Here is a 225,645-nt window from a genome sequence, read left to right as displayed (position 1 = left end):
ATGTCTTCAGAAAGCATGGGCAAAAAAAGTGCACAAAGCCAAAGTCTATCTGCTTTCTGTGTTTCTGTACACATCATGTCATCAAGAGGATTTGCAGGCTTCTTTCCAGAGAGAAGACAGTTGTTAGCAACATCAGCCTGTAACAAAAAACACTGGAAAATGGAAAAGGGAAAAAAAGAAAACTTTCTGCTCCTGTCTGATTTTCACGTCTTCACAAATCAGTCAAAAGACTTTCTCTTCCACCAAAAATCTGACTTCCACTTGTTTACGACAATTCATTCTCCTGTGCTATTTCATTTTCCTTGCAGATTGCCTCCAGGGTTCAGGATCTGCCTATTTTTTATATCCATCTCTCCAGGAGGCACCACAAGGTTTGAAGATTGGTTTTTTTAATCAACACAAAAGGGCTGTTTTATGTAAGAAGGGGCTGTGACTTGCAGGAAGACTTTGATGAGCCCAACAGACTTCCTTAGCAGTTGGCACCAGAGTACTAGGGAATTAGGAGCTATAGGACTGAAATGAAGTACTTAATTAGATGGCAGGGTGGGAAAGATGGGATGATAATTGATAAGGCTGAGAATATTGTGTATTTATTTGAAAGTGAGCCTGCTTCTTGCGAGACACAAAAAGGAGTTTCTTGGGAAGCTGTTTAATTGTGCACAGACAGAAATACAGAACATGGCCGTGATCAAGATGAACTTGAGGGGCAAGAGGGCTGGTCAGACAATGCACTCGATGCAGTGGGATGGAGGGGACACCTGGGTACAGCCCCACTAACCTGCTCAGTGAAACATCCCCTCACTGCGCATCAGAGCAAGGCAGTTAAAGCAAAGAGTTAAAGTTTGCTCACGCCTCCCAGCACATGCCTGCTCCCGCAATAGCTGTCTCTTTTTGGCCAGAGTTCTGTATTTTTCAACTGTTCTCAACTCTCTCTTACAGCAATTATTCCAAAGTGCAACTAAGGACATTTTCCCTTCTGCTCAGATGAAATTCACTTCTATTCAATTTAGCAGTGGCTCCTTGGACCACCTAAAAGCATCTCCTTTAGTTGCTCATCTGTACACACCCAGCCACAGGGAGAGCTGCTAAGACACTTGGAAAGTTGGTGGGAGTAGAGAGCAGAAGGGAAGAAAGAGGATCCCAGATGATGCTGCAGAGGCTGAGGAGTGAGACACTCACCTGGCTTACAGGAGACAGAAGTGGGCCAGCAAGGAAGGAGCTAAACATTCCCATTTGGGGATGTTTGCAGGATTATAGGCTGCCAAATACAGCTCCAGAGCATGTCAAGCTGCATCTTTACCAGCACTCCCCTTTCTGCATCCATCTTTTCAATCACAGATGCTTTCACAGTCATCCCTATTCTTCAAACGTGAAATCTGAAAAAAATGGTCAGCCCCAGACCCTTAATGTGAGTGTGTGTTTGGTCTGGTTCATTTCATCTCCACTTGCAAATATTCATGTCTTTCCAGCCAGCTCCTCTTATTTAGGACTAACAAGTAGAAATTTCACTTGAGCAGCTGTGGTTACACCCCATGAATGTTTAAACTGAGGATAATTTGTGTTTCTGCTCATATCGAAGTATCTGCTCTACAAAATGGCTTGAGTCAATTCTACATTTTTACTGTTTCTGAGCAGGAATACTTCTGGCTTATTGGTGCTGTGGACAGATTTATTCCTAGCTTTGTTTTCTTTAATAAGAATGTAACTTGAATAAGATTTAAATACTGAGACTTACAGCATACAGATTTCAGATAAATTTGTTCACTGGTCAAGGCACAGAAGAGTATACATTTCAATTAAATTGAATGTTAGCTTCTATCTACTATTCTACCAGCAATAATGAATCGCAATCTAAAATACAATTCAACTCTGACCATAAATATTCATAGCTAAAACTCCTTGTTTTCCCTTAAACTGTTCCACGCTACTAGAAAATCTAATGTTTCAAAAGTCAGATACCGAGACCTCATCATAACCAGATGTAGCCAGAAAAACTGTGATGCAGAAAAGTGGATTTCATCTCAAATAAATTATGAACTCTGGCAGAAGCAATGCTGTATACTGAGGGTTAATGCATTAAATTTGCATAGATACATGGAAAGAAAATCCAAGACAGGCAAAACTGGGCTTGCACAACCAGGATTAGGTGAAGATACTGAGATATGAGGCAGATTCTAGCCCCATTATGGGGGTCATGAGCAGTCACATATGGATCTCACTTTCGCAGCTCACCTGAAGAACAGTGCTCCTGTAAGCAGAGATCAGCTTCTTTTTGAGCATTATTTTGAAAGAGGAGCTCACTTTTCCCATGAAATTTTGCCTTCTCTAACATCTCCAACAGCCTCTAATCCTGGCTTTCCATCCAAGAGCTGACTCTGGCAGACCCCACCTTAGTTTCCGAAGTGTCACAACCTCCTCCTCAAAAGCAGCTGTAATAGAGAGTATAATGGCACAGAAAGCAGGGGAGGATGCATCAGGGACTTCTGATAAGCAAAAGAGAATCTGGAAGTTAATTGTCACACACCTGTATGTGGGCAGCCCAGATGTTCCAGCACTGTCAAACAAAAACATTACGTTGACCACCAGCTTCTTTGCAGAAAAGGGGACTGAGCTGCAAACAGCCAGCTTTTGGGCCAGCGCACCCAAGGCTGAACCAGACCCACGCCACTGGAAACCTGGAGCTGTTAATGCCCGTGCCAAGCGCCGCAGCCAAGGGCAGCATGAGCTCCCAACCTGCCTGCTGCCATCCGACGGTGCGGAGGTGTGGTACCAACCCTGTCCCTGTGGAGCCCGAGCAATGGAAAAAAAATTAGAAATGGCCAGGTCTAGCATTGTATCTCAGTCCTGTCAAACTTCAAGAGGTAAGCTAGGATCCTGGTGCATTAATTTTGTATTTTCTCCTTTTTGCTCCCATCCCCTTGGCGGGCAGGTCACCGTCCCTTTCAAACCACTCCACAAGTTTGCAGTTTGACACCCCCAGGAGGCAGGTAGCTGGGGACCGAGACATCCCGAACCAATGCTCCCATCCTTAGGTGCAGAGGCAGAGGCACAAATTAGGCTGTTTGCTAAGAGTATTTGTGCGTGCAACCACACATGGAGGGGGGGAAGGGAGAACGGGTGTCTTACAAACCCCATGACAAACAGGAAGACAAAGGTAATTCAATTACTCTGCACGATGATGTTACCCAAAAAGGATAAAGAACTTAAGTAGATAATTGTTTATCCTTTGTTTTCATTGCTGATTCAAAACTAATACAATTATTTGTGCAGGTGATGTTTCAGTTCTGATTCACATGGGGGAACAGTACTTCTTGTGCCTTAGGAACTGTTAATTCAACGTGACAGGTCTGACCTGAGAACACTAATAATGTTGTCATCTCAGTTGTCTGTTGGCACAAAGCTGGACCGATACATTCTGTCTCACCAGTGCGGGCAATTTTGTGAATGTTGTGGAAGCAGAGATCTCTCAGGTGACAACTGTGTACACGAGGAACTTCCTTCCTTTTTCCATTTTTGGTTGTTTTGGGTTTGGTTTTGTTTTGTTGGTTTTTGTTTGGTTTGTTGTTTTTTTTTTTCACAAAATCACTTTCCCCCTAACTTAAACTTGTGGTCTTTTGCTTTGGTTCCACCACCTGCCTTTCCTATATTATACCTCCACTAAGGGAAGACATATGAGCAGGGAAGTTGTCTGCAGGGTGGACTTTAGAGTACAGTTAGGCAACGTGGCTGTGCCTGGGCTGTTCACTCCTCTGCCTCTGTCCTCCAGTGCATCCATCTCCATTTCCATTTGTGCCTTCCCATGAAAAGAGCCAGGGCTTGTGCCAGGGATCCTCCTCTTCAAGCGGTCCCAGTTTAAGTTTCCACTTACTCCCGCACAGCCCCTTCCAGGTGATTCCCTTGTACATAAGCAGCAGTCTGACCACAGCCACCCATGCTCCATGCTTTTGTGCTCCAGAAAGTACAAGAACTTTGCAGGAGCCTGAGCAAGCCTCCAAGCTTGCACAACCTTGAAAATATGATCCCTCAGGGAGAGGGAGGCTCAGCTCTTCCTTTTCTGTGTCCTCCCGTGGTTAGACTTCATTTTACCCTGCCATGAAAAGTTTCCCACTTGCCTGCTGTACCCTTCCACCAGAGAGAGACCTGCAGTGAAAAGAGACAGTTGCTAACATAGCTGCTGCGGGATGCGCTGCTGGGCTCGCTGAGGTTCACGTGGTGGCATCTTCAACCTCCTCCAGAAATGCAGCGTGGCTGTAGGGGCATACATTCAAACACATGGAGCTGTCAAGATGGGCCTCAGAGAAGGCTGGAGGTAACAAATGCTGGGTGTTACCAGCTGCTGGGTGTCTTCAGAAGGCAACTCCTTTGCCTTATTCATCTCTGTGGATCCATCTCAGTATCGCCTTTTTCTTCTTGGCCTGAATAGCTCCATCTAGCACTAGAAGCCTTTATTTAAATGCATATTCCTTTAAATGAAGGAAAACAGACAAGAAAAAGAGAATCCTTTTCACTTTCAGACCTCTGTCTTGAAACCCTTGCTTGGTAATCCTACTCACCAGTAGAGACGAGCGTACACTTGCTTCTGGAGTACTGAGAGACAAAAGCTCCATCTGCTACAGCTGTTGCCTCCCGTTCTTTGCTGCTGGGAACAACCTCAGTTACTACAGCGCATTTCCCGTGTCCCCCTGTTGCCCCTAGCTGAAGTCACTATTGTGTCATTGGGTGGAATGGATAAAAAGTAAAAGATATGCATACATGCAGTGGGTATCCACTATCAGGGTAAGCACCTTGGCTGGTCCTCTTTTCGAGCTGATGACTGTCCCTCACAGACCAGTGTTGTGGTGCCTGTGGCTTTCTGAAAATGGACAGATCATCCCCATCAGCTCACCCTACCTGTGCAGACCTGCAAAGCTGTTGTTTAAGCACTAGCGCATCTCAGAAGCTGCTTTAGCCTAAAGGCTAGGGCATCGCAACAGATTCTCAACAGCATTCCCAAACAGATCAGACACAAAATATCCACTAGGAACCAGAGCCGTGGGATGCCTCTTCTCACAAACTCCTCCACTCCTGCTGACAGCGGATGCTGAAATAAACTTGCTCAGATGTCACACCAGTGCCTGGAGACAGGCCAGTGGGAAGGGAGGAGGTGTGGGGGTGGGTGAGGGGGAAGGATTTTTTTCCCTTTGCAAACATCCAGTTTCACCACTGACAAGTCTGACAGGTGGAAACCAATTAAAAAAAAAATAATCCTACTCACAGGTTCCCAGCTTCTTTGGAGAAGTTCCTCAGTTGTCCTCTCTGCTTTGTAGTAACTTGTGGGTGCTGACACAGGGCAAGTGAGCAGAAGCAGCCTTGCCTCTCTGGTGTCACAGCTCTCTCGCTTAAATAGGCATTGTGCTGAGGTCCTTGTCAGCTAATGGGATGATGTGGCCACAGTCCCTCTGTTTGCACACTTTGTGGGACCAGGCATCAACCACTCTACTGCCCACGCTGTTTGGAACAACGCTGCAGAACGGTTGATTGTAATCTTTTGCTCCCATTTTCCCATGAGATACTAATAAAGTGTCTGCTTAGCAAAGCAAGAACAAGCAAGAACAAGGACTAGCCTATTAAGATGGGTCATTTGGCTTCAAAATTTCATCTTCTATCACATATAAAAAGGATCTAAGTGAAAATATCTATGTCATAAAGGCAAGTCCTGCTGATTCATCATCAGACAGGCTTGACATAACAGCAGAAGATGGGTTCTTCCCTTCCTAGGGTCAAGTTTGAATTTAAACACATATATTCCTGGGAATCTGCGTCAAAGACCCTGAACAGCTCATAACAGAAAAAGCAAGGTGGGCAAACAGTGTTATTATTCAGCTACATTTACAAAATCCCTACGCAAAACAAATGTGCATTAAATTACTGCTGCAGCATCTATGAATCACAGACACCTTAATGTTTTAAATTCCCTGATGAGCTTTGCTCTGCAAGATACTAAACAAGTTCCCCCCTGTACCCTGAGGTCAGTAAGGGTGGAGAGCTGCCAACGCTTTGTAGGATAAAGCTTTTTCTGAGACAGGAAGGCTTTTCCAGAAAAGAAACTGGCTTTTTGTCATTTGTACTTTAAAAAACCCCATGAGATCTGCACACTGCAGACCCAGACAGAAGCAGCCTGGGTTTAATGTTCCACGTACAGATCAGACACCAAGATCATCAGCTCCTCTTCAGCTCTGCAGCTTTGGGAAGCACGTCACTACTGCCTGGCTGGTTCTGCTGCATTTCCAAGCTGCTCCCAAGACAGGCTGCACACTCAAATGTGACAACCGTTCACCCCATCCCCAGGCAGTCTTCTCACAAACAGCTTGGGAACGCCCAGCTGGGTACCACCAGCAAACATGGCCAACTGATCCCAGTGGTGCCAGAGGGTTTGGTTTCTCGGTACATAAAGTGATGGACTCAAATCCTTTGGTGTCAGCAGAAATCAAGTCACCATTTTGATTTCTCCTAACTTTAGGACACGAAGGACAATAGTACTTATGGGTGTGACAGCAACAACACTGTGAGCTGCTCCTCCTTAGGAAACCATCGATGCTACCTGTGGAGACCCTGCTAACAGCAACTGCAGAACAAAGCTTTCCGGGGCCCACAACAGACATGTCACATCAGCACAGCAGTATCAACCCAAGCAGTGGAGGCCTTTCTCTCCCTCCAATGGCCTTGTCTGCTCATTTTTTACTTAGCATTTGTTCAGGGGTGCTCACTGCTGAGGATGCTGCCCACTCATCCTTTTCATGTGTGGATCCGTAAGAGATCTTATGCTCTGAAGCCTTTCAAAAGGCTTCCCCCTTAATAAGAGCCACTTCTTCTTGGCAAGGAGCCACTGTGATCCGGTGATCAAAGTCAACATCTGACATCAGACAGAGCTGCACTGTTGTTAGAACCCAGCCTGCTGCAGTGCAAAGCTCATTAATACAACTTGCATTCATCGCTGGTCATTACATGCAGGGTTGATATTTTGAAATGCTTGGCAAATCACACAGCAAGGTCCCCTAACCCCAGCTTACTCATTCCTTCCCTAAAAAAAGGACCTGCGGAGTAATGACTGACATAAGGTCTTATTCACCAATGTCTTTTAGTCTGCAGTTATGAATTTTCATCTTGATGCCTTCCTCATAGGACTTTCAGAAAGCCAAATCGATTTTATTGAAGGTGACAGGACATAACAGTACCTTATGATAACTCTGCTCTTTTTGCCATCACGAAAACCATATAATGTAGCAACCTCGAGCTCGCTGGTGGGCAAAGGGATACCTTCCTAAGTCACAGGCTGTAACATAGCCAAGCTAGAGCTCTGCTTACCGTCATTACATCCCACGTAAAGAGGATGACCCAGGAGGTTAGCACTGACGTCCAAAACATTTTATGATTCAATTAGTCCCCAAACAAAACAAAGAAGAAATTAGGATAGGGACAGAAACATGCTAGAGTGTACCTCCCTTCTGAGGCACATCCTGCTAAGATGGGAATTAGCCAAACGGCTTGCTTTACCTTATTCTAATTTACTCCCGGAGACAGGCAGTTAACTACAGGATAATGCCAACAAGGGAATCTTCTCCCATGGCCAAGAAAAAGCCTGCCTTCATTTGCAAGGCTCGAAGGAATCCGTTGCTAAAAGTTATCCAAAGCCAAAGGGAATTATTCTAGCCAGATTCAGTTATTCTGCATCACCCTCTTTAAAGTCCTTTCCCCATTTAGCCCTGTCGCTAATTCTGTAGCTGGTTGGTTACTTAGGGCAGTGGAACTGAGGCAATTTGTACAGGGAAAAAAAAACATTCTGTGCTACAATATGCATTTTTAGTGGCAGTCACAGACTCTTTCTGCCTCCCCCTGTAGACCCCAAACAGTTAAAATTATACCTGACTGCACTGTGTGAAGCAGGGCTGCAGCATAGCTTAGATTTATGCAAATCCTACCTCATTGGCAGCATTTTAAAATCAGGATGAGCAAATGTCAATGGCCTTCTATCAAAGTGAAAGAGGTACATCAATCCACCTTTGGACAGAGAATATTTCTGATTAATTTTCAGCTAAACACCATAGACAGTGGAGCTGTGATAATGCGACTGTTTAGGCATTGTATCTTTGTTTGGATTAGCAGAAATTCCTATTCCTGTGCTGGAGTGATTACTATTCTCAATACTCATTTTTCAGCTGTAACACGGTGTCTTTCACCAAACAGAAAAACATCTTGGCACAAGCAGAAGCAGAAAGAGAAGAAGCAATAGCATTCATACAAATACACCACATCCACCAACTGATGCAGAAACTAGTGGCAGCAGAAGGACCAAGAGGAGGGATAATCCTCAGTGAACTGTCGAGGGGTTTGGATGAGCAAGCTCCAGGAAGGTGGCTGCGATGATGTGTGCTATGCAGTCTGGCACAATAATAATTAACTTCCACCATCATGGGCAAATACTGGTCAGCAAGCATATCCCAGTGTCTATTATTATATGCCTAGAAGCAGCCCAACCTCCAGCCACCACCACTGGATGACAGTGACATTGAAGATGACAGTAACATACTGTCAAACGAACTGATGGCAAGAAAACGGCTGCAGCTTTTTTTCGCACCCACAGTGAAACAGAGGTCTGCTCCCCTCCCAGGTCTCACTCTTCTAAAAATCACCTTTGATGGGACCTTGCCTATTTCTCCCTTCCCTCAGTTTTGCTAGAATTTCTTTCAGATGTAGATACTGCCGTAACAACCAGCTGAAGTGACCCTCACTGAGCTCACGTGTAAAGCCAGGCTTCCAAAGTTAGAATTTATGCAGAAGGGGAACAGGTATTTTGAGTTACTTTTGCCAGAATCTTCACGTTGATGTGCACAAATACACAAGTGCATTTGTTGGTGAAGAAGTGAGCCAACGTAGCAGGACGTGAAATTGCATTAATGCTCTCTTTTCTTTGCCAATAAGAATTAAAGCTCAGGACAAAGGTCTATTCTTCACCTGATCTTATTATGTGGCCTGGATTTAATTGTCAGCATCCTTTATCAGCCCTGTTCATTCTCTTCATCAGACTCCAGAGGCACATGTAAGAACCCACATTAGCCTTCCCCTGTTATTTCAGCTGCCTCTGAAATACCGAAGCACCAGTTTTCAGGGCAGCATCAGTGGCTCCTGGGATGCCAGAGGGCAGCTTAAATGAAGCTGAACAGAAACGTCTAGCCAGTTAAAAAACTGCCACGTTATAGCCACATTAAATAAAATTTGATGTGGCTGGAAGAAGAGCATGTCCTAACATCAGGATGTAATACAGTGAGGTTGTAGTACATGAGAAAAACACGGGGAAAGGATCTGTTACTGAAATGTCAGCCTGGGGAAAAAAGATCACCTATTTTGTTTACCTAGTTTCACCTACTGGTCTGCTTTTTCTTTGCTTTTTTTATCATTCAGCTCCATTGCATACTTCCTTAATCTTGCTGCCTATACACTATCCGATTGATTTGGGTTTTTCTCTCTCTGTGCCCATAACAGCGCACTCTCTGAAGTTCCCATCACAGGCTGGGACCAAATGATAGTGATAATGTGATTTTGTAACGCAGAATTTCATAATGAGCTCCTTTTCCTGCATCGTTCCAAGCATATTAATTCAGAAGTGGAAACCTCAAAATAGTACTACTGCCACGAGCTCGTACCAAAAACTGAGGCCAAATACACAAGGAGTCTTTATTTATGAGCTCCAGTAAGAGTCAGTAAGCACAGCCTAAACTTCAAATCCAGAGTGTAAGGAGAGCATTTGTAATAAATAAATATTCTTGGACAGTGACTGTGGTACGAATGTTACTGTAAGAGACCAGCTTGTAATTTTGGGTCGGAGCCAAATGAAGTCAAAGGATGATTTCCTATCATCTCTGAGAGGCTTTGGTATCGGGCCCAATTTGTTTTACATCAGGCATCTGGCGCTTTAAATAAACTAAAAGGTTTCTTAGTTTGTGGGTTTCCAGTCAGGCTATCAGCAATATGTTGTGCAAAGAGAAAGCTCTCATGTAATATTCCTTCCTGGCTATAGCTTTGTCCCAAGATGACAAATTGTTTCCAAATAGACTCACATGATATAATTCTGTTATAGATGTTCTGTGCATGTTTCGTGATGGGTCTTTCTACTTCTTTAAACTCCTTCAGGAAGCGTATTTTCTATTAAGTGTATTGATTTACATATATCAAAAGCTGTATGTTCAAAGGAAAAGGACAAAGTTCACTTTTGAAAAAAAAAAAAAGAAAAAAGCAGCAGGAAATAACAGAAAATGGTCTAAGTTGTAGTATGTTAGAGTAATTATTTGCTGAAGGAAAAGATAAAGCCTGTTCCAAAGCAAGCTCAGGTAGATGGAAAAAGATCACCCCAGTGTGAAATTAGCCCCGGTTTTATTTCCTGTCAGAAATTCATTTGTTCGGTTGAAATCTGGTTTCTGCTCAACCCTTGGAAAACTGACCAAGCATTTGCACGACCTGACGGGCACAGATGATGTGTTCATCTTGGCCGTGCAAGAGAAGGTTGTCAGCAGTGCTGCAATATATGTGGTCTTGGCTGACTCGATCATCAGGCACTCCTACATGTTGAGAAGATCTTGACAAGACTCTCCTGACGCTGCTCTTCCACCACTCTCTGCCAACTTCAGGGCTTGGATATTTCAGTTCTTCTACCCATTGGACGTTCAAAGAGTTCCTCGGCTGCTGTTGTTTTATTGGGAAGAAAATGGCACAGCTTTGGTATAGGAGGGATCAAGCCTTCTCGTGCCCAGAGGCTCTCATCTTGGTTTTTGTATCACTGATCTGCACTTACCCTTTTTCATGCTGGGATGATCATGCATAGAGATAAATGTGTGCACAAAACCCCTGGCACTCAATACTCAGAGGAGCTGGTTTTGGCCCAAAATATTGTGCAAGGAATTTCATGTGTTAAAGTCTCTGGCTCCTAATTAGAAAAGGCAGTCCCTAATATTTACTCCGTTTCACGTATATCTTTGCCTTTCACAGCCTCTTCATTCTCAATGACCCAAATAGCTTCTGTCACATCTTGTTGATAAAACCTCTCTTAGTGTTACAAAACTCTCATGCGGAACCATGTAAGAAGAGCCTCAGATTTACCAAAGCCTCTTTCAAGACCCTTTGAAAGCAGTTCTGCCATTGCACCTGTCCCATAGATCAGGCTTCAAATGTGAGAGCAAAATGTCAAGTTCATGTTCATACACACGGGGACTTACTGCAAATTACACACACTAATGTTAGGTATGTGATTAGCAGCTACTACTATATCAAAGGCGCCCCATAACTACCTCAGCTTTAATTATATTGATTAAACAACACAGGTGCAAAGCAAAAGGAGTTAATTGAGGACAGTGGAAAGCTTTTCCTTCTTCTCAGGAAAATCCCTGAAAAGAAGCAGGTTGGCCCATAGTGCTCAGATGGCGTTAGGGCAATGCTGCCCCTTGCAGCCTCTGTCACCTACCGGGCTTGTCTCCCTGTGTTCTTGCTGCTCCCAGATTTATAGTGACATCCACAGCAGGAGCTGCTGAACCCTTGAGCTTTCTGCCATTCACTTTCTGCTTCTGATGCGAATTGGACGCAGCGGGCAATCCTGGGGGAGGATGGAGGGCAGGGAAGCAATTAGCAATCGACCTGCTGCAAGGATGAAACCATTTAATCCCAAGCAGCTGTGTGGAGGCAGCTGGAAGGAAGGAGGGCTTTCCTGGGTGAGGATCCTTCTTACTGCTCCCTTTTGGAAGGAGGATTTTGGGGGTAAGGGTGAATTGGGGTATTTCTGGGGGGGGTGTCTGGTTGTCTTTTTGTCTCTTTAGCTTCTCTTTTTCAGCAATGACAGTATGTACGACAGCCACCAAGGGCAGAAATGTGTGATGTGATATAGTTGGGAAAAGAGCTCAAGCTGAGGTGTTCTTTGGAAGAAATGAAACCTCTCTGCATTGTTGTGTCTTTTCTCAGCATCTTTCTTTGCTTAAATTTTTTGGTTAAATGGCCAGGTCTCCCAGCACTTTCTCCTTCCTGACTCCTCAGTGGACGCTTTTTCTAGAACTGGGCTGTTTCCCAGGGCTTGTATTGGCTCTGTTTAGTGTCCAGCTGGTGTCTGCCTTGGAGGTGGGAGCACTCCTGGGGCCTTTCAAGAAACATGTGTGAGCCACGCATGTATGATGTCTCTACCTTGGCACACCCAGTTAATAGAAAAGCTGGAAATATGTTGATGCTGGCATCATAGATGTGGGCATCTACCTGCTGGTAGAAGCTATTCCTCACCAGTATTATTTAGCTTACTCCAGCACCTAGACATAACAGCAAAGCCAGAGCACCTCTGGGCTTGATGTTGCTCTAACTTGCACTGTCCCTTCCCTACACTTGGTTTTCATTGTCCTCAATATCTAAAGGTCCAGGAGCATCAGATCAGAGGTTTCCTTTTGGTCTCATCTCACAGATGGATGAGTTTTCTCCTTCCATGATTTGAGAAGTCGATTTTTTTTTTTCTCAAGTATCAGCATAACTTTTACTGAGTCTTCAAAATAAAGATTCTATTGTTTAGTCAGTGTTATTGTCTCTAGAAAAAGGAACGGTTGTCAGGGCTGATGTGGACTGGTATTTTCTCTGGATTTGAATTGAATGAAACAGCTAAATTAACAGTCTGCTATAAAAATGAAGAGATGGCAGCAGCTATCATAAATCTGTCTCTCTATGGAAAGAAAAAGTGAAGTTAGCTGCTGGTTTGCAGATGGCGGATCTGGGTCTCAGACCAGTACACAGCATGTTAAATGGATTTAGACTGAAGTTCAACCAATTAAACAGCTGTAACTGCATTGACAAGAGGATACAAATCCTCTATTACAATTGAAAAATAACCAGCCAAATTATTTCCACCTTGCTGTTTCTTCTGGCTCATTGTATGGCCTTATTCTTAGGAGAAATAACAGGATGAAAGATGACAATCTATATGACTCCAGGAGAATGCTTGGAACAATTTCCCAGACATAGTGCATCATTTTGCATTGGTTTCTCTCTCAGCAGATCCAAGGCAGATGGGGGCAATTCCCCTATGATAGAGGGATGTAATGGTGCCATAGCAGTAATGACTTGCAGGGACCTGCAAGACAGGGAGCAGAAAGTTGCCAAAACCTAGGGGTCTTCTACTGTGAGACCCTGGGGAGACGGGGCTAACACAGAGTCTGGCACAGAGATATGCTGCAGGGACTGAACGCTGATTAGCAATCCAGTTTCTGCAATTCTAAATTCAGTGGAGGATGTGGGGATGGAAGACAGAAGACAAAGACAGAGCACTCAGATTTCCAGAGTGTGTTGTCTCTCCACTTAAACTTTATAGAGAAAAATGGAATACAGGATTGAAAGAGTTACTGACAGAGCCTGGGATCCAGAAGAGCCATGTGATGTGTCAAGTGTTTTTTACCATGACTGCAACATTAAAAGTTCATCTTCTCCTTGCCTGCAACACCAGTTTGTAGTTTCCTCTCCTCTAGGAGAGAAAAAAAAAAAAAAAGAAAGACAGAAAGATAGAAATGCTGTTCTGCTGTTGTAGCCTGTCTGGTAAAACATCACATCTGATGTGATAGCTGGGAGTGAAAGTGGGTCACTCTGCTACAGCAAGTGCCTTTAATAAAACTTCTTGGCAGGATCTATGAAGGCACTGTGTTCACACCTCTATTTTAACCTTTTTTGGGTGGCTGCATACAGCCACAGGATCCCCCCTTCTCTCTATCCTCTGCAGGCATCCTCCATGCCTTCTAATCCCTTGAGCCAGCCAGCCCGTTCTCACGTAAAAGCTGTAAAGAATAAAGCTTATTGAGCTCTCTGGCCAGGGGCCGAGTTGGTGGCATTTTGAGGATTCCCCTTTGCCAGCCCTCCTTCCCTTGCTGCTCTTCTCACAGATGGATGAGAGAGGACAAGGGTGGCACAAGAAGCGAACAGACACCCACTTAATACCGGATTTGATTTTGGTGGAGAATGAGAGCTTTCAAGTGAGCTCTCTGCAAAATTTTGCAAGATAATGCATCCTGGTACAAAATACTGAGTTGTGTCACGGTGCCTCCTACATCACGTTGTATTAGATTAAACTCAGCAGCGGGACAGTGTATCACACAGCATCATGGTGTATTAACTTGAATTTGTACTCAGTGTATGTGCATCATATGATAATGGTTTGCTGTCAGCAAAGGTTGTTGGAAAAAGGAAGACTATTAATACAGACATAATGAAAACAGAGAGAGTGAGAATAATTACATTTCCTAGTTCTGGTTAGAGGTCTACTGGGGCTCAGGATGTAGCACGCACAGCCTGAACGTGGCAAGAAAGGAGCAATTAAGGGAATTCGGGGAGGGGGGTGGGGCAGGGGGAGTATTGCAAGTTGAAGCTTGGATGGACAATTTTTCTTCTTGTTAAATTAGGAAGGAGCCTACTTTTTCCTCAAACTATATGCCACCAAGAAAGTAACTATTCATGGAGATGCTCTTTGGAAATGGCCTCATTCAGAAGCTCTGTCCCTGATAACAGGCAAGTGTTTATTGGGTTTATAGGAAGAAAAAGGTGTTTCTTGGGAAAGACGTAAAGTTGCAGCCGCCTTATTTCTGCCTTCTCATCAAAGGAATAAAACTTGATTTAGCACTGGATTGCTGTTATGAGTCACTGTAATTTAGCCATCAGTGATTTCGAGAGATATCAAGCATAAATGTGCATGGAGTAAAAGCCAATGTACAACCGAATTTTTTCTGTCAGAGATTTCTAATACTGAAAACAGGACACTGCTGATTTTAAAGTGATCTCACTCTTGGAGAATCAGTGAAAAACTTGTTAAACTGTATCTTCTGCAGATACATTTTCAACATGTATATATTCAGAAGACCCTGGAGGAAGAGCTTAAATAGAACGGATTTTTAAGATGCCACTTGACAAGTTATGCAGTCAAGATATTAGACTGTGAGTTAGAAGAATAGGCTTTAATTCCTGGCTTTGCTGTGCTCCCTGTGACCTTTAACATCTCATTTATTCTCCTCCTGGCTCCAAAATAAATAAAATAAGAAAAATATTAATATTGTTGCCCAGCCTCCAAAGGGTACTACAGACATAAATGTATTCATGCCTCTAGGGCACCCAAGTAATGCCATGACTACAGCCTTATTAGAACCAAGACAGATGCTTCATGCTTTAGCCCATCACTCACCCATGGGTCACCAAGTCGATCCATACCCTATAAATGGAAGTGACAGCCACACAGCAAATTGCAGGGCTGTGGGAGAAATAGATCTGTCATGCGCCTCCGACTCTGCCACCTGCCCTCTGCCCACAAATGCATTTATTCCATCCTTCCCCATCTTTGCAAGCTCCAACCTGCCAGCATTTGACAGCTGAATCTCAGCCTTGATGAGCAATATTTAGGGAACTGCTTTGTGATAGCTGCAGGATGAGCACCATTCTAATTCAACAGCACTCAGATATCGGTGTGGCAGGGTGGGCAGCATCTCGCAACTTCTCTTTAACTCTATCTAAATTATTGTTTTGCGTTTAAAGAATATTCAGATGAAAACCCTGCAGTCACCAACAACCAATTTCGTTTCCAGTGTCATGGAATAAGTTATCATACGTTATCAATAAATAGAGAGAGAACGTGAATTCTAGACAGAAATGTTGTTCAAAAGGAACTCAAGTGGACTCAGTTGGAATAATACAGCACAAAAAGATCACTGCGTCTACCTTCCTCACCAGCTATTTGTAGCAAACACAGCATCAGCCATGTTACCCTAAGGCAGTCCTGTCAGGATCAATGACATCCTTAATTAATCCAGCCAAGACACAAACGAAGGAAAGAAATCGCTGCATTTGGTATTTTCTTTGCACTTTGTATATCCTACAAAAACGAGCTTTGGGGATGGCAGTGTAACAAGGTATTTTGGTACCCAGGCACCCATCAACACTCGCTGCTCTTCCCTTCCAACAGCAGCCCTTTTGCAGGTCCCAGACTGTTATATTCTAGTGTTTTTAAAAGCCTAATTAGTCACAAAGATTTCATCAGCCTTTTGGTAAGGCTGAACTCCATCACATTTGGGGTGTCATACCCTTCTTATGAGGATATTTGCTTATGTGCACTCAGTACCCGGTCTCTGCTTTGGTTTCTCTGAACCAATCTAATGAAATATATTAATCTCTCGGTCTCTAGTCCATAGGTATGTTTTTTTAATTATCTCCTTTGCTTTGCACGTGGAAAGCTTGAGAATCAAAGCCACGGGGGGCCAAAATTTAATTTGGTTAGATCACGCACCTAAGCAGGCCTGATAAGCCAGAGTATTGGCAACGCTACCAGCCTGCAGACAACGCTGCAGATGGCTGCGTGACCTCAGGTAGACCAGATTGTTATTAAACATGACCTCAGCGCGGCTAATGCTCTAGAAACTACAAGTTTATTAGTCTCTATATTGACATTCCAATCTCCAGCAGTTGACAGAACAAGCACAAATTCATCTTCTGGCTGACTGGACAACCCTCTGCTCCTCTCCTGTTGACAGATCTCAGCTGAAGCACATTTTCAGTTTTCTTGGCAGATAAGTCAAAGATTTTTGCCATCTGAGCTGTCTCAGGCCAAATTAATTCACTGCCACATACATGCATGCCCAGCTCAGGACACTGGGCACATTAGCTTGGTGCCAGGAAGCACATGCTAACTGACGGGTAAAAGAGGACATCTCAGACCCTGGGGGACCCTACTACACACCTCCAAAGTGCAAGCGTGGTCCCGGTCCTGTCCAATCATGGGCATTGAAAAATCAAAGAATTTTATTTGATTTTGTTTATGCACATACATACGTGCGTAAATTTGCACACGAAGGCACATGTGCGCACATGCAGGTGTTTGTTTGTGTGTGTGTTGGCGTGCATCCATCCAAAGAGCCTGAGCAGAAAACAGAGCACTACATTGAAGTCAATTGGATTATGGGGAAATACTGTACAGTACACATATTGGAAAGAAAAAAATGGAGTCATAGACAGCATTTTCCCAAATGATCCAACCTCCCCAAATGCCTTTCCCTTTACTCAAGGGAAGTTTTTATGCTATATTTGGAGTTGTTAATGATTTCTAATGATTTTCTGCCTGACCATGAAGGCTGTGGATGGATTCTGTACTCGTGTACCATGAGCCTTCATGAATGGTGCAATTAAGCCCTCTCAGACAGCTCACGGGGCTCCAGGTACCAAACCCATTACCTGGGGCCCATGGCAATTCAGAGAGTCTGGAGGCTTAAGAGATTTATCTGCTTTTAAACACGATAGTGTTTTGCCAGAAGCAGCACCCTCTGCTTATTACAAAGTGCAGTTTAACAAACTGTATCTCAAAAAAACTCTTGCTGCTGCTGCTTCATGCCTTGTTTTTCATATTGTACAGGGCTCTCTCAGGCTCCTCAGGTTTCTGTGATTTCTCAAGAGCAGGCAGAAAGGCAGATCTCGTCGAGAAAGCACACACAAAGATTTTCTCGTCAAGGGAACTATCTGTTGTGTTTCTGTGATGTTCACTGGAAATTTGTGTATATTCTTCATCAATTAATGTCTAAGAAGATGCAAGTCAGACACCAACCACTTCTCATCCTAAGGGAAAGAACTCCAAAAAGCTGTGAATAATGGTTAATCATAGACGTGAAAAGGGCAGCAATTCAATTAGCCAACCCATTAATTATCAACACAATATTTGTTCCTTTACTTTTCTGGGGCAACAGCAAAACACTAAGATAAACATCAAAATGCATGAGAAAGGCAACCCCTATGTGTGTGTTTAGTGACACTCACTTTTTAATTTGCATGGAGCTGCCACTTATAAGAAATGAAGTCCTTGCTTGAATCTTATGTCGAGAAACCCCAGGCAATGTGCAGAGGGATGCCCATCCTGCTGAAGGGGGGTGTCTGGCAGCCACTTATGCATTTCTAAAACACCTGTTGGTGGCTGCCACAGCTTCCTCGGCAGGATTCTTGGCTGGTTTTCATGACTTGTCATCCCTGTGAGATGAGGATGGTCCCATCCTGCCAACCCCATCTGTCTGAGACTCCAAGACTCAGCTGGCCATTCTTTTGCTTCTTACAGCACAAATCTGTGCAACTCATTCCGTTTGCACCGTTCCCGCCTTCCCCATATGAGTCCCACAGTAACAGTCACTGCACAAACCTGCCGAGAGGCAGGACCTGCTCAAAACGCATTGCAAGCTAAAGGCAGATGGTAGTTAGGAAGAGTCATTACCTTAATATTGTGAGGGTCTCCAAGCTCGCCCAGGTTTAAGGATTAAGCTGAAGGCTCACCCCTTCCCTGAGTGCCAGCCCAAGGTCTTACCCAAAACCCAATTTCTGAGCTGTGGTTGTGAAGGGCTAATTGCAAAACTACCCTTCTGTTAACGTCATCCTTTTGGATCCCGTTTGGTTACCTTACCCCAGACAGGACATTTCGCTCTGTGATTCATCTCACTTAAACCTGGGAACTCTACGGAAAGAGCAAGTCACTAATCAGCTTCAGAGCAGACAGAATCTGGCCTTTAGAAGGGGATGGAATGAAAATGGGAAGGCAGAGGATCTCTAGAGAGTTTAAAGTGTCTGTCAAACACACACCAAAGCTCCAGTTAAGTGGGCTGTGGAAAGTTTAATCGGATGGCATTATCCCAAACTGAATTCATTTGCTACTGTATAATGTTAATGAACCTCAGCCGCCCTTGCTGAAAATAGAGTATGAATGTGCGTTATTTTGAGTGCATGCATTAGCCACCGCTAGTTCCTTAATTAGTTTTTCAAAGACTGTGTCTGAATGGAAAGGTTATGGAACAACAAGAGATAATGGACTCGTATTTTATTTGGTGCTCTTTTCTAATTTATGGGACATTAAAAGAATGGTAAAGAGAAATAATTACTTCTCATCAGCCTCGTCCACGTTGTGGGCAAAATGAAGCATGTATGTTTTCCACACGCAATCTGAAACTCTCAGATCCAGACAAGCTCAGCTTTGATGGATCTCCCTTTTCAAGCGACAATTTGCCTGCCAAAAAGGAGTATATTTTTCATGAAGCCTTTGGAACCTGCCAGCTCTGCCCTAATCCACTTGACCGATGTTCCAGTTCTCTTTAAGGAGCAGATCTGCATCTAAACTGCTTCAGACGCGAGGACAAAGGAAACAGTGAAATTCCGATAACTGAAAGCCATCAAGGCACTGGCAAAGGCATTGACATCCATGAAAAGAAATGGATCTGGAGCTACAGGGCAGGCTTTCATGGAGAAGGAGAGGTGATTGATGGAAACAAAGACACAGCCAGGGTCTTAAACAAAGGCAATGTCAGATTTCCTGTAGAAAACGGAACAGTTCCTGAAAGAGGGTCTTTTACTAGCAAAGACCTTTGCATTTTTTTAAACGAGATTATGTAGCAGCGCTCACACAGGCAGAGGCAATGATCTCCCTGGAACAGGAGACCCAAACTCTCGTACTGACGTGCGGAATTAAACTCTATAACTCGAAAGTTATAAAGTAGGTATGTTTATTGCGCGCAGATGCACGGGGGATCGCTCCTCCACAAGCGTGCATGCCCGAAGTGACGAACCATCTCACATTTATACAATAGAACAAATGAATATTCAATTAACGCCTATACATATTCGTTACCTAAACCCGCTTACTCTCCCTTCGTATGTTAATTAGCTTATCAGTCCTGTGCCTGGAATGTGGTGGTCTTGCAGGTTTGTAGGTGATTCATGTTCTTGTGACCATCCGATCTTCTCCAGCAAGGAGACTTAGCACTCCCTCCCTCTAGATAGCATTGGAATATCTCTCATCCTTTTCTCATTCTTTTTTAAAATAGCCCCTTTGTTAGAGGAAGAAGGGCAGGCGTCTCCTCAAAACTGTAGGCGTCTCCTCAAGGCTGTGTGCCTATGTGACCAGACACCGCACCCATGACTAGTCACCATACCCACATTCCTTGAGCAGACATATACAATCACAATCGATGTCCATTGTCCCCATTTCACACTATTTCTCCATATCAGTACCACGGAGCAATCTCCTGACAGAGGGGCTGAGAGGTGCACCTCTTCTTTCCCATCTCCTACCAGGGAACCCCATCATGTCCTTTGCACCCACAGGCAAGGGAGAGGTCACCCTTCCCCTGGCATAAGTGAGCAGTGAATTCCCACCGCCATCTCTCTCTTGCCTCTTGCTCTGTGTTGCTTCAGGGTTTGCCAAGAAGGGAGCAAGGAGCACCAGGCAAGCGCTGCCTTCTCTGCCGAAGAGCCATCCATGCTCCGCAGCCAGGTTTGAGGGTGGAAGCCAAGAACATCTGACTGCAGGCTGTGGTGGTGGCCCAGAGCACAGGGACCATGCCTGCAGTGGGGCCCATCCATGCACAGAGGCAGAGCTAGACTGATCTCAGTTTCTTACCAAAATAGTTTCACTACAAGATGCTCCTATACTGTCTTCAATCTAGTTTGTAGTGGGTTTTGCTTTCCGCAGAAAATTAGACGTACGAACTACACCCACAGATGGGTTGTGTGGATGCCCCTGCCCTCCCCACTCGCCCCAAGCCGTGTCTGAGTCACAGGGTTAGTGGTGTAAACCCTTTGTGCAGCAGGCAGGCATCCCTCAGATCCCAGGCTCAGACCCCAGGCATTCCTCAGATCCCAGGCGCTCCTGAGATCCCAGGTGTTCCTCAGATCCCAGGCGTTCCTCAGATCCCAGGGCTCTGCGGAGACCTAGCAGGAGGGCTGTGCTTCAGCCTGTGCCTGTGGCATGGAAGGATGAAAACCCTGCCAAGAAATCATCCATTCCCTGGGCTCCCTCTCTCGAGGATCTCACGGAGGCAGGTTGTCTCCATTGGCTATGGACTGGCCTGATGGAAAAGTTCAGATTGAATTTTTTGAAAATATTTGTTGATATTTAAAAAAAACAAAACCAAACATTCCCAGGCTGTGTCTCAGACTCATGCAAAGTTGGATGGTACCTTATCAAATAATATGATTATCACCTTCCATTGACGTGGCTTATGGCTTGATATTAAATGACTTAATAAAACAGTAGTAGCCATTTCTGTTTGTATGAACCTCTCTTCTGCATGAGAGACCCTTGAGGACATTCTCACGCTAGAAATACATTACATTCGGGCCCATCCCTCTGGTGTGTTACAGCTGTTCTGTTGACATCCATTTCCTTCACCCTCATCCACAACCACCTTCACCTTCACTCCTTTCGCTATCACTTCCTCATTGTGAACTCTCGACGACGAACTCTGATCTGTGTTTTGAATGAACACATACCAAAAAATACAAAATTCTATGTTTATTCCACACAGTTGTGCCTCGAAATAATTGTGCAAGGGTTGACTTTGCTTGTAAGGGATCCATTTGCACACAAAGGCTCTCTATGCCTTAGCTATTTTCCTTTCCTTTATTGCTTAGAATAACATGTAAATACCACAGTCCCCATGTGGTTGCGCATTTATGTCATTTCCACACCCCGGTTTGCTAGCAAATTACACTCTGATTTATAGCAAAAGAAAAATATGCAACTAATCTGTCAGCCCTGCCTTTGAAAAACTGATACATTATAATGTCTAGAGAATTGCACCTAATCAAACAATTAGTTAAATTGCAGTGTATTTAACTATAGGTAAACTTACCAGATGCTGTAGCACAGAGCAGTCAAAACCCCTTCAGGAATCGTTTTTCTTTGGAAAGTTGTTTCCTTGTGTCAGGATAATATTGGCCATGTCCAAACTTCTCACCCTGGATTAGCAGAGTCTTTAATGCAGACAAAGATTACTGTACTATTTGCAAACGTACACACTGATATGGAGAAATAATGTGAAATGGGGATAATGGACATGGATTGTGATTGTATGTGTCTGCTTAAGGAATGTGGGTATGGTGACTAGTCATGGGTGCGGTGACAACCACAGTTTTGAGGAGACGCCTGCCCCTCTTCCTCTAACAAAGGGGAGACGGGGAGACGCCTGCCCCTCTTCCTCTAACAAAGGGGAGACGCCTGCCCTTCTTCCTCTAACAAAGGGGCTATTTAAAAGAGAATAAGAAAAGATGAGAGACATTCAAATGCTATCTAGAGGGAGGGAGTGCTAAGTCTCCTTGCTGGAGAAGATCGGGTGGTCACAAGGACATGAATCACCTGAAGAAGATCGGATGGTCACAAGAACATGAATCACCTACAAACCTGCAAGACCACCACATTCCAGGAAACGGACTGATAAGCTAATTAACATACGAAGCGGGGTTTAGGTAACAAATATGTATAGGCGTTAATTGAATATTCATTTGTTCATTGTATAAATGTGAGATGGTTCGTCACTTCGGGTATGCACGCTTGTGGAGGAGCGATCCCCCGTGCATCTGCGCGCAATAAACATACCTACTTTATAACTTTCGAGTTATAGAGTCTAATTCCGCACGTCACACACCAAATGCTGATGCCATGATGAATAGAAGCGGTATTTTCCTGGAAGTCTGGGATATAAATTAAACCCTGAGGGAGGCTAATGTCACCCCAGACTGTTCTGAAGATCATGACAGGACAGTGAGGCTTACTTAGATGCTCTTTCATTTCAAACAGAAGTTTAATTTTACAGAACACCAGAACCAATCTCTGACAAAAGCTTTATACAAACTGTTTTTTCCTGCTCCTGTGAAGGACTCCTTTCCAAAGAACCTGCTTTTTCCACCAAAAAATATTTCTGATGAGCTCCTGCTCACAATCATGACCCAAACACATTTAAAGAAGGGAGGGGATGCACAGCACTGGCCATGAGAAAAAAGCATCTGCAGCTGCATCCATCAGCCAGATGTGCCCTGAAATGCCCTGGCTATTTGAGAGGTTAAAGATGAATCATGGCCACATCACCTGGAATCGGCAAAGAGGGGGAGTGAAGCTACTGGATATAAGCACGAAGAGCCCTGCCGCAGGCTTACAGGCTCGCTCTCGTGGTTAGAACAGAAGCCTTTTTATCAGCTGACAGGAGGCAGCCTTATCACTCCAGACAGAAGCTGATGAGCCTTTCCCTCCTAATCCAGGACTTGAATAGAAGAGGGGGAAAGAAAGGCTGGAAATAGGAGATAAAATGAAAATCCCTTCTTGAATTCAGGTGATTCATGGATAACATTGTATTGAGCTTTTTCCTGCTTCCACTTGTCAAATAAAATGCCAGTGGGACGCATCAGATGCTTTTTCCCAGAGTGCAAGCACTGAAAACTGGGCGACACAGATTTAGTACTTGGTACTAGGGAATTACTGGCAGGGGAAGAGTAGAATTGCACAAACACCTCTTTGAGAGTGACCATGGTGGGCCATCTCTGCCACCTGATGCATACTTGGTTCTGGTTCCGCTGTCCCAGAGGCACAACAAGGCTTAGCACCTCAAAGTTGAAGCCAGACACTGCAGCAGAGTAAATAAGACCTTGTTACCTTCAGATCAATACTGGGCACCTTCCCTGCTGTGCATCAGTCAAACAAAAATAGGTCAAAAGCAAGGTAAATGTGTGACGTTTCATGTCTGTGATGTACCTGGAAGTAAAACTATAGGATCTGATGTCCCTTTTGGCTTTAAGCTCAAGAAGGTTGTACTGTAGTACTACGACTATAAAGTAGTCCTTGGTCAGAGCTTTTATCTTATTGCATGTAATGGAATGGTGGTGCCCAAAGGACAGGGGGAATTTGTCTTGACAGAGGACTTCGGTCCCTCAGGACCCTCCCTCTTAATCCCGTCAGCAATATTGCTCTTCTGGAAAACAAATTTCATGTTCTATAAACGAGCTGCTGAGACGGAAGGAAAGGTCTGGAAATTTCATTTAACAAACTTAAGAAGTAAGACTGTTTTTTGGGGCTGCGTGTTCTCTCTGGAACACCTCCAGCTCCTTACTCAAGTCTCTTTTTGTCTCCTCAAGGGAAACATTATAGCCGTACTGATGTCCTGATGGATTAGACAATTTCTTAATAATTAATGACCGTTTCCCTGTGCAGCTTGGTCAGCAACCCACTAAACAGCACAAAACAAATGAAGTAACAACAAAAGAGTTAACCAGTAGGTAACGCAGGGTGAGAGCTCCAAGTCATCTTAAATTTTGCCATGCACCTTCCAGTTCCTAGCGTGGGAAGCCTGTTTAGGGTTGCATGTTTTTTAAACAGTTCATTAAAGAAAATAACAGTTCATTAAGGAAAATAAGCTCAAAATGTTGTTCTCGCTAATACCCCCTGATGGGGCAGGGCTGACTGCCCGTGAGGGAAGCACCAAGCCTTTCCAGAAGACAAGTAACCTAAGTTACTCCATGGAAAACCCTCTCCATTTCTGTCCGCTGAGTATGTGGGGACTGAAGTTCAGCTTTCTAACCAAAGAGCTGTTCGCAGGTGCCTACAGTGAACGTATTCCCGCAGCCTGGAGGAGGCAAAGCGCAGCCATCCTGCCCATGGTGCTGTGCTCCAGCCACGTAGCCACAGCTTCTGGTCTCCTTCAGCAGCATCAGGGACTGACATGCAGATGAAGAGACATAATGTTGCATTAGAGAGGCACTGCCTTATTAAATTATTAATGTGCTGCTCTTTTCCCGAATGTCACTGAGAAATTATTATTTGAAGAAATAGAAAAGTATACTTCATACATACATATTTACACACACGTTGTACTTTATATCTATAAAAGGATGAAGTATTCAGAAAAATCTTCAGAAACATCATCATGTGTTGGTTCTCATGGACTCTGGTTATACATTTTTACTCTTGCATTTAATTATTTGAAAATATTATTCCATTCTTTGCCATGAAGAACACGAGCCATATGGGGTAACCAAGCACAGAGAAGTGTGGATCTGTTACTTACTGCAAAAGAAAAGCAAATGACAGATGAAATGGAAAAAGGTTGAAATATTTCATAGCTGCTTTGTTATACCTTCACCAAAAATAAACAAATGGAAGCCAGGTACATGATCTCCACTATTTTCACAGAGAGCAAGAAGTGCAGGCCACATACAGGGTAAATACTATGTGAGTAAAGTGGGTAATTGAGTTTGGCAGGACCTGCAGAAATCTCTCTTACAGTGTTTAAGGAAATGGCCAGATTTAAATATCTGACCATAGGTTATCTTACATTTTCCTATAATCTTTCCTGAGTATTTGCCAAATATTAGAAACAGAAGAAAATTAACAAGTATTGAAGTCATCACATCCATTTACCTACTGAGCCATGTAAGCACATTTAAAAAAAAGTAATAGTTGGATTTGGAAATATTATTATTCTGTTGGAGTTTACAGCCTCGTTCTCTACTTGTACATCAAGTCAGTACCAGGATCTCTTTCAGCAGAAATCAAAAGTCTTCTAAACCTGGGAACAAATTCTGTGCTAAGTGAAAATTTCTGTCACCCCAGAGAAGCATGTGGCTGGAAACCAGTGTGGATTTGAGGCAGAGCAGGGTGCATATAACTTCTTATGGTGTGAGCAAGTCCAGCCCCAGTTCAGGATTAAGGTTACAAAATGCTAGATTTAAGTAATCAGAAAAGACAGCCGTGGACAATTTGTTGAGTTGTTAGGGAAAGGAGGCTGTCCCAGCTAAATCAGATGTGCTTTTGGTTTAAATATTCTCCACAGAGAACTAAAGGATCTCTGAAGGGGAGAGATGAGCAGCAAACAAAAATTGAAGCTGCTAGTAAAAAATAATCGGCTGAATCCTCAAGTATGGCTCAACAAACTGCTGCTCTGCACGGAGTAAAACAGCAGCAAAGGTAACTCATCTTCTGTGCGCGAGAACATCCACCAGGAGCCAGGGCAGGCTCCGCGACACCCAGTGCCAGCACAGCTGTACGGGCACGGGCAACGCAACCTCTGGAAACAGAGTCCAGCAGCATTAAGGCTTCCTACCCTTCTCCATCCTGGATCCCATGCTGACAGTAGCTCAGCCAGACCAGCAGATCTCCCAACGAGTTTTTAGCATGTTTCACTGTCCATAAGGGTTGCAATTCTAGCTAGAAACTCTCTCACCTCACCACCTTTCTGTCCATCAGTAACCTACTAACGGGTCACACTGGGTGACACACAGTCCCAGGCTTGGGCTACGCCGTGGGGGCTGCCAGGCCACCCACGTCTGCAGGAGGGTCCCACCAGCAGCACAGCCACTTCCCCTAACAGCCAACCTCGTCACCTAAGGGAGCGGGGCCCTTCCGAGCTGCTGGCACCCCAGGACTGCAAGCCAGGACTGGTGCTCTCCATTCTCGGAGCCGTGCCATATCGGTCTCAAGGCTCTCAGCCCCTCGCACCTTTTGCTGTGTGACCACAGGAGCAGAAGGCTTGGTTGCCCTTTACTAGTATCTCCACAGGTGGGGGATTTCCAATGAAGAGAACTGCCTTTTGTGCCTCTAAAAAGATCACTCAAATTCTCTTGTGTCACAGGTGCCTGCATTGCCATCTCATGAACAAGTAAATATGATCCCTGATTAGACACTAATAAGAGCATCATGCTATTACTGTTCTGGCAAAAACTAGTGCCACCAGCTTTCTGAGAGTGTTGGGATGTTGTAAGTTTGGTAGGAGTTTGATTAAACTGTTAAGTGGAAGTGCTGAGCACCACCACCAAGAATCTCCCTGCAGCTGTAGTCCCAACTGGCACTCAGTCACTTGCAGGTATTCTAATTGATCAGAATTACAGATTTTCTCAATCAGAATCAAAATTCCTTGTTCCCCAGGCAATAAGCTGACTGGCAGTCTTCAAACACAGGAGACAGAGAAGAGGCAGATTGTTCTGTGGGTGGATGGATGGATGGTTAGATGGGTGGGTGAGTGGATGGGTGGAGCTGAGCAGTTGCACTTACCACTGAGGGTAGGTCCCATCTGTGGCTGTAAAGAGGTTTGAGCTGGCTTTAAACTACTCAAGTACCATGAGCACAGAACTCAATGGAGGCTGGGAAATCCCCTGTGGAAATTAAGTACACATTGCAGCTGTCAAGTAAATTATATATTGGGGCAATGCCTCCAATTACTCCTGATTTAACTAGTTAAAAATTAGTCTGTGTGACCTGACAATTTTCATAGTCTAAATATAATTAGGCATAATTAGGAAAAACTGCCAGCTGGTAGGTATGTTTTAAACACAGGTACCAGTTAATCCCACTCTGTGTAAGAAAAGGGCAGTTCATTTCAGTCGGTTCTTTAATCTCTCCTTCTCACTTGCTGTTTGCTCCCTGTTACAAATTCATCTCTCCAATGCACTGAAATTTCATACTCCAGTTCACGCAGCATTTACCTTTCAAGTCTTACCAGTTCTACTGTAGCTAACTAAATCCACGAGTTCTGGAGGCTGTGCTTAATATATTCCTGTTCTGGAGATGAACCCTGGCTGCTAGGCACTGTCTCAGGATAGGAAAGGAGATGAAGCACTGAAATAAATAGCATTGCCCCAACCTTTGCAACTTGTTGTAGCACTCCTGTAGTTGTCATGCATTGCCTTTGGGATTTGCCAGCACCACTTTCCGAGTGGCTTTGCCTTCATTGATGGTCCCTGTGCTCTGCTTCCTGGGGTAGGAGGTTCAGGGACATGTGCCCAGCACTAACCAAAGGAGCTAAAGCGGTTAATGTATATCATTTACCAGCCTTCCCCTTGGCTGACTTGGGAGTGATGCCACAGGTCTGTAACATGGCTTTGTTCAGCCATCCCAAGCCTGAAAGATGCCAGTTCTGGGAAAAGGCTGGAAACCAGGGCTGTGGATTACAACCCCGGGGGATGATCCCAGGGTACAGAGCCCTGTGGCAGGTCCTGGAGGAGCAGGGAGAAAAGGAGTTTCTTCTGCTGTTCATCAGGCAGAATAATCACAGCCAGAAAGATGCAGGTGACAAAGCTGTGCGGTGTTCCCATGTTCAGTAAAATACCTGCTTCATAAGTACAGATTTTCACAGCAAGCAATATTGCACGGTGGATTTTATAGCAGTCTATAAGGAAGCAGAAGGGCACTGTTTGCCTTCCAAGGTCAGCTGGGAAGCCTGTACTTAGAAAACTTGTGTAACTCTGCCTGCTTTCTGCTTCCACCATCTAACGTCTCTGCCCTGAGGAGCTCACCTGCAAAATCAAAGCACTTCCAGGACAAGGCACGGGTTAACAGCTGGGGAGAAGAGACCTGGATGCTCCCAGGATATTCACAAGCCTTGTCTGTGAGCAGTGAAGCCTGGTAGCCTACAAATTGGTGTTTCACGGCTGGATTCTCTAGTATTATTAAGGTGGGGTTTTTTTTGGTCTGAAGTCTTCTCCAAAGATTACAATATTCATAACGACTCCTTCTTGTGTGTCTTCCCTGATGTCTACTTAGGGCTGTGGTCATACTGCAGCCATTCCCCTGTAAGAACACCATCAAAGTCCATGCCCCTCGCCAGGCTACCTTCTGCTAAGAGGTCTGTCAGATGTTATTTTCTTCAGGAACAATTTCTATTCTATGAAATCAAATAAAACCAAAAACTGACCATTTGGGGGACAAACTCAGACCTTGCTTACAGAAAAGTCCCTAAAATGAGTTAGAAGCTGGAAGATGTGAAACATCTCTGATCCACTGATCCACTGAAAGTCAGCCTTTCTTTCTTTGGGATGCTTAAGGATTTCAAGTCTAATAGGGCAGCCGTGGCTTGCTATAATACCTGGCTTTATCTGCCCTTTTTCTTTCAGTAGTTATAGACCATAAGCACTTTTTTTTTTTTTTTAACAAAAACATAAGGATGTTTTTGTTAGGCCTATCTACAAATGCCTGATGCAAAGGGATTCTTACTAGATTTTCTGGCTAGTATCACAGCCATATGAAGAAGAAAAATACCTGGACCCCGAACAAAAATACATGTGTTTTCAGTCACAGGATAAGGCTAAAGATCATTTTAAGTGTAGCTGGGGCAAAACAGAATTAGTACTTTTGACATTTTCATTTTTCCAATTAATATACATTTTCTTTGCCACTTACCCTTCCCCCCCAAAAAAAAACCCCAAACCCCAAACAAACAAAAAAACCACAAACCCCCACCCCCCAAACAACAACAACAACAACAAAAAAACCCAAAAAACATAAACCAAAAAAAAACACTGAAAGATTTTGGAAAGTTTCTCTTTGGTTGTTTGAGAATTGTTTGGTATTGTCTCAGGTTAACAGTGATCAGAACAGAGCAACTTTCCCCAGGACACCTCTCAATCCACCCTTTGTGGACCAGTGCTTTCAGCTTCCCTCTCTGTGCCTCCAATCAACAAGATTTATGTGGCTTTTACTTGTCTTGGACAGGGGAACCTCCTTTGATCCTCCATCACTGCTTTTCACCAAGTAACATGAGCAGCAGCAGTGTTTATCATTTTGCTGTAAGAAATAATGCACTTTCTAGTCTTCCATGGTGTTAATTCACCAGCTAAACCCAAAGAATTCCCAGAGGGACTCAAGGGGACTCAATGGCGGCCTAGAGAAAGGGCTATGGTATGGAAAAGGACATTTCTTGTGTTGAATCCATGGCTGCGCTGTGTAGATAACATAAGTATCACTTATTTAGCTGTCAAGAGGAATGAAGATTTTCTTTTCTGCAGGCCAATACCAGTAAGTGTTAGCGCATCACTGCAGCAGCTCTAGTTTGGGGTTTTTTTTTTCTAGTTTGGGCTTTTTATTTCTGGTTTGGCTTTTTTTTTTTTTTTTTTTTTGAGGTTTGCTGTTTGCTTGGTTTGTTGGTTGGGTTTGAGGTTTTTTTCTTTCAGAAAAACCTAATGGGGTGGGCAGGTAGAATAAATACTGGCAAAAGCCAATACAGAATGGAGTTTAGGAGAAGCAAAGGGAAAGATAAAGGAAAATCCATCCTGAGGACACTCCTGCTATGGTTTTCATTGGTAACATAACAATTTTGGGCTCAAAAGCACATGAAATAGACTCACAAACTACCCGTGCTGGTATTCAGTTTGCAGAAATTGTATAGTACTATGAGTTAACCTGGCCCCAGAACAGGCAAGATAAACATATTCAAATTTATCTAAGAACTACCATGTAATGAGATCAGTGCATCACTAATGCAGGAAGAAACATAAGAACTGTTTTGATTTCAGAAGAGTTGCTCTTGACATACACCACTGAAAGCCAGGTGTGCTGTTAGAACAGCCGAAGATGTGTTTTTAAGGCTTCTGGAGGAATCCCTTGTGTTTTGTAACACAAAAATTACACCTTACGTGAACTCCAGAAGTCCCTGACAGAACCAAAAGACCTTCTTCTCCTTTCATTTTTACCAAATTCCTCCCAGTTTATACAGATAAAAGAGAGGAGAATAAACAAACGCAGGTTCTGCACTAACACTCTCCAAAGACTCATTAAGCTAATTGTTCACGGGGGCCTGATGCCAGTCTCACCTCCCTGCCTCTCCACCAGCACAGCCAGAGTCAGGAGAGTTTGCTCTATGTGCCCAGAGCCAGCATTAAGGTAAGCCCTAAGGAAAGCCCAGCATCACTGAAATGCAGCACAGCAGTAGTTTCGATACCACCACAGTTCAGGGTGTTGTCATGGATATGCAAGAATTGTAATGTATGCTAAGCACTCAGCGGGCCCATATTTCCTCTGAAAATGTTGCTCACAGGAAGGGAAATCACATTTCTCTGTTCAACCTGGACTAGTTAAACTTGCATTTGCAAAATGAGTACCAATTTCTTGGTGATTTTTTGCTCTTCAAAGCAAGATTTCTTATGGTATGTCACATCTCCATCACATGCACAAATTCCCCACCCAGAACTGTGACCATTTAGTTACCACAACCTTGCGCACACCAGCCAGATACTCACCTGGAGCAATAGCATATACATGATAAACATTAAACACGCAAGCCTGGCATACAAATATCAATGTTAGTCTGAAATTCAGAATCTGTGTACCAGTAATTCTAATATAAATGAACAAAGGCGACCTACTTTAGTGCATCAGCTCTTCCCTGATACAGATGGTCCTTCCAAGAGTTTCTTTTTGTTCTAGGTTAGAGTTTAATCTTCATTACACAGGTATGACTATGGATCTGCTTAAGCGACTTCAGCAGCTATCGCATTGATCCCAATAAGATTTGGACTGTACTGACTTGCCCAATGTGTCATAGTGGATTTGTGACAGAGATGAAAAGAAAATCCATGAGTCCTGATGCACTCCCTGCTGTTCTCCTCCTTACACAACACTTCGTTACATAAAACTTTCTGGAAAAAAGGGAAGGGGGGGAGAGATGGAAAAAAATAACATCTTTTTGGTTGTAAGCCAGTTTTCTGTATCAACATGGCAGTAGCGTGTGAAGTGAAGCAAGATTTCCTTATAGCACCATGTGACAAGGCTAATCAAAATAAACATCCAAAAAATAAAGAAATTAAGGATGAGGTAGCAGACTGTGGGGAGAGCAGATGGTTATTTAAAATAACAGCAAATTTTCCATGCTGACTGCAACTATAGTTCTTGTCACAAAACATAGTTGTTAATGGCAAAAGAGAAAGCAGAAACATCAGAGTATTTTGTGGGGTTAGTGAAAGCAGAAGGATGAAAAATATATGGGGAAGAGGGTATTTTCAGCTGTCTACAAAATCTGCCCCAAATATCAATGGCACTAGAGCAGAGGCAGGGGAAACAGAAATGCAGTAGGTGGAAAGAACATCGTATTGATCACCTTTGTCACACAATATAAAAGTCTCTCACAAGCCCAGGGATCAGACACTGAGCTAAATGAGGCTCTCTTGTCTTCCCAGGAAAAGAAATCTACAAAATCTGTAGTTTATAGTAGTCTGAAACACAGAGAAGAGGCTCCAGCCCCTGAGAAAGGAGCTGGGAAAGGACTGCACTGACAGCTCAGCTCACGCCACAATTCAGCTCCAGCCACTAGCACAGTCCCCAGCCCCACGCACAAATCCATGGCCCCAGTTGGAAGTCATGGCTTTAGCCATTGAGTTTGCTGATCCTGGCACTTTACAGGCTCTTGCTATGAGAAAGGTTTGTTGCCAGGGGTCACCCCCCATACAGGCTGTTCAGCCTCTACTGTATCACATAGAGGTGTGCCAGGTTATTGTCTCTCAACCTGAGCTCTCATTTTACCTTAACCTGAGCTCTCAAAGGATGGGCCAGCAACCACACTTACCCTCCCAAGCACCTCAGTCCCCTCTCATGACTGCCACTCCAGCTGGGCAAGCATCAGCCACACATCAACACACACAGCTCAGCACTGCTCTGAGTTCTGCTGCACGTGGACTGTCCCCTGCCAGGGCACATAGCGCCGTGCTAGGACACATAGCAAAGTGAGGGGCAGATCATTCCTAGGCTGCAAATTGCATTAAATAATAGTTTAAAAAAAAAAAAAAAGGCAAAGACGGGTCTTTTCACAGATGGATAGGAGCATGAATCAGTTTGCAAAAAACTTTGTAGCCCTCAAATTTGTACCCAATAGTCAGATGGCTTGTAGGCTCTGATTAGAAACAAAACCCTCAAAACAGCTCCCAGTCATCTGAACATCCTCCATTCATTGTGCAGATGCCATTGCCTGGGCTGTCTCCCTGAAAATTACACTTGAAATATGCCTGGTTTAAAAAAAAAAAAAAAAAGTGCAAACAATCTCTTCCTGACTTGATAAATCGAACTGCAGGAACAAAATCTTCTCTCTGTACAAACTAGCCGCTTGACAACTGTGTGGGAAGGTGGGTGGGAGCAGATGGGGAAGGTGGCTCAAAGCACCCAAAAGAATCCATCTTTCTGTACTCCAGCCTGCAGCAGCTGCTGCGGGAAGTGCTCTGGAATAGCAGCCTCCCTCTGCACACCCCAAACGATGCTACAGCACCAATCCAGCCACTCTTGGAGACCTGCTCTTCAAATGTTCTGCAGTCAATAAGAGTTCCAGGTCTGAATAACAAGGCAACAAAGAGTTTATCTACATGGTCGTCTCTGACCAGACCACGGCTCACCCCAGACTGGGCAGGACGAGACACTTCACTGAAGACCATACCCAGAGTACCCACCCTCCCTGGACCCATGCTCCCTGCGCTTAAGCCTTCCACACTCATCTCCAAACCTTTCCCAGTGAATTGTAAAATAATGCACCTTTGTGGTTCCCCAGGAGGGACTCTGGGAAGGAAGGGGGGCAGGTGTTTCAACCTGCATCACCACAGCAGAATGGGCAGGCACCCATCTGAAAAAAGCTCCTCTGATTTAAACTCATCCTTGTCTCACACTGACACTCCCCCATGCCGGCAGCACCGTGCATACCGGCCACTTTCTAGGGCACTATACCCACCAGCATGTTCTTCACAAATTCAAATGTAAATGTGTTGCTGGAATCTCAGGTAAAAGCAGGGAGATGCCGCTTCCGAGAAGGAGAGGATGCTGCCCACCAGCCACCAAGCAGCATCTTGGGTGTCTCAGATTCAACAGAGGGGACCTGGGAGCCTCTGCCTGCAATTTCTCTCTGCCCTGTCATGTGCTGTTTGCAATTTGCCCACTGTTACCTCCACCAACTGTGAATTCATTACTGACCCTCCGGCAAGGAGTGCCAGCAGATTGCCATCGTACTGCCACCCTGTCCCCTGGGACCAGCCATCGAAGTGGGGTCAGCTGAGCAAGGATAACAACCCAACAAAAGACAGAGATGCTTTTATAAGTTCACAGAAAATACCTGTTTCTTCCTGAGCTGCTAAATCTAAACCACTTGTTAATGTGAACCTCGCTTTAAGGCTGAATAATAAAAATAATAATCAGAAATTGCAGACAAATTGCTTCCTCTCTGCAGTTCAAACTTTCAGAAGTGAGCTGTCAGCACGTTGAAAGAATGGGAAGCAGCCGGCTCCGCTTTGTGCTATTAAGTGCTTTTAGCACGCCAGACGCTTTAGGATCTTGGCACAGTGAGCAATAAATGCAGAAGAAGCAGCTTTTCTGTCTCCTGCAGAGGAAGGGGAAGCAGAGGGACATAGTCTAAAGCCTCAAAAGCTGGAGATGACAGTGACACAGAGGATGCAGCTGTACGCTTTTTCCAAAGATGACGGGTTTCCATGGAGCTTACTCCACCCATCATCCACCGTTTTGTTGGTCATGTGTGGTACCCACCCCTGTCTGGCCTTCTGGATGCAGGAAACCCTGCCAAGTGTCCAGACATTTTAAAGACATAGATAGAGCAACACAACTGCTTTCCCTGACACTTGAGCACTGTAATTGCGTCTCTCAGAAAGGTGGAAATTGCCAGGTTGGATCACCCCCAAAGTCCATTTACTCCACTGGCCTTCTCCAACAGTGGCAGCGCTTGGATGCTTTGGAAGAAATTGGAAAAAGCCCTGAATACTGCAAGTAGGGCAATGCCTCGGGTCTGGGAGGCTTGAACCTCATCTGCCTTATTATCTGCATTTTCCTATCCTTCCAGCTGGGTTTCTGCCCTAATACAAATATTTGGTTTTACCATGGCTGTAAGACAGCTTTTCTAGGAGTTATTTCATTCCTTGGGCAAAAATATGGGGTTCCTGAGTTTTCTGTTGAATAGCAGCTTCAGTTCTGTGGCATGAGCTTCTCCTCACTCAGGTACATCTCAGTTCTGGTCTCACACAACTTCCTACTTACAAATACATTTAACAGCTATTTCAGCAGGACAAAAGACAAAGGCAAAGGCTTATTGCCTGCCGAGAAACACAGAATTTTTCATCTGTCTATCCTGATGAACTGCTGCAGCTGAACAGGAAACTAAAGCATTTTTCCAGTCCTCTTCCTCCTGGGTGATCATCCTTGCAAAAATTAACTGTGGATGCTCACAGTAGTAAAGATCATGATCTGCTCAAAGGTGTTTTCTGAAGAGAAAGGAAAGTTTTGCTGGGACTCTCAGTTCCTGGTGACTGGATTTTATACAAGATCCTTCTGCAGCATTATCTAGATAAACTGTGACTTGGTTTCCTCAGAAGTCATGCATCTTTGTACTGGCTTTGCACACCCTTTTTTTTAAACTCTCTGGTATTCTGCAACTGTTTTATATCACCCTATTTTATATTCACCATAGTATCCGAACACTTCCCACATAAAAACTGGGAGTGAATGTAAACTTCAGTTATTTCTTTGTATTTCTTGCACATTGGGGTAAAACCTCAGCTTTGATGGCTTTTAAAAAAAAAAAAATTCAGATGTTACTATTTCTTTTTCATGTACTATTTCTGGATTAAAAGGCATTTATTGAATAGACATGTGGTTTCCTAAAGATGATTGCATTTGCAGGGACTCAGGGCAAGATGAATCTCATCACTAGCAGAGGGTATTTCCAGGGTTGTGATACAGGGGTGGGAAAAAGCTGCTGGTAACCCAGAGCAGAACCCCAGTAGGACCCAGTAAGGTACTCGAGCACTGTTAGGACGAGGACAAACAGCAATAACTGACAGGCAGCATTAAACCCGCTCAGGCAGCCCTGTGTCCCGTGTGTGAGGCAGACGTGGTGAGTCACCACGCTGCTGGGGGGGAAGCAGAGCTATAGATACTATATGTGTAGCCTAACACCCAATTTTCTAGTTCCTGCCAGAGCATTTGACTAGAGCTCTTTGGTCTGTTTCATTCAGTTCAGCAAATAATCCTACCTGAGTGGTCTAATGGCACAACAGACGACAGCTTTCTCCGGAGCTGAAGGCCTTGAAATGCAGCATGGCAACTTCATCACAGAATCAATTTCTCAGATTACATTAGAGTCCTTCAGATTTCAAAAATGGACACCTGGTGAGCTTCTATATTACATTTCCAAAACTTCTTGCATGTAGCATTTTTCAGTAAGTTTCTTTGCAAATTAATTGGCAGTGTGATTAAATTCTTATTCAGGTACTCTATACAATGATTCAAGAGCCCATGTGAAGATGTAATGAAACATAAGATTAAACTCACTATAGAAACAGAACGGGGGCAGTGACTGGCAATTTTTGCCTGGATTTTTTCTTTTGAAATTAAAGTTCTTGCTGAGCTTTCATACCCCAAAAATTACACATCTATGCCTTTAATAACCTAATAAAGAGTTGCTGTGCAAAACTTCCCAACCTGAAGGATAAAAGACATAATGGAGGCTACTGCCATGTTTACAGACTTTGATTTTCTTTTGAAAAACAGAAAGTCTTCCCAACTATTATCTTCTGTCTCCAGGCACCTGGCCTGTTCAGTGAAGCACCAGCCAGGTAACTAACTCATAACCTTCAGTTTCTTTGCAAACCGTCTCGCCTCAAGGGAGCCGTGCATTTAAAATATCGACAAATCATGTCTGCAAAAGAAGGAAATGACCAAGAATTTAATTCCCCTGCCCACTGCCTAGCTTTGTTTGGGTTCCTCTTGCTCAGCGCCACATCTCCCACCCATCACAGGCACCATTAGGACCAGAACCAGCATGATTTTCTGAAGGGAAGCCCCCAAGTCATTCGGGGGACAGGAGAAGTCCATCCCTTTCGCTCAGGTGGGAGGCTCAAAGCTCAGATTCCCCCTCCCCCTTTGCTTTGCCACCTAACAAGCCATGTGTCTCTGGCTGATAGCTTAGCAGGGATGCTCCATGCCTGCTTACAGAAAGGTAGGCAAAAATAGCTCATGCCCTCTGGCTGGAAGGAATCACCTAATCTGCAGACACCTTCCTTGCAAACAGCCTGACCAACAGCCCACAAACGGTGATGGAAAGTCTTCACCAATTAATTTGTGAAAGACTGGGGGGTTCTCATCTGTGACGCCTTTGAAGCGCCTCTATTAGTCTGCTACTATGAATTTTTAATTATTACAAATGATTTTAAAATCCTGTAAGGAGGCTTTGCTCTCTACAGCTTGTTTGTAGTAAAAACTGGAGAAGGTGCTTCAGAACAGGCTTCTACCAGCAACAGTCCAGCAGGACCAGGGATACAATCCATCACCGTGGGATAATTTGTAATGACACAGAATCCAGACGCAGCTCTGCCCAGCAGACCTGCTCCTAAAAGAAGTCCTAAAACCAAGCAGGTTTGTCACCTCTGATGGCCGTTCACTTGGAAAACCCTTGCAGCTCTCAGAAAAACCTTTTCCAAGAGGCTCCGATGCCCCTTTTCATCAGGTATGGCATAGCAAGGGTGGGAACACAGCACCTCCTGTCAATCACACATCACGCAGGGCACCAGTCACCTCCAAATTCACAAGTGTCCCAGCTGTGTCCATCAGCCAGGGCAAGGTGTGAGGAGCAGGGAGCCCTAGGAATGGGACAGCCTGCTGCTACACAAGCCAAGGAACCTCTAAGGGCTGTTCCCAAATGATTGCCAATACAACAAAGGGGACTAAAAATAAGTGGTTTGCATGTAAAACAGCAATCACAGGCAGTTCCACTTAAATGCTGTGAAACCAAATGTTTTCTACTTACAATTACAGCCCATAACGGCATTTTCTAAAGGATCTTACTGTGCTGTTGACACAGACTAGAAGCTGAATAGGATAGTCCCAATGAAGCCTGATGTGCAATGGGTTGCTGGAAATTTTCTATGCTAAATGGTTCCCTGAACAGCCTGTTCTCCTGCAGAAACCAGGCAGGAGCCCACCTCCAGTGTGACTTGGCTACTGCTTTTCATCTTGCTGTGCCCTTCCACACTCAGCTCAGAGAAACATGAGTATTCAGACAAAAAGTTCTGAAAAACTTAGTCACAGCCTTAGATTTAAGGATGTGTGGGATTAATTACATTGGAAAAGTTACACATCAGGAGTTGGAGGCCTGGGGTATTATGGTGATATTTATTTATGGTGAGAAGAAAATCACAGAAAATCAGAAATCTTGTTTTCATGAGAGTGGGGAAGCGTAGCATGTAATCATAATTTTTACTGCACTTCACCAGCACCAGAAATGTTGACACTAGCACCTCTGCTGCAGCTTCTGCTCAAGATGTAACCCTGCACATATCACAGGGCTGATGGACAAGTTCACCCCTGTCACTTGAACTAACACAGCACCATTACTGCTGCTACTTCTAAACCTCCAACAAAATTGCTTCTTTTCTGCCAAAGGTGCTCTTTTGCTTTATGAGAAGTTTAAGAAAATCCTGTACAGAGAGTAATATCCCAGTCCAAGCTCCCTTTTGAAACTGTTTATTTCTATAGATCAGACATTTTAAACACATTGTTTGTTGCTTTAAACAGTTTTACTCCAAGCACTTCCCGCTATATAAGTGTTAACTCTCTGTCAGTATTTCTTCCAACAGGTAGATTTATGCATGAGGATTAGATGTTAGAGAAATTTGAGTCCAAACCCAGAATGCCTGACTAAAATCTATTCCAGCAGGAATACAACCCAGAGTACAATTCCAGATTATAAACCAGTAAACTAGGCATTTGGGTTTGTATCCCAGATTACCTACTGCATTTCAGTCTCATCCCTTAAAATCAGTGAACAATCCTGATTGCTGAATATAAGGTAGTCACGGTGGACAGAGACTGAAGATGTAACAGTGAATACTAAGAAAAATCTTCAGTCTGGATTAATTTAACAGTTCACGGTCCTTGGTGTGATGGAGTCGTAACCTGTGGAAAGGTTAGAGAACTAAAGCATTCAGGCTAGAAACCACCACTGCTCTGCTGTATTGTGCACAATAATATCACAGAAGGGACAAATACAAGTAAATTCAAAGATACCTAATTGGTCTTAGTAGCACGAAGTCCTCAACCACAAGATAAATGGTGTCGCGGGAGCAAAGGGAAGAAATGCTGTGAGAACTTTAACACGCACTGAATTTCAGGGGGTGTAATGCAGGTATCCACCCCCCCAGTATCATGAGCAGGGCTGCGCTTAACTGCTTGACCTTCTTAAAAGAAAACTGCTCTTGCAGTATGAACTCAGAGCTACATTTAAGTACTTGTAAAGCTACACTGAATTTTGAAAGGAAGAAACTGTCGGAGTGTACCAAGAAGACAAGTAATTAGGCTGCGTTAATCTTTGGTTGCCCCTGTTCCGTAGGATGACCTGAATTCACAAGTTATGTGATCTCTGAAGTCTACGTAACCACTGGGTCAAGCCACGAGGATTACACAGAGTTTCCATTCTGAGGCTGAATGCAAATGCACAAAAAACCTGATGATGGTTCTGATGAACATCCAGGTTTCCAGTTGTTGACACCAACAGAGCTTATAAAGCAGCAAAAAGACAGCTGCTTCCATCAAACATCATCAATTTGAGATCTGATGCTTGATCCCACTTATCTTAATTATAACCTTTCATTAACCATCTAAAGAGAAAAACAATTTTAATATAGTATCTCTTGGCAGAACACTCAATTGAACAGTAAATTGAGGGAAAAAAATCAGGTTCACAATGCAGTTAATGGTCATAATGAAAAGCTTTTTTCCTCAGCTGCCCTCTCATTATAATAGGTCAAAAAGTTTTAAAATTACATTATCTTCAATGATTGGCTATTTTTTTGCAATGTAAGTAGCAATTGTTGTTCCAAACTGGAAATTAAAACATAGGGTATGGTGACAGAAGAAATTTCTTATATTAGGACATATCACAGATATTCATATTAGCCCTTAACAGGGGTTTACAATTTTTTATTGTCTTGTCTTCTTAGATGTTTGAGAAATGCAGCACTTTAAACCTGCTGGGTGGCCCCTGCCCTTTGTGAATCCACTGAAATGAAACTGCTCCCAGTGCTGTTCACTCGGGAGGTTTCCATCTCACACACACACATAAGGATGTATTCCAGTCCTTTAGCTGGAGCTAGACTCAGACATGAAACTGCCCAAAAGAGCAAATATCTAAGTCTGAGGGTTTGAATTACATCTACGGGTTGTGAATAAATAGAGGATAAACCAAAAAAGCATTGTGTAAAACACATAGCTACATGGTAGGAATTGTGCTGCCACCCAGACACAGCATCTCCTGGCTGCACCACTGTCAGGCAGTAGTGCCAGCGACTGAACTGAGCAGGTTTAGTCCAGTGTCATAAAACAAGCAATCATCATCATCATCATGTTTAATTGCCTGTTGTTTAAAGTACTGCCTGTTCACTAGAGAGTAATGGCAGCAGCACACATTGTGTATTCACTGTCGAGTAAGTTTGTTATTTTCATTTTCTAGAAAAAAACCACTAGTCAACAAACTTCCTACTATGAACCTGAATATTACCTGTGTTAGAATCAGGAGCTTCAAACAGCCATTGTCAGAACTCATTTTAGAAATTGGTCTGGAAGACAAGCATAAAGACAGCTAATCAGCAATCCTATCTGATAAAACTGATTAGAAAAGCAAAGTTTTGCGTGAGCCCACCTTGATCATAGTGAGAGCAAATAGAAACTGCTCTGAATTTGAGCAAATTAGAAAAAAATCCCATCAGGGCACAGAGATAAGGTAATTACAGATATGAATTGCAGCAATAGAAGATGAAAGTGGAAAATGAGATGGGATTCTTTTTCTCCACAATTTGACTAAGCTGATTCAAGAAGAATAACTTAAAAAAATCAAAGTGGTGAATGCAGCTTATAATGTTCTTGGGTTCCTCTTCCAGAGCAGACTGTAGGCATAGAGGAAAATGTATCAGCTCTCCTGAACTTCCCCACCTGCACTGCAGATAAATTACACTTCTGCATGTGCGCACGTGAACAGCTACACACCTTATAGATGAAGCTATTTTCCAAGGGTGGAAAGATTCCTGTTTCATCCCACCACCGATCATCGAAAATATTCTGATGGAATCAATCAGACTCCCCTTCAATGGAGAGAAATTAAATGAATGTAGTAGCAAGACTCACTAAAACAGCTTTAGAAACTGCTATACACAACATGGGGAGAAACTGCCGCTTTCCTTGCTGTGCCTGTGCACAAAAGCCACCACAGATCATCACTCAGAAAGGCAATGGCTGATTAAATGTTGTCCTGTGCAAGACTAGAACTTCTGAAATGAGAATACCATCAAAATCGCCTCTGAGGATGGAAGTTTGGTGGCTGTATAAGGACAGCAGTCATGTTAGACCCAGGGCTAATTTTAAATCTGTGTTTCTATCACTTTCATTGATGAAAATCCTTCCCATTAAAAAAAAAAAAAGTAATTATGAGACTACTTTCAAAAGGATCATTTAACAAAGGCAGTGAATGACCCAGCATTTTAAATTTGCTGCAAACATTATTTTTTCCACCTCTCATTTTAGGTCTTTCTCCACTTGGGCTATTGAGCATTTGGTCTTCAGGCTAAGAAATAAAAGGGAGGGCAGTGGAACCAGATATAAGGGGGAAATGACAGCAGGAGAAAGGTCAGCATAAAAGGGAATTTCTGAGAAACTCAGCTGATAAGTAAATTTGGTAGAAGGTTCTTGCACTCAACAGAGCTGGATGATTTTGTCCTCTGACCAAGGTCAGGTGGTTCTTCTAAGGTCACACGACCCTTCCTTTAAAAGCATCAAACAAAACATTGGTAGATGCAAGTTCTTTTCTAAACTTACCACAATTGTAAATATTTTCTAGTGGAGACTTAGTCATTCAAATGAAAAACTGTGGTGATTACGTTTAACATCACCAAAAGTAGAGAGCACTTCAAGTAATAGCTTCCAGGGAGGGGAAATAAAACACTGGGAATAAAGCCATCCTCTAAATCTTGTAAATATTTATTATCATTGCATGAACAACTCAGAATTCTGGTCTGCATTGTTAATAGGACCCATTATAGTTCACCTGAGCCCCAAATTCCCTACTGTTAAGGCAAAACAGATTTTTTTCTTTAATTCTGATTATTTTCCTAAAGTACATTGTACTATATTGTATGGATGGATGTGTATGGATTCCAAATGAACTTTCATCCGCTCCTAACAGTCATTCAAAAAAGAAAAACTTTTGCAAGTCAGAAATATGTGACTGAACGATTATCTCAGGACTGCTTGTGAACATAGGGACTAAAAAATTAGTGTATCTGAAGTTGCTGCAAAAAGAATTTCCTAATTTTTTTAGGCTTTGATATCTCACAGCAGCAAAGAGAGCTGGGAGGAGAGCTGCGTTCTGAAGTACTTGGAGTTAGCTCTGAGGTATAGCCAGTGTGGCAAATGTAAATTACAGGCATCAAATTTTCCTTCACATATATACAGTCCCTAAAACTCAAAGTGCACAGATACCTGCTTTGAGGTCTGTGAGTTAACAAACCATCCCTTGGCCAGGATGACATTAGTCATTAACAAATGCACCAACACTGTGTGAACGGTCAGCTCTGCCTCTATCCCATCCAGCCAGACCGAGACATCTTGGCAGATCTGAAAACTAGTTAGTGAACAAGATTAGAAAAAAGGAGGAGGTTTATCCTCCCGAATTCTTTTGCCCATGCAGCAGATTCACAGATAGGTATGAAGTGGTTGGGGAACTACAGAGCTCTGACATTCCCTAGGATATTCTTCAATTACTTCTCCAACGCCAAAAGGACAATCTGTAGCCAGTGCTACTTCTCTACCCTCCTACTCTTAACAGCTTCCTAAGGGATGATCTAAAGTCTTCCAAAGCCAGGAGAAAGAGCTCCGCAGATATCGGTACATTCCATATCAGCATTTCCTTTGGACAGTGGAGGTTCTTTTCTAATGGGAATGTAAGAAAAATGTGAGTAATTCACATCAGCAGCAGAGATGGTTTTAAGAATGGGATAAGAGCAAGAGCTACTTGATTACTCTTACATGGACTGGAGGATGACTCAGTAACACCAGGATGTGTAGGTGGGATCCAAAGCCAGCCAAAGCATGATGTGCACCTGAGCATCAGTCTCATGCCTCACCTTCCTCTTTTAATCTATAAAGAAATAGTTAGCAAGCTTTTAAAAGTATGGCCCCAACACACATGATAAAATCAAACAGATATTTTCTTTAAAACTTTCTCACGTAGTTAAAAGTTGACGTTACCTATTATGAAGGAAATTGAGAGCTTCCTACCATTCAGAAAATTGCTTAAATTTGATACTTTACCTGTGATAATTGTCTCAAGGAGCATAAAACCAGCATGAATGGCTGAGGCAATTGAGAAATTCTGAATAGGAGGAGAAACTCTGACTCTTTCCAAAAAGCTTACAGTCACAGCTTGCTGGGAAAAGCTGTGAAATGTGCTGAGGGGCTTTGTCACTAACATGATTATGCAAAGCAGATGACAGTAATAGCGCTGCCCTGCCATCACTTACAATGGCATCTGCTCTCTTTCAATTTTATGTAATTTTCATTGAATTTAGGTCCTTCAGGTTGCCCTGCCATAGGATTCATGTGAAAATGAAATCCTTACTCTAAGCAACTGATGCAGTTGAAGAAATGGGAAGTGTTAAGGCTGCTATCCATTATGCAAAGGGCGGAAGATTAGTCCAAAAATGCAGAGAGAAAATCTATTTAAATGTGCAAGTTTTCAGTTACTTCCATTCCAGAAAAAATTGAGGTTATCCTAAAGAGAGGTCTGTATATCACAGCTGGCTTCAGAATACTCTAACATATGTGTTCAGATGGGAATTCTGATATATATGTAAAATTGCTTACAGACCCAACCCAGCAAAAAATGCATTCCGGTAGGAATCTGAGGTGGAGTTTGGAGTGAATGCTCACTTCTGCTAGCTTGAAATAGCAGTTTTGGGATAGAGGCTACTGAGTGACATCAATAAGGGATAAAGCGGGACCAGTAATTTAAAGGTTGACAGTGGTGTTAGCGAAGTAGTAGAGCACACTGGCCAAGTCAACCTGTAGCAATCCACTATAAATTCCCCCAATGACAGAGTTTAATTATGTGGTGCTCCTAGGAGGAAACAGGGCAGAAGGTGGTAATGAGAATTTTGGAGTGCAGTAGAGAACTGCTGATCCAGCAGGCAGGTTTATGCAATTAAGTCTTTCATAAGGTAACATAATTTGCCAAAGTCCTTAAGCAATAGCTCATTGACATCACTGATTTTTATATCATCCCTGTACGGTTTATAAAATCACTGGGTTATGGTATACAAGCAGCAATGCACTGAAATGAACTTCTGCCTACTGAATCAGAAAACAAAAAAGTGGCTAAGTGTATCAGCCCATAACAAAAAAATGGCAGGTATTAACTTGGTCATATTGTTAGTTGTATCTGTTCATTTTTTACAGGAATAGATTTTTTAAAAATATATATATGTATTTATATTTTTATATAGCTATGTCAGTCGTGACAGTGTTGTCTGCAGCCTTTCTTTAAACCTGTTTATTTATTGGAGGGGTTTCTTTCCCTCCCGAGACACCCTAGGCATGCACATGGTGAAAACTGACATATCGTTGGCTATGAAGACAGAAACACTTCCATGCTTCAGATCTAATCCAAATACTGTAAATTACTGATATAATTACTTCGGTATTTTTGTGCTGTTTTAGAAGGAATAAGTGGCTTTGAAATATGTGCTGTAAATTACAACAAAAAAAGTAAGAGTTGTGGGCCTGAAATAGAGTAACCAGCTGTCTCCTGTCTCCTCTTACAGGTGTCTCCTGAAGTGCCACATAAACAGAAATAAGAATACACCCTTGTAGTTTAACCCCAGCCAGCAATTAAGTACCATGTAGCTGCTCGCTAACTCCCCCTCCCCACAGAGGGATGGAGAGGAGGATTGGGAAAAAAAGGTAGAACTCATGTGCTGAGAGAAGAACAATTTGATAATGGAAATAAAATTATGACAATAATAATTGATTATGATGATAATGAAAAGGAGAGGGAAGAGGACAGGAATAAAATCCAAAGAGAAGGGAAAAAAAACCCAAGCGATGCACAGTATAACTGCTCACCATCCGCTGACTGATGCCCAGCCAGATCCTCCGCAGCGATCAGCCCGCCCCAGCCAACTCCCCCAGTTTATATACTGAGCATGACGTCCCATGGTATGGAATGTCCCTTTGGATAGTCCAAGTCAGCTGTTCTGGCTGTGCCCCCTCCCAATTTCTTGTGCCCTCCAGCTCTCTCGCTGGCAGGACCTGAAAAACTGAAAATTCCTTGACTTAGTACAAACATTACCCAGCAACAACTAAGAACATCCGTGTGTTATCGTTACTCTCACACCAAATACAAAGCACAGTGCTGTAGTAGCTACTGAAAAGAAAATTAACTCTATCCCAGTGAAACCAGGACAACACTATATGCAATTCCAACTTCACTAAAATAAATTGATTTATTCTCCTTTAATTAACAATTAAGCATGACTACTATTCTTTTTTTTTCAGTCAGTTTGTTTTAGGATTATTAAAGATAGTGGTATATTGATTGAAAATGGTGAAGGACAAGACTCAGAGACTTTAGGCAACACCGGACAAAGTCACTCCTGGTCCAGGACAGCAGCATCTGTCTGGCTGAAGGCAAACTCTGACCCATCTTAAGAGCACCTCCTACCAATAGAGCCACTGCAAATATATTGATGATTTCGAGAATCCAGTTTCTTCTCCATGTGGTGGACTTCACACCCAGTGAAGGTGTGTGAAGTGTGTGAAAGTGATTAATTCAGCTCAACAGATAAAGCTCCATCAATAATGTTGCTTTATCAAGCATTCCTTACTGCAAGTAATTATGTTCTTTGCACGTGAGGATAAACCCAGAATTATACGGCTCTGGTTTGGTTCCGTAAATCAAATGCAGGCTTGACATTTTAGAATCAAAACAGAAGTGTTTGTAAAACAAAACAGGAGACAGGACAGGCCTGTTTTCCATGACTAATGAGGAAAAAAGATATTGTTACTAGCACTCTATGGACTCTCTTGTTTCAGAAACATGGTGAATCTAGAGACATATTTCTATAAATCAGACAAGTTCAGATGTTCTTTGACAAGTTACTTGGCTTAGGCCTGGATGATGCTACTGACTTATCATCCCTGCAAGCCAAACTCCAAACTACCCTGATGTTTCCACAGCTTTCTGTAACACCAGCAGTGCCTGGCCGACTGCAGCTGCAATTTGTTCCCAACACCCCAGTGTCTGCCAGCGCAGAGGGTCTGCCCAAGGAAGCAACTTAAACATCACCCAGGTGCTGTAGCCTAAAGTATGATAATGCTGCTGAAGGGTACTTGTGAGTACCCTAACACACTCAAAGCTGAAATGCAAGAAAAGGGCCCTAACAGAACCTCCCAAACAAACAGTTCTGTCAAGGTTTGTATGTGCTTGAAGGAGCACACGTGCTTTATGAAAATCTGCTGCCACCCTCCGCCACAGCGCCAGGCTGAGCAGGGTTGTCATTTTAATGTCAGCTCATCAGGTTTAGTGTTTGTCTTGCTTTCCTTCTGAAGATCCTTTCTCTTTATGCTGGCTCTTAGAAGTAGTATTTTTGTTCTGAAAAATGCATTTTAAAAAATGCCCCAGAGAAGAAAATGAGGACCTGAACAATCCTGATCACAACACTGAAACTGTTGGGGAAAGGAATCCCTTCTAGATTTACGCCCACTAGCTGGGCTTGCGTGGCTTTAGTTTAGCAGGCACTTTAGGCACTATCAATAAAAATAACCTTCAGTAAAACATGGTATTGTCTTCCCATGTTGGTTTGGCATAGCCAGGGATTCATGAACTGGTTCTTGTGCTCACCTTGAACTGGTTCATTCTAAATCCACCTGTTCTTCTTTACACTCCTCTGTAAGCCTGGGATACGTTGGATTTATTTAACTGAAAAATCAGTAAGATGGCTTTTCCTTCTCCAGTCCCCGCACTGCACTGGGATATTCTAAAGCATAACAGCAGCAGTAATGAATACCTCTGTGCGTGCTTAGAGATGATTATTTGCACTGTTTTCAATCATTTTTCTAAGGCTTGCCATCTGATGCCCATCTAGTATGTAGCCTCTCTCTGCTGGGAGAATGAGCACAACCAATCACAAGGGAAAAGTTCAGTTCAAGAACATATGTCTCAGCAAACAGAATGTATCCTCTATCTGACAGCTGCTTCCCTCTTCCTTGTTGCTTCACTCCCCCCCTCTTATTTTGAATTACATTTCATATTTTTACCCCTGTAAGAAACCAAGCAGGCCTGAGAGTGAACTCCCCACTCAATGTCCTTGTTTAAAATAATCAAACACACCTTTTTGCTAAGAATTGAGGTAACTGGAACAAAGCCGGGACGTATCTCCTTGCCCACCATTGGAAGAGTCAATGATGCTCTAAAGGGCTGTGTGATAAGACTCCAACAAATAGGTTTATCTTTTTGATTCTTCCTTGTTGACAGGTTTAATGGGGAGCAAAGCACATCTATTTCAAATTATCTTCATTGGTGTATTAAAAGATATGCAAAATGATCAAGCTCCAACTTTTGGACAATTCCCCATGCAGCTCTTAAAACAAAATTTCCCGCAGATTACACACTGAAAAAAAACCCCAGATTTTGAAAGTACAGCTAAAGCTTACAAATCAGATCAGAACTCCTCTTTTCAGGAGATCTTCACCAGTCAGAAACGATACTATATTTGGAAATACTGAAATACGCCAAGGCACTGAGATTACTTATCTTGTCGGAGGATTTATGGACCTGAGAGTAATTTGGTGCAGGACTAGGCCCCAAAGGTACCGTACTCCTGCATGTAAAAACTATGTATGCCATGAAAATGGCATAATACTGTAGCTAATTACCCAGGTTGTCAAAAATTAAACCCAGCTATGGCTAGCAACACACATTCAGCATCAGGTAGCAGTGACTGCTGAGCCCACCCACCAGCTTTAGCAGGGATCTGGGTCTGTGGTCTCGAGCAAACGGCAGCACTTCTCTTTCTTAATTTCTGCAGAACAAAGCTGGTAATGCTCTCCAGGGATCTCAGGAGGTTTCATTCACCTATGTAAGAAAAATTCTGTTAGATTTTATATCAAAGATGTACTAAGCCCCACCACCACCACCACCTGCAAAGGTTAAGTGTCTGGTTTTAATGCAAAAGTATGCAGATGATATTCTTTTACAAACGTTCACATGGCGTACCAAAAATTATCCAGGATTCAGAATGAAGTTTCTGCTTTGTTATGGGCACTAAAACATGGTGTTCTAAAATAATGACAGAAATAACTGTAGCCATATTGCTTATCCCAGAAATCCACCACTTCTAGAGAGAATGCCAAATGCTAGGCATATTTCTCAGTTGTTGCAATCTCTTACAAAATATCAGATTGTCTCTCCAGGGGGACACGACCTGATCCAGCAAAGGGCTGGGCATCCTTACTTGATATAACAGGCAGCCAGGTTTCTAAGGCTGAAAGCAAGAAGAAAAAGAGAGGAATTAAATTGTGCATGTCTTACATGACTAGTATCTGCTTAAAACCAAAAGTAAGATTTAAACTTGAATGAGAGGAGGATATTTTTTTCAGACTCGGAAAAAGCTGTTCAGTGAGGGGAAAAAATAACCTCTAAAATGTAAAGAGAGAAAAACCTAACTCTGGTCTGAATCCAGGTAGAGGCTGCCTGCAGCATTATTACAGGCTCCTGGATGTTTCCTAGAGGCACTGAAAAAGACAAGGACATTTAGACATAGGGAAATGTAATTATTTGTGATTGAAACAAAGTAGCAGCCAGTTTATGCATATATTCTTCCTGTTGAATTAACATTATTCTACCAAATTAAATTATTTTCATAAGCTTTTGTACTTTCAGAGGTAGCCATATGTTTTTTCACATTCTGTTTCACGTGCTACTTTTTTTAGTCATCAGAACTTCACGACATAAAAATTGCTATCTGAGTTGACACGGTTATTCCCTCTTGATGATAGTCTTTAAGTAGAAGCATAATATGACAGATGAGAGTGCTGAAACTCAGTGTTACACACAGACTTAAAAATAATAATAAAAAAATTATTCCTGCAAAACTTTGAAAACTGTTCTACGGGGGAACAATTTTTATACTCTGTAATTTATTTGCTTTTCTTTCTTCCTTCATTTTTCTGTGCCTAGAAACATGTGTATGAAAACAGGAATTTAGCTGTTGAGGAACTGATCTACCCCCGCTGTGCAGTCATCACAGGAAACCATAACCCTCTCTTTGGGTAGCAGCTTAAGACTTGGGTAGCAGCATAGATCAAATAAATATTGGAAGATTAAACAGGTCTGTGATCCATATTGGATTTAGGGCTGGACTTAACTGGAAAAGCACGCAGATTTGCACCTGAGATCAGCAAAATCTTGTTGATAGATAATTTTGCCTCAAAATGAAGAAAATGGCATAAAGCCTGAGCTGTGTAAAGGCAGGTGCAGCACAACCGTGACAAAGGTACAGAGGTGACAGTAGCCAGAAGAAATATTCCTGGAGATTCCTGTAGTCTTGATGCAGAAAAGTCATTCCAGCACGACCTCTGTCACTGCAAGAAACAGTTATTGCTGGAAAAATTTCAACAGCCTCTAAACCAGACTGGAGCGAGAGACTCCTTCCCATTTTACAGAGGCTAGCCTGAACCCAGCTGGAAATGAGGATTTGTAGCCAGGATCCACACTACCAAACTTCCCAAGGCTTCACACGTGAGGTTTTGCCTTTAATTCCTCTCAGATGTTTACTTAATGCTACATTATTCTGTTTTGGGTGTAAGCATTACATCAGGCCTTAAAGAATGATACGGGTCAAGTTAATTCTTTGGACAACAAAGGTGCCAAAAGTTTACCATTTTTGAAAATTGCATCTTTCCCTTCCTGCTTTTTGTTATTTGGAGAATTTTCATTAAGGTAATCCCTCTTTGCTTGCAAGTGTTTGCTCCTACTGCATTATTATTCATCCAGAACAGTCATTCTTTGCATATGATTTTTATTTGCTATTGGAATAAGTTTAATGCTGCAGAAAGGATTAAAATTTCGAGTGAGGAGTGAGCAATAGGCAAACTTGATCACCTGAGCAACACAAGGCCCACTTCATGCCTGTGTATCTAATTATACCTCACAAGGTAAAAAAACCAAACCACCCTATCGATGAAGGGACAATACATTCTCTTCCTTGCCCAACAAAATGGGGGTTTTCACACCTGACATAATGGGGAAAGCCGGTGGGTCCCGCATCTCCCCAACACGCTGGGTGCCGTTATTGACAGGCATCGATGTCAGGGTGACAAACACGATGCCGTGGCCCCAGGGACAAGCGGTTCGGGGACCCTGCCGCGCTCGGGTCCCCCCCAGCGCCACGGGAGCTGCCCCAGCCAGGCCCGGCCCGGCCCGGCCCCGAGCCCCGGGGCGCCCCCCTGGCCCCCGCAGCCCCCAAACGCGGAGCCGCAGCCCCGCGGAAGCCGCTGGGGACCCCAGCCTGGCACCGTCCCCCAGCCGCCGGGCCCGCGCCCCGAGCGCGGCTCCGGAGGTAAATCCGCCCTGCCCCGGCCGCCCCGCCCCGGCCGCCCCGCCCCGGCCGCCCCGCCCCGGCCGCCCCGCCCCGGCCGCCCCTCCCGCCCCGGCCCGGCCCGGCCCGCGGCCCGCCACCCCCTCCTCCCCGCCGGCAGGAGCCGCTGCGGGCGGCGAGCGGGGCGGGGGGCGGCGGCGCGGCGATGGGCGAGGCGGAGGGCGGCTCGGCGGCCGCTGTGGAGAAGCCGCCGCTGCCCGCGGCCGGCCCGGGAGCCGCCGCGGCGGTAGCTGCGGCCGCCGCCGCCGTTGCAGCGGCGGCGGCGGCGGCGGCAGCGGCGCCGGATCCCGGCGTGCCGGCGGAGGAGGCGGTGGTGGTGTGGAGCCCGGAGGTGGAGGTGTGCCTCTTCCACGCCATGCTGGGCCACAAGCCCGTAGGTGAGAGCAGGCCGCGGCCTGGAGTAGCGGCGCTGGCCGGGAAGGAGAAGCGGGCGCCGGGCCGCCCTGGCAGGCTCCGGCCGGGGCCCCCTCGGCGTGGCTGGCGGCCCGGCCGCGCCGCCGTGCTCCCCCTAGAGGGCCCTGGGTTCCGCTCCCGCGGCGGCCGGCCGAGGGCCCCGGGCTCCTCCCGGCGCGGCGGGGCCTGCGGTGCAGCAGGCGCCGGGCCCTCCCGGCCCCCCAACCGCCCCTCCCGGGGCCCGGGGCCGGCCCTCCTCGGCCCCATCGCCAGCGCCTTTCCGGCCTTGCTGCTGCCTTACGCTTGGTTTCGGTGGTTCTTCAGGCAGAGCCCTAAACCCTCCGGCTGCGGCCGCATGTCGGCATTACCGGGCGCACCCTCAGCCCCTGCCCAGAGCAGCCCTGTAACGCAGGGTGCCACACCAGCCAGGCCGGGTTGCCCACGCTGCTCTCCACTTCTCATATAGCGCATGATTTCCTTGTAACCATGGGATTATTTATTTTTTTAATTGTGTGCTGTAAATAAAACATTTCAGAGTGTTTAATTGCATTGAATTCTTCCCCCAGGTGTGAACCGCCATTTCCACATGATTTGTATCCGAGATAAATTCAGCCAGAATATTGGACGGCAGATTTCATCCAAAGTGATTTGGGACCATCTGAGCACCATGTATGACATGCAGGCGCTTGTGAGTATAAAGGGTTGATGCAGCCACAAGTCTTATTTCTTACAGCTCAGGAGTTTTGATAGGCCAGACTCACTGGGCCTGTCATACCTTTCATGTTACTAAGAATGATGTGTCTTTCCAGGGAGTAGATGGGACTTTCCTGTATAAAAGTACAGTAGGTGGGAGACAACAAAACCCACAGAGGTTTATGTGTTGGGTTTTTTTTTTTCCATACTGTGTTCTGACTTTTTTTACTAACCTTGCCTAAATACTGACCTAGCAAACGTGTACATAGGTACTTAAGTGTCAGATAAGGAGGTTATAGTGTCTTTACATAAGAATTTGCCATGTTTGGGTTGCAAAAATGATCTGGAACGATCATGAGTCATGATCTGAATTATCTTGACCTTAGTAAACAGTTCGACATCGGAAGCCTCCTGATTCTCTAATGCCTGAAGTGTCTTGTTAAGAATGATTTAGCTACTAATTGCATGTAGAATAGAATTTGAGATAGCACTTCTAAATCCAAATTAAAGTTTCAACCAAAGTTATTCATAGATATGTTTCTTTTCTTTCTAAGCACGAATCTGAGATCCTTCCATTCCCTAACATAGAGAAGAATTTTGCTCTTCCTGACGAAATGATTCAAGAAGTGAGAGAAGGTGAGATGCAATAGCAGTCTCTTATTCTTGGTGGCTCTAATCTCATCTCAGAATGGATAGTTTAACAAAACTCCCCCCAAAAAAGAATATAACGTGTCAGTCCAAGGCTGTTAGTTCAGACTGGTGTGCTAAATGTATTGGGAAAAGGAAGTGTTAAACAGGTACAAGTTTATCTCATTAATTCTTAATCAGCTGACTGAGGGAAACTATCAGGGAAAGGATTATGCTGCTTGTGCTGTTCGTATTCTCATTATCAGCCTCTGTGATGGACCGCTGTAGGAGACAGGCCTAGCGGGGGAGTTAGACCTTTGGTCATATTCCACACAGTATTTCTCATATTCTTAAACGTAATGTAGATGGGATGCTAATATAGCACAATCAGGTTCTATTTATACCATTTAGATTCAGCTTCTCCTTCTGGGTGTATGCAAAAGATCCGTGTGTTTCACTGATGGTAGTTTGCAGAGTGAAATGCAAAATGTGATTCTTTGCAAGGTGATTAGTAGTTTATTGTGGGGGTTTTGGACTTTGTTGAGACAGCTGTAATATTACATCAGACCATAATTTTTGCTAAAGTGGATGATCTGTACACTTTAATACAGTTAATTTTATAGCAAGATCAGTTTTTTAATGAGTAGGAGCTATAAAGCTGAAAAAAAACATTTTCTGCTTTTAATTTGTATGTGATAATCTTTCTGTGATAAAATCTTCTGTACCAGTGATGACATAAGGCAGTTATATAGCAGTTCAGCTAACATTAAAAAATGTATACCAGGAATAAACTTAGTGAATAGCTGCAGTTTCAGTAGCTGGAGAAACTTGCTTTTTGACTATGGACTTGTACCTTATGCTAGTATAACAGTCTCATTTTTAGGCTATTACCATCTTTAATATGGTTCATATATCTTATTTTTAAAAGCATTACTGGTTTTTAATCTCTGGTGATAGATTTTGCATGAGGGTTTTTTTTTTCTGTAGTTGCATTAAAATTAATTGAAAAAAAAACCAATACAAAACATTTAGAGGCGTTTGTATAGATTCACAGTGTTTTCAGAGTACTGTGACATCACCTCTGTGTTTTTACCTTCTTGGGATTTAGCTACCTCTTTCTTCCAGATCTCTTTCACTCATGATAAACCTATCTGTATTGTCTAATCTAATAGAAATATGTGGCAGTTTGACAGCAATCTTAGGCTGTGCGGGGAAAGCTGGATTTTCAAAGTTTAGTTGGACGTGTGTTACTTGGTACTGTTACTCAAGGTAGGTGCTAGGAAGTTCAAGCATCTGCCGAAGGAGTTCTTGGCATATGTTAGACTACAGTGGAATGCTTCTCAGTTACTAGGTACACTAAACTTTACTAAAAATTCAGCATAAAATTATAATACAGCTAAGATGATGTGATATGTTTTTCCTATTTAGCATTGTGCTTTCTTTCTGTTAATAATTTCAGTGGAACTTCTTGACATGGGACATCTTCATGTTCAGTGTTTTACATTATGCTTGTAGTGTGCTTGGACTCGTAGTGGTTTCTCTATCACAGTGTTGAGGAACCTTTCTAATTTACTGCTGAATGCTGCACTGTTTGTTAATATTATGCACATATGATGAGGCTACTAATCCAGAAAAAATACGTACAGTTCTTTAAAACTATCTAACCATTGCTAACAATCCTTTCTGTAGGAAAAGTAATGATAGAAGAGGAAGTGAAAGAGGAAATAAAAGAAGAGATGGAAACACATGCAGGTCCAGAAGAAGGTAAATTTGTAACTCTCTACTGTGTAATACGAGATTGAAAAACAACTGTAACTCTGAGAAATTAATGTTAAAATGTAAATGCCAAATATGGTGTACTTCGTGATTTGTATTCAGACTTAGTATATGCTCATGCCAAGAACTAGAATAATTTAAGAATGCACAGAGTAAGCAGCTGCTGGTATCTTGATACTTGAAAAGTTTCTCCTTTGCTCCTATGTGCAGAGTTGTATAGTTTTGGAGTTTTTTGGTTTTAATATGTACTTGACAAAACCCTGGGAGCCTGAAGTAATCTAAGGATCTCTGAAAGAAAGTCAAGTCCGGTCTTGGTGAACCTAAATACTCTGTGTTAGGATATTTGTAGTCTTGGGGAAAAATAGGGCCTATAAATCAAAGAAGATTGTAAAATTGTATGCTTAAATGGGAAGGCGGGCAGAGTGGGTTTTTTATTTTATTTGCATTATCTTGCTTCTTTTAAATATAAGGCCTGTTTTCCTAACGCTGCTGAGAACAAAGTCAAATGTGAACATTAGAGATTCTGCTATTTACCTTAACAGACTAAGTCAACTGTTAATTATAGAATTTCATAATATTTATATCACAGAATAAGTGGTGTTTTAAGCTTGAGTGTAATAAAAGATCTAAACGTGTATTTTAAAAATATATTAAATTTCACATTTTGGGTGTTCAGTTTTAAAATCTCTCTATAATACCAAATGTAACGACTGTTGCTGATCCTAAGTTTCATAGATTGGTCCTATGTTCTGTAAGTGTTCCTATTAAGTATCTTAATTTTAAGTGCTGTTTAATTCCAATTAATGAGTTTAATTTTTAGCCTGTCAAAATACATGCCTGTCTTTAAAGCAAATAATAAAAGCAAGATGTGCCTTTCTTAGAGAAGATTTTTCCTTTGAAAGTGAAAGTTATACTTAAATGGTGGTTAACTATGCTGAGAATTGACTGGTTTGAGAAGTTTTATGTATTATAAAGAAATTTGATATCACTTTGCCTGTGTGTATGACTCTGATCTGGAATCATTACTTTGATCCTATTTCAGTTTTTGCACCCTCTGGAAGTTTAGGAAAAACAACTGAAAAGCCAAGCAGCAAAGAGAAAGAGAAAACTTCATCAGATTCTGGGTCCAAAGAAGGATCTGATAAGAGGAAGCGCAACAGAGTCACTGAAAAGGTCTTAAATGCAAACAGTAATCCTTCCAGTCCGAGTGCTGCAAAACGACGCAGAACATAAAGCGAGCTGGGAAAGAAGTAATAATATGGAACGTGAGGAGGGAGCAGTAAAAACAAGTAGCAGGATAGTTGCTACATAAACTTTTTGAGAAAGGAAAAGATATCTGAGCCGGGTATTTGAAAAATCTGCACATTGGCTTTATCCATGCAAGACTTTGTCTGTCTTTCCTGATGTGTTGTCTAGTCAGCACCGAGTAGCTGAGCGCTGGCTACCTTCTCAGGGCATTGGGGGAGAAAGCTGGCAGCGTTAAGAGTTCATGCCTGTGTAACAGTTCCGGTGGCTGCATTTCAAACAAGTAACACACTCTGTCTCAGCCTAGTTCAGTGAAACGTGGAGCCTCCATTCATGAAGAGCATAGTTTTTTTCTGTAAATGTTGGGTCGGTTTTTTGCCATCGTTGCTGTCTGTGAATGTTACAGACTCTCTGTGGGTAACATTGTTTGGCCATTTTACTTACCGCAAAGGTAGCATTTGTATCAGATGTCTGAATCTTGTTAGTTCAGTAAAACTAAAGTTCTTTTAAATACAGGTAACTACTGAGTTGAAGTATTCTTTTGCTCTGTTGGAGGAACCTTTACTTCTTTCACCCTCAGTGACATAACATTTTTCAGTCTTTAAAAGTTTATATACCATAAGTGAAGTGAAAATGATAATGCCCCTAGACAGAATAATTAATAAGTGTCCTAAATAAAATATCCAGTGATGTCACTGTAAGGTTTTGTAAGGGATCAGCTGAGCTGTGTGTGAACCTGGAGGTGTTGCTTCATCCATTTGTAATATAGTAATATATAACGGTGGGGTTTGTACTTCATTATTTATTTTTTTAAAGCAGTTTTCATAGATGTTAATGGAATTGCTATTCCAAAAATGTTAATTTTGTTCTACGACTTAAGAATCTTACTGACGTTGTAATGCTTATCTTTTATATGCTAGAATATTAAGATTTGATGAAGTTACTATTTTTGTGTTGTGAAGAGATGGACCGCAATCAACAAACACGTGTTAAATGGTGAAAAAAGTAGGCTGATATGTTACTGAGTTTGTTTGACCGTATAACTATCAGTTAATGAAAAGAAGAATTCCTTCTTAATCTGTCAGTTTTGCCTTCAAGGTGAGGAACTAGGATTCCACTAGTTTTTGCTTTTATTCTAGGTACGTAGCCAAGTTCTTGTCTGCCTTACGTGCTTCACTTGTTTTATACCAAGAATAAATTTGACTTGTTTTTATTTTACTAAGTGGTAATTGTTGTGTAACTGGATTAAAATTTGGCCCAGCTTATTTTGAAAGTTCTTTAGGTTCCTTGTGCGTTTAGTGAAATTGGTCAAAAGTGCCTACTGAGTTTTATCTTGGGGGGGGGGGGGGGTTGGGGTGTTTGTTGGGTTGGGTTTTTTTAAACTGACTTTTCCTGGATCTTATGAACTACTACCCTTTTATTTCTCTAAGACATTTGATAAGAAATCCTGGCCTTCTGAACTTGATAGACAGGTTGCTGTAAGCTTCTAAACTAGAGGCTTTTGTCTTTTCTAACTAGCATCGTGCAGATGTGAAGTACTGAGTTGAGAAGATGAAGTTTCTGTTCTAATTTCTTGGAAGCTCACCTCGTTACCCTCTGGTATGCACCGGTGAGCTCTAAAAGGGCAGAACTGCTGAGATGGCCACTGTAACCACTCTTGCAGCGTGGTGCTAGCTCACTGCTTTACAGTGTGAAATCGCATAAACAAATTCCACCCCGGAAGGTATGAAACGCCGTGAATGTAGTGCTGTGCTCCGATAAGCCTTGCAAAATATCTGGTGAGATACCTGCCAGCTGGAGAGCTCCGCGGAGCTCCGGCTTGTGGGAGAGGTGCTGCAGGTGTCTCGGAGGTTTTCTGGATGGGTAGAAATTGAACTTTTATAACCTTATGTGAGGAACCTCCTAGGTTTAATTTTGATGTTTAAGAAAAAAGCTCAGTTTACATGGTGGTATGATCAGGTTCCTAGGAGCTGTAATCCTGCATGACTTACAGATCTATTGTGGAAGTGAGTGCTGAAAGGTGAATTGCCTGTGTTAAGATTTGCTGTTTCCTTAAGAACTAAGGTGCTGGTTACTTCCTCATGATCTACATAGATCTTGGCCATAAAGTGCAGAGTTTGTAACTTTCAAGTCTCATGGCCTTGTAGGTAAATCCTTTTCATCTGGGCAATTCTGTTCAAAGTCTTTTTGCTATACTAATGAGATGGGGTTTAATAGCTTACAGTAGATGTGTCAACAGTGGTGTAATGAAATCGTTTTTAATAGCTTCAAGTAAAAATGTGTCAACTGTGGTGTAGCTTCCCAACACCATCCTTGAAGCAGGGGAAGTCCAACTTGGGATTTCACGGGCAATCCAGCAACACAGATTTATTTTTTTTTTTTGGAATTTGTTGGCTGTGAGGTTAGGTGCTTGGGAAGCGCGAGTGCTTTAGGCGACCCAAGCGCTGCAGCTCTCTTTTCCTCCCTTCCCTTTTACCAAATCCTGGCTTCTTGGGAAGATTGTTCTTTTATTCATCTTCCTGTAAGAGAAATATTACCTCATCCTATGGAAGGAGTATGTTTTTTGACATGTGGTGAAGTCATACGCAAATCTTGCTGAATTCTTCACCCTGAAGGACAGAGGAAGGCTCCCCTTACTCCGATATCTTGCTTCCAGCGGCAGTGGCTGTGTGTGGGCTGGGGGGTAGGCGCTCAGCGCTGCCCAGCGCCGCGGAGGCTGGCCCAGGGCAGGATGAGGCGCCCTTTCCCTTCGCCGCGGGGCAGGGTAGCTGCCGGGGCGGGCGGGCGCCGCGCGGCGCCGCAGGAAGGGGGCGGGGCGTGCCCGCGCTTCCTGCCCCGCCCCCTCGCCCCGCGCCCGGGCATTGTGCCGCGCGGGCGGCCCCGCCGCCCCCTGGCTGCCCGGCCCGCCGCGCTCCATGGCGGCCTGGGTCGGCCTCAGGGCGGAGGAGGAGGAGGAGGCGGAGGACGAGGCGTGCTTCTGGCGGTACGACTCCACCTGGGAGGAAGACGAGGACGAAGAGGAGGATGGCGGCGAGGGCGAGCCGGAGGGAGCGCAGGCAGCCGCCGGGGAGGAGCGGCCGGACGCGGGGCAGCGGCCGGTGCCGGGCTGGGCGCGGGGCTCCCGGCAGGCCCAGGTGGGTGCCGGCGGGGCGGGGCGGGGGGGCCGGCAGCCCGTTCACCCCAGGCCGCCCCGGGCCCAGCCGCCCTGGGTGCGCGGGGGTTCCCGTGCCCCTCGCGATTATCGCGGGCACTTCGGCGGGGGACGCTGCAGGCCGCCCCCGGGCGCGGTGGCGGTGCCCGTGCCCCCGCGCCAGGCTCCCGGTTCACCCCGGGGAGCGGGGGCAGCCTGAGGCGCTGAGGAGGGGTCGGGGGGCCTGCCCGGGCAGCGGCCGCTGGCGTGTGGGCCTGCCCTCCTCCATGGAGCAAATCCCTCGGGAGGGGAGGGGAGGCGGCTGAGGCTGCCGCAGGAGCCCCGGGTGGTCGGGGCAGGGCTCTGCTGGCACTGAACAGCCCCTGAGTTCCATTAGACTGCCGGGAGCTGGTGTATGAGATATAGATAGATACATATATTTCCTCCACCATTCCCTGTGGTCTGGGTACTTTATCCCATACACACCATGGCTGTTCTCTGTGCCACCTGCCAGTTCCCCGCGTTCCGATGGCCGCTGGGTTTGGCGTGAGGACACTGATGTTCTTCAGCAGCTCCTTGCTTTTAAGTTTTTTTCATGGTATCCTCATCTCTGTATGGTGGCCTTCCGTGTCTGCTCTTTCATCAGTAAAAAGTCACCACTTAACATCTGCTCGCTTTTAAAAATGAGCCGTAACTTTTTATTTCTTTCAGACGTGTTTTTTTTCCCTAGGGAGCATCTTTAGAGCTCCCTAGGAAATGTAGCATTATTTCAGAGCGACTCTGAAAACAAAAAAATACCCATTGGTATTTTAAAAGCTGCAGGTATGTGTGCAGTTGTAGGGAGTGAGGTGGCATTGCAAAATGCGAACACTTGTGTCTGGTACCTTCAAATAATGTTGATTTGAAAGAGAAGGAACTTTGTTAGTCTTATCTGAGGCTCCTGTCTTTAGCATCAGTGTTTTTGAGTTTGACACTGGGTGTCAGTAATTTCTTCTACAGCATTACTTGGGCAAAAGCGAAACTGTGTCTCTGGATTTCTCAGTATTTGCTGGCTTAGTGAAAATGCGTTACTGAGCTCCTCCCATTTCGGGGAAAGGGAAACTAACCCTTCGCTTGAGTTTCGTTTCAGCGACTCATCTGTATTCTTAGCTCTATGTAGGCAGATGAAGCTTTCCAATTAGTGCGCTTTTAAAGGAGTTTAATAATAAACTCCAATTTTTTATAAGCATTAAGATATTAAAACAGCCTCCCTCTTAAAAAAATTAATACATTCTGTGCAACATAGTAGTCCAAACGCTCATGACTTCCTACAAAAATACCCGCTCTGTACTTTGCAAACAAAATGGAAGTTGAAATACAGCAGAGGGACGCATCCATGTGCATCTCTGCATCTTCACGGAGTTAGACTGTATCTAGGCCTTGGCTGTGCACGTAGGTCTGTGAAAGGCCACAGGTATTCTAGGCAGAATAGCTGTAATACTTGAACGAGGGATTTCCTTGGAAGCATTTTGCTCTGTTTGAGAGCACGCTGTCAATTCTCTCTTGTACATGGCTGGAGTTCTGGTTATGTTCGCAAGTTTTAATGCCTCCAGAACATTCAGACTGTTCTTTTTGAATGTGTGTGTTCTTCAGGTATTTATTTTTTTTTTCTTAGAGGAACTTCTGGATTGTGACAACCCTCAAAACAAGGACCATTTTTTCACTCCAGTGAGTGGGCTTTTCAAACTTTGCCTTATAAAGGAGGATGTTGTCCCCGAGACTTACGGCCCCTGGAATATTGTTCTGCATCTTTAAAGAGAAGTTCTTCCTTCGGTGATGAGTGTGTAGTCACCTCTGTCTGACAGTGCCTGAAAATTTTTTAAGGGCAGTGAGAATGAATACAAAAAGAGACAGTAAAGCTTCTGTTGTCTGTTCATGCCTTTACAACCTGCCAAAGGCACGAATCAGCTTGCAAAACTGATTCCAGCTTCCACTTGTATTACACTAATTCTCATTCTTCTCCCCTCAGTCTAGATGGTATACTTTATATCTGAAGCTGCTAATGTGTTTATTCAATACTGAGGTTAGAATTTGTTTTATTATTTTCACTATGCACTTTCAAAATCAAATTAAAAATCTCCTTTTACCTTTGCATTTCACTTGTGTCTCTGCACGTAACTCCACATTCACGGTCTGAGGTTCCTGGGGTGTGTCTTTTCAGGTCTTTTGCATTTCGGCACTTTTAGCTTCTAAGAGCGAGCACTGAAAAACTTGGGGTTTGTGCCTATTTTAAAAAGGTTACCTCTTAGTCTGCTGTAATGCATGAGGGTTTGTGTTTGGCTGCTCAGAGCCGTATTTTAATAAACCCTGTAGTTCTGCCTTCTAACTCTCCATCAACAGAAGATTTTGATCACTGTTCTAGGATGCTGCTGTCTTTCTCATTCCTGTGTCGTGTTCACAGTCTACACGTTCTTTCATCCATTTCAGTTGCAGCTGGTTTCCAGTTTTTAGCCAAATATTGTGTTACCTTCTCCTGGCTTTGTTCCCTGCTTTCCTCACGCTCTGCACAGCGATGCACATTCTGACTGATGCGTTCCAGGTTTGGAGGGAGAAACCCACTTAAATTGCCTGTCAGTGCTGTGAGAAGTAAGGGGGCTCAATTGGCGTGGGCAAGTTTCAGTCTTGCAATTTAGTTTGTCTTTCTAAGCTGGAAAAAGGAAGGTTGTGTTTCTGTGTGGCTTACATGGAAGTTTACAGAGATCTAGGAACACCACCTTCTTGGAGGGAGGGCTGAGTTTTGCTCTCTTTGCTTCCCTATCTTGTTCTTTTTAATGCTGTGCTCTCAGATGCCTTTTGCCGGGATCTAGCGTCTTTCTGGACAAGCCTTACAGCATCTTGCACCATGGCATTGCACTCATCTCGGTATCTACATTTACTCTTCAGCAAACCAGTTCTTTTTCAAAATTGGAGCCAGTCTACTATTAGCCTATCCCGACTGTGTTAAAGGATGTTATTTTAGAAAGTTAAGTGTAAAGAATATCTGGAAATTTATTCTCCTGTAATAGGGAACAAGATTTTCATTAATTTGACATGTGTCAGAATTTCATGCTTGGAGTTGCAAAGTTATAGTCAAATGATGAATGTCATAGTGCTAAATCCCAGTCTCTGCTTACATCTCAGACAAAAGAATAATATTGATCTGTTCTTGCTGAACATATTTCTTGGCCTTGTGCTTGCAGCCTCTTACTTTTTTTTCTGTCGGCTGTGTAGCAAAGCTTTTTATAATTGTGTGCATTTCTGCAGTCTGGGTAGATTCTGGGGATGGACAGTATTGGATTTCTAATCCCATATGGGCCATGTGGCTGTAGGAAGTTCTGCCACCTATTTTGGTCTGTGTTTGGTCATCTATAAAATGGAAATGCGTTGTAACGTAGACGGGTATTATTTTAGGTCATCACAAGTTACTACTCATAAAAAACAACTTGAGCTTAATTTAATCCCTGTCACAGAAGTACGGGAGTGTCATAGTGTGTAAATGTATTTTTAAAATATAGTTTTAAAAATTCTGCATTGATGACCTCCTGCTGTGGGTAAAGATTTGATCTCCAAATGCTGTGGGTGCTTCGTAAATAAAAGTATTAACAGTCAACAGGGCAGCCGAATGGATGACTTCATTACAACAAGGTGTTAGAAAATCCAGTTCCTGTCTTAATAATTAAGGAACTGATGATCCGTGTTCAGTAGAAATTGGTGGGGTTTTATTTTTCTCTGTGCAAATGAGGTTAAGAAGTATGAAATGAAGTTGAAAGAAACACCTTGGGAGAGCATTTGTTGCTTCTTTCTTCTGAGTTTCTTGAAATACTTACTTTGCAAGAGCCTGCACATCTTACCTGTTTCACAAAGACCCTGCTCTTGCTGTGAGCTGGTGTTGAATGCTCTAATCGCAGTGTGCTTCGATTTGGGGGAGTCCTTTTATTCATGAGCAGTCTAGTTCATTTTGGTGGTTCTGCCTTGACAGAACACTTTTAAGCACTTTCATAGCTTGGGGCAAGATGGGTCAGCACTCAGCAAGATTAAACCTGTGTTGCTTGTGAAGTGTTACAAAATCTCTTAAGATTGAAGTAATCCACTGTAAAAAAAAAACCCACAAAAAACAAACCAAATTTATTATTCAGCTAAAATGCATTTTATATTAAGTCTTACTTGCAACTTCCATTTCTCTGAACTTCATGGAAATAAAGGTGTTCTTTGTGATCTCTGTGTAAATGTGACAGTTGGAATGAACCTAGCACATCTGTGTAGCGAGGAGAACCTGTTACTTAATTGTCAGGTGGACGTGGCACCACAGGTTTTTCTCTATAGCAATTTGAATTACGAATAAAATCAAATTTATTCAGCTGTAACTAGTTAAACCTGTTATTTGGCAACTAATAGGGGTCACGTGAGTCACTGCTGTGGGTATTTCATATATATTTCTTGTATTTTATTAGTGAAGTTTGGTTTCAAAACACTTCAACTAAATGCCTTTTATTTGTAGGACCAAAGATCAAATTCATCACCGCTGTCTTGGAGAGGTTTTCAGGTAGGCTTGACGTAAAGTTTGGTTAGTTGGAAGTATGAGCGATAATTGTGATGATGGTTGGAATGGAAGTCCAATAAAAGAAATATCTAACGTAACAGTATGGCTCTTATTATTGTCCACTGTCCAGATCAGCATAATACTACATCAGCAAGGCTGCTTTTGAGCGTAAAGCTAAGATTAAAAAAAACTTTATTTCAATAATGTTTAGAGGCAATGAGAATCTTGAATTTAAGGGATATTTCTGCATCTTAAATTCTACAGTTTTGAACTCTGATCTCTGTCTTGACTGTGGTATAGAGTGACTCAGAGAATGAGAGGTAGGGCTTGGTTTGTCCTGTTTTAAAACCTTTCAGTTGAGGAAGAAAATTACATTTTGCCATTTGGGATTTCCAGCTAGTTCTGACTATTTGTGTAGGAAAACTCAACAGGGATAAAAGATATGCATAAAACATAAAGAACTTGATTAACAAGACTAGAAAGAAAAAAAAATATTTTAGTTAAAGGACGTGGTGTGAACTTCTCTTAGTCCAAAGTTGTCTTCAGGAGTGCAGAGAAACAATGCTGTAGCAAACTGGCTGGGTTTGGAGGTGCTGGGAGCGCAGCATGAGGAGCATAGGAGAGTGATAGGCAGGGATACGTGTGAGAGATGCTGAATTCAGTCAGTGGATTATTTTTTATTTTTTTTTAGAAGACAACTTTAATCTGGATCTCTGATCTGTCTCTCTTCTCTAGTTCTCAAGCGGGCGCAACTGGAATGCAGCAAGAGACTTGCAGAGATACAGACATCATTACCCGGTATGGACTAAATAATGACGCGTATACTCTTGGGCTGTTCTTCATTGCATGCTAAGTTTAGGAACAGTTTCTAGATTTGAAGGCACCCTTTTGTCTTTACATTGACAAGCTCAGAACCTTTAAAGCATTCATTTGCGAGGGGGAAGGGATGATGTGCGTGTGGGTGCATCAGAAACAAGCTGTTAATTCCCAAAACTCATGTCAAGGAATTAGCTCGAAATATTTAGGAAATGTGAGGGAAAGCAAGGAGAAGTGTTGAAGTGAATGCTGCCTTTTTAAAGATCACTGCTTGTTGATTTCTTGTTCTCATCTCCAGGGTTTGGTAGAATCAGAAAATGAGGAGGAAGAAGACATGTGGAACTTAAGCTTTTATAAAAATGAGATTTGTTTTTTGCCCCGGGGTGAGTACCTTGTGCAGTGACTGATGCAGTCTGCTGCAGCTGGTTTAATTGGTGAAAGAGTAGCTTGATCCATGTGGGACAATTACTAAAAAAACCCACAGCCAAACAAAGCACACCACCAAAACCAAAACAAACAAAAAAGCCACCAAGAATTTCCATTTTAAAATGTCTTGTTCCTGCTGTATGTGCCTTACTTTTCTGTTTAATGATAGGAAACTAAGATTTTTTTCTTTGAGTTTACCAGGTTGGTTATCTAGTTAGATAAGCTAGTGCCTGTATGCGAACACCTGGCTCTGGATAGTAAGCTACCTTGGGTGGCTGGCTAACTTTAATATTCATTTGGTGTCATTTCTTCTTGCCTAACTTTTTCCTTTTCTTCTCAGGTTTGCATATTGAAAATCTGCTTGAATCTTGGTGGGACAACTATGAAGTTCTGGAAGAAAACCATTCTTACATACAGTGGTAAACTGTCTGCTTGAACATAGTGACTCTCTTCAGTTGTGCCTCTTCTAAGAGTCCGTTGTATCTGTGTTCCTGAATTCAGTTTCCCCAAAGGTTCAGAATTGCTCCTGAGCGAAACCCATGTCCACTTTATTTTTATTAAGTTATATCCTTTTGGAAACAATGCAGTGGAAATCTGGAAAACCAGACATGGGTTACCAGTGCAGCTGTGGCAATAGATCTCAGTCATGGTTGGTCTTACAGGGTATTGCAGATCAGAGTATTAGAGCAACAAAGAGAGATGCAGATAAGCAAAGTATATTGTTGTCATTGGTGTGGACAGTGCTTTTATGGGAGGGGTGTATTTGTCATATAGTAAACTACTTCTGTGTCCATAAAGATGTGAGGACTCCAAGAGATGCCTCTGATACCACAATTTTTGAAATCTTTTGTTTGTTTTTTTAAAAAAAGGGTACCCTGGGCTGGATGTCGTCTTTGCTTATCTGGTCTGAAAATTTCTTTCCCTTCAGGCTGTTCCCTTTACGTGAACCGGGGATGAACTGGCGTGCCAGACCACTCACATGTCAAGAAATTCAGGTATTTAAAGCTTTTTTCTTTTTTGAGATCTGAAGGATGTTAGGATTTCCCCTAAATGCCTTACATTTGAAGTCTAGGTTTTCTTACGTTGCTTCCTTGGGGCCCTAGTGTGAACAGAGCTCACTCAAGCACTGTTAAGAATTTGTCTGTCTTGTGTCTGCCAGTGGCTACACCAACAAATGAAATGCTCAGTGATAAAATCAAGCCTTGTTTGTCACTTAGGTGCCCCTTAAACGAACTGGTGCAGGTCATCAGGGGTTGCAGCTCGTACTCATTAGTCTGTCTTGTTTTCAGGCCTTTAAGAAGTCCAAGGAAGTTATGCAAAGGTTTATACGTGCTTATCAGCTCATGCTGAGATTTTATGGGATCATTTTGACCAATGAGGAAACTGGAGAACTTAAGAGAGCAGAGAATTGGGCTGAACGATTTCAAAACTTGAACCGGTGAGTCTGAGCCTGTGTTGATGCTGGTGGTCATTTACTACAGCCAGGTGCTTCTTTGAGAAGAAAAAAAAAAGTCAAAGTCAAGAAAATGCTCAGCCCTTGAGGAGCAGATGCTTTTTGTTGATAAAAATGTTAGCTAGCTGAAGTATATTTACCTTGGCTTAGCCTCTGACTGCAGGTCATCACACTCTGTGACTTTAGTAAATGACAGGCGTTATAAGTAAATGAGTTGAGATTGATTTTCTTTTGTATCCAGCACAGCTGTGAACAGTAGGCTTTGTTCAGGTTGCTCTCCTGAAGGATGAAATACAGACTTGGAGATGCTAATATTGGCTCTAGCAGAGCTTGTGTTTAAAACCATATTTTAAGCAGGAATCGCTGAAATGTTTTCACAGGTAGCCAAATTGCCTTTTAGTATTCTCGTAAACAAACTACAAAATAGGAGCATTTCCATATGCTTCCCTGATTGTTTATAAAACTGCCTTAATGTGTGTAAAATGCTTTAAATCCTTGGTTGAAAAGTGTTTTGCGAATTGATGGTTTTTCATACTACTTTTTATTTTTCTTACTTACACTTTTTATACCACTGCAGGTCATACCGTAGAGATAGTAGTGACCCTTCATATTCTGGTACCCCTAATGCTGTTAACAAGGGCTCTAAGAGGACTGGGCATACTCACACAAGAAAAAACCAACTTGAAGACTGTCAAGTATTTAAAAAAAAAAAAAAAAAAAAAGTGTTGTGTCTGGCTTAAGTCCCTGAGTCACGGATTTCTGGCAACATCCTTACCTGCCTGTATCCTTACAGTTTTTTTACGGGCTTACCCTGCAGGGTCACTGTTAGGGATAGGACACTGGGCTGCATGGACTTGTGTGTCTGTCAAGTGGTGGCTGGTATCTACTGGTGAGTGATGCAGAAAGCCAGAACCGTTCCAAGCAGTTGAGGTGATTAATCCTAGCAGCCCAAGGAGGACTAGGAAGGTGCTGCTGAAGGCAGACAGCAGCAGTCGGTGCTTGAAAAGTAAGCCCGCCTGTATTCCCATCTGCATTATCAAGTAGTCTTTAACAGACCGTGGCCAACAATGCACAAAAACATTTTGCAGATAGCCTGGAGGTTCGTAGTGACAGGTAAGACTTTCACTTAACTTTGCTTATCTGTTTTGTTCAGGTTCAGCCACAACAATTTGCGGATTACTCGCATCCTGAAGTGCCTGGGAGAGATGGGTTATGAACACTATCAAGTGCACTTGGTAAAGTTTTTCCTAACAGAAACTCTTGTTAAGGAGACGTTACCAAATGTCAAGAGAAGTGCCTTGGATTACTTCCTGTTCACCATCAGAAGCAAACAGAAGAGAAGAGAACTAGTCCACTATGCTTGGCAACACTTCAAACCTCGGGGCAGCTTTGTGTGGGGGCCACATGATAAACTCTTGAAGTACAGACCCCGCTCTGCTAGGTCACAGCTGCACCAAAAGGCTGAAGATAAAGAGGAAACACCTGGTAAAAAATGTGATGATTCTGTGGAAAAGGATCAGAACCTGTCCATAGAGGGAGAACAGAAAGCTGGAGATGCTGCAAACTTGCAGCCTAAAGTGAATGATGAAGATGTAAAAGATAAGTTAAGTGAATATGTTTCGAAGGGAGATGGTGAAGAGGAGGAAGAGACTTCACTTACCCAGCAGGAGAAGAAGGATTTAAGCAGTGAGGCTGAAGAAGTGCAGGGTACAGCAGAGAATGATTGCACAAAGGAGAGCAAGAAGAGAAAACTGGATGCAAATACGGCAGATGCTAAAAAGAGTGGACTGTTGAAAAGCCCTACTGATATTGAAAACATTTCCCGTAATCTGGGAGAATGTGCAATTGATGGAGAAATCCCTTGCTCAGTTCCGCTTTTACAAGCAAAGGAGAACCAGGAAATACTGAAAGAAGATGATGCAAGCACCAAAGACTCAGCAGTGCCTGAGACTGCTGATGCAGTTGTGAAACGGAGGAAAGTTGATAAAAGAACATTGAGAGCCAGGGCATGCAACTTGGCCATAAACCTGAACATGAACCCGAACGTTGGGCCCTCTGCCTCCAGTGCCAAGTTAAAGCCACCTGCTGCAAACACTGAGGCTGAAGAAGAAAATGTCAGTGGGGAAAGCACAACTGTGGAAGTGACAAGTGAGAAGCGTGGTGGTGATGCACATGGTGGGGATGTGAGACCCTCAGTTGGTTCCAGGCTCCCCAAGACTGGCAGGACTTCTTCAGTAAGTGATGGCTTGGAGTTGAGTGGGGATCAAGTCAGAGCAAGGAGTGATCAGAACCACTGCAGCAGCACATTCCTGGGAAGCAAAAATGGGGTAGATGGGGTAGAACAGCATAAAAAGGCAGAAAATGCAAATGAAAAAGGGCAGGCAGAAGTCACAGGCAACAAACAAGTTCCAGAGAGTATTGAGCAGAGCAGCGTGGCATCCACGTGTCCTGAAGAAGACAGTACTGAGGTTGCAACAGAAAAACGTGAAAGCTCTGAGCATGCAGCAGAACCTGATGAAGAGCAGGTAGCGGCAGAGTTGAGACCGGCATGACAAGCACTCAAGCAGAGATGACACTGCCCTAACTGCTGGGAGCCAGCTTTGGTGATTTGGATAGCAGAAGTACCTGGAAAAATAAACTTCCTTTGGGCTGGTCCAGGGTAGCTCCTGTCTGGCTTTCACCCTTCCACACTTTTTTAAAAATCATCTGTAGTAACTTCACTGAGATCCAGCCCTTGGTTTACCCTAAAGAGGAAAACTCCGGTCATCTTCATGGACAGGCTGTGTCCTGTTGCTGGTTTTTTTATCTGATGTTCAGGACTGTCTTGGAGCAACAGGCGTTTTTGCACTTTGCTTTGATTCTGGTATGTCCCTTCTTAAAGAGAAGAGGAAAACTGATCTGTTTCCTTGTTTGAACTGGTCAAGTGTTTATTAAATACATCATTTTTAATGTAAGACAGCATGACCTAATTGGCCAGGCCTTTCTATTACCATGTAACTTCTATTTATTATTGAAAGGCTGTACCTTTCGTGGAGATTTATTCCTGGCAAAGGTGCTGTTTACCTAAAAGAGATGAGTATATACATTTCACATCATTTAAGAGTATAGTTGCCTCTCCTCCTATAAAGAAAATTAGACTTCAGACTGGGATACAATGCATAGTCAAAATGTATCTGTGACCAGTAGTGACTTGTTTGTACAGACACTGTTCGCTAGGGTGCTAAGTACTGAGCATTTATTCCCTTTATTCCCCCCAGAAGTTGCTTTGTAGGGCTTGTTAGTGTTTTTAAGAATATGGATCATCTACTGATTTTGAAGAGGAAAAACCTTCAGACTTTGCATAAAGCTGCCTAGAGCTCTTCTTCCCCAGGCTTTTCCACCACTTGCAGACCCTTGATAGTCTTCCACAGGTATTTGTGTCCGCTACTGGTTCAAAGGTCTGCCTTCCTCAGTTGCCAAAACAGAACAAATAGTTGTCGTTGCATTTTTGGGGGCTCTGCTGTTAATTCGCAGTGGCCTGTGGGGGCTCTCTTTTCTGCAGGCCCATCGCATGAAGTTAGATGTGTCAGATTTAACCCACTTCCTAGTTAGAGCAGGATTGTTTTACCACTAACGATTAGCATGTCAGGCGGTGAGGGCATGTTAAAGTGCAGCATAGCTGGAAACCACTGGGCTTTGTGGGGCAGTTAATTGAAACTTTAATTGGAGGGGTATGCTTGTCTGGTTGATTTATTTACGGCCCTCAAGAATTTACTTTTAGACCTTGCCAGCTATTTGCCGGCCTCAGTGTTCCTGACCTCCCTGTTAGCTGCTCTGCCTGACTTACGCAGTATTCAACCAAGTCTGAAGGAGCGTTAAACAATTTAGCACTTCTGCTCCTAGAGATTTACAACAGAGGACCTGTTTCATGAAGCAGAGGAAACAGTTTCCACCAGCCAGAAGGTCTGGACTCGCTGTTTGCTCAGATTGTTTGGTTTAGATTTGGGGATTTTAGGTGCTGTTTGTGTAGGAGATGGTTAGAGGCTTACCAGCTTTGCCAGAGAGCAGATGCAGTAGCCTGTGCGATGTTCATGTTTTTCCTCTCTCTGCTACAACTCTGAAGATCTTTCAAGGAATTTGATCCGTGACTCGCCAGCCCAGACTGTAGGTCCTGATCCAGCATGCCACATACACGTGTGGGAATAAAAATCTGCAAGCTTAACACCTAATGGTCGTGGTCACACACGTGCTGGAAAAAGGCTTTAATGTTTTTAAAATAATTTTTTTCTTATGAACAAATGGAGTTAAATAGCCAATAAGAATACGCTTAACTACAGATATAAATACTTGAAGATGCTGAGTGAAAATTATTTCATAAAAGATTCATAAGAAATTGTTAATCATGGCTTTTGTACAGATTTATAGTAATTTTCTTATTTAATGAAATTTTCATTGTGAATATGTGCTCAGTTGGGGCATAGACCATGTATCTTGTTATGGTGATGTGTGGTTTGTTTTTGTGTTTAATGGGGTGTCCCTGTGAGCCCTAGTCTGGAGTGCTCAAACCAAACCATTCCCTATCATGATCCGGTTTAGAGTTCTGGCTGTAGGTGTACGCGTTGAGTTCACAGGATGTTTTCCAGTTCTCAGAGCTGTATCACAGAGTGTGTTACGTTGTCACCTATTAAAGCATGACTTTAATGCATACCAGTTTCCACTTATGTTTTTTTTCATCTTTGAGAGCAGGGCATGACCCATCGTGTATCTGTCACCCCCCCACACACACACCCCCCACACCCTGTAGCTGTTTGCTGGTGCTTGGGCACCTCCAGCGAGTGGGTGCGTGGGGCTGTCCGGCGTTCCCAAGCGGAGGACTGGTGGGCTCACCATGAGATAAACCTGCTGCTTGTTCCATGTGGAGATGATGCTCAGTCTTCCTCCAGCGCTGTAAAATGTGGCCAGTGAATGTTTGTGGGGAAAAAACACCCCCTCCCTTGCTTCTTGTTCAGTGATGTGCTTTGAAACGTTTCAGTATGCCCCGTCTTGGCTTTGTGCTGCCATTCTCTCAAGCATGTGTTGTGGTGCTCTGCAGAGCAAACAGGGACTTTCCTTTTGAGCAGCTTTTGGGGCTAGCAGGCAGGAGGGCAGCTGCCTGGCCTGCTTATAGGGCTTTATCTAGTGGGCCTTTTCCTTCAGGGCGTGAGCACCGGGGGTGTGGGGGTGTCTTTGTAGCAATGATTTCTGTAAGTCGCTGTGTTCCTTCAGCTGTGCTCCCTCTGCCTGGGGATGTGCAAGGAGAGGACAGCTGGTCCTCCTGTGCAGTGGGCTTGAAGGTGAATACTCCCAGGGCTCTTCCCTTGTGGGTCATGAGCTGGCTCTGCTTGCAGCAGCCCTGGAATCCCTGGCTTGTTAGAGCAGCGTGTGGCTGAGGAATTTGGCTCTGCTTGCAGGAGCCCTGGAATCCCTGGCTTGTTAGAGCAGCGTGTGGCTGAGGAATTTGGATCTGCTTTGCCTTCTCTGTTGCCATCGGCTGGCCTCGGTGTGAAGGAGGAGGTACAAGCTCTGTGCAAAGCAGTTCATGCGACTGCACTGCTCTCCCTCTGCGCGGTTTGTGGTGTCTAATAAAGCATTCCATTCAATGTGAGGCCATCTGAAGACACACACGCGCTCCCTTTCTGTCCCCAGCTGCCTGGTCCACCAAATCTTCTAGGAACTTAGTAAATCTTTGAGCTTTTCATCTTTCTGTCAAGGTTGGTGGAATATGGGCTGCTGGGGAGCTGGACAGGCACACAGTGTGTGCTCGTACAAACCTCCCAGCGTAAGGATGCCAAACTGAAACCCGGTATTTCATTTTTTAAGCTTTGCTTTTCCACATCTGCTCTCCTTACTAACCAAATGAGCTGTGTCATTTCAGTCCTGATGAATCTTGCCACTGTTTCTCTCCGCTTCCAAGTCCTGCTTTGGATGAAATTGTCTTTAATCGATAAAGGGAAGCATGAAGCTATTTGTAGGAGGTGCATCTTTGTAAATATATTGCCTTTTGGGATCACCATGCTGGGAACTGTCATTCTGTTCCTTCCAAATATTTCAAAGGCAATTCTTCCTTTTTTGGGAGGGCTCTGAGAGTGTTTCTTCTTTTTTCTTCCTCCTTGTGATCTGCCTGTGATCATCTGTTCTCTGGTCAGGGTTCATCACTTTCTCAAGAAATCAGTTGGAGCTCTTCAGATTTCCCTGGAAAAAAACAAGCCAACCAGATGTGATTATACCTCCAGAGCTCATAAACCATCTCACTAAGCAGTAAGTGCGTTTTTCTGGAGTGCATCTTGCAGTTCTTGCAGGTATGTTAACTTCTTTAGTGAAGTTAGGTAGCCTCAGGCACTGCGTAGCACGCTCGCTCGGTGGTGTTTTACCTGTCCAGCACTGAGGTGGTTGATGGGCTTTGAGGAATGGCCTGGGTGAGATCTAAGGAACATCTTTGTATCTCCAGCTGGAGCAGCCGAATTTTGCTTCTGTGGCATGTCTGCAAGTCTGGCCCTTCCGCAGGATCCCTGTTTGCTCGAGGCTGGGGCTGCCCAGCAAGGCATGAATGAGAGCTGCAATTCCTGACTGCTGCTCCCCCTCCTGCTCCCACCTCCCTCCCAAACCTCCTCTCTCCTGCAAGCTCGGCCCCTCTTGCTTGTTCCTGAGCTCTGCCCCTCCAGCTGGAGCCGCAGGTTTATCTGGAGGCGAGGAGTCTCTCCTTTGTAAGCTGAGACCCAGGGGGAGGAGGAGGGATCTGCTGGACCCTGGAGGAGAAGCCGTTTAGCTGCCCAGGGGGAACGGAGAGAGGCAGAGCCTGTGCGCCATGGCTGGGTTCTCCAGTCTGGGGCTTCTCTTCCTATGCCAGCTATTAGCCACATCGGCTCAGGTAAGAAGTCTCATTTATGTCTTATGCTTAAGAAAAAAGTCTGGAAGGGAAAAAGATGGTGACCTGTGTATGCTATACCCGCAGGATGAAATGTGGCAATAGGCAGGTTATTAGAGTCTAAAATTTATTACAAATGTGTGTGTTGCTTGTGCTGTTGTACAGGGAGTGCCTAGCAAGCACGTCTGGGTTTGTACCTGCATAGGTAACTATTTAAATCCTATCCTTACGTGTAGAAACTGCTGCCTTATACTTTCCACAAAAGTATTGCCTTCCCATTCAGGGCTGCAGTTATGAGAGAGAAAGCCTTGGGAAAGGGGAGACCGTTTGGTCTAAGAGAAACAGTTTTCTTCTACAATGAAGTAATAGGCTGCCAGTGAGACTGATCTCCTGATCTGACTCTTCATCTGAATCAGAGTTTCTTCCCTCAACGAATTTTCAAATGTTACACTTACTAAATAGCATATTTAAGCCTTGTTTGCTTCAGGTATGAAGTTATATTAAACTTCCCTGCGTGGTGTTAATGTTACTGCCTGGGGAAGTAACTCCTTGGTGAGGTTTTTCTATTGTGTTAGTGAGGAATTTTTGCAGCCTGGCTTGGGAATTCAAAGCTGCCCTCATCTGCTGCGAGCAGAGCTGCTCCTACAATGAAACCTTTGTTCACTGAAGCTACAGCAAGCTGCTCTCTGGAGCCCTCTCCATACAGAAGTCATTTATTGGACCTTTCTTTCCTTCCCCCCACCTCAGACCTCCTCCAAAACCCCAGATTTTCAAATGGCATCCTGCTCAAAGAGGAGACTTCCCCTTTCTCCTTCTGTCTTCACTGGTGTCTGCCTGGCTTTTCCGTCACCCCATCAGGCTGGGACTATAAATTAATTTTTAATGCCTAGCACTTGGCACCTATTTTCTGTGGGCTTTGCATTTCTTCCTCTGCCCAGAGTGAAACGTGCCTGTAGGCAGCGAGAACTGGTTCCTGTGCAGCAAACCCCGTTTGGTGCCCAGCCACCAGCTTTCCTTCCCAGTGTAAGCCACCAGCTAAATGAGCTGGGAGCCCTGAGGGTGTGCTCAGTCAAAAGGGTTTTCCAAAGAGCCTTGCACCAGTCCTGAGCTCCTCGGAGTCCACCCAGCTTGGCGGGAGGCCCTGGGGGATGGGGGGTTAGTGCAGCTTTAGGGGGTTGAGCTGTAGCACTTGGCCATTTGTGATTTAGCCTATGTGTTTCTTCGGATGCAAAGATGAACTCCTCTCTCTCTTTCCCCTGATCCTTTCAGAGAGTAGGACCACAAGGCCCTCCTGGACCACGAGGACCCCCTGGACCATCTGGCAAGGACGGCATAGATGTGAGTGATGTTTGGCAGAGGGCAGGCTCAGCCGAGGGAGGGCGAGGGGTGGAGCAGAGGCAGACCCAGCAGAGCAGGGAGGCTGCTCATTCCCCAGAGCCCCAGCCTTTGGGCCACCCTTCAGAGGTGGAAGGACATGGAGAACCAGTCTACTCACAAGAGACCTTGTTTTGCAAGAGTCAGAACAGCGAGTGGAGGTGCTGAGTGGCCTCAGGTTCTTTACAGGATCAATCCCCTGTTTTGAGAGAGTTCAGGACAAAGCTAGTGTATGCACAGGGACTCGTGACCCTCCTCGCAACGTAGAAAATTTCTCTTTTGGTGTCTAGGGAGGAAGGGGAACGTAATACATAAGGTCGAGTGCATGGGTACCATGTTTGCCAGAGTCATTGCATGTTCTGTAGTTCAGAGAGAGGTTTATGTGACACTTCAGGGCATCCACATTTCTAGAGAGGCTTCAAGAAACTCAAACATGCAGCGCTGGACACTGCTCTTATATTGGGTTTATTTTCACATTGTCAGTATGGCTATCCCTAACTTCCATTGGGATGTGAGAGGTCAGAAACTGGCTTGTGTGTTGCCAGACATGAGTTGCCTGTAGTGGCACAAAAGGCAAATGAAATGGGCAACCTTTATTTCAGCAGGCAGCTCCTTTTACGTACACCTCCTGCAGAGGCAGAAGGCTACGTACCACAGCACGTACTGGAGGAGAAAAACTTGTCCTGTTACTTTTAATTGAAGTTTCCATAGAAATGAAGAATTTTGCTTCTGTGCCTCTGTTGGATAAGGACTGAAGTTTGTCCAGTAGTTAGTTTATCCACTGATAAAAAGAGCATCAGATGGACCTTCAACAAGACCACATCAAATGCAAAAGGCTGGATCCCCACCTTGATGTTCAGTTTGAGTAGTGCTTGTCTTAGTCTCTAAGCTGCTTATGGAACAGGGCAGGGTTTTTTAAACCTCGTCTGAAGGAAGTTTATTGGTGTTGGGCCTTTAAGCAACCTTGAAAAAATCTATTCATTCCATGCAAGTCATTTTCTTTTGGATAAGAAGGTAAAAAAAGATATATGGGTTCCCTGGTGTATGGTGAACAAGGAGCTTTTTTGTCTGCAGTGGTGAGCTTTCATAGTGGCTCTGTGAGCAAGGCTGGTCTGAGGAGAGAACCGCCTTGATTTGCAGCTGGTCCCTCTAAAGTGTCCTTTCGACTAATGGAGACCATTTTACTGAAAAATCTCACTCTGAACTTTTCATGCTACGAAACCAGAGCTGGTACCTCAACAGTTTCTCTCTGCTATCTTTCATGATGTGGTAAAAGGTTTAAGGGGACACCCTGGAAGAGGACGAAGGACATGTGTTCCCGTTGGCAGCAGTGAGCTGTGGAGTCACTGCAGCAGGACGCGAGCGTGGCCAGCGGGTTTCAGGGACGGGTGGCTGTGTTTCTGTACAGAGCGAAAAAGAAGCGTTTGGGAGGCACGAAGCCCTTCAGGCTTCATGTTGTAACCAATTTCTGCGTGTAGGCAATCAGAAAGAAACAAATCCCTGTAATTGTGTTGTTCAGTTCCTGCTTTCTATGGGATATTTGACACCCTAATTCTGGAACGGCATCAGCATCACTTCTGATTGCTCTTGGAAACAGGAGCCCGGGGAGATGCTGGTCACGTGAACCTGCACCCCTTTATCCACTGCTTAAAGCTTTGGAAGGCTGCCTGCGGGACAGGACCAAACAACATCATCTAATTAATATGAAGAACTCAGTCCTGATAAACCAACCAGCTCAGTAAAGTATTTAAGGTGTTAAGTCTTACAGTCTCAGCTTGAGTCTGGAGTTTTGGCTACGCAGGAACAGGCTCTCATTTGAACAGACTTGATCTACATCCCTCCTATGGATATAGGTTGTCAGGTGCCTTGTTCATATGAGATGGTCCAGCTGTGCAGGGACAGGCTCCAGGATGGTTCCTGCTCTTCAACAGGATTGGGTCCTTCAAGGATGATGAAAAAGAAGATGATGAGAAAAGAAGAGATGCAGGGCTGGGGCTAGTGCTGGGCACAGTCATGCAGCCTCCCAGTTTCAGGGTTACGGTTCTTCTGGTAGTACCCTCTGAAAAACTATGGCACTGCTCTGCATTTTCATGGTACTGCATGGAGAGAAGTGGTGGTGTCAGATCTACCACTGTGAAGAATGAAACCATCTTTTCTTTAGTGGTGAGCCTTTTATTTTTTAAAGCACAATTAGAACTTTTGTGGACTATACCTATGCAAGTTTCCTGAAGTCTGTAAGCCACTCCAGCTGGGTCATCTTCGCAGACGGCTCTGGATGAACGCCATGTGGGAAGAGCTGCTGAACAGCCTTTTTGCTGGATGAGTGCTGCTGCGGTGTTCAGCAGTCCCTTACTGTCGGCCGTGAGCAGTGAGCAGCGCATAACATACATCTGAATTATTCAGGATATCTCTGAACAAACCTTGGATGAACCCCATAAGCACAATTTCTAGAAGCTCCTGCTTTCATTCCTACCTTCCAGTGGGAGCTGCAACATTAAGTCCCTCTGAAATATTTTATAGTTATAGCCTTCAACATGCTTCACATTTCATACTCGGTAACAAGCAAAATCTCTCCCTCCCGAGAATAGAAACGGCATGTTATGATCGAAAGAATTAGTGACAAGTTCCTGTGAATTATTTCTGGGGATGTAATTCCCCAAATTGCTAATAAGCAATTGTCACTTTTCAAAAATCAAGCTCCCCCACCACCACTTTCCGTCTCCTGGCTTGACATGCTAAGAAAGCATAAACTTCCTTCCCTCTCACATAGCACCAGGAGAGCATTTCCCTTTGCTGACAGCCTTTGCCTCTAATTCCCAGTGATTTGGCATTAGGGGTATAAACACTGATTAGGCTTTTGATTTAGCTGACTGCAGTTCTGGTGCCCCTGCAGGGTCCCGCAGGGGTCCACAATGGCAGGAGCAAGGTTTAAGATCGTCCCAAGCGGCCTTTGCCGATGCTGTGACCTTGCTGTATAGATTGCCATCGCACAGGCAAGAAAAAATGCAAGGGGCTGGCAACCTCAAGTGATGGAGGAAAGAGTAAACCACCTCTACTGCCATTTCTGTCCGCCTTTTCAAACCATTCATTGCAAAAGAACTGCTCCTTTCATTTCCTTGGCAGGGCTTTTCCCCACCTATGATAATGATAACTATTTATGGAAAACCTGTGAGCAAAGGACAGCAAAGGAGTTGCTTCAGCAAGGCAGAGCATAAAGATCCCTCTGTTCAGTGACCCTGTGGTCTGTGCATTGATCGGTCACCAGTGCAGCACGTAAATCCTCGCTGAAGTGAATTGAGGCAGCTGGTCTTGAGAGATTTGCCCACAGACTTCACAGCTGTCGACACAGTAAATAGAGAAACATGCTATAAATTCCACAACTTTGCTTACTGCCTTCCAACTCCTAATTATCAGGCCTACGATAGGGCTGGTGTTATTTCTAGCCTTGCTGTGTTAATAACCACCCCTTTTACATATAAATTTTCTTCTTACAGGGCATCAGCGTGCCCCTTCCCCTCTGCTTGCCCATGATAACTGAGCCTCTCCCAGTATTTAGTGTACTTACCCGAAAGCCGGGAGGGAAGGGTGCCATCCAGACATCTAGACCTGGGACACAAAGTGATTTTATGTGGGATGAGGTGGGAAACCAAGCTCCAGTCGAGCTCCTGCTATTCACAGATGGTTGCAGCTTTTGGGGCCTAACAATAAAACACAAATATCTTCTTGTCTGGGGTCCACACAAGCTCCTGAATGATGTTACAGCTGGTGAGCTAGAAGGGGTGATTCAAAGGCTGCTTAAATATTGTCTCCCAAACACCTTTAATGCTGTTCTTAAAAGTTGCTTTCCATTAGGCCAGGAAAAAATGAGCGCTTTTGGAATATTATATAAAATACGGGGTTAGTCCAGACTGTGGGGTTGGATTAGGTGGAAATCAGTTGGGGGCTTTGTTCATTTGCTTTTCCTGTCAAAGTTTAGTCATACATAGAAAATTACTGTAGACAGTTTGTTCATTCTTTACCTTCTGATAGTTCCCAACTCCTGGTAGTACCACAGTGTTATACTGGGTCCTGGATACCTGAATCTTATCCTCATATCCCTCTGTTTCATCAGGAAGTTGTTTGAACGCCGTGATAGCCCTCTAGCTTCCTCGCTGCCCAACTTGCAGACAAGCCCAAGTGCAAATAATTTTTAAGTATATCTGGGAAAAGGAGGTGCTGGGCACTGTTTGGAAGCACTGGTTTGCTGTGGGAGGCTGAGGATGTGGGGTTCACCACATCTGCTGTTGTGGGTATGGAAAAAGTTCATCCTGCTTTAGGGGATAGCAGGATCTAGAGCATCAGCTTCGTAAGACTGAGCGTGGTAAATCCTGGAGTGGGCATTAAGGGAATGAGCGCTGTGACGGGTGGGAACACCGTTGTTGCAAAACATCACCAGAAGGAGGTTCAGCGCTAACACCGATGTCGTTTCTCTTTATCAGGGAGAGCCAGGCCCTCCTGGTTTGCCAGGCCCACCGGTAAGTATGTTCTGGCTGACACTGACTTGCTCATCCTTTTGAGAGGGAGACAGTGCAAGAGCTAAGGCTTGCTGGCTCCCCTTCCTCCTGGTCTGCAGCAGAATTTCTGTAAGGGGTCCACAGTGGAGATCCTCAGCAGTGGTCCGGGGGACAAATGCATTTATTTTCCTGTTTCATTGCTAGCGGAAGTTATCCATGAGATGAAGCTCACCCATCCCCAGTATAACAAAACTGGTACCGAGCCACGTGTGTGGTTATTTTTGGCATTGGTCTGAGTCTGCTTCTGCTCCTCAGTCTGCCAAGGGGTGCTCAAAATTGTACCAGGTGGCACAGCTCCTTGCTCTGGGCTGCTTACCCCATCCTTTTCTACCCCTTTCTACCCCTCTATTAGGAACAGCTTACAAGTATGTGGAATTGAGCCAAAGCGCTGAAATGAATTTAGAATTCATGGCAAGTTTCATCTCTCTGTAGGAATTCTTCTACATTGCATGGTATAAGATCAACACGTCAACAAATTAACTTCCGTCTTGTAGCCCGTATCAACACATGCCACGTTTCTCTTGTTATTATGTTAAAAATAATTGCCTGATTATCTGATTTAGGGGCCAAAAGGTGCACCAGGGAAACCTGGAGCAGCTGGTGAAGCTGGATTGCCTGGCCTTCCTGGAGTGGATGTGAGTATTTTGTCATCTTAGATCTTTTAAATATTTCATGTAGACATGGGTGCTTCTCTGAAGTGTCTCATCGGCTTCCTCTGTGCCTACTGTAGAAGCAAAGTGCGTCCTAGATCTACCTGTGTCTTGCACATCAGGAGAAAGTTTGAGAGTTGCAAGTATCTCTTGATTGAATTAAGGAACTTGAGAACAGTTTTGAGACGCGTAACTGACAGGACGGTGCTCTTACAGTGAAGCATCGCAGTTCTTCAGAGGTGCAGCGGGCAAGTCTGCAGAAGTACAGGCGTCTTTGAAAGTTGACATTTCTGGAGCAAACCCATTGAGCTCAGTCTAGAGATCCCATCCCACTTGCGAGCCGAGGTGTGCTGCTCACTGCCCTGGGATTTGCCCTGCAGCTCCAGACAGGTGACTGCACACAGTCAAGCTTTCCCAGTTTTCCCATCTTTCCCAGCTTCCCAACGTGCTGCCATGGTAGCTGAGTCTGGGTAAGGTTTTAGCCAACACATTTTTTTCTGCATCAGGCAAGGAGCAGCGTTCAGTCAGCTTCCACAGCTAAGCTGCAACTCCAGAAACACCATTGATAAGACTACTTGGTGGTGTTCATCCACGCTCCCAATGCACAGGGAATGGTGCTGATCATTTGCTTCTGCTCTTTTCCTTTGTGATTAATTACAGAGAGAAATCAGATGGTTCGCCTCTCCTGAGAGCTTGGCATCCAGATGATTTGTGTTGGTGACAGGGACTTCTCATAGCTCTTTTTATTCTGTTTCTCTGTTTTCACGCTTGTTGGTTTGTTGGGATATTTTATTATTTAATTATTTATTTTTACAGGGTTTAACAGGAACTGATGGCCCACCTGGCCCAGATGGGCCTCCAGGAGACCGTGTGAGTACCCCGTTAGATCCTAGGTCCCTTTAAATGAACATTGTCACTGATCGTATTGATTTCTCATTCCTTTGCAAATTGGTGACGTTCAAGTGTTAATTATGGTAACTTATTTATCCATAAACCCTTGAAGAATACTTGGACCCTTGAAATGAAACTCCAGATGGCTTTTCATTAGGCAGGGCACAAGATCCATCTTTTCTTTCACATGGTTTTGAATGGCCTTGGATAGCCTCAGTGGTGGGACTACCGTGCAGAACAGCTCTGGTGATATTTCAAGTATCCAAAAAGTTCCTTGAAGCAGTTGATAGACCTAATTATGAAGTTTATCACAAATGAAGCTATTTTGGCCTTTATTTGCCACCTGAGTATGCATCTCTGTTATGTTTATAATTACTGCTACTGTGTATTAACCGTTTAAACTTTCGCCTTTTGTTAATTCTGGGGCTGTCCATATGGTTGACATTATTAGTTGCCTTGGCATAGACTTCCCCAGCCAGCATAGCAAGAAATGTGTTTTTCTTGCTTCCTGCATATTGTAGCTCTGCTAAAGGGCACCACAGGGATAGAGAAATGACTGCCAGAGATGTTATAGCTGTCCTTCAGATCATCTACAACGGGGCTGGAAAGGCACTTGGGTCTCCTTGGGACATTAAGAATTAAACTTTATTGAGCCATTCAGCACAGATTTTTATCCAGCTTGGCTGTTTTCCTGTCTCCCAGTGTGGGAGGATCAAGCTTGTATCTACAGCTGGTTTACTGGTCTCTTGAAGTCAGGGCTGCAGGGATGGGCTGAATATACGTTACAGAGTGCAAAGGTTAAAAAAGGTGGATTTTTCCAGTGTGTTCACTGTAGTTTAGTAATCCATTTGTTGCCCTGAGGAACTACCCAAAGCTCCAAACTGTGAGTTGTTTTCTCATTTAGTTAAAGGGATGAGTGATAGAGCCGTGTGTCTTTGATGCACTGCTCTTCCTTTCCCCGTGTGCAAGGCAAAGTTTGCTTGGCCACTGGGAAGGCTGAGTGGCAGGACCGAAGCATCCTGGTCACAGCTGCAAGCCTCCGTCCATCAGCACTGCGCGAAACACCATCTCCTTTGCTTTTCCTCATGCCCACCTTTCTCCCCAGAGATCCAGGGCTGCAAAATCCCAACTGCTCTGACAGTCTGTGGCAAGAGTCCAGCACCTTCTGGGAACTGACTCCTGATTTTTAAAAAAGTTCAGGACCACACGCAGAAGACACAGTTTCATGGCCCTGTTGCATGTTTGGTGGTGTTTGCCCGTGCCCACTTCAGCACACAAGCTCCTAGTTGGTGGGGTAATTGAGCAGGGAATATCTGGGCACAAGAACTTCCTCCTCAGCTATTCAGTATCACACAAACAGTAACTACACATTTTAATTTGACGTGCTTTCCCATGTCTCGTAACTCAGTTTGTCAGCATGGGGCAAACCTGGGGCCTGCTGTCATTTATGGGAGCTTTTCAAGGTCAGTGGTCCATCTGGAAAATTGTTTTAATTGGTTTCATAAAAGCCTGGAAAAAGGAAAAAAAGCTCTAAAAGCTTTAGCACTCTGAAAGGACAACATTGTTATCCCAACTTTCTTTCTTCTCCCCAACTTTTACAACATCGTTTGGTCTCCCAGGAATCCCTGAAATCAGCAGGTGTCTGCTTGCTGTTGTGGGACTGGAGTCATGCTTAGCGCTGTGACTTCTTCTAAATAAACGTATTTTTCTGAATTGGAGTGCCCGAGACTGAAGGTGGATAGCATATGGAAGTGGGCTCATGGAAGGCAGTTTTTAGTAATACCTTATTGCTAAACATTTCTTTTCCTCTATATGCCATGCTTCATCAGTCCAACTGTGATTCATGTGTGACCAGGGCCAGTGTACTGTGAAGTCAGCACACCAAAATGTTTTTTATCTTACATATCTCCTGTTGCTATCAGCATCCATTGGCTTTTCTCATGGTTCTCCTTGCAGACTGATTAGATCCAGCCTATTTGTTTTTCCAATTAAGAAAATCCTTTATTTTTAGCCAGGAATGCTGGGTTCTGACCTTAGTGCTAGATACTGGTGTCCTTCACTGGCAAGTTTTCAAAGATAATTTTTAAGTTTGGTGCTTTACACTATAAGCAATGAGAAGAATGTAATTAGTCATATTTATTTATGACTGTCATGTTAATCAAGTATTTCCTGTGCTCCACAGTTGTATATTCATAAAGTGTATTACTTTAAAGTGAAAAAATTATGGTGAGATTGTTTTCTAATCAAAAGAGAAAGAACATTGTTACCAGGAGAATGAGTTGAGTCAGACAATGTTATTAAAATCGAGGTGTAAATTAGAGCCTCTCCTTTGAACTTAATGGAGTCACATCAGCTTGCTCAGGGACTCGATGATCGTGTCCCAGGAATGTTCACGGCTGCACGCTGCTCCGTACACCCTCAAGGATACCAAAATCCAGGACAGGGAAGTGCCAACGCTTGGCATGTGTGGGCTCTGCCACTCTTTTGGCACCTTGGCTGAAGCAGAAAGGGGCTGCGCAGCTGGTTTCAGTGGGGGCAGGATTAGTGTGTCAGTCAGTAGGTGCCAGGAATTCCGTCTTTTCTTTGCAGGAAATGATCCCAGCTTGTCCCTTACAACCTTCAGCAGGTGTAAGGACTTCAGCCTAAAGATAAAAGTGACTGGAAAAGCAGAGTAACATGCAGCAAGAGAAATGGAGGAGCTGACACTTGCAGCAGAGTTGATTTTTATTGGATTACAGTCTGCTCCTCACAAGACTGCTCCTAATGAGGCTTTGGATCCTCTGTATCTTTTTCCTTAAGCTTAACAAGGGAAAATATTTCTAATCTCATTTGGTATGCAAAACAGTGGGAAAGGACTGGCCTCATCCTGGGGATCACACTAAGCAGCGTCGTGTTGGGGTGTTTTCCACATCTGCCTATCTCCTGGTCCTAGGGGTAGGCACCATTTCATTGCAGCTCAGGACATCGTTCACAAGGTGTTTCTGTGCAGCATTTTGGGAATGTTTGGGAAACAGGTTTGGGCAATCCGGCTGGCAAGAGGCTGAGCAAGCCTCGTGCTGTCATTGCTCTTTGTCCCCTGTGCAAGGGCGTGAGGATTTTGCTGGCACTAGTTTAATGGAAATAACAACACAGTTTGTTCTGTGTTTAAGTCTGTCAACTTTGCCCTCACGATGTGACATTCTGCCTTTAGCAGAGAGCAGCAGCGGCTGAGAACTGTGCAAGTGCGAGGGACGAGCTGCCTGCGTGGGGCTGGGAGCAGCGTGGCTCTTCTGCCGCTCCCGAGCATCAACACAGTGCAGAGAAACTCCCCGTGACAGCTGCAGCCGTGCTGTCGAGCACACTATTATTTTATTTATCATTAACCTCAAATTACACAGGCGTTTCTGCACCTCCACCATGTCTTTTTTTTTTCTTTCCTTTTTTTTTTCTTTTTAAAAGAAAGTGATAAAATTGGTCTGCTCCGATGAGCTACCTGCCTCTGCTTTTCCCTTTCCCGTCGCAGCAACAGCTGTTTTCTGAGGAGGCTCTGAGACCTGAGAGCATCAGCCAGCAATGCACGCCCAGTATCTTAGCTGTTGACCAAGGGCAACCCACCACACTGAGGGGTTTTGTTCATTTTTATATTTCCATTCACTTTCTGTTTCGGAATTACTACCTATAATTAAGTTTATAGTCTGTTGGCCAGTGTCAGTATCGTTGCAGTGCAACAAAGGGATTAAGACTTTCTGTTTTGCAATCTTTAGTTAAGCAGGAAAATAACAACTTCAAGAATGATTTAATTCTAGTCTAAGACATGAGATCACCAAGCTCTAGTCAAGCTTAAGAGTTAAGAATACAAATTGGGAAGAGGAGACTGGGGATTTGCCAAGGAAGCTAGTGAAGAGGCAGAAGCTGCCAAATCTTTGTCTTTGCTTGAAGGGAAAATTTATGAATTAATAAAATTCACCACAGTGAGTCCAAATCTTGTAAATAGTTTCAGATAATTTAGTCATTGGATCTACAATTTGAATGTTTTATGAATGAGACTATTTCAAATGGATGAGATTCAATTTATGGAACGTTTAGATGTTCGTGGAGTCTAATCAGGGGCCAACTGTGACTTGCAGAGGTGTCTATTTAGTCCTTCAGAAGCAACTCATGTTTTAGTCTTTCCTCTTTCTTGACCTGCAAATGGTGAAGGAAGTCGCTGGGCCCGATTCTGAACATCCATCCCTACTATCTTAAAATGTTCTATAATCAAGTCGTTAATCAGGAATGACAGAGTCATTACCGTAAGTTTCTGTCCTTACATTTGTGAACTCGGCTGAGCATTGCTGGGTGTGTGCTGCTTCTGTAAGACACTGCTGGACTTCTCAGGCAGGGACTGGTGTCAAGGAGGGCAGGCGTTGGTGTCTACCCGTACCCATATGGAGGTTTCTGGTTTATCCCTGCTAATTTGCACTGGTTTATTCCTGTAGGGTGCATTAGGACCTGCTGGGCCGCCTGGAACAGCTGTAAGTAACGTCTGGAATAGAGTGTGTAAGGATGGGGTGTAGTATTATGCCAAAACCATCACCAAGAGAGGCTGGGAAGCTCTGTATCCCAAACAAAGGGATCAAAGCCTCAGTGGGTGAAAATGTTGTTTGATGTGTTTAAATATGTATGTATGACCTGTTCTGTTAGTACAGGGTCTGGTTTTAGTCTCTGAGAATATAAAGCAAGCCAACTTGGGATAAAGACTAGCATATCAAATGCTATCAAAATTATTTGACATTAGATAACGTCTAATAAAAATGAAAATAAATAAAAAAGGAAATGCAGATAAACTAGAATGTTTACTTATAACTGTGTCCTCCCACTACCCTGTCACTGTATGTGGCTTTACTTGGAGGTGTCTCAGAGGTAACAGCGATGTAAAGGAAATACAGATTGTTAAAGGCAACAAAAGGATTCATCAAGACTCCAGCTCTGCTCTGATTGCAAATTACAATAATTGGGGACAGGGGAGTGCTAAGAAAACTTAAAAAGAAAAATTAAGCAGCATTTTCTGAGATTTGCTTTGCTTCCTGTATGTTCTGTTTCTAAATGATCTTTTGCTGTTTTAAACGTTCCCAGGGCAAAGGACTACCAGGACCTCCAGTAAGTAAAGAGGCTCTTTCAAAAAAGTTTTAAATTATATCCTAGCTTTATTGGATACTCTGAGCATTACACACACCCCCAGCCCCCGGCCTTGGGTCCCTCTCCTGTGCCAGGCAGAGGGATGTGGAGTCCTGTGGATCTGCAGCCTCGTAGGGTGTTTATGCTCACCCTGACCCCAGGGAGGCTGGCACTTCTGTGAATTCAAGGCACAGCAGCCTTCTAATCGGTGGAAGTGACCGGTTCTGGGGCACCTTTTGTTTGGTGGCTTCCTGGCGCACCTCCGAGCTGCCCTGTGTCAGAGGGGATGCAGATGTTGGCAATGTGGTGGAAAGAGTGTGCTGCATGGGGAGGTGGGGCAAAAAGACAGATGTGGTAACCTGATGGTCTGGGTGCAGGATTGAGCTCCTGGGGGGGATTAGACAAATAAGTACAGCCAGACTGTTTGCCCCTGGGCTTTGGCAGCTGTGTGAAGTCACCGTGGGTAAGCACTCTTCTCTCTGTTCAACAGGGGCCTCCAGGACCCAGTGGGCTCCCAGGTGGAAATGGATTTCGGGGTCCTCCTGTGAGTTTCTCTTACCATTTGATCCGCATTTACTGAACATGCCACAACCGCAGAAGAATGAATGAGGTTCATTTCTGGTCTCTCAACCCATTCTGGAACCATGATGCACAAGATGCTACAAGCCCTACTAATGCGCAGGCAATGCTGTTCCTTCCATCAGCTTATGTGGGGTCACCCCAGTCAACCAGTGCCATGCCAACGATGTGCTCCTGCTCGCAGCCATATCTTGCTTTAGCAACTATGAGTAAGGACAAAAGAGCAGCCAGTGTCACAAGAACATAGAGTAGTTACCAGCTGGCATGTACTTTCAGCATCCTCAAAAGAAGCGCTGCACAGAATGGGTCCGATCTGACGGAGCCCGTTCTGCAGAAGCATACCATCAGGTTTGGGTGCCCACAGCTCCACTGGAGAAGTACAGGGCCAGTGGAAACAGGGATGTGGGTGCAGGGATACGTTCTTCTATCCTACTCCCTACAGCATTTGCTGTTCTCTTTGCAGTCATAGAAGCCTCTGCAGAAAGAAAGGTGCGGTTTAGTCCCATTAGAGCTATCTTGCCCCACATTCACAAAAATGCAATGGTATTTGGTAGCCAGCCTTCCTCTCCCTTTGCATTTTTATTGAAATAGTTAAGAAGAGGGATTCTTACTAATTTTCACTCTGTTTAGGGACCTTTTGGTCTGCCAGGATTCCCAGGGCCTCCTGGACCACCTGGACCTCCGGTAAGTTGAGACTTGCAAATAAATGTTAGAAATTTCCCATGGGCAGTCCAGAATTTTCTTCTTGCTGCCGGAACGTGTACTTTTTTATTTGTTGTGGTTACCATGAGCATTCCCTTTCCGGGCTAAGTTTCAGCAGACCATAAACACCGTGCCCCAAGGAGGGCAGTGACTTCTCACTGCGGTGTGTTGTTTATCTGCTGTTTGTTATTTGTGCGCTGTGGGTGGAGGAACCCAGTGATGCCCAGGCTTTATGGCACAGACAGATCGTGGGGGGGGCTTTCTGTTCTCTCAGGTAAGGTTTATATGGTTGCTTTGACCATGATGTGTGGTTGTAGGGCCAGAAAGTGGGGCTTGAAACTGGTAGGGCTCTGTTTTGGGTTTGCTGCGGTCTCTCTGGAGGGGCTGAACAGTGGGATCGGGAGGTCTTTCCCAAGGAGCTTTCCCCAGACCAGGAGGAGACCAGGCACAGCTGCTCTTCTCAGATTGCTGCCTTTATTACCTAAGGCTCAAGGCTCTAGCTCAAGCTCAGTTGTACATCTCCAGAGGATGATTACACCCCTGGGTATGTCCGTTTTAAGCACTGGTGCAGCTTGGAACACTCCATTTTATGCTATGGGGCTGTGTATCTGCCTGGTGCTGATCCAGCTGAGCTTGCTCTTGGTAAAGTGCATTTCCTAGAAATTGTATTTCCTCCTGGTGTTTGTCTTGATGTATTTAAAAAAGACCACATTTCATGAATTGCAGGGTCTTCCAGGCATCCTTCCTGATGGTGGTGGGGACCTTCAGGTAGGTTTTCCTTTATGTAGCGTGAAAATATTTTTCAGTTTACCCTTTGATGTGACTTTTCATTGGCGTAGTTGGGTGACATTTAATGTGTGCCGTTCAGACCTGCAGACATGGGTCTAAACTGCTTTATTGCAGAATGCGTAAGTGGGGTGGGGGGTGTGTTTACAAGACTTAAATGTGCTTTCAAGGAGGTAGATATGCTAGTGATGATTTTTTTCTTGATCTTTGCTTTCCAGTTCGCTTTTCAAAATGCAGGTTTTGCATACATTCTTCATTTACAAAACAACTTAAGCATTTGGTAAATGACAACAGCTTTTCATGCATCTGTTTCCAATCCTGTTTTGCAAGATAAAAGATTGTGCGTGTTGTGCTGTTTATTTCCATGGATGGTGGCACCAGGTTCCTATGGGTATATGCTTTGTTTAGGCTGACTTCCTTATGAGAAAGTCTGGATTCCTTTCTTTGAGGAGAATGAAAGGAGTCTTAAGTCCATGAACGATGGAAGTGACATTTCCAGATTTCACAGCTGTTGTTGTGACAGCCTCTTTGGTTTTCTAATTGGCATGCCCCAAAAAAGCTCAGAGTTGGTTTAGACTGCCTTATGGCAAGTCACGTGGAAGTTAATGGAAAATGATACTATTTCTGCAAGCTTAATTTAAGTTACCCTGTGGAATATACTAGAAAATTAAGTTTCTGCTACAGAGGTGTTGCCTGAGGTTTTATTAAATAAAGAAAAAAACCCACAAATAAATGAAAGAAAAGCTGCAGAAGAAAATCTCATTCCTTGTTTATGAAGCTTTTAAAGTATGGCCTTTTGAGCCCCTATTAAATTTCTGTGCATGTTCTGATTTGTTCCCCATCAAACTAGAGTTCCCACCAGGGCTCCCCCACCCCTAGACACCTGCAGATACCTGCTTGTAGGTATTTGGGTTACTTTGTTATAGGTCCCCTTCCAATAAACTCTAATGCTTGTCCTTATTTCAGTTAGGTGACTTGCCTAAAGGAAATCAATAGGGGTGACTTAACACATAGGATTAAATATGTTCCTAGTGATTTACAAGACACTGATCCAGCTTCACTGGGGAGCTGTGATTCTTCAACATTTTGGACTATGGACAACTGTCAACCGTCAGAATTTCTCACTGTCTGTGCTCAAAGCAAAGCAGGTCATTCATAAATCATTATTTTGTGGGTCACTGGGGGCCTGAGGACCTGTGTAGGACCCCTTGCCATAGGGAAATTCTGGACGATATGTGATGCTGTGAATGCATCAGAAGTAGTGGATTTAGAGCCCAAACCCACGTAACCTTTTCACCTCTCCCTCGTAACGAAACCAGCCTCCCTGGATGCGCTGCGTGTACTTGATCAACCAGAGAGTGTTTCTGTTCCTTGCAGTGCCCAGCTCTGTGCCCACCGGGTCCGCCAGGTCCCCCAGGAATGCCAGGGTTCAAGGTAAGAAAAATACCCCCTGCACATACAAGGGTCTGTCTCCCAAAATAAACACCACGATGGACCCCCAGGACCGAGCTGTTTTATATACAGCACACGTCTCCTGCAGGCTCCGCACCTCTCCAAACCAGCCATGCAGTTGCCTGCAATTAAGCTGTCGAAAAGAAAATGCCTAAAGCAGCCAAATAGGAGACAAGAGGAGGATGAAGGACCTGATCCTGCCTTCTTACGTGTGCTGTTCCCGTACTCGTAGGAGTAGCTGCTCTGTCACTGAACTCGGTGCTGCAAAGTGTGAGCACTCTGCCTTCACCTTCAGCAAGAGGCTTTGCATCCTCCGAGCACCTGCTCGCACTTAGGGGCGCAGGGCTTGGCGGCTCCGTCCCCTGCAGGATTGCAGCCTTTGTTAGGTGGAACATTTACCTACGGCCATTTATTCCTGCAAATGAAATTTAACCCTTTGCATAGGGTGAGGGTTCCTCCCTCTGGAATGAGGTGCTGCCTTTGCAGGCTTCAGAGAGCTGTAAAAATCTTGCCAGTTCTTAAATTGCACTCGCAGACCCTGTGAACACAGAGAGACACATTTTACTGTAGCGAGACATAACTTACGTGATTAAATACCATTTAATTGTCATTTTGCAGCTGGCTTAGGACCAGGCAGCTTTATGTTGTTTGATTCTGGTGCATAAATTCTAGGTTGCAACCCTTAGGAAACCTCACTCAGCAGTTAAACATCTTGTCCCCTCTATGATTCACATGAATTCTGTGCAGTAGGCTCACTCCAGCAGCAAGCTGAAGTAATAAGTTACTCGAGTTTTTTAGGAGGATTTAGCAGGATTTAGCAGAAGTTGGCAATGGGTAGAACATCTCCTGGGAAATGCTCTCAATTCCTCATGAACTGACCTTTTGCAAGTCTGTTTGGTCTCTGGGATGAGTCATAAATACTAGAAATACACAGTGTTTAGGGCATAACTATTCAAAGTTCATAGCTTGTGAAATGGAAAAACCTGTGAAGGTCTCCAATTATGATGCAAATGATGCACAGGACGTTTTGCGTGGTGAGGATTAACATCTGCCATGGCTGAAATTAGTCTGGGTCTCTCCCACAATAATAGGAAGGGAGCCAAGAAGCAAAACTGAATCTATGTTTATGTAAAAGATTTCAGTGGGACGTGGGTTTTTTTGCAAGCTTGATGATGCAGAGTTAAAGATGACTTGAACAAAAAGGGAGGTTAAAGGTGCAGAATGGAGTTTTCAGAAGTGTCTTGGCCTCATTTTCAGAAGTGATGAGAACTGAGCTTTGGTCCCTGGCCAGGAATTGAGAATTGCATCCAGAGATCTGTAGCCTGGTCTCACCGCAGGTCACTCTTGAAAACTGAATCTGGACACTTCTTGAGACCAGATCAATTCTGACACGATGATGCCTAACACGGGAATGGTGCGTGACTAATGAACCCCAGAAGTTACTGCCCTTCACACAGCTGTAGCACCTGTACGGATTATTTTCCCAGCAAGTCATCTGTGTTGTGTGGGTTCAGGTCTTAGCGCTATCTCATAAGATTTAAATTCTGAAACAAGGCTGTACTGGAACGTGAATAATTGGAGCTCTTGTTTCTAGGGACACACTGGTCACAAAGGAGAACCTGGTGAAATAGGAAAAGACGGAGAGAAGGTAAACTTCCATTTAAAGGGGGTGGGGGGGATTTTTTACTTTAAAAGCATCATAACAAATGATTTCTTGAAGAAGACAGGGAGAAATGAGGCAATTGGCTGAACAGCAAGGAGAAGTTACTGTGACTGAAGTGCACTAATACGTCAAGAAAATTCATCTTCCCAATAATCATAACGTTAAGATCAGTTTGATAAATTAACAGGAATTGTTTCACATGCAGGGATGTCAGCTCAGGAAAAAGCCCTTCACTCGTCACTTGGGTAGATGCTTCACTGATGCTGTCCCTGCATGTAGAACAAATTGCCTGTAACACAGAAGCAAATTCTGAAGCAGGAACCTGGGTGGGAGGGAGCTCAGGGAGAAATAAAGTGGAGAGAAGGTCCCTGCCTTTGTGTTGGCAGGTTTATGCTGTATCACCTCTTGTTCGATTAATTTTTCTCCCCCAGGGTAACCCTGGCCCTCCTGGTCCTCCAGGCGTTCCTGGCAGCGTTGGCCTGCAGGTAACACCTACTCTTCAGAGCAGTTGCCATCACCTTTTCACTGTGAGACATAACGGTGCCATCAGTCCCCTTGCCTTACACACACAGCTCTTGGCTCCGTGGGGTAACAGATGTGAAAGTTGGTGCTGGTGAAAAAAACCCAGATCATGGTAGTTTCACTGAGCTTTAATCCCAGGTCCTGCTTTTGGTACCTTGCCTTGGATGAGACATCCAAATGCTAGCGGCTCTGGTGGAGGCCTGGGCAGCTTTTGGGTGGGTCCGAGGCTGCGTGCTGGGCTGGTGAGCAGCTGGGGGGTGGGCTGGAGAGCCGGCACACGCAGGGGGTGTCAGCAGCATCACTCGCTCAGAGGTCATCACCAAAAGGGAAAGTGTCTTGTTGGTGCATCAGCAGGCTGAGCTTTCTGCTGCTCCTCGCTATTTCTTGACATTTTCTGTGTTGATGAGTTGCTCCCTGATGCTGCTCTGCCGTTCTATGATTAACGGTGATAAGAGTTCAAACTGATTCGTTTTCTTAATTAGGGCCCAAGAGGACTAAGAGGCCTCCCTGGTCCAATGGGTCCAGCTGGCGACAGAGTAAGAAAAACTTTCTTCTGATTTATTTTCTCCCTCCACCACCAGTTTGTCTCGTGTGAGGTCCAGGTGGCACTTGTCCTTACTGAAGATGGCTGGGGACCTTGTGAAGATATGAAGTACAGGCTCTTTCCTGCACCTCCTGCCCCAGAGAGATGATCTTCCAAAGGCAGGAGGAGGCTACACACCTGAGGGATTAGCAGGATCAGGCCCAGCCTGATTTAAGCATTCAGACCTGAAGGACAAAGTGCTATCCCTGAAAGACTGACAGTACTAAAGAACCTTGCAAAAACCTGAGAAACGTTTCATGAACGTTTCCCTTTGTGCTGTTGTTTTCCAAGAAAAAGGTGAAGAATCACTGATGGACAAAGATTATCAGGATGTGAAAAGTGTCCTCAGTGAGAACAGGGCCAGTCCCTAGCTCGTTGTGGCTTTGGACTTTTGCCAAGGTCCCTTGACCATCAGCCTAGAGGCTGAATGGTTTTGAATTTGATAGTGTCATGCATTTATTTAGGCATCAAGATAGCAAGGCCATGAATGATATCGGTGTATCATACAGATAATGGTGGGGAGATCCAGAGCAAAAACCTGCTTGTTCAGAGGGGGATCTTTTGCAAGACTGGATTGCAAGCTAGCAAGAAATAGGGGAGTGTCTTTCCAGGGCTTTTGTGTTTCCTTAGATTGCAGTGTAAGCTGGGGATACTGGTACTTCACCCTCTGCCAGCCACAGCATTACAATGATGTGTTATTCTTTGCAGGGTGACATTGGTTTCAGAGGGTCGCCTGGAATCCCAGGACCTCCAGGGAAAGCTGTATGTATCTGTGTCTCAGCACCTCGATGGGCTTGCCTTCCACAACCAAAGCCTAAAGTTTATTCCTCCTGCACTAACCTCTGCTGCCCCTGAACAGGAGCGTGCTGACCATCTCCATCAGATTATTCCCTTTGCCTTTTTTCCTCCAGTTAGAGCGATGTTATTTCGCCTGACCAAGATCTCACGATGTCTTTCCCTTGGCCGTGCCCCATGTCAGAATAAGTTCACCGTATTTCTCCTGCTCTCTGTTCCTCACCGCTTTTCCCTGAGCATCAGCAGCTGTGGGCGAGCACTTGAGGGGTGTCTGTGTTGTTCTTGGGAAGGAGAGTTTTGAGGAAGAGCCAGTAAGCGCTATCCTGAGCTTATGCCCTTGGAGCCTGATCTATTCCCAAGTGCCCACAGCTCACAAGGACTTTTGCTACAAGCAGAAATAGTTGTCTGGTAAAGATGCACACCTCGTCCTTTTGCAGAGCTTGGGGGCAAAGCACAGAACACTGAACCTGCACCTGTGGGCAGACTCCTGTACCCTCCTTACTGTGCCTAAATACGAGAGCTGAGCTGCACCTGCAGCATTACAGCCTCTCCAACAGCATTTTCCACCGACCTGCCGCCCGGTCTCTCCTTAGTGTGGATAACGTGGCACCAGCTGCACCTTCCCCTGCCCAGAGCAGCCAGTACGCCACAGTCTGCACTGACCCTGCGGCAGCACCACCCTCTGGGGACCTCCCTGCTCTTTGCAATTGTAGAAGAAATTCATCCAGACTAAAATAAGATTAGGTGCTTACCGTCCACCAAAACATTTAATTACACCAAGCAGAATCTAGACAGTAAATACTGAAGTTTTTCTCCCACTCTGTTTCTGGGTAAAGAAAATCCTTCATTAAATGAAGGGGAAGATGGTCTCTGCCCTGGGGGATTGTTGGGAAGGTTCCTGCTGAAATTTGTCTGTCAGGAGTTATGGAGCGTAACTGAGAGCGTACAGCTGCGCTGGGGCAGTGTGGATGCTCCTACCTCTGCTAACACCTGCAAACAGCGTAAAAAGACATCATTTACACCCTCAAAACATCAGTCTTTGTCACTGCGCGATGAAAATGCTTAATGGCTTTTCCTCCTCTGTCACAGGGAGACCAAGGAAGCAAAGGACCTCAAGGCTTCAGAGGGCCCAAAGGCGACACTGTAAGTGCAGTGGAACACCAGTCTGCTCCAGGTTTGGATGTGACATGCAAAGGGGTCTGTTTCACAGGCTTATTGTGGCTTGTGCTGGGCAGAATGGACAATAAACCCTTGGTTATTTGAAAGGGATGAAAGTATTCTCAAAAGTGGGATGTTTAAATCTTATTAAAGATGCTGAAGTAATAAGGTGCCTAAGTGCTGCTTACAGCCTGGAGCGCGGGGGTCAGATCTGACATCTCCATCCTTTGAAATGATCAAGACCTTGCCCAGGTGCTGCAGCCAGCGTTGGGCCATTTTTTTGGTGTTGTCCTAAAAGAACCACCATACCTACAGGAACAGGACAGGAGCCAGCACAAACTGACTGAAATGTCCCTACAGAGTCTGAGTATTATCTTTGTTGACTGATTGTTCTTAAGGGCTGTGTCCTGGATAACGCAGGATTTATTGTTGATTTCTAGGGTAGACCTGGACCCAAAGGAAACCCAGGGGCTCGTGGACTCATAGGAGAACCTGTAAGTCAATTAAATAGGATGCAAGTCTCACTGTTGTCTTGCTTGCAGATGGTGGGGTAAAACACGATAGGAAAAAACTTGCATCTTACAGTCTTTGCTGTCACACTTCTGCTCTTTGGGCCTCTGTAATCCCAGTTGGATTAAACCCTCCTCGTACTGCTGTTAATGAAAAAATCTCCCCAGTACAACTGGAGCTGGACCTAATTGCCAAAAGGTTCTTTGATGTGAATGTATTTTGTAAGTCACAGAGTCTCCTGATAACCTTAACCTGTGTTGTGCACGGTTGCAGGGCATGCCTGGCAAGGATGGACGGGATGGAGCTCCTGGACTCGATGGTGAGAAGGTTTGTAAAGTCCTACTTAAACACCGCAGGGAAGATTTCTGTTACTGTCCCGTGTGTCTTGCAAAGCTACTGATAACTTGTCAAGAAAGAGCACGGCTGGAAAGCTTTTGCTTCTAAAAAGTTTTCCAACAGTGTAACTAGCGAAGAAAAGCGAAGTTGCTGCTATTAATTAATCCCAAGGAAATTCCCTAAAGAAAGAAGATGCACATATGATCTAAACTCAGCTGTGCCCCTACGTTTAGTGGTTCCTGTCGGCTAACTCCAGGCCTTCGGAGATGCCTTTTCAGAGCTGCTGACAGAGACATCTGTTTATTTTAATTGCCTGTAGACAAAGTGCTCTCAGGTGCTTGTTGCCAGGTTTTTGAACGATGATCCCACAGGAGCGTGGACCATGTGCCACCACGGAAGGCTGGGAGCTGCAAGGGGAGGAGGGAGACCCCTGGGAGCTCTGGGCACCCCACATCTAGCGGGCACCCACCTGCTCTAGGCGCAACAGGCTCTTGGCTCTGCACATAAGGGGAGGGAGAAGATTACAAATGCCCGTTTGGGAACATGTCCCCTGCCTGTGCCAGACCATTTTCCAGTACTGGAGGGTCCCTCCTAATCTCTTGATATCCACAGGGTGATGCAGCTCGCATGGGTGCTCCGGGAGAGAAGGGGCCAAACGGTCTTCCTGTGAGTATAGCAGCAGGATCTGCCACCTTCGGTGCGTTACAGCGGCTTGGCCGGCGGACGGGGATCCTTCCTGGGGAGAGGGGACCTTCCTTTGGTCATGGTTGCACAAGGGGCCCCATTTAAGCCAAGAGGAAATGCACCTGTCCCACCGTACAGGCAGGGGAGCAGCGTACAAGGCAGAACAGAAAACATCTGAAGTACTGCCATATACTAACATAGCAATACCCTGGCCTTTGGCCTCTCTGGCTCCGTTTAAAATCTAAATTTGAGGGGGATTTTCTTTTTCACATCCCAGTGACGTGCATCCCTTATGCAGGGAGGTAAGATCTGGGATACCATATCCTGAGCTCTGTCCCTGGCTTACTAGTGTTCATTGGCAAAATATTTCATCTCTCCCATCTGCCAACTGTTTAAATAGAGGTGAAGTATTCCTTTCTTCCAGTCTTACAGACTATTTTGAACACTCCTGGAGAGAGGTTTCTGCTGTGCAAAATGTTGCTGCTGTTGCTCTATTCGCCTTTTCCTCCCCCTTGCTCTGTCAAGGGTTAGCATACGTAGAGCTCCTAGGGCAGCCAGCAAGAGAGACATTGAAGCTATAATTTTTATGGTGAAAGCTGCAGAAATGTAAATCCTCCATTGCTTCGAGCAAATATTGCTCCTTGTATGTCAAATCAGACCAGAATAACAAATCTAATAACTCCTTCTGATATTGCTTTAATATTTTCTTTTCTTTTCAGGGACTGCCTGGAAGAGCAGGTATTAAGGCTCAAAGGGTGAACCAGTAAGTGAATCTCCCTGATGATGAGTTCTGGTGGGGAAACTACTAAACTTGTCACAGCAAGGCTTGTCAGCTTTGGGGGGTTAGTGCCCACAAATAGACCCTGGGAAGACTTACCCCAAAGTGATGGTGGCGGCATTTCTGCTGGGGCTGAGCACCCCTGACAGGGGGGAGCAGCATTAGGTGAAACTGAGATGACCCTGATCTTGCTGAGGCAGCTTTTGCACCTGGTTCGGTGAAGACAGAGCAGATACGCAGAAGAGTCATCAGTGGTTTTGTAAAACTCAGAAGGAAGCGTTCACCCTTCTGTCAAAGTCCCAAGACAGGCTTCATCTTTGGGAATCAAAAGGCTGAGCATCTGCCAGCAGGAGTAGGGTGATCTCATCTTGCCTTTTGGAGACTTCCCCCCCACCTCAGGAGAAAAAGCTTCTGCAGAGGCTTTAGACTGGCATCTATCTGTGAGACAGAAGGAATTCTCAGACCAAAGCCCCCAGGGCAAAAGCTGTTTCTGGAAAGCAGCTTGTGTTCTGTCCTTCCCTTTCAGTTCTGAATTTCCCCCTCTGCACCTGCATTGATATCTTGCTAACCGCATGCATGAGAACATGCTGCAGGAAGGTGTTTCTCCTGGCATGGAGGTGATGCAGGAACGAATGACATGGGGTGTCCTGAGCATGCCTCCAAGGAGCATCCCTGTCCCACTGGTCCAGTCTGAGAAGGGACGTGGTGGCACTGCCCTGTGGCTGGCAGCCCTCCCTTGTCACTGGTCCCAGGGCAGGATTTACAGCTCCCCTGTTCTTTAAATGTCCATTGTTGAGAGTTTTGTCATCTTGGTCTTAAAACTGTGAAAGTTTAAAACTGCTTTTATTTCCTGATCCAGGTTTTAACTCCTTCCTCCATTTGTTGCTCTAGGTAGGACAGAGATGACTCTGGAGTTGTGCCCTAACAGAGTGTTTGCTTTCTGATCTGCAGGGCGCTCCTGGAGAGATGGGAGAGGCAGGTCCCTCTGGAGAGCCAGGCATCCCTGTACGTATCCTCGTTATTTACACTTATCATGAGCTCTGCTGAGTGTGTTTTAAACCAAACTGCGAGGCTGGAGCTGGGGTGCTGCTGCCCAGCACAAACACAGCTTTCAGCAACGCGGTAGGTGGGTGCTGTGCTGCCTGCAACACGTGCGAGCCCAGCGTGAGGAGCGCTCCCGGGCAGCCCCCTGCCTGCGCGGAGCTTCCCAGCGAGCACGATGCAAGCCGGACGGGGTGGACACCTCCATGCACAGATATGACACTGCAGCAGAGGTCAAAGCCCACCAAGGCAGGCGGTGCGACCTAGCGGATGGGCCAATGGGGCAGGGATCGAAATAGGCCAGGATCCAGGAATGCGTTCTGGCTCTGCAGTGGGGCGGGAAGGATGGATGTGTGGCTCCTAAATGGCATCGCTGACTTTCGTGTTATTCGCAGGGCGATGTTGGTGTTCCTGGTGAGAGAGGTCTGCCAGGACCCAGAGGAGCAACTGTAAGTACAGCGCTGCTTGTAGATCAAGTAGATACCAAACCAGAGTTCAGTGCGTGGGAATTACTCTCCGGCTAAAGTAAAAGGCCACATTCTGTCTTGGTGTTATCTTGGGGGAGTTTTGGCCTCTGCTCTAAGTGTGTCGGCTCCTGCTTTCACTGACAGCTCCATGCGAGTGCAATGGGACTCTTCCTCCCACTTTGGCCAAGCAAGCTGCTGCTGTCCAAGCGGCTCGTGGGGCTGCTGCCGTCGGACAGGAGAGACTGGGCAGTCAGCAGTTCCCTCATTAGACAGTAATAATAAGGTGCAGCTGGTGCTGAATGCGAGTCATTAATGAAGCAAAACTCCTTTTAAGCCATTGCAATGTGCACTTGCCCCCACCCACCCATGAAACCCTTCCCATTCCTGGATCGCTTTCCTTGGAGCAGTAGATGTTCATTGCCAAACCTGAAGCCGAACAAGCAACAAAACGGGAAGAGCCTGCGCGTTCTGCTGGTGAACGACAGGGGCTTGGAAAGCTGGTAGTCCTGTTGGGAATCTCTTGCCTTTCCGGCACGTAGCTGCGTGCTTTTTCCAGCTGCTCGAGAGTCCCGGCTGCCCTGAAGCTCACGACCGTGCGGTGCCACACCAGGCCAGTTGCCAGGTGGGGAATCGGTCAACACGTTTCCTTCTCCCACCCAGTGCTGCAGAGCATGATCTGGCTGGGAGCTTGTAGGTGTGAGCCCCCAGGACACCGAGCCCCAACAGGGTTTCGCTTTTTCTCTGTGAACTGATGACTTTTTTGAAATTTCTGGGCTAGAAGCCGCTGAGGTCCTCAGTGGAGCATCTTGCTCCTGCTTTCCTTGAATTCCCTGCATCACCTTGGAGCCTGAGAAACAAACTGGAGTTGCAATGCAAACCTGAAGATAACTACATGGCTACCTGATGTGCCCTTGCTAAATAGCTAATAGATAATAATAGATAATAAATGATATCAGGATGATAAAACCCTGATTTTGTTCACACTACTAAAAATGCTAGGCTACCTTTTATTTTGTCACTCCTCAGCTAGTGCTGCCGTTGTGGCTGGGTATGACCTTCCAGTCGCTTTGTTGGGCTTTTTTTCTTTTCTTTTTTTTTCCCCTTTTAATCTCATTTGGAAATCCAGAAGCCTACAGCAAGTCTAACATGATTTCTGGTATGTGCCACTTGGAAGAAATTGAACTGTGTGATGATTTATTGTTTGTGAGCAGCTGCTCTTTAAACTTCCAAGGAGAGGGAAATCAGCCTTAGAAATAAACTAAATTAATAATATTTGCTTTTAAGTCTGCAATTTTTCATCCAAACAGCTGGCCTCACAAAAGGTATCGTATTATTACAGCCAAAAATCAAATGTGGTTGAGCTGATTGCATTGCTGCGGACTTCTGACGGGGGTGTAATAGCAGCTGAACCCACATTTCTTTCTAACCTGGGTTTCTAATTTCTGATTTGTGATATGTCTTAATTTATATGAAGTATAGTTAAGCCTAGGCTATTCTAAGAGAGCTGTGGGATTTGTCTAGTGTTGAGGCTGTTTGGCTCAGAACAATTCGGCTTTATTTAGCGTAGCCTAGCAAGGGCTTCTTCCCATCCAGAGGCTGTCTGGCTCTGTCAGGTCCCACCACTTTTAAAGGCCGCAGCACAGCAGCAGCACTTTTGATGAGTTTTAACTTCACTTTCCTAGAGTTCTTTACTTACGACTCTCAGAAGTTACTTACTGAATGACAAGCAGAGAACAGAAGTGGAAACAGTAGCCACAAAGACACCTGAGCAGTTAGTTCTCTAGCCCAAAGTATGCTGCTGGATCTCAGCAGATCAGCTCCTTCGTCTGGGCAGCCACTGGTGTCTGCACAGATACGGCCGTGCTGATCCTGAGAGCCAGGCAGGGATAAGGGCACATGGTTCAGATCGTACAGCGTCACCCATCATTCCTCTTCATGACAGCCCAAAAAAATCAGGAGACAGTGGATACTCAGATAACAGGGAGAATTTTGTAGGGCTAAACAATACTTAAGGAAAAAATACAGATGCCATTTTAACAGAGGGCACAGGGCAGTGTGATCCAGTGGGCAGCTGGTTCCTTGGGCAAGGTGGACAGTCCGTGCCGAGGGATCCGCTCAGGTTGCAGTTTGTTTGTGTCCCTTAACCTTGTGCCCAGCAGAGACAGCTGTGAAAGGAGGCAAAGCTGAAGTCCTGCCTTGTGACAGAAGTTTGCCTAAGGCATCTGTTTCAAGAAGACACTTCACAAAACGGGATTTAGATGCCTAAATTACTTAGGGTATTTTTTTTCACCTAAGATCTTTATCGCTTATGTGATTTTTCTCAGTAGGAAGCAATAGAGACTCCTAATGGTGATGTTCGTGTTCTGTCTAGCGAGCCAGGCTCTTAAACCCACCTGTGCTAGTAGTGTAGATACCTCTGCCTTCTACATTGCTGGTACCAAGCATGTCCAAGGAAGTGGATGCAGTTGCCATTTTTCATTTCCAAGTGTGTGCAGCACCCATTTTACAATATTTTCCTGCAGAACTGGATCAATTAAAAGCATAATAATGGGATAGCAGATCCCCTTTAATGTATAGTGTCTATGCTCTGTCATGCTACCACTTTTTGCTGTTGTTGATCTTTCCCACTCATGAGTATGGTATGTTCTCAGGCATTAATATATACAAATAAGCATTCCTGTTAATATTAACACAGCTCAGTAAACACCAAGCAGCGCTTTACAGTGGCTCATCGCATTCATCAGCAATGCTGCTGGGCAAAGTGCGCTGCAGTACAGAACTGCATGAGCTCTTTCTGTTCAAGTGAACCGATTTAATGACACAAGTGACCTACCTGGCCCTGAATTTTCTCCTTTCCTAAACTCATCTTTCTTTTTTCAGGGGCCACTTGGTCTTCAAGGCCCGATGGGAGCCCCCGGTGTCAGAGGTTTCCAGGTTGGTGTGCTGACAAGGGTAATTCCACGTGCACTGTGTTTCGGCGGGCCACCGCCAAACTGCAAACCTCGGGCAAGGCAATAGCCTGATGGCAACAAGTGATGGGAAGAAACATCTTCCCGTTTGCCAGGACCGGTTTGATGCCTCTATTAAAACAGGGCAGTAGAAGGAGCACGAGGCCAGATAAGCTGCTTGCTGGAACCATTCATATTTAGTGTTTGTTTGCAAAAGAAAGATTGCAGTTTGACCTACATAAACACCTTAATTTCTCCTCCACCTGGGTGCTCCCAGCCTGTTTGTCTTCAGCGAGCTCCCTCCTCCCTTCTGCCGCACTGGGGACTCGCATTCCTCCCCCCCCCATGGAGCATTCACAGCTGCTCCCCACTCCCCAGTGAAACTGGCTGCAAAAACTGGTGCTACCTTCTGGGAGCATCGCTCCATCGGGAGTCACAGGTGGGATTCCCAGCGCTTCGGCAGGGGCTGAGCTGGGCTGTGATGGGGGCAGGGACCAGAGCGAGCTGTGCCAGCCAGCGCCGGGGGTGCCAGCGAGCGGCCCCGAGGTCCTGGGGGAACAGCAGAGAGGAGACCGAAGGCAAATGACCTTTTAGAACATGTCACGGAGGTTGGTGAGCCTTGGGCACGTCAGGACACGCAGGCTTTCCTGGTGCCGAAGCTGTAGCTTCTGGTTTTTGTTTTCCTAACAGGGTCCCAAAGGTGCCAGTGGCGAACCCGGCCTCCCTGGTCCGACTGGACTTCGTGGAGAGTTGGGTGACAGGGTAAGGAGACATCTGTAACTAATTCCTGCTTGGGAGATAGGAAATCAGGGCGTAGGGGGGCCCTGAGCACGGGGGAGCTGATGTCACCCCAGCAAACACGCACTGGGGTCCCAGTCCCTCCTCTGAGGCTGCTGGTGCCCAAGACGGACCCTAGGTGGGGAGCAGGATTTGTGCATCCCACCTCTTCTGTTCCTCTCCTTGTTTCTGCTTCCATGCAGGAACTTCCACTATTTCTAGACAGGGTGGATCGTTTAGAAGAGACTTTGGGAACCTGTCCTAGCCAGACCAGACAATCCTTTGGGGCTTTTTCCCTGCTCTCTATGCTGATTTCCCCCAAGCGTTCCCCCCATGAGCCCAGCAGAGCTGTGCCACACATTTTTGTTACTCAGACACTTGATTACGTTTTCTGGGGTTTTTTTAAATTGCAGTTTGCTCGGTGATTTTCTTTCTGAACAGCAGCAGACTCGGGCCCCACACCTCAGAATAAAGGTGACTTTTTATTTAAATGAATTCATTCTCATTTAAAGGAAGCCAGCAGGGCAAAGTGAAGGGCATTTGCAGGGGAACAGTAGCCGTGTGTTCGCTCCTGCCTCGGCTCCAGCTTTAAGGTGACGTTTCTGTGTAAGCAATCACAGTGGCACCGCGGGAGTCTCACAATGGCCCTTCTGTGTTGGCTCCAGGCAGGTCTAAAAAAGCCTCTTGGAGGGACTGTGAGCCTGGGAGTGTGGAACAGGAGGGTTATTGTGGAGCTGCAGGGTTCTGACTGTGTGTAGGGCTTCGCTGCGGTGAAAAATGTACGTGCAGAGGGGAGGAGGCCCCTGCACAGAGCAGCCTGGTCTCCAGAGAGCAGAGGGAGGGAAAATATGCTTAAAGAAAAAAAAAAAAAAAAAAGGCACCTAGGTTTTATTTCTGGCTCTGAAGTTAAGTGTAGTTACTCTAAAGATGTAATTGTTTATTGTTTCTTAACACCCCAGCTCATTAACAGCTTTCCCCAGGACAGCATGCTGGCAGGTGTGGGTGATGCTGGAGACTTTCCACCTCCACGAATGCAACTGGTGCTCGGTGTAACCTCCCCTGCCCGCCCAGTGCCACTGGTGTCGGTGACAGCCACGTGTGCCCCCAGGCCACCTCTGTGCTGGGAGCAGCGAGGGCTGCACCAGCAACCAGCAAGGCCCATTTCCACGCTTATTGCCGGGCACAAGATTTGGGCTGGGAAGACCCTAAAACATCAGACCGTGTCTTTATAGCTTAAACAAACCAGCCTTTGCTGCTGGGGGTGGGCAAAGCGCAGCAGGCACTGCCCTGGGTTTGCTTTACTGCCAACCCAGCCTGCTGGTCCTGGTGTGTATAGAGAGATCTGCAAATACAGGGTGGATGGAATTACACAGCCGCAGCTAGCCCATCACACTCTCCTGAAATCAATTGTGGGGTTTTTTTATTCTTTGAAAAAAAAAAATAGTAATTCCTGCAAGCCTGAGTTAGCAGGTACTGATAGGCTTTTTCACGGTCCTTGGACCGACTGTGGCCAGGAATATAAACCAGCATATCAGTGAGTGTTTTTGCTGGCATAAAAAATACAAAAGGTTTAGTGCATTTGATCATGAGATACAAAATAGCATTAAGATGCTATAAACCATCCTGTTGGAGTGGGATATTGGGGAGGGGAAGGATTTGACTGGTATTGCTGACTGAGGTAGCAACAGGCAAATATTTTTTCTAAGGATTTTTATTATGATCAAATTCCTGAGGATTCTGGATGCCAGCAGCCATCTGGGGCAACATCTCTCTCAGCTCCACACTGGCATCACTAGATGCTTGGCCAACAACGTTCGATGTGTTTAACTGATAGGGTGACACAAATGTGAGTCACTGGTTCCTGCTGCTCGGAAATTAGTTTTGAACCAAACTCCTTTGGGCTAAGCTTTTGTTTAAGGGAATGTTCCTCGCAGAACATGGTCTTTGGTGACTAACCTGTGTTTTATTGCCATAAACTTTCATGGAGCCTTGGGATTCGGCAAAGTCAGAGGTATAAATCTAGATGATGGTATTCAGAAAAGAATATATCACCTTTGCCATTGGCAAACATCATATGGGAGTTATAAATAGCTGTGGCCATTTTTGCATTTCCACATTGTTGTCTGTTTTGCTGAGAATTATTTTCTCTTTAGTAGAAATCCCCCCTCTTTTTTAACTTAGTGCTTGATCTGAGCAAAATGCTATGCCCTTGTTATGTGTTTGTCCTCCTTGAAGACTCTGTTCTGCTGAGCCATCTCTAGATCTAGTTATAAAAAATAAGATCAGTTTGCAGGCGCCAGATTGATGAATGTGCTGTAGACATCCTGTTTGCAGGGTAGAATGGTTGAATTTTCCATGTAGATTTTGCAGTAGAGAAAAAGATCCTGGGTTCTCCTGAACTCCTCATTGGCTCTGTTATATGGACCCAGAGCCACAAAGAGGGCTGAAAATGTCTCATGTCCTCTCTGTGAATGCCCGGTAGATAAAATTGGAAGGATTTTTCAAGTTGCCTGAATCAGCTCACCATCTAAATACATTCTGTTCCCTTGGCCGTGATGTTCTATGAATCTCCAAGTCAGGAGCACCTAACCCTAAATCTCCAGGAAAACTGACCATCTAATAAAGCCTTGAAAGAACATCCTGATTTTTGCCTTTACAGTACAAAAATATTCTCGTCCATTTTATACCATACGTAAATTCTGTCTCCTCCTCACATCTTCAGGTGTGAAGGGCAGAGATCAGTTGCCCACCGGCCTCACCCTGGACCTTGTGCTTTAATCTGTGAATTTGTAAAATTACTTTTTTGCTCACAGTAGTGAGATGACAGTAATGAAAAGCAGAGGGGCAGGAGCAAAACAAGAGTTTTTTGGATGGATGGGAAAGATTACTTTTGTGAAAAAGGTTGGAAAACCTAGGATTAAAAGCACAGAGTTCATTTTAGTTTCATTTAGGAAATTGAGGAGGACGGTAAGAGAAAGGCTGGTGTAGACAGCCTGTGCCAGGCGGGTGGAGAGTAGTGCATTGCCCAGCCAGGTCAACAAGTCCCTCTGGTCTGGTAGGATGAGGACATGGTGGGCAGAAGCCACCAGACCTGAGCTGGGGGGTCCTGCCTGGTCTGGCAGCTGCCCTGTGCTGTTGCTGGCTTGGTGAGGGGCCAGGGAACTGTCCTACAGCACAAACTGGGGACTGTAGGGAGTGCTGCAAAGCCAGCAAGGATGCTAAACATCTCTTCTTGTTTCCTAAGAAGCATAAATGAGATTTGGACCCTCCTACTTGGCAGCTGGGGGGCTAATTCCCAACCCCGTGCTGAGTGAGGGAACGTCTGACCGCACCAGGAATTCACAGGAAAATAACAGCTTGAGCTCATTTGCCTTCTTTCTTTTACTTATTTTCAGGGTCCTACTGGTGTTCCTGGTCCCAAAGGTAACCAGGTAAGTGGTAATTTCCACGCTGTAGCCAGCAGAGGCGTTTAAGCCTTACCTTAGGCACAGCCTTTGGCAGCACAAACTGCTTTTCCTCCCTCAAATGAAAATATTCCGGAGCAGGCACCAACAAAACCCTCTTCGGTCCGGTTTTTCCTGCATTGGCAGAAGAGATGTAGTCTGTTCTAATGGAGACATATGGAAATGCTGTGATAAAAGTGCTACGCTCTTGCTGTGCATTTTGGAAGCACAAAGGCATGCTGTGTATGAGCTCCTCGCAGCATGTGCATCCCGAGTGAAGTGGCACAGCTTTTCATTGAACTTCATATGCCTGATGAAGAGGATTTGCCCCAGCCTCAAAGCTTGGCACACTAATAGACTAATTTAATCTTTTGCTTTTTGCTGCTTAACTTCTGTAATTGGCTTAACCTCAGCGATGAGCTTTGGAGCCAGTTTTTACCAAGTGTACGACTTGCATTAATGTGTGACTGTTTTTAGCGGCAGGCAAGTGCGCTTCCAGCAAGTGTTGCTTGTTACGTTTGCCAGTGCCTGTGTGGTTTCTGTTTTGCTGCTGAAGGAAAGACCAGCCTCATCTCCATTTGTCTTGAAATAACTTCCTCTGTAAAGCCACAAGTCACCACAAACAATGTTCATTACCTGCTGTAATTGCCATGTAATAAGCCAGCTCTGCTGCAGAGCATTTGGCGCGGGATGTGCTGCCCGTGCGGCCGGTGGTGGCGGGTTGCAGCGATTCGTGTCGCTCCCAGCGATGCTCAAATTGCAGGCACTGCGGTTGGCTTTGTGGAGGTGACCAGCAAATTGATGCTTCTTGTCATGGCTAGTAAAATTAATGTCACCAGAACTTCAGCCACTTATGTTACGGTCCCCAAAGTGGAGAGGAATGGTCCTTACCAAGTTGATGGATCACTTCTGTTTACGGGTGGGATGAAGCTGTTCTGGGGGTGACTCTTTCTGCTGAGGAAGCCTAGAGGACACAGTCACACTGGACATTTAGTTGTCATAGCAAACCATGTTTTCTGTGAGACCCAGAGCTGGGGAACCTGCAGTTTAGATTCCCTGTACGAGGAATGCCAGTGCCAGCCTGTGGATGTCTCTCATGGGCACCCCATCAGGGCTGTCATCTGTGTGAGTTCAGCTTTTCATCCAAGTACCAGCTTGTTGCAGAGGGCACCTAGTCCTTGGCAAGCTGCCCCACACCACGAGTGCCATTTATCAGCTACCGTAAATTCAGCTTCGGGAAGACAGAACTTCATTTTGCTGGACCAGCTGTATAAGCTGACAAGTGCCCCCATGTGCCTTAGGAGCTGAGGTTATCCAAGTCTCAGAGTGAGCCTTATTCTCAATAATTGTGCACTGTTAATTCTGGTATCTCACTTCCAGGGCATTGCTGGAGCAGATGGCCTCCCAGGTGACAAAGGAGAACTGGTAAGTGTCCTTGAATTCAGTAGAATTGACTCCTCAAGTAACAGATGGGCCTAGAGAACCGTGTATCAACAACTAATGTGGTCAGTCAGAATTAACCATCCAAGAGCTCCAACCTTGCTGGCTGCGAAAAGGAGAAAGCAGCCCAAACCTTTCTGCCACCGTATTCACGGTGTACATCGGCTCTTGACCCCAGGCAGCACCGGGTGGCCAGCATGGCCTTGGCAGAACTGAGGGTGTCAGCACTCGCTTGTCATTTTGCTCCTTGGAGCGGTTGATGCTGCTCTGCCCATGGCAGGTCAGTCCATCTCGAGAAGCAGCCAGGTTGGTGGGACCCATGTTCAGCGTTGGTACCTGGGGCAAGTCTTGACGCCAGAGTCCTCCCCGTGTGCCAGGGCTGAACCTGGTCCCCAGCATCCCATAGCCGTTCCTGGCCCCTTTGCTAGAAAAGCCCATTGGATGCCACGCACATGTCATTGTGGCTTCCTGGACCTTGGGAGGTTTGGCTTTACATGCACATTGCCTGCATGGATCATTATTTCTTTTTTTCCTTTTCTTCCTGACAGGGTCCCTTTGGTCCCCCTGGCCAAAAAGGAGAGGTATGTGTAAGACATTGCGGGCTCGTGCCCCAAAAGATTTGGGAGTAAACATGCCTGTTGCATCTTTTGATGATGTATCTCCATAAACTATGTTCTGGTGGTATTTCCTAGAAGCATATTTTCTTCATAGTCATGTTATAAAATCTATGACAATGACAATTTTTTGTGGCACTGAAAACACTCAGATGTGGTAATTTTGCTCCTATTATCGTAATCTATATACATAAACCCACCCATATGATGTCAGAAATGTACATGGTCAGCCAGAGCAGTTAGGGAAACCTGAAGAATCACAGAATGGTGGGGGTTGGAAGTGACCCCTGGAGCTCACCTAGCCCAACCCCCTGCTGAAGCAGGGTCACCTCCAGCAGGTTGCACAGGACTGTGTCCAGGCAGGTTTTGAATGTCTCCAGAGAAGATGCCACGGCCTCCCTGGGCAGCCTGTGCCAGGGCTCTGTCACCCTCACAGAAGTTTTTCTTCGTATTCAGATGGAGCTTCCCATGTTTGTTTGTGCCCGTTGCCCCTTGTCCTGTTGCTGGGCACCACTGAAAAGAGCCTGGCCCCGTCCTTTTGACACTCGCCCTTAAGATATTTGTATCTTAAGAAAGGCTTAACTAATTCCCATGAGAAAAGAATGGACCATGTCTTCTGTTTTAAGTGGTTTGGGGTTTTTTTCTTCTTCATTACAGCCAGGAAAAAGAGGAGAACTCGGTCCAAAAGGTGTCCAAGGCCCTAATGGGACAGCTGGAGTACCAGGGATCCCGGGACACCCAGGGCCCATGGGCCATCAGGGGGAGCAGGGCATTCCTGGCATCACGGGAAAACCTGGGCCTCCTGTAAGTATTATCTGCTGCTGGGGCATGGTCAGGGAGTCTTGGGGGAGAATCAATAGGTCATGGATTTTAGATGCCTATTCAAAAAATAAGGCCTTGCATTTGAGCAGGCAGAAGTAGGTAACTGTGCCTGCAAGCTCTCAGTCTTGTGTCCTGGATCCACCCGTGCACAGAGATGAGGAGTTTGCAGGTGTCAGGGCTGCAGTGCCCCCGAACGCGTGCCTCGGAGAGCCCCTCTCTCACAGGGGTGGACAAATTATCTGTGCCCATGGGACCAGGCTGTAAGTCACCGTCCCCATTACAGAACAGGGTTAGAAACTGGTCATTTAAAACCACAGCTCCTGTTGAGCCCTTCAAATGCCAGCCCTCCGCCGTAGCGCAGGGCCCGCGGCTCATCATTCAGGAAAGGCCAAGGACGCCCCAGATTAAATACCCAACGTTAAGGTTGATCGCTGCCATGAGCACGACAGTTTCTGAATCGAAGCCGTCGTCTTTTGAAGGTGGGCAGGAACCCCACTGCTCTTCAGGCAGGATCCTGTGCTGCTTGCTGAGCTGCTGGAAATGTGTTTCGTGGCCTGAAGCCTCTGTGAGGGCTGGTTATCGTAACGTGGTGTGTGTAAGGACAGATTCTTCTCTTAATTGCAGGGCAAAGAGGCCAGTGAACAACATATAAGAGAACTCTGTGGGGAAATGATAAATGGTGAGTATTACGGAGAGAAAGCGGACTGTAGTTACCGTATTTAGCTGAAGATGAGTAGATCCTGAACATAAAATGACTCCTGAAATTTATTTTTCTGTCTTAATAAGAAAAAGCATGTTGACCTTTAACGTAAGGAGATTATTCAGGAGGTCATCTTGTTCTCTGGGATGTCTTTCATTTTTCTAAAATTAGTATTTTAAAATGATTCATCGTGGCAACATACAAAGTGTGCTGGAAAGCAGCTTTGACACACGTATCACGCCCCCTCACCCATGAGTACCTGCCCTGTGCGCCGGCGTGCTGAACCCCAGCTCCCAGCTCCCCTCCCCAGCACGGCCCATCCCTGAGGAGCAGTCCCCTGCCGTTGGAGTTACTGTTCGGCCATTGGGATGAAGTGCAACTCTGAAAGCTTGTTTCAGGAAACTGGTTTGGATTCATTATTTCAGTATTGTTTTCTAGCTTGAGCTCTTTTAAAGTGGTTTAGGAAACAGGAAAGATCAACGGGTTGCAGATTTCTGCCCAGTATCTCCCTCTGTGGAGATGTTAAAAGAAAAAAAAGAGGCCACAGGTGAGCCGAGAGGACAGATTCAGTGTTTCCCTCTGCCAGAAGCAGCGAGCACATCGCAGTGGCCGGGAGCAGGAGCTGGCCGGGCATCCCGCTCTGCTTCACCAGTCGACGGCATTTTCAGCTGCTCCTTCGCTCGGTGGCAGACGACAAGCAGCCGAGCAAAGGGCGAACATGTCACACATGCAGTTTGTAATTGTTCTTTTCAGATCAAATCGCACAGTTAGCTGCTAACCTGAGAAAGCCCCTGTCTCCTGGAATGACGGGTCGCCCTGGCCCCGCTGGTCCCCCGGGTCCTCCTGGCGCTGTGGGAAGCGTTGGGCACCCTGGGCCTCGTGGTCCCCCTGGATACAGAGGGCCAACAGGAGAACTCGGCGATCCTGGTCCCAGAGGTGAGTAGGACTAAACCAACCTGCTTCTGGTTTATGCCCACAGAAATAAACTGCAAATTTGTAGTAATTTCAGCAGTGGAGGGGGAAAGACCGCGCCCTGGGGAGCAACGGGAGTCCCAGAGGGCATCTTTAGGGACACGGTGCAAGCAAAGATCCTAGTGCTGTCCTGAGGATTCTGAGCTTCTCTCGCTGTTTCCTGCCCCTGGATCCAGCTGCAGTAGCAACTCATTGTTGAAATTGTCTGTTTCTGATTAAAGGTGACACTGGTGAGAAGGGAGACAAAGGACCTGTTGGTCAAGGTATTGATGGGCCTGACGGCGATCAAGGACTTCAAGGTAAGGCTGTGCAAATAATGTAACAAACCACGACTAAAGTAAGGGCTTAAGAGGGACAGCTCTGCATGTTGTTGGCTGGATATTACAATCGCTTTGTCCCTGTAATCATTACAGTAGGGTGGTTTTCCTGTGGGTAACAGCAGGTGCAGACAGTTTGAACAGTGGAAGTTAATTAGTACATCCTCTCTAGTCCTAAATGTTTCTGAGAAAAGGCTGCTGGTTTCCTCCACTGATGGCCTGTGAAAGGTCAGAGCTTCTATAGATGGGGAGGTAGGGACCCTTCTTAACTACTCCCACGTGGCTGCCAGTGTCAGGTGGTTTTCCTTTTCAGTGGTACTTCATACGCAGTAACTAACTAGTTAATTAACAGGTAGTGTATCAGTTTATTTAAAGGTGCCTAACTCCAGATTATGGCAAGAGAACGATGCCTGCTGCCCGTCTCCTGACGGACAGGTGTCTCTTTGTTGCTCTGCTTAATGAATGCCTGCAGTGAAAGCTACAGCCTGGACCACCAGCTGCAGTTCTCCAAACCTCAGCTCATGTTTCTGGATCAAATGAGAAATCAGGGACGGTATTTCATTTTACCAGAAACCAATATAAATTCCTAGCGTAATAATTTTGAGAGATAGTGGTGTGATTGCTCTGTACCTGCCTATAATCCCAGTTCCTGAAGTCATGAATCTCTTCGCAAGAGATTGATTTATGCAAAGGAATGAATACCTATTAAAAAAAATGGAAAAATATTCTTTATTTTGCCCACCAATTAAAGCAGCTGTTCTAATTGTGGTGATGTCTGTACAGTGAATAAGCTACAGGCACCAAAAGCAGGCTCTGCATCTATATAATTTCATAAAACTAGATTATTTATACTCAGTTGTCTTATTCTTCCGTAAAATCACTGCATTACTCCATAGATGTTTTCTTTTCCAAAGCATGTAAAAAGAGGCTGTTTCACATATCAGATATTGAGAGCATTTCTCCTACTTACGAAACTTAAGGAGATCAACAGTAGATGCAATTCATCACTTACATGAATAAAAAGAATCAGGCAGCATCTCTCTACCTAATTAAGACAGAAATGCTGTCCCTCAAGAAGACAGAATCATATTTTATAGTTTTTCGGAAGGCTTCAATAGCTTGCTGTTACAGAAATTAGTGTTTTGTGAATTATTTTTAGCATCTGAAGGAAAAAAATAAAAATAATAGCTTGAGTCCACTCAAAGCAGAAATTATTTTTCCCAATAAAAAAACTATGTCTTTCATTGTGAGCAAATTTTTTAAATTAGACACAGGTATAAAGGAAGCTCCTCATCTGTAATGTCAGGGAGATGTTCTGTATTGTCATTCTCTCCACTCCCTTTACTCAGAATCTTAATTACAATTAGACTTAAGGAGGTGCAATGAATTGAAGGAGCTGAAGGCCACAGCCTCCCACTAAGGAGCACGCTGGGGGCCAGGAAGGAGGGATAGCTGTGAGCTCACACATCCAGGGCATCCCTTGGGCAAACTATTAAGGGATGTCATCAAATAAACCTGGGTACAAATTACTTGTTATTATTCATGGAGTCAGACACTAACTAAGGTAGTGTTGAGACGGCATCCAGTTCTACAGTGGTCGTCAAAAGTCGGAACAGACACGTGCGTAACGGAAGCGCAATACTGAACATCCATCTTCAGCTATACCGAGGTAATTCCAGCAAAGCCAAAGGCACTCTAAAAAATCCAACGCACATACTCCGGATTCAGGGTAAATTTATTGAACACCTTGTACTCAACAGGCCATAACAAGTCTCATGTACAGACAAAGTATTTTAAGAACACTAAAAGTAACACTTACATATAAATATATTTTAAAAAATAAAAGGAAGGAAATAACCTTTTTTTCCCCTTCTTGTTTAGGACCACCTGGTGTACCTGGAATTACTAAAAATGGTCGTGATGGTGCTCAGGGTGAACCCGGTCTTCCAGGGGATCCTGGTACTCCTGGTGCTATTGGGGCTCAGGGAACTCCAGGAATATGCGACACGTCAGCCTGCATGGGAGCTGTTGGAGCATCAACTTCCAAAAAATCATAAAACGACAGTACAAGAAATGGAGAAGTGACTGAATATTTAAATAAACAGTGCATTGTAAGAAAACAAGCAGAATCCTCCTAGTGATAAATGGACAGATGTTCCTTCTATTACATTAAGTGGAGACTTTGACACAGTTCTATGAAAGAGAAAGCATCAGATGAAAACTTTTAATTAAAAAGATGCTTTATGAGTATTTTCTCCTCCCCTCCTCCAATTATTTTCCAGAATTTTTATTGCTAAACACCCTCACCTTCCCTTTCTCCTTTTGTTCAAGAGACCTGCAAGAGGAGGCATTGTTCCTTTTTACCATCACCTCCCCCCGCTGCAGCTGTGTACTAAAGATCACGACTTTTCTGTATAAATGTTTGAGCCTTGTCAACTGAATTCCTTGGTGCTGCTCCCACTGACTTCAGTTACGCAGGTTTGTGCAGTAAGACAGATGTTGTTAAGGTATTCAGGCACCTAACTGCTACTTCCATCAGTGGAAATTAGGCATTTAAATACCCTGGACTTTAATATCTTAAGATTCTGGCCTAAGTAAAGGCTGTAGTTTACACGTATGCTGTCAGTTATCGATTTTCAGAATGCACCTCAAATATTTGCCGAGAGTAGTGAACAGTAATCTTCTTGCAATCAAATTCCGCAAAAAGTGTAATGTATATATTTTGATTTACAGGGGAGAATTTTTGTATATTTCCATATGATAATAAAGGAAATTAAGTAACAGCATTTTCACGACCTGTACCTAAGCTATTTGCACAGTAATTGTGAATGAAACCCTAAATAAGGAAGGATGCTCTTCTAAAGTCCAGCCAAAAACACCTGTATGAACTGTTGTAAAAATAAAAGGAGATTTTTTTTAACCTTTTTTTTGTGATGTTGTAAGTGTCATTATACACATCAAACTCAGCTGAGGTCCATTTTCCAGAAGTGGTTTTACTAGGATTGTTCAGAAATAAACTGCTGCAAAACTCTCCATATCCGTGATTTAAACCAGTACTTATATTGGGAGACCCTTTGGTACTTTAAAACCTGCTAGTATCATCTGTTTTAAAAAAATAAATAAACCCTCTCCCGGCTCACGCACTACTCCATTTCTGCCCTATATGCTAAAGCCTATGAACAAAGGAATCTTATTTATCTTTAAATATGAAAATATTTTGTGCATTGAAATATTCTACTGTCTACGATATGCCACTTGGACTAAAATAACAACACAAGAACCTGTGGACAGTTGTGTGATAAGACTTTAAAAACAGTACTGTATTTAAAAAAAGAAAAATGCTAACACCATTCTATTATTCTTTGGGGCCAAGTATGTTAGAATATGTATGGCAAATGTAAACTTCATAACATCAGCACAGTTTAGAAATTATGCACTTATTAACCAATAAAACCTTTAAATTTTTAATGGAAAAGATGGGCATTATAATATGGTGACTTGTAATTTCTTTTTACACTTGAAGAGTACATTTGCATCTAGACATTAAAATAACAGGACAGATTGATGTGCTACAACTATTCCTATCTGGACTGGATCATCTTTAAAAAAAAACAAACCAAAACAATAAAAAAGCCCCAAAGCAGGACAATAAACAGAAAAAGCACATTTTTTTTTATAACTAAAGGGGAAAAACACTTCGCTGTCATGACATTTGCTTGTACCTTCTGGTCCCAAAGCCCCTTTAACGGAGCACTGATTTTGACTGTCAGTAGTTAACTTTCATTTCCATTTTGAGTAAAGAATGTTTTCTTTAAAGCTCTATTTATCTATTTTTACAAGTTACATTTTATATTCATGTTCAGTATGTAAACAGAACAAATAAAATACAGCTTGTGCCACTTTTAGCCACACTTGTCATGCAAGTCAAGGCAGCCAGTTCAGACTACTTGGTCTCCATGGCCATGCATGTTTTCCTGCACTGGACACGTTATAAATGAATCTGATCTTGCTGGTTTTAGTCTCCTGCCTGTTTTACCACAGAACACACTCTCAAATTCCTAAAAATCAAAATACAAAAAATAAGTAATGATTATGTTTAATACAGCTATTTACTTGAGATGTATGGTTTTGTTTTGCTAGTGTGTTGGAAAAAAACCACCCCAAACCTTTAATAGGAAGTGCAGAGGGGCCATACCAGCGTCTAGCCAAGCAGCTTTTCCTGACCACACTCCATCTACTCTCTTTTAAGATACTCAGCAGAGCCACAATTACTCTGGAGCTGCAACTACTGGAGTGGTAGCATGGGAGCTGCTTGTAGGGCACATAACCTATTGCTCTCACCCACCCTGAGACAGCAGGGACACATAGCTGCAAACCCCAACTGCTAGTTCATGAAAATTAAACAACTCTGTGAAACAGGTGGGATGTAACAGAGCAAACTGTGGGAGGAATGACTGAAGAGGACCTCAATTCTACATTGTTGTGCAGATAGTATAATGCTCAGGAACTGAGCTAACTAAAACATAATAATAATAAAAAAAATAATCTGATTTGAAAACCCTGACTGAAGGACAGCCCATGATTTCACACTACTGAACTGAACCAGCTAAAAAAAAATTAAAGGAAGGTTCAATGATACAGCAGTCCTTCACAAAGAGCACCAAGCAGAAGCATTCTGTATACTTTTCTCTATGTTGTGATAGCTTTAAAACATTTCACATTTTTATCAAGGGAAAGAATGAAATTAGATTTAAAACCTGTTTCAGGGAATCACCATGCCTCTCTTGAATGTACTTCAGAAACGCGGTTGTCCATTGTAGAGTCGTTGCCTTATCAGTATCAGTAGTACAGAACGGAACCAGAAGATTCAGCTCATCACAACAAATCCGGATTCTGCGCCTGCAGGGAAATAGAGAAGGTTGTCAACCGATGGGCGAGAAGGAAATAAAATATAAAAAAAGGAAGACTACAAGCCCTACATGCCATGGACTTTGGGGACTTCTTTTTGTTTGCTACAAGTTTTGTATTTGTATATTAGTCATGTTATAGCAAAGTTACCTGATCCTTACAGAACTGGTGAAATATCTCTTTTTGTTTGTTTATAGAGTAAAAAAAAAAACAAGGATGACCACAACAAACACCAAAACCTCAGCACCTGCACTGCTTTTTCTGGTTGGTAAAACAAAATATGTTTGAATTTACATTTTTCTGGATAATGACAGATTTATTACAGTATCAGTATTTTAGGCTTCAAAACCTTTGTATTGCCACTCCCCATAGAAACTACCTTCTGTCTCTCTCTATGCGGTTATGTCTTTCTCTTCGCTGCGTGATTCCGTTCTGTGGGCCACTTTGCAGCTGCATGCTTGAATTTGACTGTGCTGACTGCCAAGGGCCATGGGCAGGTGCAGTGCTCTGGCTACTATCACACATATTCTGGATTTCACCAAGAGGTTTGCGATCTATGTTTGGATCCAGTGTGCTTATTTGGCTGCAACTTCTTCTGTTTATCGTTTGCTTGCATAAGGTGTCTTCTTGGAAAAATAAAAAGGAAAAGAACACGTTTGTAACCCTCCCGCTAGTTACTGAAAATACTAATTTTCTTTCTCTGAAAATACATTTTGTTTCTTTCTTTAGGTGGAATAATCTTTGAAGCTTTACTGCCAACCTAGATCACCTCTTGTCCAGCAATGCACGTCCTTCAGAAGCCCTAAGGCACTGCTTGCTGTTTCAAAATCCACCTAGATTCTACTTTCTCAGAGAACCTAACAAGACCATGCCTGCCTTTGACAAGCATTTGAGGCAGTCCTTTAAATGTTCTCCAGTTTGATCCTGCCTGGATCTGCTATATCAACTTTGGGGACCATAAGTGTAGAAAGAAATCAGTTGCTTACTCTAGGCCCAGATTTTGAAAGGTACTTTGCAAGCTCAGGTTTTCTCACTTCAAGCTGGAAGTGCTAAAAAATTTTGAAAATATAGCTAAACTCATAGGTGTCGAACTTTTGGAGAAATCTAGTCCCATACTGCCTATAGCACATCTCAGACAAAAACCACACCTCGTATGATTCACTAAAACCATATTCATTCTAGAAAACATGCAAATTCAGAAAAAAATGTGGTTTTGAAGGCAAGAGAAAGCTAAGTGAAAAGAGGGTAGGTGGTTTACCTCGAACTTTAATCCAAACTTCCTCAGGCAAAGCTTTATTCACAACACCAACTGTTTGTTTCGCAGATTCAGCTTCCTGACAGCAGAAAGAGAATGTCTTGGGTGTCCCAAGGTCTTCATGTTTAGCAGCTTCCAAAACAACGCAAGACGTTCCAGAGGTCTGTGAAAACAAAAAGGAAGTACTTTGGGGACTATATACATAAAAAAGAGACTATTTTGATATCTTGATGTTAAGTTTTATCTCTGTGATTCAATGCGTTGTATAAGAAGAAATCCCAATTACTTCTGCACACAACCATGGGATTTTGACAGACTGATGATCTTTTGGGGATGCCTCTGACATTTCCAAGTCCTACACTATCACTCTTGTTTCATAAGTTACTGTGAGCTGGGGGAGAAAAAAAAATATCTTTTTCATCAAAATTATAGAAAAAAAAAGAATCACAGAAAATGGTACTGTCTCCTTGTCTTGTGTAGATGAAGCTGATGACACACTGATAAACTCAAGAAAAAATATACCTTTCTAGTAAGAAATCTAATGATCTACTGATCATTGCCTGGATGCACATTATTAAAAAGGCTACACAAGTAATTTGAGTAAGTATGGTGTTAAAAATTAACATAAGAATAAATAAATTGCATTACAGATCATTGATTATCCTTATCCAAATCAAGTCACAACTTTAACAGAAAGCTTTAGAATTCTATTACACCTCTTGGGTAACATTATTAGCATTTGAAATTAGCAGAGTTCAATCAGTGGTGAACACACTACCTACCTGTGCTTGCAAAGGATTAGCACTTCCAGCAGCAGAACATGCATTCATGGTAAATAATGGGTATGTCATCTGTACAGAAGGCTTGGCAGCTGCAGTCTTACTTGTCCCTAATGCAGCACACTTGTTTTCTTGCTGACGCACAGGAACAGCTATCAGTTTTGATGGCTGTCGAATCAATGTTACTAAACTTAAAAAACAAAACAAAACAAAACAAATCAAAAAACACAACACAGTAAACAGACTGACTACATGAAAATGAGTGCAGAAAAATCTACAGCTACACATACTTCTAGTAACTATCACCAAGAAACCACTTTCACTTACTGTAAACAGAAATCAGTTATTCCCATACTATCTACTTCAGGGACAAAACAAAACAAAAACCAGCTGAGAAAGTATTTCATTCTGTGCAGTAACAATTCAGCTTTATGCCTCAATAAAACGTTTTATTAGCACGCTAATACAGTTACAGAGCCAGGCTGTAACACAGTATTTTTCCTCAAAGTTTTCCCTGTAGTCAAGCCTCCACATTGTAATACTAATCAGTTGCTCTTAGTATTTTATTACAATCTTTACTTTGCTTTTAGCAAGTGGCAAGTTAAAACTAGTTCTCTCACCTTTCTTTACATTAAAGAAATTATTGTAATTAACTAACCTGGGGACTACACGCTGTAGTATTTATGCAACATACAGAGGGGCCTAATCTGACGTCAGTGGAGCTGCAGGCATGTTTGATTGGCAGTTTAAAAAGCCCAACCCATCATTCTTGTGTATTAAAAAAAGTATTGTTCTTAGGTTTCATTCAGAAAATGTTTTGAACTATACGATGATACATAGTTTAACAACATAAACTAAAATTAATTGCAACACACTTGTTAAGAGTTACTCCAGATTCTTGGGGTTCTTGGCATCTGGGGTTTTCTCTCTGGATGCTGTTGAATCTTTCTTCCAACCGAACTCTGACTGCAGTTTTAGACCTGGCCTCTGGTGCCAGTACCAAATTTTCAGCAAGTATGTTTTCTTTATGCAGCCCAACAGAATTTTCACCACATTTAACTTTTACTAAACTGTGCCCTGGGACTTCTACAGAGCTACCGTTAGGCATTTGATCCGTTTCATTCGAAGGGAGGTTAGACTCACTCAGTAGCATCATCCTGAGCTCCTGGAAGTCAGCATAGCCCAAATGCGGGCTGGTGCTGAGCAAAGCGCTGTCAGAGGGTAACCCAGCCTGGCCGGGCACCGGGAACACCGGCTGGCTCCCGCAGTGGGCCGACGGACACCCCTCCTGCCCGGGGTTCACCTGGCACGGAGGGGGTTCAGCACAGCTACCAGGCAAGGAGAAAGCCCCCAGCCTGGCTTCCACATCACCTTCACCAGCTTGTGCCTCCGTGTAGGAGTAAAGTATGTGCTGCAGCTGGGTATACTCCATCTCCGTCATCTCCACCAGGCTGACCTCCGTGGTGGCCAAGCCGAGGCTGTGCTCACCGAAGGGAGGGTCACTGGAGCCGCCCGGGGCGGCAGCGAGTGGCCCGGGATGGGGATCGCCAGCCGGGCCTTGCGGGGTGGAGCGCTGCGGCTCCTCCGGGACCGAGCCCGACATGGCCACGGGAGACCTAAGCGGCTACCAGTGCCTCTCACGGTAAACCGTGACACCTGCCACAGTTATCAGTGCTGCCCATAACACAAATAAAAAAGGGGGCGGGGGGGTGTAAGAGTTGCCGCTAACACCGGCTCTGTCCCCCCGCCAGGTGACACGGCACGGCCCCAGCTCCGCAGAGCCGGCTGCCAGGCGGCCTGGCCGCCCCTCCCGCCGGGTGTCCCCCTCCCAGCCCAGGCAGCCCCCCCTCCCGCTCCAACACCGCCGCTCACGGTACCGGGTGTCCCCCGCCAAGACCGGCCCGGGGGGGCGGCTCCAGGCCCTCCGCTGCCCCAGGCTCCCTCAGCGCCGCCCCCATGGGCCGCCGGGCCCCAACGGCGGCCTCGGGTAGGGCCGGGGCCGGCCTCGCCGCCGCGCTCGGCCCGCGTTGAGCGGGAGTCGCCGGGGGTCGCGGGCGGCCCGGGGAAGCCGCCGGCCCGGGGAGGCCGCTGCGCCTTAGCCCGCCCCGCCTCAGCCCGCCGCAACGCCCGGGCCCGTCCCGCCGCCAACCGCCAACGGCCGCCCGCGCGGGCCGCCCGCGCCTGGGGCTCGGCCCGCACCCCGCCCGGGGGCCCTGCCGGGGGGCACAGCTGCGGGGCCCTGCCCGTGAGGAGCCGGCCCTGCCCGTGAGGAGCCGGCCCTGCCCGTGAGGAGCCGGCCCTGCCGAGGGCGGGGGGAGGCGGAGGGGACAGCGGAGCCCCCCTGGGTCCCGCCATGGCCGTTGCCAGGAACCGGGGCCGGTTGCAGACCAAGCCCACGGCGCTGCCTCCCCGCATAGACAGGCGCGGCGGGGCCGGTGGCCCCGTGTCCCGTTCCCCCCCCCCGCCGGCGGGGAGCGCAGGGCCGGGTCCGCCGCGGGGCGGCGCAAAGCGGGCGGGGGCTGCGGGCCCGGGCCCCCTGAGCGGGGCGGGGAGCGGCCGGCTGTGCGGGAAGGGGCCCTGCGCCGGCCCGCGGTGGGACGGGATGGCCCCGCAGGCCCCCTCCGAGCCCCGGTGGCCGTGCCCCGCGGCGCTGCCCCCCTGTCCCGAGGCGCCGGCCCCTCACCTGCCGCTGGGCCCGGCCGGGAAGTTGCGAGCGGGGGAAACGCGCCGCGCCTTGCGGCGAGCGCCCGTGCGGTGCTGGGCGGGTGCGGGACAACGGTCCCCGCCGCTCGGGGCTGGGCGCTCGGCACGTGGCGCTGCGCCCTGCGCCGGGGCAACCGCACCGCAGCACCGCGGCGCCCTGTGCTGCGCGACCCCCGCGCTGGGCAGGAGGGTCACCCAGAGCCCCTTAAAGCGCCGGCTGCCTGGGCTGGTGCCCTGGGACCGGGGCTCTGTGCAGCCCCCGGGGCCGACCCCCTGCTCAGACCCTGTTAGGTCTCTTTCAGCTTTAAACCCCCAGCCCGTCACAGAGGCATATTCTGCAAACAAGCCGGAGTGCAAAAGGCACAACACCGCTACTCCAGCTCATAAACAGACTAACATACCTCCCCCCCCGCCCGCCGCTTCCTATGCTTTATGAAGGCTTTAACTTCCCTTGAGGTTAAAAAAAAAATATCTGTTTACTGCTTTCTTTAATGACAGACACGTTCAGTCAGGGTGGCATGCACAGACGTTCACCCCCAGGAGGAGGAATGATACCAGGGGCAACTTTAGATAAGTGGTACAGCATTCACTATTCAGCCTGAACATTGCACCAGTGACTTTTCCTCTAGAAACAAAAGCAGAATTTTTAAAAGTAGTTTTGTGCACACTGGACTTAATAAAACACTTTCCTCCTCTGATCCTTCTGCATGCTCTCCTCCAGAATGCATAAACTCAGACTATTACAGTCTTTTATAGATTCAATCATCTCTCTGCTTATATTGTTCTAGACATTCAGGGGCTTTTTCATAAAAATTTAGCAAAATACTCTTTGGGAAGTTAATTTAGCATAGTACAAACATAGTTAAAAGCTCAAAAAAGTAAGTTGTTTCACATTAATGGAAAGCTAGAGCAAAGCCAGTGAAATATTTTTCTTTCAACACATGGTAACAGCTCAGCACCATTTTTAGTTTCTGCAAATTGAGTGAAATTGTTGTTTTCCGTCTAGCTTTCAGCATCTGCTGCAGCGCAGAATACAGGACCCTTGCTGCAAAATCCAAGTCTGGTTCATTATAAACTATATAAAGCTGTGGTTAAAAAAAAATTCCATTTGCATTTGTCTGTATGCGGTTGATTTTTTTTTGCCACTACATCTGTGGGAGGAGGCATTTACTGTTCCTGAATCGTTAACAGATTCCCCAAACTGACCTGTGCCAAAAGCCACAGAGCTCTTATGTAACAATGTAAAGCCAAGGAATTAATAAATGGTGTGAACTGAGTTTTTCTTAAGCTCAAAGCTGACCTGAATTAATATTCTTTCTTCAGATTTTTTGGTGTAAAAATCTACACATTACAAACCTCCTAATTCAAATTAAAAAAAAAACCCTTCAGAATAAATCAGGGGATGTTTTAGAACTGAGAGAAAAATCAGAAGCACAGAATTACATATGCTTTTTGGAATGCCTACACTTAAACACCAGCTGGTAGTGATGTCCTGCAAAACATCTTTTGTTAAACAATGAGGAAATGAAACCTGCGTGCCAAGTCTCTTGCCATTTGTCGAGAAGTAGCAATCTTTAGAAAATAATAAACACAGATTTAAGAAATGGACAACAGTTCTCTGTAGATGTTTATTCTACTTACAGTAACAAAAACCTGTGAAGTCCCATATTTTAATGTACAGTGATATATTTTGCCATATAAAATACAATTTACAGAAATTTCTATCAAGTAAACCTAAACAAACACACTTAACTTTTTGCATACTTTTATGTATGTCTTTAAATTAGAAACATCTCATTAAAAAAAAATCTTACACCATAGTAGATGTTTGCATTTAATACCACCCCTCTGCATGTTAACATCTTGCCTACAGGTTCAGAATACAGATGATCTTTTCAGCCAGCAGATCCTCGATGTAGAAGGACTTCAAAGATGCACCAATATGAACTGTGAAATCCGTAGTGAGATACGTGGCGTACACGCTACTTGCAATGTAGTCTTCAAGATGCAATGTTTATAGGAATCTAATTTTACATTTCCAAAACTATTTTATAAAAATATCAAAATATTTACCCAACTGTTAATTTACACGGTCAAATAAATTACTGGGGGATTGTTTCATACTTTAGAATTATGAGCTTGGAAGAATATGTGAATAGTAGCGATGTGATGTACTTCACAGTGAAAAACTTCCCTCTTGAGTCACAACATGAAATACCACCACTCTTCTCTTCAAGCTTAACGCAGTTACACCTTTTTCAGTGGAGAGTTTTATATACACTACCAGCCTAAGTAGGGTCTAACAAAAAAACAGTGACACTTTTTTTTTTTTTCAGGAGCAAAAATACTTATAGAATGAAAAGTATAATAAAATGAGAACTTTTCTTCAGTCTGTGGCAAAATTCTGCAAGAACAGAAGAAAACCAGAAACATGCTCCACTAAATCAGTTCAATTGAAGTAACAGATTTAGTGGCGTATTTAACCAACTTACTCTTCTTTCCTTTGGTATACCAATTCATTTGTAGTCTTAGCCTTTTTCAAATAAACGTCTGATGTTTTTGTAAGTCTTGCTGGTTATAAAGGTGCTACTCTTGTATGTTTTTTAATTACAGATTTGTAAAAATGCAATATTAAAAAACCCTCAGCCTCATGAAAAAAACCTAAGTATGACTTGTTTCTTTGCTGTACGCCTAACAGATGGATTCCAAAACACAAAATAACTGTATAAAAAGAGGAAGATAGTGCACTTTAAGCTTATAACATTCCATTTTCAAATCCTCCATCAGTCACAAATAATTAACACTGTTCTTCTGCAGCCTTTTCCTAAATACACATGACCCTTCCGTTGTAAAATAAACAAGACAGCAACATTGGATTCCTTTTTTTGAAAGCGTGTGCTGCAGGAACAACTTTGACACCAAATATCACGTAAATGAGATGTAAAGGTATGGCTCCTAAGGTCTGGATTAAATTCTCTTATAAAATTACAATTCAAGTTACTGGAAAACATAACTTTATAATCTTAAAAAGCAATATGCTCTTCTTAGACTTTTTCCATTTCTGTATTGTAAATGGAAATTTTAAGATAAAGATGCAAGTAGAAAAACAAAATTTCAGTACAGATAACGCTGTGAATTTTTATAAGAAAAACATTATGCACAAAATGCAGCAAGTGAAAGTCCAGTATGTTCTTGCCTTTTACCTATTTGCTTATTTTCATTCACAGTTGTTCAAAAATTGCTAATTTGTCAGTACGTTTCATAAGGCTAGTTTTACAACAGCATTTTTTTGTAAAGGTGAGAATATACAGTATATACAGAAGATGCTGCATCAGTCCTTGCTGTGTTGTAAGTACACTGTTTATGGGAAATGGGGTATCAGTCATATTTCTATGACTGAGTAGTGGAAGATGAAGCCTCTGTTTCTGTTGGTTTCGGAGTTTCCTTCGGAGTTTCTGGCTTCATCTCTTTACCAGTTTCCCTACTCTTACTCCGGTCTTTGCGATCTTTTCCTCTTTCTCTCTCACGATCACGATCTCTCTCTCGATCTCTTTCTTTTTCCCTGCTGCGATCCCGGTCCCTGTCTTTCTCTCTGTCACGATCTCGGTCTCTGCTCCTTGATCGATCTCTGTCACGCCTTCTGTAGGATTCTCTGTCTCTGGTTCTTGCTCGCTCTCGGTCTCTGTTTCTTTCCCATTCTTTAGACCGCTCTGAATCCTTCTCTCTGTCTTTGTTTTGGTTTCTGTCTCTGTTTTTATCCCATTCCTTGTCTCTGTGTCTCTCCCAGTCCCTGTCTCTATTCCAGTTTCTGCCACGGTCTCTTTCCCAAGGTCTGCCATGTTCTCGATCCCTTCGTCTCTCCTCGAAGGGTCTGCTTTGTCGATTGTCTGCTTGCTGAGGCTCTGGCTGATCTAAAACCTTGTCTTTATTTCCTCCCTCATATCTCTCCCTCTGTCTCCCTTCAAATGCTTGGCCTCTAAATTCAGGATTTTTGCCTTCTCGGAAGTCAGATGCTGACCACTGTCCTTCCGACTCAGATCCTTGTCCAGAAATATTGGGAAGAGATGCAGATGGTCCAGCTTCCTCCCACATCTCTTTTCTGTGGGCTGGTGGATGGCTTGGAAGGTCCAGGAGGGGTCTTGGGGTTGGCTTCATACCTTGTGGAGGCTGACCTTGGAAATGAAATCTCGAAGCGGAAGGTTCATTTTCTTCGGGAAACACTGCAGGTGTAGCTCCTCTTGGCCCTCCAAACTGAAGGGGTGCTGGGCCTCTTTGGTTGGCAAATCTGGGTGGTGGACTCCCTCTCCGTTCTTCAAATGGCTGTGGCAAAAGTCCTCTTGGACCAGGTACGTGATTTGGAGCTGGACCTCTCTGCCCTTCAAACTGATTTGGGTGAGGCCCTCTTGGTCCCCCAAAATGACTCGGGGCTGGACCTCTTGGCCCTCCAAACTGAGGGCCTCCTCTCTGTCCTTTAAATTGAGCAGGCGGGGGTCGTCTTTGACCTCCAAAAGGAAAAGGCGAAGGTCCTCTGTTTCCCATAAACTGAGGTGGTTCTGGTCCTTCAAACTGTCCTGGAGGCCTAATCATTTCATTATATTGGGCATCTGAGAATTCCCTTTGTTCCATGTGAGGTTCCCTACGATCTTCAAACTGAGATGGTGACATTCCTCTTGGAACACCATGATAAGAAGGGGCAGGGCCCCTATTATCACCAAAAAGGGACGGTGGTCCATGCTGGGTAGAAAATAAGGAAGGAATGGGACCCTTTTGACCTCCAAATCTTCCAGATGAAGGTCCTCTTTGCCCATCATTATTTGGAAAGCCATGCTCTTCAGAGAACTGTGGTGCTGGTCCTCTAAAATTAGGTCCGTGAGGTCCTCCAGGTGCATTGAGCATCAGTGGTGGTGGAGGCGCTCCCTTCTGCCCAGACAGAGAAATTGGAGGTCCAGCTCGGTTTTCTTCAAAGTGCTGTTGGGAAGGTCCGCCCTCACTCGGAACTGATGGAGATTCAGTTTGTTCTACAAATTGATGAGACTGAGGATTTATTTGTTCGTCATATTGCACTGATGAAAGACCCCTCTCTGATTCAAAGTGACCAGCTGCCTTCTCCTGAGAAGTAAACATGGTATTTGCAAAAGAATCCCTTCCCATTACTTCTTTTGACTCATTTGACCATGACACTTGATGCATATCTTGCAAAGACTGACTGTCGTTTGATGTAGAGAAATTAGGCTGAAAAGATGTACTTGGAGGTGTTGGAAGCAAGACTTTACGTAAAGGTTTGGATGTAGAAGGTTCTCCAGAAGCTGTTTGAGTCACATTTTCCAAATTAACTTGAACAGTGTTTTCAAATTTGCTATTAGATGCCTCTATCTGGGACACCGCAGAAGCCTTTTCACTTGAAACCCAATTTTCACCACTAAAACCAGGCTGAGTAGCAGAAATTAAAGTCTTATCTTCCTTACCAAGAGAAGTCTGCAAAGCATTTGGAAAACTTGCTGGAGTCATTTCTCTTGTGGTTATCTCATTCTGTACCACCTGTGGTTTCATTCGAGCATCAACATTGTCATTAGTCTCTGTTGCCATTCTTCTAGCTTGCCGAGGATCTCTATTCTGCCTTGGGTCACAGCCCTGGTTTAAAACTTGTGCTTGCTGATTTAAAGATGAAGGTAAGTCTACTTTCTGTGTAGCTTGCTGGTCCTGATGGAATAGTTCAGTCTTTAGTAGGGAAGATTTTGGTGGTGGTGACATTAAAGCATCAGACACTGAAAAATGAGCCATTGAAACGCCAACAGCTGCTCTTTGTTGTCTGAGGGCTTCTTCTTGTTCCTCTAGTTGTCTTTTCTGTTCTTCTATTTGTTTGTTTAATTCTTCCAACATTTTCTGCTGTTCTACCAAGGATGAGGATGCAGATAAATCAGGCACATATGAAGCAGGTGTTTCTGAAGAATTGTTTTTAGTGTCTGTATACATTTTGTTAGGTAAATCATCAACAGTAACTTTTGCTTCTTCCAAGATAGTTTCATCTTCTGGATCATAGGCCTCATCCTCTAGTTCTGCTGTATTAGATGGTCTTTCCACATTATAATGTTTTTCACTTTCACTGGTCTGCATTTCAAAAGCTTTCTCTGGACCATATTCTTCTTCAGGATCATACGGCCTGTCATCCTCCTCCTCTTCTATAGCTCTGTCTTTTGACATCTGTCCAAACTGCTGCACAATGGGATCTAGCAAAGGAACCGCTGACACTCCTCCGTCAGCAGCAGCTTGACCTTCCTGATTTGAAGACTGGACAGTTTCAGAATCCTTAGCAAGAGGCTCAAAAGTTTTCTTTTTTCCAAAAAGCGTCTGCAGGATGTGTTCGAGAGGTGTGGCAGTTTTTGAGGATGAAGAATGCGTCACAGTAACACTTGCAGAAGCAGCAGTTGAAACTGGTGGTGGTACAGTAGTTGTAGTTCCACTTTTAATTGAGGACAGTATTTTTAATACTGAAGGTGTAACTGCTGAGGTGTCGGGAATGGGAAGCGGGGGTGGAGGTGGAGGAGATCCTGGTGGTGTTGTACTTACAGCTGAATCCCCTGAATAAAGAGTGTATTTTGGAGTTTTCTTCTCTTGCAAAGCAGCTAGTGGCCCTTTAGAGAACAGTGACGTTTCGGTTTCCTCATGTGCTTGAATTCTGCTTCGTTTTTCCTCAATCTTTTCTGTTTCAATTCCACTGGCAAGACGCTTCCCTTTCTGACAGATAACCAACCCAAGAATTAAATTTGGCCGAGATGACTCAAGACCTGAAAAAGAACACAAAGATCATACATGTAAAAACTAATTATTAATTATGCTTTCAGTAGAAACTTACTATTTTATATAGTGGCATCTACAAAAGTCATAAAGATGACAGTTTTTCTAAATTCCATTCAATCACCTGTTGGCAATTTTCATTAGTCCATAAGCACACAGATCCATATTTATTTACTTTTTATATAAATTTGTATATAAGGAAATCCATGTTTTAATTCCTTCCTTAATATTTTTAATAAAAGATTACAGCAACAGTGTCTCTAAATGTTCAAAACCAAAGAACGGTTTTATATTTTTTTGTACTGTTACATCATTTTTGTTGTTGTTCAAACACACACCCCTACCTCTCCCCCTGAAAAAAAACCAACCATATGCTTACTTTTAAATAGTTTGCAAATATGCTGTATACAAAGAAATACTGAAAAGTGAGAAAAACTGGGCTAAACTTCATAACTGTATTTCTGTTATAATCAGCAATAAAAGACTACATTGGCATTTGCACCCATCTATAAATACTTCGTCTTAAGTTAAACAAATTCCAGTAATGCTAAAAAGATAACCTCAAACAAACTGTGTTTGGAAACAGTATTAAAGCTTGTAACCCACTCCCTGTTTGGTGTTTTTTTTCCTGCTAGATGTTATATTAAAATGGGATAGAGGCAGGGAAACTGCCAACATATATACAACCAAGCAAAGGAGAGCTTAAGCAGACACGAGTTTCGCGTGTGGGGTAAAGGGACGCCGGGTGTGTTTGCTTTCTCTGTAAGAAAAGTTGGTTGGGCAAGGTGCAAGGTGACTTTAAACCCTCTGTTGCAGGATTTATTTCAATGTTGTAGGGCCTTCCTAGAAGTCAAAACCATTGTGAGCAGGATTACTCCTCTGTAAAAGCTTCAGGCTTGAATCCTTGGCGAAGTATATCCGAAAAGGATGGCAAAGTTTCTGATAAAGAGGGAAGATGCAAAGGTCTGTAGGTCTGTTTCATGTTACTGTGTTTCTTCTTACATGCACTGTTAGCACTGGCACTTGTGGAAGATAAAAGTGTCCAGAATGACGGCCAGGGAATAAATCCTTTAACATATAGTTGGTGGCAACTGTAAAAGATCTGTACAATGAAAGGGGTTTTTAAACTTCTGGATTTAATGACTTTTAAAAGGTCCTCATTTGAGGCCCGCTGTCTTTCCCGCATGTGTGCCATTAGTTATTATTTGCAGCCAGCGGGGATGCAGCAATATGGAAACACAAGGCAGTCTGTAAAGTAACAGAAACTATTCACTGTGGTTAAACGGTAAGGCAAGGACTGCGACCTATGTTCTCCCTTCTATTAATGATCCTGTAAGTAAGGGGTTTATATACAGATATTTTCCTTGTTCTTATTAAACCAAACCAACTGCTCATTAAGGAACAATTTTAAAATATCTAATTATTACCACTGAAAACTTTGATACCAAACAACCCCAAACCCACAGCTGCAGGTATATTCCATTAGCAAACCACATTCCACATTCACAGCTACACTACTTTGCTGAAACAATGTGAAGTGTTAAGGGGATTTTTAAATTTACCATTTAATGAGAAAATTACATCGGCTGGTTTCCCAAATTTATGTTCACATTTAATAAATCTGACCTCTTCTCAAGTTCTTTGGTTGCTAACTTCACACCAAGAAATAAGTAAAAACAGTTTAGTGTATTTTTAGGTTAAATGTGAAGTTGTGTCAGTGAGAAGATACCTTCCCTCTCACCGCTTAAGCTCAACTCAATTAGAACCTACTTAAGTACAAGATAAAAATGGGAAGGAATCGATGTCAAGGGAAAGCCCAAGCATTAGAGTCATGTCAGTCAAGATTTCTTGTTCAATATAAGCCTATACTGCAGGAATTATTTTCAGTTTGCTAAATAACACACAAAACCATAGCTGCTTTATGTTTTCAAATCACTATTTCTCTTCAATACTCGCTATATATTTCATTAAGCATTAAGTTTTGTTCACAGAATGTCCCTTTAAATGACTGACGCTTCCACTTCTTGCACTCAAATCTTATCACATAGAAACCTTATTTTCCACAAAATGAACTACAGATAATAAGACAAAGACGGTAATTTTTTCAAATTAAAAAAGTTAACTTCAAGGTTTTATGAAATCTCTATAGACAACTGAGGGAAAAACCACTCCTCTAAAACTCTGTGGCTTTCTGATCCAAACTGGTAATAGTACAGCGAAACTGTTTTAATCACATAATGAACAAACCAGCAAAGTCTGGTTACTCCCTAGCAATAGTCTTTTCAAAAGACCAGACAACATTTTAATGAAAATTTGAGGCCAATCTAAAATATTTGCTTGAGAGCCATTCCTGATAGGAAATCTCATTGTAATTATGTTGAGAAACAAGAATAATTAAATTTGAGTGAAAGTTTTTGCAAAACAATATTCTGTAGAACGCATTCTAGAGCCAAAATTTAGTTCAGTGCTCAAGTTCTACACAGTTCTGTGGTTGAAAAGGTGTTAGACATGCTGTTTTAATCAATCTTTTGTTTTTCATTTTGTACTACATATTATTTCCTGTTTGTACATCTACACTTCAGCGCCAAAAAGCTTTTTTTTTTTTTTCTAGGTACAAGATTTTTGTGTTAGTAAGTGTTGTTCACCACTTTCTTTCGTATTTAGAAAAAACCCTAGAATATAAACACATCAAGAAAATTAACCATCTCTATTACCAGAATACCAGAACTAAGATTTACTAATAATTCAGCACACACACAAATATGCCCCTTAAGGGGGGCAGGGATGCCGAGCTGTACAACGAAAGCAGGCAGGACAGGAACTGAACAGCAGTGAATGGAAGGTTACTCAGAAAGGACCACATAAATACTTAACAAAATACTCATTTACACCCACAGCCTACAAGCAATCCTAACAGTTCGGCTCAGAATAATTTAGTACTTTAAATGAAATTATATTGATATATAAGAGCAGGAAGACAACTTAACTGGGAAAAAACCACATTCACAACTTACAGTCAGCATAGACTCATTAGTTAGAAACGGTTCACTGTGTGTGAATTTGCTTTATATTTTTTCTTTATTGGTATATAACAACTCTATGTCTGGTCTGTGTTGACCAGTGCAGAGTATCTCACAAACTGGTGTTCATCCAAAAACTCCTCGTAGGCATTTGCTGTTCTGCTGTTAATGTTCTGGTTACAGACTTTTATGCAGAGATTGTGATTTATGCAGTTAGTCACAATGAATCTCAAACACTAAATAACTGAAATAAACAGGTTTCAAAAATCCATCAGACAGACTATCTAATAAACAGCAATTACTGAAAAATGAGTTTTGAATCCCTGCAAGAAACAGAGATCAAGTCACCAATTAAAACAGGGTAAAATTTTAATACACCTTTAAGACAATAAATGCCAGCACTAAGTTAATAACATTAGTTATAATTTAATGTTTTTAGAATTTAGTCATCGTGAAGCCATTCAAATGTCACATTTTGATACTGCAATTTCACACAAATATTAGTTACGTTTAACCTGACTTCTACATTCACTCAGTTTAAGGTGATCAAATACTAAATGCTTCTTTTGCGTGGAAACATACAGCTAGAGAAGCATTTCAAAGGTCAGTCCCTTTCTATTTCAATAGCCATCAACAGGTTAAGTGCCTAATTTTAGGTAATAACAAAAATGTTGGCTGCGGTCTCCAACTGTTGTTCAATGAGTGTCTTTCACAAGCAAGCATTTAAAAAATGCTGCAAGCTGTGTTGACAGTGTTGTTAGCTTTCAGTGTTAAATTTTTTATAAAATTATTATCCTATTACATATTTGAAGTCCACATGTTGGTTTTATTGAGTTACATCCTGTAACTAAAGCCATTCTAACAGGATATACTAAACATTCGTATTGGATGAATACTTGTTTTTCTTACCCTTTAATACAGTAAAAGTGATTTAATGAAAAAAAATGTATTTATAGATATAATGGCCATATCTTTCCCTATCATCATCAGCTGGCAAGAAGTTACCTGTACTGTTAAAAGTCTATGCCTAATTTCTGTATATCAATGATAAAACCACGGGAATGGATTAAGTGTACCCATGGTGAACATTTTTAAACCGCTGAAAACAATGCAAGATACTTTATCAGTATCATTTGTCCCAATTAATCATGAGAGCAACTGACGCCCGTCATCAAATTTGTGCACCCTTAATTTAGGGATATAGATCACCTCCAGCATCGTGACACTGCTTCACACTAAGGTACGCTTGCAGAATGGAATTGGCTGGCATAGAAAATAAGGTTTTAGTGCCACGTTCTTCTACTACTGCCACTTTTCATAATGATTATCTGCCGAGATGAAAACATGTAACTCCATTCAGAGTACAGTTACAATTTGGTTCCATTTTTTGCAATTTTTAAAAGCATTCTAAACAGCATGAGAAGGTTTCATGCCTTCATACTTTAAAACCACACTTCCTACTGTAAACTACCAAAAGGCTGTATCAACATTTGTGGAATCCTTTGTTGATATATGGCTGTTTTATTCATTTAACTGTGCAAGATACTTGTTATGTTGCCAACGTTGCCACTGAATCCCTCAATAAATCACTTTCTATTGGTAATTAAGTCTGATTACACTATTTTTTACAAAGTGCTTTGAGATCTACAGATAGAAGTGCTAAATAACATTTGTGTATGTGAAACAGACAAGTAAATTCACATACAGTAAACCATCGCAAAAAGACAGTGCAGAAGAGCCCACTGATACACAAAATCTGGTAATAAATGTCTGATGAATTAAGTATAAATGTGGATAACCTTCCATTTCCCCCTGGTTTTAAATCACCCATGTCAAAGTTTTTTGCAGATCTTCTAGGTACTAGTGCAGTTCAGAAGTCCTCAGTTGTGTTCCAAATCCAGTCCATCAGAGAACAGGAGAAATTCACAATCCGTACGAGCCTGATGGAACTGGCTGATACTCCTGGAATATCTTCTAACTACAGTTTCTGGAGTGGCAGGGTTTTATTGACTCTCCCTCCTCCCCCCTCCAGTCATACTTATCAAATCATCTTCAGCTACATAAAGCATAATGCTTTTTGAGTCCTTGCTAAACTCTACTTGAAGATACACGATTAAATTTAAGGAGACAATGACCACTTTCCATAAAATATTTTTATTGATTGTGAAAGAAAGAAAAAGCGGTAAATTCCATCAGATGTCATTAAAAAGTATGGATTACATTGTGCTGTGGTTTTAATACATACAAAAAAGCAGAAAAACCGCTTACCTGATTTTTTTGCTTGCCCCCCCCATACAGAATCGGGTTTTAGAATATGAACACAACTTTGCACAACCATGAGGTAAGGGCTGCTCCAGAAGTTTCCAAGAAGTGTGAATTGATGGCAAAAGTCTGTGTCTTCTATGAAACTGTTACACCATATTGCCTCTCTTCCTTTGAAACCTTGTTGCTATTGCTATCCTTTAATCCACTTTGCCTCCAATTACGTATTTCAATTTGAAAGCCTGACTCATAAAATTTGCCTCCATGACCACCACCTGCAGATGACACCTGTATTTATACTGAGCTGGTCCCTCCAGTTTTGAAAACCTTTTGCCCGTGATACTCGGCAAAACCAGACTGACATTTGACAATCTCCAATCTAAGGTAAGAGTTTAGTCTGAAAAAGGAAAGCTGGTATTTCCACAGGAATCCAAGTAGGCAACCATTAGGTAAGTGCCTCCCTTGTGCAGGTTATTTACTAGCCCAGCAAAAGACTGCAGACATTTACAGCTGACTCAATGGCTCATCCCATTCTTCTGTTAGTGTCCAGAAAGTAGGGAATTTCTTTTGTTCTGGCTGGAAAAACCAGTCCATGAGTTAAGACTCTCTGCCTACCATCCCTGTGCCAAAAGTGTTCTATGCTTAGCGTTCTCACTTCTTGGCTACAACATGGGAATGACAGTTTTTGCCTACCTTTCAAGAATTCAGTAAAGCTAAAAGACTATGAGGTGCTGTGATTCAACAATTATAGCTATATTGCTGTAATTTAGATAGCAATTATCCCGCCTTTTTAGCTACAGCCTAAAACCAATGCCCTAGACTGTGCACTGTTCCAAGTGACAAGACAGCCTTGGTGTATGAGAAAAATCTTGCCTGAGGATGCAGAGCAAATGCCCTTTGCAATCTCATGGAGGAAGGGAGAAAGTGAGAGCATTTAACTAATGAGGTACTTTTTGACTTAACCAAATACCCATTTACAACAAATTTGTTGTTGTTGAAGCCATTAACACGTGAAAACCTGTTCCAGGCACTGTTGCTCCTGCATGTAAGCTCTGAGAATGCTTTATTGAGTTTAGTCCTAAACTTGTATTTGAATAGAGAACAGCCAGCTTCTCAGAAAGGTCAGCTCCTTGCGTGTCTGCTGTTTCATACCTACCGTGCAGTATTTCGCAAACCATTGCTATGATAATGAAGTATTACCTTCATTGCAACCTGCAGTTCTTCAGCTTCTCATTCTGTTATTTTATATAAAACCCTAGATAATTATTTGGCAACTAAGCATATGCACTTCCTCCATCCTCAGATGAGGATGACTTCAAATTTTGTAGCAGAAGGGTGTTCCATGGCTGAATTCATTCTCAGTTCTTCTGTCAGCACGTGCTATGCACAAACATGGAGCGAATTCAAGCCAAACATTACTACTGGTAATTTTATCTAAAAATAGAAGATTAAAATTTAACCTGCCTATACCAACTACTGTCTGCCACCTACTCACCCTAAGGAATGTGGATCCCTTTCCCCCACAACAAGCCAATGTTCAGAAGTCAGCAACTTGGCTAGAGTTTGCTCCAGCTAGAACAAAACATTTCAAACACCTTGTGCACCATGTTGCACGTACAGCATGAGACAATGTAGTGAAACAACTATAAATATTACCTTTGTCTTCATAGATTTCTTGACTCCTCTGTGGGCTAAGTTTCCTGCTTGATTTAAGCGACAGTGAATGGCTTGCAAGGGCCTAGGTTTTGTGGATTTATGGGTTGCTGAAGATAAGGGGAGAGGCGGGGGTGTTGGTTTTGTTTGGGTTTTTGTTTGTTTTTCCAATATAGTGGCTGTTTCACATACTTGATTTTACAGGTAAACTCATCCTCCTAATAGCATACAAGCATCTTGTTGGAAAGGCTATGTAAATTTCAGACAATTTTATCTTGAACAGAGTTGGATTTCCAGTTTTTCCCAATTTACATACTTTAAAATTGTTCTTAGATTAAAAAAAATTTAATAATGCTCCCATTAAACATTCAACAACAACTTGTGTCAGATTGATTTTTGTTTTCTGATTTTACCTAGCATTTAGCCTCCCCTGTTTTGTGCTTACCTGGTCCCTCAAAGGGCAAGAGTTTGGAAGGAATGGGGTCCTTAGTACTCAGGGGGATCAGGTAGAGATCCTTGACATGTCTGTTGTTATTAGCTACAACACCAAAACGACCACGACTGCTAAAATAGGAGTAGAGAGAGATATAGGCGACTTCTTCTTCTTCTGTTGCTGGATGGAAACGAATCAAACACAATTCCTGTAATACAAAAGCAAAGTGGAAAAATTCAACCTGCAACATACCAGCAAATAAAATGGTATAGGGCAAATTCCAGGGGTAAAAATAAATTGTATATTTATCACTCCAACTATGTTTTCAAGGCAATACTCTAGCTTTAAGGGAGTACTGTTGTTGTAATACTGAAGTTGTAATACTAAAGCAGAATTAGGTTTGTCATTTTCAGAAATACAAATTACTTTTGTATCTTACATCAAACTAAACATCTTGAAGCGCCAATTAATATGAAAGAAATAGAAAATTCTTAGTTTCATAATTATAACTGTATACTGTGCATAATTTTTTCCACTTCTGGAGTGGTTTTGATACTAAAACATTACATATATTAAATGGCCAAGTTTCTTTTCTTTAAAATTTGAACTTAAATCTTCAACGGTGAATAAACAAGATTATTTATGTTCAATCATTAAAAATGAATAAATAGTATGAATATTTAACTACTGTGCAAGAGAGATCAAGAGGATCTGCAGCTCAATAAACATGTTTATTCAATAAATCAAAATTTTCAAAGGAGCAAGTGGTGTTGGTAGTTTTCCAGGTGTGATCTATGTCAAGATTTGCTGTTTACTAATTTATACTATAGAGGAAGTCGTCATTTTATATCGGTGTATTTTTCTTCTGGGTTTTGCAAAGGATTTTAAGTGAATACCTTAGAAAGCGAAGATTTGAGTTTGCCAACATAATCCCAGACTGTCTTCGGTGAGATCCTCCCACCAATATGAATTGTGTCTGGTAAATCCTAAACAAGAAGCATTACATGGTAGTGTGAGAAAAATCAAAATAGACTAATGGTTTTAGTCTAGACTAAGTAAGACTAAACTTTCATATATACTTTTCTAATTTCAGACAGCCTACTTGTGAATTTCAAGGTGTTTAATTATGGCATGCTACCAAAAGGCTAACAGTATACCTGACACAGAAAAGGCACTCCTAGACCAGGAGAGCAAACAGATCCGTACGCCCATTACTGCCTTTGTTTTTATAGGGAAGCTGCTATTTGAAACACAGATTTTCCCCACGTTTTCAGTTTCTCAGGAAATACTGCATGCGTGACTATAAGTCACATGAGTTCTAGTGAGCTTCCTGTTGTGGAGGAGAGTGAAATTCATTTTAGCAAAAGCAGTATCAGAGAAAACCACCAACCCTACTAATAAAAGCCCTAAAACACTCATTTGTGTTTGAAACTTCCTAACAGTTACATAAAATGCATTTCAGAGAAAAAAGAAAATCCTACTTTTCTTAGTGCAAACTTTTATACTGTCTCATTATCTGAATGTACACCCTCCCATAATAATAACATCCAACTTTTTTTTTTTTTTAATTAGTTAAAAGAATGCTATTTTTCAAAAATGACCAAAGAAAATTTTGGAATAGATCACATCAGTGACCCATCTAGTTTGAGAAAAGAACATCTATACTTTAAAATACTAGCTCTAAAACTTTTCAAACAATGAGGCTGAAATAAAGCTATTAGTCTATGTCAGATCCTAACGTATGTATAAACATGTTTAAAGACATGAAAATACTTCACAAATTTGTAAGGAATTTTTTAAAGTTTTTTTTTTCTTGAGATACTTTTCCTATTACTAAAAGGATGCTGTTTACCACTGCTACATTTACACATACACATATAAATAGATATATAGATAGATATATAGTGACCCCAGCCTTCCTAGCAACAGGAATTGCAGTATAGATGTATTCCAAACACATAAAACATGTCTGTGCTAACCTCACTAAGATAGTCAAAGCACCCAGAGACAGGATATGCTTTAGTGACAAATTTGGCCACACTTTGCATGTTAATAAATCCTTTCCAAATGGTGTTGAGGCGAGACAGAAAGAGGGAAGTATCGCTGTCTTGAGGCGAGCGTGGCTCTGCAACACTGCAAAACAAAGCCAAAACAGAAAGGTTACAGAATGCAAATGAGAATGGCCCCTTTTCTTTTCTTTCCTTCCCTCCTCAACCGATCAAACACTGTCTTTAAAAAGAATAAGAGAATTTTTACTAAATGCTTTGTTAATATTTTCCATTACCCTGGTGTTAGTGAAAAAAGCAAGGAAGGAGTAAGAGAAAATGAACTGATAGCTGCAGCCAGGCAAAAAGATGCCAGAAGATATGACTCCTATAAAATTAGCTTAGTACTGTGACTGTTGTGATCCTGACTCTTGTAACAAACTAACCTGATTCATGTATTTCTCATTGAGTCAACACTACGCATCTGAAAGAGACTGTGAAGTAAAAGAATTTGCTATGAACAAAAATCTTTTTAACTGCAGTTGTATAAGGGCATACTCTGCAATATTTATTTTTACTGTTGCATACATCCAGAATATGCAGAATATGAAGAAAATCCACTTCCTTTCAAGCTGATCATTGGTTAATTTTAATTCAAAAATTCAGATGTAATCATTTTTTAATACAGGATGAAAAACTGGAAATGCCTTTAAACCATCTCTCACATATGATTGCTTTCTATATATTAACATACACGGCAGACTTCTAAGTCTGCGTAATGCCTTCAAGCTTTATTTATCTGCTGAAACACATTGTAGAATCTTTGCTGTCAACATGCACTTGATGCTCTGAAAACTGTATCAACTAGAGAAGGTAAATTAAAAATCTGAACCAGGCAACCTGAACTTTAAAGTTGAACATGCCTTTTAAAGGGGAGGGGGGCAGGGGAACGGGATATGGGACTTTGAAGACAACCACATTGAAGACCTGGTAGCTTGGCTTACTGTTAAGTATACGCACTTGATATTGGGTGAATGATGAACTGCTAAGTATCTTGGATCTGGTGAGGATGACGGTTTTGTTAGTATTGATTTGGGGACAGTCATAACTGGTTTTGAAGTCTGTTTTGTTTCCCCTGCGGAAACTTTGTCAGGCGCAGGGCCAGAACGCAGGGCTGGCATCGCAGTACCGGAGGAGCTGCTCATCGCTGTTCGAGGGTCTCTGCCAGAAACTGTTACGGTTGTGACAACTGCGCCAGCACAAGAGGCAGGAAAAGCAGAAGCCTCTTCAGATACAGAAGAATCTGTGTTGTTATGGCCCTGGGTTGTAGGAACATAAGTTCTTTCTACAGCTGATGGAGAAACCGTTTCTGCTACCGGTCCAGCTTCGATTTCCATTGCATTTTCAGAGACAGCCTCTTTGGCAGGCTCTGCTGTTGGGGTTGGTGCAGAACTTTCATACTTTGGCTGAACTTCTGGTTTGGATTTTGACTCCACCTTTTTAACAGGAGTCGCTGACTTTATCTTCTTAGGTTGTGTTTCATCTTCGGATGCTGAAATCTGACCTATAAATTTATTTCAAAAGCTTTTGATTACTATTTAACAATGAAATAATTTGGAGAAAAACAAATAAACAAACAACACTCTTCACATAACCATTCTTTTACATTGCACGCAATCATCACTGTAGATACCTGTACAGATTTTGCAGTTCAGGTCAAAAAGATGGGCTCGATGTTGACTTGTTGTATCCTTCAACATACTGCTAAAAACATCTAGAGAAGGAGCACTGTTTACATTTGGTGCAGCTCGGGCTGCCTCTTGCTGCTCCTAAAAGTGAACAAACACAACAAATATTCCAGTTGATCATTAATTTAAACCATAAAAAAAACACACTTTGGAAACTATTAATTAACTTCAGTTCTTAAAAAAAAAAAAGATTAAAGGTTTTGGTTAAAGCATATGACGTCAGACAGTAATATTTGTCCTCATTTCATTCCATGATGTTCTGAAGTAGATAGCTAGTGTTCAGAAATAAAAGATTTCTCTGTAAATTGACATCAGGGGCTGAAAAATACACAGCATTTTAGAAGCGCATGGAAACTATGCCTATCATTTGGCCGGGGCACTTCTTCAAACTAAAAGGAAAAAATGCTCATAGCATACCTGCTAGACAGTAATATCCTTACAGTTCATTGAAACAATCTGCACTGCTGATGAAAATTTGAGGCTTTAGTTACCCTTTTATCTTCCCCAATGTCTTTATGCTGAAGCAACAGCCAATACTTACATCAGAATCAGACACTGGCGGAGAATCTTCCATGTTTACAACTGGCACATGCTCCCGTTTTACAGTCGTTTTCTTGATTTCATGAGATTTGCTTCTTGACTCTATCATCTGAAAGAAACACAACCATTTTGGTCAAAAGTCCACATATTTATTTTATAATTTTAATCTGTAGTTTGTTATCATTTGGCTGGTGATAAAGTACATTGAAACTGAACATTACTAGTGTTTCATTAGGAAGAAAATGGTGTATTAACATAATATGGGTGGTAAGGGTTGGCAGACTTGCTCTTAATTTGTATCTAAAGACACAGGGGAAAATTATGTTACTTACTGTTTTAGCTGGTTTCTCCTTCCATACAGACAGTTCTTTAGATAAAAGCTCTTCTGGTTTCATTCTCACCAGTTTTGACAGTGAGATTTCCTCACGAAGAACACGATGAAAAAGTCCCTGAAAGCAGAACAGCTTTTGTTGCCATGTTGAAGAGAACCTACTCGGGTAACTAACAAGATTTTCAGTGCTTAACAGGTAAAACCTGTTCAACTTTCTTAATTCTGTATTAAAAAACCTGGCTCCTTATAAGCAAATTTGGAAAGGTGCAGAAACCAGAAAACAAAGATGAAACAGACACAAAGTATGAATTTTCCTCATTATCGTCAGTAACTGTCAATATTAACTGAACAGGAATGTCAGAAGCTGAAGTGCCTCTCTCCTGTTTCATATCTATTGTAGAAATTTTTTTTAAAAAAAGGACATTTCAAGCATTCTCTAGTGAATACTTTCACCTGTAACAGCAACTGTTTTTTTCTTTTAAAGCACAAATATGATCAAGTACATGGGCAGTATCCAACATGTACTACAGAATGTAGAGGAGGAAAAATTATTAAAGTCTGTATTTTAGTTTTAAGAAAGCCATTCTGTAAATAAGTATTTCACATCAAATGCCCAAACTCAGTAAATACATATGACCAACTAGACTTTGAACTCCTACTTGGATTAAAACAAAATTATTAAGACTTGAATAGCTTTATAGTAATCTTTTATAGTACAATTCATGTCTCTATCTCAAAACTCTTAATGTTGAGGGTAGACTTTGACGTATCATTACAAACCAAAAGTATATTTCAGTCTATATTTACTGTTTAAGGAAATGTCAAACCTGGTTTTTGGGGTCCTTGAGATTGAACATGATGCTACGGTATTTACTCTTGTATCTGTTGTCTGTAACTTGGAACAAGTTAAACATCTCCTTTTCAATATTGAGTGCTACTTTCCCTACTTCACTCTCTGTCATGACCAGATCATCACTATCATTGACTCTGTTAAAAACAAAAAAGGGTAAGCACATTTGTTAGGCATGCATCTTCAGGTAGCATTCATCAAAACTTAACTTCTCAGAGCTAACCAGGCTCCTCCTTGCTCAGTGAGGGCTCAAGACTCCTTTAAATGACACCTCAAAGGCAAAATCTATCTCAGGACCTTGAACTCGGGCAACCTCTCATTACCGTTCACAGGCTCTGGGAAATCAAGTCAGCCTTTATGACGACTCCTGCTCATGGCAGTGAAGCCAGGCGTTTCCCTGCCGTGAACAACACAGGGAGCCCAAGCGCTGGAGTTTCAGTCCTAGATTCTCCACTGTGAACAGCACTTCCATTTCAGAGGCAACGCCAGAGCGCAGTGGTCTGTCAGTCTTGATGGCTGGCATTAACTTTAATAATCGTTGTGGGAAAATCTGCTTTTTATTTGTTTGGGGTTTTTTTCTCTCTTAAGTGATACAGCTGTCCGCTGAGCAGGGGGGTTTGCTGCTGCTGTTATGCTGGGAGGGGAGGGAATCTCTACTTCAAAAAACCTTTAACCTTTGCTGTGTCTTCCGTACTATGTTCCCTACAACCTCTACATCTCCAGCACTGCCATCACCTGATTTTAAAACTTCAGAGCACCTGCATTATAAAATCTTCTATGCTGTAATTTAATTCTTCAACCGTAATTGCCTCAGTATAATTTGAATAGTGAGGTTTCCTTTTTTTTTAAAGGCTTTTTCACATGCACATTTATTTTACATCAAGATCTTAATTTTTTTTTTTTATATAAACCTGAAATGCCAATTATATTTGTAGTATAAAGTCAATCTCTTGACATCCCTTATCAAGACATAAGCAACACTCTGCAGGCTAAACATTCACTTCTAGTTGTAGCTTCCTATATAAAATAAGTGCTTTGAATTCCCACCTCTTCCATAAAATTTCTTTTAGGGATCGTCGAATATTTTGCCGAATCTGAGAGTTGGCTTGTGACTGGGCAGTGCTAGCTGACGCTTTTGCTTGACTGCTTCCAGGTGCAGTAGAAACTGAAGACAGTGAAGGCTTTTTGAGTCCTCCACCCAAACTGGAAGATGCAGCTGGTTTTTTGGAAACTGATGAGCCATGAGAAAGAGATGAATGTTTTGAAGGAACACTGCCTGATGAAGGAGCACTGCCTGATGAAGGCCAAGGTTTCTTGGGAATTACACCTTTGAAACTTCCAGGTTTAAGTGGTTGTTTAGTTAGTGATGTGTTAGAGAATGACGGGGACTTCTTCGAAGGAAGAGTTTTAGCAAGAGAAGATGTCTGTTTCTCCACTATAGATGCAACAGCTTTCTTTGATGCCAGTGCAGACTCTGCTCTATCTTCACTCCTTTTCTCTTCCCTTTGAGCTGTTAAAACAACAACAACAAATATTAAAGGCTTAACTTTATAACTTCCTATTTATGAAGACAAGGTACCAATCTGTAAAGAGAAGTCTGAAAATGACATCTGCAAACAATAACTATCAAGTAGGCAATTTAAGCTATTTACTTTTAATAGCCTTTTAAAAAAATAATTTTAAAAACCACACAGAGGTTGACATAGCTTTTTGAAGAAATATTTCTTTGATCCTTCAGAGAGTACTTTGTCTCAGAGGCAGACTAAAGAGTATAAAAGAGTTCCACTTTGGCTCGAAAGGTTGAAAATCTTATTTACAATCTACGCAAGAAAACTAAGGGGGGGCGGGAAATGTGCGTGTAGTAGAAGGCACCACCTTCAAAGATTCCCAAGTGAAATTTCATTGTTAAGCTTAAAAACACCCCACACTTTCCACACATTAAAAAAGCAAACAAACAAAACCCACAACCCACATTTTACATTTAAACAGAAAAATCCTCATAGCACCTTACAGAACCAGTTTATTAGAGGCTGACCTGATGACAGTCGATGAATTTAAAACCACATTAATATGATCTTAAGTTTAGTATTATTGAAGTTGAATAAACACTTTCACCCAGATTTTTTATTTTAAAGAGCAAAGACAAATTATAGAGCACAGAAGTTGTATAAAAATTTAAATGTATAATCTACTCTGTTGCTAGCATGAATATCATACTGATGATGTCGCCATATACTATTAGCTATTCCTATTCAGTTCCTAGCTAAATTCTAGACTGATATAATAATTAAACATTAATGTTGCTGCTCAGGCTGTGGGTACCTAATTCCTGCCATTCTCAAACTATTCCATTCACAATATTGAGCTTTTTCCACTTAAGGTTTTTCTTCTAATGTTTATAGAATAATTCATACACATCATATACAAAAAGATTTGCAAAGCATCAGTAAAGGCTCCAGTTTTCACACATGCTGAAGTGACACTTGCACAGGATTTTACAAGCAAGCATCTGTTTAAATTGCATTTCATCTGTCCACCTTTGGTACTGATGGAAATTATTCAAGTTAACAAAACAAAAAAATATCAAAACCATGCCATCGCTCCCAGCAAACAAAACATCATTTACAAGATATTAAAGTTCCAGCAGGCTAACACCAGCACATTTACCCTGACAGCTCGAACAATGGAGGGTTCAGAGGGAAACTACCAACAAACAACTCCTGAAATCCAATGTTTCAATTAGAAAAGCCAAGTTCCCCCAAACAAGCCTTTTTTCCCCCCAAATCTAAGTTAATTTTCAATCTGATGTTTTTAGCTAATGAAGGTTTGTACATTAATTAGCCCAGAAGCCTTAGTGGTAAAATGCAGGAGTCTCCTTGGCAAAGATCCAGGAATTGCACTTTCAGTAACTTCACCAAGGACCAAACGGTCCCTTCTTCACCTTATCTGCTCTAACGAGAGCAGAAATTACTAGAAAGTGTCTGAACTGTCCAACCTGTTTCAAAATGGACTCGGAAGGGACAAATCACTCCCGTGAAGTCAGGTTCAAGCTTCCAGAGGAAACATCCCTCAGATGGGGATGATCTAGACAACTTGGGGAACATCATGTGCTACTCCCTCGATCCGGGAGGGAATGGCCTCGCAGCCTCTTTCCGTACCTGCGGCTCAGGTACCCCCCGAACACCAGCACACGCTTCCAGCAGAAAGGCATCCCCAACCCTGGTTCCTTTACACAGGTTCTTGCTGCTGGCAGCTCGACCACGCATACAGAACCGGTGGTTGGGATAACTACGGCACAATGCTGCACTTGAACTGTAAGGCTAAGGACGAGGGTGTGTACTGAACTTCTGCTGGAACACACAAAGAGGCAGCCAGAAGATCCAGAAACACTATTTATCCCAATTCTTTTTCCTAAAAGTATTTCACAAGTAGGTATCTTGAGGAATTTTTCTGAGTGAGATCTATTTGAAGTGTAAAATGAAAAAAGCTGCCATAATACATTATAACATTCCAAAGGATGTGAAGGCTTTGCTATAAAGTAGATTGAAGCTATTACTCTCACACTGTTGCCGTCGTTTCCCTTAGAGACCGGTTTCTGTTACTGTCAGAGGCCGAGCTAGGGAGACCTTCTGTGTGACCCACCACATCTCCCCTTATGTCCCCCCTCTCCCCTACCACCCCAACACCATTCCAGTTGTCATGAGGGCTTTGGCAATCCCAGGAGGGAGGAGGGGGACCAGGAACTGTTGCTGGTGGGGTTTTGTTGGGTCAAATTTGGCACCCAGAACTTAAGTAGTAAAAAGCCAACCTATTTTGGGTTGAACAGAGAGAAGTGAATATCCGAAGCGTGCGCACTGGTAACACCGCAGGAATTGCCCCATTCTCCTTTTCTGGGTTTATTGTATCTTCCGCACACAATTGTACCTTTTCAGGCAGGCAGGACAGAAGCACGTTTCTGTGACTCCTCACGGAAAGGCAGGACAGCACCGCTCAGGTTTCAAAATGATGACAGCAAAATTTCAGTCCTCAGTGCTAACACATTCAGTTTTTTTCAGTTTACAGCAGAAGTACAAAATGCGAAATTCTAAATCTGTATTTAATCCTCTGTATGCTGTCTTTTTAATGATTAGTTCAAATTAGTTAACGAGATCTACATTGATAGAACTAAAAATAGCACAACCAACATGTTTTGTGTCAATCAGGCGTCGTATGTATGAGAAGTATTTCCACACCACAAACCTTTCTATGTTACAAACAGGTGTATCATAGTAAGAATATGTACTTGTAAAATAAATAAAGGGCCTAGTACAAAGGCAGACTGAAGTACCCAGGGCTGAAAGGCAGCAGAATCAGTAATAATCCAAGAAGAAAGATGCAGAAGCATCCTTTATTCTGCAAGTTGACATTATGACTATTTAGAAAGGTTTCTAAAGGCAGGCATGAATTCTGTGCTTCTTTAGCCAAAAGAAAATGTGCTGGGATTTCATAAGCTTCATTAAAGTTTTAACAGTTTCAAACGACAGTACCACTTTATACCAATTCCAACTGTCTACACAGCACTACTTGTTGATTAAAGAAATTGATGGTACAGATTTTGTACGTACTAATTCTGTCACGTGTAGGTCATTTGGTGCTTCAGAACATCTACCAACTACTTTTTCAAATTTATAGCACACATCACTCTAGTTGAAGGACACTGTCAAATCATGAGCACATTTTGACAAAAAATCAAGACTACTTAAATCCTACACATGCAAATAACCTGTGATGGCTGTAGATGAACCTAGCCTAAAAAAACCCGAACCCTCATCCCATTCTGACTGAGAAACCAGAATTTTTGTCCTACCAAGTTTTGGGCTGTAGGGACAAGATTCATGTGCTGGCACATAGTTCAGCTGTACCAACTCACTGTGTCATTACATGGCTCTTGGATCCAACGCACAGCAGCGCCCAGCTGAGGGCAAGGAAGGAGCCAGACCGCCTCTTCGGGTGGCAGCTCGCTCTTCTGCTGACTCAGCCCCACATGTGCACACCCCAAGGCTTACACTGTCTTCTGATAGGTGTGAAACCACAGCAAGTGTATGTTTGGAGGAGTTAACAGAAATCGGTACTCTTTTCAGAGAGCAGGATGCCAGCCTATGTGGAATTTAACTTCTGAACAGATGACACAGTTGCTCAGCAAATTTATGGGGCATCAAATGGAAGAGATATTCTCTCAGACCACGAGTTTCAAATTCCTTGGCCTTCCAGTCCACGAACAACTCGAAGAGAAGACGCAGTCAATGCCTACTATACATACTGGCCACTATTTTCTACTGTGATGTTTCCAGTCCTTTTCATCAGTAGCTCCAGTGTACCTACAATAAATGCTCTTAAATGAATTAAGAATAAAAAGGATAGAGATGACTACTGAACATTAGCCTATCCAGCCTAACAATAAATACCAGGGAGTTTCACCACAGAGGATTAGCGCCAGAGTAAGGCATTTAGCGGCTCTTCTGTTTGGCACTTTTGAACACACGGGTGTACCTCTTTGGCTTAGATGTTAGAAATGCTATGTAAACCAAAATTTCCTATTTTCCCCATTTTGTCCTGTGAGCCACTTATTAGAACAGCAACAGGATCCTTATCGACTGAAGAGAGGCATGGGCTAAAAAGACTGTGAGGTTCCAACAGAGCTAATGAGTCGGCTCCTTTCCAGAGTGAAACCAAATGAATCCTCTCGGACAGAAAAAAACCGCATTCCTTGCAAGGCTTAAGAAATAGCCATTACTATGGTATGTTCCCCACAGACAACTACAATCTCTCCCACTAGATGTCAACAGACACAGCAGCCCTCCCCCAAGGAAATTCCCGGTGAAGTTAAGCCAAACATTACAACACGCAGCTAAGAAGGAAACTTCTGTAAGCAGTGGAGGACACAACTGCCACGTTATCTACTGTGTCACAGATGAGCCTGCTGGAAGCCCCATGGTGACATACACTTCGTTTTTGTACCTCTCAACATTGGTATTTCAGCATTATAAAGTGGTTGTTGCAGCCCAATTTAAGAACGTTTCCCAGAGTATAGTGCCGCTTAATTTTGCGTGAAGGATCTGTGGGATGCACACATATCCCAGGAGCTCACTTACACCAGGAGGTTGTTTTTTACACCACCAGCACAGAAACGATCTGAAGGAAACACCGCTCCTCCTCCGATCTCTGAAAAATATTTCTGTATCGTGTTCCAAGCCTATTCTGGTTCTTCACCCTTTCCCTCTCCACCCAATCCTTCTTTGGAACAGTAGCTTTAGAAAGCCACTTCAAAAATACACCACCACCACCCCTAGTTTCTATTTATATTATCTCATTTGTGGTGGGTTAGTTTGCTGGAGACACCGTCTAGTTTTTCCAATTTTTAACTACCTCAAGAAACATACTGTTACTTTTCTTTGTATAGTTTTTAAATTATTCAAACTACAGTTCTTTAAAAGAACTTTACATTTCTTGCTCTGGTTGATGCTAAGAAGTTTTAAATGATGCGTAAACTGTAGGCAGTTATGCTTGAAGAATCTGTTTCACAAGAAGTCTGTAAGCCTCGGAATTTTCTTGTAAAAATCTTAAGCATCACAGCTACTACTGCACAACACTAAAAAGCCTTTTGTGAAAAATGCCTTGCAGCCATACAAGCTGATCGTTACAGTACTAATTATGGGAAGTTTCCTTACAGAATTAAAAATTTGGCATAAGGCTGTTCACACACCAGAACTATTGCCTCTGGTGTCTAATATTGTCTCGACATTTCCCTGTGTTCCCCTCCATCTACGCTAATCTACCTTTCCCCCCCCCAGGATAAAATTCCTCAAGACTGTGCGTGGGGAACACAGGCTGATGGCTGCGTCGTCTTGTCCGGCGTGCACAGAACTTTGCACAGACCTTTGCACAGCGGGAGCACTGGCCGAAGGGAGCAGGGCGTCAGCAACCCAACACTTCAGAAGACACTGCCTTGCACATCGCCAGCCTTCACAAGCCCACAGCACCCAGGCTGCTGAAGCATGTGTGGGATCTACTGCTATTTTCATGCTCCTCGGTCATTAAAATAAGGAGGGGGGGGGGGGGGACACGACAAAACAAAAAAAACCCAAAACAAAAAAACCCCACCACAACTAACTTTCAGACTTGCACACAGCATGTACGTTTGTGTGGCAGCAACAGTAAGACAGCTGGTAGTTAACATTTTCTGTTAAAAAAAAAATTATCTGTACAATTCCACAATATGAATGATAAAAGCTATAAAACAAGAGTACAGTTACTTCTGATCCACCTTTTAAAGTGGCTTGTTCATTACACTTAAAAAGGATTTTTAGGTGCTTAAAAAAACCAAACAATTTTTCAAATTAAAGGGGAGAAAATTTACACCAGTGCAGCTTTGGAGCAGTTAAAAAGCAAAAATGCCTGTTAGAAGGTATTCTCCCATGGATTGTGTAAAGACTGGCCAGAGCTGAGTAATTTGTGTTTTGAGAAGAGCTTATCTCTAAAGATAGGCAACAGCACTGGCCTTTACAATAGCTTAAACATCTGACAGGAATGCAGGTGTGAAAACCCCAGCCAGAAGCAATAATCTGGTTAGGAATTCGCATAAAACCCCAGCCAGCATTTCGAGTGTCACTCAAACTGGCCTGTGAAATTGCAGTGATGTTTCTGTACGGTCCCGCAGCTCCTTCTTGCTCAGATGCAGGTAGCTGCACTACCCCTGTCCCTACGCGGTTGTTCCAGCGTGTGCAGCTGTCCAGCCCGACCACCACGAGGCCAGGGCAGCCCGTTTTGGCACGTATCACAGTAGGACAGGACAGGCTCTTGACTCAGAGAAGATGAAGTATCTCCCCCCCTTTTGCTAATATCTCCATATTGAAGAACTGCATTTTTCCCTTTATAAAACTGTTGAAACAGAGGATGAGCAGGATTTCTCAAATTTAAAACTGGTGTTGTTCCAACAGCTTCTTCCCTTTGCCACTCAGCCTCACTGTCCTAAATGGACTTGTCTGGTGCAGCTGCGGGATGACCCCCTTCTGCATGACTTGTGATAGAAATAATCTTCACAGAGCAGCATTTAAACTAACCCTTCCACCCTAATGCAGTGGCAGATACTGAACTTTCGTCCACGGGTTCTTCCGAAGTGAAACCTTTCGATGCATTACCTAACTGGAACACCTGAACAGAACACACGGGTGAGCTGGTGCTTTAGATGTCAGTTATAAAGCACTCTACAACGGGACGTTACTTACCAGTCGGGAGGCCTTCCTCAAGAGCAGCCTTGGCAGCGCGCTGCTGGGATGCATGCCTGACCATCTGAGAGCATCAGGACCTCGCGGAGGAGCCAGTCCCGTTCGGTGCCCCTGAAGCCCCCTCTGGTGGCACTCAGCGCTCAGTGCCCAAGGCTGGCAAGGTGAGGCGAGGTGTGCTTTGTAACCGCTTCGCCTCCGGGGCCGTTCCTTTCCTGAAACCTGCTTTTGCTAGATTTTTTGGCATTTCCCTCAAAGATAGCTTAGCATTAGTTCTGAATAAGTCAAAAGTGTTGAACTATTCTTACATAGCTTTCAGTGTTAGTTTTCACTGATAACTGCCTACGGAACGACATGTCTGCTCCCAAGACCAAAGCAACTTTATTTTCAGACACTAGTGTGGCAGAGGTGTGTCTCCTGCCGTTTTTCTTCAAAAGCCTCGATCAGTTCTAAACTGCACTGCAATGAGAAGCTCTTAATTAAGCCACCTGTGTGCCAAGCCTTTACACAGACACACAAAGAAAGTAAACCTGTCCTTAAATCAGTTTAGGAAACTCCGAGACAAGGGCCTTTTCTGTAGTGGTGGTTTGTTCCCATCCAAGCCAACCCCGTAGCTATGCTCACGCAAATCCGTATCTTACACACACAAAGCTTTGTTTTCATCTACATGAAATTATAGTGATTTATCTGGTCTACGTTAGACGACTGCATCTTCAGAACTACACCACTCCTGAATGACAGAGAGGCACTATCTGCTGCACAAAAAAGGGCTCCTGATTTTCCAGAGCATTCACGGATTGGTACCATCGCTCCTTGCAGGGATAGGCCATCTTCAGGTTCCAAGTTCAGTACAGATCAGACACAGCGAGTCAGCAGCAGCAACACTTGACTCCAAAGTGCAAGCGATCACCTCGAAAAAACCCTTTTATTTGGGGACTAGCAGAGAAAGATCTTTTTCACTGGCTACACCGTCAAGTGAGCTAGTTCAAAGAACTACAGTAATATTAGTAAAAGAAAGCAAAACAGCAATAGAGGGTGGTGAGTTTTTTTAATCAAACTTTCATCACTTTCAGCGTTGATGACAAGAGATAAACCACCCTAATATTCATAGTGTGTCCATAAGTTGTACCAGTTTCCTGCCCCCCCAAATCTTCCCCTCAGCAATGGTTCCTTAAACTGAAGCCAAGCACCCATTACGGCAAGAGTGCTGGCTTTCTGTTGTCCAAGCGCCTTGAGGGTTCTAGGTGCTTGAAAGGCAAAATAGGAAACATGCCAGCAGCAGGGACCAGCCTTCCTAACTTAAGAGACATGGCAAAAATCTTCATGTGGCTGAGAGCCACAGGAGAGATGTAACATACCTTGTAAAGCAGAGAAGGGGAGCTCCAGTAGTTCACAGGCAGGAGGTGATAACTGCTCCCCAAGGATCCCACTGCTGCTTTTAATGGCTGGGTCCCAGAGGATGTTGGCTTCAGCAGCCACTACTGGTCTGCCTCGCTCCACAGCCAGGGTTCAGATCCTGTGCCAGCCCCTGTGCCAGCACAGCCCCTGCCATCCTCATGATGCAAGTTCAGCACCAGAACTGTGTTACACCAGCCGCTCCTGTACTACAACCTTTCCAAACCCAGAAGATTCCACCATGAATTTCTCAGTTCTGGCAGACTCATCCTAAGTATTCTGATCATTATTTGGTCTGTCAGCAGCCTTTCTTTCTGAAAATTCCTCTAGTTACAAAGGGTTACGGCTAGACCTACATACACAGCAGCCACGTGTCCCATATGGCCAGTAACATAAAATAATTCCTTTTATTCCCCTGGTGCTACTCAATATTTACTACCTCTTAGTATGACTCTATGTTGCAGAATTAGCATTAAGCAAAGACACCTTAACTTGCAAGGAGTTAATTCAGATGCCAGAAGTAGTTTAGCTACAATAGTACAGAACTTTGGCACAGGCTACTTTTTCCTGTGGGGAAGCACTCACACCAAATCAAAGCCATCAATTTTAACTACAGTCAGTCCTTGCAGACAACATACGACTTTAGAACAGCTCCTCAATTTAAGTAAAATATTTTTTGATAGTTAAGCTAAACCAACAGCAGTATATCCACATACACTGCACTACACTGGTACAATCTTGCCCAAAGAGAAGCATTAAACTGGTACCAATTTGTGTGCAGACAAGGCTTTACTTTTTTTTTCCTGCAACGGTACTTAGAGCTTCTTACATCACTTTTACCTCCTGAGTCATAAAACTCCTCTGTCTTTGAGTGTACTACGTTTTCCCCCTGCTCTCTTTATAGTGGTGTATTTTCTCTTTCCTGCCTTCATACTGTTACTATGGAAAGAAAAATGACACAAGAAAAAAAACATAAATTATGTATGCTATAATCCTAGCATTTTGGTATGCCTATCACGTTTTCTGATTATGAGCTCCCAGTATCACTGTATTCCCTTTACAAAGTCTCCATATTTATTTAGAGGTGTACAGGAACAACGCAGTCCAAGTGCCCTTTGTACCTGAGATCTTTAACTGTATAAGCAAACACCATTCACTCCAAAGTTCAGCTGCAGAAGAAACGAAGAAAGCTGAAAAGGGCTAATACAAGGAAATTGCATCACCAGAGCCAGGGCTCCTCAAACCTGGTCTCCCGCTTCCAGGAGGTGGCAGCCTTGTCCTCCTGTAATTCATTAACGACTTTATGAGAGACTATTACCAAATACGGTATTACAATAGATGTGCTATTTATCTGTCTGCAGTTAATTAAACGAAAGATTAGCAACTTAGTGTGACAGAGAAGTGCTTTTTACTCAGGAAGTTCCACCATAAGAACAATAATAAGAAACACATTTAATGTTTATTTTTTTAATCTAATAAACCCTTCACTCTCCTGTGCACTTAGTTACTTTTATCAATAAATGCAGTTAAAGCTACTTAAAACATCTTAGCACGTGAGTAACTTATCTTTTTAGGCTTAAAAGAAATACATGAACAGATAAGTCAGCTGAATTTCAAAACAAAGATCTGAGGCACTGGTAAGTACTTAGCACACTTATGACTGAGCAGTTTAAAGTTTGGGGTTCTACAAATGCCTATTTTTCTTCCCCTCCTTTTGGATTAATTTTCTATTTTAAAAGTGCCAGTACATTTTCTGCTGATTTCTATTTGGCAATTAACAACAAATATATAGAAAAAAACCTCTTCCAAGTGCTGCCCTATCAAACAGAAAACCTGAGTTCAGGGTGCTTCAGACAAACACTGATACTGCTGATAAACATCTGCATCAGCAAACGTCATGTTTGAAGTGTTCCTTTACCCCCTTCTTACAGGGCAGTGCTGAATATAAGGAGACAAATGCAATACATGGTATTAATTAATGTAAAACTAAGTAGAAAAGCTCTCAGCAGAGTCAAATAAGCAGTGGACGCAAACTGCTTTTGTGGCTCCTTTTGGAAAAAAACATGTTTACATTATGTTGTTTAAAGTTTGTCCTTCTCCAGTATAACTAAAAATAATGCTTCCCATTACTAAATGTATGGTAGTCTGCTCACAGAACTGAAACATTTCAGAAATCGTTTTGGGTGGTGCTTCCCCCACAAACCTTAAGATCATCTTACTAAATAAACGAGAGTCTGTTTTGCTTTTGTTATTAGTTTTACACCTCCTTTGATATGACCTAAATATCGATAATTAACACTAGCTCACCTGATAAATTCAGGATTTCTATCACAACTTGAATCTCTAAACAACAATGTTGCTAAATCTCAACAGTCCATACACTTGCACCAATTTGGAAGCTAGGATGACTTTTCATATTCAATGTAAAAGCTGAACACTGCTTATGAAATTATTACCTATTTTCCTAACGAAATTAAAAGCAACACTTCTGAAAGGGAATATGACGCATATCTATTTCCTCGTACATGTGCAGTTCAAATACTGCCTGCAACTTTAAAAGTACTTGTACTTCACATTCACTTAAAGCAAGTTCAAGGTATTTCCCACTCTAGTTATTAAACTAATAAATAATATTATTTTCACTGGGAACATCAAGATGTTAGATGGTGTTATTAACCAGGCACCAGATTTTGGTGTACAGTCACTTCCAAGTACACCACTAACTCATCCAAAAAAAAAGCTACAGAAAAATTGGGACTGGAGAGACCAAAACTAATGGGAAAACAGGAAAAGAAATCACTGCTCTCTGTTTAACTACATACTACTAGCCCCAAATACCCTTTTAAAAAAAAACCTAGCAGAACATGTTGGGAGGAGAAAAGAGGGCTTGGTGGCAGGGTTTAGATGCAAATATACTATATGCCTCTATCACTCAGTACATCTGTAAAAGCGGCTTGATTTTCTTCTTGCTACTACTTGATAAAACTACTGTCATATGTAATGACAACAAAATTCTGTATCTGACAAGTAGAGAGTCAAAACGCATAAAGTAAATCCACATCTGAAATATGGTGGTAAACTGACTGATGGAAGAAGTATTACAGAGAGTAATTCTGCTAATCACATTAAGTTTCCTTAATTCCTAATGAGCGTCCTCGGGCACTGAAGTCAAATACGAAGTTTTGCAGAACACAGCTTGAAGCTCTGGGAGAATACAGGCTGTATTTTGAAATACTGTATAGGGAAGAATCCCACCTTTAGCCTCCTCTAGGTGACCTTAAGAGTCCCAATGTTAGACACCTGGATGTCTAAACTAATCAGCTTAAACTTCTTTCATAATCATTGTTCAGAAATACACATTTCTAAACAGTGAGTCACTTTGTTCTAGAGACTAGCGTCTAAAACACGTTGTATGTTTTGTCCACTGAAGGTGTTTTCTTGACAAGACTAGCTCAGACTTCAAGAGTTCTAGCTTTTAGATTAGGCTGAAGTGAGATGACTCGTGAATTTCCATAATGCTGTCACTTCTGTTTTGAACAGCGTATAAAAAGATTTGTTAAATCAATAAAAACTTGTAGAATACTTTTAGAAGATGATGCAACAGCAGCTTCTCAGGAAGATTACAGATCAAACCATCCATCAAAAAAGCAGGACAAACTTTTTCACAAATACACAATTTACCTGGGCATTTAGTAACAGCAGAGTCCCCACATACTAGTACAACTTACCTGAGTAACAGCAATCTGAAGTTCTTCCTTGCATTTGATATGAGACTTCTTCATCACATAAACTAGGCTGTTTTCTATACGTTACTGAAGTCTGGTATATACACATAATTTTAAACCAATGTAACAGTTTAGCTGCTACAGGAATTCAATTTTCTACTGAACTGGTTAAATCTGTATAACCTACAGTGTGGTAAAACTTAAAAAGCAACCACTCTCAAAAAACCCTAAACTTGCTGCCTCAAAACCTGCATTCCTGTCTCCTAGAAAAAAAACCTATAGCAATAAGGACATTTTAAGTGATATGGTTATATGGACACTCGCAATTATATTGAGACACAAAGTGTCATGAAATTTGAGATGTAAAATAAGCCCTTACAGTTTCATTTACATCTTTCTCATTTAATTTTAGTCATGTTTAAAACATTACTGTTTCTGTACTATTTCTGACAAAAAAAGCTAGTTTCTTTAAAGCGAGCTTTAAAAAATGCAAGCAGATCAAAATATGTATCTTAGAAGAGTTCACTATAAAAAAGGCACAGTGCCCAAGTAACAAAATATGCAACGAAAATATCCATGAAAAATTTGTAACCATTTAAACATCTGATGTGGCTAAATACAATTAAAACACATCTAGTAAGTCTACTATGTGCTGTAATAATAAACAGCAATTTAGGGTAGTTGGTGGTCCCTCTGTTTAAAAATTACATCAAAAAAATATCTCATCTTAAAGATAATTTATAAACTTACAGTTACTTTACGTATAATGTGTTTAATAACTAGGTTTATTTCTGAAAATAAGATGTAAATTGGCTAAAGTGTCATTAAGAAAGCTGTGAGAACTGAATTTCTGAATTCATTAATCTTCAAGTGAGCAAACATTAGACACCAGGTCATGTGTTTTGTAAGCGTGAGTTGAAAGATTTCATCTGAAGTTCCACCGCTGCATTATAAAAATACTTAGTTGGAGTCAATCAAAAAAACATCATTAACAGAAAGACTTGTTCAGGCTACAAAGCAGTATTTACTTACCTTTATATGAGTTACAGGGATGCTATTCAAAACCTGCAAAAATATGCAAGGCAATATCTCTGCCTAATATCCACTTAAGACGTGTTCTTGTGCGTGTGGAAAATGTGTGAAGTATGAACATAGAAATAGAAAGGAGGGAAAAAAAATGCTGCCTCCCCCCAAACTTAAGAAGAATGGTCCTTAAATTATTTCATGTAAGGAAGAAAAGCAGCAGGAATAACTTGGATATACTTGACAGTTAAAAGCTGTTTGCAGAGGTGTAAAGTATCGTTGGATACCACGTTGAAGGTTTCATTCTCGGCACTAGCACTGAAAATGCAAGACCTGAGAGACAGGTGCCAAATCTAAATTACAAAAATACAATTCAAATTAGTACAGTCAATTTCTGCTTCACAGTGCACCCTTTGCAACCTTTTTGTAAAATTTAACAAGTCTATCAATACTTACCTTTTCTAGATTAGAAATAGTTATTGTCTTTATGGGAAAAACTTAAAGCTTAATCATGTAGTTTTCATCCTGAAATCAGCTGGGTAGATTGATAGGCTCTTATACAACTGCCATATGATACAAATGAAACTTCTAATAGCATCTCCCACGTGTGTATCTCTGTGTGTGAATCTTTGAAGGTGGAGAAAAGTAGTTTGGTGCCGTATTAAGAAAAAACACCCCCAAATCCTAAGCCCCCTAGTCTTGCAGAGCCAAGAATGGATGGGTATTCAAAGAAAATGTAAATGATTATTCAGGAATATCCCTATGCGATACATACATTTGAACAACAGTGAAGATGAAATGGCAGCAGTCCTTTCAGGCTTTACAGCATTGTAATTATGATCGCTTGCCCAGGATGGTGTGCTGTTTTCTGCTGCTGGCTCTTTAGCAATAGGTTGAGTGTTTGCCTCAGTCTTGGCAGTTGTCAGAACAGTCTTCTTCATATTCACCTCTCTTTTCTCAGGAAATTGTCTCTTTTGGTTTGAAAGAGGTTTAATACCTGCCTGTATGATTAAAAGATGCTTAATTACTAATAATCATCAAGTATATTTTACAATCAGAGATATAGTTACATACATGTACATAAATTTTATAGATAACTCCTGTAAATACACTTGAAGTGACATAATTTCACATTCAGGTTTATAAAGCAAAGGCAATATACACTGTAACTTCAGGAAAAGAGAATGGTAAAGAAACCACATCAGAATTATCGGTATTTATCATCAAGTTCTGGGTTTTGGCTTTTTCCTGTTTGAAAAACTACTGCCTGTTTTATAGTGGTTTCAAAAGGGAAAGGAGAGGCTCTGATTTAATCTTTTTGCTTCTAAAGCGCACATACAATGCGGTCACATTAGTTCACAATCCACAGTAATTCCAAATTACTGCCCAAACCCCAGTAATTTGGAGTTTTAAAAGCTAAAATTAATATGGAATTAAATCAAAATGAAAGAGATGTACTGGTTATGCTTTTTTAAAAAGTAAATTGATTTGGAATTAATTAAAATTTTTTTTTTAATAAAGCGCACTGCCATCTAGAAGCCACTTGCAAGAAACTATGTAGAGACAATTAGGATTTTTTAGAAGTGACAGAAAAACATTTTGTTGTCAGAAGAATTAAACAATATGTCTACTACAGAAAAAGGCAAGGGAACACAAAAAATATGTAATAGAAATCTCCTCTTTGATGCAGGACTTGGCAACTTCATGTGACTCAAAGGACAGCACAGAAATAAGAGACGCTGCACTTCCTAACTGTTTTGAATCAGGAACATAAGCTTACCTGCAGCTGAGATTTTGGCATGCCAGGTTTTTCCGATTTTGGTTTGATCTTCTCTTTAGGTTTTGGTTTTGCATCTTTGCCAGCACTTAAAAACTTCATAGTGGCTGCAGCATGTTTGAGAATACAGTCATTGCTGCAATACACAGAATCAGGCTGAGCCAAACTAAAACAGCCAGGACCAATGCACTTTGACGCACCAGGCGCTTCAATTACCTATAGATTGAAATACAGTGAGTTCAAAGAGGAAACCACAGAAAAATATTTTTATAACATGAAGAAATGCTTACATATTGTATGTGCAGACTGCAGCTATGACTGACTTTCATGCATAACAGAAACAATCCATACAAACATAAGAATTTCACTCTTTAACACTATTTTCAGAATGCGTTGTATTTTCAAGTGGCTGGTCTGCTAGCAGTGAACCAAGGGAGGCTGGTTTCCTGAATTTTCATATCCCATAAGCACACAAATGCTTTTTTCTGATCCTCTACATCATGTGAGAAATCTCCTTAATAATGCGGAAGTAGTTTCTCAAGAGAAAGGTTTAAAACACATTTTACTTTTATATCAGCATCAGTTCTGTCCTCAACCATGCACACTTGCAAAAGGAAGCACTCAGCTATTCAGGTGTACAGATAATTCTTGCTCTACTGGTTTACCAGGTTTAATTTGAGAAGTCTCCAACTTACATAAACACAACCATTCTCCCAGATAATTCTGCCATAGCCTAATACTTCTTACACAATGAGAAGTTTGCATGTGCAATCTGTATTTTCCTCTACTTCACAATTACTCTTAAGTGTTATATACTAAGCCCTTCCTCTTCAAATGTTAAGGTTTAAAAAACAGCATGTTTCTTGAAAACAGAGCATGGTACCACCTGGCAAACACAAGTAGAGCAGTTCCATTCCATTTCCAACTGCCGAAAGAACACCTACAATATAAGCAGTTCTCCCATAACAGGCAATGAGTTAATGCTAGTTATGTTTTTTCTTTCACTGAAGGAGAGATGCCCAACACAATTTTTAGCAAGCTAATATCAAAGAATAATTGGTGATACTCAGAAGCAACCTAAAATTAATACTAACACTGTCAGCAGACCAATGTCCATAGAATTGGACTCTCAAGAACATTTTTGTGTACAAAGTACAAATGCATTTGAAATTGTATCTGAAAACAGTTTTGAGAAAAATACTTTTCTGCACATTTATCTTAAGATAGTAAATATTAAGTTCATACTGTTCTGATCTACACATTTAGCTCACTATGCTGATATGGATACACTCTGTTATTTAAATTGACTAGTAGTGGGAGGGTGTTCCATAAACATTTTGTAGAAAATTTACTACAGCAGAAAGATTCCTCCAGAGAGACTCTTGAAACTTGTAATACTTATTTTAGGGATTATTTCAAAGTTTAAAGATTAGGTGTGAAAGAACAAATTCATACAGAAAAAATATAAATAGCTGTAGCATTCTAACAGCAAATACACTACACATGCTCTTCAAGGCATAGTAAGAAGAAAAGGAAAACGTTCCAAGATGTTGGCATTACTACAGTAGCTTGGGCAGAACAACCAACCACTGCAGCATGAAGTTAGCAAGATTTTAAACTGGTGGAAAATTAAACATTGAGCTGAAGAAGCTTCTTTGCCTATATTGCAAACTGGGCATTGAACTTGCTATTACAAAATTTAGATTTCTTTTATATTTTATGCCAGGATTTGCAGTAATTCCAAATACACATTTTTATGTTAAAAAAGGCTATATAAAACAATTCTCTATGTATTAATAACTTGAAGAAGCATCAAGACAAAAATAAGGATTTCAAAAACGGAGTACAGAGGAAGCGTACAGCTGGAATTAACTCCAACAAATTAACTCCTTCTAACTCCCAATTAACTCCTTGCCAATGTTAAGAAAATGATTTCACTATCACTGAAAATGTCCAAAATTGTTTGAGATTATTACAAAGCTATATAAAGCAGTGCAGAATTTTAATACTTTTAATAAAAAAACACCTTACTATGACTTCCAAAACAGTATCTAGAAAGGACAGAATAGCACAAAGCATTCCCTTATGCCTACATAAAACTTTTAAAGCCCCTCACTTCAGAATAACACTTCCTTAGTTTTAGTTCCTGTACCGGTAAAACTATAGATAAACTTCTGCTGAACAGTTGTATTTAGTGTGTTGTTCAGCTTCCTATTTAGCTCAAAAAAACCAAGTCAGATTTACAGCCATACAAGTAAGTCATTGTTTCAATGTACTCACCACAACACAAAAAACATAAGAAACAATTAAAATACTTACAGGTTGAAATATCTTTAGTTTTTTCTTCCCACTTGGATTCGCAGCTTTTTCAATCCTACCCTTGATTCCTTGGTCCTCAACAGATTTTTGTTCAATTGTTCCTATGCTTGTGAATTCTGTGCCATCCACATTCACTTGCCCCGCTTTAGCTTCCTGCTGGTCTATTTCTGAAACAGGCTCATCCTGTCCCTGTAGAATGGTGCAGTTTGGACAGATATAGTCCTCACCATTCCTTTCTAACAATCGTCCTCGAGCCTCAGAAATACCCACGCAGTCACCGTGAAACCATTCCTCACATCTATCGCAACAAATCATAAACCTGAAAAAAAACCAAACCCGAGGAACAGTAAAACACTGTGAAATGAAACAACAATTAATGCTCAACAGATATTTCAAGCAGCAGATCTTAAGTAGCCCACTAAAGTACCACTATACTGTTCTGCTTCACTGTTTGTTTCCATGTTCTTTTAAGTATTTGTTATAAATCTTCCCCCCAAACTTCAAACAAACCAAACAGCACATTTACGTAGACTTAAAAAGTGTTAGCATTTGGTTTCAGTTTTCATCACAGAAAAGTTCCAGCTACTTGCACTGCACTTTTCATTTAAACCTTTGCCTACCTGTTGTTATGAGGCTGACGACAAATACAATACAGTGCGTTTGGGTCATAGATCTCAGACTCAGGTTTGCTTTTGGGCAGTTCTTTGAGTTCTTCATCTGTGACCGCTTTTGCACCAAGGGTAGGCTTTACTTCCTTCTGAACCTGAAGATCTTCAGTGTCTTCCTCAGACACAACCACCTGACTCGCAATCTCAGTGCTGTCTGCTGTCTCAGGTTCTTGTTTGACAGGCAACTCAGACTCAACCTGTTTTTCAGACTGGGCATCACCTGTTTCTATAGGATCTTGTTCTGAATTTCTTTTCCTCAGGCGGTTCTGTATATCCTTCAATGTCAACTCCACAGATTTCTGTTCAACGCGCTTCTTTCTTAGTCGATTCTGCAGTTCCTTTAGGGTTAACCCATCACTATCACTGTCGGAAGTATCATCATCATCCTCCTCCTCTTCCTCCTCCTCCTCTTCTTCTTCCTCTTTTGTGCGTCTCCTTTTAGAGCTTTTCTGATCCTTACTACTCCTTGTGCTAATCCTCCGAGTTGCACGTTTTATATCTGGAGTGCTCTCAACACTGTCTTCTGAAGCGGTTTCAGCATCTGTAGCTGGACAGGATGCTGGTTCACTCGAATCCTCCAGAGCAGTAGGGGCACTCCTCCTTCCTCTGCGTCTTACTGTTGTAAGAAATTCTTCCACTCTTTCAGTTCGCTTTGGTTGCCGTCCACTACGCCTGAGGTTTAAGCTTTGTTGCTGCTGTTGTGGCTGTTGTTCACTAGAGTCCACATCAATATCTCCTGCACCTTCTCGTTTAGCAATTGTAGTCCTTCGAAACCCCCAGGTTTTCCTGAACTCTTTACTTGTAGGCTTGATAGTTTTTTGTTCCTCCTCATTGCTTTGCTCACCCTTCTCATCCAAAACTGATGCTAAAACCAAGGGAACAGTTATTAAATGAGTGGTGAAGGAGGATGTTTTTTCTTAAAAGTTTTTTCAACATAGTATTATTTATTTGTGATAATATATTTTTATCTCCACCTCATTTTATGACCCCTAAACCAGATAAAATGTGTTATTGTGCATGTAATACAACAGCAGTAGCAATTATGTACATCACTGAACACTGTGTCAACATAATCCAGCTGTTACAAAGTTATTATTTAAAAACACATATATATACACATAGATACACACACCACCCCCCCCCAGACAAATAAGCGTATTTTCTGCTCAATTTAAAAGGGGAAAAAAAAATCTTACCAGGAGAGCTGTTTTCCATGTTGTCGGTATTAGATTCAGATTCTACTGGCACTGGCTGTGAAGTTACAGCTTGTTCCATAGTACGGACACCACTGTCCCCACCCCGCAACACTGAAGAGAAATGGAAGGTTCAAAATTCAGATCCAGCAGTATTTACAGCCTAAGTAATTATTAAACATTCTCATGTAATCTCATGTTATTGTAACAAAATGCTTAATTAAGTTTTGAGCCACTAATAGTCACTGAGTATCAACAAGAAGTTGTCTGAATTCCTTCAAAGTACTAAGTTAAATACACGGGTTTGGATGCTATGCTGACACATCGTATTAAACAGCCTCAGGATTTCCCATATCCTCTGTATTTCTCAAAAAAACCTTTCATGGTATGAACCTATTCTCTAGGGTTTGTCTGGGGCAAAACCTGTAACAGTTCCACTCCCTATGTGGACACAGGAACCATACATGCACCAGTGTGAAAGACCATGGACCAGAACAAGGAGCCATCCAAACAGACAGTACAGACAGTTACTGTTTGAAGGTGAGGATGGCATCTATTATCAGTAACATTTTCTGGTAGAAACGACTCCTGATTGCCTGCAGCAGGTAAGAAACAAGGTAGAAACAGCCAGTTTAAAGAAAGTCAAAGATAGTGCTGTTTAGATAATACAGGGCTAGTCAAATAATAATGAGGTTTTGGATTTTAAACAAAATCTAAAACCAAAAAAATACCCTAGTCTTCCTTGTTAAAATAAACTAGGTCTATCTCTTGTCTATTAAATAGTATAGCTGCCATTTTAAAAGTTGTTTCAGAATCACTGGTGGTTATTCAGGATACAGCAATGCATTTTCCCTTCATTATTTCTCCAACAATGTTTATTTGATAGAAGAAATTATACAGAAAGGAACAAAAAAATTCTTCTCAAACACCTCTGGAAAAAAATATCTGTGTTGAATGAGACTTGAGAAAGACTGCTCCTTGACATGGTTATTTACGGAGAGATTTTCAGCCTATATGATCTACCAGAACAACCAAATTAAAAAAAGATTCAGCAAAGAACTGGCAACTATCACAGATGGAGCCATAAGGGGAAAAAAAAAAAAAAAAAAAAAAGTATTTTGTGCTGACAACCAGGATCGCCCCTTTTTTTCTCAGAAGTCTTTTCCAGCATACTAAGAGACTTTCTTATTTGAGAAGACAGAAGCAAAGAAGAAATAAATGTAAGACCTGAGATTGCATTTTGGGTACTTCAGGAATAACCTGGTTTGAACAAGCATTAAAGTTGGGGTTACATCCTTTTAAATGAGTTGCATGCCATGCATATGGTCTCCTAAACAAATGCAGAAACCATGTTTTGCATTCATTGCAATTACATTGCTCATGTGAAACTATAACATGCTGCAGTAAGTATACCTCAATGAATCGGGTAAACAGAAACAGTACTTTAAAAACAAAAACAAGTGACGTTCCCCAGCTGTCCCCCAAGAATGTTTTTGGGGTATTTATATGCATATTCCTGGCTCAAGAATTGCACAAGCCAAAAGGGAACATTAACAGAATTCTCAAGTAACAGTACGTGCTGAAAGAATCAAGGATGCTTCTAACAGGTGTACATAGTACAACTGCAAGTTTTCAGAGGCATCCTTTACTGAGATTTTTCCTAATCTTGCAGTGTACACTGGTGATAAATGCCTCATTTCATTGCTTTAGTCACATTCCTGTTCTCTCTACTGACATGATCTCTGTATAGTTCAGCTCCTCCACTTTCTAGTATTATATTTAACAAGGCTACAACAGCAATATTAACTGTCAGTGCTGTGGAAACAAACATCCATGCAGGTACGTTAAATTAATACTGAAGTTGTAACCTAAAAGTACTTTCATTGAGACACTACAAATGTTGCTATCAAAGCAGTGGACTCCAGAACATCAATTTAAATAGTAGCTGATTACTTTTAACATTATCACTGGAATAAAAAGTTAATTTTAAGCCTGTAATACACAGGTAAAAAGCTGAAGCCGCTTCAATTCACTATGAAATTCCATTCCACTGTTCCCCTGTAACAGATCACTAACTATAATTTTCTTAATTTTTTTTTAAAAAACACCACTAAAATTATATTCCCACCAGAACAAGGCTGCAACAGAAGTAAAGAAAGAAGTAGAAATAGTTAAAAGTTCACATCTTTGTTTACCTTGGAAGATGAAGAAATGTTAAATAAAAGCTACAAGCAGAGGTAATCCAAATTCTGAGAGTTAAATTCCAGATAAAATGTAAAGAAATAAGTCTCTTCAACGTCCTCTATATGCTTTACCTGACACAGCATTAGAGGTTCGAATGGTTTCTCCCTGCAGAGCCGAACGAAAACGAGTGCCAGAGGAGGGCAGCAAAGGATCAGAGTCATTCAGCATAATCCTTCCAGCACATGCTGAATTTCCGAATTCGGAAGTGCCAGACTGAGTCTCTGAGCTGTCAACAGGACCAAATACTATTAATCCTCCTTTTCCTGCTGGCTCCTAGGAGGGGGAAAGGAAAAAAAAAATAATAAAAAACAAAATAAGGCACCGATATATTTATGAACTTATCTTACTATTGTCTGCATAAACTTGTAATTGTTTTCTATTGTTTCTATTATACTATAAAGCAAATTGTGTTATTTTGCCTTCTTGACAGTTTTCTGCTTTCAGAAAGACCCTGAAACTAGAAGGAAAAGTCAAAGCAAAGCAATATCACCTCCACTGGTTACCAGCAGTTGAGACCTTTGAAAAAAAAAAAAAAAAACAAAATATGACTGTACTCTCATCAATTCGTTTAGAATCCATTAAGTTTTCCAGAACAGTAACAAACGTTAATCAACAAGTCTATTCCATTTACAGCATCTGACGGCATTCTGAAAGTTAAATTTAGCAAGCGTAATGAAAATACAGAAATGCTTTTAAACTCCAACATGCCCAAGGTTACAGTAGAGAAGATTCAGCAATTTGTACTGAACCTCATCACAGAAGACATCTGCAGGTTTGAGGATTTAAATCCAAGTAGCTACTCAGTGGTTTTGCAAGGTGGGATAATAAAAACGTACAGTTGAGCTTCAGAATAATGGAATATTCCTCATCACTGTCCCTTTCACTAGTAAGGTTTGCAATACAGAAAAAATCAGAAGCTTTATTTCAAGGACAGCAGATTGTATCAATAGCAACATGTTTTCCCAAAAATTAACCCTTGGAAAGTATTTCAAAATCACAACACATTCATTTAAAGCATCCAGATAGGATAACTGTTTAGTCCAGGGGTCCCTAGTCACATGTAGAACGACAATGGCAATAGAACATCAACACTGCCTGCTTGCTTCTAAACATGTGGGCTTGAAAGCCAGTAGGAAATGCCTGCATTTAACCCAACATAGCCTACATAACTACAAAAAAAGATTTGTTAGGGAAAGGAGGACCAGATGGACAGTATAGAAAGTCACTTCTGAACTGACCTGTAACATAAATTAGCAAAGACAAAAGAACAATACTGGACACAGACTCTGCTGTCAGCATTCTCAAGTTAAAGATGCAGCAGAACTGCCACAGTAGGTATACGAAATCACTAAATTATTAATAATTCTTTCAAAGGAGTAAAACCAGATTGTTAACACTCCAGGTGGGGAGACATACAAATTTAAGAAGAGATTAGATAATCCTTCACAGATGTGCCAATACACAGTCTGACTTTTCTTTTTTAAAATGTATCTTTTTTTTTTTCTTCAAATCTCTGAAGACCCTAACTCTTACCTCTCTTAAACACTTTTTTACTTCCTAAGCAACAATCATCTCTAGGTATTCTCCAATGCCATGTCACTGTCCCAAAAATAAGGAGAGGGAAAAGACAAACCCCTCTTCAAATCTAATTCCATCAGTGGATCACTTTAGTATGTCATGAACAACAGATCTCAAGATCTGCATGACTGCAGCAAAGCAGAATTAGGAAAAAATTACAGTACAGCTAGATCCACATCAGTATTTCCTTCCCCTGTACCTCCTCCATAGGGATTACGTATTTACATTATTTCCCTCAGTCAACTATTCCCACTCCAAAAAGATGAGGGAAAAATTAAAGAACAAAAAAGAGAATAGAATAAACTAATTGTAAAGACCCTAGTGCTCTATCTCACGGCATTGAATACCTGCTCTAGTATGTATTTTGCTCCATTGTTTGAACCAGTTATTATATCCAGGGAGTCAGTCACTGATGGCTGAAGACAATCTGAGTTTAAAGTGCCTTCTTCCACGGTGGTGTTCTGTAATAACCTTTCAATCTCCCTGTTCAGAATCTCCAACTGATCACACATCATGCAACTTAAGTGATATGCCTAAAGGAAGAGGGAAAGTTAAGCTAATCACTTCTTGTTCAACTCCAGTATTAAACTATGAAATAAACTATGCCTCTACAACATACAAAAAGTGCATCTTATTTAAATAATTTATCCAATAACATACTAAAGAAAGCCTTGTCTAAAGACATACAGTGCACAACTGTGTATCTGTGCATTCAAGGCCCTGCGTGCAACATGCTGTTCACAATCACGTTTGAGCCACAGAGCCAGTATCACTAAAAGATTCCACAAACAGGACTGGCATCCTCTCTTCTAAGGAGACATTCTGGCTTGTTGAACGTGAAAGATTTTACAGTGTTAGTCATACCCCACCCGGTGGCAAGGCTGCACAGTGCACAGTCTACAGCTCTTGATTTAACACCAAAGAGCATTTTAACATTAAGACATTCTGTACAAGAATCATGCTTCTTTTTGAATTAATAGATGTTAACTCATTATTACCTGCATTATTACCTCTATTATCGACAGAAAAAACTTGTACAGAACTGCAATTTTAAGATAAATTCAGATTTGAGTGCTGTAAGACGTCAGTACATGTAAACCACTACAACTGCAGACCATCCCCTACCCCCCACATTCGCTGTAAAATGCTTGGTTGTTTCTTCTTATAATTTATTATTTCCATTTTTTTCCCTCTCCCAATTTGGTCCAAATTATTTTTAATGAAAATACGGGGGGGGGGGGGGGGGAAGAGTGAGTTTCAAATTTATTTTACATTTTGCAGAACTGCATCTCAATACAGGTTAAACTTAAATGCCTACAAGAAGTTGAAAAAACGAGTATTATCAAAACATAAAAGCACAAAGCCTTAACTCACAATTACACATTTAAACCTAGCAAGCCTGCTGGCACGTCTAAGCAAACACTCTTAACTGCCTGCAAAAATATTTACTACAACAGAAGGCAACTTTGGAAATCTTCAAATACCTCTTTCTCCTCCAAATTCAGTATGATTTTTTGTTCATTTTGTCCTGCTTGTTCTCCAGTTAACTATTCAATTGCAAAGATACTGACAGAAATGTAAGCTGAAGCAGCAAACTGGTTATCTTGCTTTAAAGGAACTGAACATCCAGGATCAACTTAATCATATTCCTCTTAATATACTACATCAATCACCTTTCTGAAACTGGAAGTTCTAGCTGGAAACCAAAAATTATTGCAGTTCCCCTAACAGACAATTCCCATCAGCATCATCCTGCCTTCCTGCCACATCTCCTTTAGAAAGGATATTCCTTTAAAAAGGGTATTATGTACCTCTGAAAAATATGATGCAAGTATCTCTACAAATGATGGGACAAAGGTAAAATAACGTTCATAATAAACATATATACTGTTGCTTATTCAAAAAGTCCTCTGGTTTTGCTTAGGTTAAGAACTTCTGTGATAAGCCATTCCCACTGTGAAAATGCATAAGGTTTTAAGACCAACTATAGATAAAGTTCAAAACACAAATGAAGAGTTTCTTGAAGGAAAAATCTCCCTTCTCAGATGAGGTAAGCTTTGCCAATACAAACTCCAGGTTAGTTTAAATGGTTACATAACATACATATCAGATCCTCATTGAACAAAGGATTCACAGTGCATATTAAATCCGTGTTTATGGACTACAAAGAACAAAGTACAACTCTAACACAACTACTTGGGCTGGTACTGTCCTGCTCCCTTCTCCCGTGCTCGGTTACATGGTCTATGCCACATTCACCCACATACTTCTGCCCCAGTAGTAGTCACTCAACTCGGTAAACACACAGTTTATGAATTCAGCAAAAAAAGAACCTGCCAAAGAGTGATCTAAAAGGCCCCAAAACCACAAATATCAGAACCAGTGTAAAGATGTGCAAGAACAGGGATGGAGAACAAGATCCCCTTGAGCAGGCTGAGCTGCTGTAGCACTTTGCTGCTATCTCATTCAACACGTGCACCATCATGCATGCTGCAAGTACTCCAATCTTAGCCAGCAGGATTTTCATTCACTGCCACCACAGTCAAGACTCTCTTTAAGCTTGCAAACTGTAATAATACGAGCATTCCAGTGGAACAGAACAGTCACTTATCTAGAAGTGGAGCATGAAGCTGATGCACAGTATTTGAGAAAGATTATTCAGCCAAAACCCACGTATTTAGGGGTTTTATTCCCAATTATGTTGTAGGTAAAATGTTCCAGTTTTCCCAAAACAAGTTAGGCACTTGAATTCATTCTGGACCTAAATTCCAGAAGCAATCAAAGCACAAAAGTATCCTGCTCTAGAAAAATCACAAAACTGCCATGAGCTTTTAGTTTCAATTTGGTCAACTATTCTCACACAGTGATGAACCTGAAAACACAGGGCTGCCCAATCTGTAAGACTACGGAGGCCATCCCTCATGTTCAGCATCCCTGTGGATTTTCTAACTAATGTTAAGCCTGAGAAGTTTTCATATACATGGCTTCAAGAAATTCCACAGCAGTATGAGCAGCCAATTGAACAAGAGATAGAAAATAATTCCACAATTCCAAATCCTGCTACTACAATACTTGTTCACAAACACGCAATACATATTAAAAATCCATCCTCCAACAGGCCTTCATTAAGCAAAAAAAGAGAAAGCTTGTAATCTCACTCCATTTTTCTGTAAATTACCCCTCTCACATTCCAACAAAACCTCAAGAAAAGCATACCGCTATCTACTGCCATCTTTGTAACCCAACAGTTTACATATTTCGGGCAAAAAAGAAGAGATTATCTATGCCGGTAACTGAGCTGGAAGACATTAACTGCAGAACTGGAAGCTTGAGGACACCTGCATCTGCTGATGCTGACTTCACTAAACCCTTTTTAAGATGCCTCAATATAACATCTTAATCTGACAATGACAGAGCAAAGCTACTGCAAGAACAGTTTCCCCATCTTTTTGTGTCTACATTTTTAGACAAAGGCCAATCCAACAAATTACCAACAAATACACATTCATATCAGTACATCCACTTTTATTTTTTCCTCCCATTTCCCTAAGAGGTAATGAAACATTCAACGGGTCCACTGACTGCATAAAGATTTTGTCCTTTCTAAAACTTACCGTTTTAACTGCATTAAGAACTCCCTGCCTCAGTTACCTAGGAAGACTTCACTCTAAAAAAAGTCTTGAAAGACAGCTTAATAAAAACTTCAACATGAACTGAAGCCAACCAAAAGGAGTCATTTTTCCTTTACCCGAGGACTTGGGTAACAAAGAAAAAAAAGAGTATGTCAGAATTCAGGGTAAACTCTTCAGTTTCAGCTTACTAACTATTTTGTGTAGTTTTTTGACGAATCTGTATGAAAAACTAGTGATCTTTATCCTCTTGTTAATGGTAATTCTCCTTGTCAACAGTATCACTTTATTCCATGTTCTCGGATGTCAGCACTCTCCAATACTCAACCAATCTGCTGTAATCTGCACAAATTCCACTATCTCATTATTTAGATGTTATACAACCACCTTGCATTAATAATCCAGTCCAACTGATTAATATTTGGCACCTATTAGTCCTCTTATTCCCTACTCACCCCAAGAACTCTACAGAAGGATGTCTTTGATTCTGAAGGATCACAGGCATACTCACCCCCCTACACAAGCATCCAAGAGGCAAGGTTCACCTCATATTTAAGAGCTGTGATAGACACTAGTACCTGCAGGAGCTGTTTCAGTGTGGCCTGTTACCTAAGAAACATTTACTTCTACTGTGACAGAGAAACAAAGGCTTTTTTTTTTTTTTTTTCCCAGAAGTCTTCATATTGAAGCTCCAGTTAATGTTCCAGATATGTTAAGGAAATTCAATGGCCAGGGCCCAAGGACAGGACAGAAGTCACAACCACCCACAACGGCCAACGTAAGGTACTGAACACTAGGGTTAGTGAGGAGACAGAAGACTGTTTACATCTGCAAAAACATTCAAAGCATAAGAGTCCTGCCTTTCCTAGCTTTTAAAAACAGGTATCATTCAGCAGTGACCAGTTTCATCTCCACATCCTGACAAATATCCAGCCTATCCCAGTATTTAAGATACCGGCTTTAATCAGAATGATGCGTAAGTGGCCTTTAGTTTTATTTTTATGCAAGTTTCTTCAGAATTAGAAGACCTGACACATAAGATACTTGGCTAGAACCACCATATCCAGGATAGATTTCTTAAATATCAAAGAAACCGCAGGATGTCATGAACAGGACAGAAAACATCCTTTCCAGAATGATGAAACAGTGACTCCAACCACAGTTGACACTGTTTGCTGATTTCACTCCCTGTAAAAGAGGCAGTGGACTTGACCTATGCCCCCTTTTAAATGTTAAAAAATTCCTAATAAGCAAATATATTAATATCATGTGAGGAAAAAAAAAAAATACTGTCTGAGAACTCACATACGGACATAACTTCTGATGCAAATAAAAGAAATGTTGGTATGGTCTAGTTGATGCCACTTCCACTCAGAAGACTGGTCCCATTGAAAATTACTTTGCATCCCTATTTGTTAAAGACGACATCTGGGAAGCCTTGCACTTTCTACTAAGCAGCAGCAAAATTAATCCCTTCCATCAACAAGCATTATAAAAGCAGCCCAAAGAAGTCAGTAGGGCAAAACCTACTGTGTACTTAAGTTCTGTCCAGACCACGGACTAAAGGTACAATCCTTTGACCCCCAGAACTGCAGGAAATGGCTCCTGCACTAGCACTGGGGAAAGCCATGCACGCACAGGGCTTCCTTCCATCTGCTCATCCATGAAAGATGCAAAAGCAGACTACTTACATGAGAAACAGTAACAACAAAAAATCAGATGACCAAGAACAACTAGTATATGGTCTTTTATTTTCAGGAAAAACGTATTCACTGCTTACTGAAGTATTTTCCTTCTGAAAGAAGGAGCATACCTTTCAAAAAGTTGTAAAACGAGAATGTGACAGAAGAGAAGCAATGAGAGCTGAAGGGCAAGAAAGGAAGTAGTTGTAAGGCTCAACTCTGGATATGAAGATTACTGCTGTGATCCAGAACTCTCTTCTCCCACACTCCAAGTAATTTACCACCTCACTACTTGACTGTTATAAAAAAATTACAGTTCAAAGTCAAAATCTAGACATCTCTGGTAAATATGAAGATTTTTATGCCAGAAGTTTACATTTGAAAGATCACATTAATAAAATTTGCATAAAATCAAAGTATTTCAGTGCTTACAGTTAGACCTAGAAGAATAATATCAAAGAGAAATCACGCTACAAAACCTGTAACGCTTATCTGTAAATGCTTTGCTGGCTATCATTATATACATTCATTCCAAGATTATAAACAAACCTACTACCTCATATACCTGCAATACTAAAAATCTAAGTGGCAGGTAATTCCTTCCTATTCTATTCAATACATTATTCCCACTTAAAAAATTAACACATTAACACGGTTTAAAATTTGCACTATGCAGGTTCAGTAATACAGCCATGTTCCTCAGAAATAACCCATCCTAACTGAAGAAATGCATACTCTTAAATACTGCATGAAGCAGTAAGAATTCCAGGCTAATATGAACAGTGCTATACAACCAAATTCAGACAAAATACCACCAAGACCCAGTTTTAAGGTAGTTTTTAATATCAGAACAGTATTTCAACCCCAGATGCACATAACACAACATGATATTAATTAATTTGTCAGGGATGGCACCACTGACACCTACAGTACAATCACACATCACACCCTTCCACTCCAACCTGCTGGGTCTCCCTCATTTCCCCATCTCCCCTTACAAAGACAGATTCCAGTACTTTTGAAGCCTCATTTTCCAGTGTTGGCAAGCATCCCATCTTAGCTCCTACCAAAAGTAATGGAAAATAACTTGGCTTAATTAGCACGGGAGATCAGGCTGCCCCAGGACCGAAACAGTTGCACCAGAGAATAGAGAATTTCACCCTTCAAAACTGGTGGAAAGGAAGTGTGTGACCGTACCCATACCACAATAGGCTCTGATGAGAGTGTAAAGCTCCAAGGGACCCTCTAAGCACACCTATGTGATCAGATCTCCCCAGGAAGATTAATTCAAAGGCTTATGCACCTCTGTTGAAACCCCTTCCTCAATCTCACTGACATTTTATCAAGAAATCTTTGAAGGTACTCTAAGACCTTGTGGTGTCATATATGATATCATGAGTAATTCATTAGTGTCCATCACTACCATCTTTTTACTGTCAGACACCCCTGGAAACACCCCTGGAAACTCAGATAGACGATTTCATTGAAGATTTGTGGTTTGCTGACTTTCTGGCATCAAATGCAGCTTTTATTTGGTTGGTGTTGAAAAGTTATTTCAAATGTTCAGGGTATGGTGCAAAACACTTGTCCTGCCTTGGTACTTTAGCACAGATTTACATGATACCAAGTACTAGCAATATGCAGTGCTGAGGCCAATCAACTAACAAGATTTAAAATGTAAACATTAACTACCTTTTTTCATTTCCAAAGATGCAGAAGCAAGTATTCAACCTTCTTCCAGATTTTTCTCTCATGAAAAATGACTCTATACATTTACGAATATTTCACAAGATCATTTTTCCACTTGAGAAAGGTATCAAAGAAATATTCTAAATTAACAATAAACTTTACAGCAAGCCAACTTAAAAGCTGGAATTTTAAAAACAATTAAGTGGATTAATTCCAAGAAGTTAAAAGAAATAGCTTCACTTAAAAACAATACATACATTCACTTGGTCTCTGTACTTGTGGTAATAAAGAAATTAACCTTTCCAAATTAAAATGGTTTTAGTCACCCATTATTATAGTAATTCCCCTCTACTAATGTCTGAAACTAATACATACACCATCATCCTTTCCATGATTTCTGTCAGGCTACTCACTTACCTTATGTAAGCCTCATAAGAGGGCCACTGCCTCACATGATGGGAATCTGCACGCATACAGGACAGCAATCCTGCGCATTTGCAGTGAATGTGGGACCTCCTGGAGTGCTGAATTTAATGTGCATGCACTGAATCAGATTACCACACACACACACACACAGCAGACTAGTGTACAGCAGCAGTTAGACAGAAAAGACAGTGAGTGACTCCACAGTGTATACTCCATATAATATATACTCCACATAATTACTCCAAGCAAAAATGCATAAAGTAGCTCCCTGGTTTATGCAAAACAAAATACACACACATTGAAGTTTATTTTTGTCTTTTAGGCTAGAAAATCATCTTCCCAAGCAAAACATTTAAAAAAGATTCTTGTTTCAGATTGCATAATACAGGATCAGAACAGTCAAAAAAAAATAAAGAAGGGATGGACCACTCAGTAGGTAGTGCAGCACCAAGTATTACAAGCATATTTTATTCTGGGTAAGTAGCAAAAGTACTTCTTTGAACCAGAGTGAAGTTCCCACAGCAAAATTCAGCTAAACAGTGATTTATCTTAGAAATATTCCAGGTACTTCAGCAGCAGGCTCACCAGAAAACTGGCAAAACATGAAAATGTTATTAAATAACAGACAAAACTGTGATGACCATACATACTGCAGATGTTCACTGCCACCACTGCACAAGCCAGTAATGTTAAAGGGTACAATCCCTCATCAACATAGCCATGCTGGCATAAGCGCCTCATATTGGTATAATTACACCTGCAAAACTGTACTTTTACCTTTATGAGTCGTTCTGTTTGCAGGGTGGGGTATCAGGTGTGCAATCGGGTGCAGCGAAGTTTTATCAGTGTGGCTGCACACATCATAAAACAAAGCTCTATTAACACACTAGTACAGGCCTTTCCAAGTAGGGAAGCAGTTTGTATAAGGAGGAAGCAAGATTTTCAAGGTTCACTCAAATTCCTTGAATGAAAAAAGTTAAATCAGCAAACAGATTCGTATATATTTGTTATAAACTGGAGCTTTCGCCAGCACAGCTCTGTCTGTTAGTAGCTGGGGAAAGAACCGTAACTGACAACTGCACTGACTGAACTTTAGTAAAGGTCAAACCTTAACAGATGACACTTACACTATGCACATCCTCCAACCTGTAGACCCATAATTGTGTTTGATAAACAAAATTCATATTCAGTTTAGTGTTTTCTGCATTTGAGGAAACACTAATTTTAAGAGGAAAGAAGAATATTATATACATGCCGTTGGTATTTTCTAGTCCAGAGGTTCCTGGGTGCTTAGAAGATTAGGCAGATACACTCTACTGGCTTAATAACAGGCTGACATTTGGATTTTTACTACTGCTGTAATACCTTCTGAAGCCTTTATTCACATTCTTCCAAATAAGCTAATCCAGTATCTGCCCTAATAATGAAAGTTTACCCAAAGACAACAAAATAAAACAGAATTTTTTGGTCAAGTTTACTTCTGCTCTCAGGGTCTGAACAGAATGAGTAAAAATGAGATATCAAATAGATTTAAGAAAAGTTTAAATAGATTTAAGAAAAGTTTCAGAGCAGAATCACACCAGTGTATGTAAATAACTCTGCTTTCTTCTTTTTCCTTTTCATACAGATTAAGAAAAAAAGGCTGCAGCTTTCAGTGGTCAAAAACTTACAATTAGCCATCTCTGTACAAGAAACCTTCTAAAGGCCCCAGTACAAGCCAATTTTACAAGGCATACTACTAAGTGTATACAACAGAAATATCAATTGTTATTGGGTATTACTCAATATACAGTATCTTTAGGATTCCTTTTCCATCACCTTGAATAAAAGTATTTTACAAATATATACTACCTATTTGCCTAACGTTCAATTTCTGCTACTGAACTTGACCTCTTCAGCAGCACTGAAAACGCATTTTCAGCAACTGCACTGGAAACACTAGGCTTTGGAAAGGTGATTCACACAATCTGGCATTCTTCTGCTGAAGTACCAAAGAAATTAGCTCTTTCTCATGGCTGTTAACTGAACAGCGGGCTATTCTAGGGCTAAGCCTGAGAACCTTACAGTTTAACTCCTCAACATCCCACAGCTTGTTTATTTTTAAACATACAAGATTACAATTCTACAACTGTCAAATTTCAGCTTGGATACTTACACTGTACTTAAAAACCCCTCTTCTCAAACAGTTTTACCCAAACTAGCGTACAGGCTTTTTGTCAAGTTGGCATTACAACAGTACATAAACTAGTTACACATCCTATATAATTATATGTAAAAAATGTTAGGTTTACATTATAATAAAACTGTATGTATCCTGTGGCATGTCTAGCTATTGTTGTTGGTCAAACTGTGTATTCAGAAATAGACTCAGCACAACTGCAGGATTGTAACTTCTAACCCTACCTGCAAAGCTGTTGTAAAAAACAAAAAAAAAAAAACACAACCAAAAAAAACCACCAAAAAAGCAACCACTGTGTTTTTACACTTCCCCCCCTCATTTCATTTTAAAAACTGAGGTAAAATATAACACCTGAAACCAGCTATCATTCTCATTCCATCAAAAAAACTTCATTAAATGAAGTAAAACAAATTAATTTCTCCTTCAGAATCTAGTGAAACACAGTAATTACAGCATACTGATCATGTTATTAAAAATGCAGGAAACACAGTTCAGTTCTCAATTTTGATTAGGGTTTACTGTGAGAACACACATAATACACATTTAATCTTTGTGTCTCAGCTCCCTAACTGGAAATTTAAAATTCTTCTTAGCCTCAAAGTCTATAAATGTTCTTGAGACTACCACCATTAATAACTGTGGAGTATTCACTTATTTCAGAAGCTGTATTAGATAAAAACTTAACAGTATAACCCTCTAAGTGTTAACTGACATCTGACTTTCAGTTAACCATCACTAAAGATTCTTCTGCTGAGAAGATGCTTGACAACACACACAAAAAAGCAACCAGTTCTTGCGTAAACTAGATAAATCTCCTACCATTGTTCCACTACTTGCGGCACTATAAGAGACACTAGGCAGAAAAAGTGCACCACAGAATAAAATTAGTGCAGACAGACACTACCACTTCTGTCAGCTAAAAACCCATCTAATCTTCCTCTTGCTGAGCACAGTCCCTTCTTCCATTTTTATCAGATAAATTTTATAAACTCTCAACCTAACCCCTATAATGCTTGAACTTCCTCTCCCCACTTAGTATCTATCTGAAGTTTCAGGCTGTACAGAATTAAAATCCCACAGCTGTCAATTACAACTATAAAGACAATCACTGTCTTAAACCAGAAACAAATAACATAACCTACTGCCTTATAGTGAAGCAGGATTAAATAGAACAAACACTGCCTTTTGGTGAGTCCACTAGACACGGAAAAATATTTATTCAATTTTATTTACTATTCTGGACTCATACAATTCTATTAGCATTGCCTCGGGGGTTTCGGGTGGTGTTTTTTTTACGAAAAACTCAAAAAGGCATCTCTTAGTTATATGAAAAGCACCCACTAAAGCACTGTGTGAATTATATGTATTCATATATTAATATTTTAAAATCTATAGGTATTTCAGTGTACATACACTTGCAGCAGAGCAAAAACTTCATTTGCATACCAACAGAAATCAACTAAAATATCCCTTAAAAAACCCCACAAACTTTGTAAAAAAAATTATTTAAATGCTCGTCTTGAAATCAACAATTATTCAATTTGCAAATCACTGGAGTCATGTGGTCTCAAAGTAGGCTGAAGGCTAACACTAGCCTTTATTCTTCCCCCAAAGTGCACTGAAAACCTGTATGTGCAATGTTTCTGGAACCACCATGGGAAAAAAAAAATTAAGGCCTAACCGAGCAGCTATTTTGAGCTTACTTCTATATTTGTTCCTATAGAAAGTTCCAAATGTCAAGGAACGGTAACAAGCAGCTGGCATACATAAAAGTGGAGCACAACCTGAAATATCTATTACAATTAACACAGTACATGCTACACTTGTACAGTAACTACACATCATCATTTTTCATTGACCAGCAATATAATTGCTTAAATAGCTAGCAAATTTTGTTTGTAGAAGTAGCAACAAGACAGTTGAAGCTAACCTAATTCAAATTACCACTTACAAGAAAGGTGTAAAATAGACAAAAAGAAAAGCAAAGAGCGAGCAACTTCTCATAAAATAAACCAAAATATAGTTGAATATCAGCTGTCATTTACCTAAATGAGGCTGTGACGATTAAGTACTCAAAAGAGCTATTTCTGCAAAAAACTCAGATTATCCAGAGGAGGAAAAAAAAAATAAAACCAGCGGAATTAAGAATGCTATATAGATCCTTCTGAGTTAAATAAAAGGAATCGGTTTGGGTTTTTTTTTTGTCTCCCTGAAGTTCCTAGGAGGGAAACATGAAAGCCCATGTAAAGAAAAACAGCATGTTACACTGTCTTGGATTACTGAATATACAAACAGCAGGGAGAGTGTAACACAGGTACATTCTGTAACTGGTTAAAGAGATTGTAACGTCCTTTCCAAGTTAAAAATAACAAGCTAAACCCATTCTTAACCCACCACTAAAATGCAGCTATCACTTGGAGGTATAAACTGAAAACTGCTTAACTGTATGAAACAAAATTTGGTCACCATCAAAGAATGGCTTCTGCAAGCCAAATGAACAGCTCCAAACTACCATCACCTCCAAGAGACAGTATTTAAGTACATTAGTGCAAGAGATAGGGAATGAATTATTGACAGGGAATTCACTGAATATTTAAAGCCAGCCAACAATTACTACAGCCTAAAAATTCAACCCCTCCTCCGTTTCCCTCAAAGAAAGTCACCAGAAGAGTATAAAGTTCAACTTTCCTTGTTTCATTCACGCATAAGGAGACCACCTTTACCGCCCAGGGAACATAAGGTCCCCCCAAGGCAGGGAAGGGTCGGCCCCCGCTCGGCAGAGGCCCCAGCCCCGCCGTGAGCTGGCGGGGGGTGCTGCAGCGCCCGGCGCTATCCCCGCCCCGGGGAGGGCCGCGGCCAGACCCCTCGGCCCGTACGAGGGCAACGGTGAAACTGAACGAGAAAGGCGGTTAAAGTCGGTCGTGACGTCACGGAGAAGCTTGCCGGCGTCAGCTGGGTAATGACGTCGATCGCCTCAGAGCACAACCGTCCTCTCCTTTTCCCCCCAACATGGAGGAGCCCGCCTTCTAGCCCGCTCCGCCCGGGGGGGCGTCCTCTCCGCTCCGGCCCAACCACGTTATGTGCTTATGGGGCGGCGGCTTTTAGCTTCCTCCGGGGCCCCCGCACGGAGTCGCCGACCTCCTCTGGAACCGGGCCAGGCCTCCGGCGTGCCCGCGCCCTGCAGCCGCACCGACGGTCCCCTGAAACCAGGCCGCGCCGCGCCCTCCCCCTCCCCGCGCTCCCTCCGCCCGCCCTGACCCGCACCGCCCGCCCGCCTCCATTTTCTAGTCGAGCCCAAAGGCGGCCAGGCCGGAGGAGGCGGCCGCCCCTTTTTCGCGAGCCCTCCGCCGCAGCGGCGGCCCGACTCCCTTTCTCCTCCCGTCCCGGTGTTTCTCCGGCTGCCTCCCTCACTCACCGCGGGGAGGGGGTGTGGGGATCTCGCCGCCGCCGCCGAGGGTCTCAGCCGAGCCGAGCCGCCATTTCCTCCTCGCAACCGCGCCAGAGCGCTGGGCGGGGACGCTCCGCCCCCGCTACCATAGAGACCGACATGGCGGCCAACGGCAGCCTAGAACGCTGCGCTCTGCGCACGGCTCGCGGAGGACTTGGGCGGCCGTTGGCTCCGCCTCCCGGCCGGGCGCGCAGCCACTCACGGCGGCGCGGGAGAGCCCCGGCCCGGCCCCCCCCCCCCCCCCCCCCCCCCCCCCCGCCCGCGGGGAGGCCGAGCAGCCCCCGGCCCGCCGCCGCGCCCGGCTCGGACGGAGGCAGGGCCGCCCCCCACCCAGCCGCAGCGGCGCGGCTGCCCGCCGAGGACCCGTCCTTTCGGCTCTAGGCCGCCGCACGCTGCCATCTTGCGGCCGCTGAGGAAGGGGAAAGGCGGGCCGCCCCAGTCACCTCGGGGCTTCCTCTGCAGACGGGCTCGGTGGGATCGGCCGCGTCTGCTCCCAGTTTTCTTACCGAAATGCGGGGTGATCTTACCTCACAGGAGCTGCAGTTTTATCATTATTCGAGAGGTAGCAAGTGCCAAGGCAAAACCGCACAGCAGCAGTGTTAAATGGGCTTACAGTGACTTCTCTCACAGAAGTGCGGCTTTGTCACAGGATTAACATGGCCGAGGAGCTGCCTGCTGCTTGCAGACCCGACTTCTGACATCAGCTGTGCTCCCCACCTGTCCTTATTCCCTGGGGGTTTGGTTTTGGTTTTCTTACTCTACTCCATCTGTTTTAGAAAATCAAATAGCAATTGCTGCAGTAATGCTTTCCTCTGGGCCCAAGCCATGGAGTGCCATGGAAAGGAAGCATTCGCTGAATCAGCTTGTCCACTGCATAGAGGCTTCCCAGTAAGCACCCTTTAAAAACAGTTAGGCTACTAAAAAAACCCAACCAAATCCAGCATCCAAGCTGCTATAAATATGTACAGAGTTAACTGCCATTTAAATGTTTTCTTCTACTGTCGGTACTTCTGATACTAGCAACCTGAAACACAGGCCTCGCAGCCTCTGAGGGGTCCCAAGGTTTACAGGAGGACCCACTCCTGACCCATCCATCTGAAGAGCCTTTTTGGCAGTTGGAGGTGTGAGATTTGGCTCTTTTTTTTCCTCGTGGGTTGATAACACTGATTTCAGTTGGATTCCAGACAGGTGCAGTGTTTACTATGATGAATTAAGGAATACAAACATGAGGAAACGTAACATACTTAGCACTAATTCTATAGAATTACAGGATCCTATTAAGCAATTTGATTATAACTTTTAGAAGTCTACATTCTATACACAAGATTTCTGGTGGTAAAAGCTCAGGATAATGTTGGAAAAGCTGCTGTTACTTTTTTACCTAATAGCATAGTCAGCCTTTCTCCATCTGTAAAACCAGGCAGTACTAATACTTACTTAGCACAGGAACACCAAGAGGTAAAAAAACCCCAACAGATCCCTGTGCAAAAGTACAAGACACCATGATTAAAGGCAAGCAGAATTTCAATTTTTGTTCTGCAGCTACAGAGCTACAATAAATTAAAAGTACGTGGAGAAGAAATACCTTATGATTTGGTAGATCAAGCTGCACTGATTTATGCCCTGGGAAAAAGCTAATAACATGTTGTTAACAGACAAATTTAGCATCTAGGAAGTGCTCAAACCCAGGAATTACACACCGAGGGAAAGGGAACATGCAAACCAAGGAACTTGTTGGTGTGCAAGCACCAGTGAAGAGGGGATGACTGCAATAGGGGATACAGCAGTGAAACAGGTTTTAAATTCCTCTTACACACATTTGGCAAGAGGCTTACACCATCTTAAATATAACACTGATTCACTTTGCACACCCAGTGAATACTAGCACATGCCACGTTCAACCCACAACTTTGTGTTAAAGCCCAAGTCAAGACTACCTACCTTTGCTGACTGAACACTTGTGTCACCTTCACTGAAATGGTACCATCAGCACCTCAGTTCTTTCCCTGCCTCATTCCCTTCTTAATTCTTTCCCTGTTAAAGCCTAATTTATTTTCATTTGGGAAATTTGCTGCTGGGTTACTGGTCTGAATCCACATTGTCCTGGTTTTTAGTGATCTGTATAATGCAAGTTTTGTTTCAGTTTAGGCCTCATATAAGATGATGATAGTTTCTAACTGGTTTGAACAGAAAACACTGCTTCTAAAACAGTCTAATAAGCACCTCGTCTATCTCTCCTTAAACACCAGAAAAGCTTACGCTGAGCCAGATATAAATCCTTCAGCGCTAAGGCTCCTTAGAACTTTTTTCCACTGCTTTACAAAACCTTTTCTGCTATTAGGCAGTCAGTGCACTGAGATTTTCCTCTGCAGCTGACACATCTTTGTTTATCCCTTGGGCTTCGCTAATTAGTGTTTTTTTAAAATTCAGGCATGTACAAATTGGCCGTACTTACATTTGCAGTGTCTCACACAAGGGCCTTTACATGTGACCCATACAACTACTGTTTGCCATGGGCACCAAGGCATCATCCTCGTATTGCACAGAGATGGTCTCCCCAGACTTGGGATGTCACTTCTGCTCTCTCACCCACCTTTCCCTTCACCGAGATAGTAACCTTTTCCAGTGTTTGAAGATGCAAAGCCCTGAAATGTAATACTCACTTTATGTGCACCCCTTCTCGCAGTTGTTCTTCACTAAACGTTCTGGTGAGCCAACTTCAGCAGCCAGGGAAAAACTAGAGACAGAGTTAGCCCATGAAAAGAGTAGGGATAAAAGCAAATGAGCAAGTTTATTCCCTCCATGTCTAGTGTTTTTGCTTTTATTTAACAGATAATTGATCATTTGAAGTCTGAAGAGACTGATTTCTGTTGGTGGTGCTCCAGCTCTACCTTTTTTTTGGTGGAGAAAGGCCTCTGTCTTCAGAGTTAAGCACATCACTCAAAGTAGATGCATCAGATGTCAAGGTACTGTATCCTCTGTGTCCTTGATTCTCCAAGGCTCTGGATACTTCAATTTTCATAAAGACTAGATGAACTCAGAAAAATACTTTACTGAGGGTTAATCATATTCACATGCAGCCCCCCCCGCCCTGCCACGCCGCGCCCCCCCCCCCCCCCCCCCCCGCCTTTTTTTGCAGGGATTTTTCTGACTTCTCCAGGGATAGTGATTTTGGTATGGGACGCACTCCACTCAACTCTAAACACCAGTCATCAAAATACTTCTTGACATTAGGAGGTATCAAATCCTAATATCTGTAAAAATTCCACAAACTGCACTGAATTACAGTTATTAGATGTTTGTTTTCAGCTCAGTTTTGTAGTCTTGCCCAAAAATCCAACTTCCTATGCTATTACTTCCCTCATTACTGTAAGACTCTTGTAGGACTGCAACATACTGAACCCACAGGATAGTTTCCTGAGAGCAAAGTATTTTGTTTCCATGCATTTTAATCCAACTTTGGAGTCACAGTAGTATCCTGCAAGGTTTTCCCTGAGTAATAAACTAAAGATTTGGTTCCAACTTTGGGGAGAACGTGGGAGTTTTTAACAGAAGTTAGGCTTTAGTGCTAGGAAAAGAACAAATGATGTAAGAAGCTTTTGCCCTGAATTGCTGCACAGCTTTGTGTCTTCCTACTCCCTTCTTAATTTTGTGACATTTAACCAAGAAAGTCCATCCAAGCTTGGTATTTCCAAATCCTTGAGTATTCCAGGCTATGAAGCACAGGGAACACAAGCATTCCTCTTCACTAAAGGCAGCTGCAGGTATTATACATGGGACGATTAAACATTTATTCAGTGAGCCAGAAGTTAGAGGGGAATACAGAAAGTGATGAGGCAGCTTTCTATCAGAAAAGCTAGTATAAAATGTCTCATTTATCACTCAAGATACTGCTCAATCCTCCAAACACGCAGTTTTCATTGCATGTGGAACAGTAATAGGGGAAAAAAAGGGCCTGTATCAAGATAAAGGAATAATAGTTTTATAAGGTTGTTGGTTTTTTTTTAATGTACTTAGGGTTTTATCACACTGGGCTAATACTGCCATGAAAGGTGTCATAACAAGTAGTACTATTTAACTAAATAAAAACAATTCATGCATTAGAAAGTCACTTTCTTTCCAGACTCATTAAGAAAATACTTAAATAGTAATATTCAAAGCCTGTTTGTTGCAGCTCTAGTGGTTATAACACCTCTCCTCTCAAATGAAAGCAGAGTTTCTAAGATACGACGTTACCAGAAACATCAAAAAGCTAGGGAAAGCACATGAAAGGAAAAAAACCACCAAGAACAAAAAGAGAAGAATGCAGCTGGCCACGATATTCTGGACAACACCACTATAAGCTTTTTGTTAACATTATAGTCAGAAGAAATGCCAACTCCTAAAAATATTAAAAAAAAAAATCCAAAACCAACCAAGCTTTTTTCATGACAAGCAAAACCACAACTTGGGAGCTGCTTTTAGCCCATTTTTACTTCTCTTTAGCTTAGGGACAATAAAAGGATAAAGGGAAACTTGTGCTGCAGTTGAGCAAACATACCCAACCTCTGAAAAAACAGGTGTCAGCACCACACAATCAAGCATGCTGCCAAACAGCAGCTCACACGTTAGCTTACTTATTCAATATATTAGTTTACTTACTAGAAAACAGCTACACCTATTCTTTACCTGTAAGCAGCAACTGTGATGTGAGTTACACTCGGTTGCCTCCTCTCTGCTTGGGATATGTTTCCCTCTCTCGAAAAGACAGGAAAACCCCTCCCAGAGAGGAGTATCTTCCTCCTCTCCCTGTCTTTATGGAATTCTCCTGAGAAACTCCACCTTTTGGGGAGGAGCTGACAAGAACCAGACAGGACATCTAAGCCAGCGAGAGATTTACAAGCCTACCGGTTCAAAACTAAAGAGTGTGAACGTTTATGTTTCCCAATGAGTAAAATTCATTGAGATTAGTTTTTATATTAAAACCTGAAGACCCCTCTCCAATCAATAGGAATACTTGCTACACTGCAGCTTTTTGTCATATGGCTAACAACTAATGGCACTTATTACTAAATATTTGAAATTCTTTGTCCCAAATTCTGCATTGTTTATAAGCTTGGAGCTTGCTTTGGGGAAATATGTTAATAAATTATTGATTACATTGTAGATTTGTGCAGTTTTGATGTAAGGACAGTTGTAATGGAAGTGAGCTTTGGAGGTGGCACTTTACTGCATGGTTACAAACACAAGAGTGAAAAATGAGCAATTGTATCCATATTCCCAGTCTAAGTGAAATGACGTTTTCCTGAGGACTATCATTCGTAGCATTTCACACTTAGTGGTATGTCTTGAGCCTGCTCTTCATTTAAATATAGAAATTGAGGTGTGTTCTTGGCTTTTCAGCAGAGTGCTTTAATTCACAAACCCTGCTGGCTCTAGCGCAGTGAGTTTATTAACTTTCCTCAGCAGCCAATACAAATATTGGCAGAGATGACAGAGCAGAGCCCTCGGCAGCGGGAGCTGGCGGAGCGGCACACTCCTGTCCCGGGCTGTGACCCACCTCCCTCGCCACTGCTCTGGCACATCGGCAGGGCCAGGCAGCCCCAGCCGGAATGGCCAACCCTTGCCAAGCTCGAGGTCTGCGCTGACCCCGCCATGTCCGTGGACCAATCGCTCAGACTCTGCCTCGGCCGTCAATGCCAGGCCGGTGCCCCGCTCGCAGGCAGGCCCGCACTGCCACCGGACACGTTATGGAAGCGTGGGGGGGACATGGAGCACACAGCAACTGCGGTATCTCCCGGGCCCGCCGGCGAGGCAGCATGGCGGAGCCGCACCGAGCCCTGCGCTGCCGCCCGCCCCGCGGCCGTGAGCCGAAGAGGGGCTGGGGGCTCCGGGGCCCCTCAGCCCTGGCCGCCACAGCGGCCACGCCGCCTCCAGTGACCCCCACCCCGCCGGCTGGCCCCGCGCCCCGGCCGCCCCCGCCGCACGGCCGCCGTGGGCCCGGCTGCCCGCTGGCGGGGTGCGCCCCCACGGCAGGCCGACACTCTGTCCCACACGCCGACTCTATGGTTGTGTTTTCTCGCCCCTCTCCGGGCGCTGATTGGCCGAGAGGGCGGTTCTCGCGAGATCCGCGCGCCAGCGGCCTGGCGGAGGTGGCGGAGGGGCTCGCGTTCGTGCGTTGGAGCCGGCACCGCGGCGCGCTCGGTAAGATGGCGGCGGTGGGTCCGCTCCTTCCCTTAGCGGCCGGGGGCCGGCGGGGGCCTGCCCTTGGCCCGGTGGGTCGGCCTGGCGCTGTCCGCTGCGGGTGGTGGGGACGCGCTGGGCCTGTGGCGAGCTGGGCCGAGCGCTTCGGTGGCCCGGGCCCCGGGGAGGGCCAGGTCGGGGGCAGCGGCTCGGCGGGCCGGTGACGGGCGGCGGTTGCGGGGCGGGGGGAGTCCCCCCGCGGGCGGGCGCCGTGCGGAGCTCGGGGCGGCGCGGCCCGTTGCGGCGGGAGCCCAGTTCCCCCGCCGCGTGGTTGGGAGCGGCGTGAAAGCGGGGCTGGGGCCCGATCGGTCCCGGAGGCGGCCCCGGGCGGCTCCTGGCTCTGGCTGTCCGACTTCCCGGGGCGCAGTGTGGCCTTGGTGGTAGTTCAGGGGAGGGAAAACCTGTTGGAAGTGGACTGGCGGTGGGAAGGCGCTGCCGCTCCTGCCTGGCTGAGAGGGGTGGTGGTGCCTGTTGCTGTTGTTGTTGCCGCCTCTCCTCCCCCTTTCGCTGCCGCTGTGGTCGTGACTTGAAGGTAGAAATGAATGAATGCCGGCTTTAGCAAATCGATTTGCTTGCCAATCTGAAAAAAAAATCTGCCGTCAAGAAAAATGCTAGGAGCTAATATTTTAGTAACGTTGACAGGAGTACTTTTGGGGATAGTGAAGCTAATGGTGTCAGTCTTTTAGTTGTGCACTGGATAACACATGTATCATTACAGTTTTGTAGCTGTACAATATATGGAGCCGTCCTGTCTAAGTTGTGGTGAAAACTTTAAAGCCAATATTGTTTACGTAGGCTTTGCTTTAAACATTTGTTACAAGTTTTCTGGCTGTCAATCTCTGATTCACTTGTCTCACACTGTGATGCTGTGTGTTCTGTGGAAATCCTAAACAAATTTTTTTTGGAGTGAGTTTAATAGTAAGTACAAGAAGACAGTATTTGAATTTTTTATTCTGATAACTGATGAAAGCAGCTTTAGAGACTGGCTAGTAAATGTGAAACGGTGCAGTAACAGGGAGGAGAAAAATGCAGAATTGTGGTTTGAGATAAAAGGGTCTCTTTCAGATTATTAATTTAAAAGATCTCATTAAAAAAAGATGTAAAGATGGTAGTAACACAGTGCTTACATACATTACACTTCTTGAATCATGTTAAATGAGTTGCTTTTCTTTTCTTGTAGTAAGAATTCAGGATGAGTTATGCAGAAAAACCTGATGAAATCACGAAAGATGAATGGATGGAAAAACTTAATAACTTGCATATCCAGAGAGCAGACATGAACCGCCTTATCATGAACTACCTTGTTACAGGTAAAAATGAGTGGTAGCGCTAGGAGGCTTTTAAGTGCACGCCACTTATGTTATCAAGACAGACATTTTTGGCTAGAACCTGCTACTTGATGGAATGAAATCAAGGGCTTTGAGGACTTAGTGATTGCTGTTGGCTTTTCTTAGCAACATACAGCTGCTCTTGTGTTCCTTCTCCTAAGTGGAAACTAAGAATCAGACACAGAGCAGTTACCATGCAATAGAAGTGACATTTATTAACCTTACCTCTTCTGTTAAAGGATGTAGAAAGTGTTTTCTGGAGCGCTGTGAACAAACATGACCCATTTCTGTATGATGATGTGCCTTTTTATGCTGTTAAAACAGAGTTCAAGATATGTTGCAGTTGTTAAATAGCATTCTGAAAGCTGCACAAAACAACTATCAGAAGCAAGTTTTAACTGGCTAGAAGAATAAACTCTAAAAGGGCACTGTTGTCAAAATAGTTTGAGACCAAAAATACTAAACCCTTCAGCATATAGCCTGACTATATACTTAGAACAATCAAAAACCTTTAGAAATTGTCCCTAGCAATTATGATGCATACCATCACAGTAAGCTATACTAGGGTGGAGGCGTTTGTATCCAATCTACACCCCTGTTTACATTGCTGTGTAGGTGAGGCCTCTGGGATGAAGGAAGAGCATCTTAGTGGATGGCATAAATGATTTTTGTGTATATGAAAGCATGACTTAGGATTTAAAATAGCCGTTACGACTTTAAAAAAATATGTTGGTATGAGAAAGCAAATTTCATTCTGTTTCTTCTCAGTAAAAGTGGTAGGTCTGTGTAAAAAGACTTGGGGGCTGTGGGGCAAAGCAAAACCACCCAACTTTTGAAAACAGGATTTTGAAAATTACATTTCAGAGTAAGTACAGCGCTCTGTTTAATAAAGTATAAAACAAGCTTTCAGGTTAAGAGGTATCAGACTACAAGTTGCGTGCATCCTTAGCAAATGAGGGCATGTAAGTTAAGACTGAATTCAGCATGCACTGTTCGACGCCTGTTGGATAATTGACTATTTAAATAGAGAAGAATTTTTCAGAGGTTCAGATTTAAGTCTTTAAACTTGCAAAATGCACAAGCAATACTAAAATATTTTCATTGAAGCTGATTTTTTTAAAAAAGTGTTTCATGAAATGTATTTTATAGGTAAAATGTTTCTGTTTCAGAGGGCTTTAAAGAAGCAGCGGAGAAATTTCGAATGGAGTCTGGGATTGAACCCAGTGTTGATTTAGAAACTCTCGATGAAAGAATAAAAATTCGAGAAATGATACTGAAAGGACAGATTCAAGAAGCCATTGCATTAATAAACAGCCTCCATCCAGAATTGCTAGATACTAACAGATACCTTTACTTTCATTTGCAGGTAAGGACAGGTGGCAAACCTTATCTTTGTTTCAGAGGTTGCTGAGAGACTGGAAAAAGTATTGCAGATGTTATGAGTATGTTGGGAAGTTTGTGGCGAAGCATGATGCAATTTCATGTGTTTGTTCTTTGTATCGTTTTGTAGCAGCAGGAAACTTTGTGGTGTAGTGCAGGAACTGTCATACGTATACACTTACTAATGTGAAAACTTATAACAGCATCAGTGGTCTGTGACTTACCGACTTCCAATTACTGTTGGTCTGTATTTCTAGTAGTTCCTTTAGTAACACATCTTTTCAAAACTCAAAAGCGTCAGGTTACCTTTTCCAGTAGATTTTGTAGCCAGGTCTGCCACTTCTTGTCTTACAGACTGAGGAGAATTGACCTCAAACTGTCAAATTATGGATTAGTATTTGTCTCAAATTACACACTAATGTCTGAAGATTGCAGTCTTGAAATACTGAAGATTTGTTAATTTGTTTAGCTAATATTCCCATGTTTTTTGTATGTAGCAGCAGCATTTGATTGAACTGATTCGGCAGCGTGAGACAGAAGCAGCTCTGGAATTTGCTCAGACCCAATTAGCAGAACAAGGCGAGGAGAGCAGGGAATGCCTGACAGAAATGGAGCGTACACTGGCTTTGCTTGCCTTTGATAATCCCGAAGAATCACCATTTGGAGACTTGCTTAACATGATGCAGCGACAGAAGGTAGTCCTTTCTCAAGAGGAAATTGATGTCTTTTATTCATATGTGGTGAAAATAACATCCAAATATTTTTGAAATGTTCAGAAAAAATGTTTAAAGAGGTGTGCAAAAGAACAGAAGTATTTCTTAAGCAAGATTTAAAAAACTGGAGTTAATGTATTCAAGTATTTGGCTGTCTTCCTTGTCTCCAGGCTCATAGTCTGTGGAGCTTTGTCCTGACCATGTTCTGAGGAATTAGCACACTAGGTGTGATCTTTCCAGTGTCGGTGTGACATTAGTAGTGTTAATCATATAACAACTATTTCTTTTCCAGGTTTGGAGTGAGGTTAATCAAGCGGTTCTAGACTATGAAAATCGTGAATCAACACCCAAGTTGGCAAAATTACTGAAACTACTACTGTGGGCTCAGAATGAGCTGGACCAGAAGAAAGTGAAATATCCCAAAATGACAGACCTCAGCAAGGGGACGATCGAAGAACCCAAGTAAATCGTGTGCAGATGGACATCAAACAATCTTAGTACTGCACAGTATACATTTATATCAGTCTGTGACTGAAATATTTTTACTACAATACAGCACTCAATTCAGATTTTTCAATGAACATCTAATTTGAAGGGAGAAAAGTCCCTTTTAAATGCTGCAAAAACTGCATTGAAAGGCGCTGTATCTCTTTGAAAGTCTGACTTAGGCTATGCACTATGATACATTTTTAAAAAACAATTAAACAAGACAGGAAAAATAGCATTTTTAAAAGTACAGAACTCAAGCTTTCTAATTGGCTACTGATGCCTAGTTTAGTGGCCAGTGCGTTAATACGGAGTTATATTGGCAACTATTCAGTTAAGTTTAACTGTCTCCTGTTTGAAATGTGTATATAGAACAGTGAATATTTTCTACCTTTAAGTTATAGCCAGATATACATTCCCCTTAAAAGTAACTGGTCAAGTTTTCATCTATAAACTTTGCAGTAAGGTCAACCTTTTGCTTAGGAAATAGTGTACAAACTTGTAAATCATAATTTAAGGACTTTTCTTTTTTTTTTTTTTTTCCTTGTTTCTGACTTTTTGGTGCTTTATATGGTGAGAGCTATGTTCATAATGGATCAGTGACCCAATTTTCAGGAGGAGTGTTGTTGGAAGTAAGTTTTTTCTTAATTTTCATGAATGACCAAAATGGCCCCAAGGCATTTGAGGGTTTTTAACAGGGGCCTTTCCCCCTATATTAAATTTGCAGCTGTAGACACTGCAGTGATTCTAGCAGGCTACTAAAGCTTTGAAGGCCACTTGATATTTGTAAGCTGAAAGACATGCTTGTGTTAGGAAATTAAGTGGAGGGGAGAGATACTCGTTGAAGCCTCTGGTGTATCATCTTGTGCAGGATATGCCTTTATGCTTGCTGAATAAGAATCGTTTTAGAGCTGCTTGGGCTGTTTTAATGCCTTTTGCTGAGCAGAGCAGGGCTGTCTAAAAACAGATTATTTCCATTTTCTCAATTCTTCCATACCTTTCTGAAGAGATGCAGTTCATCTTCACCTGTATTTGTTTACTGACTGTCCTCACTCCAGTTAGGATTATAGTTTTAATGTTTTACACGTGAAGTCCAGACTTTAAGTCAACAAATTGTAATCTTCTGGGTATGGGATGTTTTGGTCGACTCAGTTTTGCAGCACTGGACGTTGGTGTATATCCAGTGGTAGTAAGCACTAATCTTGCCAAACCGATCTCTAGATTTTTAGGTCTGTATATCAAGTTATTGCAGATTTGCTGAACAAAGACCAAGCTGATGGGTGAAATAGCTTAACATCATGAAACACTGGCAGTTGTCACACCAGTCCCATACTGTACATAATCTAGTCTTGTATGGTAGATATTACCCTGTAGAATGAAACTTAGTTTTCACTTAATTTTACTGGAATACTTACGCATTAAACTGTATAAAGCTTTGCAGATACACCTGACTTATGGAAACTAACAAAACCTGTTACTGATTGCATTACTGTGAACACTGTTTACTTGTGTAGCTATTTTTTGTGGGGGGAAGCCATTGTTTGTTAAGCAGCTATTAGAGATGCAGAGCACCAAGATTAAGCTAGATGGTGGATGTGACAAAATTATTTGTTCCCATTTATTACTGATTGTTCTGTTCTCCACTTTGAGGCATTTGTGGTATGGAGGTCTTAAAGTTTGTACATAACAAACGAGCTGTCAGTAGCCCCCCAACTACTACAGCAGTCTGGCTTTCCTTCACCCAGGCTGGTTATTCTAACACCACATTTTTAACAGTTGCGGGTGTTTGGTTTGGTTATTTTTTTTTTAATTCTTTTTTCTTTTCCTCTTCTTTTTCCAGTCGGTTGATGTCTGAAAACCATGTATAACTTTCAGTTTGTGAGAAACTGTATGGTTAATGTAACTTTGTTTAATAACAAACTGCAGAAACAAAACTGGAATAGCTCTAGTTTCTTCATATATGAACTGATCAGCTTTTCCTCTGTTCTGACACTTCCGTTGTTAAATCTCATCTAAAGCTTCTCCCAGATGAAATGGAAAGTGGTGTGGTTTTGTGGAATAACTAGCATTTTTCTCCATGAGAAATGCAGTATTAAGTCCTGGTTGAGAAGTTCACTGTACTTCTAGAACGCTACGTTAATTTCATATAGTATCTGGGCAGAGATTGAGCATAGATTACTTGAATTGTCACTAGCTTGTTTTTGGGGTTTTTTTTTTCCCATTAAAAAAAACCATGTTTTTTAAGGGGTTTAATATAAAATTAGTATAGAACTATCTCACTTTGTTTTTATGAACATGCCACATTGATAAGCAGCTTTAATCTGTAAAGTTTTTGGTAACTGCAAGAAAATATTCGAAAGCTATGCATTTTAGAGAAAGCATAAAGGTAGTGATATTGGTACTTCTAAGGATCTTTATATTAGTGTATATAAAATAGTTTGCATATACAAATATAATATATAATCTGTTTGAAATATTCTTGAATGGTAGGGGCTGTGAAACATAATTTATGGAAATATTGTACACAGTAAACAGATGTCTCAGTACACGAATGAACTTTTGTCATATGCATGAGAAGTGTCTTATTTGGTGACTACTAATTAATGGGATTTTGTTAACCCATTTTTGTTAGATAACCACTTTAACAAATATTATTAAATGCCACTTTGATCAGTTTGCTTTAGTGTAAAAATACATATTTTGTTCCACTTAATCTAGAACAGTATGAAAATAACTTTTGTTAGAAGATTTGTTCCAAACTCAGCGGTGGCAAACAAATCTGGTAATTAAACGTGGTACACTACACTCATTCCTCCCCCAGCCTTCCCTTTGTTGAAAGCAAGTAAGGTCTTTTTCATCAGTGCTATGGACATGGAAGAACTTGGGTTGTAAAATACCCTGTCTTACATGCCTTTGCAGAAAGGCTGTATATCAAGTGTGTTTTGATTAGGCTACAGCTCTCTTCCTCTTTTCCAAAACCTGTCACCTCCCTAGTAATGTGTCATCTTCGCTATTACCACGTCTCTGTTCTGCCTGTCAAATCCAAGCTAAATTGCGGTGGCTCCTGTTGTGCCATGGAGTCATTTGTTGAAGGGTGGGGGATAACAGGTTTCCATGAAGACGAAGTGCCAGTGGTACTTTCTGAGAAATCCTTACTGAACTCTTTTAATTCGATACAGCTGGAAAAACAGGCTGCTGCACAGAAACGAACAGCAGAATTTTAAGTAAAGCATTTACTCTCAAGACTTGTGAAGAGGCAAACATATGTGCTTGAAACCAGGTGAAGTACCTCTCTCTCTTTAGGATGATTTCATTGAAACACTTTCAGCTCCTTCCACCCACATTAAAAGAAAAATTGCAATGAATGTGGAGAGCACTTATGTAGCATTTAAGATGTATGAAATTACCTGGAAAGAATGTTGTCTCCTTTCCACTCCTTGTATATATAGGGGAAGCCATTACATTATTCTAGGATGATTTTTATTGTTTTTAATTTGTAAAATTTATGCTTTGTATGCTTGAGTATAAGCTTAAAAGCATTGCTAAAAACCATCCTTGAGTCGTAGATGACTGTTGCTTGACTTCAAAACACTTTCTGTCCGAGTTTGTTACAAAGCTTATTAAATTGAGTTGGAGCGTGATCCCTGTGTGTCTTATCTTCACGGGTGATGGGACCTTCTGCGGGCAAGAGCACCAGGAAGCATCCTTGAGATACTTCCCTCAATAGAAAAGGGTATAGAGTAATATTTTGTCCTAAATCTGCCTTTAGGCTACAACAGGTTGAAACAGGTTCTGATCTGCACTGCAGATCTCTCTTCCATCCTGAAGCAATGTCACCGCTCAGTGTTTTTTGGTGCTATGATGTTCTTAACGAAAGGGGATGAGTAGGGTTTGTGAGCAAGTGTCCCCAGCCCTGCTTGTCAGCCGGTTTGGTTTACGGGCTCACCTGTGCAGACCCAAATCTTAGCAACCTCGAAGCAACCAACCAAAGCACCCTCAAAAGGATTTGTACTTACCAATGGGCACATTGAGGTGCTAGAAACTCTCAGTTGCTTTCCTCCCTCCTCCTGCCTTCGTATGATTACATGAAGGATGATGTTGGCCAGACTGTCAGTGGGCTGCACATTGATGCATTCAGGCACCTCAGAACCAGAAAGCCCCATGCGCTCTCTGATGTTAAATGGGGATTCCAACAATGTTCTGCTGTCTTGAACCCACCTGCGTGGATATCTGCGTGGGGGTTGCTGTTCATTCAAAAGCAATCTCAACTTGCCAGCTTCCTTGATGGCGTGCTTATTTTTGAGCACGTTGTTTGCAGCAGTTTTGCAAAGCCGTGTTACTCAGCACTGGAAACCACGTGCGTGTTCTTCCGACTGAGGGCTGGACACGCTGTGTGGAACCTGCGTGTTGGTTGGCAGGGAGCTCTCAAGCTGCAGCTGGGCCGTCCTTCCAGGAGACAATGAGCGTCCTTTATGGAACATGCGAGCCTATTTCCCCTTTCACACCCCTTCAGGATTTGGCCTTGATCTGTGCTTAACTTCATAAAGTCTTGAAATAATACAACCGTCGTGTGGATAAACTTCAGTGATAGTAAATGCTGGCTCAAATCCTAACCCAATAATCTTTTGTTTGGTTTAATCTTTTGACAGGTTAAACTGAACAAAGGAAAAACTAGAGGAGATTGTGTTCTTGCATAAGATTACTTTCTTTAGTCAGCACCTGTCTTCTGAGCTGATTCCATTTGCCATTTAATCAGCTCGGTGGGAGGTTTGCTTCCAGAAAATTATGCAGCAGTAAAGGAATGATGTGGTTTTACTTTTTAAACTTAGTTATGTACATGTGATGGCTGTTACACTCAAACACCTTTTTTTATTTTTTTTTTGACTGCAGCTATTTTTGACAGTGAAACTAGCTTCTTAAGTGAGAAGCAAATTAGTCATAGAAGCTATTAATTGAAGAGGTGATATTGAGCAGTGCAAGGAGAGGAACCGAAGAGTGCAACAAATAAAGAAAACTTTGTGCGATGTGCTCGATTTCCAAATTGAATCAGAATTTTAGTAAGTTGGTAGCCACTGTTGGAGGTGCTTGTATGCCACAGCAGCGAAGCTCATACCCAGGTTTGAGTTAGTAAGTTTTGTGTATCTGTGATTCGTGTACCATGCCCAAGACCTCCTCAGTTCTTTTCTGAGCTTACTACATCCATTTCACCTCTGTAGTTACATCAGCACTCATCTCCCCTCCTGCCTCGAATTAACATAACTCCAAACATACGCTCTTTAAAAACCCCAAACGTATTGGACGATGGTTTTGATTTTTGGCTGCACTTCACCATGACTTGGCTCCCTCTTCTGGAAACGGGCACAGTAGCAGAGTGAGTAAAAATACTTCATAGTTTCCCGTTTCCTGCCCAAATAAAGGGAGGAAAGCCTACAACTGGGTGAAGACAAACTCTGTGGTTACTACACGTGGTTCCCCTCAGGTTCTGCTTGCAGCAAAATTTGTTGCGTTTGTTTCCCTCTGTCTGCAGCGGGTCTATGGGACTGTGTGACTGCGCCACAGCCCTTCTGGGTAGATCTCTCCTCTGAGGAAAGAATGCTGCAGTAAAGGACAAAGTACAGTTTTATGGTTTTAGCTTTTGTCAGCGCTGGTGACCTTCTGGAGTTTTCTCCATGGTGTGTGAGGAACCTTTTTGCTATCTCACTCTCTCAGGTTCAGTTTGGTAATGCTGCTACCCCTCTTAAGTAGCTAACTGCTCTTCAGGGACCTGCAAAATATTTGTTAGAAGAATGAGGGAGTGAACTTGTTAGTCTGCTAAAGGCTTCATTTTTAACCAGCGTTCGCAGGCTGCTGGCTGCAGGAGCAGCAGCTGGAGACGCCGGTCCCACACGTGCACCTGGTGCCTTTTGGTGCCGCCCAGAAGCTCTGGTACCTTCTCCCAGGGCCATGGACGACCTTGGTCAGGCTCTGCCGGAGCTCCTCCAGCTCGTGCTGACCTGAAGCTTTGCCATGGCTGCATCGGAGTTGCCATTGGCCACAGAATTACCCGAACAGTGTCTTCACAAGGCTCCTCCGCCTGCTCATCCTATCCCTGAAGTGAGTCACAAGTCCTCTTGTTCTGGACTGAGATAACCATCACTAATTACCTGTTTCCATAAAGGAGCCTGATTATCTCTTTCAGATGCTTACAGCAAGGCAACAGCTCTAGCCAACAGTTAAACCAAGCTGTAACAATACTTATTCCGATTTATTTTTTCCTTTAATTCTTTGGATGGGAATATCATATTCTGTTCTAATCCTTAAAGGGGGCTATAAGAAAGATGTGGACAGATGTCTTAGCAGGGCCTGTAGCGACAGGACAAGGGGGAACAGCTTTAGACTAAAAGGGTAGGTTTGGATTAGATATAAGGAAGAAATTCTTCCCTGTGAGGGCGGTGAGGCACTGGCACAGGCTGCCCAGAGCAGCTGGGGGTGCCCTGTCCCTGGCAGGGTTCAGGGCCGGGCTGGACGGGGCTGGGGGCAACCTGGGCTGGTGGGAGGGGTCCCTGCCCGGGGCAGAGGCATTGGAACTAGATGGTCTTTAAGGTGCCTTCCAACCCAAACCTCACTATGATTAAAAAGCAGAGACACTTTGCCACCTGCACACCTACAGAAGCTGGAAATTCACCTAGAGCACAAGAAGTGTTGCACTTCCCGGGTGCCAGAGGGAGAGGAGGGACCCTGGTGGGGGTCAGTCCCACTGGATTTTGCCGGGGAGCTGGAAGTACTCACGGGGAAAAAGAAAAAAAAAAGGGAAAAGGGAAAAAACCCCACACGCGTGTGGGAGATGGATGGAAGGAAGGCTCCCGCGGCGGCCGGGCACCTTCCCCCCCCGCGCCCTCCGGGGCCGCCGGTTCGAGGCTGCCCCAGGTCGGCTCCCGGCCCCGGTGCGCCGCGGGCGGCGGGACTTCCCGGAACGGCGCGGCGGGCGGCGGCGGGCGGCGCTGACACGTGGCCGCGGCGCGGCGGGGGGAGGGAGCCGGCGGCCGCCGCGATGTGAGCCGGCGGAGGCGGAAGGGCTGCCCGCATGGCCGCGGGGGGCGGCGGCAGGAATGTGCCGCTGTGCAGCGCCCAGCACGGCCCCCGCGCCGCGCCGCTCGACGGCATGAGGAGGGATGGCGGCGGGGACCCGTACTGGTCCAGGTAAGGCTGGACCCGCTCCCGGGAAAGCTGCTCCCGTGAAAGCTGCTCCCCTACTCGCAGCGCTCGCTCGGGACCCCCCCAGCCGGGCATCCCCCGGCCGGTCCCCTCCGGCCCCGGTCCCCGCCGCAGCTCGGGCAGGGTCAGCCGGCGGCCCCCTCTGATGCTGCTCCTGGAAAAGATGCGGCGTGGGGCTGGAGGGGGCCGGGCTGTCCCAACCGCTACCCGGAGCCGCCGGGCAGCGGCCGCCGCTCCCGGCGCTCCGCTCCGCCGGTGCGGGGGGCCGGGGGACGCGGTGGCAGCGCCCGGGGCCGTCCCCGCCGCCTCACTGCGACGGGGCGGGGGGAGGTTGCGGGGTTACCGTGGAACACGGCGGGGAAAAGTCCCCCGAGCTTCTTGCTGGCCTGAGGTCAGTTATTTAAACGTGGTACCGCCGCTACGGGGTTCTTATCGAAATGTGCCAGCAGGGATGTTTGTACTGCTCACTGTAATTCATTAGGATAAAGTCTGGAATAGTAGCTGGGCAGCGGCTGAACAGCACAAACTGTTCCTGAAGTAATTAAAATACTGTTAAGCACAAACTGACGGCTTTTAGCAGCCGGGGTGTAAGCAGAGGCGGGGTGCGCAGTGCGTGGAGCAGAGGGTCCGAGCCAGGGTCCGCGCTGGGACACCAGGGACAGTGCTGCCCCTCGGCCACCGAGAGTCACCCGGCACCTCCAGCTCGGGGTCTGCCACTTCTCCCACCTGAGCTGGGGTGACTCGCTGGTTGCAAACTGGAAGTGATGGTCAGAGGCTTTTCCAACCTGGGAGCCCCTGGACTCCACTGTGTTGCCCCCACGCTGTTGGAATCTGGTTCGGTGTAACCAGCCTGCCCCGGGGGTCCCGCTCCCCTTTGCCTTCAGGCCGGTGTGACCTGCCGTGAGCTCGCCCGGGCTCAGGAGGGTGGAGGTGACATCGGTGCCAACGCACAGGAGTGTGCGGCCGAAGGGAGGAATTGCCCCTTCCTGCAGCAGTTAGCCACTGGATGAGCTGGGATTTATCACCAGTCGCTTGCTGCAGTGGCGGCCGGCCGAGAGCCGGCCTCAGTCTGCCATCCCGAGAGGACTTTTCCCGCAGTCAGAGACACGGAGCTCTAATCGAACCCACCCTCAGCTCAGGAGTAAGGGGGTAGGTCTCAAAAGCAGACCGCTGGCACTAGGGTCGCTTAAAACTTGAAGATTCTTTCCCTCAAAAGCACTTGGGAAAATCCCTTCTCTCTGTCTCCCCTTTTCTAGCTTTTCCCTGAGTCTTTGTGAAATGGGAGCGCTGGGAGAGAAAGAACCCCATGCCAGATTTTCACAAAGCAAAGTTTCCATTTAGGTCTTTTTCCCCTAGAAAAAAAGATTTAATACATTTGGCCAGAGTGAACACTCCAGTTTCCAAAATCTCTTCGAAAAATGCAAACCATCGATAACACTTTCCAAAACAAAAGCGACTGCTGATGAGGACAGTCTGTTGATGAAGACAGACGTATTCTGAAGCAATTCTGACCGTCTTCAGTGCTGCTAGTAATTGAAAGAATCCAGTAAATGCGAAAGAGCAGCAGGATAACCATAACTGCCATCAGATCATTGTCTATATTGCTGTAATTCACAGAGCTGAGATCGTGTCCCGGTTGTTTGGTGCAGATGCACATGCGTGGTCCCAGCCCTTGTCTGGGGAGGCTTCATGGTCCAAAGCAAACTGGACTGGCGGTGGCTGGGAGCCACCAGGGGGGAGCAACTGGCCAGATCATGCAATCAAGTTGGTCGGGTTAGATACAATACCTGGTTGGGTGGTTGAAAGCCAATTTGGCAGACAGTTTTCGAACAGTATATGCAACTAAATAGCTCTCACCATTTCCAAGTAATGAGCTATTGCCACGGAGGCAACGGTTTGGAAGTGGGGGAAGTGGCATGGGCTCTCCAATGGTGCTGCAACAACTGACAGGCCAGGCAGCCTTCCAAGACCTGTCTGCGCCATCGGTGCAAGGAGAGATAAACAGTTATCTTGGCAGGTTTATTTTTCCGTCTTTGTTCATATTGCTTCTTCTTTTGTCCTCCCTTTTCTCAGCTGGCTTTCCCTTCCTCTTCCACTGTTCTTGCCCTACGTTTTATCCTGCCTCTCCGGCTGCCTTTCCTGAATTTTTCTGCAGGTCTCCAATGGCTCCATTATTACACATCTCCTCTTCCTCTTCCAAGAGCAACACTTGGGTATTTCTGTTTGGGGCTTCCGTTTATGTGGTGTGCCTGGACATTTAGATAGCACTTTTTAATGGAGATCTTAACTTGCCAGAGCAGGACCACTTGGGCAATAGATGTCTTTAAGCATCTCTGGTTTAACCGGGGGAAGACCCAGCGAGAAGAGAAACCAGTTGCTGAAGGCTGCTCACAAAGCCACCGGCAGATCCAGCAGAAGGCATGGGGCTCACGTTTTGGACGATGCCTCCAGGAGAGAAATACAACATGGAAAATTCAGTGTGTCCTGGGAAGCGAATGACTCCTGAAACCACTGCATCTCCCTGCCTCTGGCTACACCTGAAGTCAAGGGATCATTACAGCAGTTTCTTTAAGCCCTAGAGATAAAAGGAGCTGTACCACCAGCCACCAGCTGGTCTCGGTCACCTGGCCGTGCTCTTTGCCTGGAGCCAGTGGTCACGTTGTTTTTCTGCGTTCCATGCCCTGATCTTCTGTCAACACCACGTTACAGCTTTTGTTCCCTTTTTAAAATTTTTTTTTGGCAGTTGGGTTTTTTATTGTACAAGTTCCACACCCTGGTTTTAATTGTGACCTTGCTGAGAACTTTTCTCATGTAGAAAATACAAACAAGACAGACGTTTCACTCCTGGCTGATCCACGTATGCCCTTAGATCAGCGTGCAAAGCACGTGTGCACTTCATTATTGTGTTTTCCCACCGCCTCCACCTGGACTTAATAACTATTTCCAGCTCATATGAGCTGCTGAAATCTAATTTCATCTTTGCTTTTGCTGAAAGCAAGAAATGAAGAGAGGGAATAAACCCAGAGCCGTGTTTGCTGAACACCACTCTGTTGCCATCTGCGGCTCTGCGGAGGGAGCTTGTGCACCGGAGGCGGGCAGGAAACCAGCAGCTTTCCCAGCAAAAAAAGCCCTGTGTCCTCTGTGCAGCCCTTGTTGGCTGTTAGCTGGTGGGTTGAAAAAAACAAACCACCACCCTTCTCTAAACCCCAAAGCTACTTTCGACAGCGACAAATCATTAGCTTGGAGCCGGTCTGCAGCACGACAAAATCAACTGGAATAAGGGGGAAAAAAACAAACCTCTGTCTTGACAAGCGTGTTAGATTTTCAGGGAAAGGAGAAACTGTTGAGAAAAACATGGAGAAAGAAGTGAGAGGACTGTCAAACCAGGCTAAAAATAACTTCCTGGGTATTATCTCCTTGCACAGGAGTGTCTGCACGACTGCTGTGGTTACGCCATGTTAGTTGTGCTGTGGTTGTGTTGGAGAGTACTGTGAATTAAAGCCATAGGCAGGTAAGCTGGGCAAGAGGTTTGCAAAGGGGGATGCTGCCGTGAGGCTGGGAATGGTGGGGAGGAGGGAAGGGTCCCCAGGCTGTGGTGCGGCCGGCAGCCAGGCACAGGGGTGACCACAGGCACCAGCTGTCCATGCTGGGGACGTTCCCCTGGGAGATGGCCCCATGCTTGGGCTCTTGGGTGCCCTTGGGTTGGAGCTGGTGGCCCTCCAGCATGGCTGGGAGCTTGGTACCACCACGGGGGCTTGTCCCCATCCTGCTCTGGGGTTCTGCAGGAGCGGGCGAGTGTATGCTGCTGGTGGCTGGGATGAGCGAGAGGGCTGGAGGTGCTGGAGGTGGCTCCAGCTGATGCACCCGCTGTGCATCTCACACAGAGCTGGTTTTAGTCTCCTTTTAGAGGAGGGAACTGAGGTGGAGATGCCCTGGGAGTGGGTGGTATGCCCCACTGCCACTACCTGTGCCCACCTTGGCCAGGGCGCAGCTCCAGAGCCCATCAGGAGCTGCAGCTCCCAGTTCTCCCACTTCCAGTTCCAGTTGTGGGAAGCACCCACAACCCCTGCAGATGGCTTCTGGCCAAGAGCTGTTGCTGGAACAGACCGTTTGTAGCCTTGCAGCTCAGCACAGCTCTGTTACTGCCTGATGGTCCAGCCTGGTGCCTTGAAGGGGGTGCTGAGCTGTGACCTGACAGCCTGAACTCCAGCAAGTCCATTTTAACAGTGACCTGCAGTGTCTGCAAACAGACAGACCTGCAGGCTGGGAAGAAGGAGGGAGGCAAGTCAAGAGAAATAAAGTTGGATAAATATTTGCTCTGTGGCATCTACCGGAGAAATTCCTCCAGCAGGAAAACACACTGCAAATAAAGATACCCTGTGCTGATGGCTTGCCTGCCACCGCGGGGCAGCCGGGCTTGGTTTTGCCCCTTTGGGGCTCTCAGACATCCTTGAAAATGAATCTTAACCACTGTGCCCTGGGCAGGGGACCCATTTGGCTGGTGGGAGCCTGGTCCCAGGGGAATGACTGGATGCTTGGAAGCAAAACTGTGACCACCCAGTGCCCGGGGCCCCATTTGGAAGAGGAAAACCAAGGGACATCAGGCAGGGCTGCTCAAATCTAGGGCTGCTGCCATACAAAAAGCCGCCCAGGAAGAGTCATTAGGGCTTGAGCTAATTATAGTCTGTCTGGGTGGTGGTTGGAGGGTTGCAAAATAGGAAGTGTTTTGTAGCTGCATGGCTGCTTTGCTCAGTAAAGGGGGTCTTGGTGATGTGCAGAAGGGGATGCACCTGCGGTGCCCGTTTCTTGTAAGCAGGGAGGCATGGCGGGTCGGAGAGCGGGTGGGTGGCGAGGAGCTGCCACCAGCATGCGCCACCCAATTAAGTCAATTAGGTGGCTCGAGACAAGCCTCCGGTGATACACCTGCTGATGGTTTGGAGGTGGCTGCCCCCTCTCTGCCCCACGGAGCCAGGGCTCAGCTGGGATCAACATGGCGCTGTGGGGAGATGCTCAGCCTGTCCCCGTGGTGGGTGAGACGGGCACGGTGGCACTGATGACACCAGCGGCTGTGACTTCCTCAGGTTTAGATGTGCTTTACTCTGACTCACTTTGGTTATCTCCAGCAGAGATTATCTGTACCTCCCTCATCAGGGAAGCTATTAGATTTAATTTGTTTATGATGGTAAAGCTCTGCTTCTCGGATGGCTGGTGTTACCTACAAAAAATACTGTTTGATTTCTCATTAGTCCTTCGTTTTTGAAGGAGAGCTGTAGTTCTTCCCCTTTGTGCTGGTCGAGGTTTCTCCTGTAACCTTGGCTGTTGTTGTTTTGCACTGAGCAGAACATTGACTCATCCGCAGCCGCCGTGATAACTGTAATTAGGAGCAAATGCATTTACAAAGCTTTTTCCTCTGATGCAAGCACATCATTGTCCTTGCAGAGAAATAATTCTTGCCATGCTTTTAGGTGGGTGTGGGCAGCTAGTGATTACATTTGACGCTTATATTATTTGAGTGGATTTTCCTTGCTGGATATACTACCTACAGAGCAAGTGGTAGTCTGAAGCCACCTTCACACTCCCACTTGTTTAGAGCGTAAGTCCCTACCGATGCATTTAGATATATAGGAAAAGAATATAAATGTATAGAATGGAGTAGTAATCAAAAAGAGCATTGAGACTGTGTCATATACCCAGAGACTTATTTAGTGCTTTTGAAAAAGAATAAGAAAAAAATATTCAGAGGAGTTTTGTCAAAACATCAGCTGGGGAGGGGGCTTGTTGGGAGCACGTCTGTGTTTGGCAAACCCTTCCCTGCTGTGTCTGAGCTGGGCTTTGGACAGTGCCTTGCTTTTGCAGAGCCACGTGGCGCTGTGCACCCCGCTCCCCGCAGGTCAGGCTTGGTTTCTGGATAGCCCCGCACTGCTGGCACGGCAGCCTCCCCCTGCCACCCCCAAATCTCCTTGTGTACCCCCAGCACAGAGGCTGGGGGCACTCTGCTTGCCTCATCGGGGTGAGAAAAAGGGCTGGGAGCCCACAGCATCCCCTGCTGCCCCTCCGCCCTGCAGCCAGAGCGGCTCTGCAGCCTGCTCATTGCTTTTTGGGGTTCAGTCCGTACCACCAAACTGCGCTCCCCCCCGCACCTTCCTTGGGCACCGGCATTGCTGCATGTGGGTTTTGCTTTTCCTAGTTGCAAACACCCACAGGAGGGAACAAACTTTGGCAATATTATAAAGATAAACAGAATAAAGCCCAGTTCATTGAGCTGCACTGGTCTTTTTCTCTCTGTCTTCCACCTTGCACAGCCATGCAGGATTTAGGGCCAAGGAAGAATTGTCAATCTAATAATATCCCGTGAAAATGCTGCTAAACTCATCAGAATAACTGCTGGGAGAGAAGGCAGAGCTCAGCCCCGCTCCAGAGAGTGAGAAAGTTCGTAAAGGTCTCCCTTTGCTTCAGGGTGAAAAGCACAATTCAGAAAACTGTCTTCGTGGCTAAATAATGGGAAAACCCTATGCATGACACAGGCTGCTGCATTTTACTTGGTCACCTCTATTGTTGCAGGTCCAGTAGCTCAAATTAATCAGTGCCATGCTGCTGTAGGTAATAGGAGAGATTATGGCCCTGGGCTGGCAACAGCCCATTGCTGTGGGTGCAGAAGCACTGGTTAGGCAGGCGTGGGTCGGTCGCTTATAGCTGCAAGCGTCTGATCTTGGGTTGTCTTGAGGCATCCCTCTGATGCAGGTTCTCCGTGACGTTTTCCATCGACAGTTATCCGCCACCTGCTCTCTGCCTCTGATGAGGGATTTATACCCAAAACCTCCTGCCTGTGTCATCCTGCTGGGTTGGTCTGACCCCAACATGCAGCATTCAGAAGCCTTTGGTTTCGCTGCGCTTTGCCGTGGCAAACTGAAGGCAGTGGAGCTGCTGCTCCCGGAGCTGGATGGGGCAAGAGATTAGAAAACAGATCACAAATTTGCAGCAAATGAAAATCTGATTGCTGCACATCTTCCTCTCGGTGTAAGAGCAGGAGGGTGTCTGAAAGTGTTTATCAGCCAGTTCAAAAGGCTGAGGCAGGTCAACCCTTGGTTACTTACTCCTCCAGCAAAAATACATGAGGTTTGCTAGTTCCTGTGTTATTTCGTATGTTTGTACATGTGCTCAGTGATGGTGGTTCCAAGCTTCAAAGCACCAGCTGAAACGCTGCCAGCTCCTCCTGCCAGAGGTTGGCACTGAGCTGCTTATCTGCCTCATCAGGAAACAACAATAAATTCCCCTCCGATGTGTACAACTGCTCGGCGTGTTCCGTTTCCCATTGTGCCTTTGCCTCCCTCCATGACAGGCCATTTGACACGTTTACAGACGGGTTTGTGCTGTGTGGGATTAACCTACATTTATCACATTCCAGCACGGAGAAATAAATGCTGGGTTTGGTATCAAAAGTGACCCCGGTTGTTTCCCGTGTGGAAGGTGGGTGTGTGATGGTGGGATGCACAGAGGTGGGAACACAGAGGTGCTCTGGCCTCTGGGTGTAAAAATAACCAAATAGAAATCACACAAATACTGGGTGTTCTTACTAAGCTTTTAACTCCATAATTCACAGATAAAGGGGGACCCAGACTGATGTTAGTGGGGGTTCACCTACACCTGGGGCTGCAGCCTGCAGCAGCGGGGGGTCTGTGCTCCAGAAGCCCTGCTGGCTGGGAGCAGGGGCAGATTGCCTTCCCACTGATTGCCAGCCTGTGTCTTCTGCAGGAGTGCTTTGCCTGGGGGCTGAGTACTCATGCATGGAAAAAATACATTCTGTTAACATGTTATTACTGATATTATCTTAAAGTTCTTATCAGACCAGGCTGGGTTACTTTTCCCATCTCTCTGGGCTATTCAGCCCTATCATGTCTTGTCTCTCACTAAAGAATTCCTCCTCTCCCTCCCATTTAGGAAGGGTAACCCACCCACCACTGTGCGGAATGGATAGGAATGCCAAATAACAAATGTTTGCTACCAAGACGGTGTGTCTCATGCAAATGCTTCCAGCTTCATGCATTGACCTTTCCTTTGTTATCCTTAACTTTTAAAGAACAGTTTCTAAAGCTTTTGTTTGGGGAAAAAAGCAAACATACCACGCTTCCCCCCACCTTTCCCTCCATCCGCAGTCAGTGATGCCCAAGCAGCCCATCCCACCCTGCAGCCCATGGACAGATGTTATTTTGTTGCTGGGCTCAGTTAGTGCTCGGGATGAAAGTTAGCATCCTCCATAGAAGTCACCAGATGTGATACGCTCTGTGTCAGAACCATGGGCCACAGGGGGATTGCGCTGACCTTTATTTTATCGAGATACACCCAGCTTGCAAGCAAACTAGTCTCACCGTGCATGGATCTCCCATGCAGACCATTCCATCTGCCCTTCCCCATCTTCCTGTCCATCCTTGCAGGCCCGAGTCCCGTGTCTGGACAGTGATGTTGCTGCTGGGGACATGCCTGCTGTACTGCACCCGCGTCACCGTGCCCATCTGCGCCGTCGCCCTGAGCACCTACTTCGACTGGGACAAGAAGCAATCCGGCGTAGTGCTCAGCAGCTTCTTCTGGGGCTACTGCTTGACACAGATTATCGGAGGACATATCAGTGACCAGTACTGGAAATTATTTTCATGTTTTCCTCTGCTCAGGCTTTTTGAATGACACTTCGCTTGGTTTTGACCTCTCAGGTCCAGCCTTGACCGTGGCTGTGCCAGGTTTCACCCTGGGACAGAATGGGTGGAAGGGTGGAGCGTGGTGGTGGGGAGAAGCTCCATGGGGCACTGCAGGCTGCTCCGAAAGCAGCTGAGGTCTCTCCATCAGCCTCACTAAGGTCTGTAGCTGATTCAGATAGGATGTGCCTAGTTGTGACTGTCCGATTAGATTCCTGGCTCTTGAAATTGCTGCTGTGCTTATAGGGCAGCACGCTCTGAAGGATTTTGCAGAGGCAGAATCCCCAGCATCATCATTACAGCCTCGGCAGTTCCTGCAGACTGGCTGCCAGGAGAGATCTGCAGTCATGTGAACCGACACTTAGACCGACACAGGGTTTTTTCACCTGGAAACAGCAAAGAGCACTTTTATACCTGCATAATCTTTCCGATGGAGGTTGTTTTTAGGGTGGGTTCAGTAACTGGAATAATAAAAGCAAACCCACAAGCTTACATATTAAGCTGGTGAAAGAAATAGTGGGTGTAAAACAGACCTTATTTTAGAGAAGTGATAATTGCTGATGCTCTTTGCATAGTTCATAGCTGCTGCTCACCAGGAGCGTCATTTGTCCATTAACAGTTTAATCCCAGCAGTGCTGGACAGCCATTTGGGAGGGTTTATAACTGCCACAAGAAGAAATTATTTCCTTTTTGCAAAGAATACAGCTTTTTTCAATCCGATCTGCACAGTCTATCTCTGTTTTCCATTCAGCACCTCCCGTTTTTCCACCCTATATTCTCATGCAATCTTTTCACAAGCAAGCCCCCATCAGGGTTTCCTTCATGTCTGGGAAAACTAAGTGTCTCCATTTTATCATATCAATTAAAAAGCAACTTCCCCAGCTAGCAGTAAGAAAAGATCTGAGTAATTACCTGCTCGAATTCCTTTCCCCAGCCACCCTATTCTTAGTGAGGAGGGCTTTCCTATGAAATCCTTGGTGAGGAACACATGCCTGGAAGGAGTACATTATCCGTGCAGTGCACTGTGCTGTTTCATTATGTTCCTTAATAGTTTCCAAGCAAATGTCTGCAAAAACCCAAATGTTAACAGGCAGAGCTGGTGCAAAAAAGCAGATGGAAGGGTAAACACCAGCACTGGTTAAGAAAAGCAGAACAGTGACGGCAGCTTGGGCTTCCCCGCTGTCGGAGATCTGAGCGCATCGGTGTGGTGGTGTCCTGGGGGATGGGGTGGGATAGGTGCTGGTGGCCAGTGTCCCGGTGAGAGTGATGCCTGTGGGATGCTGCTCCAGGGCAGCAGCAGGTGGGAAGGGAGGAGGTCAGAGTACAGCCCAGGGAGCTAGAGGCGTTTGTGAGAGAGGAACAAGTGTGACTGAAGGGTTGCTCTTAAAAACGGGCTAAACTGGGAAGACCACTTGAGTCTTGACTGGCGGGCTTTGCCCTTTCACCCTCCCCTTGTTTTTTGATAACATGTTTTCTGTCTTCCAGAATAGGTGGTGAGAAGGTCCTCCTCCTCTCGGCATCAGCCTGGGGGTTCCTCACGGTCCTCACTCCGCTGCTCACCCATGTCACTTCTGCACACCTCGTTTTTATGACCTGCTCCAGGTTCCTCATGGGGCTGCTGCAAGGTGAGACCCCTGTCCTGAGCACGTCTCTGTGCCTGCCCACCCAGGGCCTTCCCAGCACAGGGGCTCCTGTGCACTAAACTCGGCTGCAGCTCACGGGCTGCGCAGTGCGTGAACCCATCTCCTGCATGTTCGAGCACCCCGCTGCCTCAAAACTGCCCCTGCAGCCAGAGCTTCTGCGGGGAAAAAGAGTGACACATCTAGAGAAAGTCGCTGACAAATCGTTCCCCTGTAGGAATCTCTACCAGACAAGGGCTGCTGGCTTCTGAAATCATCACTGTTGCTGTTTGATTTTCCACATTTTAAAACTCCCTCAAAGCACTTGGGGAAAATTGGTCCTTGCCAAAACTTTTGGATAATCTGGGGTGATTTTCCTTCCCTCTTGCTGAGCTGGGGAACCACTGGGATAAGTGCATTGGCACTGATGGACTTAGAGTAGCAGCAGTGGCGATGGAACAGGATTACGGAGAAGGCACAAACACACCTTTCATGGTGATGGATTCACTCATTTTATTTTATAACCCTGTTTTGAATTCACCAAAGGTATTGTTGCTTTGTCTCGGTGTTTAGCTCCTGTTGGATCTTTTAAATTAGCTTTTGCTTCACTCCTGAGGGTGCAGGAGCCTGACTGCTCCCTGTCTGCTCCCGTTGCTTACAGGGGTGTATTTCCCATCCCTGGCCAGCCTGCTGTCCCAGAAGGTCCGGGAGAGCGAGCGAGCCTTCACCTACAGCACGGTGGGGACCGGCTCACAGTTTGGGTAAGTTTAAAAAGAGCAGCAAGCGGCAGTCTCTGGACATCACACGTGATGAAATGCCATTAAACAGTTGGAGGCAAAACTCGCAGCCCAAAGTACACATGGATCCCTGGGTCCTTGAGGATCCTGGCTGCAGCTGAAGAAGCCTCAGGCAGTTGCTGTCATGCATGTCAAGGTTTTGCGTAGTTTTGTTTTCTTTCTTTTCAAGCCAGACTTTGAAGAGTGTTTGCAACATTTAATTGCTGTGGGAAACAGCCTGATTCAGTAGGAAGAGCAAGGGTCAGCCTGAGCCCGGTCATCTCTCCTCTCTGATAGATGGGGATAATATAACTTCCCCATCTCCGCTATTCTGGATGAGAATTTCCTTTCTCAATGCAAGGGTGGCTTAAAAGCCAAAGAGAAGTATTACTGTCTTTAATCACTTAGTTTTCCAGTGTACTCATTTCTTTTGCTGATTTATACATTCTCTGAGTTACTTTCTGCACACCAGCAACCCCATTTTCTTTCCCGGCTGAACATGTTTCGGTGCAGGGCAGGTGAGCGTGGGGTCCCTTCGCTGGTCCCTCTGTCCAGCTGAAGATCTGGCACGAGATGCCCTGCAGGGAACAGGGCAGGTTGCAGAGTTGGGGGGTGAGTGGGCAGGTGGGCAGTGCCTGCACACACAGCGACTGGTGGCTCTTTGAGGTGCATTTAGTGACAGGCAGCATCCACCGCAGGAGCATCTCATCTCCCACTGATGCCTGCAGCCCGACCGCTCTTAGCCAGACCTATAAATCCGAGCATGGTTTCCCCCCCAGGACGCTGGTGATCGGCGGTGTAGGATCTCTCCTCCTGGACTGGTACGGCTGGGAGAGTGTTTTCTACTTCTCTGGTTTTCTCACTCTGCTCTGGGTTTACTGCACCTGCAAGTACCTCCTGAGCGAGAAAGGTAAGTCCAGCTGCCTTCATCCCTCGGGCTGCCAGCGCTCCAGGGCTGCAGGGCACGAGTGGTGCCTCTCCGTTACCATCTGCAGATCCCCCGGATTTTCAGGAGCATGCCCCATTTTACAGGAACACCTTTTGTTCGGATGTCTTCTATAATACACGCTGTCTCCCTGCCAAGATGCTGTACAGGGTTTTGAGCTCTTGCATTGCTGATTTCCGATTTCAAGTCCCAAGCTGCATTGCATTGCTGACAAGAGCCTGATCTGGCTCCTCAGTATTCTTAAGCACCAGTGAAAACACCAAACAGAGCATGATCTTCAAAGTGGATTAAGCTAAAGCAGGACAAGATACTTATTCCAAACTAAGAGCATCTACACAGAGAGCTTTTAAAAACCAGTTAATCCAGAATATCTCTTCCCAAATAACTGTCTGGGAGTAATTCCCCACATGGGCAAACCATTACACCTGACTGCAGCATTATGAGTGTGAGCGTGGTATGTTGGAGCTCGGCTCGTCATGAGCCTGGTACCTGGTACTGCACAACGTGCAAACCCGGTCCCTGCCCAAGGGATTTTTGTGTAATTATAATGGGAGATGCAACATACGGGCAAAGGTGGATGGATGGAGAAGTCAGTGGGTACAGTGGAAATATTTTGGCCAATGTAATAAGGTGTTTTCCTGAGCATTCAGTGGTGGTATAGCCAAAACACAAGGGTTAGAAGGAGATTAGAGGTAGCTGTATAGCGGTCCCCCAGGACTGTACAGCAAGTTACGGATCCAAGCTTTCCTTTGTCTGTTTTCTTCCCTGCAGACCTCATCATCCCTGTAGACTATTTAATGAAAGGCCTCTCGATATCCAAGCAGACCAAGGTTCCCTGGAAGCAGCTGTTTAAGAAGGCACCTATATGGTAGGCAGCGGCAGTGGCCCCGAGCACCGGCAGGGCTGGGGAGCACCCTCCATCCAGGGGCTTTTTCTCCTCTCTGTGCTTATTTCTTCTGCTTGTGTGTATCTTGTCCATTTATTTATGTGTTTGGGAAATGTGATCAGGTTTTCTAATCCCTTCTGTGTACAATATGTATATATAAAAAAATACAATAATATACATATATACACATAATATATGTATTATATATATACACACACAATAATAATATATATTTTTTATATATATATATATGTAAGAACTAAAAAGATAAGCTTGACAAAAGGTGGTTTATGTTTTGTCTGGAGGAATGTCAGGCTTAAATGTTACTGGCGAGTCTCTTGCCCTCACAGGCTATTCCCTGGGTGAGTCGTGCGCTCCTCCGGCATGATATTCTCCACTGGTCTTGTTAGAAATGCTGCTTCTAATGAGCTCCTAAGAAGTGCTGCTCAGGGGCACTGGCTGGCACAGGCTGTGTTCTCATTGCTGGCAAAACAGCTTTTTAATAGCTGGGTTTTCTTTGGGATGCTGCATGAGGTACTGAAGCTCATCCAAGCATGTTCCCAAGTGCCGCTTTAAGACGGGGAGGAGGGCAGTGGGGCTGCAGGGCAGCAAGCCCGTTCCTGCCTTGAATAACCACGGAGCATCTGCTGATAACAAATCCCTAGAAAACCCTAATCAAGACCTCCTGGAGCAGGACAGCCCTTGCAGCGCTGGATGGGACTGGTGGGAATTGCACTTGCACAACTGTGGCTGCAGTTAACCTCGCCTGAACCATTGGGCACCTGCTCAGGCGCTGTGCAATGAGGGCAGCCAACGAGTGATGCTGCAAGTGGCGAGCCAAAAGGAGTAGTTACCCGTGAAAAAAATCTCAGGAAGTAGTTCTAGCGCTGTGAGAGATTTCTTTAGAGACCAGGAACTGAAATATTGGGTTGCTGGAGTGCCCGTGTCCCACCCAGTGTGACATGTCATTCCTGATTGTTTCCTCTCTGCTGTGTATTTTCAGGGCTGTCATCGTCGCTCAGCTTTCTACGGCCAGCACGTTTTTCACCCTCCTCTCCTGGCTGCCAACTTTTTTTAAGGAAACTTTCCCCGAGTCAAAGGTAAGTTGGCTCTGAGACACAGGCATTGCCGGTCACCATGCTGGGTACCTGCCAAGGGGTCGGTTAGGGAGGAAGGTGATGGCAGGGGGATTTGGGGAGAGCAGGTTGGGGGGCAGGGGGAGCTGGGAGGTTTCCTTGTGGCGTTAGGAGCTGTTACCCCCCTGCGCATACATCTGGAGATGTGAGCATCCTCTCTCCAGGTGTCTAGTTGCTTGTTTAGGGATGCTGAAGTGAGGCAGAGCTAAGGCACCTCCCAGGCAGGGAAGAGAGGGTCGCCTTTGGTTTTTACCTCTTGTTTTCTGAAGAAAGGGTGGGTTTTGAGTGGCACAGAGCTCATGACATTACGCTGTTGTAAACAACCGCCATTCACTCCTGGGTTTTCATGGAGTTTTTAGCTGTACTGACATTATATAGCTCAGACCTGCCTGTGAAAATTATAATTGCCATTAATAACGTGCAATTCAAGAATACTATAAAAGCTTCCCTCTCCTCAGCACAAATATGTTCCCATTTTTCAGAAACCTAGGCAATAATACTCTTCTGGGCTGAGATTTGGTATTTTGATCTTGTTCTCAGAAACTCAGACAATCTTTTCCACAATGGCTGTTAGGTTTTTGTAATTTCCAGAGCTGCTAACAAATGTTTTTTCACATTACATGTATAAGATGCTTTATGGCATACTTGATATTTATATTAAAATCATGTATTAAACCGGCAAACATATTGTTGTGACAAGATCTGTGCACCTCGAGTAATGTGCTTGTGCAGCAGTAATTTACCATCTGTTAAGCATTTTATCACGGTGCCCTTATGTAAGATGCTCTATGTAGCGTTCCTGCATCTGATAATCGCTTCATACGTTTTAATAAAATGAGGCTTGAGGATGCTTGATTTTAAAGGATGGATGATAGTTCTTAGTGTGGGAAACCTATGTCACCTACTGGTCAGAGTTCCTTTTTGAAGTTGAGCTGCCTTCACCACTGCCCGAGCAGCTGCCTGCAGCCCGCCTGGACGGGGTGGTGGAGGTCTTTGGGGATGGGGGTGATGGAGGGCTTTAGAGATGGGGGTGATGGAGGGGTTTGGCTCATGCTGCTCAGGGTGGTGGGCTGTGGGGATGAGACAGGGGCAGTTCATGTGTTGGGATTGACATGCTGAGCAACCCCAGCTGGTGTTAACAGACACCAGAGACACTACCCCACAAACCCTATGGGGTACCATTTCCAAAGGTGGCCAAGACCCAGCATTTCAAGGCACTGAAAGATGCAGATGGACCCTAGTATGATTTCCAGGAGCAGCTGAAACAGGATTATTGAAACCCAAGATTATCCAGCCCTCCCACGCATCCTGAAGCCAGGCGAGGGAGGGATGCCTCCGTGGAGTGATGGGCTCTGGGCGAAGGGGGGAGGTGCGGGGGACGATGGATGGATGAGTAGGTTCAACCAGCTGAGATGAAGCCCAGCTCAACCCACACTGATTTCAGCTCCTTGTGGGATCTGGGCAACAAAATGCCTCTGAGCAGCTGTAATCCAGATGACCGGTAATCATCTGTGATTACAACTGTAGCGTAGCTCGCTTATTGGAAATAGGCCAAAGTATGCTGCTACCCGTAATGTTACCTAATCCTGGCATTAGAAAATCCTGCTATGTTCCCTCCGCTTCACAGTAACGCTGCTAATGAGGCTGAAGCTGATGTTGGAAATTTTGCCGGCAGCTTTATTGATGACCCACAGGGCAGAGTAAAATCTACAGCTCACTTTCCAGGGCTCTGTGGCTCTCTGCCACATCACCTTGCTGGACAGTAAACTTTGCCATGTTTAATCCCTCTTTCCAGAGCAGAGAGAGCTTTCTGCCTCTCCCCTGGATGCAGGGTCACCAGGGCATAAGCAAAGACAGCAATCCTACGAATGCTACAGCCCTGTGATGCACCTGCCACCCTACTGACTGGAGTGGTGCAGGGTGTAGCTGAGAGCTTGCATTGCAAAGTGGGTGGAGATCCTGCAAAATAGTCCTGATCATTTTTTTTTCTTTCTACAGATATGACAGACTATCAGATAAAATACTTGCAAACAAACTGAGTTCTGACAGCAAACCTCTCTTGATTTTTGCTCCCTTTCAGGGCTGGGTGTTTAATGTAGTCCCCTGGCTGGTTGCAATTCCAACAAGCTTGTTCAGTGGATTTCTGTCCGATCATTTAATCAACCAGGGTAAGAGCTCTCTTGGCTTTTCCTCAGCTCTTATTTTATGTGATGTGGAAAGAGGACCTGGGTGGGAGGAGGTGGGCTTGTTGGTAGGGAGAAGACCCAGCAAATAGACAATGTGAGGTTCTGATAGGAAAGCAGAACAAATACTCCAGGGTCCAAATCCATCCGTGTGTTTGGGGCTGCCTTTGATCTCAGTCACAATATCCACCTGCAGATGAAACCTGGCCATCTGAAATCCAGCCATCTGAAATCCACTTACCCTGTGGTCTCCTGGCTGGAGAACAAGGAGACCTTGTGAGCAATGCTTAACTCCAGCTCTCCCTTTCTCTTCCAGGGTACAAAACCATCACCATTCGTAAGTTCATGCAGGTGAGAGAGCTGAAGCCGCAGGAGAGGCACCCAGTTACCTGCTGAGCTCTGCTTACACGGCAGATGAGACCTCTCGGGGAGCTGGGCTGGTGGTTACAGGTGGAGAGGACAGGTTTTCTAGCTTTGCAGATCGATCGGTGGTCAGTGTGTATGGGAAATGAAATCCCGGGGAAAACCCCATCTGAGGAACAGAGCGTGGACCAATGGTAACATGGAGCACAGAGGTCTGTGAGTGCTCTGAAGAGGTTTTCTGGTTGGCAAGGGCCAGCCATGCGCTGTCACTCCAAGAGACCCCTTAGATACTGAGGAATTAGCCGTGCAAGGTTGACCAGAAATAGAAATGCTGGGTGAGAGCACAGCGTATCCTCTCTGCTCCGCAGCATCACACCCCTCCAGACAGACCTCTGACACAGAAGGGCAGGACACCAGGGAAAAAGGCTCGAGAAGCACCTGGTGCACCTGAGCTCTTGCCATTGTCAGAGGGAACAGTCTGTCCGTGAAAGGAGTTGCTTTCTCCCTTACAGAAAATGTGCTATGCTATTTAATTTTCCCTTTCTTCCAGGTCATTGGCTCCGGCGTCTCGAGCATTTTTGCTTTGTGCCTGGGCCAGACCTCCAGCTTCTGCAAAGCGATAGTGTTCGCCTCCGCCTCTGTGGGGCTTCAGACCTTTAACCACAGGTAACGGGAATGGCAGCGGCACCAGCTGTGCCCTCAGCCCTCAGCCCACGCTTGGCGCTCGGGGGTCTCGGGGGCGGCTGCCTCCGTCTTGACTGTGCGAGAAAGAACTGGCACTCGTCTGAGCATCGTGTGGTGGTCCCTGTGGGGCCGGTGGAGTTTGGTGCCCACTGGGTTGGAAATGATCCAGCAAACCTCTAGCAGGGGGAGGGGCTTGCTCCGGCAGGTAGCAGGGAGCTGGAAGTTGGATTTTGGTCCCTCTGAACGCTTTGAGTTGAATCTGTTTTCCTCCTGGTACTCTCCTGTGCTGCTTCACTCTCAGTCTCTTCCCTCCTTCCTCCTGCCAGTGCCATTTCTGGTCTAGGACCCCTTCCTTCTGTTGGACAAACTAAACGCTGTGTAAATGATGTGAAAGCAGTCACGCTCCATTGAAACAGCCCTTTTGCCCTCTCTTGTTTCCCACTAGCGGCATTTCAGTAAACGTGCAGGACCTGGCCCCCTCGTGTGCTGGCTTACTGTTCGGTAAGGGTCCTGGGAGGGTTGAGTTGTGCTGGTGTGTTGGGGGGGATGCAGTTGTCGGTGAGGTCTGAGCAGGAGCAGCTCCGTGGCATGCCTGCTCTGTCTGTGTGGCGATCCCTGTGGGCAGCGCCTGTGCCAGCGTGCCTGCCGGGCGGTGGGATGCTTCCCTGTGCCGGGCGGTGGGATGCTTCCCTGTGCCAGGCGGTGAGATGCTTCCCTGTGCCGGGCGGTGAGATGCTTCCCTGTGCCGGGCGGTGGGATGCTTCCCTGTGCCGGGCGGTGGGATGCTTCCCTGTGCCGGGCGGTGAGATGCTTCCCTGTGCCGGGCGGTGGGATGCTTCCCTGTGCCGGGCGGTGGGATGCTTCCCTGTGCCGGGCGGTGAGATGCTTCCCTGTGCCGGGCGGTGAGATGCTTCCCTGTGCTGGGCGGTGGGATGCTTCCCTGTGCCGGGCGGTGAGATGCTTCCCTGTGCTGGGTGGTGGGATGCTTCCCTGTGCCGGGTGGTGGAATGGGGCTGTGTCACTTCTCCCTGCCATCAGCAAGGCGTTTGGCTCGGATGAAGCTGCTTGCACCTTTTTTTTTGGAATATGCAATTTCTTTTCTTTACAGGTGTTGGGAATACAGGTGGAGCCCTCCTAGGTAAGGTGCCTTCCTGCAGCTCATCCTTCCCTGGAGAGCCCTCTCCTCGCAGGCGGGCAGGATCCGACCCCAGAGCCTTTGCATTTCTCTTCTCTCCTGTCCCAGGTGTCATTTGCGTGTACTTGGCTGGCTACCTGATTGAAACAACTGGCTCCTGGATTGCTGTTTTCAACCTGGTGGCTGCTGTTAACAGCATTGGCCTCTGTGCGTTCCTTGTGTTCGGAGAGGCCCAGAGGGTGGACACAGACTCTGCATACATGGATCTCTAGAGATGACTCCAGCAAGCAGCTGAAGGACAGGCGAGCGTCACATCTATGTGTCATTGTTGCACAAGTGCCAAAGAACATTTCTTTTTTTTTTTTTTTAGGTGTTTAACAGGAAAAAAATATACTGAGACCAAGTCTATAATGGGTCTGGATGAAACCCATGGGAGAAAAGAAATAGAGAGTTCATTTTTTGCTCAGGGCATAGCTGATGGCCTGCCAGAGCCATCCAGCTCGACATCTCCACTGAGGATACGGCCCGTGTGCCCCAGTCCATGTCTAGTGGACAGACCCATGTGGCCAAAGCAGCGTACCCGGCTTGTCTCTGCAGGCTGCCGCGGTTTGTGTGCTCTGCCCTGGAGCGGTTCCTTGCTGTGCCAGCGGCAGGTCCCTCCATGCTCTGCTGTCCTGGACCACAGGGAGGGTCCTGGCTCTCGAGCTGCCCCGCCACACGTGTCCTCTGAACTACACAAAAGGAATAATCCAAACGAACGTACCTCTGACCTTAACCCTCCCGTGCGTGCCTTCATTTTGCAGTCTGCTTGGCCGGTACATGCCAGGCGTACAAGTTGTGAGATGGATTCGGGGCAGGTCCTCTGGCTGGGCGCCCGCTGTGAACCCAGGGCCGCGAGGTTGTGTCAGTCCTGCCTGCACCGTGCTTGAGCTGAGCCCCGAACCCTGCGGCCATCCCGGCGGGAGGGCAGCGCTCCAGGGCTCCCTCCTCTCCTGGGGCGTCTGCTCCAGCCCTGAGTGGGATGGGGGTCACCTCCAGTGAGGGCAGAGGGACGCCGCAGGCACCCGTGGCCAGGCTTTGCTGGGCTGACCTTGCGGTGTAGGTGCAGCTGAGGAATCCCCCGGGAGCTGTTTTGCCATATGCTGTGAATGTATAGAAAGAAGCGGTCATATTCTGTGCTGTGGACATGACTCCCAGATGCTTTCTGCTCGGTGAGACGTGTCCTCCACGTGCTGTCAGAGCGGCGCAGGAGATGTTCCAAAGAGGCTGCAAGGGGCAGGTCTTGTTCCTACGTTAAGTATAAAGCAAATTTGTACATTGAGGATCCATAGTCCTGGGTGTGGATCCCTGCAGTTCCCTGTGTCAGAGGGAAATACTCAGCTGTACACGCCTCTGAGCCTGATTGTCTTAAGTTATTTATAAATATTTTTAAATTTAAGTACCAAATTCTATATTTTATGGACCTGAGACCTGATTCTGCATGCTTATTTTGGGTGGTACTCCCACCAAAACCCACAATATTTCTAGAAGGGAAGGATTTACCAGCCTCCAGTTTCTGGTTTTGTAGGATCTATTTTAAATGTGACATTTCATATTGAAGCAAGTCATTGCTTTTCCTCCCACCCCTTGCTTGCAGCCTGGCAGGATCTCTTTGATTCCTCTAGCCCTTACCAGAAAACTTCAGATGAGCCTTGGGAGCAGATTTCCCAAGGGACCTCGCTGTGCAGCGAAGCTATAGGTTCGGATTCATCGTCCTTGAAAAAAATAATTGTCCCCTGCTCCTCCTTTTGTTTTGGCTAAATTTCTTCTTGGAAGATATGCTGGAGCCGCGTTAAGTTTCTGAATAGCTGGGTTTGTAGTGAAAATACTGACAGGCTTTTAATTGCAGAGACACTAATGTGTGCCACTAAGCTTAAGCTGAGTTACTCCTCAGTATTAAAGAGAGAAGGATGCAACTGCCTGATGTCTTTGGGAAAGAATATAGCATCAGTGTGGCCCGACTGGGGGCCAGAGAGATAAAGTATTTTTTTCTCTTGTGCTTTTTTCTCTAAAAGGCTGGTTGCTGCCATAGGTGCCTGTGTCTGGGGTGCTGCAGAACCAGGACACACAGATGCTGCTGGGAAGCCTCCTAAAATGAGTGGGTGAAATGGGGAGGGCAGGCTGAGCAAATGCAGCCCAGGCTTGCCAAAGGGGCCCGAGGCTGTGCAGGCATCTCTGCCAGCCCTGTCCCTTGCCCAGTCTGAGCAGGTTATTTGAACGGCCTTTTCTATAGTGACATAGGTTAAAAAAGGTGGTGGGGGGGTTGTTTTTGAGTTTGGGATTTTTTTACATCTTCCCTGGCCGTTCAGTGTTGCAGGTCAGGAGCACCAGGGGTGGATGCTGGTCTTCTTTGCTGGTTGCACGGTTTCTTGTGGAAGAGTTGATGAGTGTAGATCACTCATGTTCTAACCAGGCAGCTTGGCCACCCCTTGGCTCTGCAGGCTGGGAACTTGGGAACTAAGAGCTTCAAAGGAAAGTTGGCATTGCTGGCTGTGCCTTCGTTGTAAGCCCAGCTAACACTTTGCTGGGCTGTCCAGATTCTCTCTCTCTGTAAACTAGCTAATAAATTAAATATTTGAAGTACATTTGAGGCTTAGGTTACATTAGGTTTGCACCTCTTTGGGAAAGTACTGAAACCATTTTACGCAGCTGCACTATGACTTCTTTAAGCGACCTTGCCAAAGCTTCTGGCTGAGTTTTTGTTATGGAAGGACCTAAAAAAATAAAGGCAGCAAATCATTTGCACACTGTCTGATTTTCCTTTGCATGCAGAGATGCTGTTTTGTGTGATCAGTAAGGGACAGACAGAGCTCAAGTATATTTAATGTGATTAACCCCCTGGGGCTGGTGCGAGAGGACGGGGAGGCTGTGCTGGGAGAGTATCGGGGCTGCCAGGTTTTCATGGCATCCCTGTGTGTACTTGTGCATCGGACCTTGGAGGACATCTAGCAACATCTTCTCACTTACTTTGCAAAAATGACTGAAAAGTTGTCTTGAGCAGAGCTGCGGTCAGTACAGCACCAGGAGGCATGGTGCAATACCAAAGTACTAATAGAGATGAAGCAAGTCTTCGGTGGGGTGGGATACAGCCCTGCAGACAGGTCACCTTCCATCTGGAGACGGTGCTGAAAAAAATTAAATACGTGGCCAACTTTTCTGCATCCTCCCTGATCGGTTCGAACTGATGCCAACAGAGGGAGCTGTTAGATTTGGGATGTGGCAGCTCCTGGCTGGCTGAGAGCTGCTGAGCCTGGCACAGCTGGCACGGCGGGCACAGCTGGCACTGAAGGTTTGGCTGGCACAGCTGGGCACAGCTGGCACGGATAGCATGGTTGGTATGGGTGGCATGGGTGCTTTGGCTGGCACGGCAGGCACAGCTGGCACAGATAGTGTGGCTGGTATGGCTGGCACGGATGGTTTGGCTGGAACAGCTGGGCACAGCTGGGATAGATAGCATGGCTGGTATGAGTGGCGTGGATGCCTTGGTTGGTATGGCAGGCACAGCTGTCATGGATAGCGCGGCTGGTATGGGTGGTGTGGATGGTTTGGCTGGCACAGCTGGCACAGCAGGCATAGCTGGCATGGATAGTGTGGCTGGTATGGCTGGCACGGATGGTTTGGCTGGAACAGCTGGGCACAGCTGGCATGGTTAGCATGGCTGGTATGGGTGGCATGGATGTCTTGGCTGGCAGAGCTGACACAGCAGGCACAGCTGGCGCGCATAGCGTGGCTGGTGTGAGTAGTGTGGATGGTTTGGCTGGCACAGCTGGCATGGTGGGCACAGCTGGCACAGCTGGGCAGCAAGCAGAGCCTGGCTGCGCCAAGGAGCAGCCCTGGCTGGTGGCTCTCGCTGCTGGAGCCTGCCCTGGGGGCTCCCAGGACTTGCTGTCCCAGCATTCGCTTTCCCTCTTCATTTGGCAATTGTACAATTTAGTGTGGGGCTGGGAGGAGCAAAAGTTTGGGATTACATTTGAAAAGGAGAAATAGCCACTAAAGGAATTTTAAAACCTCATCTGTCATGCAATCAAGAAAATATCTTCAAGGACTGCAGAGCCCACTAATCTTCTCAATGTGCTCTGAAAAAAACAACATGAAACTCAGTGGTATGAAAACGATGCTGAAGATAATTTAGCAGAATGCAAGTTACCCTCAACTTTTCCTGTCCTTTTGTGCCTCATAAAGGTATAGACAGCCCCTGACATACACACACGAGTTGTTTTGACCTGAAAAGCTCTTAAGAAGCCACAGATCCACTTAAACCCTGCCCTGTTCTCCTTCATGGTATCCTGCCACTGTGTAAAGCCTGAGAGAACAGAAGAGCCCTGCCACGTTCCTTAGGCTGTCTGAGTCCCTGGGCTACCCTGTTTGCCCCACTGGATCCCAGCTTGCCAGCCTGCCCGCAGCAAGCAGGGTCAGGAATGGTGCGAAAGGGACTGAGAATCTGGGACTGGGCTTAAAGGCTGATTAATGACAGGTACATCGTGTTGTTGCTGTGGTTTGGAATTGATGGGTCGGTTTGTATTTTTTGGGGGCATATTCGATAGCTGGCTCTAGAGCGTCGGAAGGATACTGCTTTGTTACAGTTTGTATAACACTAAATCAATAAATGCATTCAAGCAGATGGGAAGCAAAACAGGGGAGAAAAATAGCATTATTTGGAGGAGAAAAGTGATAGCAGAGAGCACTTCTTAGTGATGCTCTCGCCCCGAAAACACAAGCAGATGCTCTCACAGCAGAGACCTGATCTAACATCCACCTGCCAGCTCCCCAGGGCTGGGACATGCCCCAAAGACACCGCCGTTCTGCAAAGGGCACCCAGCGCCGTAACAAGCAAAATATCAGCCTTTATTGCAGCCGTGACCTACTGCATGGCACGTAATGAGGAATTTTCCATTTCAAACTTTAATGCAATAATTAAGATGTCCATTAAGGTCTTTACAGTTTGACTGCTTGTAATTAAAAACGGGAGTGGCGGGGGGGCAATGGCAGGGAGTTGCAATCCAGGGCATCAAGGTCCTGCCGGCAGCTGTAAGTACTCTCCCCTTTTTTTTTCCGTTTTGTTTCTTTGTTCAAAATAATTTTCCTGGGTTTGTTCGTAACTGTCCCCGGGGCAGGTGGCCTGAAAACGACGTGAAGAACAGCCTTAGTTCTGACAAGTACAACTTGGTTTTAAAAAAGGGTTTTTCCTCTCTACAAAAAGGCCTCCAAGCCCCCACTGCCCCTGCGCTGCGCTTTTTGGGGTGTCTCTGAGCGGGGAGATCTTCAGGGCTCTGCCAGCATCACCTTGGGCCAGGCTGCCCCATCTAACAGCCCCACAGCAGCGCTGGGATCCTGGTGTGAGCTGGGGCAGCCCAGCTCCATCCACAGAAATCCCAGGAATAACCCAAAAGCATAGTGTGACCATCAGCCGCAGGAACGGTAACTGGGATTTTATGCTCCAGTTGGTTTCCAGAGCGGTATAGCTCACTGCTTACACAGTTCCCGGTGAAGGATTAAGGGTGGGGAAGGTTTTAATCCAATAATGAAAAGAGAAGAAACCCCCACATAAACCCACATCTTCCAAAGTGTCTCTGCTCCTGGGAGGCCAAAGTCCCATTATCCAGTAATAGGATTTGGCCTCCTAAAGCTGTACTGAAATAGTTGTAAAATTTTGTTCCCAAATCACCAGATTTTTGTGAAGGATTAACAAAAATTAATGATTTGACTGAGGAAGTAGCTGCCAGAAAAGCTCTGGCTGATCCCTTGAATCCCTTCCCAAATTGCTTTCCCCTGCTCTGTACAACTACCAATTTACCGGTGACCCGCTCTTGCTCTTCTGAACACAGCGCTGGGCACGCTCTCCTGGCACTCTGGCATTAATTATTCTCTAATAAATTGTTTTTAATTTCAGTTCCAAAGGAAAAAAAAAAAATAATCCCACTTCCATGGGAGACAATGGGAAGGTACACGTGTAGCAATTATCGGTAGGATTTTAAACAAAGAATTAGCAGCCTACTCGCGCATGTCCTGTGTTCTCATTAAAGGCAAACCATTTGTGAGTGACAGGGGATTTTCCTGTGCAACCATTTAGGCTCATTGCAGCTGTTAAATTCCTTTAATGTTGGTTTTTGCCCCCCCCCCCCCCCTTCTTACCAAGTCTCAGACAACCCCTCTCATTTCCAATCCCTCCCGTGTACCTGCGTGAGCTGCAGGTGAGGTGGATGCTTTCATGAAGTTCATCCTCGGCCCTTCAGATGCCCGGAGCCAGTGTGAACCTCGGCTGATCACGGGTGCCTTTCTATGTTTTCACTCTTATTTTGCCCCAAACGAGGCAAGCAATGGCTCGTGCCTATAAATCTGGTGCCACAAATTTCCCGGCTGCAGTCACCTTTGTGTGGTTTTGCTGCTGCAGCCAACGTGCTCCTCAGTGCACACAGCTCCTCTCTGCCTCCCCCAGCATCCTCCCTCCAGCTCCTCCATCCCGTGGTCCATCCCTCTCCCAGCCCCTCTCCGCAAGCCCATTTGGCAGGTTTAGGGGAGCTGACAAAGCCCCAAATGTCGCCAGGTTCATGGGAGGGAGGACGTGCCCTCCTCTTCTGCACCCCAGACCCTGGTTATTTACCGGTTATCTTACAAAATAAAGCCTCTAAACAAGTAGTACTATCAGCTAGAGCATAATCATATATCAGAGATGAGGTCTTCAGACGAGTAATTTATCGTGATCTGTTCTATTTTATTTTATTTCAGCCCATCTGGGGCACAATTGTGCTTTGAAAAGGGCTGGAGGCTGCAGCTCCCACTGCAGCAGCCACCTGGACCAGGAAGGGCTCAGCATAAACCCTCTGTCCTTGAAAGTCAGTTTTACAGACACCTCTAAGTAGGGCACACACTGCAACAAAGTGGGTGACCCGAGAAGTGTTTGCGCAGCCCTGGGCTGTCCTTCCATGAGAGCCAGTGTTGGTGGGAGATAGGCTGTTCTGCACCTGGACAAAAGGCTTCAGGTCCAGGGACCATGACAAACCTTTCCAGGGGGTACCTGTTTCCCAAGGATTTTGTGCCTGGAGTCAGCTGGGGGTATAAAATTCAAATTGAACTCCTTTCTTACTTAAATTTGGGGGATTAAAAACTATGGGGGAATTTTGGATTCACCTTCAAATTCAGATTTCTTTCCTGATTCAAGGCTCTGTGATGAGCTTAGTGAAAAGCTTTAGCCTTTATATCGCGAAACTCTGGATGCAGCTCTTTGTCCTTTGAGCTCTGTCAAATACGAAGTGGTCTCTCTCAGCACCCTCAGATCGTTTCGACAGTTTCAGAAATGCGTTGCATAATTTTGGTTTGAGTTAGGATAAAATTACTGAAATCCAGAAACAGAGACAGAGCCTTGAGATGGACAAACTCTCCCTGGCAGGTTTGGGAAATCTTTTATAATAGCTTGGGGTTGAAAAATGGGAACTGTGTGGGCAAGCTGAAAGATAAACATGCCTAGAACCAGCTGTGTTTTAAAGGGTTTCGGATAGAAACCATGCCTGAAAGAGCATCATTAAGATGTATTACCCACAGGTTTAAAGGATATGGATAAAGCTGTTCAGGATGGAAACTGAACCAGATTCACTGCTGTTTCAAAACCAGATATGCTAATACACACATAATTATATGCCAGATTTGCCGTGGTTGTTAGCCTGGCTGAGACCCGCCTGTGTGGGCTGTATCTGTGTGCAGTGTTGTGGTCAAAACACACTCGGAGCAGACACATGAAAATCTGGTTAGTAAATGTAACAGCCAGTTAGTGCCATTTGAGGTGTTACTGGTTGGGTTTGCTCTCGGATTGAGGGGGAGCTAAGGCTGACAGCTCAGATGAGGCACCTGCCTCCAGGAGTACCCTGGATCACTGGAAACCAAGAGGGGTTTTGCTTTAGCACCTACCCCCACCCTTTTCTGGGAAGTTTAATGCAGAGCCAGAAACTATAGCATGAGAAAGAAACGGCGTATTTTGGCATTGCTCAGGGCTTCGGTGTTTACAGGTGAATCTTTACCACTGGGCTGGCAAGAACATGTCACCCCTCACAGTTAAGACACTGTTTTCTCTCTCTTTTCCTCAAGTGCAGTGCTGGGTTTTATCCTCTTCTGATGGTGTCTGCTCCCTCCTCCTCCTCCTCCTTGGAGATTTCTGGATTAAAGAATAAAGCACTGAATTGATTTCCTGAACGTGCATTAGAGAGGATTATTCCAGGAATTCATCTGTGTCTGGTGGATTAATATTTCTAGGGAAGGGCATCTCTGATCTCAGCGAATACTTCTCTTGACATTTCCCGAAACATCTTTTTTCTTTTGCAGGCAAGGGGGAGCATCTGTAGCAGCAAGAGATGGCAGAAGTTCACAGCTCTGGCGTTTGAGCTTCTGTAACACCAGCATTTCCCATATAATGTATGAAGGGTGATTTGTGCAAATTCTGCCTTTTCTTTACTCTGCTAATAAGAAAGAATAAAACCAGACATGGACAGACACAGAAGTCACTACCAGCACCAGGGAGGTGGGGTACAAATCTCTGTGTAGCATCACTTGCCACCAATAGCGCCTCTGAGAGAGGGGCACAGCATTCAAATGAAATAGGGGCCTGTCCAATTAATTAATTTGGCCTCCGTATCCTGCACAAACATAGCAGATCAAGGGCCTATTACGTTATAAGAGCAATCTGCGAAACCTTTATAGCAATGTGTGGCTCTGAATTATGCTCCGGAGGTTAACAGCTAGAGCTAACGCTGCCTCCCTCCCAGGCTGCCTTGCACGTGGAGGAGACACTGTGTATAATTGAGCAGAAAAGGCAAAACCTCTTCCCAGGAGAGGTGGAGGCGAGTCAGCATCAAACCCTAATTGAGACCTCGGAGACCAGCCTTTAGATGTCAACCAGCCGGACAAAAAATGATTGCTCCTCAGTCCTGCTTGGAGAGGTCAGCTGGGCTCCCCTTGCTCTCGGCTTTAGCCAGGCTCAGGCTGGTGATGGCCATAAGGAAGAAGAAGAAAGGAATAAACCCCCTAGATTTTTTAGCAGGGGGGCAAAAGAAAGCATTCAGCCTGTCCACCCCTGGACATTTTCTTCTACGTATTGACCGCTTAGACTCTGGCATGGTGCAAGGGTTGCAAGCGATGCTGCCATAAGGCAGAGTGAGTGTTGGAAAGGAGCTGGGGGCTAGCGCCCGCGGGATGGAAGATAAACTGCCCTACCCCATCACCAGCATGTCTGGCAGCTGTTCCAGGGGGAAAGGGTCTTCACCTTCATGCTGCCCTCCAAGCCGGGGAAGGCACTGGGTGTTGTGGCCACGCTCCCCGGAGAGTCTGAAGTGCTTGGTGTCGGCAGCTGGTGTGATTCCTGCTTCTAGTTTCAGCAGAGTAGGGAATCCTGGTGTCAGAGAAAATCCTGAGTGTCCGTAAGGATGGGGAAGGAAGCAAGGCCCCTGCCTGGCTCAGAAAGGGGGGATGAGGGGGGCAGGGAAACCTGGCAGCAGCTGAAGGGTCATGCTAGAGGGAAGGATGGAGCTCCACTTGCCAGAGATGGATACCGGCATTCCGAGCAGGAGATGGGAATCAGGGGCTTTAACTCCTGACCTGCTCTGAAGAAGCAAAGAGCTGGCCTGGAGGCTGGGATTGCGGTGCCGGTGGGAAGGTGGTTGGTGTGGGAAAGTCACAGCGGAGAGCACATCTTACCTCTCCTCACAACGTGTTTATCTCCCTGCTCTCATCCGGCTCTCAGGGCTGATGTTTATCAAGCCGAGGACTCTACCCAGGGCCTTCAGGTACGACGGGTGACGCCATCCCTGTTAGATCACTCAGAGAGAGCAAAGCAAGAATTGCAAGTGCAAGGGCAAACAATTGGTTGACGTTTTGCCCATCTCCTGAGCGGCAGCATCCCAGCGGCTGCATCTGCATCCCTGCAGCTCCGCCAAGGGAGGCCCTTTGTGCCGCACGCATGAAGTTTCCTTGGCACAAGTGTGGAGCCATCCAACCAGAGCTGATAAACCACATGGTCTCACATCTCTTCCGTTTCACTACCATTGCCAAACTGCAAACATAACAAATGAATTTGCATTTTCTTAGAGCCACCAGGAATTTGGAGGAATCATTTTTCCAGCTGATGCTCAGCACTGGGCAGTAAGGACATTGCCCCATGTGCCACAGCTCTATTTGGGACATTGAAATGCAGAAATACGACCTGACACAAAGAATAAACACAAACCGCATTATTTATTTATTAGTCCCATTACACGATGTGCTGTTAGCTAATGCCTCAGCAATGTGTTACCAACAGGCAGCATAATGAGTATTGTCTTGCTTGGCTTCAGATAGAAATTTGAGACATGGATTGAAACATCTCCTTGCGGTCCCTCTTGCTTTCCTCCTTTTTTCCACAGGAATCACAGGAATCTCCATCTCCCTTCCCTATCTCCACCGCAGAAGTATCCCACACCAGGTCACCGTCTTTTTTGCATTCTGCAACAAAATCATACGACACTTCTCTGTACCTCTGTGTACCTGAACAACAGGGATAGTTGGGCGATATTTTCCTTTTCTCCCTGTTTCTAGTTTTGTGTAAATAATATTTTCTCTCTAAAGGATTCTTCCCCTCTCTCCAAGGTCTGCCTGAAAAAAACAGCTCTTAAAATAAAGCATTTGGGGTTCGATATGGATATACTGCACAGGAATTTCTCTTGGTTTTGTCTTCCAAGTGTTTCAAATGGAAAACTTCAAGCAGATGGCGCCCGAGAGAGCGCATTGCAGCTTTGCGTTTTTTAGGACTGATATAACTTATCGTCAACCACAAAATAGCTTCTTTCACGCTGTTCCTTATACCAAGCCTTAACAGCAACCTCTTTGGCAACACCACTCGGTAATTAAAACCTGCACTTGGGAAGCGAATCCTTGAACCGTGGAAATTAACCAGGTGCCCCTGAGCTCCCAAACATCTGAGCAGGGTGGGGAAGGCACCTGGGGACCTGTCCCCACCATGGTGTTACTGCAAGAAAGGGAGAGTGAGCAGGAGAGCGCAGCAAGTCTTGGCTCTCGGAGAGAAAATTGCGTGTGCTCGAGCTGCAGCCTGGGCTCATCGTGAATCTTCCTCCCAAGCAGCAGCACCTCTTGCTCGATAAATGATACTCCAGCCTGAAGTGTCAAAAAGAAAGAAAAAAACCCCACTTTTTCTGCCTCCCCCCCCCCCCCCCCTTCTTTCTAGTTATTTTTGACAAGCTGGAAGAGAACAGGGGGAGAGGGAAAGGCTGACGCATGTTTGATATACACTTTTGACGGAGCTTTTACTTTATTATGTTTAATTGAAAAGTGTTAACGTCGTCCGACATGAATATTCAGCTGATGCCTTTTGGTGCTGTTCCAGGAGTTACGATTGCCTGTGATTCCACTACGGCTTCTCAGCACGGAGCCCTGTCAAAGCCAGAGTGACAGTGGGGAAGCTATTAATTGAAATAGCTTCATTAATTAGTAATTAACAGCAGGGTAATGACTATGTCACACATCGTATTTCAATGAATGCCCTTCATGTGTTATGGGGCTTTTAATTAAAGAATATGCATTTTAATTAAAGGCAAGTTTGGCCCTTTGGCCTCTGGAATACAAAAGATGTTTCTAACTTTCAAGACTGGGAGGAGGAAAGGTTAGTGTGGGGAAAACAGACTGAGTGCAAGTCATTTCAAAGTTAAATCCCCACCGCTGTCGTGCCCGGAGTGTGGTTCCCGGCTCCTGGCTGGGCGAGGAGCAGCCGCTCCCTGTGCAGGATCCGTGCGTGAAGCTGGGTCCAAGCAAACCACACCTGGCAGCCAGGGTGCTGCTGGAAGCCATCCTGCTCCGTGCTGGACACAGCGGGAGCATCCGTGTCTGACCGAGGGAAAATGTAGGTTTGAGAGGTTTGGAGCATCTTGAGCACAGCTCCTGTCCTTCACAGCGGTCCCTCGGGAAGAAAGTGCCCGTCACTCCTGAGACAGGCACAGGAGTTGGAGAGGATCATTTCAATGAGCCAAATGGAATAAATTACAGCAGATTTTGTCTTTGCATATTCTGCTGGTTGGGATGTACTCCCTGGGACTGGAGTGGGCACAGTGTTGGTTTCTGTTGGCTGTAAGCACAGCTTTTTCTGGAGTGATCTCAGGCATATGCTTGGAAAGACAATTTGGAGGTTTGAAATATATGGACTATACAATGAGCATCAAGGGAAAGTTTAGGAAAACAGATCCAAGGTGCCTAAGAGCTATTTACAGTCTCGAGCAGAAAACTCTCAACCCCCACGAAACAATAAAACCTCAGCCCAACCAGAAACAACCACCAAAAGGGTTACTTTACATTTTGATCAAAAAAGCATTTACGTTTTAAAAACAAAAAAACTTCAAACTGGCCCCTTTCAAAAACAAACTCTACTCCCCTGACAGCCCGATCTGAAAGACTGAAGAGAAGCTTCCCAAATGTGATGAGGATTAGATGAGTGAGGCATTGCATTTCAAAGAGGAAAGGGCACATCAAAGGCAGCTCCAGCCCGATATTGAAGTACCCACCCAGGAGGGCTCCTGCCTGGAGGATTGGACAAGGCAGAGGCGGTCACTGCTGCTGGGAAGGCTCCGAGGGAAGGTGGGAAGGGCAAGAGGAAGGGCAAGAGGCAGCCTCACGTCTTTCTGAAGGCAGCTGGGGTCTGGATCAGGCCAACCCAGTTTTGGGGAAGCACATCTGCCTCTCCCAGCTAATGATGCTGGTTGGAAAGTCACCGCTTTGTCCTGTGCTGCTGAAATGCCAACAGTGTAATTGTGTATTTAATCAATCCCAGAAATTAGTTTAATAACAAACTTAGAGCATCTTCTGCCTCCCCACCTGGCTGTTTCCAGGAGCTCTTGGGCGAGGCATCCTTTACCTTGCCGTTACATTGCCAGCCTGTCTCGGGGATGGGCACCCCTGCAGAAACATGGGCTGTGCCCTCAGTCCATCACCCAGTGAGGACACTCTTTCCTTTGAACAGACCAGACCTTGTCTCAATTTATGGGCTACAGGAGAAATTGTGCTAAAACTTAGCCATAAAAGCCAACAGTTTCACCAGGTGAAGATAATTTATATTACTATTCATACTAAAATATGACCCCCTTATTGCACGAGAGCGCTGGACTCCCCCAGCATCCCTTTAGCCTCCTTGGAGAGAGTGCAGAGAGATCTGTGAGTCCCTGGTACCCACCAGCACTAACTGAGCCCACCCTGGGCAAGACCCTTCCAGACCCCCCCTTCCAGCACCCTCATGGATGTGAGAGCTGGAAAGCAGGACACACACATACGCACCAAATCATGACTTGGTGGCTGTCGTGTGAAAGAAGGAGATGCAGAGGAAATAAGGTTTGGAGCTAAGTGGACTGGGATGGTGACATGCCATCTGCCAAATCCCTTCTGCTGCTCGGAGGGAAGAAGTGGAGAAAACAAGCGGATGTCGAAATTCAGAGTTAAGCTTTGGAGGAGAAGTTGGGGGAGGGAAAACGTGTGAATCACTCAGGGTATCCAAGTATGGTAATTAATGTTAATAACATTAAATAATCTAAATGGACAAGCAATATTTTATATTATATTTCTTTGGCATTTTTACTGGTGTCACACGGGGTTTGTCCTTGCGTCCTGGATCAGTGAGATCCCATTCACCGCCAGTAAAACCAAGAATGACTTTGGGGTGAGGGTTTTTTTAAAGGATCATCTATTATTTTTCTATTTCCCAAAGTAAAATCCCAGGTATGAAATTCCTACTCAGGTGGGAACATAAATTGCATAGACACAAATGATTTATTTACTTTGCAAGAGCAGGAATTTTGTGCAGTTGTGGGAAGATGGACCATGTTTCTGTTCACCGCTAAGGCTTATGTGTGTAACTTCTGCTGTTAGGCTTGCTCAGACACTGAGAACAGCACATTTTAAACATATTTTCACCTTCAGGCCCTACATCCATTGAAGACCCTCTGGGTCTGGTTTCACAACCTGTGCTGAAGTTGTGACCAAGCTGGAGGGGAAAGTGCCATCACAACATGTGTCAAAAAAAGCCTTCAGTTTCACCACGATGGCTTCTGTCACAGTTAAAATGCTGTTGGTGTGCTCAGTTGTATATAGAACATGGTTTTGCCTCCTGAATAAGGCTGCTTGAAAAATCATATATGAAATTTTAAAAGGAAAATGGCTCCCTAGGTACATAAATGTTGGTGGCACACAGAACAGCAAAAGATGCTATATGGCTTTTGTAAAAATATGAATTAAACTCTCTTGTTTTCCGGTTGCCTGGTCTGTAATGCTGGCTGGATTCACCTTAGCAGAAAAAAAAAACCCTAAATGAGTCTTCTTTTTCTTCAGTAGTTCAACAAAAATAAATCCTGCTCTAGGCTCAGGATAAACTAAACCTGAATACCCTGAGCATGCAGTGCCTGG

General features: G+C 44.1%; 7 protein-coding genes and 1 long non-coding RNA gene across 12 annotated transcripts; 5 read left to right on the top strand and 3 right to left on the bottom strand.

Moving 5' to 3' along the window:
- The first annotated feature begins 50,365 nt into the window (after positions 1–50,365).
- Positions 50,366–56,211, top strand: LOC119154887 (MRG domain binding protein). Its single transcript, XM_037402870.1, has 5 exons — positions 50,366–50,636; positions 51,219–51,340; positions 51,900–51,981; positions 53,662–53,736; positions 54,791–56,211. Exons 1-5 carry the CDS (start codon positions 50,405–50,407, stop codon positions 54,979–54,981), a joined length of 702 nt encoding a protein of 233 aa, XP_037258767.1. The 5' UTR covers positions 50,366–50,404; the 3' UTR covers positions 54,982–56,211.
- A 1,642-nt stretch (positions 56,212–57,853) lies between these two features.
- OGFR (opioid growth factor receptor) lies at positions 57,854–70,060 on the top strand. 3 transcript variants are annotated; one of them, XM_037401698.1, is made up of 9 exons: positions 57,854–58,127; positions 60,132–60,185; positions 62,640–62,684; positions 63,417–63,479; positions 63,796–63,880; positions 64,264–64,342; positions 64,852–64,918; positions 65,213–65,361; positions 66,530–70,060. In XM_037401698.1, the coding sequence occupies exons 1-9, from the start codon at positions 57,909–57,911 to the stop codon at positions 67,926–67,928; spliced, it is 2,160 nt and encodes a 719-aa protein (XP_037257595.1). In that variant the 5' UTR covers positions 57,854–57,908; the 3' UTR covers positions 67,929–70,060. The 3 variants fall into 3 exon arrangements, with proteins under 3 accessions (XP_037257595.1, XP_037257596.1, XP_037257597.1); XM_037401699.1 differs by lacking the exon at positions 60,132–60,185; XM_037401700.1 differs by lacking the exons at positions 57,854–58,127; positions 60,132–60,185 and adding an exon at positions 58,394–59,830.
- Positions 70,061–70,796: 736 nt separating this feature from the next.
- On the top strand, positions 70,797–111,872 carry COL9A3 (collagen type IX alpha 3 chain). The gene is given in 35 exon segments (XM_037401697.1): positions 70,797–70,908; positions 71,041–71,652; positions 71,899–72,262; positions 73,529–73,597; positions 78,112–78,147; positions 78,750–78,821; positions 79,653–79,706; positions 84,185–84,220; positions 84,822–84,845; positions 85,354–85,407; positions 86,073–86,126; positions 86,871–86,912; positions 88,308–88,364; positions 89,977–90,030; positions 90,477–90,530; positions 91,050–91,103; positions 91,859–91,912; positions 93,035–93,088; positions 93,544–93,597; positions 93,887–93,940; positions 94,562–94,615; positions 95,353–95,374; positions 95,377–95,396; positions 96,363–96,416; positions 96,848–96,901; positions 99,800–99,853; positions 100,558–100,629; positions 104,040–104,075; positions 105,468–105,512; positions 106,076–106,108; positions 106,799–106,945; positions 107,588–107,642; positions 108,417–108,599; positions 108,857–108,934; positions 110,834–111,872. Coding segments are annotated over 33 exon segments (2,022 nt in total). The 5' UTR covers positions 70,797–70,908; positions 71,041–71,652; positions 71,899–72,199; the 3' UTR covers positions 111,010–111,872.
- Positions 111,873–111,988: 116 nt separating this feature from the next.
- TCFL5 (transcription factor like 5) lies at positions 111,989–117,709 on the bottom strand. Of its 2 annotated transcripts, none has more exons than XM_037401701.1 (6): positions 116,770–117,709; positions 115,898–116,084; positions 115,119–115,278; positions 114,240–114,486; positions 113,710–113,851; positions 111,989–113,010 (listed from the first exon to the last, which is right to left on the bottom strand). In XM_037401701.1, the coding sequence occupies exons 1-6, from the start codon at positions 117,495–117,497 to the stop codon at positions 112,891–112,893; spliced, it is 1,584 nt and encodes a 527-aa protein (XP_037257598.1). In that variant the 5' UTR covers positions 117,498–117,709; the 3' UTR covers positions 111,989–112,890. The 2 variants fall into 2 exon arrangements, with proteins under 2 accessions (XP_037257598.1, XP_037257599.1); XM_037401702.1 differs by having other exon boundaries at positions 114,240–114,483.
- A 2,497-nt stretch (positions 117,710–120,206) lies between these two features.
- DIDO1 (death inducer-obliterator 1) lies at positions 120,207–175,582 on the bottom strand. The gene is made up of 17 exons (XM_037402996.1): positions 175,418–175,582; positions 160,891–161,092; positions 158,579–158,689; positions 157,335–158,247; positions 156,715–157,033; positions 154,399–154,611; positions 153,394–153,619; positions 139,262–139,724; positions 138,192–138,351; positions 137,366–137,482; positions 137,035–137,142; positions 136,439–136,574; positions 135,766–136,309; positions 134,740–134,893; positions 133,657–133,746; positions 132,773–132,968; positions 120,207–125,382 (listed from the first exon to the last, which is right to left on the bottom strand). The coding sequence occupies exons 2-17, from the start codon at positions 160,985–160,987 to the stop codon at positions 121,988–121,990; spliced, it is 7,242 nt and encodes a 2,413-aa protein (XP_037258893.1). The 5' UTR covers positions 160,988–161,092; positions 175,418–175,582; the 3' UTR covers positions 120,207–121,987.
- A 2,640-nt stretch (positions 175,583–178,222) lies between these two features.
- On the bottom strand, positions 178,223–180,230 carry LOC119154823. The gene is made up of 2 exons (XR_005106545.1): positions 180,119–180,230; positions 178,223–178,498 (listed from the first exon to the last, which is right to left on the bottom strand). It is a non-coding gene; the product is annotated as an uncharacterized LOC119154823 (long non-coding RNA).
- Positions 180,231–181,525: 1,295 nt separating this feature from the next.
- Positions 181,526–189,220, top strand: GID8 (GID complex subunit 8 homolog). The gene is made up of 5 exons (XM_037402563.1): positions 181,526–181,633; positions 182,853–182,982; positions 184,170–184,366; positions 184,878–185,075; positions 185,386–189,220. Exons 2-5 carry the CDS (start codon positions 182,865–182,867, stop codon positions 185,557–185,559), a joined length of 687 nt encoding a protein of 228 aa, XP_037258460.1. The 5' UTR covers positions 181,526–181,633; positions 182,853–182,864; the 3' UTR covers positions 185,560–189,220.
- A 3,380-nt stretch (positions 189,221–192,600) lies between these two features.
- On the top strand, positions 192,601–213,972 carry SLC17A9 (solute carrier family 17 member 9). Of its 2 annotated transcripts, XM_037403034.1 has the most exons (14): positions 192,650–192,758; positions 194,847–196,284; positions 201,206–201,403; positions 202,946–203,085; positions 203,741–203,840; positions 204,635–204,765; positions 205,573–205,669; positions 206,691–206,787; positions 208,904–208,991; positions 209,323–209,357; positions 209,920–210,035; positions 210,499–210,554; positions 211,162–211,191; positions 211,297–213,972. In XM_037403034.1, the coding sequence occupies exons 3-14, from the start codon at positions 201,231–201,233 to the stop codon at positions 211,458–211,460; spliced, it is 1,227 nt and encodes a 408-aa protein (XP_037258931.1). In that variant the 5' UTR covers positions 192,650–192,758; positions 194,847–196,284; positions 201,206–201,230; the 3' UTR covers positions 211,461–213,972. The 2 variants fall into 2 exon arrangements, with proteins under 2 accessions (XP_037258930.1, XP_037258931.1); XM_037403033.1 differs by lacking the exon at positions 194,847–196,284 and having other exon boundaries at positions 192,601–192,758.
- Positions 213,973–225,645: the final 11,673 nt, after the last annotated feature.

This window comes from Falco rusticolus, chromosome 10, assembly GCF_015220075.1.
Source record: "Falco rusticolus isolate bFalRus1 chromosome 10, bFalRus1.pri, whole genome shotgun sequence".
Lineage (NCBI taxonomy): Eukaryota > Metazoa > Chordata > Aves > Falconiformes > Falconidae > Falco > Falco rusticolus.
Note: the sequence above shows the minus strand (reverse complement) of the source record. Positions and strands in the feature narration are given on the sequence as shown.

Excerpts from the sequence above, each read along its gene's own strand:
- TCFL5 (XM_037401701.1), bottom strand. The coding sequence starts at position 117,497 with ATGTCGGGCTCGGTCCCGGAGGAGCCGCAGCGCTCCACCCCGCAAGGC. Across the intron at positions 113,852-114,239 it reads CGCATAGAGAGAGACAGAAG|GCGCAGAATCCGGATTTGTT; the intron begins GTAGTTTCTATG and ends ATTTCCCTGCAG. Across the intron at positions 113,011-113,709 it reads ATGGTGATTCCCTGAAACAG|GAATTTGAGAGTGTGTTCTG; the intron begins GTTTTAAATCTA and ends TTTGATTTTTAG.
- SLC17A9 (XM_037403033.1), top strand. The coding sequence starts at position 192,643 with ATGGCCGCGGGGGGCGGCGGCAGGAATGTGCCGCTGTGCAGCGCCCAG. Across the intron at positions 204,766-205,572 it reads GTACCTCCTGAGCGAGAAAG|ACCTCATCATCCCTGTAGAC; the intron begins GTAAGTCCAGCT and ends TCTTCCCTGCAG. Across the intron at positions 211,192-211,296 it reads TACAGGTGGAGCCCTCCTAG|GTGTCATTTGCGTGTACTTG; the intron begins GTAAGGTGCCTT and ends CTCCTGTCCCAG.
- OGFR (XM_037401698.1), top strand. The coding sequence starts at position 57,909 with ATGGCGGCCTGGGTCGGCCTCAGGGCGGAGGAGGAGGAGGAGGCGGAG. Across the intron at positions 63,881-64,263 it reads GATTTGTTTTTTGCCCCGGG|GTTTGCATATTGAAAATCTG; the intron begins GTGAGTACCTTG and ends TTTTCTTCTCAG. Across the intron at positions 64,919-65,212 it reads TCACATGTCAAGAAATTCAG|GCCTTTAAGAAGTCCAAGGA; the intron begins GTATTTAAAGCT and ends TCTTGTTTTCAG.
- GID8 (XM_037402563.1), top strand. The coding sequence starts at position 182,865 with ATGAGTTATGCAGAAAAACCTGATGAAATCACGAAAGATGAATGGATG. Across the intron at positions 182,983-184,169 it reads CATGAACTACCTTGTTACAG|AGGGCTTTAAAGAAGCAGCG; the intron begins GTAAAAATGAGT and ends TTTCTGTTTCAG. Across the intron at positions 185,076-185,385 it reads ACATGATGCAGCGACAGAAG|GTTTGGAGTGAGGTTAATCA; the intron begins GTAGTCCTTTCT and ends TTTCTTTTCCAG.
- LOC119154887 (XM_037402870.1), top strand. The coding sequence starts at position 50,405 with ATGGGCGAGGCGGAGGGCGGCTCGGCGGCCGCTGTGGAGAAGCCGCCG. Across the intron at positions 51,341-51,899 it reads TGTATGACATGCAGGCGCTT|CACGAATCTGAGATCCTTCC; the intron begins GTGAGTATAAAG and ends TTTCTTTCTAAG. Across the intron at positions 51,982-53,661 it reads GATTCAAGAAGTGAGAGAAG|GAAAAGTAATGATAGAAGAG; the intron begins GTGAGATGCAAT and ends TCCTTTCTGTAG.
- DIDO1 (XM_037402996.1), bottom strand. The coding sequence starts at position 160,987 with ATGCTGAATGACTCTGATCCTTTGCTGCCCTCCTCTGGCACTCGTTTT. Across the intron at positions 139,725-153,393 it reads ATCTTCACTGTTGTTCAAAT|CTCAAAGGGAAGAGAAAAGG; the intron begins GTATGTATCGCA and ends TTGTTTTAACAG. Across the intron at positions 138,352-139,261 it reads AAAGAAATTTTATGGAAGAG|AGTCAATGATAGTGATGATC; the intron begins GTGGGAATTCAA and ends TGTTTTTAACAG.